The 245,887-nt window shown below is 54.6% G+C and overlaps 23 protein-coding genes across 28 annotated transcripts; 11 read left to right on the top strand and 12 right to left on the bottom strand.

The window, feature by feature from the left end:
* Positions 1-8,783: 8,783 nt before the first annotated feature.
* ZNF335 (zinc finger protein 335) lies at positions 8,784-18,622 on the top strand. 2 transcript variants are annotated; one of them, XM_059481010.1, is made up of 28 exons: positions 8,784-8,934; positions 9,398-9,629; positions 9,967-10,240; positions 10,631-10,708; positions 10,934-11,263; positions 11,407-11,538; positions 11,620-11,778; positions 11,883-12,144; positions 12,236-12,413; positions 12,494-12,606; positions 12,769-12,787; positions 12,981-13,097; positions 13,183-13,259; positions 13,338-13,498; positions 13,622-13,851; positions 13,926-14,034; positions 14,118-14,212; positions 14,337-14,620; positions 14,740-14,878; positions 14,950-15,339; positions 15,427-15,569; positions 15,896-16,029; positions 16,480-16,583; positions 16,708-16,785; positions 16,984-17,067; positions 17,233-17,298; positions 17,466-17,547; positions 17,893-18,622. In XM_059481010.1, exons 2-28 carry the CDS (start codon positions 9,429-9,431, stop codon positions 18,009-18,011), a joined length of 4,158 nt encoding a protein of 1,385 aa, XP_059336993.1. In that variant the 5' UTR covers positions 8,784-8,934; positions 9,398-9,428; the 3' UTR covers positions 18,012-18,622. The 2 variants fall into 2 exon arrangements, with proteins under 2 accessions (XP_059336993.1, XP_059336995.1); XM_059481012.1 differs by lacking the exon at positions 8,784-8,934 and adding an exon at positions 8,997-9,056 and having other exon boundaries at positions 13,962-14,034.
* Positions 18,623-22,668: 4,046 nt separating this feature from the next.
* LOC132078393 (E3 ubiquitin-protein ligase RNF182-like) lies at positions 22,669-23,394 on the bottom strand. Its single transcript, XM_059480490.1, has one exon. The coding sequence runs from the start codon at positions 23,392-23,394 to the stop codon at positions 22,669-22,671; it is 726 nt and encodes a 241-aa protein (XP_059336473.1).
* A 2,215-nt stretch (positions 23,395-25,609) lies between these two features.
* Positions 25,610-37,018, bottom strand: PCIF1 (phosphorylated CTD interacting factor 1). Of its 2 annotated transcripts, XM_059480983.1 has the most exons (17): positions 36,915-37,018; positions 36,564-36,672; positions 33,757-33,895; positions 33,452-33,576; positions 32,942-33,079; positions 32,644-32,774; positions 32,279-32,433; positions 31,912-32,059; positions 31,645-31,728; positions 30,804-30,903; positions 30,496-30,658; positions 29,207-29,379; positions 28,682-28,768; positions 28,009-28,193; positions 27,820-27,913; positions 27,437-27,612; positions 25,610-26,679 (listed from the first exon to the last, which is right to left on the bottom strand). In XM_059480983.1, the coding sequence occupies exons 3-17, from the start codon at positions 33,878-33,880 to the stop codon at positions 26,427-26,429; spliced, it is 2,136 nt and encodes a 711-aa protein (XP_059336966.1). In that variant the 5' UTR covers positions 33,881-33,895; positions 36,564-36,672; positions 36,915-37,018; the 3' UTR covers positions 25,610-26,426. The 2 variants fall into 2 exon arrangements, with proteins under 2 accessions (XP_059336966.1, XP_059336967.1); XM_059480984.1 differs by lacking the exons at positions 36,564-36,672; positions 36,915-37,018 and having other exon boundaries at positions 33,757-34,683.
* A 1,736-nt stretch (positions 37,019-38,754) lies between these two features.
* On the top strand, positions 38,755-43,012 carry PLTP (phospholipid transfer protein). The gene is made up of 16 exons (XM_059480732.1): positions 38,755-38,854; positions 39,542-39,657; positions 39,852-39,951; positions 40,025-40,153; positions 40,290-40,445; positions 40,588-40,651; positions 40,818-40,881; positions 40,997-41,088; positions 41,222-41,398; positions 41,539-41,598; positions 41,691-41,852; positions 42,024-42,091; positions 42,167-42,209; positions 42,362-42,425; positions 42,511-42,587; positions 42,682-43,012. The coding sequence occupies exons 2-16, from the start codon at positions 39,549-39,551 to the stop codon at positions 42,820-42,822; spliced, it is 1,506 nt and encodes a 501-aa protein (XP_059336715.1). The 5' UTR covers positions 38,755-38,854; positions 39,542-39,548; the 3' UTR covers positions 42,823-43,012.
* Positions 43,013-43,312: 300 nt separating this feature from the next.
* CTSA (cathepsin A) lies at positions 43,313-56,048 on the bottom strand. Its single transcript, XM_059480731.1, has 15 exons — positions 55,895-56,048; positions 47,041-47,201; positions 46,858-46,969; positions 46,689-46,739; positions 46,330-46,416; positions 46,081-46,236; positions 45,686-45,777; positions 45,308-45,392; positions 45,117-45,208; positions 44,881-44,959; positions 44,594-44,742; positions 44,447-44,522; positions 44,249-44,338; positions 44,026-44,127; positions 43,313-43,912 (listed from the first exon to the last, which is right to left on the bottom strand). Exons 1-15 carry the CDS (start codon positions 56,000-56,002, stop codon positions 43,829-43,831), a joined length of 1,524 nt encoding a protein of 507 aa, XP_059336714.1. The 5' UTR covers positions 56,003-56,048; the 3' UTR covers positions 43,313-43,828.
* On the top strand, positions 48,047-50,380 carry NEURL2 (neuralized E3 ubiquitin protein ligase 2). The gene is made up of 2 exons (XM_059480734.1): positions 48,047-48,722; positions 50,052-50,380. Exons 1-2 carry the CDS (start codon positions 48,047-48,049, stop codon positions 50,165-50,167), a joined length of 792 nt encoding a protein of 263 aa, XP_059336717.1. The 3' UTR covers positions 50,168-50,380.
* On the bottom strand, positions 53,580-54,946 carry ZSWIM1 (zinc finger SWIM-type containing 1). The gene is given in 4 exon segments (XM_059480666.1): positions 53,580-53,690; positions 53,692-54,014; positions 54,017-54,155; positions 54,437-54,946. Coding segments are annotated over 4 exon segments (1,083 nt in total).
* Positions 55,213-58,476, top strand: ACOT8 (acyl-CoA thioesterase 8). The gene is made up of 7 exons (XM_059480733.1): positions 55,213-55,579; positions 56,143-56,432; positions 56,515-56,651; positions 56,896-57,121; positions 57,371-57,528; positions 57,812-58,003; positions 58,105-58,476. Exons 2-7 carry the CDS (start codon positions 56,212-56,214, stop codon positions 58,221-58,223), a joined length of 1,053 nt encoding a protein of 350 aa, XP_059336716.1. The 5' UTR covers positions 55,213-55,579; positions 56,143-56,211; the 3' UTR covers positions 58,224-58,476.
* Positions 58,477-58,820: 344 nt separating this feature from the next.
* SNX21 (sorting nexin family member 21) lies at positions 58,821-60,791 on the bottom strand. The gene is made up of 3 exons (XM_059480841.1): positions 60,475-60,791; positions 60,186-60,340; positions 58,821-59,897 (listed from the first exon to the last, which is right to left on the bottom strand). Exons 1-3 carry the CDS (start codon positions 60,746-60,748, stop codon positions 59,226-59,228), a joined length of 1,101 nt encoding a protein of 366 aa, XP_059336824.1. The 5' UTR covers positions 60,749-60,791; the 3' UTR covers positions 58,821-59,225.
* A 1,731-nt stretch (positions 60,792-62,522) lies between these two features.
* Positions 62,523-64,473, top strand: TNNC2 (troponin C2, fast skeletal type). Its single transcript, XM_059480488.1, has 6 exons — positions 62,523-62,711; positions 63,443-63,494; positions 63,592-63,735; positions 63,822-63,936; positions 64,013-64,149; positions 64,228-64,473. Exons 1-6 carry the CDS (start codon positions 62,709-62,711, stop codon positions 64,257-64,259), a joined length of 483 nt encoding a protein of 160 aa, XP_059336471.1. The 5' UTR covers positions 62,523-62,708; the 3' UTR covers positions 64,260-64,473.
* Positions 64,474-64,832: 359 nt separating this feature from the next.
* LOC132078478 (regulator of G-protein signaling 9-binding protein-like) lies at positions 64,833-66,096 on the top strand. The gene is made up of 2 exons (XM_059480645.1): positions 64,833-65,283; positions 65,371-66,096. The coding sequence occupies exons 1-2, from the start codon at positions 65,091-65,093 to the stop codon at positions 65,802-65,804; spliced, it is 627 nt and encodes a 208-aa protein (XP_059336628.1). The 5' UTR covers positions 64,833-65,090; the 3' UTR covers positions 65,805-66,096.
* Positions 66,050-67,748, bottom strand: UBE2C (ubiquitin conjugating enzyme E2 C). The gene is made up of 6 exons (XM_059480646.1): positions 67,274-67,748; positions 67,169-67,196; positions 66,942-67,028; positions 66,576-66,780; positions 66,389-66,448; positions 66,050-66,254 (listed from the first exon to the last, which is right to left on the bottom strand). The coding sequence occupies exons 1-6, from the start codon at positions 67,372-67,374 to the stop codon at positions 66,196-66,198; spliced, it is 540 nt and encodes a 179-aa protein (XP_059336629.1). The 5' UTR covers positions 67,375-67,748; the 3' UTR covers positions 66,050-66,195.
* Positions 67,749-68,002: 254 nt separating this feature from the next.
* DNTTIP1 (deoxynucleotidyltransferase terminal interacting protein 1) lies at positions 68,003-72,408 on the bottom strand. The gene is made up of 13 exons (XM_059480644.1): positions 72,303-72,408; positions 72,155-72,225; positions 71,851-71,947; positions 71,618-71,716; positions 71,054-71,122; positions 70,708-70,764; positions 70,402-70,463; positions 69,911-69,956; positions 69,384-69,442; positions 69,148-69,208; positions 68,745-68,816; positions 68,495-68,550; positions 68,003-68,170 (listed from the first exon to the last, which is right to left on the bottom strand). Exons 1-13 carry the CDS (start codon positions 72,387-72,389, stop codon positions 68,032-68,034), a joined length of 975 nt encoding a protein of 324 aa, XP_059336627.1. The 5' UTR covers positions 72,390-72,408; the 3' UTR covers positions 68,003-68,031.
* Positions 72,409-75,811: 3,403 nt separating this feature from the next.
* On the top strand, positions 75,812-77,521 carry LOC132078803 (uncharacterized protein DDB_G0290685-like). Its single transcript, XM_059481131.1, has 3 exons — positions 75,812-75,913; positions 76,070-76,172; positions 76,656-77,521. The coding sequence occupies exons 1-3, from the start codon at positions 75,812-75,814 to the stop codon at positions 77,399-77,401; spliced, it is 951 nt and encodes a 316-aa protein (XP_059337114.1). The 3' UTR covers positions 77,402-77,521.
* A 6,738-nt stretch (positions 77,522-84,259) lies between these two features.
* SPINT4 (serine peptidase inhibitor, Kunitz type 4) lies at positions 84,260-85,651 on the top strand. The gene is made up of 3 exons (XM_059481084.1): positions 84,260-84,375; positions 84,566-84,739; positions 85,122-85,651. The coding sequence occupies exons 1-3, from the start codon at positions 84,270-84,272 to the stop codon at positions 85,295-85,297; spliced, it is 456 nt and encodes a 151-aa protein (XP_059337067.1). The 5' UTR covers positions 84,260-84,269; the 3' UTR covers positions 85,298-85,651.
* Positions 85,652-86,056: 405 nt separating this feature from the next.
* On the bottom strand, positions 86,057-91,084 carry LOC132078721 (balbiani ring protein 3-like). The gene is made up of 14 exons (XM_059481022.1): positions 90,947-91,084; positions 89,851-90,000; positions 89,496-89,639; positions 89,204-89,344; positions 88,739-88,873; positions 88,486-88,629; positions 88,234-88,377; positions 87,891-88,040; positions 87,555-87,695; positions 87,354-87,473; positions 87,112-87,249; positions 86,693-86,827; positions 86,473-86,607; positions 86,057-86,182 (listed from the first exon to the last, which is right to left on the bottom strand). Exons 1-14 carry the CDS (start codon positions 91,020-91,022, stop codon positions 86,172-86,174), a joined length of 1,764 nt encoding a protein of 587 aa, XP_059337005.1. The 5' UTR covers positions 91,023-91,084; the 3' UTR covers positions 86,057-86,171.
* A 1,166-nt stretch (positions 91,085-92,250) lies between these two features.
* Positions 92,251-94,335, bottom strand: LOC132078801 (WAP four-disulfide core domain protein 3-like). The gene is given in 7 exon segments (XM_059481130.1): positions 92,251-92,261; positions 92,384-92,437; positions 92,440-92,553; positions 92,706-92,882; positions 93,477-93,620; positions 93,764-93,904; positions 94,041-94,335. Coding segments are annotated over 7 exon segments (936 nt in total).
* Positions 94,336-95,494: 1,159 nt separating this feature from the next.
* On the bottom strand, positions 95,495-97,509 carry LOC132078732 (WAP four-disulfide core domain protein 2-like). The gene is made up of 4 exons (XM_059481038.1): positions 97,309-97,509; positions 96,917-97,051; positions 95,771-95,923; positions 95,495-95,677 (listed from the first exon to the last, which is right to left on the bottom strand). Exons 1-3 carry the CDS (start codon positions 97,394-97,396, stop codon positions 95,772-95,774), a joined length of 375 nt encoding a protein of 124 aa, XP_059337021.1. The 5' UTR covers positions 97,397-97,509; the 3' UTR covers positions 95,495-95,677; position 95,771.
* A 13,676-nt stretch (positions 97,510-111,185) lies between these two features.
* Positions 111,186-158,770, top strand: CTNNBL1 (catenin beta like 1). The gene is made up of 16 exons (XM_059480717.1): positions 111,186-111,309; positions 119,064-119,252; positions 121,412-121,518; positions 122,386-122,527; positions 126,159-126,254; positions 128,448-128,541; positions 129,251-129,342; positions 131,906-131,978; positions 132,251-132,309; positions 132,943-133,091; positions 137,618-137,799; positions 145,970-146,067; positions 147,081-147,161; positions 152,649-152,786; positions 153,379-153,451; positions 158,527-158,770. Exons 1-16 carry the CDS (start codon positions 111,280-111,282, stop codon positions 158,613-158,615), a joined length of 1,692 nt encoding a protein of 563 aa, XP_059336700.1. The 5' UTR covers positions 111,186-111,279; the 3' UTR covers positions 158,616-158,770.
* An 8,292-nt stretch (positions 158,771-167,062) lies between these two features.
* On the top strand, positions 167,063-179,661 carry VSTM2L (V-set and transmembrane domain containing 2 like). Of its 2 annotated transcripts, none has more exons than XM_059480896.1 (4): positions 167,063-167,266; positions 174,653-174,822; positions 175,890-175,940; positions 178,362-179,661. In XM_059480896.1, exons 1-4 carry the CDS (start codon positions 167,158-167,160, stop codon positions 178,671-178,673), a joined length of 642 nt encoding a protein of 213 aa, XP_059336879.1. In that variant the 5' UTR covers positions 167,063-167,157; the 3' UTR covers positions 178,674-179,661. The 2 variants fall into 2 exon arrangements, with proteins under 2 accessions (XP_059336879.1, XP_059336878.1); XM_059480895.1 differs by having other exon boundaries at positions 167,126-167,266; positions 174,650-174,822.
* Positions 179,662-181,804: 2,143 nt separating this feature from the next.
* TTI1 (TELO2 interacting protein 1) lies at positions 181,805-196,289 on the bottom strand. 2 transcript variants are annotated; one of them, XM_059481138.1, is made up of 7 exons: positions 194,009-196,289; positions 193,322-193,519; positions 192,390-192,532; positions 191,438-191,578; positions 189,865-190,069; positions 189,110-189,197; positions 181,805-183,239 (listed from the first exon to the last, which is right to left on the bottom strand). In XM_059481138.1, the coding sequence occupies exons 1-7, from the start codon at positions 196,287-196,289 to the stop codon at positions 183,008-183,010; spliced, it is 3,288 nt and encodes a 1,095-aa protein (XP_059337121.1). In that variant the 3' UTR covers positions 181,805-183,007. The 2 variants fall into 2 exon arrangements, 1 of the variants encoding a protein (XP_059337121.1); XR_009419300.1 differs by lacking the exons at positions 181,805-183,239; positions 189,110-189,197 and having other exon boundaries at positions 190,041-190,069; positions 192,289-192,532.
* A 282-nt stretch (positions 196,290-196,571) lies between these two features.
* Positions 196,572-221,460, top strand: RPRD1B (regulation of nuclear pre-mRNA domain containing 1B). 2 transcript variants are annotated; one of them, XM_059480487.1, is made up of 8 exons: positions 196,572-196,885; positions 198,310-198,439; positions 199,483-199,616; positions 205,617-205,729; positions 207,497-207,623; positions 208,735-208,910; positions 217,630-217,685; positions 218,997-219,162. In XM_059480487.1, the coding sequence occupies exons 1-7, from the start codon at positions 196,735-196,737 to the stop codon at positions 217,660-217,662; spliced, it is 864 nt and encodes a 287-aa protein (XP_059336470.1). In that variant the 5' UTR covers positions 196,572-196,734; the 3' UTR covers positions 217,663-217,685; positions 218,997-219,162. The 2 variants fall into 2 exon arrangements, with proteins under 2 accessions (XP_059336470.1, XP_059336469.1); XM_059480486.1 differs by lacking the exon at positions 217,630-217,685 and having other exon boundaries at positions 196,573-196,885; positions 218,997-221,460.
* Positions 221,461-225,866: 4,406 nt separating this feature from the next.
* On the bottom strand, positions 225,867-241,340 carry TGM2 (transglutaminase 2). The gene is made up of 14 exons (XM_059481129.1): positions 241,234-241,340; positions 238,931-239,211; positions 236,707-236,886; positions 233,682-233,924; positions 232,447-232,565; positions 231,533-231,661; positions 230,890-231,070; positions 229,804-229,939; positions 229,604-229,707; positions 229,242-229,481; positions 228,821-229,093; positions 227,258-227,418; positions 226,902-227,038; positions 225,867-226,613 (listed from the first exon to the last, which is right to left on the bottom strand). The coding sequence occupies exons 1-14, from the start codon at positions 241,338-241,340 to the stop codon at positions 226,457-226,459; spliced, it is 2,448 nt and encodes an 815-aa protein (XP_059337112.1). The 3' UTR covers positions 225,867-226,456.
* Between the last annotated feature and the right edge of the window lie 4,547 nt (positions 241,341-245,887).

Genomic DNA, 245,887 nt, shown 5'->3' with positions numbered 1-245,887 from the left:
TGCCCTCTCCTTGCTGCCCTGCTCTGTAGGGTGCTGCTGACTCAGGTTCCCACCCAGCACAGCACAGCACAGACCTTGCCATGGGATGGTGTTTTCCTGCTTCTCCCAAAGTGCCGACGCTTGTGGGAACGAGAGCAGTGAAGGGGAAAGCAAACAGGGATGAGGAGCGAGGAGAAAACAGATGGCAGGGAAGAAGGCGCAGCGTCAGCGGGGGGGAGGGAGCCCTGGTGCAGCCCAGCGAGGCTGCTGAGACACAGGTCCCAGAGCAGATCCCCTGCCCCAGCCCTCACAAACCCCCTGAGCCCCAGGAAGCTCAGCCCCATGAAGCTCAGCTGGGTTCATCAGGAGGATCCTCCTGTTCACCCCATTGCTGTTAGCGCCTGTACTCCCAGCTCCCAACAGTGCCAGACTGGGGCTCAGCAGCTGCTCCCTCCCAGTATCCCCCAGCTCTGGCTGAGCCAAACCAGCAGCTCCTGGCCCAGCCAAAGGATGAGCAGGTCATGCTGGCACCCAGCACAGCTGGGGACAGTGAGAGGTCAGGGCTCTGCTCCTTGTGTCCTTGGAGAGGAGCCCCCATGCCCAAGTGAGGGCTCATCCCTGGGGCAGCATCACCTGCCAGATGCCCTGTGCTGGTGGGATGCATCCACAGCTGGCTGGGCACAGGAAGCTCACCGGCAGCATGGGCTAAGCTGGGAAGGAAGCAATGGTGAGAAATCAGGGGGTTGCCTCACTCCCCCACCACAGCCCTGCAAGAGCAGCCCCCATTCCCTGGCACAGGAAATTGCTTCACAAGCAGCTGCCATCCTGCACCTGGTGTAACAAACACATCCAGCCAAGCATTCCCTCATGGTGGGACACAGCCCAGGGACCCTGCAGCCAGGTCACCCTACAGCCCCTTCCCACAGGGTCCAGCCTGCCCCCCTTGTCCCTGTGATGGCCCAGCAGGCAGGAGGCAGTGGCTCTCTGTGCTCCCTGCCTGTTTGGCAGCCAAGGTGAGGAGAGCCTCTGCCAAGGTGCCCTGAGAGCCCATTGGAGCTGGTGGCTCCTGAGGCATTTGGGGAGCAGGCACTGCTCCACATCCTCCACTCTCCAGCCTGCCAGGACCTCAGCGCACAGCACAAAGCTGTTGTGGGAGATGGGTGCTAAATAACCTGCAGGGCATCCCCAACAAGGAGACTTCTAACTCCAGCTCTGGGATATAGTCAGAAACTCAGATCCAGCTCTGGTCTCCCTGGCACTTTGGCATATCCCTTGGACTTCCCCATGCTATTCCCATCCTTTGTTTCCACCACATGCAGAAGCTGCAGCTCCAACAGCCTGGGCACTCTGCCAGGGCAGACCATGGCATCATGCTGCCTGTGGCACCCTGAGGGCAGAGCCACAGCCCAGCAGCACAGAGTAAGGCTAGCAGAAACGGGGCTGGGAGGGGAGTGGGACCTTGGAGCAAGTGATGGCAGGAGGAGATGAGGGCCAATGCCCCACACACTGTGCCCCAGTCCCAGCAAGCCCCGAGCTGGGCAGTGGGAGCTCCAGGGGGGTTGCCAGCCACAGCTCTGCCCCCGTCCTGGCCGCTCCCACTGACTCATGGCCCTGCTCACCAGCTTCCTCCTGGAACCATCCCGGGGGAATTTCTGGTGACTCTCTGGAGGCTTGTCAGGGAGCAGGGCCAGGGCAGCAGGGAATCCCCCATGTCTGGCAGTGCCAGCAGCCTCTGTGCCAGGCAGGGAATTCTGTGGGATGGGCTCGGCACTGCTGGCATGAGGCCCATGCCAGGCAGCCTCGATCAGCTCGTCTGTGGGATCTGGGTCAAGGCACAGGTTCCTCAGAGAGTGCATGTGAGGAGGGAGGCTTGGGGCAGCCACTGCAGCCGGTGGGAAAGAGAGGAGGGCAGTGGTGACGGGGCAGTGCCACAGCAGGAGAGGGCTGTGGATGGCAGAGACTGTGCAACAGCCCATGGCCTTTTTCACTCCCAGAGCCACTGAAAGCAGTGAGATGGAAAAACCCAGGCACATCCTGCATCCCAGACACTGCCCGAGCCACGAGGTTGCCGGTCACCACCGTGGCTGCCAAAAGGGGAAGGAACAGCCACCACAGCCCCTTCACACAGCCTTACTCATGGCCACCCTCATGCAGACCCTCTGTGGGAAACTGTTCCAGGACCTCAAAGGAGGCTGGTGCCTGTCTGGATCCCCTAGACCTCCCCCAGTTCAATTCCCCCATAGAGGCGAGCAGGATGGGCACCAGCCAGGGAGGGAGTGTGGCACCAGACAGCCAGAGGAGAGGTCCACAAACATGGGAAGCACCAGGGCAATAAAGCTGGTGGGGAGCTGAGGAGCCAGGGATGAGGGAACACCCAGTTGCCAGAGTCACTGCTTCACAGCCAGAAACCCCAGGCAGGGGACAGGGGGACACAGGAGCAAAGGACAGGAACAGCAGGTTCCCTCTCAGTATAAGCAGGAGCGTGGTGGCAAGGGGAAATGGGGTGAGAGAGAGTCAATATCTTGTGCGGGTGAGACAGCACCGGACTGCAGAGAGCAAGTGCTGGTCTCAGTGGGAACACGACCTGTGCAGAGGGAAGGGAGCACTGGGACCTGGCAGAAGCTGCAGTGCCATGGCCACCACAGCACAGCCAGACACCCTGAACAGCGGGCAAGGCATTACTGCATGCCTCTAGCTGAACATGTGCCATGGGCTCTGCACCACCCCATGCCCAGGGAGCAGAACTGACACACCAGCCCTGGTCCATGGTATGCAGTGACCAGGCACAGGGACACTTGGCGTGGGAGCAGGACAGGGCAGAGGGAGCAGCTCTGCGTCACAGCTTGGAGCTCCATCACTCCTGCACAAGGGCTCCAGACAGAAACAACATTCCTGCACACACTTCCCGTATCTGCTGTCCTGGCGCTGGGCCCCACGTGGGCTGGGACTGCAGTCTCCAGCTGGGCCCAGGACCCTTCCCGGCAACCACCCTGCCTGCCACAGACCCACAGCGCTCCAGCACCAGCAGTGCCTGGCCCTGCATCCCCTCCCTGCCTGCCCCAAGCTCTGTGGGGCACCTGCTCAGTCCCTTGCCTCACCTGGGGAACTCCCCACCTCTCAGCATCCCCTTCTTGCCAACCCTTCCCCCCTGCTTGCCTGCTGTCCCAGCCCCTTACCCCTCAGTCCCACTGCCACCCAGCCCCACTGTGCCCACACTGATGCTGCTGTCCCCACACCTTGTCTGGGTGGGGATGACGTGGCTGCTATCACCAGGCAGCTCACACTCCACCCTGCAGGCACTGAAACCAGCGCTGCCGTGTCACCACCCAGCCCAGCTGCAAAGCACACATGACGGATCCCCCGCCTGCCACACCGACTCCCGGTATCCAGGTGGGTGGCACAGTCACCTCCCTGAGCTGGGCTGGGACATCCCCTCCATGCCCACCCTGGGAACCCCCCGTATCCGTTGGGGTCCCACTGGAACACTGCAGTGGGAGTCCCACCCAGGAGTCCCACCCAGGACCTCCCTTCACCAGGTGCTGAGGCTGACAGCTGGCACAGCTCACACTGTCTGCTCCAAACATTGCAGGGCTTTTGTGCTTCAGGACTTCCTTGTTGTAAACTCCATCCCTTAACTCTCCTCCTGCCTCAGCTTCTGCCTCCTGCTTTGACCAACCTTTCTTCTCCCATACTTTCCAACCTGCTGGGAGCAAGAGCATGGGGTATTCAGGCAGGTGAGAGGGGCACAGGGTCCAGGTCGCCTGGGGAGCATTTGGGAAGGGGAATGGGCAGCCTCATGGCCATCATCCCCTCAGCATCCCCTCTTAGGTGACCTGCTGGATCAGCTCCATGGAAGCATCTCCTGAGCACCACAGGAGTGAGGCAGGAGGTGGGAGGGGAGCAGAGCAGGACAGAGCTGGGTGGCTGCCAGCTCCAGAGGGCACAGCTGCTGCCGTGAGCCATCAGCACCATGGCACAGGACGGGTGGGCAGCGCTTTGCTCCTGGCAGTGACATGGGCACGGCAGCTGCCTGCTAAAACAGGAAGAGCAGCAATTGTGACAATGACAAGGAACCTGACTGTGTGCAAGGGGACAATGTGCTGCCAGGAATCCATGGCTGTCAGCAATGGGAATAAGGAGCGGGGGTTTGTGGAAGGTGGAATATGGGCAAAACTGGTGGTATTTAATTGTAAACTGCGCAAAGCAGAAGGAAGGGCGGTAGATGCAACACGTTCGGATTTCAGTAAAACATTTGACAACTGTTCCAGAGCTTGCTGCCAAATTAACTCAGAGCAGCTCAGTTGTCAACACAGGCATATGGACAAAGCCCAGGCAGCCCAGGAATGGCACACAGCCTGGCTGTCCGCCGGGAGCTGCCCCCGGCCACACGACCTGAGACCTTTCAAAACCGGGCATCGTGTGAGCAGAGAAAGGCACACCCCGGGCTGAAGGAACACCAGGATGGACAGAGCTGCCATGCTGCCTGGGGAGGACAAAGGCTGCAGAGCACCCAGGCAAGAGGCAGCAGACCTGTGGGAGCTGCCATGCCCCCACGGGGTGGGGAGCAGCCCCACAGTCTGCCTGCTCTGCCTTGGGGTGTAGCAACCCCTCTTTCATTTGATGGGGACTGAGCAGAGCAGCCTTGCAGGACCAGCCTGGGCAGGCATGCAGGACTGGCAGGGTCAGCAGTGCCATGGCAGCACCAGGTACTGACCCCCTGCTCATCCAGGCACAGGCCCTGTACTGGGGACGAGTTCAGGGGACAGACAGAGCTCAGCACACTGCACACCCAAGGCCTTCGGGCCCCTGCTACATACACAGTTCTCTGCCCACCTTGTTTATTTTACTTATATTTCAGTAATTTGCTGATTACCATTTTTTAACTAACCAGCAATGATGAATCAGCAGCACGGGAGAGGGTGGAAACTGGTGGCCTTGGACTGTGGCTCCAAGGTCTCAGGGTCTGGAAAGGAAGCCACAGGATCCCTCCAGAAGGGGAAAAAAAAACACTCAGCAGTAGCAGCAGCAGTTCTGGCAGGCGTGAGGGAGCCAGCTGTTTGCATCCAGCAGCTACAAGCACATCCTGGAAAGGCTGCTGATAGCCCCAAAAACTTACAGGAATGGCAGCCATGGCACTGACCTGTGTGGGACAAGATACATCAGAGAAGGAATGCATGGCTCAGTGCCACTGTTGCTCTGTTTTGGGGTCAGGGCACAAGAGGCACCAGGACACACCAGGAGAGCCCCTCCATGCCCAAGGCACAGCCACCAACAGCTCCTCCAGAGCCAGTGAGCTGCCTCCTGCCAAGGGGGCTGTGTGAGGTTCTGAGTGGCCTCACCATCAACTTCCATGGGCTCCTCCACTGGGAGTGCCCTGCCTGAGCCCAAGGGTGGCATTATGGCTGAGGTCATGGGTTCAGCCACTGCTTTGGTGGCCACAGAACACAGGCATCATCCTGTGGCACTCCCACTCACACCAGTGCTCTGGGAAATGGGGATCCCAGCACAACAGCACAGGGGGAGGCTGCTCGCCACATGAGCACCACCCTGGCACAGGGCAGAGGGGCCGAGGCAGTGCCCAGCAGGAAGCTGTGCCAGCTCTCACGGCCACCCTGGCATGGAGTGATCCCCAGGAGTGCCCCAGGAGCCTTCTCCAGGAGCCAGCATTGCTGGGAAGGCACAGGGCCGTGAGGCAATCTGGTGTGAAGAAAAACCATTTCCTGCAGCAAGGGCTGCTTTGCTCAACGTTTTACAAAATGTGCTGATGCAACTGCCCTTCCCAGGTGGGATATAAATACAAGCCTTGATGTGGATTCGTGCCCTGCAGCTACACAAACATCGCAACAATGTTTTCTTTGAAAAGAAGAAAGAAAACAAGGAGGAACAAACATCGCGGATGACAAAATCACCGGCAGTGGAAGTCCGGGGTTCGGGTTGCAGCGGGGGGAAGCTGAGGCTCTGCCTTGGGCACCGTGCTCAGCACAACCATCTCCTATTTTGGGACAGTGACCGAGGCTGTGAGCTCATGGAAGAGCCATTGTGGGAGCTCAGCAAACTGTCCTGGGGAGGGGGCAGCCCGGCGTGGCCAGGGGCACCAGCAGGGACAGCCCCACTGAGGGTCACCCTGCCTCAATGGCAGCTTGTCTGATGGGAGCTCCTTCCCAGCGCTGCATCCAGGCTGAAGAGCTGGGAAACCTCCCCAGGAGTGGGACAGCCTGTCAGAGCAGCCCATCAAGCAGCCTGATAAAAGCAGCCTCATACTCCGCCCAAGCCTGAGCTTTGTCCTCCAGGCACAAGCGCTGCGTTGTCTCCTCAGCCCGATCCCAAAAGGCCTTTAACCTGCTGCTCCCCCCGCCAAGGTATTTGGACACACATCCAACACGTGTTGCAGCCATTTTTGGATTCTCTTTAAGCCGCTTGCTGAGATTTCTTTGTGTTTTCTTTGGCTCTGAAGTGATTTCAGGCTTGGAGGCACAACAGCAGAGAGTTATCAGCAAGGAGCTGTGCCTGCAGAACCCGGGACGGGAGCCGTGCTCTGCCTGCCCTGGAAATCCCCCACTCACCCCGCTTGGGGGCACGCAGCATTTTTAAAAATAGCAGGTTACCCATCCCAGCAGACCTCTGCTTGGGACAATTCACCGAGACAGAGGACATGGGGCACCTCTGCAGGGGGACAGGGAAGCCTGGCACAACTTTCCATCAGCCGAGCCAGCAGCAGGAGGGTTTGTGTGAGCCCCTGCGGCCCTGGAGCTCAGGCTGCTCTGCCCTGCGGCCATCACCAGTTGGGAAAATGCTTCATTTGTCTCACACAGCAGCTGACTGAAGGCAGAAAGAGGAAACCTGCTGGTCTGACACAAATCCATCCAGCTTCCTCTACCTGGCAGGCAGCTTTTGCAGGGGTTCCTCTGACACCGCTGCCCCTCCCCAACAAGAACGCGGAGCGTCTCCCAAGAGGGGGCACAAGGGCAATCCTAACCCGGCCAGAGCCGGTCCCAGGCAGTGCTGGGCTCCGCCGGTGTGAGCTACAGAACCACGGAGAGGGGACATCGGGCACAGGAGCGCCTCCCTCCCACCCTCCCCAACTCCACTTCCCCCGCTGAGCTACACAGGGCTGCTTTAAAAAGCAGTAGTGGGACAAAAAAAAAAGAAAAGCTCAAGCCCTCGGTGTTTCTGCGTTTGTGACATGACAGTGACGGCAGCAGCCGGGCGCATGTGGGGACTCAGCCCTGAGGCACTGGCAGAGCGCTGCGGCAGCAGAGCTCGCACAGCCAGCCCGGGGATGGCTCTCACCGCTGCTGTCTGCCCGTGATGGATGAGGGCATAAACCTTTCAAGGATGCATTTAATTAGCTTGAAAAAGAGCCGGAAGGTGCACACGCAGCAGCTGGCGGTGCGGCTCCTCTACTGCCTCTGCCGGACACACGGTGCCTCCGGGAACTGTCACCTGGGGCAGGACACAGGGGACGCGCAGAGCCCCGGGCTGTGGGGGCTGGATCCCGGCACCGCCTGCCTCGCCCCGAGCAGAGGCACAGAGGCACCACAGCCAAATGCTGCAGAGTACTGGTCCAGCCCAGCACCCATCGGCTCGGATTTCTGGCAGGCTCCGTCCTGCTCACAGACTGTGCCAGATGAGACACTGTCTGTCCTCCTGCCGCTGGCACCGTGTCAGCACCGGCTCGGGACCGGCCGTCCTGGCCAGTGACATGATGGCACTGCCCACCCCGACCTGCACTGCGGGTTGGCTTGGTCTGAGCGGCCCCGGAACCGGCTGGGATGCAGAGCCCTAACCCCCCTCGGGCCGGGTGTTTCTTCCACAGGGACCCAGAGCCGGGGTCAGCCCAAGCCGGCCCAGCCCCGACAGAGCACAGGCACAACAGAGCTGCCTTTCCTCCAGGAAAAAACCGGGATAGAGCCGTCCTTAATAGAGCACTGCGACATGAGAAAATATCAGTGGGAACAGGGAGCCACCTGAGGCTTTGCTAAAGCCATCACCACGGGGCACACGCCGAGCCCAGGCCATGCACAGCTGAGCTCAGCGGGAGGATCTGGAGGGAGGAGGGACAGCTGCACGGTCTAAGCGCATCCCTGCAGGGAATGCTGGGCGTCAGGGGGTGCCAGCAATGCCCCACTGCCGGCAGCGCTCCGGGAGCCGCCCCAGACTGTGCACCCCCAGCGCAGACAAATCGGGTGCCCGCCACCATCTGCTCTGGGGAAAACCATCCCGGAGGGCGGAACTCGGTGAGCCAGAGCCCATCGGAAGGTGGCTGCTGTTCAGATGCGGAGCTGCCGTCGAAAAAGGCAGGTCTGGCACCAAGAACAAACGGACAGTCGGTGCCGTTCCCCGCCAGAGACCGAGGGGGAAAGCGCCCAGCAGCCTGAGGCTGGGCCCGGGCTGACCGCGGCACGGCCTCGCAGGGAAGGGCGAGGCGGAGGTCCCGCGGCTCGGCCTGGATCACTCCGGGGATGGGCGGCCCCAGCCCACAAGGCACGCCGGTCTCAGCGCCCGCCGCGGGTTATGGAACGGGAGCTGGAGCGCCGGGGCTGCACGGCTCAGCCAAGGTAAGGACCTCGGCAGGGGGAACGCGCTCCCGGGTCGGGTCGGATGGGGTCGGGCCGGGCCGGGCGGGAAACGGAGGGAGAGGAGAGAACGCTGTGCCCGCACCGAGCGCCCGCTCCCGGCCCGGTCCCGCCGCCGCTTCCGCCTTCCCATCACGTGACCAGCGCAACCCGGCGCGACGCCGACGCTCAGGGCCCGGGCGCCGCTTCCTGACGCCATGACGCACGGTCCCACCACCGCCGACCCTTCCGCGGGGAAAGTAGTCCCCGGCGGGGCGCCGAGGCCTCTCTCCTCCCGCGGGAGGCGGGTGGCCCCGGGAGGCAGCAGAGGCGGCGGCCGGGGAACGGAGTGCATCGCCGCCGCGGCGTGCGCTGCAGGCGGGGCAGGGGCTGGCCGGCCGTAAGTAGTTCCGGCGTGGGGGGCCAGCGCCGCCATATCGCTGCGCGGCAAGAGGGCGGGGGGCATGGCGGCCGCCGTGGTGCCGGCTCCGGCGGGGGCGCGGCGGGGCCGCGGCGCACCTGGTGAGGGCGCGGGTCGGCGGGCGGGCGGCGGCGGCGGGACCCCCTCGCCCCGGCGTGGCGGCGCCTCCCCCGCCCCGGCGGCACCGGGGCCGCCCCGCCGTGTGCGCGCGCGCGGAGGCGGCGGGGGGGACCCCGCGGCAAGATGGCGGCCAAACGCCGGGTGGGGCCGCGGGGCATGCCGGGACCGGGAGCGCCAGGTGGCGCCGGGACCCCCGTGAGGGAGCTCGGAGCGCCGGGAATGGGCCCGCGGCGGCTCCGGGGCCCGCCCAGCCCGGACCCCCGCGGGGCACGGGGACGGCGGGAACCGAACGGCGGCCCTGACGGCGGCGGCCCTCCCGTAGGTCGAGTGTAGCGGGCCCCGGCAGGGCGGGCATGGAGGAGAATGCGGTGGAGAGCAGCAGCGACGCGAGCTCGCAGGCGGCGCGGGAGGAGCCCACCGAGAGCGGGCTGGGCGTCGGGAGCTCGGTGGCCGTGTCGGCGGACAGCAGCGATGCGGCCGCGGAGCACGGGCTCCTCTCCCGGGCCGCTGACTCCTGCGTGGGGCAGAGCTCCGACAGCAGCGGGGTCTCCTTGGTAGGTGCCGGTGGGAAGGATGGGGTGGCACGGAGGGCAGCCGCGGTTCTGGTTCCTGGGGGTTTCTGTAGACATTGCTGACAGACTGAGCTTTGACAGGCACTGTTATACCTCTGGTCCAGCACCTGCTTGTCAGTCCGAGGAGCAGAACTCCCCTTGGTAGCAAGAGCAACCCTGCAGCTCCATGTTTTTGTCAGTACCAAAGGATTTGCTCTGATGCCTTTCCTGGAAATCTTGCAGTGATACTCCGGGTCATTTGCATAAGCTGGCAGCCCCAAGGGCTTGGGCTGGCAAAGGTCTCTCACCTGAGCTCTTCTGGACTCTTTTTATCTGCCAGGAAGAGGTCTCAGAGAGCAGTTCCAGCACAGATGCCATTCCAAGGATTTACCTGCCAGACTCATCCTCTATTGCCCAATCCACCTTGGTCTCCAGTGTGTCCACTGTGAGCCAGTCCATCATGGTGTCAGAGTCCCCACAGGTCCTGGTGCACTCCAGTGTCATCACCGATGGAGCCATAGTTGTGTCAGACTCCACTGCATCCACTTCCTCCGACCTGGGTTCTGCCATTGACAAAATCATCGAGTCCACAATCGGGCCTGACATCATCCAGAGTGAGTGTGTGCTCCCGTGTGGAGATGGCTGGGTGGGCTGGGGAGGGAGCCACTACCCCAGACCTCAGGAGGTGGGGGAACTATGGACATGGAATTATTAAGGCTGGAAAAAAAAACCTCTAAGATCATTGAGTCCAGCTGGTCAGCAGAATTTTCTCTTCTTGCTTTGCTGTAGTGACTCAAGGGTTTGGTGAGGAGCTCATGTTGATGGACAGCTTTCCTTCTGTCCAACTGCTCCTTCAGCCCAGGGCAGGCTCCATCTCAGAGCCCAGAGCCAGACCCTCCTCCCACCTTCAGGCTTCTATCTGAGCTGGGAGAGCACCAGGGAGCCCCAGTGACTCTCCAGCCCCTGGATCTCACAGTCACCACTCTGCTCTCCTCTCCTGCCAGGCTGCATCGCTGTGACCAGCGCAGAGGATGGAAGGGCAGAGACCACGCAGTACCTCATTCTGCAAGGCCCTGATGATGGTGAGGGAGCTCCCTGGGCTGTCCATGGTGATCATCTGTGCCTCTGAGCCTTGTGCCACTGGAGCAGGGCCTGGAGTGGGTGTCCCAGCTGTATCAGCCACAGTGCTTGTACCACAGTCCTGCTGGGAGCCTGTTCCTGAGCTTGTGTTCAGCCCTATGCCCCCTGTGTGGGTGCAGCCTTGGATGCAGGTGAGGGTCTTGGCTGAGTGAGTTTTGATGTTTCAGGTGCCCCCATGGTGTCCCAGATGGCCACTTCTGCTCTAGCCAATAGCTTGTCAATAGAGGCTGTTGGTGATGGACCTACCTCCACGTGCCTTGACCAGCCCGGCCCTTCAGAGCCCTCCGGGCAGTTGGAAGTGCTGGAGCTGCCTGCCCAGCCAAATCGAGCCCAGGAGGCAGATGGTGGGGAGGAGCTGGACCAGCCAGACTTGGAGGCCCTGGAAGAGATGATGGAAGTGGTGGTGGTGCAGCAGTTCAAGTGCAAGATGTGTCAGTACAAGAGTGTCTCTAAGAAAACACTGATTAACCACATGAAAGAGCGTCACTTCCAGCCAGGTGTGTGCCAAGGGCTCAGGGAAATCCATCTCACTGCAGACAGGCTCTGCTCTCTCCTGGGAAGAAACAAGAGAGGAGCTGGAGCACAAGGGCCTGTTCTGGCACAGTCTGGTAAAGAAGTTTCACCCTGTTCTCTGTGGCAGTGGGTTCAGCTCTGGCTTTGAAGAAGGGACGACCACGAAAGGTGGGAGCTGTTCCAAGGACTGAGGATGAGGAGGCCGCAGAAGAAGAAGATGATGATATTATGGATGCTGGTGCTATTGATGATCCTGAAGGTAGGACTCACCTTCCCCACATCTTACATAGCTTAGTCTTTTCCCATCATCTTTTCTGATGTTTGGGGCACTTGCCTGCAGAGGACAGTGACTACAACCCAGCTGAGGACGAGCCCCGGGGGCGACTGCCCAAGTATAGCTGCACTGTCGCCACCTCCAGCGAGGAGCGGCCGCGTCGGCGCCCAGGGAGGCCCCGCAAGCTGCTTCGTCTGGAGAATATGTCCCAGGACATGCCTGAAGGTGAGGGAGCTGGGAGGCAGCAGCCCTGTTCAGGGGTGAAGCAGGGAGTGGTGCTCCTGGAGCTGCAGTGAGAATGTGATGGAGCTGTGCTGTGTTCTGTGCAGCAGGAGGGGAGGTGGAGCCCTTGGTGACGTCCCAGAGCACACCAAGCCGGGAGGTGCAGAACTCAGAAGCAGCCAGTTCCTCCAGCCTGGAGAATGGGACCAGTGAGAGCCTGGCAGAGCCTGGTATCAGCCAGTCTGACTCTGAGAACAAGGACCCTTCCTCCAACACCGGTGCCGAGGATGCAGACGTCATCCCCCGGCGGCGTGGGCGGCCCTCCCGCCGTTTCCTGGGCAAGAAATACCGCAAGTACATGGGGCGCAGGTGAGGGGTGTGCTGGGCCCTCTGGCCTGTGCCCAGGGCCGGTCCAGCCCGTTTGCCACTGCAGCTCTGAGCCCTGCTCCTGTTCGTGCAGGTACTACTACAAGTCCCCCAAGCCCCTGATGCGGCCCTACCTGTGTCGGATCTGCGGCTCGCGGTTCCTCACACACGATGACCTGCGCTTCCACGTCAACTCGCACGAGGCCAATGACCCGCAGCTCTTCAAGTGTCTTCAGTGCAGCTACCGCTCCCGGCGCTGGTCCTCCCTCAAGGTGAGCTTCATCTGCCCTGCCTCAAACCCACAGGCTGCCTGGCAGCCCCAGGTCTCATGGCCCTGGTCTGCCTCTTACAGGAGCACATGTTCAACCATGTGGGCAGCAAGCCCTACAAGTGCGAGGAGTGCAATTACACCAGCGTGTACAAGAAGGATGTCATTCGGCACTCTACAGTGCACAGCAGGGACAGGTGAGGGCAGCACAGTCCTGGGGACTGAACAGTACTGACACTGTTCTTCCTGTCCTGGGAGGGTGGCCATGGCTGCCCCATCCCCTGACCCTTTCCAAAATGGAGAGTTTTGGGTATAAGGAAGCTTGGGGTGTGGCTGACACAAGGGACTTACTTTTTCAGGAAGAAGAGAGCTGATCCGGTGAGTTTGAATACTCTGTTGACACTGTTATATGGGAAGAGGCACATCTGGGTCATCACAAAATCTCAGTGCCTCGTTGAGGGCATTGTTTCTGGATCTTCTGAGGAAAGGCAACCCAGGTCCTCCAGTGGGGAGAGGGTAAAGAAACTGGTGACCTCATCTGGATGATACCATCTTTATGCTCTCCATCCAGCCACCAAAGCTGAACTCCTTCCCATGCCCTGTCTGCAACCGTGTCTACCCCATGCAGAAGAGGCTTACACAGCACATGAAGACACACAGTACAGAGAAACCACACATGTGTGACAAGGTGAATGGGGAGAACAGCCTGGGGAGGGGCTGGCAGTGGGTGAGGAAGGGCAGGGAGTGAGTGCTGCCTCACTTTGTTTCACCAGTGCGGGAAGTCCTTTAAGAAGCGTTACACCTTCAAGATGCACCTGCTGACACACATCCAGGCCATTGCCAACCGCAGGTAGGAGCCCGGTGTGCCTGGGCAGAGCCTGTGTCCTGCTCCCCTTAGCAGGTGCCACAGGTAACTTTGTCCTGGCAGGTTCAAGTGTGAGTTCTGTGACTATGTCTGCGAGGACAAGAAGGTCCTGCTGAATCACCAGCTGTCACATATGAATGACAAGCCCTACAAGTGCAGTGTCTGCAAGTATTCCACTTTCCGGGAGGACTTCCTGGTCTCGCACATGGCAGTCAAGCACACAGGTGAGAGAACCTGTTTGACTGATGCCCTGCACCCCCAATCTCCCAGAGACAATCAGAGCCTGCCTGCTCTCCCTCCCATCCCCTGGGGCTTTCCTGCCTGACTCCCCCTCCCGGGCCCTGCAGGAGGGAAGCCATTTGCTTGTGAGTTCTGCCACTTCACCACCAAGCACAAGAAGAACCTGCGGCTGCACGTGCAGTGCCGCCATGCCGACTCCTTCGAGGAGTGGGCACAGAGGCACCCTGAGGAGCCGCCCTGCCGCCGCCGCCCCTTCTTCACCCTGCAGCAGATCGAGGAGCTGAAGCAGCAGCACAGCCAAGTGCAGGCACCAGCTGAGCCAGAGGCCAGCCCACCGGTGAGTGCCAGGCCTCGTCCCAGCAGCTCCTGGTGCTGGAGCCCACTGTGCTGTCAGCACTCTCTCTCACACAGGCACCTCTCGGCCCCATCACTTGCCACACGGTCCAGGCTGTTGCGGGTGCAGAGCCCTCTGTTCTCTCACAAGGTTCCCTGGAAGGGGCCACCATCATCTATGAACAAGGCAAGTGAGCACTCGGGAAGGGGGTGGGATGAGGAAGGAGGTAGGTGAGCTCCTGCCTAACCCTTCCTATCTGATCCCCCTAGATGTGGCTGGATCAGCAGAGCTGGCCACACAGACGGCCCTGGATCTCTTGCTGAACATGAGCACCCAGAGGGAGCTGGCCACCAGCTCGCTGCAGGTGGGCAGAGTCAAGGGGAGCCAGGCCTGCTGGGGGCTGGCACAAGAAGGCTTCCCATCCCTGTTCTGCTGCAGGGGTGTCTGGCAGAGCCTTGCCCCTTTGGCTGAGCTGCTGTTTTGTACAGGTGGCAGTGGTGAAGCCAGATGATCCAGGAGAAACACCAGGCCCCTGTGAGCTGCAGGCACAGGAGGAGGAGGAGGCAAAGGTGGACTCTAAGGAGCAGCAGCAAAAGTTGGTGATGCTGCACATGGCAGAGCCTGGGCAGACACTTGTGCAGGAGGCTTATGGGGAAGCAAGCCTGAGTGGCTCAGAGCTGCAGCAGATCACCATCCCCTTCAGTGGAGCAGCAGAGTACAGCATCATTGCACCCATCAGCGAGGAGATCCAGGCTCCTGCCACACTGTACAGGTCAGCTGTACAGGAGGAGTGGGGAGGGGGAGGCACTTCTGGCCTCCAGTTGGGAGGCTTTTAGTGGTGAGGAGGAGGAGGAGGAGGCAGACTATCCCTGACCTGGTGCTCTCCAGCAGTGAGGAGGAGAGTCCTGTGGAGACCTCCCACACAGTTGTGGTGAGCGGGGCTGTGATGACAGAGGAGGCACTGAAGGACCACAGCAATCACTACATCATGTCATCCAGTGTCCCAGGGAGCCAGTTCCAGGCCATGGAGGTAAGGATCTGAGCCTTCTCCCCATCCCATGCAGCAGTGGCAGCAGGTGTGACTGGTGTTTTCTCTCACAGCCCCTCAGTGGGGACGCTGCCTTCTCCTCACCTGCGGAGGGCCAGGAGGCAGAGCCCGCCGGCATCAAGTGGCCCGTGGTGCAGTGTGTCACCAGCCTGGCCCAGAACGACTCGTCTTTGTCCCCAGCCTCCGAGGGGCACGAAGTGTCATCCCCAAAGATCAAGTGGCCTGCAATCCAAGGCATGGCCAAGAAGCTCACATGCAAGGTTTCCACAGCCAAGAAGCTCTCATGCAAGATTTCCACGGCCAAAAAGTTTTCATGCAAGATTTGCACAGCCATGTTCACAGGGAGAGCGGAGATGGAGAGTCACAAGAGAGCCCACATTGGGCCCAGCACTTTCAAGTGTCCCGACTGTCCCTTCACTGCCACACTCTGGCCAGAGGTCCGGGTAAGTTTCCTGATGCAGAGCAGCCCTGGGAACAAGGGGTTTGGAGAAACAGGGGTTTCTGACCGAGCACTTGTCCTTCTGCCCCAGAGCCACATGGTTCAGCATGCCAACCTCCGGCCACACAAGTGCCCCCACTGCAGCTTTGCCTCCAAGAACAAGAAGGACCTGCGCAGGCACATGCTGACCCACACCAATGAGAAGCCCTTCGCCTGCCAGGTCTGTGGGCAGAGGTGAGTGCTGGAGCTGGGCTGATCCTGCTTTGAGGGATCCCATAGAGCTCTACAAGGCTCAAGAGGAGATAGAATCTTGGCAGAGCTGTCTGCCCCAAACCTTCCCCAGCATCAGCCCATTGGGAATGGTTCCTGCTGCAGATGGACCCAACTTTGTCTCCAAGGAACCTCTGCATAGGAGGGTTCAGTCCCTGAGCACTGATGGGAAGATGCTGGGAGAGGGGACAGCCATGTTGTAGCATGTGCTTATGGGCCCCATGTCCTGCTGAGAGCACAGGATCCTGTGCTGCCTGTGGCATGCTCTGCCTCACCCTGCCTCTCCATAGGTTCAACCGTAATGGACACCTCAAGTTCCACACACAGCGTTTGCACAGCTCAGAGGCCAAAAGGCCAGGGCCAGCTGCTGCCCAGCAGACCATCATCCTGAACAGCAACGAGGACACCCTGGCCACCCTACACAGTAAGACATGTCCCTGGGACTAGGGCTGACCTGTGGGTGTCCTACATCTGGAGCCCCATGCAGGATTCACCCAGCTTGTGGGTCAGGTGGGGCTGAAGGGCTAGGAGGACCCTCCTGCAGTTGGAATTGCTAATGGAGACAGAGACCAAGGGGCTGGGCCAAGCAACTGTGCAGAATGAGGGGGGCCTGTGTTCTCTCCAGACAGGTCCTGGTAGATCAGTATATGTGGGAGCAGCTCACACTGGAAGCAGAGTTGAGCTTCTGATATGGAGGGTGTGTTCTGCCCCTGGTTGTTTAACTCTGACCTTGTGTGAGCACAGCCCAAGGAGTGCCTCTGCCTTGTGCTTTTCACTGGGGCAGGTGTCAGGCATTGGCCACAGGGGAGCGAGGCCATTGGTAGCCCTGGCAGTGTCCCCAGCAGTGTCCCCACTGTCTCTCTCTGTGTTGCAGCAGCTCTGCAGGCTGGCCAGGCCGTGCTGGCTCCTGAGCGGCTGCAGCAGGCCCTGGGGCAGGAGCACATCCTTGTTGCACAGGAGCAGAGCGTCACCAGCCAGGTGAGTTGGCTCCCTTGGCCTCAGCTCATGTCCTGTGTGGCTGCTCCTCACAGTGGGGGTCTCCTGGGGGGCTGTGGTCAGATCCAGCCCCCCTGACCACACTGGGAATTTGCTGACACTGCAGGAGGAGGCAGCCTACATCCAGGAGATCACAACTGCTGATGGACAGACAGTACAGCACTTAGTGACTGCTGACAACCAGGTGAGGGGACATGGCCCAGGATGGGAGACTATCTAGTGGGAAGAGCTGGCAGCAGTGGGGGAGAGCAGGGTTCCACAGGGAGAGCTGAAGGGACTGGGGTGGTAGAAAGAGGCATAGGAGACAGACCAGATCCAGCTGTTGTGATGGGGGGTGGGGAGTGGTGATGTTTTTTCTGGGTCTGAATTCCCATGTTTGCAGGTTCAGTACATTATTGCCCAGGAAGGTGTCCCGCACTTGCTTCCCCAAGAGTATGTTGTTGTTCCAGAGGGACATCACATCCAGGTGAGCTTCAGACAGTGTGCTCCCATCACATGGTGGGTGGGGCTCATGGGGTGTCATGTGTGAGGCTGGGCCCCCTCCTGCTCCCTCTTGCTTACTCTGGGTCACAGCATTGTTGGGAGCCCGGACACCCACACACCCTACGACAGCCTCACTGTTTGTCCCCAGGTACAGGATGGTCAGATCACTCACATCCAGTATGAGCAGGGTGGCCAGTTCCTCCCGGAGTCACAGGTAAGGAACCAGGTGTGGTGGCAGGAGCTGGAGAGTCTGAGCCTGCAGTTGGACAGGGATATGTGAAATAGAGCGAGCTCATGGGCTGATTCCTGAGTGCAGCAGCCATGGCTGAAGCAGCTCCAGGAGGAACACTCCCCTCAGGCATTCCCTGTTTTCCCCTGTAGATCCAGTACATGCCTGTGTCACCGGAGCAGCAGCTCGTCACCCAGGCACAGCTGGAAGCAGCAGCACACTCGGCTGTCTCAGGTAGTTGCACAGCCCTGTGCCAGAAGGTCTGTCCTCCCAGGTTTGGGGGTGCCAGTCCTGTTGTTGGGGTTAGCAGCAAGTTGTGCAGCAGTCCTTGGTGGGAGGGCTGGGAAGATCAGGCTCAATCACTGTTTTGCTGCCAGCCATGGTGTCCAAGAGCAGATATTTGCAGGTCCCTTCCTGTCAGGGTTAAGCAGAGCTGGGCTCCCTGCTGGAGCCCCACATGGGCAGGGTGGCCTTTTGTCCCTTCCCAGGGACAGGTGAGGAACATGGACGGGAGCCCTGAGTAGGGAGCGGCTCCCCCTGCCCTCGGTGGGAGGCAGCACTGACCCCTGTCCCCTGCAGCAGTGGCGGATGCGGCCATGGCCCAGGCCCAGGGCGTGTTCACGGCCGAGGCAGCAGCGGAGCAGATGCAGCAGCTGCAGCCAGCCATCCACTACGATGTCATCACGCTGTCGGACTAGCAGCGCTCCATGCACCCTGCACTGGCAGCAGCCACCCCAGCCAGCAGTTGCCTTATTGTGCCGGGGCTGCAAGGGACACACCTGAGCCGTGGTGGCACAGACACAGCCAGGGACACGCTGCCACTCGGCCCTGTGCCGTGGGGGTCCTGCACCTCCCCCCAGAGACTGCTGAGCAGCCCTTGTGTGGACAGTCACTTTGCCTGTTGCACTGGATGGTCTGAAACCCCTTTTCCTGAACGGTCTGCATGGGCAGCCATGGATCAGCATCTGCCCAGCGCATGGGGGTCCTAGATAAGCCATAGGGCTGGGCTCAGCTGTGTGGTGCAGTGTCAGAGATGAGGTGTGTGCAGCCACAGCCACTGCTCCCCGCAGCCATGGGGCCAGTGGTCCTAGTGTGCCAGTAGCCAGCCCTCCTGTGGTATCTCCAGCCTGCGGGCAGGCAGCAGCAGGGCTCTGGACTGGAAGGAACCCAAGGAGAAGGAGGCAGAAGATGCTTTATTTTTCTTCTGAAGGGGAATGGACTCTTGTGTTAATCCGCTGGTGGTTGTTGGAGGGTTCAGCTGTGACATTCTCAAGCTTTGACTATGCTTATGAATAAAAAGGGATGGAGAGCCGTGTGTGTGCCTGCTTGGGGGGGTCCAGGGGACAGGGATGTGACAACCCCGCCTCAGTACGGCCCTGGAGCTGAGTCCCTCGGGGCCAGGAGCCCAGCACTGTGCTGGGCCGCTGCTGCTGGCAGACACCCCGGGCTATCAGCTGCCTCCTGCCCGAGTGACCTTGACTCCTGAGCAGCGAGCCAGGCAGCTGGGACAGCGGTGGGCTGGGGGCTGGAGTCATGAAATTAATCGAGTGGTAAACAGCCTAAATCCCGTGTAACTCTGTCCCGAGCCACACACCACCCTCCTGAGCGGCTTGTCTGGGCCTATTTACATGTGATTATAACAGCTAATCGCAGAGATTTAGTTCTCTTCTCCTGCATTAAACTGATTATCCACGGAGGGAAAAAAGACCGGGAACCACCCTGCCCCGGTGAGAGCCTCTGTGAAGCCTGAGCCCCTCGGGGTGGGCTGATCTTTGCTGGGCTCTCCCTGCCCTCATGCAGGGTCGGGTGGTGGCACCGGGGCCGCAAAACTGCCACAGCATGGCTGCCTCCACTGCTTCTTCCTTGGGACCATCCCTACCTGCCTCGGGTTGGACCCCCAGGGCAGTGAGCAGTGGGTGACCCCACACCTCCCCGAGGTGGCTGCGGCTGATGGGGCTGTCCCAGCTGTGGCTCTGTCCCGCTGCCCTCACACCAGCCTTGCTGTGCGCAGTTTGTGGCTGTGCCTGCAGGGCTGTGCCTCGCTCGGCTCCAGCTGTGTCCGCCTGCTGTGCCTGCTGTGCCGGAGGCCATGGCCCTCCCTCTCCAGCTGTGCTGAGCAGGGTCAGGGTGCTGCCGCAATCTGCAGGCGCTTTCCTAGATTACAGCCCCATTATCTAATCAAGCAGATCCACGGTGCTGATTAGGGCTGGACGAGTCCCTTGGGGACAAGGTTACGGGGCCACTGCAGGGCCATGGCCAGGGCTGGTCCCAGCCAGCAGCACCAGTGTCCTGGCTGGCTTGAGGCTTCCACACCTGTGGCTGCCCAGAGCACACCATCAGCCCACTGTGGGATGGATGGGACCTGAGCTCTGGCTGCTGTATGCTGGGAGCTCCAGCGCTGCTCAGGCTCTGGCTATGGGGTAGTGCAGGGGCATGGGACCTCTGGGTGCTGGCACCTCACCCTGGGACCTTGTGCTGTCACCAGGGCCTGCAGGGATGCAGGGATGTGGCCGGGCTCATTAGCACCGGTGACCTTCGCCTTCCTGTCCTGGCCAGCGCTAAGCGGGTTTGTTACATATTTAATATCCTGAGAGCGTTATTAGTCGGTATTTAATGACGGATACAACCTGTGGGATAATCCCAGCCTTAGTGGGGAGGCATGGTGGCAGGAGCAGGTGGCTCAGGGGGTCGTGGGCTTTCAGGGCCCCTCACACAGCTGCCCACCCACCACTGCCCTGCTGTGCCAACCACAGGAACCCCCCAGTGCCTTGCAAGGGTCCCCACTGTCCATGGGGAGGGCTGTGGGACCCTTCTCCTTTGTCACTGCTGCTGGGAATCCAGTGGCAGGCATGGCAGTGCTGGGGCTTGGGTGAGGACCTGGCCAAGCCAGAGGACAAGCAGGATGGGGCAGCATGAGTTGCTGTCCTCCCACCAGGCTATAATTCTTCCACCAGCCCCTGGCCCTCCAACCCACCCTTCCAGACCACAGGGGACTCTGCCACCCACAGCCCCAAGTCAGGGCTGGGGTCATGGGTGGGACACAGCTCAGCACTGCAGTAAAACACACTGGGCTGTGTGTTTGTGGCTCTGGGTGTCCTTGGGGCACTCAGTGGGCCCTATGTGCCAGCCCTGGGGTGCCACTGTACCCCATCCCTGGGAGCTGTGTGGGCTGTGCTGAGCTGGGGACCTGGGAGGGACCAGGGCTCTGGCTGGTGGCAGGCAGGCAAGGACGGTCCCTGCAAGTCCCTGCCCAACAGTAGCTGGAAAGGGGGGGTACCAGGTGCCCCAGATCCTGCTGCTCTCGTGGGTGCTAATACCCCCTAATCAGCTGTCAGTCACTGCAGACCCCAGCAGCTATAAAAGACCCGGGAGCAGCTCCCCGGCTCCTCTCCTGCAGTATGGCAGCACCTCGGGGCGAGAGGAGCCCAGCACAAGAGCTGGGGGGCTGCGGGGGGCCTTGGGGGACCCTGCGGGGGCCACCCCAAGCCCTACTGCCCTGCCCCTACCCCTACTCCTGCCCCTGTCCCGTTTTGGCTGGGTACAGCCTCCTGCCACCCCCTCTCAGCCTCATGACACCGCTGGTAAGTGCCGCGCTGCAGCTCCGGCGGAGGAATGGGATGCGGGGCTTTCCTGGGATCAGGATGGGACTGTGTGGGGTGGTTGGAATCGCGGCTGAGGCCCTGCTGTCCCGGGGACCCTGCCCCTCCCCGGCATTCCCCTGCCCCTCACACACACGCCATCCTGCACTTGGCACTTTGGGTGCACATGGGAGAGGAAAACGGGGGATACAGCAGGATCCGAGCAGATACAGCTCTGCCCTCTCCCACACACAAAGACCCGAGCCCTGACATCCCACAGCCCCTCTCCTCCGGCCCCCCTGTCCCACCCTGACACCCCTGTGCCCCTCCAGGTCTCAGCACCCTTTGAGGTGCCCCTGGGGCTGCCCACAGAGCCGGGGCGGGCAAAGGCGGCGGCGACGCGGGAGAGCACCGGGGCACTGAAGGCTTGGCTGGCACGACACCCCAGGAACCCCTACCCCAGCAAGGGGGAGAAGGTGATGCTGGCTGTGGTCAGCCGGATGAGCCTCACCCAGGTCTCCACCTGGTTCGCCAATGCCCGCCGGCGCCTCAAGAAGGAGAAAAAGGCGAGCTGGGCCACACAGAATGCCTCAGATGGCGAGGACAGCGAGGGAGAGGGGGTCCCATCGGGTGCTGTCCCCATTCCCAGTTCCAGCCCTGTGCAGGATGGGTGTGGGGGCAGCTCCGAGGTGATGACAGGCCCTGGGCAGGACAAGCAGCCCCAGAAACCCAAGATCTGGAGTGTGGCAGAGATGCTGGAATCTTCACCCAGCAACAGCGAGTGTCCCCTGGCAGTGCCAGTGGTGCTGGAGCAGATATAGGGCTGAGACAGTCATGACCTGTCCCCAAGGGCATGACAGGAGAGACAGCCATGGGATGCAGCAGTTGCCTCAACAAGGAGAGTGGGAGATGTGGGTGAGAGGGACAAAAAACAGTAATAAATGTGACTGTCCTGGGTGTCCTGGTGTTGCCTGTGTGCAGTGGGGATGCTGGTGGGGATGCTGGGGTGTCAGCAAAAATGGTAGGGTAACTTTCCTGCCAGTACTCCAGAGAGCAGCCCCTGTAGAGCAGGGCAGGTCCAAGGCAGAGATTAAAAATAGACTTCATTCTTCTTAATAAAAGTAATAAAATGGTTAGCAGTATTAAATTAATCCATACAAAACAAAACCCAAGGAGGTTAAATAGAGACTGGAGGCTGTGCAAAGAAAAAAAAACCCACAATGACTACAGAATAGCTGCAAAGACATCTTTACACACCAAACTCCTCCACTGCTCCCCTCTGGGACACAATGTCAGCGAACACGAGATTCACACATGAGAAAGAGACACAGATGCGATGGGAGCAGCCCCACGAGGAGCGTGGGTGCCACAGACAGAACTATTTACACCATGGACACGGAGCCGTGCTGGGACCAGCCAGGAGCCCCCGGGCTCTGCCCGTCCCTCTCCTGCTGGGGGCCCTCCAGCCGCGGTTTTTCTTCAGCTGGGATCAGTCCTGGCTCCTGCTCTTTGTCCGCTGTGCAGGAGGAGGACAAGACCTGAGGTCTGGCCCAAATGCTTGTAGGCTGCAATGAGCTCCTGCAGCCACTCCAGCCAGTCTGAGCACCCACATGGAAAGGACAGTGCTGTTCTGCGTGGGAAGGCACCAGGCACTGAGCTGCTCCCCATGGTCCAGGCGCAGCATGCTGTGGGTCAGAGGACATGTGTACCTCAAGGGACAATGCCCCAAGGAACCCAAATCCTGCCTGGCTCAGGCACAGGGGTTGGCTGCGCAGGGTCAGGAGTGGGGGAACCCAAAGACCTCCAGGCACAGGCACTGGCAGAGGCTGTAGACAATGCAGAGAAGGAGGGTGGAGGGCACAAGACTGACCAGGATGATGCCCAGGCTGTGGTGCTCGATGAGCAGGAGGTAGATGCCGAAGGGCAGGGAGCTGAAATAGAGGAGGCAGAGGACGCCCAGAATGAAGCGGGGCACGGCTTGCCACCCCCAGGAGTGCCACTTCTGCCCAGGGCCGTGGCAGGGCAGGGCACCCAGGCTCGTGGGGCGGTACAGCCGCACCACCTCCAGCCTGCCCAGGCTCTCTGGTGGGGTTACGTCCTCCGGCACCTCCAGGATGGTGACAACCAGGCAGTCGGGGCTGGATGTGGGCTCCAGCACGCTGGGGCAAAGGAGTACCTCAGGAGATAGGGGTGGCCCCCGTTTCTTGGCCCGTTCACGGCCTGTCAGCAGTGCCAGTGCCTCCCTATCATCCTGCAGCTGCTGCACGTCCCCGCCCGGCACCGGGCTGTGCTGGCGGCAGAAGGGGCAGCGGAGCTGGGGGGTCGAAGCGTCCCCCGCGGGAACAATCCTGCGCAGGCAGCGGGCACAGAGGCGATGGCCACAGCGGAGCAGCTTGGGCCTGCGGGCTCGGGCGTCGAAGCGGCTGTAGCAGATGTGGCACTCCAGCTCGGGGGACGAGGGTGCCACCGGCGGGGACACCAGCTTGCTCTCTGGCTGGGCCATGCTCCTGGGGGGCTGCGGGGGGCTGTCCGAGCTGCAGGGAGGGGGCACCGCTGTCAGCCAGGGCTGAGGGCAGGCCCCGGGCCCGCTGCCTCCCACGCGTGGGGTCCCAGCTCCGCCACATGCCATGGCCATTGTGCGGTCAGAGCCGGGGCTCGGTGGGACAGCGGGGCAGCGAGAGCAGAACGACAGCCCCGTCCCCGACCCCGACTGCAACCCCCGCCCGGTGCCACCAGCGCTGGGACTCGCCGTCATCCCGCCCGCCCCTGCCTTGCGGGGAAAAAATCGCTCCCAGGGGCCGGCGCCAGCGGAAGGGCAGCCCCCGGACACATCTCTGGCCCTCACGGTGCGTGTGGGTTCGCTGGGGGCCCGGGATGGCTCCGAACAGCGGCTGTGCCGGCGGCGGGGACCCCGCACCCCGCACCCGCTCCCCGGGCGAGCCGCTCTCGGTCCGTACTGCCCGCCCCCGCTCCCGGCCCGCACCGCATCCTCTCCCGTACCTGCGGCTCCCGGCGGGGACACAGCGGCGGCTCGGTCCCCGCCGCCGGCGGGCTCGGCGGCTCCGGTGGGCTCGGCGGCGGCGGGCTCGGGCCCGGCAGCCCCATGGGGGGAGGCGCGGGGCGCTGCCCGCCGCGCTGCGGGGGCGAGCACGGCGCAGGGGCCGCCGGCAGCGCCGCGGCGTTGGCCCGGTAACGGGGAGCGGGGAACGGAGGGGGAGCTCGGACGGGCCGTGCAGGGGCCCTGCGGAGCCCCCTCGTGCAGAACCGGGCCCCGCCGGCTGCTGAGGGGCAGGCGCAGGGGTCGGCGCAGGGGGCGGTGCGGGGTTTGGTGCGGGATCGGTGCGGCTCCCGGTACTCCGGGGGTCCCCGCTCACGGTCAGCCCTGGGATGCTCCTTCCCGGCGTGGGGCCTGCGGTAGCGGCGCTTGGGGTTCAGCATGCCCGGGGAATCGAGCCGGGGGCACTCGGGGGACACGGCACTCGACAGGTTCAGGCTGGGCACAGCCAAGCCCCCTGCAGGTCCTACACTGCAGGCTGTGCTTCCCAAGCCCAGTCAAATCCTCCCCCAGCTGCTGCCCTTACAGGGCGTTTCCAGGAGCCCTGGGGGGCAAAAGCACTCAGGGATCCCCTCCTTCCTTCCTGAGAGGAGTGGCAGCACTGCCCACCACGGGGACAATGGGAGTGAGGACCTTTTTGTCTAAATCGTCCAGGTTTAGTACAGCCTGACAGAGCTTTTATGCAGGGACTTCAGCTCCTGGTGTGCTTCATTCCCCCCAGTCCTGCCCGTACCACCCACTGCTCCCAACCCTTCCACAGCTGCCCCTCACACCACAGCCCCTCACAGATTGACCTAGTCCTGGTTATCAGCCCTTGAAATGGCCCCAGTGCCAACCTGATGTGCTCCATCGACCATCTCTTGCTCTGTCAGGATAAAGGAGACTCGAGAAGCAGCCCACACCACCAGGCTTCTGGCCACTGATGTCACCTACACATGCCTGCGAGACCACAGCCACTGGGTATTCAACCAGGTAACTTCCCTCACCTGAGGGAGCAGGCAAAGGGCTCAGTGTGCACTGACTGGCCAAGGGGTGGGTTGGGGACACTCCCAGCAGCAGCACATCTCTACTCACCTGTGCCTCAGGAACAGGTGGTCTTGAGTCAAAAACAATGATTAAAGGGGAAAAAAAGCCTTTACAAACTGCCACATTCACAGCTGACATTCCCAACCGCCCTGACTTGAAGGACATCAATGATCTTGCCACCATCAAAAGCATCTCTGGAGAGCTTTGAAGCCTCTGGGAGTGGGCAGCATCAGGCGCTGGGCAATTCCTGCCCACTTCAGGGTGGCACTGTCACTGCCGTGGCACTGACACTGGTCCAGCACCAGCAGTGTTGTGGCACCCACCAGGAGAGGCTGGCTGTGCACCTGCCCCAGTGAGTCCAAAGGCACTTGGAGTCTGAGTGCATTTCTCTGCACTTCTCCAATGGGAAGGAAGGCACCAAAACCTCACTGGAGCAGTGGGGTGGTCAGGCTGCTTCAGGGGCTCACACTGGTAATAAGTAAAAAACTCCTCCCTCACCAGGAGGCCTGGAAAAGGGCAATGCCAGACAGTTCTGAAAAACCAAACCCCAACATTTTGCTACCTTCCACCCAGGCAGAGACCAGACAGGGGTGAACACAGACCCCATACACCAAAGAAGGCAAGTCATGGACACAAGCAGAGCTGTATGCTGGTTTTAATGTTCCTAAGAACTAGGAAACAGAAATCAAAAATAGATTTTGCTCTTCTTGATAAAAGTAATAAAATGGTTAGCGGTGTTAAATTAATCCTTACAAAACAAAACCCAAGGAGGTTAAATAAAGCCCGGAGGCTCCGCATAAAAACCACAATGACTACAAAAACAGCTGCAAAGACATCTTTACACACCAAATAAACTCTTCTCCTCTGCTCCTCCCCTCTCCAGGACACAATGTCAGCGAACACAGGACTCACACATGAGAAAGAAACACAGATGCGATGGGAGCAGCCCCACGAGGAGCGTGGGTGCCACAGACAGAACTATTTACACTATGGACACGGAGCTGTGCTGGGGCCAGTCCGGCCGCAGGAGCCCCCGGGCTCTGCCCGTCCCTCTCCTGCCGGGGCCCCTCCGGCCGCGGCGCTCAGCGCCCAGCACTCGCGCTTGCCATCCGTCCCTCCATCTGTTCCACCGTCCTTCTGCCTGCCCACGCGCGCGTCCCAGCTCTGGCCGTCCCTTCCCTCGGCGCTCCGGCGTCGCGGAGCTGCCGGCTCCTCCTGCCGCGCCACGCTGGGCTCCCTCGCCCTGCTGAGGGCCGTGGCTGAGCCTCCTCTCCCACCGGCCGCCGGACGCTCCCGGCTCCTGGGGGCTGGCGTGCAGTTCGCAGAGGAGAGCGGGTGCCGTGGAGCTGCTGCGCAGGAGTCCCGGGCCGTGCTGCGCAGCCAGCAGTCTCTGCTGCCCCAGCCAGCCTCCCCCGGGGCCACCGGCACCTCTCCTGCTGCCTCGCACCTCTGCCTTAGTTGGGATTAGTCTCTCGGCTGCTGCTCTGCTCTCGGCCCAGCTCCCGCTCTTTGTCCGCTGTGGAGGAGGAGGAGGAGGATGAGGACGAGGAGGAGGAAGACGAGGAGCTGAGGGTTCGGCCCGAATGCTTGTAGGCTGCAACGAGCTCCTGCAGCCGCTCCGGCGTGGGCTCCCACTTGGCAAAGCCGGCGCTGTTCTGCAGGAAGAGGACGGCTGTGTTGTGCACAGCCTTGTAGTACATCTCCTCCCTGCAAGGGAAGAGCACAGGCATCAGCACCTCCCCTGGCCCCCGCCCAAAACCCTCAACACCTGCTCCTCCTCTTCGTGCCTTCACTAGGACAAGTATTTGTCCCATCCTTTCTCTTATTATTCTGACCAGAAGGGAGGCACAGTGCAGCCTTGGGCAGTTCTGAGTACAGTAGTGGCTCCTAAGCTTCCAGAGGGAAGAAACACTGATGGTGCAGAGTCCGACTGCTGCCTACCAGCACACGCATGTGCTGGAACCTTTCTGTCCCTGCAGAGGGGAATCAGCACAGTGAGGCATCAGTCCTAAGCAGGTAAGAAATTCAGTGCTCTGGCACCTGTTGCTTAAACAAGCTGCTGCTCACACTTGTTGCCTCAGCAGCAGAGACCAGCCTGCCCCACTGGAGACCAAACCCCCACTGACTGGCCCTTGCCTCTGCTCTCCCAGTGACATCCAGCTGCTGCAGCACAAGCAGCTACCAGGCCTGAGGGCTGGCAGAAGCACAGATCAGAGCCACAGGTGTGACCTGTTCTAGCTGGACTCGTGCCCGAGGCACACACCTCTCACAAGCTAAACTTAGCAGTCATTAAACAGACGTTGAATTCACCATGCTGTCTGCCCATCCTAAACACCCAAAGTGATGATGCGCTGCGCTTGTCCTTGTCTGCTCCCTGCTTCCCACTGATTTCAGCCTGGGAGAGGATATTTCTGTCACACAGCTTCAGAGCTGTGTTCCCAAAGGATCTGAGAACAAAGCCTACTTTTTGCAGACGTGCTGGGACCCGCTGCGGTACTCGTGATCGAAGGCCGGCAGGATGAGCTGGTGTCGCTTGAACTTGCTCTGCTCCATGCGCGTCAGGGCTGGCGTGGGGGGGTCCCGCCACTCAGGGATGAAGACAATGAAGGAGAGCGGCTCGCTGGAGCTCTCCAGCAGTTTCTAGTGCAACAAGAAAAGGAACAATCTCAGCACTGACTGAGCAATGACGTGTTTAATCAGTCCTACAGAAAGGAAATGCTTCTGATTTAAGAGCAGTGCCCAGCTGACACTGTCCTCTGTCCGTGCCCTCAGGGCGCAGGAGTGGTGGGGAGCAGAGGATGGACAGCACAGCTCCCTCCCAAACAACCTCACTGTGAGCAGACATACCTCAAAGTGAGAGACCATGGCATCCATCAGCTCCTCACAGAACGGAGGATTTGCCTCAAAAGAACCACTTATAGGGAAGAAATCCAGGCACGGGCTGGAGAAAGAAGCAAAGATCCCCATCAGCTCATCCTGAGTCATCTCACGGGCATGCACCCACACCCACGCAGAGCAAGGGAACGCAATACTCACCCCCTGGATCCAAAATACCCGTCTGTGTCCAAGAAGGCTGAACAGTACTGTTTAAAATAGCAATTCAGGGGCGAGGCAAAGCATTCAAAACTCACTCCAAAGAGCTTGTGGAGGGCTTCAAAGATGTGCACGGGAAGTGCCCCTTGCAGACCAGTCCCTTCATACAGCCCCACACCAAACATCATCTGAAGAGAGCAAACCCTGGTGAGCCGTGCCAGCACTCACTGTTCCTGCTGTTCCCTTCACTGACCATGGACCCAGGGCCACATGTCCATGCACCCACTCCTCTAGGTATGCAGGGCCCCCTCGTCCTTTCTCAAATTTGTGTAGGTCCCTGCATGTACCCAAGAATGCTCTTTAGAGATTTTATCCAACTCTGACCCCACAAAACCATCAGTTTTCTCTTGTACCAAGTGACCCTTCAGCTGCCCTCAGAGTCAAGAGCTACTGCAGGTTTCCTTCACAAAGATCTTTACCCACACTGAGGTCTCGTGTCAAGACCACAACTGCTCCCAAGTATACAGTCCTACCTCAGCATAGCATGAGGAGACTACAGACCCAGTTTAAACCCCATGTTGCTCCAGGCTCCCAAAGTTGTGACCCCTTCCCAGAGCAAAGACAAGTTCCCAGTGCTGCCAAGGCTATCTGATGTACAGCTGTGGTGAGATCGTACCTGATATCGACGGAGAAGGCACCAAACCCTGGGCAGGAACTTTTCAAAGCCTGAGTCGTCAATGCAGCTGTACCGATAAAGAAGCCACTGGAAGAGAAAGCCCAGCCATTGAAGACATCAGGAACAGCCAAGCTATGGTGATACATGCACATTGTGACAGGGAGAGGGAGGCTGAGGAGCAGGTGGGCTCTGCAGGGAGTTGTCAGCACATCTGCTGTCACTGCATGAGCCACCAGCTTGTCACTAACACAAAATGAATGAACTACCACAGCAGCACGTGTCTCTCAGCAAGGGCTGCCTTGGTTTGAGTACAATGTTCTGGCAACACAACATTTATTCAGAGCACACACCCAACACCTGGGAAATACTCCCAGCAGAGCCTGACCCCAGCTAAGGTGAGAGTAGCTGTCCTCATGGCCATGGCAGTGTGTGACAGCTCTGCAGGGTCAACTGGCCAGCCTCTGCCCAGCCCTGCCCAGGAGATGACTCTGCCCCAGGGGCAGCAGAGCAGTGCCCAGCCCTTACCAGCTTGCTGAAGTAGTTGCGGCTCACTTTGACCATCTCCCCCTTGTAGCGCACACAGGCCACGTTGTTCTCCATGTGCATCTCCACGCTGGGCAGTGGTGGGGAGGGGATGGCCAGTCTCACGGGGTAGCAGTACACCAGCCTGTCCTGGACCTCAGGAGCTTCCACCTCAGCTGTGGACAATTAATAGAAAGGCAGCCTGTGAGAAGCCAAGGGTATTCAGGACCAATCTTCAGTCCAACTCAAAAGACACAGCAATCCAAAAGGGCTGAAGAATAGGGTGGTCCTCCCAAAAAACCACCATGGTGGTCCCTCACAGATGTTGTAGGCAGCTACCTAGGTTCAAAGCTGATTCCTCAATGCAGACAGCACACAGCCACCCCAGAGTCCTGAGGCATGTTCCAAACAAACAAAACCCTCTTTTTGTAGCTACTGTTTCTTATTTCAGTTTGCCCCAAACTCATCCAGAGCACAATAGAAGTTCACAGGCGGCCAAATGCAGGAGGCAAAGGAATCTCCCTGCACCTTGTGGTTATCCATTGCCTCAGCTTCAGGAAGAGCTCATAAATCAGCTGGAAGTAATCTCTTGACTTAGTGGGATTGGAAGATAAGCATCAAAAACAATGCCAAGAGGCAGGCATTGGGACCTGAAGGGAGCCTGAGGAGAGCCAGGACCCAAAAGGGAAAAGGACTACAGACAGTGGCAATGAAAGGAGCAGACCCCATGGAGGAAGAAAAAGCTGACTAGAGAGAGATATACAGACGTGAACGAAAGAAAGAACAGAGGAAAGATCAAGGAACACAAACTCTGCCAAGAAAGGGTGCACAGTGACAAGCTGGGAGGCAGAGGGGTGCTCAAAACACGAGAAACGTGGCAAATGAGAATAAAGGGAGAACACTCAGCACTATTAAGGGGGTGTCAGCTGTCCCCAGGAATTCATGAAGCAGCAAAGCAAAAAAGCACGGTCCAGTGAAATGAACGAATGCCCTGCTCAGTGTGACCTGCTCCTAACAAGCTACTTCATCTTGGCAAATCACATATTTGTAGTATCTGATGTTACAGCTGGTCACAGCACCTGATGGAAGACAGCCTGTCACTGCACACACATTGTGACTGAAAGCTGAGGCCTATGTTGGACTGGCTGTTTCTTACTTTGAAACACAGACTTTTTAACATTTGGAGACAGAGCTGCCCTCCCAACAGGTAACACTCTCTGAATAGGGACAAGACCATGGGGCCTTTTACTGCAGTGCTGCAGCTCTACAGCTCCTCAAAGCTGGCTGCATACCAGAGATATTGTTCTCCTTGAGTATGGCAAGATGCTTCTCTCGGATGCGCTTGACGTATTCCAGGGATATGTAGTAAATTTTACTGCAAATGCCTTCCACAGAGTCCTTGGCTGCAGCAGACACGTGGGGCCCACACTGTTTGCGTAAGTGCTCCAGGCGGTCCTGTGGAAACAGAGAACCAGAGTCTCTCACATGGCCACCACTGGCTCTCCAGGGGTCTTCAGTGTCTCCAGAAGGACCTGTACCTGTCCCCACATGTCCCCTCCCCAGCTCCCTGTGCCCAGCCACACATCAGTGGTACACTGACCATGTAGTCCTCCTTGGAGGCGGAATGGTCCCGTCGCAGCCAGCTGAAGGTGTCCTCCACATTCCACTTCACCACCTTCCTGCTGTCTGGGGAAGCACTCCTACAAAAACAGAGGCAAAATTTAACTCACAGCTGCACAGCCAGGTATTCCACCCCCCACCAAAGTTTTCTATCACTGGGGAATGTGGATACTGTCACTTGTCCATCCCTGTCCCTCCCCTCCATTCTCTGGAAAGGCCTTCCAGACATTTGCATGATTGCAGACTGCTATAATCTCTCCAAAATTTGGTGTAGCTGGCTGCTGTCCTCTCTGCAACAGGAGAGGCCCAAAAAGCCTTTATTTGTCATGGCATTGGTCCATTTTGACACTTCCTCTAATTTTCAATTACTGCTAGGGGCTTGTGACTTCAAGAAAACTACCCTGTTTACAAGCTTTTCCTTTCCCCCACAAGCCTCTCCCCAACTCTCTTCCTCAGTTTTGCCTGCTGTGGCAGAACTGGTCAGAAAAACTCCACCTTGTATGCAAAATGCCACTCTAAGCTTGTTGCTCTGTAACAGCAGTGAGTGCTCAAGCACTCCTGATATTATCTCAGGGATGACAAAAGACATTCCACACCCAGTACTTCATTGTCTCCACACACACTCAGCTCCCCAGTATTACATTTTACAGTAACAGTAATTATCAAAAGATGGCTCCAGCACTACTGTTTTTCTTCTGTATGTTCCCAACCTTGCTCTTTCTCAATAACATTATGCCCAGTGCTGGATAAGGCAGGATGAGAAGTCCCTATAGTTCTTTTGTCTTTTCTGAACGTGACAGCACTGCGAGAAGAGCTCCCACCTGGATTCAATCAGTCGTTTCGCAGCCTCAGCATACTTGAAGAGCAGCCTCTTGGCTTCCTCTCGGAACTTAATTCTGGATAACCTGAGGTAAGTTAAATTCATATGCATGAGTCTCACAAAGGCATGGAAAACAGGTTCAGTTCCCCAGCTTTCCTTCACCAGCATCCAAACAAAGGGAGCACCACAGCGGAACCGCGGCAGGTAAATCACCAGACCAGACTGACCCAGAACCATCCCAACAAAGTGCTCTGTCTGTGAACAGTACCTGATGGGAATGTCATTCATGATCTCTCTGAACATGGAAGGAGACACTACTGGCTCGCAGTCACTCGGGAGAAGAGGATCTGTCCCTTTATCAACCACTTTTCTCTCCAACATCCAGCGGTTAAATGACTCCCTTGGGGGGTCAATCCCTGCAGATGCACAGAAGAAGGGTCTAATCAATACAATACAGAAATGCCCAGTAATTCTGATAAGGATCATCACACAAAGTTCTGCCTAATCACTTAACCAACAATGCCACAGAGTATAACCATCACAAAAAGAGAACACAGGGACTAGACAGGCATAAAACAAAAGTCAAATTACCACAACATTAGAACTGAGAAGGAAATCAAAGGAACCCAACTCACCTTCTCGCTGCTGGCAGAGCTCACGGTAATGCTGCCTCAGCTTGAGAATGAGCTGGGACCGGAGCAGCTCCACCTCAGGGTGTGGAGAAAGCACTTCTGATGGTGCCCTCTGCTTAATCACAGCATTTGTCTGAATATCCAGGTCCCAGTATACTCTGTGGCAGAAGAAAATGTCATCAGGATAACCAGATCACTGGCTAATTATCAAATATTACTTTTAAAGATACTTCCTTGGGCTGTTTCACCAGTCAGGAAACCAAACTATCAAAACTCCTGGCAGTGATTTATCCCTCAGGTTTCTTGCAACCTGTGTGTCTCAAACACTTTACTGAGAAAGGAACAGAAGACAAATGGACACAACTCACTCAGTTGGTCGTAGAAGAGCTGCCTGCTGTTTGTCTTCAGGTGAAACACACCATGCCTTCAAAACAGAGGTTCCTGGAATACTGGGAGAGCTGGGGACTGGCTGAGCAGCTGGGTTCCCTGGGACATCCGCCTGTGTGTGTGAAAGATGAATTACTCCACCAAAGAGACAGGTCAAGGAGAAGCAGCCCAGTGAATCAAACAGTCCCACACCAGAACACCACGTGGGAGACCCCCATGAGCTCACCAGCTCCCCTTGGTTTCAGGCTGCACATGTTTGTTTCAGAGCACCAAACCCACCTTGGGCTTCTTCACACTGTTGCTACTTGGTGGAACCTCTTCTGAGAACCTCCTCTTCCTCTGCTTGCTCTCCACAGAGGCATCTGCCACTCCACCTTCCAGTGGCATGGGAGCCGCGTTCAGTCCCAGAGGGTCTGACTATGAGAGTCCAAACAACAACAGCACACGTCAAGCTCACCAACTGCCACTGCAGCCTCCCATTGCACTGCTCCCAGCTCCCACGTGGATGGAAATAAGGACACCACTAGTCACACCTGCACAAAGCTGAAAGATTCTCTTCTAGATGTCTATATGCCTTTTAAAAATATTTTAATGAGAAAAACTCATCACAAATCCCCCACGCTGATGAGCGGTGCATGACTCCTGGAACAGCAACACCTGACAGAGAAACACTTCCCCAGAATCATGCCAGACAATGGACTGAGCAAGGAGTTTTGAAGGCACACAAGACACCTGTAATCTGAAGACCCCAGTCCTGGCACAGCACTCCCAAGATGAGTGAGCACTTACTATGACATCGTGCTGTCCCAGCACAGGCATTTCCCACAGAGACTGGTTGGTGAAGCGGTTGAAGTAGTACGGGCGGTTCTCCCGCTTGCTCCAGCACTTCTCCCAGCCAGCCTGCACCAGCTCATCTGAGAGGACAGTGAGAGTCAGGAGAGGAGCATCCTGCACAACAGACCTGCCCTGCAGTGCCCAGCACTGTCACAGCACTCTCTGAAACACACATCACTCCTGGCCTCCCTTGGCAGCCTTGTTTCACCCCTCTCCCAACTGCCAGGGCCCTGCAGAACTCCCGAAGGCAGAGTGGGTACCTGGCAGGTCCTGTACCAGGCGCATGGGTTTGGGGGAGCTGGGCTGGTTCTGGTTGGAGGTGCCAGGTGAGTGACTCATGAGAGACGCTTCCTCCGCAGGGCTTCTGTGATTCTCATTGGCCATTTCTCAGCAACCACACTGGAAAAAACAGAGTAATATCCAGTGTTACAGCAGGAAAGGTCCCAGATCTGCTTGGCATACTCAGGTGTAGCAATAAAAGTTCATTCTGATAATAAAACAGGGATTGAACCAGTACACACAAACTGCACCTCAGCCCTGAAAAACACCTTGTTATCCTGGATACAACGAGCTATGAGGAATGCTCAGTGTTAAATGGGGTTAGCCAGGGTGTTCTTTAGGCCAGCATTCAAAATATTCCCTTTTCAGCTAGACCTCTCCAAAGAGCAAAGCATCAGATTGTAAAAAATAACATAACCTCCTCTGTGATTATGTGCCACCTTCTGCCACACCAATACCACTGGCCAGGTCTGATATTATCCTCAGAGACAGTTTGAATCAACTCACACACACATAACTGCACATCATTTCAACATAAGGCTTTCATTAAAATAAAAATCTGCTATATAAAATAGCCCTGGAGGTTCACTAACAACTTCTGTGGTTCAGAAAACCACAGGCTGGGAGTCAGGAGCTCCCGATTATTACCCTCTGCATGTGCCAGGCTGACACGTCCTAGTGCTAGTCCTAGTCCCACAAGCAGGGCTTCAGCCAGCTGTTTTGGCCCTTGCTGCTTTTTCATCTGCATAACAACAGTTATGCAAAAGAAGGTCTGTTGGAACAATAAAGCTCCTCTTAATCATAATTTAATGTTGCCAGCTGGAGAGAAACAGCCAGGCTTTTCCTCTCTTAGTCACCACTCTTCCCTGGGGAAGTTTCTGAAACAGCGCCACAGATTGCTCTTCTCTGGCAGCCCAAAATGCATTGGCAATGAACTGGGGGGAAACAAGGCATTTTACATAATTCCCAGCTACCTCAGACACTTAACTCTATTCAGGCTTTGGAGACACCCCACAGCACACACCAGCAGTCAGGGCAGCAGCAGCACAGTGCTGTGTATAGTGTGCTCCTCACCTGAGCAGCACACTCCTGACAGCAGGAGCCACGTACAGGAGCTCTCCAATAAAAACTCTGATTTTTTTTTTGGGTTGTCACTGGGATTTGAAGTCTTCACTGCCCTTCCTGTGCATAAAGGCCAGTGGCTATTTCAGCAGAACAGAATGGCAGAAGCAAACAGTGGTCAAGAGCGAGTGGCCAGTAGCTCAGCTGCCCACAGCATTGGCTGAGATCAGCACTGAGGAACTCGACTCCTTCAGCACCTTGGAAGATGTTTCCATCCTTCCAGGCAGGGTACACAAAGGAAGGTGTGGGACACTGTGATACCTGGAGTTTGGGTCTCTGCCCCAGAGCAAGCAGGTAACGCCTCATGCCTGCAGCAGAGTGTAGGACACAACGGGGGAACTTTAATGGCCTCAGCAGTGAGCGTTGTGCAATCTCACACTCCCTCCTGAACTCCAACCCCACCGTGTCCTTACAGACACTACACAAACGTGCCAAGGTGAGCTGGGCCAGCGGCAGCAGCTCAGGCTCGTGTCAGCCCGTGGGTACAGGGACCCTGGAGATGGCAGAGCTGTGAGGCAGGAGCACAGGGAAGCTCTGAAGGAGGTTTAGTCCCTCCTCCTCAAACTAAAGCTACACTTGCACATGCAGCTGCTGCTGTGTCCTGCACGTTACACAGAGCACAGCCTGGAAAGAACTGGTGTGTACTGGGGGGACCAGAGCTCCCAAAGTCATGATTGTCAGGATTCACAGACAGCACTGGGCACGGAGCCCTGGCCAGCTTGGATGGCACATGCCAGCTCCAGCGACCTGCCAGTGTTTTTCACCACGCATCGCTCAAAAGAGCTGTCAAATAGGGTGGCTGGCTCTGCCTCCTCCCATTTATGGATAAACTGGAATGGTGGAAGTAGCCAAGAAGTTTTATCACTTGATCTGTGTTAACAAGTATTAAATCCAAGTACCCTTAAGGTCTGGGAAAAGGAAACAGCCAAACTAACAGGAATCCTGGCAGAAGCCACTCTACTTTTATGTAACTACACTGGGACTTAGACAGTGACAGGGATCCAGAGGAAGCATTTTATGGTGATTACGGTATGTTTTTATACACCATGGCAATGCATACAGTGCTTCACAAACACGGTACAACGCTGTCCCTGCCCAGAGAGCTTACAACCTAGAGCAGCAGCACAACCAGAGACCACAGCGAGGGGTAAGGAGACACAGAGTAAAGAAGTACAGCAAACAGGACCGGTATTTGTTTCCATTTCACCGAGGTAGAATTTTGTACAAGACAACAGCAAATGCAGACAAAGGAGATCAGCGACAGGCCCCCGGGACAACCCCGCGGCTCTCCCCCATCCCAGAACCACGGCTGCTCCAGGAGGCTGGGAGCCAGGCCATCGCCTCCTCCATCGGCACCCATCCCCTTTCCGAGCGCCGGCCGGCGGGCCCGGAGCTGAGCAGCGCAGCGCTCCCGGGGCACCACGGGCACTGGGCACCGGGGCACCGTGTGTGCGCGGGGAAGCGGCCGGGAACCTCCTGGGGCTGCCCTGCCGGCGGCGAAGACGGCACGGAGCTCCTCGGCGCGGCGGGCCGGGGCCGGCGAGCGGCCACGGGCACCCAGCGAGTGCGGAGAGGAGGCGGCGACGGCGACAACTCTGCAGTCTGGCCGGGAGCGGTCCGGGGGCGCGGCCTAAGCGGGGCGACGGCCGGCCGGGCGGGTACTTACGGTGGCGGGCTGCCTGGCGGGACGCGTGGCCGTCGCTCCGTACTCGCCGCTGGCGCGCCGGGGCCGCATCCTCATAGCGGGGCGTCCCGCGCCTGGCCCGCGGGGGCGGCTGCGGAGACAGGAGCCCGTTACGGCGCCGCGGGGAGGGGCCGCGTGACGCGCAGGCGCGGCGGGGGCGCGGCGGCGGGAGCGCGGCGGCGGGAGCGCGGCGGCAGTAGCGGCCGCGCTCTAGCGCTCTAAGATGGCGGCCGCGGGCCTGCGCCGCCTCCCCTCCGCCGCCCGCGCGCCGCCGCCGGCCCCCGCCGCCTCCTCCTGCACGGCGGGCCGCGGCCACGCGGTCGCGCCGCTTACCTGGGCGTGAGGCTAGGGGCTGCAGGCACCGGGCACCGCTGCGTCCGCCACCGCCGCCGCCCCACCTCCGCCTCGCCCGCCCCGCCGCCGCCATCTTGCGCCGGGGCCGCGGGTGTGGAGCGCATGCGCGAAGCAGAGCCCGCGCTTGGGGGAATTATATGGAGCATGCGCAAAGGCTGCGCGGTCACCCCGCCCACCCGGCGCCATCTTTGTGGCGGGCGCCGCCCCGCGGTGTGTGCGGAGCGGTCCCGGTCCTGCCCGAGCTGTCGTGGAGCCGCTCCGTGCGGGCCGGCCCCGCCTCCCGCCCGCCGCGGGCGGTTCCCGGCACTGACAGGGCGCGGCCGCAGCGGTCGCCACCAAAGGGCCTTTGAAGAGCGGCGGCGCCGGGGCGAGGTGGCGGCCGGGGCGCGGGGCTTCCGCCGCCCGCCGGGCACAGCGGTTGCTCCCGCTGCGCTTCAGCCCGGGCCGGCCCTGGCAGCCGCTGCCTGTCCCGGCGGTCCCTCGGGCGCAGCGCTGACACGTCCCTCCCCACACTATTGCCGTGGCCGTTCCCCGTCCCGCGGGTCCCGGTGACAGCCGGCGGGCGCTGGCAGTCGCTCCCTTGTCCTGCGGCTACTGCTCCACAGCATATGCTGGAGGATGGCACGGGACGTGGAAGGAGGACACGGCTGTTACTGGGGGCTCCTTGGGGGCCGCAGGACCCCTCGCAGCTGGCGGAGCTTCTGCCACATTCTCCTAGCAGAGCACCCGTCCTGCCTCGGCTGCAGCTCCCTGGGCCGCCGCTGGCCGGTGCTGGCCCACGGCCCTCGGTGAAGACGGGATGGGGAAACTGCGAGGCCTCTCCTGCCCTTTTCTCCTGGGATATCCCTGCTGCCCAGCTTTCCAAGGGGTTTCCCATCTCCCGGAGTCCTGCCCTCTGCTCCGGGAGCAGCGGGGTCAGTTTAATGAGTTAACGCTGGCGCTGCAGTTCTGGGGGGTAAGTGCTGTGTAAGCACTGAGGCTCCCGTTTTGGGCTTCCAGCAGCCTAGCTCCGCTGCCCAGAGCACCGATAACCCCCCGGGGCACAAAGGGCGGCTCAGACCGACCCCTGAGGGCAGAGGGGACTCTGAAGGCACAGTGAAACTCCAGCCTTGGAGCGAGGGAGCTCAAGTGGCCGAGGGGGTGGTGAGGGCAGGGGCAGACTCTCGGCATGGCTCGGCCAGGCAGAATTATCGGGAGGGAGCCCCGGGCTGAGGAGCTGCCCGTCTTTTCCATGGGCACCCATGGGGACACTCCGGCAGTGCCCATCTCGGTGCTGCGATCCCGGAGCCAGCCCAGCTGCCGCTAACACACGGAGCAAGGCCATCCAGAGGCACATCCTGCAGAGCCAGTGCTGCCTGCCTTGGGGTCCGGGCATTCCTGAGGCTCCGCAGCTTCTCTGCTCAGGTTCATGTTACAGACGGCCATGAACCAGCCCCCAGCAGCACCCCCGGCCCCGGGTCTGCACTGAAGCTGGGATAGCTGAGCACTAGCAGGAGATTCATAACACAGACTGGGAGTCCCCAATAGCCCAGGCCCTCCCGGACATTGCCGTTTGCACGGGGGGTGCCGGAGAGATCCGTGGCTGTGGCTGCGTGTGCAGGACGCGGGGAGCGGTGTTTTCGGGGGGAAGGAAAGCTTCGTGTCCAGCCTGGAGGTGGCCAGGCGAGCCGCTGTCTGTGCCGGTGCTGGCAGCCAGCCGGGCTCGGCGGGACACAGACCTGCATCCTCCCCGTCCGTCCGTCCGTCCCGCTGTCTCCTCCCAGTTGTGAGCCCACAAGGAGTGGCAGTTGGGGGCTATATAAAGGCAGGGAAACCTCAGCCAGCTCAAAAGAAAGTCTTGGAGCTGGTGGTGTTCTCCCTCCCTCCTGCCTTCGCGTGATTCAGCTTCCCCACGCCGGGAGCCGAGGACAAGCCTCGCTGTAAGTATCCGAACTGAGCTGGCATTGTGTGGGGGAGCCCCCAGCCGCTGGGCAGGACGGTGGCTCCGGGCCCCGGGGAAGGGGATCCCCCATCCTCTCCCTTCATGAATTGGAGGAAAACGCTGTGGGGGAGCCCCGTCCCATCCCACAGCCTCGCACGGAGCTCTGCCTGTTGCTGCGGGATGGACGGGCTCCAGCTCCGTCTCAAACCAGCCTAGGGGCAGGCGGCACATCTCGGGGGGGCTGTGAGGGTTGTGGGACGGCCTCACGGGCGAGGGCTCGCTCCTCTGCGAGCTGCTGGGGCTCCCCGCTGCAGCAGCACGCACGGAGCTGGCTCCTGTTCCTGCGGTTTGGGGAGCGGGGTGTGCTCAGGGCGGGGAAGGGCTGGAGTGGGTGTTCCCCGATGTGGGACCCTCGGGCTCCACAGCGCCAGTGCGGGGGCTTGTGCACAGCGCCCTGGGGTGGGAGGCGTGTATGGGCCAGAGGTTTCGGGCAAAGGCGACCTGGGCAGCACTGGGGGGTTTCAGGGAGAACAGTGGACCCGTGGGCTGCTCCTTGGAACTATCCCCTGCCCCGGGCAGTTTGGACAGCAGCTGCTTCCCTTCCAGTGTGTCCCCTGGGCCTGTCTGTGCTGACACCTGTGTATGTCCCCAGCCAGTCCGTGCTGACCCTGCTCTCTGCCTCCAGGTGCGAGATGGCTGCCGGCGGCTGCCTCCTTTTTCTCCTTCTGCCTTCGCTGGTCACAGCTTCACACAGCCCTCCTGGCTGTAAGATCCGGATTACTTCCAAGGGGCTGGACCTGGGTAAGGGGCCGGCCAGGATGTCTCAGTCTGGGAAAGAGGGACATTGGGCACCGTCCTGGGGTCTGTGCTTGTGTGGGGTTCTGCCTGCACTGCTCCACCATGGGGTGGCCTGGGAGCAGTGGGAGCTGTCAGGGGGGATGCTGCCAGCCCAGCATGTCCCTGCACGTCCCAGCCCAGCCTCGTTTTCCCTGCAGTGAAGCAGGAGGGGCTGCGCTTTGTGGAGCAGGAGCTGCAGAACATCACCGTGTCGGACCTGCATGGGAGTGAGGGGCAGTTCCAGTACAACATCAGCCAGTGAGTGCTGCCTGCTGCCCACGGCTTCCCACGTCCATCTGTCTGTCTAACCACTCCTGTCCCCTCCCTGCAGGGTCAAGGTGACAGACCTGCAGCTGGCCTTTTCAGACCTGAATTTCCAGCCCCAGCAGCACCTTGTCTTCAACATCAGCAATGCTTCCATTAGCCTACGCTTCCGCAGGCAGCTGCTCTACTGGTTCTTGTGAGCTGCGTCCCCTTCCTCCTGCTCTGGGTGCTAGCCCACCCCATAGCTGTGCTTGCTGGGTGCCACAGGTGCCTTGCTGTCCTGCAGCTGGCAGGAACTGTGTGCTCCTCTCATCTGCTTTCCTGCCTTCTAGCTATGACATTGGGTCCATCAATGCCTCTGCGGATGGTGTCCACATCTACACAGTGCTGCAGCTGGCCAAGGATGAGGCTGGGCGCCTCAAGATCTCCAATATGACCTGCAGCGCCTCCATAGCAAGAATGCACGCTGGCTTCTCTGGCACACTCAGGTACACCTGACCCCTCTGTGTCTGCCTGGCTCCCTGACCCCCTTCCCACACCTTCAGTGCTTCCTCAGCCCAGCTGTGTGCTGGAATGGGCACAGAGCCACAGGGAGAACAGGCAGTGCAGAACCACTCTTGTGTTTTCCAGGAAGGTCTATGAGTTCCTGAGCACCTTCATTGTCACGGGGATGCGCTTCCTCCTCAGCCAGCAGGTACAGCTGAGCACAGAGAGGGGCTGTGGGATGTTAGGGCTCGACCCTTTGTGTGTGGGAGAGGGCAGAGTTCTATCCTACCCGTCTGCTGGGCCTTGTCCTGCCTCTGCAGCTCCTCATCCAGTTCTGGGAGTAATTCCCCTCAGCCTGGCTCCTTGCCTTGCAGATCTGCCCATCCCTGGAGCATGCCAGCCTGGTGCTGCTGAACTCTTTGCTGGACACAGTGCCTGGTGTGTGTTGCCCTGGGAAAGGGCTGGATCCCATTCACTGTCAGGCAGACAGGGCTGGGCATCAAGCTGCCAGGCAGCTCCAGGCTAAGTCTCACCAGCACATCTTCCCTGGCAGTGAGAAACTACGTGGATGAGCATATTGGGATTGACTACTCCCTCCTACGGGATCCTTCCATCACCACTGACACCCTTGAGCTCGACTTCAAGGTGAACGCTGGGTCCTGCCTTGCTGGTCCTTCCCCATCCTTGTGGAAAAGCCTGTGCCAGCAGGCACGTTGGGCTCCATGGAGCAGGTAGGGCTGCCCCATGGCTGTGGGAACCTCTCCTGCTCTTGGTCCAGGGCATGTTCTTCCCCCGGGTGAGAGAGGACCAGGAGCTGGAGAACCACGCGGTGGAGCCGGTGATCAAGGAGACTGAGCGCATGGTTTATGTTGCCTTCTCCGAGTACTTCTTCGATTCAGCCATGCACTCGTACTTCCAGGCAGGAGTACTGACCATAGAGCTCCAGGGGGAGAAGGTAAGGAGCACCAGACACTCAGACTGTGTGCAGGCAGGAGAGAGGGGTGAGCTGTGTTACAGAGCAAAGGAGGTGCCAGCCAGGGAGCAGCTTTGCTGGGACCTGCAGAAGTGGCTTGCAGTGGTTTGTGCTCTCCACAGGTGCCCAAGGACCTGGAGGTTTTGCTGAGAGCCACATTCTTTGGGACTATCTTCATGCTGGTAAGGAGCCCTCAGACAGGATGGAAGGCATGGCAGAGCCCCAGGACAGAGCCTGCCTTGTGCCTAGCCTCCAACTCACCTGCCTTCCCCAGAGCCCTTCTGTGGATGCTCCGCTGCAGCTGGTGCTGCAGGTCTCTGCTCCCCCACGCTGCACCATCAAACCCTCAGGGACCTCAGTTTCTGTCTCTGCTTTCCTGAACATCTCACTGGTGCCCCCGGACCGCCCACCTGTCCAGCTCTCCAGCATGGCCATGGTGAGAGGGGGCTGGGGCTCCTTGTGCAGCCACCCCACTGTATACAGGAGCAGTGTCCCCCATCCTGTATTGTAAGGCACTGGTGTCACCAAGCAGAGGGACACTGGGCCTGTGGCATGAGCTGGCCTGGTTGTCCTCTGCTTGCCACGACTCAGCCCTCTCCCTCCCCAGGAAACCAAGCTGAGTGCCAAGGTGTTTCTGCAAGGGAAGGCGCTGCGTGTGCAGCTGGACCTACGACGGTATGGCTGGGGTGCCATGGGGGCGTGGGGAGGGTCCCCTCCACACCCTACTCACAGCTGCCTCCTTCTGTGCAGGTTTCGCATCTATTCCAAGCAGTCAGCGCTGGAGTCGCTTGCGGTGAGAGAATGGTGATGGCCTGGGAACCCTCCACCCAGCCACAGTTGGGGTGGGCTGGGGAAGAGGCTGTCCATTCAGGATCCCCCCTTACAGCCCTCCCTGCCCTGGCTGGCAGCTCTGCCACTACACTGACCCCAGCTCTTCTCCCGCAGCTGTTCTCACTGCAGGCCCCTCTGAAGACCCTGCTGCAGCTGACCATCATGCCCATCATTAACGGTAGGCATCACTGCTCCCACACAACTGGGAGTGTAGGCAGGGTCATAGCAGAGCTCAGCCTCATCCCAGCTCTCCCTCTCTGCAGAGAGGACAAAGAAGGGGGTGCAGATCCCACTGCCCGAAGGCATGGACTTCACCAGGGAGGTGGTCACCAATCACGCGGTACGTGGTGGGATGGGCACAGCCTGTGCCTCTGTGTCCCGCTGGGAAGGGCACTGTCACCTCCAGCCTTGCACTGACCTTCTTCCCTCTGCAGGGATTCCTCACAGTGGGAGCTGATCTCCACTTCTCCAAGGGGCTGCGGGAGGTGATTGAGAAATACCGCCCGGTGCCAACTGCCGCTGCCGACTCCAGCTCCCAGCCTGCAGAGCCCAGCCTGGATCCCAGCTCACTCTAGCTCTCCTCCCTGGACCAAGGGCAGATCCCGGGCTGGACCCGTAGACTGTAGGTAGGAAGCAGCTTCCCTGGTACCACCAGCACATTGTCAGGGCGTCCAGGCCCTGGTGGGGCGCAGCAAGGTGGAGAGGGTGCTCTGGGAATCCCTGCTGCAGCCCTGCTCATTACACTAATAAACCACCTGACTCCAACCACATGGCCTCATTGCTTGGAGGACATGTCCATGCTGGGGTACATGGTGGGGAGATGGAAAGGAGGCAGCTGCTGCCCAGCTTGGGTCCTTGGGAGCAAATGCAGCTCAGCGCAGTGCCAGAGGGCTCAGAGTGACTGTGCTGCTGCCACTTAGGTAGGTCACTCATTTCCAGGATGCAGGGACCCCTGCAGAAAGGGCACAGCTCACAGAGCCCAGGGCTCCCTGGCAAAGGGCATTGGCACTCACTGGTGCTCCTCAGAGAGTGGAGGAAAGCGAAGCAGGGGCTGGCACAAAGGCGTGAGGAGGAGCAGAACCGCCTTGGTCAGAGTTTATTGCGAGTTCCTGAAGCACTGCGGGCCCTGGCAGTGGGATTGTTGTGGTAGTGGTGGTAAGCCTCCTTCAGTGGGAGCAGAGGTGGTGGGAGCCAAGGTAGAGGTGTGAGTAGGACCCAGCTGCCCCCTGCTGCTGCTCCTCATAGCCTGCCCAGGCCATGTGCATGTGGGGCCAAGGGGAAGTGCTGGGGATTGCTCCCTGCCTGGGAGGGACGCAGCTGCCACCGCAGACAGGGAGGAGGCAAGACAGGAAGCCACAAGGGAGGAGGTGTGGCTGCAGCAGGTGCACAACGCCTGTCCCACAAGGACAGAGTACCCCAGCCCATGCCCCTCACCCTGTCCAGCCAGGGGAGAAGGCTGCAGGCATGACAGGTCCGTGGTGTAGCCGAGCAGCAGCGAGGCCGGGCTGCGCAAGGTGCCGGTGGTGAGGGCGGGTGGGGTGGTGGGAGCAGCTGGAGCACCGGGCGCTACTTCTGCAGCTCTTAGTAAGGCTGGTTCTTAATGAAGCGGCAGAACATGGTGAAGGCAGCAAGCGGCCGGTCTGTGGGCACCATGTGGCCAGCTCCCTGCAGGAAAGGGACAGTGGTTGGCAGTGTGGGTGGGGTGCTGCTGCCATCACCCGACCCTGACTGCAGCCACCCACAGCCCCATCCCTGGCCCCCAGAGCCCTCAGCCCTACCTTGACAGTGAGGAAAGCGATGTTGGTGAATTCCTTCACAAAGCCACCGATCTGGTTCTCACCGTTTTCTGTGTAGAGCCAGGGCCGGCGAGCCACCTGCACCTGGGAGTAGCAGCAGTGCCTTCAGCACCTGCGGCTGGCCCTGCCCACGCTCCTGCCACAGCCAGCTACAGCATATAGCCTGGAGCCAGTGACTGGCCTGGCCTGGGCCCTGCCCATTTACCTTCTGGCACAGGGAATCCACAAACCACTCATCCCCGAGAAAGTTGCAAGCCATGTCAACATCCCCATTGTACACCAGGATCCGGTATTTCTGTGTAGCAGAGAGAGAGTGAGCTGTTGGCAGGGCAGCAGCCCCAGCCAGGTAGGAGGCTGAGCTGGCAGAGAGACTTCCAGGGTCTGTGGGCTCCCTTGCACACACCGTGGCTCCCAGCAGCTTGAGGTACACCTCATTCATCTGCATGTACAGGCGCTTGTAGCTGCGGTTCACCTCGAAGCTGTGGAGGAAGCAATGGCAGCATGTCTGCTCCTTCTCAGAGTAGTCCCTCCCTGCCCACAGCTTGCTCACCTGCACACCTGCCACTCTGGGGCCTCAGGGGAGATGTGCAGAGCCTTCCGCACCTCAGGGGAGTTCAGATACATGCTGGGGGCTGTGGAGTTGGTGCAGGGCGGGTCCATCCGGACCTTCTTTCGGGCCACTGGCATCCGGAACAGGTTCTGGGAGAGTCAAGAGAGTCACTGTCACAGCAGCACCTGCCCCATAGAGCAGCTGCTTTCTGCCCCTCCTGCCCACAACAGCACAACTGGCTGAACAGAGGCTGCTCACAGTCCAGCAGCACAGGCACCTCGGCTCACCTGCCGCCAGGAGAACCTCAGTGGCATCCGGATGAAGGAATTGCCCAGGTCATGTGTGATGAGATAATCACCCTCATATCTGTAGCCAGAGAGAGTATGAGCACAGACTGAAAACCCTGGAGAACATGGGCTAAGGGCTCTCCTGCGGGGAGTCCTCAGCACCATCCATGTATCCCAGAGGGGCCCCCTGCCCAGCCCACCACGTCCCTCTGTGCCAGTGCAACCAAAGCTCTCACCTCATGCTCCCGGGGACACCTCCATCACATGGGGCATAGAGGTTGTAGATATTGAGGCCAGACTCCTCTACAATCTGAATCATCTCCCCCATCTGCAAGCAATCACAAAAAGGGTTTGGGACTCAGCAGGACCCTTGTGGACCCAGCCACGTTCTGCTGGGCACATGTATAGGGGCTCTGGCTCCCCTCACCTTGAGTGTGCAATTCAGGTTGGAGTTGTCATGGAAATTGCACTTCCCCTCGGAGCAGCAATAGGCCTGCAGGTCTTTCCACAGCCTGTGGGCAGAGACCAGGACCACTTGGACCAGGTGGCAACACTGACATGACAGCTGCCCTGCAGCTCTCTGCCCAGTGGCCACAAGGCACACAGCTTGGCCCTGTGCCCTCTTTACCCCACAAACAAACCCCCCCATGGGAGCTGCCCTGGGACACGGAGCCACAGCCCAGATGCTGGCCAGGCTAGGTGCTGCCCTTGTCTCAACACCACCACCCCAGACAGCCCCAGCCTCAGCTGTGCAGCCATCCTGCTTGCACAGGGATGGCACATCCAGCACTCCCTCTGCTCTTACTCGGTCCCCAGCAGCCCGTGGTAATAGGCAAAGTAAACCAGGGAGTTGTCATTGATCTCATAAGATGAGAGGCCGTTTCCCACAGCGATTCCCTGCGAGGCAAGAAGAAAACAACCCTGTTGTGTTCCAGCTCCCCGCGGGGCAGTCACAGCACAGCAGCCACAGGCAGGAAGCAGATGTGGAACTGTTTACTCTGCGGAGGGAACAGGGAGGGTTGGGGGTGCCTGAGGACACTCCCCCGGCAGCAGGGACAGACACGTCCACCAGCAGCTGCTGCCAGAACCCCAGGAAGAGATGAAAGGCTGCAGGGACAGGCGTGCCCTGCATCCTAACTGGTCCCACCCTGGCTGTGCCAAGCCCTCTGCTCCCCGACTGGGCAGAGCCAAGCTGCCCACCTTCAGATTGAGGCTGGGGTCCTGCATCACCCACTCTGCCAGTGTAGGAATGTAGACCCCTCCATAGCTCTCCCCCGTGAGGAAGAGATCGTTCTTGGAGTACTCGGGGAAGAGCCGGAAGAAATCCTTGAGTGCCAGGTAGTTGTTGTGAGCAACCTGCAGGGAGAAGGTGGCACGGTCAGGTGGTGAGGCTGCACCCCATAGCCAGGAGTGGGCAGGCAGGGGAGCAGGGATCTCCCAGTCACTTGCCTCCGTGTCATTTGTGGCGTACTTCTTGTCATCAGAGTATGAGAAGCCGACACCAGCAGGAGACTCCACATAGAGGATATTGGCAATCTGCAAGGACAGCAGAGGAGCCAGCAATGAGGGGAGACCCTCTGGCTCAGTGGGGCCAAGGACTGCTAGCCCCGCCCATGGCAGCACCCACAGGAGCGTGACCCGCCCCAGGCTGCACTGGGATGGCCACATTCCTGCGCTGCTCAACAGCACACTCCAGAGGAGGGTGTGTTGGGTGGGAGGGGAGCAGCGGTCATCGGCTCCATGGAGAGAGCAGGAACTGGCTCACGGCCACCCCGTCTCAAAGCCACAAAGAAAAGCAATGCCTGTACCTTGTTCCATGCGTACTCATTGTACTTCAGTGTGACCCCATCAGGCTGGATCTGAGGAAGAAGGTGGTGACTGATGGGCAAAGCAGGACAGGACACAGCTGGATGGCTCGTGCCACGCAGCCGGTCATCCCCTGAGTCCTTGAGCCACGGGATAGCAGTGACTACTAACCAGGAAGGGGCCATGCTCCTTGAGGAAGCCCTCCATGGAGCTGCAGCCAGGGCCGCCGTTCAGCCACAGCACCAGGGGGCTGTTCTGGGGATCACTCTGGGCCTCCACGAACCTGTGGACATGTAGCTGTGAGTGCCCGGTGCCAGCGGATGCCCCCCCGTCGCCAGGCGCAGTTCCACGTACCAGTAGTGCAGGTACTTGCCCGGCCCGGCGCAGAGGTAGCCCGAGAAGTGGCGGAAGGACGGCTGCTTGGACAGCCCGGGCAGGTAGGTCACCTCATGGTCCCGGGGGGCGGCCCAGCCCAAGCCCAGCAGCAGCAGCGACGACAGCAACACTGGCCCCATCTGCGGTGGGCGGAAGGGACGCTCAGGCTGCTGTCGGTCAGGAACGGCCGCGGCAGCGCCCCGCGAGCGCCCCGGCCCGCCTGCCCCGGCCCGGTCCCCCCAACTTGGGGCTGACCCCCGTCCCGGCCCAGCCGGCTCCCCTGGCGCCGGTCCCGGTCCCTCCACCCCGTCCTCCCGGTCCCGTCCCGGCGCCCCCCGGTCCCGCTGACCGCGGCCGCTCCCGGCGCGGCGCTCGCAGGCGGCGGTCACGGCGGGCACATGACACGCGCCCATATGACCTGCGGCCCTCACGTGAGCGGGGCGGGGCCCCACGGTGACCAATCAGCGCCCCGGGGGCGGCCGGCCCCGCCCCGCCCGCGCACGTGGGAGCGGCCCCAGACCGGGACCGGGACAGTGGGGAGGGGGCACCGATGGGGCCCCATACCCAAACGGGGTGCCGGGCACCACCGGCCACAGCTGGGTACCACCGGACACTGCTGGGTGCCACCCAGCGCCGCCGGGTAAAGCCGGGCATCTCCAGGCACTGCCAGTCATCACCATGACATGACCACTGGCCGCTGCTGGGTATCACTGGTACCACTGGGCACCACCGGGCACTGCTAGCTGCTGCTGGACAGCATGGGCATAGCCAGGCACCCCGGCCCAGGTGGCAGCGCTGGACAGTCCAGGGTGGAATGTCTGTGGCTCTTGTTTGGGCCCGGTTGTGCCCAGCAGCCACAGGGCCCCCCGAACCGCCCCCATGGCACCAGGACCCCCCCTTGAGCCCTCCGGTTATCCCTCCCAGCCGGGCTGTCAGCACCTCACGGCAGCTGTGACAGGGACAGTTAAAAATAGCTCGGGCAGCAATGGCTGCCCGGTGCCGGCTTGTTGCACGCTTCCACCACATCCACGGCACCAACATCCGCCTGGACGCCTCGCACACACAAGCCACGCGGGTGGAAAGCTTCGCCAACGGGCTCTGCTTCAGCCAGGAGCCTCTGGCACCCGGGCAGATCTTCCTGGTGGAGATTGAGGAGAAGGAGCTGGGCTGGTGCGGGCACTTGCGCGTGGGACTGACAGCTCATGACCCCCAGAGCCTGGAGGTAGTGCCTGAGTACTCGCTGCCGGACCTGGTCAGCCTGGGGGACACCTGGGTGTTTGCCATCACCCGCAACCACAACCGCGTGGTGCTGGAGGGGGAGCAGGCGCAGCCGCGGGGGCGGCCCTGGGAGCCCTTCTTGCTGATCGAGCGGGTGCGGATCCCGCGGGACACGCTGGTGGGGCGCAGCCGGCCCGGCCGCTACAGCCACATCCTGGATGAGCTGTTCAAGACGAACGTGCTGCCCGCCACCGCCCGGCGCAGCCGCATCGGGGTGCTGTACGCCCCGCAGCCCGACGGCACCGCCGACATGCACATCGTCATCAACGGCGAGGACATGGGCCCGAGCGCCCGCGGCCTGCCCGCCTCACGCCCGCTCTACGCCGTCATCGACGTCTTTGCCTCCACCAAGAGCGTCCGGGTGATCCCCGTGGATTATGGCTGTAGGTACCTGTGCCCCTCCCTGCTGCGTGGGCCAGGAGCGGGGGAGCTCTGGTGGGGTCATGCCATAGTCGCCAACAGAGGGAAGGTTGGCGTGTGCCACTGGGCAGAGGGACACAGGAGGTAAGAAGGCACAGGAAAGCCTCTGGTCCTTGTGGAGCACAGGTGAGATCCACAGTACCACTGCTGGGCAGTGTCTGATGAAAGCTCTACCGTGAGCACTGTGCTGGGGCTAAGGGAGAGACCCCCCTGGCCACCCTTCCCAAGCAGAGTGACAGGGTTGGGTGTTTGGGGCTGTCCCACAGCTGTGAGGCCTTGCTGTGCCCAGCCTTGCCTACAGCACGTGGCAGCCAGAGCCAGCTAAGATCCTGCCCTGGCATCAAAACATCCACCTACACCCACCAGGGCTCAGCAAAGGGCGCCCACGCGCCTGCTGCGTGCCCCAGACATGATGTTCCCTGGGCAGGCACCCTGTGATGCCATCGGAGCCTGGGCATTAGCCCGTGTCCCTTAGTTTGCTGGGAGGGACCACGCTAATAAGTGCTAATTAGCACCACGCTGGAAAAATGAGGAGATGGATCAGGTGAGACAGAGCCAGAAGAAGAGCTAGAGTCAGAGTACTGCCTGCCCCCAGCACTGGGAGCCACTGCTTCACATGCTGATGTCACGAGCAGCTTTGTCTGTCCCAAGGCTGGAACCTGGTATTCTCCCTGGTGTAACAGCTGAGGAAAGTAGTGGCTGCAGCAGACAGTACCCATGCTGCTGAGCCACCCATGGCTCTGGGAAGTCGTATCACAGGAGCAGGAACCAGGCAGATTCTGTGCAGGTGCCCAAGGGGACAGTTCTCATGGTAGTCTGCCCCAAAGGTATGGTGGGCACTGTCTCTGCAGGCAGTGCAGCCCCAGCCTGCACTCACTCAGCAGCTTGCTGCTGGGGCCAGTGCAGGCAGACCAAGGGAGTGGGATGGAAAAGAAGCACAGCATGGGTGTGTGAGACCCTGGGGAGTTGCTTGACAGCCACCAGAGAAAGAAATGCAAACCAGCTACAGTCAAACACAGCTTGGGCACATAACTGTCTCTCAGCCTTCCTCCTAATAACGGGAAGAGCTTTGCTGCCCGGGGCCCTTGAGCTTCCAGCCCTGCTGGAGCAGCCTGGCACCAGCCCCCGCACAGCCAGTTTGAGCCCAGGGCAGGAGGATGCCACAGAACAAACTCACCCACCACTGCCTTTTACCACAATGCCTCTGAGAAGCTCTGCCAGCTCCTCCACCCCCTGTGCTCAGCCTCACTGCTGACTTGCCCAGCTCAGGTACACTCTCTGTTCTCTTGCAGTTCCTTCCCTGCAGACGCTGTGCCGGTTGGTTATCCAGAAACACATTGTGCACCGCCTGGCCATCGATGGCCTGGACTTGCCCCCGCTACTCAAGAGCTCCTGCCAACATGAGTGAGGTATTGAGGGTGCTGCTGGGCTGCCCCCCCACATCAACAGCCCCCAGGGATGGCTGCCTGGCAGGCTCTTTGCCCCTCCCTTCAAGTGCTGCTGAAGGGCTGACACGAGAGCAGAGCAAAGTGGGGTTGGGATTTTCCCCACACTGATGGTGTGGCACGCCCAGAGCATGGGCAGGGGGATTGATGTGGGTCAGAAACTGCAATAAAGTGCTTCCAGACAAGACTCTGTCAAAGGAGGCTTGGGGGGCTGGGATCCCCTGTGCTTTTCCCCTTGTGGGAGCAGTTCCTCCACCAGTGAGGAAGGGAGCACAGGCCACAGTCCTGTGGGGTTCAGGACATGTCCCTGGAATTATAGTGGGACTGTCAAGGGTGGATCAGAGCGGGTGGAGCGTGGGAGGGCACAGCACAGCACAGCGCTCACGTGGAGGTAAATTACAGCCGGACACTCATCCTGGGCAGTTTCACTCTTGGGAAAGATGTTTACCCAGAGAATGATGAGTTATTTCCTGTGTGTTCAGCTTGGAGGGGGACGAGTCAGATGCTGGAGCACCCAGATAGCAGTGCTGGCAGCAGCCCTTGCTTGGGCACGTGTCTGTGGCCACAGAGCCAGTCACAGTGACCTGGTGTGGGGCACAGCAATCCTGACTTGGAGCTCCATGCCCTCAGCTCTGTGCCCTCCACCACACCCTTCAGCCCCTGGCAGGTGAGGATGGCATCCTGCAGTGCCTGTGGCAGGCTGGAGGGGAGGCAGGGTGGCAGCTGTGCAGAGGAACAGCCTGGAGGGGAGAAGTCTCCTAAAATCAGAGGGTTTCCAGAAAGATAGCAAAGGGGCTGGCAAAGCCTTCCAGGCCTCTTCCACAGCACAACGGAAGGGGAAACAAGCAGCTCTGAGCTGACAAAAAGATGTTTTAAAGAAACACGATGCTATATTTAGTCAGAGACTCGATAGTATCAGATCATGTTACAAAACTCGTGCTCAAAGGAAATCCCCAGCCCTCAACCACAGCCAAGTCCATCAACACCAAAGTGTTAATGAAGAAATTGCTAAATTCGATGTGAAAACATGGACAGTGACCAAACCACAGCAATGGAGCGAGGTCTGTGACATTCCCTGCTATGTCCCAACAACAGGCTGGGAGCTGCTGGGGCTGGATGGGGCTGAGGAGCTCACCCACTCCAGAGCAGTTCCCACAGAGGAGGGAGTTTGCACACAGGCTGTTTTCCCTCCCCCACCCTTGCACGAAGCCTTTGCTCCCCACCTCCGTGCAGTGTTATCTGCCCGGCAGTGACCCCTGCACACGAGGGCGGGTTCCTGTTTCTTGAGGAATTGAGAGCAGCTGCTGCAGCCAGACAAACAACACCCCTGCTCTGCAAGGGGCTGCAGCGCAGTGGGACTGCAGGGATTCAGGAGCTGCCACCTCCTGCCACCTGAGGCACCACAGGACGGCTGAGGAGCACTGCCCAAAGCCCTGCTGATTCCCCATGCTCTGTTCCCTGGGCAGGGAGGGGTGGCTGCAGCTGGCACAGGGACAGGCTCAGCTCCCAAACAACACCAGGGTGATTTATTGGCTCAGTTGCACAACACCTCACAGCTGGATGCTGCAAGGACCTGCGGGTGCTGGCCACGGATGAAATAGTTTTGTCACGTGTTATTGTACCTAGATCCCTACAAATCTATGGGCCCTTATGGGATTAATTTGAGAAACCACAAAGAACTGGCTGATGTCATCACAAAGGCTCTCGATGATTTTGGAGTGGTTTTGAGAATCTGGAGAGGTTCCCACATGACTGGAAGCTGGGGAACGATGTCCCAGTTTCAGAGGGCAGCAAGGATAACCCTGGAAACTACAGGCCTGTCAGTCTCACTTCAGTGCCCAGTAAAATCATGGAAAAGATCATTCTAGCAGGTACTGAAAAACACCTGTAGGAGAACATTGGTCACAGCCAGCATGGCTTCATGAGGGCAAAGTCCTGCTTGTTGAACATGATTTTCTTCTACAACAGGGTAACCCACCTAACTGACCAAGGAAAGCCAGTAGCTGTAATGTTTTTGGGCTTCAGCAAAGCTTTTGACACCGTCTGTCCCAGTATTCTTTTGGACAAAGTGTCCAGCTTGCAGCTGAATAATCCTGTTGCACAATGGGTGAGTAACTGGCTCACAGGCTGGGCACAAAGAGAGAATGGGGTGACATCAGGCTGGTGTCCAGCCACTAGAAGGGTTCCATAGGGCTTCACCCTTGGCCCAATTCTCTTCAACATCTTCATTAACGCCTTGGACTCAGGACTTGAAGGAATATGAAGTAATATATTAATGTTTAGTGCTAAGAACACTAAACTAGGAGGAGCTGTCAATTCCATTGAGGGCAGAGAGGCCCTGCTGAGAGACCTCAGCAAATTGGAGAGATGGGTCATCACCAAAAGTATGAAGTTTAACAAGAGCAAGTGACACACTGCACCTTGTACAGGGCAATCCTGGTGGTATATACCCATGGGGGAAAAGAAGCTGGAGACCAGCACTGTGGAAAGGGACCTGGTCCATGGCAAGCTGAATATGATCAGCAGTGCCCTGGCAGCCAGGAGGGTCAGTCCTGTCCTGGGTATCAGACACAGCATTGCCAGCAAGGGAGAGGATTGTCCTGCCCTGCTCTGCACTGGTGCAGCCTCACCTCAAGTCCTGGGGGCAGTTTTGGCACTGCAATATAAAAAAGACATTAAACTATTAGAGAACATTATTCAAAAGATGCCACGAGGATGGTGATGGGACTGGAGGTGAAGCTTTTGAGACACAGTTGAGGTAGCTTGGTCTGCTCAGCCTGGAGAAGAGGAAACTGAGGGAAGACCTCATTGTGGTCTTCTGCATTCTTGTGAGAGGAAGCAGAGGGGCAGGCACTGATCTCTTCACTGTCATGACCAGGGACAGAACTCAAGGAAACGGTATAAAGGTGAGGCAGATTATCAGAAAAAGGTTTTTCATCTAAAGGGTGGCTGAGCACTGGAACAGGCTCCCCAGGGCAGTAGTCTTGGCCTCAAGCCTGTCTGAGTTCAGGAAGTGTCTGGACAACGCTCTCAGGCACATGGTGGGATTTTTGTGGTGTCCTGCACAGGACTGGGAGTTGGACACAATCCCAATGGGTCCCTTCCAACTCAGCAGATTCGAGGATAGCAGCACCTCCCACACTGCACCACCCAGAGCTGGCTCCTGGCCACAGCTGTTAGCCAGGTCAGTGACTGTGACCCTTCCTGCAGGATCAGGAGCTCCCAGTCCAGTTCCTCTGCTGCCCCGTGCAAGAAGTGTCGCTCACGCAGCAGATCAAGGACCCAAACTGCCCCTTCCATGCCGAGGAAATGACAGGCTGAGGGGAATGAAGGTGCAAGACAGGACACAGTGGAAGTGACCAGCTCAGCTCCCACTCAGTGCTGGAACTTCACCTCAGTGGAGCTGATCCAGCTGTCAGCCAGCTCCCACAGAGTCCTGTGCTCCAAGTCCTTATTGCTGTGGCTGATCTCTGCTGTGAGGAAGGATAACCACGAGGGATTTATCCAAAGACTTGTTCCAGGAGCTCTTTAGGACCTCCAAGAGGCTATCAGCACTGTCTCACCCAGCCTGATGGGCATCACATCTCCTCTCCCATGGTCTACTGAGTATTTCCCTTTGCAAGAGCTTCTTGTTTGAATTCAGCACAGCCAAGATGTGCCAGCAGGGCAGCTGGAAGGCCAGGTTGAAGTGGCAAGTGTAGCTACTTGCCACTAGTGCATTCCCCACGGGGTGGGCATCCTCCTGGATCTGTACACTGAGCCTGTCCTACCTGGTGCAAATCAGCTGCCTGGACTTCCAAACGACTGCCTTAGGCACAGCCTGGCAGCAGCCTCTGTGCAAATGCTACTCAAATACTGTCTGATGCTGTCTTCAGTCCTTTGGGTAATCTAATCTTCACTGTCATCCTCTGAGGTTTCTGTGGCCTCCAGTTTTGCCACAGGAGACGGGATCTAACACAGACTGAGCTTGCCGGCTCACTCTGGAGAAGAGCATGAGGTTTCAGGGAGTTGGTGGACTCTGGAGAATGATCACACGATTCTCAACAGCCACAAGAGAGGCTGACATGGGCTGCTGCTTCTGCTGAGTTGCTGCCACAGTGGGGGAAGCCTGGCCAGAGCTCTGGGATGTGTTACCATGGCACACCAGAGAGGCAAGAGGCAAGTCTGAAATAGGCAGACTTTGGGGAACTGCCTGAGCAGCACAGTGATCAGGATGGGGACCAGAGCGTCACAGCATCAGGAGGGACCTTAGAAACACACTCTTCTTAATGCCAGGCCAAGGTGGTGATGCAGCTCTCCAGAGAGAGCCTAGCACTGAAAATTTGACTTAACCCTGGATGACAACCTCCAGCTCCATGAAGAAGCCTCTGCTCCCCCCCAGCTGCCCAGATCCCATCCTCGAGCGGCCGCTGAAGGTGGAGCTGAGGCAGCCAGTCCGGTGTGATGAGGGCTCTCAGGACGACGAGAAGCTCCTGCCGGTGGCTCTCAGTGCCTGCACCCACGGCTTTCCCGGCGGCGATCACGGCCGGCCACTCGGTGCTCCGGGCACAGCCGCTTGCGGAGGGGGAGCCCCGGGAGTTGCACCGGGCAGGCGCGGCTGGGGCTGTCCGTGCGGGCCCGCGGCGTGTCCCGGTCCCTGCCACGTTCCGGTGGCGGCGCGGTGCGGCCTCACCGGCGCTGGGCTCCGCCCGCCGCGGCGACACCGGAGCGCTCGGGCGCCGCCCGCCGCGGCCGCCGTGCATCGCACCGGGAACGCCGCTCGCTGTGACCGCCGTGCATCGCACCGGGAACACCGGGAAAGCCGCTCTCTGTGGCCGCTCCCTGGGCCGGCGTGCGGGCATAGGCTCCTGCCTGGCTGCCTCCCCGTCCTCCCTCCGCACCGCTGTGCAGGAGCTAAAGGCTCAGAGACTGCACTCTCCCTGTTGTCTCTCTTCAGCAACAAGCGCATTGCTTTCCACCCTCACTGCTTGCTCCCCACAAGGAAGGGATGGAGGACTTGTCCTCCCTTGTCCTCCTCTCAGTAACTGCTTGAAGAAGCACTTCATCACATTGCTGTGGAAGCTAATACCCACATGTTTGTGTCTTTATCCCTAAAGCACGCGGTTCTGCAGCTCTGGAGGAGCAGGCTAGAACGTGACAACAAAAGCTTCAAGGAACGAGGTTAAATTGTATTTTAAGAAGTCAAGTTATATTTTAAAAGGGCAAAGGGAGCAGTTGCATAACTAGTGAGTGACCTTGTAGCCTTTGTGCACACAAGCAGATCCACCAGCTAAGATGGAAAGGAAACAATGTCACTACATCTGCTTGGAGAAGTGAAGGCCGTGGAATGAAGCGCTCCCTGAGGGAAACCTGATATCACCTTCCACTGCAGTGAGGTAAGGACAGCTGGGGAATGCTGCAGATGCCGAGATGCTTGGGGCCTTGAGCTGGGAAAGGCAGGAGCTATACAGCGAACACAGCAGGTGTGTGGCACAGCTGGCAGCACCCCGGTACCGGGGCATCACACTACCGGGATCAGCCTGGTTATCAAAGCCAGGTACGGGACAGGGGCGGTGCCCGGGGCAGCGCTGGGCTGCGCCCAAGCGGCGGCGCCATGGGGCCTGGCGGTGCTACACAGGGGGACCGCGGGCGCACGGCCCAGCCACAGGGGCTCCTGCGAGCTCCAGCCGGACGCGGCGGGCGGGCCTTACCTGGCGTCCTGGCGGACAGCGGTGCCGTGCTGCCGGTTGTGGCTGCGCACCGGGCCGCAGCTCCGCAGCCCGTAGGGGCAGCCCTTGCAGGTGAGGCAGCGGGCGCATGGCGAGCGGTGGACGCGGCGTAACGCCCGGACGGGCTCCGCTCAGCCGCCCAAGCCCACCCCGCCATCCCCGTTAAACCAGCGGGGCACGGCCCGCACCCTGATCCTGACCAATCAGCGCCGGCTTCTCCCGATTGACAGGAGGCGAACCAACCGGCCCAGAGCATCCTGACAAGACAAGGGTGACTGGCAGCTCTACCGTCCAATCACATGGCGGCCCTCGCGCCCCGGATGGGCGGTGCTTCCTGGTCCGCCGTGCTGGTCGGGTCGCGGTGCCGGTCCCGGTTCACGGAGGTGATGGGGGCCCCAGGCGACGCCGGCGGGGCTGGAGCGGGGCCGGGATCCGGGCCGCCGCCGCCGCCCGGGGACCTGCGCAGTGTGCTGATCACCAGCGTGCTGAACCTGGAGCGGCTGGAGGTCGACCTTTTCAGGTGCGGGTGGACGCCGGGGCAGCGGGACCGGGCCGCCTCCTCCTCCGCCGCCCCCCTCACCGCGGCCGCCTTGTCTCCGCAGGGGCCAGCACCACTGGGTGCCCGCCACGCAGCACCTCTTCGGCGGGCAGATCGTGGGGCAGGCGCTGGTGGCGGCGGCCCACGCCGTGAGCCGCGACGAGCAGGTGCACTCGCTGCACTGCTACTTCGTGCGGACAGGTGCGCCCGGGGAACCGGGGAACCGGCGGCGGGGACGGGGTGCTGGGGTTCGGGAGGGGCCCGGCAGGGGTTGGGACGCTGGGGAAGTTCTCAGGAGTGAGGAGCGTCGTCATCCCGCTGCCAGCAAACAGGGACGGTGTGAGTGGCGCTGCCGGGCCCGGCCCCTGCAGGCGGGTTCCGCCGGTGCGCGGTGCGCCGTGGCCCGGCCGCAGAACGTCCCTTTCCCGTCCCTTTCCCGTGCCAGGGGACCCCAAGGTGCCGGTGCTGTACGAGGTGGAGCGGACCCGCACAGGGAAGAGTTTCTCTGTTCGCTCTGTAAAGGCCATCCAGCATGGAAAGCCCATCTTCACCTGCCAGGCCTCCTTCCAGCTGTCGCAGGGGAGCCCAGTGCAGCACCAGTTCACCATGCCGACCGTGCCGCCCCCCGAGGAGCTGCTGACACAGGAGGAGCTCATCCAGAAGTTTCTGCAGTGAGTGGGGTGGAAGGGACACACCGGGGATGCCCCTTGGTGCCTGGGGCATAGGGAGGTGTGGGAGAGTACTGTCTGAGGAATTCTCAAATGTGCCTGAGAGGGGAACAGAGGAGCAGGACACAACAGGAGCTGTGCCCCTCTTGTCTTTCTGTGTGCCCCTGGGTCCCTGGGCTGGAGCTGCTGCCAGTAGGATGTGTTCCAACCTGCCTGTCGGTGTTAACCTTGCTTCTCTGTGCTGGGCTGCAGGAATCCTAATGTGGCTGAAGGATACAGGAAGCGTCTCACCAAGATCCAAGCTCAAGATGTGCCAATTGACATTAAACCCGTGAACCCACCAGATATATTCAGCTCAGAGCCACAGGAGCCAAAGCAGCTCTTCTGGGTGCGAGCACGAGGCTACATAGGTGGGTCCTGCTGGGTCCAGGTGCCTCCCAAGCCAAGGGGGAGCACTGTTTCAACAGAGTTGCCTGGGAGGGCTGTGATTAGGGGGCTGCCTGTGCCCCAGCCTGGGCACTTCAAGGCTGTAATACAGGTGTGGCTGCAGAGGTGATGCTGGGGCATGGCATGGCAAAGGGAACAAGTCTGGAAGAATTCCAGCTGTGCTTGGCAGCTGGCTCCAGGGGAGTGGAGCACACCAGGCATGTCCCAGGGGCCCCCACGGAATAGGCAGTGCTGGTTGCTCTGCAGGAGAGACTGACATGAAGGTGCACTGCTGTGTGGCTGCCTACATCTCTGACTACGCCTTCCTGGGCACGGCCCTGCTCCCGCACCGGCAGTACCGCGTCAAGTTCATGGTGTCCCTCGACCATTCCATGTGGTTCCATGCGCCCTTCCGAGCTGACCACTGGATGCTGTACGAGTGTGAGAGCCCCTGGGCTGGTAAGTCCTTAGTGTGTCTTTGGGAGACCTTGATGGGCAAGGCCAGCCCTGCCTGTCCTGGGGCAGTGGGCTGCAGTCTGACAGTCTCTCTCTCTCTGCAGGTGGGTGCCGGGGCTTGGTGCAGGGACGGCTGTGGCGCAGGGATGGGGTCCTGGCTGTCACCTGCGCACAGGAAGGTGTCATCAGAGTGGAACAGACACCAACCCAGAGCAAGCTCTAGCTGAGGACACCCTACAGACTGGGGCTGAAGCATGCCCAGGGAGGGACCCTGAGATGAAGGCAGGACCTGGACAGGAACAGGAAGGAGACCAGGTGGGACCAAGCACTGCAGGAAGTCCTGGTGCCAGAGGTGTCTGCAACAGACTGTGACCAACAGAGCATCGTTGCAACCAGCTGCTAGCTGCACAGCATGTAAGCACATGCTGCCATCAGCTATCTTTCACCCACCTTAAAATAAAGCCGTTGGGTGAAGAGCTGGACTCTGTCCCTGGAGTTTGTCCCCTTGGACCTGTGACTGGGCTTGCACGAGGGCGGGCAATGCCAGGAGCACAGTGGATCAGCTCTGCCCCCATGCTAGGCGGGGTCACAGGAGAGGAAGGTGCTACTTTGGCTCACGTTGTTTCCTCTTCTCACTTCTGCACTGCTTTGGCTCCTCAGTAGCTGCTTCTGCTTGTCCTTGGGCTCCTCCCTAGGACTGGGCTTGGGCCCAGCTGGAAGAAGGGGATGAGGCAGCTCCCACCTCTATGTGGAGGCTTGAGGCCTCCCACTGATGATGCCCTGGGGTAGTAAGGCTAAAGAGACACAGCAGGCGCCTTGCTCTTCTTCCTGCCAAGACTTTATTTAATAAAGTCCTTTATATTGTGTAAGTTTTATGGGAAGTTCCCGGCAAGAGCCCTGGACCCTGCCAGAAGCTTTCCCGTTCCCTTGCAAGGTGCCAGTATGTCCCAGCTAAAGTCTCAGCCACTCCAGGATCCCCTGCAGAGGAGGAGCAGCTTTGGGCAGCACCAGTGTGGGTAGTGGACCCCCGTGAGTCCCCAGCCCTGCAAAACAGACTAACCACAGAGAAAGTGCATTCAGGAGGCAGCTCCAGGCATGGACTGTGCTGCCCGTGGTACTGCAGTGCTGCTTCCCTGCCCCATTGCCACCCGTGGCATTTCCCTCGCTGCTCCCAGCTGCCACAGGTGTGTGAGCTTCCCCTCCCACCCATGTGAGCACAGGTGGCTCATTCCAGAGGTTCCTTGATCAGGCATTCCTTCAGGGAAGGCTGCTGCTGCAGGGCCAGCCCCGCTTCCCGCAGGTCCTGCAGCCGGGCCTCCGAGCGCCGCTTGTCCTTGCCCACCTTCCAGGCCAGGTGGACGTGGGCCTGCAGGAAGGGTCCCAGGAGCGGGTGGCTGCCCTGGGCCTCCAGCAGCTGCAGCGCCTGCTCGCAGCAGCCGTGGGCCTCACTGAGCTGGTCCAGCTCCTGGTGGCACACGGCCAGCCCCGCCAGTGTCAGCAGGAAGCGGCCGGAGCTGCAGACCCCCAGGCGGTCCTGCAGGCGGTAGGCGTTGGCCCAGGTGGCCAGGGCCTCACGGTACATGCCCGTGCACGTCAGGCGCTGCGCGGCCTGCAGGTCCGGCAGGAAGAAGAACTCGAGGAACTCAGGAGAGCGGCGGATCTCATCGATGGAGTGCAGGTGGGACAGGAACTGTTCAAAGGCTCGGCTCCGCTTGGCAATGGTCTCAGCGGTGAAGTTGCGGCGCAGTCTCTTCCTGGGGAAGGCAATGCTGGCCATGTCGCAGCTGAAGCGGCAGCGCAGGCGGCGGTTCAGCTGCTCGAAGTCCGAGTAGCGCCGGGCAATGGTGGCAGGGGCCTTGTCAAACTGGCCAGAGCGGATCAGGTAGATGGTGTAGAGCTGTGGGGGAGGCAGGTGTCAGGCAGTGCTGTGGGCACGCTGCTCCCGGCACAAGCACAGCGGGGTGTGCGGCCTCAAAGGGGCTGGGGGAGTTTGCCCGAACAGAAGGGAGTGGCTTGGGCTGCTGCAGCCACAGCACCCATCAGCCATAGTTACCTGAGGCTCATCTGAGCCGCCGGCACCATCCAAGCAGCACGGGGAAAGAGGAAAAAAATAAGCATCCCTGCCCCGGGGAGAGCAAGACTCGCACCCAACCCGTGCCCGCCCAGCCGCGCCGGGCTCACTCACCACGTACTTGGAAGAGCGCTCGCTGACCACGCTGGCGCTGGTGACCTCGAAGAGCAGGCGCTGCGGTGCCAGGCTGCCCCGCGACCTCCGCCACAGCTCCTGCAGCTGCCGGGTCAGCAGGCTGCCGCCGGGACGCTCCGCCACAGAGATCCACTCTGTGCCGGGAGAGGGGTGTCAGTGCCCGCCGTGGGGACAGGGCTCTGACATCTGTCGGGCTGTCGGACGCCACCATCGCACGAGTGTCCCTGGAGTCACCCCAGTCCCCCCAGCTCGCCGCCCCAGCACCTGCCTCCGTCCTCCGTGCCCGCTGCCGCCCCCGGCGCCTGCGGCGGCTCCTCCAGCTCCTCGCTAGCTCCGTCCCCCTCCTCCTCCTCCTCCTCCTCGTCCTCGTGGCTGGTGAAGCTCAGGGTGCCGCTAAGGCGCGTCGACAGCCCCTCGGTGTCGTCCTCCAGCTCCGAGCTCTCCGGGCAGTCCTCGGCCTCGCCGCCGCCGCCCGCCGGCTCCTCGCGGCCGGCCTCGCCCGCCAGCGCGTGCCGCAGCCGGTGCAGGATGCGGGCGGCCATCGCTGCCGGGGGGTCCGGGCCGGCACCGCGACACGGCGGGGCCCGGGGCTGCCCACCGCGGCACGGCCCCCCGCGGGGACAGCCCGGCCCCGGGACGCGCTCCCGGTGCTGCCCCCGCCCCGGCCGTTCGCGCTGCCCCGGGCCGGGCCGAGCCGAGCCGGGTGGTGCCGAGCGATGGCCGCTCCGCCACGGCTCGTCCCGGGATCCTCCCTGCGCGGCTCCGCCTCCGCCGGGAACCCGGATCGGGGCGGCGGAGCCGGCACCGCCCGGCACGGCCGGGATGGGGATCGGCGCTTGCGGCACCGTCCGGCGCCATCGAGATCGGTTCTCCCGGCACTGCCCGGCACGGCCGAAATCGGGATCGGTCCCTGCAGCACCGCCCGGGACTCTCGGATCAGGCTCAGGGCTCATCCTGGCTCTGTCCGCAGCCCCTGCCTGGGAATCGACCCCGCCCTTCTCGGTCTCGGCCCCTCTGTCCCCTGTCCGGGATGTCGTGGTCGGGCCGAGCCCCGGATATCTGCCCTGGGGCCACAGGAGCCACACATATCGGTGCTCGGCGCTGTGGTGTCCCAGGGTCTTGATACCCCAATACCCTGGCACCGCCGTGCTCTGACAGCCAGACTCCCCAACACCCCTGTATCCTGCTAGCCCAGACTCGGGGATGTGCCCCGGGCCACCTTGGCACCTTGGCACACTGCCACCCCGGCCTCAGTCGGCCTCACCACGCGGCCCATGGCCAGCCAGCACCTCCGGCACTTGCCCAGCCTTTTTTAGTGTCTGTCTGCTCACTCCTCACTGCTTCCTTGGGAATGTCTATAAATATCGAGGAACCAGCCCAGCTGCTGCCATCGCTCTGTCCATTGCTTGCTCAGTGTGCCCTGTTCCAGCACCCTGCACCCTACTCAGCTCAGATGGGACCCCTGAGCTTCCCTGGGCAGGGTGGGATGCACTAGGGGCTGGACTTGTTCCCAGTTCCCACCCGGTGAATGGGAGTCCCAGCAAAAGCAGGAGCCAGAAAACCCCTGGGCACCCCTGGCACTGGGACCTTATGGGACAGAGATTTGTCACCCTGTCCCCACTGCAGCCCTGGGGCTCTGAGCACCACAGGGTATGGGCCACTAGGCCAGTGTGTCCCCAGAGCCACGGGCCCCAGCCGGTCCTGGCAGCAGTGGCTGGCACGGGCTGCGAGTGTGAGGACTGAGCCTTCGAGGAGGCACCGGGCATAATTCCCACTCCTCAGAAGCACGAAAAAATGGAGCCATTTCCGGAACAGGTGCCAACAGCACTGGGGACCCCAAACCATGGGGCTCATGCTCCAAATCTCTCCAGGGACTTCATGCCCCAGGCCCCACAGGGGACCCCTTCCTTTTCTGGGGTGGGGGGCTGCAGCACTGCTCTGCCTGGGCCCCCTGGAGCAGAAAATGGGGGTACGGGGGGGGACGCTGTGTTGGGGAAAACCAGCTTGGTATTGGGAGCTTGAGCCAGGAAGGGCTGCATTTTCAGGGGCCAGTGGGTGATAGTCCATGCCCCTTGAGCAGGGGGGACCCCGTCCCCCTTACCCAGGTGATGCTAATGGCTCCAGGGCTATTTTTAACCCCCTCATTGCTGAGTTGCCTTGGATGGGGGTGTTGGGGGTGGGCAGAGCTGAGCTCCTGCCACGGCTTTGATCTCCCTCCTGAAGGGCTTGAATTTCCATCCCAGCCTCATCCCCATGTTAATCCCAGCCCTTGACCAATAAAGCTTTGGCTAAATTAGGTAAAGGCGCCAGTTGCCAGTGAGAGGGGCTGAGTGCTGCCAGAGCGCTGATAGGCTGAGGGGGGCCAGGGGGCAGTAGCTGAAGGCACATCCCACAGAGGAGACACTACAAATTGGGGTGCCAGCGGCACCACGAAGCTTCTGGGAGTTCCTGCTGCAGGAGCTGGTGATTCTCTGGGGGTGGGAAGCTCCATCAATTCCCAAGATGGTGAGTGTTCCTGTGTGCTGTGTGCCGTGTGCCAGAAAGAGACCTGACTGGGCAGGGGGCACCAGGGGGCTCTGGGCTGTGCCTCTGCAGCAGAGGGCAGCAGGGATATGGTGCCCAGTGCTGGGCTGACCATGGCAGTGAGGACAGGGAGGCGTTGGGGTGGTGCAGGATCCCCACAGAACAGATCTGAGGGTGAGTGTGTACTGCTGAGGGGGTGCAGGTGCCTGGGGACACCATCTCAACCCTGTTGGGAGCTCAGGGCTGCACAGAGGCAGGGGCAGCAGGGGGTGGCTGAAAGCCGAGTGCTGGGTCATGCGACACGGCCTCGCTGCTGGCTCCATGGCCGGCCTGCGCCTCCAGGAGAAACTCGATCGGGGCTGACAGGTGCCACGGCTGTAGCCCCAACGATCCCTACAAGGGGAGCTGAGGAGTTCCCAAAAATAGCTCTGCATGCCCAGGATGCCAAGGCTGAGCACAGGGACCATGACCCCAGCACAATGGAGCCCCCCAGATAATGGGGGACTCAGGCAGGGGCTCCCTGTAGCCCTCCATATTCATGGATGGCCTGGAAGGCATCAGAACTGTAGGGATTGCGGGTGCCTGTGGCTTATGCCAGCGCAGGATTGTCCTGCAGCAGGGCAGAGGCTCTTCCCACAGCCAAGCACTGTTCGGCCATGCTGTATGAGTGGTCTCTGGTTAGATATGGGTGACCCCTCTCCCTTGCCTTGCAGACGGACCAGCAGGCAGAAGCCCGTGCCTTCCTCAGCGAGGAGATGATTGCGGGTGAGTGTGGGGACAGCAGGGACAGGGGCCAGACATGGCCATGGTGCAGGGCCTGGCTCTGCCCCACTGCTCAGAGACCTGACCCGTCTCTCCACAGAGTTCAAAGCCGCCTTCGACATGTTCGATGCTGATGGCGGTGGAGACATCAGCACCAAGGAGCTGGGGACAGTGATGAGAATGCTGGGCCAGAACCCCACCAAAGAGGAGTTGGATGCCATCATTGAGGAGGTGGACGAGGACGGTGAGCAGCCCTTGGTGGCTGGTGGCAGGGGTGGGAGCTGGACCCCGGGCAGGCAGCCTGACCCACGCTTGGCTTCCTCCCCACAGGCAGCGGCACCATCGACTTCGAGGAGTTCTTGGTCATGATGGTGCGCCAGATGAAAGAGGATGCCAAAGGCAAGTCTGAGGAGGAGCTGGCCAACTGCTTCCGCATCTTTGACCGGTGAGTGTGGGGGCGAAGTGGCCCATCCTGTCTGTGGGAGCAAGCAAGGTCCCATCCCTCCCTCTCCCTCCTGCAGGAATGCGGATGGGTTCATTGACATCGAGGAACTGGGTGAGATCCTGAGGGCCACTGGGGAGCCTGTCACTGATGAGGACATAGAGGACATGATGAAGGATTCAGACAAGAACAATGACGGTCGCATCGACTTTGATGGTGAGCAATGGCCCCAGCCAAGCACCCATGTTGTGCACCCAGGCAGGGCCATGGGCTGAGGCTGCTGTTCTCTTGCAGAGTTCCTGAAGATGATGGAGGGTGTGCAGTAAGGGACCAGACATTCCTCAGGCCAGCTGCTGCACGCAGCCCTGCTCCCCTGCTGTCCAGGGAGCAGCAGCTCCACAGCATCTGGCCCTCAGCACTGGCTGGGACCTCGCTCTGTGCCAGGGTCCTGGTCACATCTCACCACCGGCGGCTGAGCTTTTCCTCCGATCTGTCACCTGTGGCTTTGATTCCAGCCTCAATTAAAGAGGAAAGGCTTGAGCTGCTGGTGCAGGATTTCACTGGGGGTGCATGGGGAGGGGGGCTGTGGCAGTGTGTCCCTGCTCTGCTCCCCAGGGAGGGAACGTGGGCGGGCTCACACCACAGGGCAGTGCTACAGGGGCAGCCCGGAGTTGTGGTTCCCACGGCCTCTTGGGCAGGCGCCAGTGCTGAGCTCAGAGTTTCCGTGCAGAGCAGCTCGTTCACACGCCAGAGGCTGAGGGAGGATGGCCCTGAGGGTCCTGCGCCAGGGCTGTGGGACCTGTGAGAGCCCCACGCTGGGACCCACATCTCCCACCCAGAGGACCTGGCTATAAGGTGGTAGGGCAGGAGAGCCCCTTCCCTACAGGGGAAAGGTGACACTTGTATCTGTGTCTCTCTTTGAAGGGGCTGTGCCAGCCTGCTGGAAACCACAGCTCCCTGGGGACCGGCAGGGGTGGAGCACAGCAGGGGGATGAGGCGGAGTGCAGTCCCCAGCCAGGGTGGGTGGGACCACCGAACCAAAACACAGCTCAGAGCTCGTCACAGCACAGCGCTCTGGTGGTACAGAGCAGCCGAGCCCCCGGAGAGCCAGCGGCCACCGCGGCCATCCTGCCCCTGCCCCGTTGTCACGGGGTGTGATGGCACCAGGCAGAAGGGATGCGAGCCGCGGGCGGGGGGCAGTGGGAACGTGTGCCACAGCCCAGGCTGCCCTCTGCAAGGCCACGGCCGGACACCATCAGCTGGTGCTGCAGCTCGGGGGGAGCGGGGACGGCCCCCGGCTGCGAGAGGAGCGCCGCAGGAGGAGCGCAGAGGCCTGTGAGCTCAGCATGGGTAAGGAGGGCACTGCTGCACCGGGCAGCAGCCACGGGAGCCTCTGCACCCACGCTGCTTGGCCCCGGCTCACACGCCGTCCCACAGGGCTGCGGCGGACGCTGCTGGCGGGGCTGCGGCAGGGCCCGGCCAGCCCTCGGGAGCGGCAGGAGCTGGAGCGGCTCTGGGTGCTCTTCCTCTCCGCCCTGGAGCTCTTCCTGCAGGACCTGTACAGAGCCCAGCACCTCTGCCAGCTCTTCTCCGTGCAAGGGGGTGGTGTGGCCCCACTGCGCACTGGGCTGGGGGGCTGGGGGCTGCCCAGCCGGAGAGGAGGGGGTCCCACACAGCCCCCCACCACCCAGAGCTTGGAGGAGGAGATCGAGCAGGTGAGGGCCACGCTGGCAGAGATGGAGAGCGGAGCCAACATTCCACCGTGGACAGTGGAAGCCACAGAGACCACACAGCCGGCAGAGACAAGCGGCACCGCAGAGAGAGCAGCCTGGGGAGGCGCCTGTGCTGGGCACTGCTGTGGGGTGCTCTGACCTGGGGGGCAGGGGAGGTGGCACCCCTGTCACAGAGCAGGGGACAGAGGTACCCCTACAGATCTCAACCCCTGCCCTTACAGATGATGGTGGGAGCTGCTCCCACCCTGTAGACAAAATGGGATATATACTGATAAACTCCTGTTACCCTACAGGGGTCACTATCCTTTCCACCCTTCCTGCCCACACTTGCAGAGGGTCCTCTAGGCACTCAGAGTATGCTAGAGCTGCCACAGAATCCCCTGCAGAAGTTATAAACCTGCATTTATTCATTTATTTATACATTAACCGTGGCTCGGACTGCGACATTAATTTAAAAACAGCCTATGATACAGAAGGCGGGGATGGCCGGGAGGGAGGGAAGGGGTGGGCTGAGGGGCCGTGGTGATGGTCAGGTCTCCTGGCTCTTGGTCTGCTTGTTGTACGTCTCCCGCACATACTTCTTGTAGGCTGAGGAGAGAGGGGGAATATGACACCACCTGAGGCAGTGGCCAGGGCAGCTGTGGGGTCAGACAGGCACTGGGGCTGTGCTGCTGCTCATCCCACTGGGGAGGGGGCAGAAGGGTTCTGCTTCAGGCACTCACCGACTTGGTTCTTCCAGAGCTCGGCTGCATGTGTGTTCAGAGGGCTCTCGATGTTTGGCTCTGCAAACAGTGGCTGGGTCAGCTGGTAGGAGGTGACCTGGACACCCCTGAGCCCTGATCTGGGTTGGACAGTCCCACCACCACCCCTTCCCTCAGCTCTCCATAGCAGCTTGTCCACGAGACCCACCTGCCAGCAGGCTCTGTATGGAGAGCAGGATGGTGCGGACATCATACAGTGCTGACCACTTCTCCTTGAGGATGTCGAGGCAGATGTTGCCCTGGGTGTCGACGTTGGGGTGGAAGCAGGGGGTCAGGAACCGCACGGTGGGTGCTGTGTAGGGGTACCCGCTGGGGAACTCCAGCGACAGCTTGTACCGCAGCTCCTCGTAGGCCTGGGAGTGGGAGTCGAGGGGACAGCAGTCAGGGGGGCTGTAGCCCCAGAGGTGTGGGGAGGAAGAGGAACAGGGGCAGTGGAGGGCTGGGACCACCCTCAGCCGAAGGGAGGAGAGTGGGGCACGGTCAGGCCCCCCCAGACCGGGATCGCGCTTCTCACCGTCCCGGCGGCGCCGTCAATGGTCCCGATCCACTTGAAGAGGTTGTCGGACTCGGGGAAGGCGGAAATGCCTTTGTCACCGGACATCTGCGGGGGCAGCGCGTTAGGGCGGCCCCGGACATCCCCCACCCCACCCCGGGTCAGCTCCAGGTGCCTTTGGGGACCCCCAGCCCCCGGCTTGGCCTCAGGATCCCCAAATCCCGACTCAGTCCCGGGGCCCCACTCACCATCAACGCCATCAGTTCTTGCTGCAGCCTGCGGGGAAAGCGCACGTTACCGGCCGGCTCACCGGGGCAGCCCCCGCCCTCAGCCCCGGTCCCGGCCCCGCTCACCTCTTGCCCACCGCGCCGCGGGCCGCCGTGGCCCCGGTCTCAGCCGCTTTGTGGGCGGCCGCGCTGGACACGGCGGCGGGGTCGGCGTTCTGTGAGGCCATAGCGGCTCCCGGGGCACGGAGCAGCACACCGGCACCGGCCGCCGCTGCCGGCGGGTCACGGGCTGGACGCGGCTCCCGCTCCCTGGCGGCGCCGCACCGAGTTCCGCTGGCTCCTTCCCTCCCGCAGTCCCGCTCAGGGCAGGACTCGGGCCCTCTGCGGCTCTGCCGGTGCCGAGCGGCGGTCAGGGCTCCCCTGGCGGGGCTGCCCCGTACCGAACGGCGGTGCTTGGGGCTCTCCTGCGCGGCGGCGGCGGCCCGATCCCAACCCCCACTGCAGACGCTCTCCGATTCAGCAGCGGCTCGGTCCGGACCCCTTTGTCAGTGCAGGAGCGGCTCGATGGCAGCCCCGGTTCCGGACACTCCGGTACGCCCCGCCCGCTCCCGCGCCCCGTTTGAATATTTCCGCGTGCCGCCCCTCCACCAATCAGCGCGCAGCCCCGTTCGAGCCGGCCAATCACCGCCCGCCGAGGATGCAGCTCCCACGATAACGGCCAGCGGCTGTTGACTGACAGCCGGCCCGGTGACGCACCGCGCTGTGATTGGCCGCTGCCCCGCGGGGGCGGGACCGCGCGTCCCGCAGGCCCCTCGGCGGGCAGAGCCCGGTGCCCGGTGCCAGGAAACGGCGAGGTGGGAACGAAGCGGCTTTATTGGGGGGCATCAGGGTTCGGGGGGGTCCTCGGGGGGCGGCACCTCCCCCCCGCGGCGAAGCGTCTCCATGTGCTTCTGCATCTTCTCAGTCATCCAGGCTGGTGGGATGAAAGGCTTCAGCTCTTCCAGCCGCAGATCAACAGAGTCCCTGGGGAAGAAGGAGGGCGAGATGGAGGGACTGCAGCACCCACTGATGATCCCAAACCCACCACGTGCCCTGGCACACATCAGTACCAAGCCCAGACCCACCAAACCCACCATGGATCTCAGCACTGCACCCAAATCTACCATGGACCCCAACCAACACCAAGTCCACACCTTTGTCACCAACATGGCCTCTTGGGCACCAAACCCCAACCATAACCCAATCCCTCCAGCACAGGACACTGCTGCAAGGTAGCAGTGAGGGGGCTTATGGTGGGGCTCCCCTGGGATGCAGCCCCAGGCCCAGAGTTTCTGCTTTGCTCCTCACCTGTAATCCTCACTGGCGGCCAAATCCCGAATGTCCTCTTCAATGAGGAGGTAGGCCTGTGACACAAGGCAGGGGACACCTCAGGGTGGCTGCGAGGGGCAGCCAGGGCAGGGCGAGCCCCCAGCCACCGCTGTCCCCGTAGGAGCCAGCTGTGCCTCCTGGCCATGCCCCAGTGCTGTGGGCAGGGCACAGACCCTGGCAGCGCAGTGTCCCCACCCCTGTGGCGGGCCCTGCGCCTGGGTGCACTCACCATCTTGCCCCCAATGGCTCTCATGTGCTGCTGCTCTGTCAGCCAGTGCTTATCCTGCGGGTCAGCTGCGTACTGCAATAAAGCACCAAGGACCGAGCTAAGAATGAGTGACAGACCCTGCCCTGAAAGCTCCCCCTCCTGCAGGACACTGCCCCCCACTCTGTTGTGCTCCCCACTCTGCTCTGCCCCCCACTCCTCCTGCCCTGCTCCAGCCTCAGCCCTGGCTCTGCCCATCCCGCCGCCCTGGCAGGCACAGGACACCATTGGCTCGTGTTGTGCGCGGGCCAAACCTTGGGAACGCGCTCTAAGACAACAAACAAGGGCATGGGGGAGGAGGCAAACAAGGGAGCTGAAGCACACGCTCCTAATTCCCATGGGAAACCATCTGGCTGTGGCACCTGACCTTAAAGAGGTGGGGATGCTTGATGTAGAGTCGCCCTCTTGTTCCTCCCATCCCGAGAGCCCTGCAATAGGAACACGAGGGGTGTTAGGGGTGTGGGCAGGGCAGCTGTGGTGGCACAGGGACACCCCTCTCCTCCCCAAGGCCTTCCTACTGAGGCAGAGAAGCGAAGTGACGGGAGGAGTGTCACGGGCTCCTGCCTGGGGACGCCACCCTCCATCGACAGGGCCGTTCCTTACTTGTTTGCTCGAGATCCCAGCACAAAGGTTGTGGTTTCAGTCAGTCGGGATGGATCCCACTACAGAGCAATTGGAAAAGGGGCAACATTAGAAATGAAGCTGCTGCTGGCCACGCTCCACAAGCCTCGGCTCTCTGACAGGGAACCTTGGAGCTGCCTCCAGGCTGGGAGGGAGGGAGCTGCTGGCCAATGACCTCCAGCCTTCAGCAGGGGAGGGACATTACATTCCATCGGGGCTGATCTAAGCAGTTTCCCTCGTGGGAAACACTTGTGGGATTCTCCTGGCTACTCCCGGTCTCCTCAGGGCTGCCCCAGTGGCACCACACCGCAGGGATACAGGCTATGGTGCCTGGGGAGACCAGCAAGGGCCTCCGGGCACTTCGCTTCCTATTCTTGCTCCAGCCCTGCCCAGGGCCCCGTCAGGGCACAGCACAGCCCCGCTGTCCTGGGCTCCTGCAGCTGCAGGGCTCTGCCAGAGGGAGCAAAGGGGAGGAGAGAGGGAGCCCAGCAGTGTCGGACAGCTAATACCTTTGGTCCATCCCTTTTCACAGGCTCAGAGACTTTGAGCTTCCACCTGAGGGGAAGGAAAATACAGTGAGAATGAGTCCCAGGGGGATCAGCTCAGTCACCACCAGCAGCAGGGACTGAGCCCAAGCCCTTCCAGATCCACCGTTTTTCACACCCTCCATTCCCCCACAGTGCCCAGCTTCGGACCCTCAGTTTTGCTGCACATCCTCCTCTCCTGGTTGCCCAGATCCTGCCATCTCCTGTGTCTCACCACTCACTCTGGATGGTCCATCTGGACCTTTTCACCCCTTTGGGCCTGTTTAAAATCCCTCCTTTAAAGGTCTTTGCCTCCTGAGGGGAACACCTCAACCTAGCCCTGCTTTTGCACACACCCAGAACTCCCATCACCCCTGTGCAGGAGAGGAGTCTGTGGGGTTTCTGTGCACCCCACAGGCAGCCTCATGCCCCCTGCCCTCCCCAAACAGGGGCTCTGGCTCAGGGTTTGTACTCACGCTGCCATGCCTGAGACTCCACGGTCATTTGACAGGCTCTGTCCTGGAGGCCGCCCCTTCCTCTGCATGGAAAAAACCCTTGTGAGACCCAGCTGTGCTGCCTGTGAACCCTCTCAGCAACCCTCCCTCTCCCAGGGAAGCTGCTTCTTTTGTCACAGGCAAAAACACTGCCTGGGACCAGACTGAGCACCTCCAACACGTCAAAAAAGCTTCCTGTGCACCTCCCTGCACTCACACTGTGGGAATGGCCAGGAATGAGGGCCAGGCTTCCCAAAAATAAAATCTCTTGTGGGGAAACCATTGTACCTTTTTTGGAATGGGGCTCCCTCGGCGGCTCAGCTCCTCATCCATCTGTCGGGCACGCTGAGGAGGAAGGGCAGTGGGATGAGCAGGGCTCTTCTCCCATCCTGGCCAGGTGAACACTGACCCCAGCCCACCTCTGTGAGCAGCCTGAACTGCAGCAAGCAGCACCCACACCTGGGATTCTCCTTGCCCTGTATTCCCTTCAAGCCAAACATCCCCCACTCTGCCTCTGCACTACTGCACTGGTGGCCAAGAAGAGCCAGAGAACAAAGTGATCCCAACTCTTCTCCTGTCATTTAAACCTCTCTCACAGGTCATTCAAACCTCTGTGTACAGTCACAGCAATTACCTTTGGCACTGCCTGCTCATGGGGCAACCTGGGAACCGCCTTTTTGCCATCGGAGAACAACAGCTTGGCCTGCAGGAAGACAAAGAAGGTTCCATTGATTCTGGGATCAGAGACGGCCCCATAACCAATCCCCACCTCTACATATCTGCCTAAAAGCCCTGCAGCAGCTTTGCTTTTGGAGTGCTACCAAGGCCATGCTTCCACAGACAGCCAGATGCAAAAGCACAATCTGAGCATGATAAATTCTGGAGAACTGGCAGATAAGCAAGACGTGAAAGGAAAAGTCCTGCCCTACCCTGCCAGGACCCTCTGACAGGTACTGGGAGCCAGCTTGTGTGGCTCCAGCAGTGTGCCATGTTCCTACAGCAGCAGTGAAAAGAAGCAGCATGAGCTGCCCAGCCCTGACTGCTCCCTGCTTCCCAGTGAGAATGAATCCCAACACAGCAGTCATACAAGGGCTGTGGGTGTCCCCTCACAGTGACAGCAAAGCTGTTAAGAGGGACACATTCTAGCCAGGCTGCTTTGCTTGGCTGGGCACTCAAGAAACACCTCACCATCACTCACCTGCTCCAGGCAGCTCCTACAGGTCTCCTGGATGAGCTGCTCTGGGTCCACCTCCTCGCCAACGTTATCACGCACGTTGATGGCGGCTGTCTGGAAGAACTGAGCAGGAAAAGGCGGGAGAGGGTGACAGCCTGTGCAGTGCCAGCTCGGCTCCCAGCCGGGCACGATGGCCTCGGTGCCAGCCGAGCTGTCCCCAGCACCTTCAGGCTGCTGCCCACCTGTCCAGCGCTCACCTTCATGTACTTGTTGAAGATGCCCTGGATCTCCTCGTTGATGCTGGGCTGCAGCACAGCACGCAGCAGGTCCATGGACACGCTCGGGTCCGTGAAGCTGCGGGTGGAGGGCTCAGGAGGTGGCGCGGAACCCCCTGCCCGGCCCGGTCTGACCCGATCCTCCCTGCGCCCGGTGCCCATCCCGGTCCCGCAGCTCCACCCTTCCCCTGCATCCCCCCGTGCCCCGGTGCCCATCCCGGTCCCGCAGCTCCACCCTTCCCCTGCATCCCCCCGTGCCCCGGTGCCCATCCCGGCCCCGCCGTACCTGGTGGTCATCTGGGAGCGCCGCCCGCGCCGCTGCACCAGCCGGTGCTTGATCATGATGTTCCAGGGGTTCTGCGGGACACACCACAGCGGGTCAGCCGCGGTCCCGCCGCCCCCCAAACCGGCCCCCAGACCGGCCCCCTCCTCACCGTGCTGACCAGCTGCTCCTCGGCATCGCCCGGGCCCTCCTCGCCCGGCGGCCCCGGCTGCTGCTCGGCATCGCGGGCGGCGCCCATGGCCGCGCTGCCGGCTGCGGGGCCGGGCACCGGATGCGCGGGGATCCCGCGCCTGCATCATCGGGCCCCGACGGATGTGACGCGAACCGGGGCTACGGGGTCGGACCGGGGCCGGGCGGGAGAGGCAGGGCCGGGGGGACACCCGGTGTGGGCTCTCGGAGCCCGGGCTCACAGCGTGCCCGCCCGGGAGGTGCCGCCGGGGCGCTGGGCGCTGCCTCCGGGTGTCCCCGCCGCCCTCCCCGGGGCTGAGCGGTGCCAGAGGGTGACACGGCATCCGAATCCTGAAACTCACCCTGTCCCACCCAGAGCAGTGCTGGAGAGATAGGCAGCGCATCCCGAATCCTTAAACTCACCCTGTCCCACCCAGAGCAGAGTGGAGGGCGAGGCACGGCATCCCGAGTCCCTTAAACTCATCCTGTCCCAGGGCAGGAGCTGTCCCAGCGGGTGGAGCTGGACACACGCGGCCCCTGGCTCTGAGAGCAGCTGCAATGTGAACGCCAGTCTTTCATGATCTGTGTGTTTGCTCGTGTAATTCCTCTTTCTGGATTCTCATTGCTTCTCTGAGCAGACACCCCAAAGCATTTCCTCATCTTGTATAATGTGTGCAGGATAGTCAAAACAACTTTTTTGTCGTTTTCCAAATAATCTCACCCCATGTTGTGGTCAAAGAGAAGCTTTTCTGTTGAATCAGCTGGATAACACTTTGTATTGATAAACCATTTACTATTTTGCTGGTAACGTTCTTCCTCATTCCAAGATGATTCAGTGAGAGAAACCAAGCACAGGGGATTTGCCAGATTTTAGGGTGGGTCTCGCTGTGCAGAACAGGGGTGTTCCTCAAGCAGCCATCTCCAAGGGCTGTCCCTGTCCTCTCTGCAAGTGGGGCAGCCCTGAGCCCAGCTGAGGGGAAAGTGGCACCTCCTTCCCACCAGCTTTGCCAGATGCTCAGTCTTGTTTCATTTGTGTTTAAGGGATGAGTGCACGTGGCTCTTGGAGCCATGATCTAATTGACAGGGTGGTGATCAGTCAAAGGTTGGATTCGATGATCTCAGAGGTCTTTTCCAACCTAAACCCTTTTGTGGTTCTGTGACCAATGCCTGGGGGCTGTGTTGGCGCCTCCAGAGGATGTTGTGCTGGTGTTTCTCAGCACCTGCCACTGCAGCCTGTGGCTGTGTCCCCTCAGTGTGACTCTCCTGCTGTAGCTGCTGGCCCCACAGTGACCACCATGGGCTCACATGGAAGCCTGGAAGAAGACTTAAATCCTGGAACAAATTCTCAATGACAGAGTCGCTGTTTTTGCAGGGATATCTTTTCAAGAGTGTGTCAGAACAACATCTGTCAAGGATCACCTAAACCTAACTGATGTGGTGCCTTATTTGGGTCTCCTCCAGGCCCTGGTTTTTAATGGTAATTTTTCCATGGATTTCTGTGGTAGGTGCATGTCTGCAAGACATGAACACCAGATTCACAGCTGAGGTTACCCATGTTCCTGCTTGATTCTCAGGGAGACTTTGGACAAGTCCCCTGACCCTCAGTATCCTCAAGTGTTTATTTCATCATAGCAATTTGCTTGTCAGACATTCTCCCCCATTAGCTCCCTAAATGTTATCCAGGATTATGGTCTGCTAAAGCAGAAATGTGCCAGAATTAAGGTGTTGTTCCCAAAAGGAGGCACCACCAGGCAAGCACAGAGACAGCAGCAGTGCTGAGCTCTCCATCGCGGCACTCCTGAAGTCGGAAGGAGCCCTGCCATCCCTCAGGTTGTTCCAGATGGTTTTGCAGGTGCGTGGAAGGGAGCTGGAGCTGCTGACACGGGCTGGCCAGCAGTTCCTGCCCCGGGGTGCCCAGCTCAGGGGTGATTAGCAGCCACAGGAACCCGTGATAAGCACTGGGCCAGCGGGTTCCGCCGGGCGGCTGCAGGTGTGGAGCACCACATCTCCATGGGCATGGGTGGTTCGGGGAGGAATTGCATCCACCTTGAGTCACAGCAGGAGGAGAAGGATCAACCTGTACTTAAAGCATTTTTCTTGCCATGAGCCCTCTTCCCACACAGATTGGTGGAGGTTTGTGCAGAGCTGTGCTCCTTCCCTTGCACTGGCCCTGCATTGTCTTGATGTGATGTTGGTGGAAAGCTCTTTGAGCGTGACTTGGCTTTTGCAGCTCTCCTGTCAAGTGCCAGCTTAGAGTTTTAGTAACAATGTCAATCTCAAACCAATTAATTTCACTCACCCCACAGGTGCAAATTTAAACTTTGTCTATTATCCAGAAACTCCAACCCATTTGTGCTTGGTGCTGATGTGCCCTGGGCTGACCAGTCCTTAAGTTCTCCTACCCTATTCATTGCACATTGCTTTGTGTGTAATTCAGAAAGAAATCATTAAATAGAGAAGGAGAAAATTGGAAAATTAGATTCCAACACGTACTCCCGGGTGACTGGAGAATAACTTGCTTTAAACAGGTTAGCACTCACAGAATTGGATCTTTGTTAAGCTTAATCTGCTGTTTCAAACACATTAAATATGTCTTTACCCTGAGATCCCATGCAGAGGAAAGGGGAGGCAGTGTGGCAGCGCATCCAATTTTCATTTGCTCTGACTGTGGGTCTCTGGTGAAAGCCAGCAGTGTGGCTGGCAGTTTGCAGACAGGTTCCTGTGCTCTCCTCAGCTCGGGTGAGCTCTTGTGCTTGAAGTCCCCTTTTCCTCCAGAGAGGTCTATTTTAATGCAGCACTGTTTCATTGGAGCAGGTATTCATTGGACAGTACCTAATTTGGTGTTTGTGCATGCAGTAACTGTGCACTCCCATTGCAAATTCATGTGGTTATCGAATGCTTGTGTGTAAATTAACAGGGCTCTCATGCATGGACACTAAATCCTGCAATTCATGTTCAGGAGTTCCCAAAAGCTGCATGGAGGCCACGTTGATGGGGTCTGGTTGGTCTGGGGGAAAGACACACTCAGCACACACTGAGCTCTGACTTTGCCCACAGTGTGCTGAGCTGCGTGGGCTGTCCTGTGATAAAGGGGGTCCTGGGGAGAACCATGGGTCTGTGGGACAGCATTAACTTGCTCAGGAGACTTTGAGCTCATTTGTGTGCCTAAACCTGGCAACTAACAGTAGGAACTCTGAAAGAACTGGAGTAATCTGCTTGGGAATGGGATAGTTCAGAGACAGGTGCTCAAATGAAGCCTTGAATATTTGACCTACAAAAATCCGCAAAGAATCCCCACATGTGAAACAGGAGCCTTGAATGGAGGGCATTTTGCATGTGGAAGGAGAGAGCTCCTGGTGCTGCTGCCAGGTGCTCTTGCCCTGATCCTGTTCCATCCGGGATGGCAGGGCCAGGACAGGCTCCTGCCTGCAGCACAGCCCTGCACTGGGGCAGAGCCTGGTGCTGGGGTCACTGCTGTTGCTAAAGGTCACCATGGGGATTCCTGTTGAGAGCAGCAGTGAAGAATCTGCCTCTGTGCACTCTTGGTTCCCCTTCTGTCCGTCAGTCCTTGTGCTGTCCTTGGAGTGCGGCCAAGTCTGGATCCTGCTCCTGCCTTGGCTGAGGGTGGAGCTGCAGTGGCTCCTCGGTAAACAGAATTAGAGGGAGATGTGGGAGGTCCCTGAAGTCACCTGTGGGCTGCCTCCTCCCATTCCTGCACCCGGGCTGCCTGCGAGCCCCTTTAAATTGCAGGTTGGCAGAGCCCTGGGCACAGCCTTCATCAGCATGGCACCGAGCATCCTCCTGCTGGGGCTCCTCACCCTGTGGGCACAGCTGCAGGCAGCACCCATTGCAGGCAAGTACGGCTGGCTGGGAGGAATATTTAAGAATGTTTTTTCCTTATTTTCATAGAATCACAGGTGTTTTGCAGGTGCTGGCAGGTGCCAGGTTGCTGCCTTGGGAGGGCAAGGGAAGGCACGGGGGGAGTGGAGTGCGATTAGCCCGGGCTATGTGGCACTCACTGCTGTGGCACAGCGAACAGTGGCACAGTGCCACCTCTCCCTGATTCCCCAGGCATGGGTGGCTGCTGGCACCAGGGCAGAGGTGCCCAGGAGAGCACTAGCCCCACCATGACACTGCCATGAGCTGGGAGGCACCAGCATGGGGAGTTGCCTCACCATGAGGGCAGCAGGGGTGAGGCAGAGCCCTGGAAACCCACCAGGAAAAGCTGCAGAGGAGAAGACAGCACAGCATCGTGGCTAACTGGGCTGCTGGGTGGGAGCATGGATGGAAGGGCAGCATGCTGGGGCTGATGCTGCTGCTCTCTGTTCTCCTACAGAGTTCCATGGAGTGGCTCCAGCTGGGTGGCCACCACCAGGGCAGCTGGGAAGCACCCTGAGCCTTGAGCCTGGGAGAGAGCTCAGCATGGTGCCTGGCAATGGCAAAAACAGCTCCAATAGAGGTGAAATGGGTGACTCCAGTAGCCATGAAACTGGTGAGTCCAGTAGCAGTGAAACTGGTGATGATGGCAATAAAAATCAGCTTTGTGATTGCAATGATCATGATCATGCTGGCAACAACAGTGATGATAATGGTGATGATCATGATCATGGTGTCAACAGTGACAATTCCAATAGCAAAGAAGATGGTGATGATGGTGATAAAAATGACCTTTTTCATGGCAAGGACAGTGACAATGGTAATGGTGGCAATGACAGTGGTGATGGTGCTGATGGTGTCAACAGTGACAATTCCAAAAGCAATGAAGATGGTGATGATGGTGTTAAAAATGACCTTTCTGATGGCAAGGATGATGACAGTGATGATGACAGTGATGATGGCCATGGTGCTGGTGATGATGGCAATGATGATGGTGATGATCTCATCAATGATGAAAATTCCAATAGCAATGAAGAAGATGATGATGGCATCAGTGATGAAAATTCCAGTAGCAATGAAGATGGTGATGATGACATCTACAGTGACAGTTCCAATAGCAGTGAAGATGGTGACTCCAATTACAATGAATATGATCGCTCCAATAGCAATGAAAATGATTCTGATTATGGGGGCTGGAGATATTAGATTGTAAGGATGTAATTGCCCTGGGATCAGAGATTTTTGGGTTCCTCTTTTCTAGTGTTCAGCTCAGGCTACCAGATTTCATGCCTGATCTGTGCCAATAAATGTATCTAGTGAATATGAGAGCATAGTGTCAAAAATTTCTTTAACAGCTTGGCATCTCAATTGGGGCACTTGTTCACTTGCCCATTTCCTTCCAAGCACCAGATATCCAAATTTGCAGCAGTGGATGGTTTCACCCAGGAGCTCTGGAGTAAGGAAGTGTCAAATCTCTAAAGGAGGTTCAAGTCCTGCCTTATACAAGTTTGAGTTTTGTGGGTTTTGGGAAAGATGAGCTATGTACCTGGCTTAAAGAGGGGGATGCCCTTAGCTGAGGCACTACAGAACAGGGAGAAGACAGTTGGCACTACTAAATGATCCCTAAAACTCACAGTGATTTCATGCCAGGAGGAATGGCCATATATTACTTGACATGCTGGGACAAAACCTGCAGAAGTGTCCCCCACACAGGGGGTTTCAAAGAGACTGTTCTGATTTGCCTTCAGCACAGATTACAGGACTGGTACATAGGGCAGATTGATGTGTATGGGATAATTGAGCTCGGGAAAAGCAGCAGCTCAGGAGTGGGGTTGGTACATGATATCCTGAGGTAAATTCCAGCCCAGACCCTGCTCCTCTCTGTGTGCCCACTGAAAAGGATTTTCCACTGTCTGTTCCTGTTGCTTTGCTTTCTATGCTCACTGCTGCTTCACCTGCAACTGCCCCAATCCAATCTGGACAAATGATGTGAGTCCTGTTATCAATGGGCAGCCAACAATTGTTTTAATTTATATCCATTGACCCTGCATTACAGGAGATTTAATGCTGTGGGCTACTGACATGCCAAGGCTGAGGGAAGATGCAGAGCAATGTGCTCAATTATTTTCTTTCAAATTTGTGCTCCACATAATGAAAACTGGCAGGATTGGAAAGCTGTGGAAGAAAAGCTAAAGGTGGCCAGGGACTGCATAAAAGATGAAAAGAGCAAAGGAGTGTTTTGTAAGATATTGGACACTTGCACAGAAGCTGCCTGTTAGGACAGGAAAAACTATAGCAGAGAGAAATAAGATCTGAGAGAGAAATAGAAGGTTGCAAAGAAGCTGTATTATTGTCTTTGAAAATTGAGAAGCTGCATAAACAGGAAGAAAAGCTACAGGAAGAAAAGGAAAAAAATAAAAGTCAGAAGAAAAGACTGAGGTTATATTTATGTGGACTCCCCGTCCTCTCATATTGTATAGATTAGAACACTAACTTTTATCCCATGAAGAATGAGATTGGAAACATTTGGGGTAGCCCTGACCATAGTGAACCTGGAGAAGATTGTTCTTTGTTTCCTTCAAATCCCCCTGAATATGAAACCAGACTCATTAGAGAAACAGAAGAAACCAGTGCACCTTAGGATAGAGTGGGAAATTATACTCCAAACCAGCCCCATTTGATTTGATTTAGATGACTGATCTGCAAGAGCCCTATGGCTGTAAGCCAGGCCAGACTGAAATCTGGCAATTGAAATCCTATCAAGGCAGACACAATAATGGTCCAGACATTCTGATGCTATTGGACAAAAATTTATGCAATTTTTAACAGACATGGGAGCACGAGATTCAATTTTAAGAGAATGTTGTTGGGTGTTCAGCCTGGTCAGCAAAGAGTTAAAGTTGCTGGAGTAAGCAGAACAAGTGCCAAAAGCCAAACCACCCAGGGTAATTCACAGCCCCTGGGCAAGAGCACGTGTTGGCACAAGTGCATGTCAGCCACTTGCTGTGCTCTTAGAGATCATAGTGAAACATTTGGGTTTTGGTGTTCTGAAAGGCCAAACCTGGTGTCTGCTGTCCTGAAGGGTATCATCCAGCAGCTCAAATGCCAGCCCTACCCTGAATTCAGGAGGCTGCAGTTTGTGCTCTGTGCAGCTCCTGCACTCCCTGATTCGACAATCACTAATGTTCCACAATACCCAGCTCCTGCTGCAGCACAGAGTGGGATTTCTGCAGCCACACACCCCTGGATGGCAGCACTGGATATGAAATATGTATCCTTTGTAGCCCCCTTATTAGAGAAGAAAAAAATTGGCATTTCCTTGAGAAGGGACAATATACCTTTAACAAACTCCCACTGGAGTGTAAACATTTGCTGATTGTTTATAGTAATTCCCCTGGCAAGAAACCAAATTAAGGGAAAGAATCCCCAGAATGTGAGGGAAGACTGTGGCTAGGGAAAAACTAAAGGCTGTAGCAAAGCTGGAGACTGGAGAGGAGCTGGGGGCTGGTGGGAGAGATCTGTGCTGGGGGAGAAGCCAGAGAAGCCTGAGGAGGGAAAGAATCCTGGATCTGACAGGGAGCAGATGATGGCAATGATGGCTGTGGTGGTCATGACTGCTGAAAATTTTCTATTATTTGAAAGTAGCCGAGTGCTTGTTTGATATCAGGAGTTGGACCCGTAAGGTGCAAGTTGAACTTTATCTGAACCATAGTGGGTGTGTTGTGTAGGTAAAAGAGAGAGAGTAGTGAAACCCAGGGCTGACAATCTCAACATTAATTCTAGAATAGACGAAGCTGTAGCTTAAATGTTACTTAAAAATGAATAGCTGGAGTGGGCAGCTCATAGATCATGGTGTATGAACTGTAACCACCATATTGTAACATGGACCAGAGATCTGAGTGAAATCCCCACCAACACTGACCTCAGAGGGTGTGAAAATGAGCCCGTGGAGGCCACTGGGTAACAAACAGTGAAACAATGAAGAATGAGAAGACCCCAGAGCCCAACAAGACTCTTGATCTGGACTGTCACGTGAGGGATGGGGAGTTTACACTCTAAGGGTATAATTGCCCAGAGATTTCATTGTTTGGGGTCCTCCTTTTGAGGCTGCAGATCAAGCTACCAGATTTCATGATTGATCTGTGCCAATAAATATATCAGATAGAGTTCAGAGTCTGGTGTCAGAACTTTCTTTAACACTGATGATGATGATGATGATGGTTACAGTGATGGTGCTGGTGACAGTGATTACACGTGTTGACTGATGCCAGAAGGTTACAAGGAACATGTGAGGTGAGGAGAGCCCACAGAGTGCAGGGGCCTCTGCCTCACTCTACCAGGGCTGGTCCTGGGCACCAGTGGTGTTTCGGGCTGAACCTTTTCCTTCCTAATAAACCCCACACAGTGGCCACTGGCTGGGTGTGACAAGCTGTCCTTGGTCAGTGCCTGGCACGGCCAGGTCACTGTGGCTGCCCCAGCCCTGCCCAGGGACCCTCTGGTGCTGCTCCTGCCCAGGGTGGGCTCAGCAGGGCCCTCTAGACACCAAAATGCTTCTGTTCCCTGTGGGAGACCCCCAGAGACAGCCCCAGGCACTCTCCCACCCAGGACCCACAGAGCATCTCTGGAGCAGAGCAAACCTCCCCATGGGGTCTGTGGCTCCCTGAGGCTCCCCAAGCATCCTCCCAAAGCCTGAGCAGGGACCCCATCCCTCCCACAGGGACTGAAGGTCTCTCAGGAGCTGCTGGGGGCTCACCAGGAGACAGATGCAGCAGGAGCCAGACATTGTTCATCACAGACTGGGTTTACTGGGGGTGGGGGGCACAGAGACCCCTATGGCAAGCACAGAGCTGAGGGTGCTGAGGTGGGATTGGGAGGCTGGGTGATCATCCAGCAGCTGATGGAGCCCTCCGTGGCTGTCCAGCTGTCCAGCTGTTGTTTGGCTGTCTGGTGTGCACAGACTGGGTCCTTGGTCCAGGTCCAGATCCAGGTGGGGGCTAAGTGAATTCTGGGAAAGACAGAAATCCATGTCAGGCTCTCCCTCTGTAGCATGACTGAGCACATCTGACAGCCCCACAGTGGGACCCTGGGGGTGAGGGCTCCAGAGACCCCAGACAGCTCTCCCAGGGAGCTGTGGGGGGCTTGGTGATAATTTCTGCAGCATGCAAAGATATAGGGGAGACAGCACAGGTGGGATGCTGTACTCCCAGCCATGGTCACAGTGGTCTCTGTGCCCATGGCTGCACATCCTCCTGCAGCACTGTTCCACAGGGTCCCACATCCACCTGTGCCCCCCTGTGCCCACCCACACTCACCTGGGGAGAGCAGCCGGGCCCAGAGGCAGCAGAGCCCCAGGAGCAGGAGCAGGGACAGCAGCCTCATGGCGTGGATGGGCAGCGTGGGGGCTGCCTCCCTGGGCACAGGCAGGGCTTTAAATCCTCCTGGGGCACAAGGTTGGTGCCCATGACCTGGCCCATGCCCCAGCACCCGACACGCTCCATCCGAGCGTGAAGCCTCCCGTCCCCTCCCTCCCTCCGTCCCGCGGGCAGCTGGGCTGGACGAGCCTGGGGGAGGCAGGAAAGTGCTGCTGGCGGTGCTGGGCTCCGTGCAGCCCCAGGTGAGCCGTGCTGTGCCACAAGGCAAGAGCAGGCAGTGCCATCCCCGGCTGCAGGGGACAGGGAGGGGACAGGCAGCAGCCAAGGGCCGGGGGACCCTGCTCGGGGCCGGCCTGCTGAAACAGTGCAGGAGCTCCCCGGGCCGGCGCTGTGGAGCAGCCCGTGGTGCCCTGGCAGCTCTCCGGGCATTGTTCTGCCTCGGGAACAATCGCTGGTTCCCGAGGGACGTCCTGTGACCGGACACGGTCCACAGCCCCCCGCTGCCAGCGGCCCCTGAGCCCTGCATCTCCTGGCCAGGCGCTGCCCAGCTGGCCCAACACCTGGGGACAGGAGAGCTCCAGGGACACCGGGTCCTACTGCTGCTGGGGACGGGGATGGGCACTGCAGGGCTGCAGCAGCGGGTCTGGGGGCTCACATTCCCGTCACACGGGGCTCAGCTGCCCCTGCCCTTTCCATGGACACTGCGAGGTGTGGCAAGGACGGCGCCGGAGCTGCCGGGGCTTTCCCTGACAGAGCTTTTCCTTCCGGGAGTGCCCGGCCCTGGGAGAGGCAGGAGGGCTCACTCTGCACGTGTGTGAGTGTGTGTGCACACGTGGCAGCCAGGGGTGGACACGTGTGTGTGTGTGCAGCCCAGGCTCCCTGTGCTCCTGCTCAGCCCCTCGGCTCCGCTCCTGCCTGGCAGCAACATCATCCCCATGGCACAGGCTGCCTCTGTCCCTGTCCCTGTCGCTGTCCCTGTCGCTGACCCTGTCCCTGTCCCTGTCCCTGTCGCTGTCCCTGTCCCTGCTGGGCGCTGCATTCCAGGGAGATGCCGCATTCCTGGGTGTTCCCAGGGTACCCCGTCACTGCTTTCCCATGGAGGAGGCCTGGCTGGCGGCTCTGCACCCATCGCTTACCCTGTGTCAGGGCAGGACAAGGGGGTACGGCAGGTCCTCCTCTAGGAGTGGTTTTCTGTCGTGTGAAACCTCAACATCTACCTGAGGGCAGCCCCCCCTCATCTCTGGCACCGTCCCTGAATGCACCGTGGTGTGGATCCATCCCTCCAGCCTGGCCATGCTGTTACTGCCGGTGCAGGGACCGGCGGGGCTGCTCTGGAACACCCAATCCGTTCGTCCATGGTCACCCGGCTGCTGCGATTCCCCGGGGGAGCAGCAGGGAAATTCACCCCGGTGGATTTTGGCGCTGCCAAGTCCCTGTGCAGGAGGGTTCTTTCCCACTGCCCACTCTGACTCTGCACCCCCGGCACGTCCCTCCGGCTTTGCTCCCAGCCCTGCTCAGGACAGGCCACGTCACCGTGTCCCGACCGGGGACACCGCCACGACCTCATCCCGGGGCTTCTCAGGACGGGCCGGAAAAGCTGCGGCGGGGGGTGGGCGGGGGGCGGCACCGCCCTCCCAACCCCACCCGACTCCGGCTCTCCTGGCCCCTCCCCACGGAGCTTTCCTCGCCCTCCGCTTCCCCCTTGGGACAATAATTACGGCGGTAATTAGGATAACAATTATTCTTGCTGAATGGGAACATCTTAATGTCTTTCTGCCTCCTTTGGCAGGTTTCACCCCACGCCCACCCGCGGGTACCGGCGGTGCCTCCCAGCTCAGTGCCCGGGGCCGGCTGGGAGCCGTGTCCCAGCTCCGGGGGGCACCAAGGCACGACGGAGCCCCCGGACCCCCGCCCTGCTGCCAGGAGCAGGGACCTGCACAGGGCACAGGGCACAGGGCACAGGGCACGGCCCCGCTCTGCTGTGCCGCGGGAGGGGGCGGGTGAAGGGACAGCCCCAAACCGAGAGAGGGTGGTGAAGGAGGTGACAAAGGGACAAAGGATGGGGATGGATGGGAGCATCAGCGGGACCTGCCTTCCACAGCCACGGTGTGGTGGTACCCACAGGCTCAGCCCTGAGCGTGGCCCGTCCTGCCCGGGATGCTCTCTGTCAGACATGAGGAGCATGGGGGAAAGCCACGAGGGATTCACCTCTGGCACAGCCTTTCCCCAGGACCTGCATCACAGGGAGCACAGGGAGAGCAGTGCTGCAGCGTGCTGTGCCCCAGCCCTTCCCTGGCTGGTGGCTGCCCCAGAGATGGCAGCTTTCCATGCCCTGGCATGGCACTGTCATCATCCCTGGCAATGGAGAGGCCAGTGCCAACCTTCCCCAAGACAAGCTTGTCCCCAGGAAGCTGTGGCAGCTGCTGGTGCTGTCCCCAGCCCAGCCTGGCTGTGCTGCTGCCACCCAGCTGGGCTCCCTGAGGGCTGTGCCGGGACAGCTGTCCTGTCCTACCGGTCCCCCCAGCTCCAGGGCTGTGGCCAGGATGCCACCAGGGAGAGCAGGCCCTGCCCGGGTGTGGCTCGTTACCTGCATGGCAGGTATGAGTTTGGTTTAGGCACCAGCCCTGCTCCCTCCGCCCCTCCTGCACACCTTAAATCCCAGCCCACCACACCCGGGGCCAGACCCGGCCATCCAGGGCACCATGGAGCTGCCACCTGGCTGCCTTCTCCTCCTCGCTGCCCTGCTCCCCCTGGCCAGGCGGTCCAGCCCAGCCCCGCACACAACGGGACGAGAGGAGCTGGGCATGGGTGAGTGCGGCTGGGTCATGGCCTGGGAATGGGGGTATTTTGGGGTGCCACTGCTGCCCAGTGCTGCCCACTGCCCTATCCGCTGCCAGGTGCCTACAAGGGGGGGACTGTGGGAGCCTGGGGCACTGGGGGGCTGCTGTGGCCCCTGCTGGGTGCCTCTCAGCCGCCTCCTGGCCACTGTGTCCTGCAGCAAAGCCTGGCTACTGCTACCACATCGCAGAGGTGGAGGACCTGCTGGACAAGGACTGTGGCTCCTGCCACACGGGTGCCTCCTGCTCGCGCTGCACCAGCGATGCCGACTGCCACGGAGTCACCAAGTGCTGTCCCAGCAAGTGTGGCCACACATGCCAGGAGCCAGTGCTGGGTGAGGACTCAGTGGTGGTGGGGCTCTGGAGTGGCAGCGTGGCATTCCTGGGGTGGGTGACAGGAGGGGTGCTGGCTGACATGGGGTAGCAAACTGGGAAGGGAGGTCCCTGGGGTATTCCTGAGCTCTTGATGTCTCTGGGGTGTTCCTGAGTTCTTGATGTGTCTTGCAGACCCTGGGGGTCACCACACTGTGCTTTGGGGAATCTGCTGGTATGTGGGGCTGGGGGCAGGGGTGTGCAGAGCCGTGTGCTCTGGGCACGAAGGGTATGGCAGTGAAAGGGAACCAGAACTGTGCAGGGCTGTCTGAGGGTGTGAGAACACTGAGTGTGGTGATGTGTCCCTCCTGCCTTGGCTCAGCCTGTCCCCTTTGGATCCTGCAGACTTCTGCTACCTGCCCTCAGTGTGTGGGAACTGCAAGGCTCTGTTCCGCCGCTTCTTCTTCAACGCCTCCAGCCAGCAGTGTGAGGAGTTCATCTACGGCGGCTGCGGCGGCAACAGGAACAACTTTGAGACCAAGGGCGAGTGCTTCCAGGCCTGCTCCCATGTCAGTAACTAGCACTGTGCTGTGGGCCATGGGCCACAGCTGCTCCTGGCCCCTCTCCTGATGCCCCAGCTCTCAGTTCCAGGTGCCTGGCAGTGCTGGGAAGTGGTGGCTTCTGCACAGCCCCTGCCTGGGGGAAGCTACTGCTGGTGGCCACATCCCTGACCCTACAGGGAAACCTGGTGGCAATGAGGGCTGTGGGCCTGGGTGGCCATGCTGGGGGGCTGTGGCTTGCCTGGGAGGCTCACTGGCCTAGAGATAGGGACATGTGCCCATTCCAGCACGGATGCCCCCTCCTATGCCTGGTGCCTGAGCCGAGGAGCCTGTCCCTCCCCTTGGACTGTGACAATACACGGACAGGTCCCTGGATGAGCACGTCTGGGTCTGGTCCTTCCTGCCTCTGCTGGCAGGAGCAGACAGTGCCCATCCCTCTGGGCACTCCTCCCTCATGGGCACGGGGTGGTGAGTGCCTCCAGCAGCATGGCACGGCAGGGCTCACCCAGCCACCACCCTGCAGCTCCCATTGCCACGGACGGGCTCCCAGCCCAGCCCTGCCTTCCAGCTGCCAACATGACCTGACTGGGAGCTGAAGCCACTGAATGACAGAGGAGGAACAGCTCCTGCCTTGATGGACACCTGGGGTGGTGTCTGTCCCCACCCTGCCCTGACCCTGCACTGCTTCACTGGTCCTGTGGCACCAACTCTGGCTGAACCTCCTGGCCCTGGAGGACTCAGGTGATTTCAAGGCCACTCCAGGACCACATGGCGCAGCTGGGGAAAATCAAGCACACACTTTATTGTTGGAGGTGGTGGGGAAGGGGCAGGACAGCTGGGGCTCATGACTGTCCCATGTCCCCTAACTTCCTGCTGCAGAGGAGCTGCTCTCCCATCACACAGCATCTGAAAAAGGAGGATGTGCTTTTAGGGAGCAAAGAGACTGCAGGAGTGAGGGACCAGTGGCCACGATTGCAGCCATGCTGGCCAGCTCCATGAGAGCTCCATCCCACTCTGCATCACTTCAGATCCCCTCGCCCTGCAAATGCCTCTGCTGGGGCAGCAGTGGGAACGGGCCTCACAGTGATGCTGAGCTGGGAGCACACCAAGGGCTGTGCCCTTCATACAGGTGAGCTGGCACCCTGCATGACCTGCTGTTAGCCCTGGGGGTCTATGGTGGCCACAGGCCTCCTTACCACCAGGCACCCGCATGCAGACGTGGCTGCAGCCGTTGCTGCAGCACTTGTGGCCCCAGGGACATTCCTCATCCAGGCTGCACAGGTCCAGGCAGGTCCCACTGCCCCCAGGCATGGGGCACGCTCCAGCTCTGCCTGCAGGGCACAGCACCCTGCCATGGACCCCCTGGCTGAGACACCCCACGTGTGCTGGGGCAGCCCTGGGGCTGCTGTGCCTCACCTCCAGGAGCGTCCATGCAGACACGGCCGCAGGAGGTGCGGGTGCACCTCTGTCCCCAGGGACACTGAGAGTCGGCCTCACACTCGTCCGAGCAGCGCGCAGCACTGGGCTGGGGCACAGCCACAGTGTCCTGCTCTGTGGGCAGGGCAGCATGGTCACCTGGTGACTAAGCTGAGGCTGTGTGTGCTCATCACTCACACAGAAGGATGGGGAGGCATGGAAAGAAGGATGGAGCAGATCATATCTGTGGAGGGTGTGAGACCCTCACAGGCACAGCTGCCTTGGCAGAGCCAGCTCAGGGTTCCATTGTGATCATGGTGAGGGGTTCTCAATGGGGATGAAGGGCCAGGATGCCCTGGGGGGCTGCCAAGGGGACCTGGGCTCTGTCCCTGCTGGGCTGGGTGGTGTGAGGGGCTGACCTTGCAGAGAGGCTGGTGTGCAGACGTGGCCACAGCCGTTACTGCAGCACTTGTGGCCCCAGGGACACTGCTCGTCGAAGTCACACAGGTCCAGGCATGTGCCCCCCTGCCTGGGGATGGGGCACACTCCCACTCTGCCTGCAAGGTAATCACAGCTGGGGCACATCTGGCCGGGGCCACCTCACCACGGGGCACTCCAGGGCAGCCACACACGTCTCCTGGAGGGCCTGGCTGGTTCTCACCTCCAGGGATGTCCATGCAGACGTGGCCACAGCCGATGCTGGTGCACCGCTGCCCCCGGGGACACTGTGAATCAGCCTGGCACTCCTCCACACACCGGCCATCAGCTTTGTCCCCGCTGTCTGCAGGGCCACCACCGTGCTGTCACCTGGCTGCCCTCGGGGGTCTGTGCCCAGCTCCCCCGAACAGGCTGTGCCTTCTACCTGTGGGCACGGCCACGCACTCGCTGCCGCAGCCGGTGTCACAGCACTTCTCCCCTCGCCGGCAGACGCTGTCATCCAGGCACTGCCGCCCGCGCCGCAGCTCCCAGCACGGCCCTGCCCGCGGGCACTGCCCGGGGTGCTCTGCCCGAGGAGGGGGCGCGGGTGAGGGCAGAGGTCCCAGCCCCAGGGCGAGGGTCCCAGCCCCAGGGCGAGGGTCCCAGCCCCAGGGCAGGGGGTCCCAGCCCCAGGGCAGTGGGTCCCAGCCCCAGGGCGAGGGTCCCAGCCCCAGGGTCGGGGTCCCAGCCCCGCTGTCACATCTCTTCCCCCCGTGCTCACCTTGGGCAGGGCGGGTGCAGCGCATGGCGCAGCCCGAGAAGCAGCACTTCTCCTGCCGGGAGCAGTCCCTGTCGTGGCTGCAGGAGTCCGTCTCCGTGCACGGCTCCTGTGCGTGTTGTGGCCTCACCTTTGGGCACTCACCTGGTTTTTCTGAGAGGGGCAGGAAGAGACAGGAGGAGGAGGGACCACTCTGTATTGCAGGCACCTCCTTTTGTGCCTCGGGGTGTCCCGGCCCTGGGATCTGAGTGCCTGCCCTGCGGCAGCGCCGTCCCACATCCTGCACCCAGGAGCTTTGATCCCACCATTCCCGGTGGCATCACTGCGCTAGTGACCGTCTCCTCACCTGGTTCGGGGGCTGAGCACACGGAGCCGCATCTGCTGCTGCTGCAGCACTTCTGAGCCCCCGGGCACTGCCAGTCCTTGGTGCAGGCAGTGCCACACGGGGCCAGCGGAGCCTCGTCAGCCAGCGGGCAGATGCCTGGTTTCTCTGCGGGCAGGAGGCAGCGGGGCTGGGAGTGCAAGCAGCAACAGCGGGTGTTCCCCACCCGGTGTCACAGTCCCTGGAGCTGGGGGACACCCTGCCCGTATGTGGCACCTGGGGATGGGGGCAGGCAGATGGAGTCGCAGCCACGGAGGCAGCACTTCTCCTCTCGGGGGCACTCGCCATCGTGCCGGCACCAGGCTCTGCAGTCGTAACTGGGGAACAGCCCGGCACGGACCGGGCAGAATCCGTCCTTCCCTGCAGGCATGGAGCGGAGTGGCTGCAGTGTCACTGCTTGGAGACACAGCCGTGGGGACCAGGGCACGTGGGGCTGTGGAGCCTTTGGGGCGGCTCGCAGCCCCCTCACCTGGGCTGTTTGCCCCACAGTGCCTGGCGCACAGCTGGTGACAGCACACGTAGAACGGGGGACAGTCCTCGTCCTTGAGGCATCCCCACTGGTGCTGCAGTGGCCTTTGAGTCACTGGGGCAGGGCTGGTATCCTCTGCACCGTGGAGCAGGATGAGAGCACGATGGTGGCCTCACCAGAGGTTGGTTGCACTGTCCCCTTCCCTCCCCACTCCAGTGCCCACCCGGGGGCTGTGCAGCGTGTCCCCACCCCAGACCTGGCAGAGCCCACCCTGGCAGGCATGGGGTGAGGGGTCCCGTTTGTGCCACAGCTCTGTGCCACGGTGGCTGCAGACCCACAGCGTCATTCCCGGTCTGTGAACCGGGTCCCCGCCCTCGCTGCCCATCCTGTCCCATCCTGTCCCATGCTGTCCCGTGCTGTCCCGTGCTGTCCCGTGCTGTCCCGTGCTGTCCCGTCCCGCCTCACCGGCCGGCACTCCCGGCGGGCACTGCTGGCCGCAGCTGCTGTTGCAGCATTTCTGCGCGCCGGGGCAGTCGCTGTCACCTCGGCACCGCTCCCGGAACGATCCTGGCTGCACCGTGGGGCCCTCGCTGGGCTTGGGCTGGTCTGGCAGGGCAGAAGGAGTGTGACGATTCAGCATCCCCCACTGGCACCCTGCCTGTGCTGCCCCAGGGGCCAGGCCGTCAGGGAGACGGCCATGGCACACAGGGTCCCTGGGGTGAGCCGGGGCTCCCCGCCGTCCCCACCGGGTCCTTACCCTGCTCCGGCTCCAGGCAGGCAGAGCCGCAGCCCAGCGGGCAGCACTTCTGCGCTCCCAGGCAGTCCTTGTCCTCCAGGCAGGGGAAGGAGCAGGGGGCGATGAGCCCCTCGGGGGCCGCTGCCGGGCAGGCACCGGGCTTCTCTGCAGCACCGAGGGGCCGAGAGGTGAGGGGGCACTGCAGGGTCCTAGGGCAGCGCCAGGAAACCTGCCCCTGCCAGATCCCTGGGCCTCCCATCCACACATCCCAGCGGCGCTCAGGAGGCTCTAGCAGCGCACAGGGGCTGCTCCATAACGCACAGGGAGAAGGGTGCCAGCTGCCCCGGGACAGAGGTGTGCCAGCACGGTGCCGTACCTTCTGCCGGGGGGATGCAGCGGAGCCGGCACTCCCAGAGGCAGCACTTGAGCCCAGCGGGGCAGCTGGAGTGGTTGGCGCAGAGCGGGGGCTCCAGGCGCAAGCAGCGCATGAAGTCCCGAGGACACTGCCCCGGTTTCTGGGAGTCCCCTGCGGTGGGATGGCAATGTCAGGGCAGTGCCAGAGCCCCTCATCCTCCATCCCTGGGGAAGCAGGATGTGTCTCTCTCTGCAGGGAAAGGGACTGCAGCCCGGGGGCTGCTGGATCCCCACACCCAGACCTGCATGGCACAGCGCAGTGTGGCACAGTGTAGCATGGCATGTCATGCTGTGGGGTGGCACGGCCTGTGTGTGCCCTCACAAGTGCCACGAGGAGGGTCACTGGCCCTGTCAGGGTGAAGCTAGCACCAGCTGGAGGTCAGGATCTATTCCTGAGCATCCTGCTGCCGCAGGCATCCCCACTGCAAGCAGCACGCTCCTCACTGCTGTGTCTCCTCCTCTTCCTTCTCCTCCTCCTCCTCTTGGCACCCTGTGCTCCTCTTGGCCATGTTGGGAAACCTGGGGCAGCCCTGCCTCTGGTACAGGTGAGCTCCAGCTGGCACCTGTGCCCGGCTCCTGCTGCCAGCCGGGGCTGTGGCAGAGCAGCCTGTCCGGGTGTTTGGGCTGCAAACAGACGCTGTGGAGTTTCACTGCAAACAGCAGCTGCTGCTTCAAACAAAGGGGCACCAGCCATGCCCTGGTGTGGGCAGAGCCACGCCACAGCTGGCACCACCGCCCTGGGCACTGTCCCATGGCAGGGGGGTGGCAGCAGGGGTCTATGCCCAGGATGCAGCAGAGACCCTACTGGCACCTCTGGGAGCTGATGGTTGCTGTGCCCGTGGGGTGCAGAGGGTGCCCACGGGGCTGAGGGCATGCAGACCTGCACCCTGGGGTGGGGCAGGGTCCCTCAGGCAGCAGGGCTGCGGTGCAGGGGCTGCAGCCAGCTGGGACATGGTCCCATAGGGGGCACAGCAGGGACACAGGGGCCAGAATGCAAGGAGCTGCTCCCAGGGGCTGCCTGTGCCTGGCAGCTGCTGGGTTTGACTCCTGGTACTCACCATCCTTCTCTGCTGTTACACTCGGCTCTGCCCTGAGGATGAGGAGGCCCAAGAGGAGGCAAACTCCTGTGCTCATGGTGCTGCTGGGGATGTTGTGTATGTCTGGAGCTGAGCTGGGGTCTGTGTCAGGGTGCCTGGAGTGGCAGGGCAGCAGAAGCTGAGCTGCCTGCTGTGGCAGCTGGCTGTGCTGTGGGCAGGAGGGGCAGGAGGAGGGGCAGTTCCCAGAACCCACCGGCGCCCTGCCAGCCACCCCGCTTATCTCTGCCCAAGCCCTGCTTTGGGGTCATGGTGACCTGTGGGGCTGGGAAGGCCAGCTGGGGTCAGGCACTTCTGCCCCTCATGTTGCACCGCCCCATCCTTGCTGGAGCTGGCTGTCACTCCCTCTCTGGTTTCTTTCCAGCCCCACTCACCCCTCTGCTCCCTGGAGCGGGGGCTGTGGATAGACCCCATGGCTTGGTCCTGGCATGGCTGTGGGAGCAGCATGAGGGGTTCTAACAGCTCTGCTGCCATGGTGCTGCTGCTCAGCCAAGGGCAGCTTCCATGCAGGGACTGCTTGGCACCCAGCACCATGAGCAAGCAGGTCCTGCCGTGGCCCCTGGCACACGGATGATGCTCCCTGTCCCCGTCCTTGTCTGGGTGCTCCATCTGGCCTGACCCATGACTGCTTTTCCCACCAGGTTTTGACACTCTGGGATGCAAATAAGCCTCTCCTTGGCACAAGGAATCTGAGGGAACTGGTTTTCCAGTCCATGACTGCTGAGGGGACATTATGCAGCCCCCAGGCCCAGCAGGATGGTTATCATGGAATGATCATGCCTGGAAGTCACCTGCATGGACCTGGAACCCTCTCCCTGCCCTCAGGCAGTGCCTGTGTGCAGGGATGGCTGCCTGCACCTCCCTGCCTGCACCTCCCTGCCAGCATGCAGCCCAGGCTGCCAGCCCCTCTGGGAGCCAGAGCACAGAACAGGGATGGTGACCCAGAGCAGAGGTGCCTGTGGGATGGTTTATTGTGTCTCAGTGCTGTGGGGCCATTGTGGGTGCAGGGTTTTGCCTCATGCAGGGTTGCTAGGATTCCTGGCCATGGGTAGTGCAGGCAGCATTCAGCCCTTAATGTCCCAGCTGGGGGTGCCAGGGACCATGACCAGAAGCATTGGAGTCACTGCTGGTGCCATCCTGCCAGGGAAAAGGGTCCAGCACAGGGAGAGGTGTGGGGTGCACCTCTGCTCAGCCCATGGGTGCAATGGCAGTGGGGTGGAGGATGATCCTGAAATGGCAGCTCCTGGTGCAGCCCTTCCTGGCCATGGCTACGCTGTAGCTGGAAGAGGGAAATGAGGTGGTCAGTGAGGATGCCTCAGTGCTCCTTCTCTGAGGGATGGGGGCCCTGTGGTGCTCCCACCCTGGCTCCCTCTGTCCCCTCCAGGCTGGAGGGGACTGTACCCCACAGTGGGTGGATGCAGACCCAGCTGCAGCCCTGCAGGCAGCAGGGGGGACCGGGGGACAGTCCTTGTCCTGCAGGCACAGGAGGAGGCACTTGGCTGCCTGATCACCCTCTGCTGCAGGGGCACAGAGACCTGGCCATGCATGTGGAGAGAGAAAGGGGTGAGGGGCTCAGAGCACCCCTCCAGGGTGGGAGAGCTGCCCTGCCTGCAGGGGTGAGCTCCTCACTGAGCTCATGTCCCATTGAGAGCAGCTCAGTCCCCATTGCCCCCCGAGGGTCACGGTGACAGGTGGGGAAGGGGCACAGGGGTCTCATCCCCACAGGGTGCTGGTGGCTTACCCTTGGTGGGTGGTTTGCAGATGTGGCCACAGCCAGTGGTGCAGCACTTGCTGTCCCCAGTGCAGTCACTGTCAGTGTCACACAGCTCCAGGCAGGGCCCCAAGGAGCCCCGCAGCACCATGGGGCACACACCAGGCTTTGCTGTGGCACGGTGGCTCCCTGGTGACAGGGAAGAGTGCAGCTGTGCTGGATTCTGTCCCCAGTCCCGCTACTGGCACAGCCTCAGTCTCTATCCTGTCCCTGTCCTCCATCTTCCTTCCCCAAGCACCACGATGACCTCAGTCACCAGCCTCACGCCATACCAGTCTGACCCAGTGAGACCAGTCACAGCTCAGTAGGGGATGCCAGCTGGTAGCTGGAGCGGTGAAGGACAACCCTTGCTCTGGCTGCAGTCTGAGAGGGTGCAGGAGGGAGGCTCAGGAGGGGGTTCAGCCTTTCACACACCCAGAGCCATCTCCCACCCATCACAGAGGAGCTGGGCATGGGGATCCCTTCCCACAGCACCCAAGGGCCAGCTCTGAGGGCTGGGGCTGTGCCCAGGGCAGGCGTGTGGCACTGGGAGCTGCAGCCAGTGGCACACACTCCCTGGGGCCTGGATGGGTGCCACCAGCTGCACACCTGGCCAGGCACAGCCGCTGTGCCTTGTCCACAATAGGGCTGGACACACGCTGGGCTCTGCCAGGGGCAGCTGGGCAAACACCAGTGCAGTGGTGGGCTGGACGTGGGGATCAGAGAGGGCTGGCAGGGCTGTACCTGTGTCTGGAGGGGTGCAGGCCAGCCCACAGCCAGAGAAGCAGCACTTGTGGTCCCCAGGGCAGTCCCGGTCATCAGTGCAGCGGCTGGGGCAGGCAGCAGCTCTGCTCTGGGCACGCTTCCGTGGGCAGAGCCCAGGTTTGGCTGGAGGGAAGGCTCAGGGTTTGGCATGCAGCCAGCCTGCCCCCACTGCCCACGACCCCCCTACAGTGCAATGGGGGCTGCAGACCCTTGGGGCTGCCCCAGGGCATCCTCAGCCTGGCACGGGGATCTCCAGGACACCTCACCTGGTTCAGCCAGCACGCAGCGGGTGCAGCAGCCACGGGGGCAGCACTTCTCCCCTGACTGGCATGAGGTGTCGTTGTGACATCTTGTCCCACAGCTGGGCCCGATGGCACTGCCAGCACGGGGGCAGTATCCTGGGCTCTCTGCAGAGGGAAATGCTCTGTGCAGCCATGTCCCAGGGAGCAGGGCTTGCTCCAGGGGCACCAAGACAGGCACCAGCCCACATCCCACCCATTGCCCGACCCTCGTGCTGGCATCCCTTAGAGTGAGCATCAGTACCTGTGGTGGGCAGGAGGCAGGTCCAGACCTTCCCGATCTGGCAGCACTTCTCAGCACCAGGGCAGCCATGGTCGGAGAGACAGTACAGGCTGGGGGGCCAGGGGGCTCCGCTCGCCCCTGCCGGGCACTCACCCACTTTGGGGGGGGCAGGGGGGGCAGTGGGGGTCCAGTGTCCCTTCAGGGCCCCGTGTGGGGATGCAGGGAGGGCGAGGGCAGTGCCCTGGACCCTGGGGCTGTGCTGCTGGGCCAGGGTGAGTAGTGCCAGGAGCACCAGAAGGGTGGGGTGGCCCAGCATTGCTCTGGAGTCAATGTGCTTCTGGGCAATGGGCTGGGATTTAAACCCTGCTGGAGTGGGGGCTGGCCAAGCCAAGCTGCTCCTTCTCATGGCAGCACAGTTCCAGGACTGTGGGAGTGCTGGGCATGAACAATTCAGCTTGGGGGAGACTCCTGGGGCAGTGCTGGGCTCGTGGCCCATGGCTGACACATCTGCAGCTCCCTTTCCAGGTCACTGGTGACCTGTGAGCAGCTGTGCCAAGGGCTGAGCAGCACTCCCAGAGCCACACCATTGAGAGCATGGGTGGACACAGGAGCAGTGTCCTGTCCCAATCTTCAGTGTCCACTGGATCCCTCCTGGCCCACATGGAGCAGGCAGAGCTGCTGTGGTGCTGTGGTGCTGGCACAGCCTGCACCTGCCCCACAGAGAGGGGAAACAAGCACGAGACCCTGGGCAGTGCTGGGCAAGGTGTGGGGCTCACTCAGTTCCAGGGGATGGCTCTGCCAAGGGCAGGGGCTTTGGGGGTGCCAGCCCCTCCCAGGCAGGAGGGACATGCTCTGATCCCAGGGGCTGGGAGCAGGACCAGGCAGGTATGGAAGAAACAGGGCCCCTGGAGACCCATGGAGAGCAGGAAGTGTCAGGGGAAAGCAGGACAGGAACAGGCCCCCCCCAGATTTGAGCAGGTGGGGAGGGATGTGACAGGGGCAGGCATGGGACTGTGGCATGTGGCTTCTACTGCCAAAAGCTCCTTCAGGCTTCTGCTGTGGGCAAGGTGCCATGGCCACGCTGGGAGGGCAGAGATAAGGAGGAGTCTGGGTGATGCTCACGTACGAGCACACACTGCAGCCTGTTTGTCCCCTGGCCATTGCAGGAGCACCTCTGCTCTGATGGGACACGGACACAGCTGCACCTTGAAAGTGCTCTGAGCATGGTGGAGGACCCAAGGTGGAGGAGGCAGTGTGCAGGGACAGCTGGGGCCATGGACCCATGGGACAGCCCCGGGCAGGGCACAGGACCCTTGGAGGCATGACAGAGTCAGTCAATGCTGCTGCCTGTGTGAAGCCCTTCCAGGCATGCCTGGCATGGGATGGAGAGGCAGCCATGGCTTGTGATGGGGAGGTGGCCACAGCATGAACAAAGAAGTGGCCATGGTGTGAGATGGAGAGGCAACCACAGCGTGTAAGGGAGAAGCTGCTTTATTGGTGAGAGTGCAGGGGTCTTGCCCTGAGCAGAGAACCCCAGGGAGAAAATTGAGGCTGAAGGCTCCAAGTCGGGGGGATGGTGCAGGGCCACGGCCAGGGCATGAGGGATGGGCATCAGGCAGCAGCTTCCCTGTGGCTGGGCTGGCAGGAGGCGGCTGCACCTGCAAAGGAGCAGAGGCTGTGAGCAGGATGGGTGCATAGGCACCGTGCTGAGGTGCTGTGGGATCCCCGGGGCTGGAATGCACCCAACTGACCTCACTGGATGGGTGTCACACAGGAGACCTTGCCACAACCGTTCCTGCAACACTTCTGGATCCCAGCGCAGTTGGCATCAGTCTTGCACTGGTTGGAGCAGACGCCCAGCATGGGGATGCCCGGGTTGACGGGTGGGCAGGTGCCAGGCTTCTCTGAAAGGCAAAAGAACATGGCTGAGACCTGCTGGCCCTGGCATGGGGGGCAGGGCCTACCCTGCAGCTCCCAAAGCTGTCGGCATGGCCCTGGCCCCTATCTGCCATGGAGGAGGGACCACCACAGTACCCAGCATTTCCCCCATCCCATAGATCCACTTGTTGGTGCTCCTTGCCAGCTGGACCTGATGGGCACATGTCAGGGAGGTCACATAGCATAGTGGCCCCCAATGGTCCCTGTGCCCAGTGTTCCCTCTTAGGGATACAGGGCTGGCACAGGATGCACAGCTGCAACATGTAGCTGTGGCCTTGGCCCTGCTGTCCTCTACAACTGCCATGGATGACCCAGGCTGTTTGTTCATAGCAGCCTAGGCCTCAGCCAGGATCATGGGCCCCCCAAACAGCCTTTGCCCAGCAGTGTGGGGCCCCTGCCCCGCTGTCCCACTGCCTGCCACTGGCACTGAGCTCTGGCTCTGCACCATGCTGCCCTCCACTGTGGTGCAGCCAAGGCAGCACTGCAGGCAGCCATGGAGGCACTGGAGCCTCCAGGTCACATCCATCTGTCTGCACCTGTGGATTCCAGCTCCTGCACCCATCTCCTTGGGTCACTGTCCAGGACTGTTGTGGTGAGCAACAGAACAGTGCCCCCACATCCTGGGCTGGCAGCTGCCCACAAGGCTGAGCAGGCAACAAGGGCTGCAATGGGGAGTGACGGAGACCCCACCCTCCACCCAAGCCCCAGCATCATTTAGGGCTGTCCACTCAGCCCCTGCACCGCTGAGAGCAGGAAGGTGCGAGCATGGCCCAGCAGGAGCACGCCCCGAGCCTGCTGAGCTTCCATGCAGCCCCCAATCCTGCAGCTGAACACACATCGGGCACCCCGGCCTGTGGCCACCGCTGCGCCCTGGAGCACCCGTGCTGCTGGCTGGGACGGGCTGGGTGGCAGTGGCAGCGACTCTGGGCAGCACGGCCAGGAGCAGGAGGCAGTGTTACCGTCAGGCTTCTGGCAGGCCTTGCCGCAGGCTGCCGGGCAGCACTTGAGGGTGCTCTCGCAGTCGCCATCGGACTGGCACCCCACCGTGCAGTTCACCGCATCCGTCGCCGGGCTGGGGCACACGCCGGCTTTGGCTGCAAGGCAAAGGTGGGGCCGTGGGCAGGCGGGGGCGGCCGGCGCCGGGCAGGGCGAGGGCTGCGTCCCTTTCCGGGAGATGCTGCCCCGGCCCCAGGGCTGGGTCCAGGGATGCTGCCGAGCCCGACCGCGCCGGGCACGGGCCGGTGCTCGCCGCGGCCCCCACGCCGGCTGCCCTGGGGCTGGGAGGGAGGGATGCTGGCCGCTCGCCGGGCGTGCCGTGACGAGCCGTGCTGGGCCATGCGCTCATACTCACTGGTGTCATTCTGGGCGGATGCTGCCGGCAGCTCTGCCCACAGAGCCAGGAGCCCCGCCAAGATGAGGACGCTGCGGGCCGCGGGCATGGTGCAGGAACCGGCTGCGCTCTGGCCGCCCGGCCGGCCTTTAAGCTCCTCTCCAGGTGGGGCCGGCGGGCTCGGCCTTCCGGGTGGCTCCCAAGGGCCGGGCAGGGCCAGGCTCCCCCTTCGCGCTTGCACAACCCGAGTATCAGGTATCTGCTGCTGCTGGCTGCCGACCAGGGAGGGGGAGCCTCGAGGAGACTGGGCGGCCATGCTGAGAACTCGCCGGGCAGGAACAGCAGCCAAGCACCCCTGGCCACGGCCCCCGCAGGCCGGACCCCAGGCGGGCAGCGCCGCGCTGAGCCCGCCGGGCCGCTGGGTCGCCATGGCCCCTGCCCTCAGCGATCGGCCCTGAGGATGAAGTGGTACCGCTCGCCGGGAGCGAGGCATGACCCGTCCCTGCTCAGCTCACCCTGCACCGCCCCGGCCACGGGCATGAGCTTGAATGGAGCTCCTGGCCTGGGTCGCAGGTGCTCCGAGGCCGGGAGGAGCCAGCAGTGCACACAGGGTTGTGGCTCAGCTCTGCTGCTGCTCACCCAGCTCCTGCGCCTGTTCCAGCCACTGTTCTCCTCCAGCTCTTGCTCCTCAAGTGAAGGGTGCTCCAGGCTCCCTGTGCCTTAGGCAGGTGCCTGCCCTGGGGCTGCCCTGCATGTTCACACAGCCATGGGAGCTCCTGCTCAGCTGCAGCCCTGTCCCACAGACCCTGCCATCCTCACAGCCTCCCACAGCACTGGGGATGCAGATGGACCATCTGATCACCATTTGTGCAAGGGGCTGTCAGGGAATGTCACTGATATGCACTCCCAGTGCTCCAGGGCATGGTGGTACTGGGGCTGTACGGCCCCAGTCCCTTCAGCCTGTCCAGGATACCCTTCCCATGGCACTGCTGTTGGCTCAGGACGCTTAACTGCCCCAGGCAATGTCAAGCTGGGGATGGTTTGAATGGGCCCAGCTCGCCCACCTTGTATGCTGCCCTGCTCACATCAGTGTTTGCCACTGTGCCAGCACCCATCCTCCTGCAGGAGGATGAAACCTGCCCTGTTCCTGGTGATGTGCTCTTGCTGCTGGTGGAGGCAGCCCCAGCTCCAGGCATCTTGTAAATTTGCATGCGCCAAGGGCGCATGGGGCCGGGACATGATCCCTGCCTGAGTCACGAGTTGGCGTCTGCTCTGCCGGGGTCCGTCTCCAGGTAATTTAACCCCACAGTCAACAATGTGGCACGGCGGCGTGGCAGTAAATCAGTAACTGTTTGCCTTTGCCTGTGGTCCCCTCCCTGCCGGGTGTTTATGCAGGAACAGGAGCCGGCGCTCAGCCGCCTGCCCCGCTGCCGCACCTCATGTCACCGCTGACGGCAGTGGGAGTGACACACGGGCAGAGGCCCGGGGTGGCAGGGAGATCATCAAGGCAGCTGTTTTCCCTGTGCCCTCCCAGATGGGGACCTGCTGAGGAGCTGCAGGGACCTGGCCACGCTCAGGCTGGCTGGGATGCTCCCACAGCAGGCCCAGGGATGCCAGGAATGAAAGCAACCATCTTGCAGCCCAGTGGCCCCTGCAGCAGGGCCAGAGCACAGTGCTGTGTCAGCCGGGGGGGACGGGGGTGATAACAGCATGGAGGTCAGCACACTGACCACCAGGATGGAGAGGAGGGATGTGCACCATCCCTACCTGTGCTGCACAGGCACAGAGCCCACCTGGACCCAGCAGCAGCTTCTCTAGAGCAGCAGCACTGCTGCCAGTCCCACCCTGTGCACCCAGGGTCACTGCTGTCCCACTGTGACCTGGCTCTAGCCCTGTGCTGGTGCTGTCCTTGAGCATCATTGCCCTTGTCTGAACCTGTGACAACTCTGCCAGAGCCTGGGGTGCCCCAGCGTGGGGTGACCTTGGTGCTGGCAGTGAGCAGCCAGCACTGAGAGGCTCTGAGGGAGGATGCCAGCACAAGAGCAGCTGGATGACAGCAGATGGGAGCCAAGAAAAGGAAGGCTCATGGAAGGAGATGAGGAGAAAAGCACAGGGGAAACTGAGAGCTGGTGGGAGCAGCCTGGGCACCAGTGGTTTTGCCCATGCTTGTGCCCTAGCTCCAAGGTGCCCTGCTGGTTGCTGAGGGGACAATCCAGCTGAAGCTGCCCTCAGCCAGCTGGAGAGGGACTGAGCAAGCTGGCAGTGAGGCCAGCAGCTCCAGCCCACGCAGTTGACATCACCTTCTGGGTGACAGGAATGCTTTGGCTCCTGTCCCCAGTGCATGGCATCCAGGATATTGGTGTCCCCACCCTGGCCCTGCCAGGTGCTTCTTCAGCAAAGGCTGAGGATGGCTGTGGGGAACACAGGGGTCTGCCAGCTGTCCCCATGGCAAGCAGGATCCTGGCTGAGCACAGGGGGTCACCAGCCCCAAGCCAGGCCCCAAAGTGCTGCATCCCTCGGGAGCTGTGCTCACCAGCACTGAGCCAGGTCACGGTGGCTGCGCCCAAGCCTCGTGGGTGACCGTGGCTCCTCCATGGCAGCAGGGAAGTGCTGGAGTCACATCACCTGACTGCTGTGGTCAATGATTAAAAGGGGCACACTGAGGTGCCCCCGAGCAGTGAGCCAGCCTCCTGCTGCTGGCACAGAGCAGGGATAGCAAGTACAGGGATACAGAGGAACACCCCATCTCTGGAGATGCTGGGCCCCTCAGTGAGCAGCACAGGGTCCCCACACCATGGGCATGGACTGATGCATGGCCCCTCAGGTCCAGCTGTGCACCTGCTGAGGGCTCCTGCCACACTGCCACATCCTGTCACATCCTGCCACAGCCGAGCCCCCCCTGCCCATGCTGTCCCTGCAGCGCAGAGCTCAGTGGCTCTGCTGGCACAGCCACAGCTTCAGTGGTGCATGGATGCTCTGGAGCCTGGCATGTGCCTGGCTCTGTACTCTGGGATTGCTCCTACCTGCTCATTCCATGGGGACTGCTGCCCCAACCAGCCCCGCAGTGCTTCAGGAGCTAGCACAAGGCACCCACCCACCCCAAGACCCCCAGCACTCACCTTTCTCCTCACCATCTGTAGGGGCTGCATGCAGCTGGGCACACAGGGCCAGGATGCCCAGGAGCAGAACAATGGTGGTCTTCATGTTGGTGAATGCCAAAGGTATGGATGAAGAGCGCAGGTTGGCGGGGTTTATATCTGTGTGGAGCTGGGGAGGGGCCACGCACACAACCTTCGTGTGCCAAAACACTCACTGCTGCTGCGTGTCACAGTTGTGCCCGAGGCAATGACGGTCTGAGAAATGATTTACCTGGCCTTGTCCAGCCCTAGCAACCTGGCTGCAGCAGGGAAAGGACCCTCAGCATTCTCATGGGGGAAGGGAGATGAGGCCATGGGCTGGGGTCACCCTACAGCCATGAGGAGCCCCGAACTACCCAGCTGTGACAAGTGATAAAATGAATTTTTGGGACAGGAACCCAGAGGGGGCTGCTCAGGAAGATGTTCCCCTGGGGGCTGCTGTGCTGGCAGTGTGTTACTGGGGTGCCACAGGGCTGTAGGTCTGCTGGGCTGTGCCCATCCCATAAACCCAGCACCTGCCTGTCCCAGTCCTGGCCTGGTGCCTGCTTCATGCCACGTCCGCTGGTGGAGCCTCAGGGGACAACGGGCTAGGTCCCCGCGGGCAAGCATGGCCTCAGGGGGAGCAGAGCGTGGGAAGCCTCCATGAGACACAAGGCTGGGTGCACCCGTTGCTGAGCACCATTCCTCCGTGGGGACAGGCCGGTGGCTCCGTGCCGACATGTCACTGGCTGCAGACATGTCCCAGCAGATGGGTGCTGTGGCGGGGTCAGCACTGCCTCTCACGTCCCCATGCTCCCAGACTGATGGAGGTGACCCTGGGATGCCCAAGGTAAAGGTGTGGGGGGTCACAGGGAGCCCAACTGAGCATGTGAAGGGTGACCATGCCAAGGGTGAGGTGTGCTCCCTGCTCTTGGGACCCCGCTGTGCTGCCACTGCTGTGTCTGAGCCCTGCTGAGCACGACCTCTGCTTCCTGCATCCCGTTCCAGACAGGGGCATGGTCAGAACTGCAGCCCTGCTAGGGGGCTGTTCTGCGGCTCCTCTCATTGCTGAGCTGTGGCCATGCAGGCACAGCTCTCTGTGCCTCAATGAATGGCAAAGGGCACCTGAAGGTGATGCCAGCAAGTTGGGCAGAGGCAATCTGACTTGGGGGACAGGGCAGGGGTCTGGCAGGGCTGCAGCAAAGCACAGGGGACAGCCAGGGCTGCAGTGGGTGCAGAGGGACAGAACCAGGCTTTTTGTGGGGCTGGTGGAAGAGACTTGTCCTGGGGTCCCAGTGTGTGGGGAGACACCAGGGACACGCCCTGCCTGGGAAGTTGCGACAAGGCCAGCCTGCCAGGATGCAGGCATCTGTGCTGAAGCCAGTGTGACCTCTGTGACCTCACCCAGGCTTTTACAGCTCAACGATCATACTTTCCCCCTTGGAAATTCCTGTGTGCGTCATCCCTGTTCCGAGCAGCCAAATGCATTTGTTGCTGGCAGAACCCTGTGTCTAAATCAAAAGGAAACATGAGCAGGAACCAGGGGCTTTGAGAACAGCCTGGTCACATGCATGGGGTCCCTTTGCGTGACATGTGCCACAGTGCAGTGGTGGCGATGTGGGGATGTCACCTATCTCTCCCGAGCAGCCCCGGCCCTTTGGCTGGTGCTGGGGGGGTACTTGCACTCTTCCTGCCCGGCTGCTGTGTGCCCGATGGGTGTCATGGTGTGGAGGGGCATCAGCGATGGCCCGTGCCACTCGTGTGGCACATGGCAGTGTGAGCCTGGCGTGCTCTCCGCCACCGGGCTGTGGGGCACGGACCCCCTGGGCTGGGCAGCCCCCTCCCCACCCGCAGCTCCTCCCAGCCGGTGCCGGTGCCTCCGGCGGCTCCTCCCGTCCCGTCCCGCCGGGTGTGGCGGCTCGGTGCCGGTTCCGTCCTGGTCCCGGCGCCGATCCCTCCCGGCGGCCGGCAGAGGAGGCTGTTGCTCCGCCGGAGCCGACCGGGAGCGGACCGGGAGCGGACCGGGCTGTGCCGGGCTCCGGCAGCGCCCCCCGTCCCCGTCCCCATCCCCGGGGGTGACCCAGCATGAGAAGAATGTGGAGCTGATGGAGCGGGTCCGGAGAAGGCCACGGAGATGCTCCAAGGGCTGGAGCACCTCTGCTCTGGAGCCAGGCTGGGAGGGCTGGGAATGTTCAGCGTGGAGAAGAGAAGGCTCCGTTACGGAGCCCAAGAGTTATGGCACCTTCCGGTGCCTAAAAAGGCCCCAAGGGAGCTGGAGAGGGACTTTAGACAAGGGCATGGAGTGACAGAACAAGGTGGAATGACTTCCCACAGCCAGGGTTAGATTAGAGATTAGGAAGGAATTTTTCCCTGTGAGGGCAGTGAGGAACTGGAACAGGCTGTCCAGAGAAGCTGTGGCCATCTCATCCCTGGAAGTGTTCAAGGCCAAGTTGGATAGGGGTTGAAGCAACCTGGTCCAGTGGAAGGTGTCCCATGTGCTCTCGGACTGCTTGGTCCCGAGCTGGCACCATGGTTGCTGCTGGGTGCTGACATGAAAGTTCCTGTATGTGACACTGTTCCTAGAGCTGGGGGAGCTGAAGGACATCAGTCAGGCCCACAGCTGTCCCCCAGCTCAGGGTGAGCAGGGTGCCCAGCACAGGCAGGGTATTGCCTGCTACAGCCTTGCTCAGCCCTGCCTTGAGCTGTCCCTCACCATCTGGGGGTTAAACAGCGCTGGCTTCCTGAACACTCGCAGGGACTGCTGCTCAACAGCAGCTCTAATATCCCCCATCCATAATGCAGTGAAGCCAAGACAAGATGCAAGGCTCTAGGCTAGGCTGGTGCTGGCTGCTCACGGCTCTGTGCCACGCGTGGTGCCCGGCTGGTGGCACGGCCACGCGTGGCGCCCGGCTGGCGGCGCGGCAAGGCGGCCTCCCAAAATGGGGATTTTATTACAGCCATACATCACAGCAGTGCCTGATGCGGGCGGACGGCGGTGATTTTTCTTCATGGTTTACAGACAAATGAGGGGAAGGAAAATTGATGTGAACTTTGCTATAGCGAGAGGTCGGGCGCGGGCAGGGAGCTGGTTATGGATGAGCCAGGGACTGCTGGGGCTGCCTGTCCCTGGGGCCCCTCCTGGTCCCCTGCTCCAGGCTGGATGGATGGGAGCACTGGCAGGGACAGGGCTGGGAGCATCGTGTCCAGCATGGAGACCAGGCTTCTGCTCCAGGGATTGGAGAGCAGGGGCTGCCATCCCTGTGGAGGGATGCCTGGAGGGATGCTCTGTTGCTCAGGGGAACCATGTGAGCAGAGTTATTAATTCCAGCATAGTTTGGCCCTGCAGTGACAGGTGGGCTGCTGTCACTGGCTGCTGGTGAGACCTTGGCTGCTCTTACCACAATTAAAGTTGCCTCCAAACATCACAGTCCTGCCCAGTGTAAGATAACAGCTAATACCCTCCAATAGCAGTTATCAGTTTCTCCATATGGTCCATAAATATTAATACAATTCTAATTAGTTCCTTTAAGTACATTGCCTATATAAAATGTTTCCAGGACAATAAATCAGGAGCAGATTGTCCGCTCACCCTGCTCATGCCCATTGCACAGGGACTGGTAAACCCCATGGTTTATCATTAACCCCTCCCCTTAGATCCTGGGAGAAGAGGGGCCCAGGTGCAGTGTGTGAGCAGGGAACACCCTGTAACCCTCAGCAGCAGTAATTCTTTGATGTATTTCCCCAGGTGCACCTGGTTTGCATTCCCAGTGATTTGCTCAATACCAGGACTGCCCGTGTCTCATCCTGGCAGACAGTGGCTCTGGACTGAAGGCTGTGTGTTGGTGTGCTCCTCTGGAAGATCTGTCCCAGCTGCAGCAGTGCCACGTGTCCTCTGGCACAAAGCAGGGCTGCTGCTCTGTACAGACCCTGGCCTTCACTCCCACCTCTGATTCTTCCTTCTCCTGGGAGGTGACAGAGGTACAGAGGTGACCATCCTGCTCAGAGCTCTCCTGTGAGCTGGAGGAGATGGGATCCCCTCAAAGGTGCTGTGTGGGGGTGAGTGTGCACACAGGGTGACACTGCTCACAGGGGTGCAAGGGGCACAGAGCACTGGCTGGGACACAGGCATTATGTCTGAGGGGAGCATGGCATTCATCCTTCCAGTACTCTGGCTTTGGCAGGACCGGAAAAGAACAAATACCAAACTCATTTGCTTGAGGAGGAATTAATACTGTGTGAAGCCTGTAGTGGATGATTTAGGAAGTGAATTTAAAATCTCAACACAAATAGATTTTTTTATAAGGTCAGAGGAAAGATTAAACGCTACAGACAAGCACAGCACTTGCCATTTCCAGCATCACTTTCACCATAAATATTTTGGGCTGGCGCTGTCCCTGCGTTGTCCACGTGGGTCTGAGGCTGCTCACCACAGCAGTGCTGGGTGAGCAGGGATGGAGGCCAGGATCATTCACCATCCCCTTCCTTACCAGGCTGCTGCCAGCACATGGAAGCAGCCAGTGATGCTCCATGGTGAGAGGAAGTGGTGGTGGTGTGTGTGCCCATGCTGCTGGGGGTACTGGAGCAACCAGATCCAGCTTGGGCAGGATCTGTTTCCAGACCCCTCTGGTTTTCCTGCCAGTGGTTCAGGGGGAATCCAAACTGTGGTGCTCACCTGGCATGGTGTGTGCCCATTGCCAGTTCCTGGCTCCTCCTCTTGGTGCCTGGCAGCAACCAGGACTGATGGTAAGAGATTTGAAAGGCTCCAAATGTAGAGGTTATAGCACTGAGCCACCTCCATCCATCACTGGCCATTCATTACCAAGTAACACCCTGCACGCTGGGCTGATTTCACACCTTATCTGAACCCAGCAGCTGTGCCCTAAATCCTGAGTGCCGAGACTGTCTGGAGGAATTCGGCTGCCTGTGCTTAAAATTAGTGTTAGCATCTATCATTTCCCTACACCAAATGGCTTTTGTGTCGGCACTTGGCAGCGCTCATCCGTCACCGGGGCTGCAGGCTGCCCAGCACCATGCCCTCTCTGTCACTGTCACAGGACCCCTTGTTGGCAAAATGTCACCCAAAGAACAAGTGCAGCGGCTTGGCCTCTCCTTTCAGCTGGCCTGGTTGGCAGTGCCAGCAGTGAGGGAGTCCTTTGTCCCCTCAGCATGGCAGGCACCAACTCTCCCTGTCCCTCCAGCCCCGCCGCCGCCAGGCATCTGGCATGGGCACAGCCTGACACGTGTCCCCTGGCATGGTGGCTCGCTGCCACAGTGCCACGATGCCAGCACAGCCATGGGGCCGGGTGCCTGTGGCTGCAGTGCCCTCAGCCATTCCTGGTGAGGTGAGCTGCTCCTGGCAGGCTGGTGCTGCCGGAGCTGTCGGCGTGATGAAAAGCCTCCCGCAGCAATGCAGATAACATACAAGCACAGGTCAGGCGAGGCCCCTGTAGCCCATCCATCAGGCGCAGCAGCTACAGGCGCTCCTGGTGCCACCATCTGATGCACGTTATGCGGCACAAATGTGTTTCTTCCCCCAAGGTTAAACGGATGAGTGAGGTTCAGGCGCTGACAGCTCTGCCTGCCCCGTGCCAGCGATAAACGAGCTGCAAGAACCAGAGGGAAAAAAAAAGGTTTGTTTTCTGTCAAATGCTCCTTTTGATGGTGCTGGCACGGTGATGGTGGCAGTGCTGAGATGAGCATGAGGATGGGACCTGCTCGTGGTGTGGCTGCAGGGCAGGTAGCAATGGCACCATCACAGCTGTGTTGGGTGATGGGCAACAGCAAGGGCTTGGTGAGCTGCTGGAGTACTGAGTGATGCTGGCAGCAGGCACTTAGTGTGCCCCCAGCGTGCTGTCAAGCCATGCCGGGACTGGCAGGGATTGAATGGGATGGTGGCAAGCCTGATCCTTCCCAGGGAGCCTGCCTGCCATAGGTGCTGCCCCAGATAGAGTGCCAGGTGGGGATCCCCCACCCTTTGCAGTGTCCCTGCCAGGCTGCTGCTGCCCTGCTCAATGTCACACTCAGGGCCTGTCAACGTGAAAAAAGGTTTGCAGGTGATAAGCGATGGGGCTGCGGCCGCGCCGCGCCGCCCGCGCGTGATTTACTGCAGCGTCGCTAACGGAGCGCAGATTTTTCTTAATCTAAATTGAAAACTACTCAAGTAGAAAAATAATTTCATTGCTTCATCCTGAAGGAGCGGGGGAGAGGGAGGGGAAGAGCTGTGCCAGGGCAGGCAGGGCCACAGCTGCCTGCACCCCCTGGGCCACCATTCCCCATGGCCTTGGGTAGCTCCTGCACTGGGGACATGCAGCAGCTGCTCCAGCTCGGACAGAAAAACTGGGTTGTGTGGGGAGGGGGCAGCTGCTAGGACTTAGCTCTGGGGTGTCAGGGTGCACCCAGTCCCTGCTGGGATGCAACCCCCCAGTGCAGGTTGATGCTGGCACAGGTGGGGATGTGCAGCCTCACAGAGAGATTGGTAATTTGGAGCACGAGTGAATTCTGGGAGCATTTGCTGAGCTGGATAATAACGTGCCCACTGAGCTGCATCCCATGCATGCTGCCAAATTAAAGAAATTTTTTTCTCCTTTAATTTAAAAGTCACCATTGGGAAATCTCCACTGGCCGCAGAAGTGATTTCCCCTAGGCTGCCTTTCTGGAGAAATCTTTAATTTTGATTGTCACACTTTGTGGAGTTTATCTCAGGGAAGCAGAGCCATAAATAAGGTGCTACTTCAGCACGCAGCCTCCAACTGTACCAGGACCGCCACAGGTGAGGAGCAGGGACAGCCTGACCACAGGCACCCTCTCCCCTTGAACCTTCCTCTTCCCTCCCCCATCTACCCTCAGCTCAGTGCCTGCTTCTCACAGCCTGATTTCACAGGTCAGCAACCTTTAATTACCCGGGCCTGTCCCCACCCCTCCCACCAAATGATTCGCAGGTTCATGAAAATCTCATTAACCATGAGAGCACAGCTGGGTTCCTGTGCTGGCACTGGAGCCCTCCAGCTCTTGCTGTGCTGCGGGCTCAGCCAGTGCTGTGCCCTGGCATCCAGCAGCACAAGACCCCAGGACCAAGCATGCAGGAGCTGTGCCAGGCTTTCAGAGTGGGAAGGTGGCACTGGAGAGGGAGGGCACAGGCTGTGTTTTGCTCTGTGCTTACACCTTCACAGCCCCAGCTCAGCTGGGCACGGTGCTGTGGGGCTGGAATGGGTGTCACAGTCAGACTGGGGAGGTGGCAGCTCCCAGGGCTTCCCCGACACCTCCGGGGAACCAGCAGACAACCATGATAAGGGGCCTGTCCTCTCCCTCCTGGGGCCTGGGGAGGGCATCTCCCAGCAGCTTCTCAGCAATTAAGAGGCAGGAAGGGATTCAGGCAGCTCCCTTCGGCACAGAGCCGGCACAGCAGTGCCGGGTGAGCTCAGGAAAGGTTACACCATTTGCATTTTACCCTTCAGTAATTCCAACACTTACGGGTGCAATTAAGCAGCAGCCTGGTGTTATGAAGCTATCAGGGCGGAGAGACCTGAATCCCAACGATCCTGCGTGCGTGCCTGTCCCAGACTGCTCCATCTGTCTGCGGTGACACCGCCGCGGTGCCGGCGGCTCGCAGGGATGGGCTGGGATTCCATCTCGTGCCCATTGTCCCCTTGCTGGTGGCTCAGCCCCATCCAGGCACCCGGGTTTGATACTCTCAGAGGGTGAGCACACGGAGGGGAGTGAGTGTTGGGATGGTGGAGCAGGTCCAGGCCCGTCACCACAACAAAGATCTGATCTGATGGTGCCCTCCAAAGGACAGCCCCTGGCCTGCTTTGTTCAGTGTGTAACCCCCTGATGGGGCAGAGCTGGATGGACCACGATGTCTGTCCCAGTGCCAGGGGCACATCTCTGCAGTGGAACAGGGTCTCCTCAATATTTGCTGACCCCTACCCTCTGTGGGAGTACTGTGGCCATTCTCCTTCCCTGCTTCAGTGGGACAGCAGGCTGGGAGAGCTGCTGCCTTCCCCTTTAAGCATCATCCCAGCTTAATTCGATGGTTTTGAGTCCCGGCTCATGATTTCTGCAGCAATTTGGGCTGAGATTTCTCTCTTTCCCTCCATTATCCACTCTGATTAACTCAGCTGGCCCTGTCAGCTCCCATTCCTGCGCGGGGAGCCCTGTGAGAGCCTGTTAAAATGCATGAGCCTGTGGCAGCCGCTCCACTGCCCAGCCAGGCTGAACCGAGCAAGGGGCTGCAGGCAGCAGGGCTGTGGTGGGGAGCTGGGGACTGTGGGGGTCCAGGGATGGGGTGCAGGTGCTGTGGGGGTGCCAATGCCCCCTGTGTTAGCATGGGGGTGCCCAATGGCCAGAGCTGAGCCAGGGGGGGACCCTGTGGGGTGCAGGACCCAGTCACCCCCACATGCCAGGCTGTTGGGTGGCTGAATCATCCCCCATGCAAAGGCTTATTTCCCATTCCAGCTCTGACTTGTTCCCTTTTTCTCATTTTAATAAAGACGAAAGCATCCGGAAACGCGGCTGCACCCGCCAAAGAGCGAGATCTGACATAATTAAAAAGTGGCTTCAATCAGGCTGTTTTCCTAATGGTTTGTCATATCAGCCCGCACGGCCCTGCACCCCCGGTGCTCCCAACCCCCTGAGGCATCATTTACATTTCTTAATAACCCCTCATTAATATTCATGACGTGGGGAGGGTAATAACGGCTGAGTGCACACCACTAATTCAATTTCAGCGAGCCTCAGTGTGTTTAGTTAATCACTGGGGGACCTGGGTTACTCAGTACAATTATTTATTCGGAATTAGATCTCGAGGCATCTGGGTTGAAACCTGAACTCGGAATAAAATTAAAGCAGAATTCTCCTCCTCCTCCCACCTCCGCTCCCATCCATGGTTCTGAGCATCCCCTGCAGCCCTGCTTTGCTGGGATGAGGATCTAGTGTTTCCATGCTGAGACCATTGCATAAGCACCATCTGCAGCTGCTGCTCTGTCCTGGCTCCTCTGTGCCCATCCAGGGAAAAGTGTCAGGAAAGGCGTGGGGACGTGCTCAGCCTTGAGGATGGTACCCCATCCCCTGTGGAAGGTGGGTGCCTGGGAAGAGGAAGCCAGGAGTCTTTGTTCTCCTGACCAAGCCAAGTCTCAGGGTTTGCTCCAGCCTATCCAGAGCCTTCAGCCCCTTGCCCAGCTTTGCTGCATGTTCCACCTGGGAGAGGCTGGAGCCAGCCCCATGCAGCTGCTCATCTTCATCCTTCATTTATTTCCTTGAGAGCTTTTTTAATACTTTGATTTTGCTCCTGGTTTCGCTTTTTAATTCAATATTTTGTCCCTGTGCTCCAGCTCACCTTATTGGATAAAAATTCTGTTATTGCATCCTGCCCTGTAGGACTGGATGAGAATTTGGCTTCCCAGGCAGCAATGCAGAATGCAGTGCCTGGGTTCTTCAAATTTCTTCTTTTGTTTTTTGTTTTTGGGTTTGTTTTTTTTTTTTTTTTGAGTGTTGCCCCTGGCCTTTGAGTCCTGTCAGGGAGGTGAAGTGAACATTTTCTATCTTTTTCTTTAACAAGAAGCTCGAGGCAGAGGTGCCGGCCTCGCTCGCTGTGCTCAGGCTGGGGCTCTTCCTGTCACTGGTGGTTTTTGCCTTCCCCCAGTTCCTCCCAGAGCTGTTCCACTCTCTGGGAATGAGGTGGAGGGGAAGCCTCGGGGCAGGAGCAGCTCATCACATTCTGTGTGTGGTCAGTTCTTATCCCCACTTGTTGTCCTTATCCCTGGGTGCGGGTGACGCTTCCCAGTAGCTGAATCCTGTTCCTAGTATGTGCCAGTATCCCTCCAGTGTCTCCAAATGTGGCAGTTTCACAGCTGGGGAATTATCTGAATGCTCAACATCCCAAAGCCAGACGAGCTAATAATTATCTTCTATTTATCTCATCTTTAACATGCAGATTTGTTGAGTTAATTTTGCCATGACCGGTCTCCTATATTTTCTCGAAACAATGGGGGATGCGAGGGACTCCTTCAAAAACATTATATATTTTTTTAATTTTCTGAGATTTCTCAAACCAGACTCCTGCTGAGATAACTGCGTAATAGCTGCGATCATTATGAAAAATTATTTTAGCTCAAAACTGTTTTTTAAAGCACAGTTGAAATAAATTCAGTACGATTTTGGCCGAGTTGACTCTCTCCTAATTATTCTTATTTGTTAAATTGAGAAATGCCACAATCTGTCTGGGGTTCTGCATCTTGTGGAATTACAGAGCGATTTGTCACGACCTCAGCAAGCAGAGGGGCCGGCACGGCGCTGCTGCCGCGCTCAGGGCCCGGTTATTGGCGTGTGTTCAAGGTGACAGCGGTTAATGACGCCGGGTATAAATAGAAATGTGTTGTCAATAACCGCTGGCAGCGCATTTGCAAGATTATGGAAAATGTGGCCCGTAAAACGCTGATTCCCGCTGGCCCGGGGGCAGCGCTCGGGGGGCTCTGCCGGGTGTCGCTTTGCCCGGAGCACAGCGGGGACGGGCCCGCCGTGGCACCGGCTGCTCGGGGCGGGGCGGGCCCTCCTGTCACCGGGGGTACACCGGGGTCTCGTTCTCTCCCTGCCCTGTGCCATGTGGCACCGGGGGACAGGCGGGATGCCCCGAGCCCAGCCCCGGGACCCGTGAAGGGCGGGGGTGGCCCGGGTGCCCCGCTCCCGTTCGCGACATGCCCGCGCTGCTTTACGGCAGTGTGGCGCCTCCCGCCTCCCCCTTTCCGGCACGGCCCACCCCGCCTCGCTTTCCGGCAGCGTGGCGCCCCGCCACCCGGCCTGCGCTGCCTGCCTTACGGCAGGTGTCGCGCGGCCCCGGTGCTTTGCGACAGGTTCCCGGTGGCGGGGCCCGGTGGGTGCGATGGACGTGGGGGAGCTGCTCAGCTACCAGGTGAGCTCGGGGAGTTGGGCCGCGCTGGGGGTGTCGCGGCCCCCTGCCGGAGGTGACCCTGTCCGTGGCTCCGCTGTGGCGGCAGCGATGCTGCTCCAGCTCCGGTGCGGCCGCGGGCCTGGGGCGGCCGCCGTGCGGGGCCTCACCGGCCGCACTCGCACGAGGGCTGGTTAAAGTGCCGCTAAGTTTTGGGGGTCTCTCCCCTCTTCGGAGCGGTAGTACCCGGTAGGAGCCGATTATCGAGGGCTCCGCGGCTTTGCCGGTGTTGGTTCGGGCGCAGATGAACAGATTGTGCCCGCCTGAGCTGGAGCGGAGCCTGAGCTCCTTCCGTGGCTGTTCTAGCGTGTCTGTTTTACCCTGTTTTATGACAAAACCCATTTAATTTCATTTTAATCAAAATACGTTTTAAAACGTATTTTAAAACTTTTCCTTATAAAAGTTTTCCTTTACTCGGAGCGTTTTCTTCCCTTGCCCTGCGGTCACTGATGGCTCGTTGTGTGCAGCTATCGAGTGGTTTATTGTCCCGGAGCAGATTTCAGGTGTTCCTGTGAAACAGGGAATGAGGGCATGAACTGCATGAACATTTTGACACCTTGGCTGGGATAATGCCGGGCTTTGTTTCACTTCTCAGCCCGGCTGCAGCCGTGGGGATTCCCTGGGTGAGGAAAACACCCCGAGGCATTTTCAGCCTGTAGGTGTGACCAGGTCTGCTCCGAGCTGAGAGTACGGAATTCCTGGTGCTCTTCTGGTGTGCAGGGAATTCCTGGTGCCCTCCTGGTGTGCAGGGAATTCCTGGTGCTCTTCTGGTGTGCAGGGAATTCCTGGTGCTCTTCTGGCGTGCAGGGAATTCCTGGTGCTCTTCTGGCGTGTAAGGAATTCCTGGTGCCCTCCTGGTGTGCAGGGAATTCCTGGTGCTCTTCTGGTGTGCAGGGAATTCCTGGTGCCCTTCTGGTGTTCAGGGAATTCCTGGTGCTTTTCTGGTGTGCAGGGAATTCCTGGTGCCCTTCTGGTGTTCAGGGAATTCCTGGTGCTCTTCTGGTGTGCAGGGAATTCCTGGTGCTCTTCTGGTGTGCAGGGAATTCCTGGTGCCCTTCTGGTGTTCAGGGAATTCCTGGTGCTTTTCTGGTGTGCAGGGAATTCCTGGTGCCCTCCTGGTGTGCAGGGAATTCCTGGTGCCCTCCTGGTGTGCCTCCTTCCGTGGGGCACGGAGGTGAAGGGAATGTTGCTGTTCACTCCGTGTTTGTGCTTTGGGAATGTGGTGTTGGGAGATGCTCAGGGGAAAAGGGGAAGTTGCTGTTGGTTTGAGAAGTTTCTCAGCCGTTTTCCCGATGGTATTGAAGTTTCTGGGGCAGTCTGTTTTTGAGAGCTCTGCTGGATTCTTCCTTGATAATCTCCAGGATGTTTCCCTCTGTGGATTGCTCTGTCTCAAGCATCCTTCCACATCCTGCTGCATCCAACAGCACAGCCCTGCTGCTCTGAGATCCACTCCACCTCTGTATTTATCTTTTTCAAATGTGATTTTTCAACATCAAATTGGAATTCTCATTTCTTACATTCCTGTGATTCTTTGGCCTTGTCCATCCCATCTGGGGCTTAGCTATATCATCCATTACATGTCTGGGATGCAGTTTAGGGCACAGAGAGGTAAACCTGAATAAACTTTGTCATTTTTTAACCAAGTTCCAGCTTGGGGTTTTGTTAGGTGGTTTTTCTCTTGCTCTCAGAATGTGAACTCCCCAGGATTCCCTCCACTCTGGAGGGAAGTGTCCATCCACTTTGCTTTGCTCTCTTGGATTTTGTGCAGTTTTCCCTTGGATGAGCTTTCAGCACGGGCAGGGGGTGATTGCTTGTGACAGTGGGGGCTCTATTCTGTCAAGGTAAAGAAGTGCTGCTTAGCTGCAGGGTATCTAAATTTTAATTCCATTTCTTGCTGCTAAAATTGTTCTTAGCTGTGGGGAAAAGCATTCTGCAGCTTTCAGCCAACTGCTGAAATAGTTCCTGAAGGATTTGCCCTGGCTCTGTGCTCTCCTGGGCTCTCAGCTGAATGCAGGTGGTTCTTGTGTCACTGGCTGGGGTGATGCTTTAGGGAGCATTGCAAGTTAATGGTGCTGAGTTCAGACCTCCAGAACTGGATACAATGGTGGGTACAGGTGAAAGAAGTGGAGGAGCAGCAGGCAGGCAAATAGCTCTGGTTCTGAGAAAATGAGATTCCCTTCTGTGAGGGCATTTCCTGCTGAGAGGTGCAGGAAAATAGTTGCAAGCAGCAGATTTCACTGCCTCCCATCCTGTGGGGCAGGCTCTGCCTTTGGGGAGGGTGTCTTGAAGAAGATGGCCAGGGGAGGGTGGCTTGGCAGCTCCTCCAGCAGCTCCTGGCCCACTCCAGCCCTGGATTTGGGATCTTCCCTGCTCTGGGCTGGGCTGTGGGCTGGCTCAAGGTCTCCTTGGCTGTCCTCCGTGCAGGGATGGTACTGGCTGTCAGGGAGATGGTGTGATGCCTCAGCTCTCTGATTTTAATCTCTTGCTTCAAATGAGTTGGTCTTCTTAACCTCCCTCAGCACAACCCAAAATAATTGCTTTCCTCTTAGACTGTTTTGAATTTTCTCCTCTAAATGTGTAATCTGTGCCCTTGCTTTGCCAAGATGTTCTCCCTCAGAGCCAAACTTGGCGTGGAAGACTGCAGGCACCGTGCCACCAATTCAGCACCAAGTGTCTGCCAGAACGGGAAAAGAAACCTCTTGCAACAAAAAATACAATTAAACAGCACCTGGCCGTTTATCCGAAGCTCAGGAATCCATAAACTTTACGTGTTGCTGCAAAACAGTTGCAGATGGTCTAAAGTGATGATTAAATATTGCTGCTGTTTGCCCAGATCCTCCGTGTTTGGTCTCTGATTACAGAGGGTAATTAAGAGGACAAAGCCAACTCCGGGCCTATTCAGAGTCTTCTTTCAGTTGTCCTGGGAGGGAATAAGGGAGGTTATTTGAATTCTCATTAACGGCAGATTTCATCAGTGTGAGTGATCATTGCAGAGCCCTGCTTGTGTCAGTAAGATCAAGCAGCAGAGGAAGCAGAAACTGTGGGGTGAGATCTGCCTTCAGCATCCTGGGTGATCTCCCCGGGGTCTGTCAGGGTTCAGTGCAGTGTGTACAGGGATGGATCTCTGTGTATCATCATTTCTGCTGCTGGTATGCATGATTTGCTGTCAATTTGCATTGTAATGGATGCATCTGATGGTAGGGGCAGCTCAGCTGAGCTGGTTGTTGGCTACTCACAGCATTATTACCCCAATACCTCCTTTGCTGCCAGCAGTTAAAACAAGGAGCTGACATTGGCTCATCTGTCTGCCTCATCCCTTGGCTCTGCTCCTGGGAGTACAGCCCCATGCTGCCAGAGCTGTGCTCTCACAGGGTGGCACATGAATCTCTAGTTTACTTCCCAGTGTATTGTCTTTGACCACCAAACCAGAGGGTGTCAAGAAAGATCCCTGTCCTGCACCTCCCTGATACGTTCCTTGGATGGTTCAGAACCTTGCAAGGGAGTCTGGAGGGCACAGGGGTGCATTCCCTCTGAAATTAATAATCTGTATCCCTGTGGGTACCTGTCATTGCATTTGCACCTGTCATTGCATTGTCATTGCGTTTGCCTCAGATTGTGCGATTTTGGAGCTCTTGGGTCTCTGAGATTTCTGATTTTCCTGGGGTACCAGATTTTAGCACTCAGATCCTGCACCATTTAGAAGTGCTGTGTGTCATGCCTCAGGAAGAAAAAGCATGGGAAAGTGAGATTGATCGTAGCCTGGTTTATCACAAACATTGGAAACAGAATTAGAAGTCATTGAAGATTTCTCTGGAGATTAGGATCCCAAACTGACAGCTGCTGTGCTGCTTTCTGAGTGGCTCTTTGGAGCAGCCTGGGATGTGGGCACAGAAGCTGCATCATTTATAAAGATTTATTTCAGATTTCATTAACAAAAAATTCCTGAGCCTCACAGTAATGAGGTTACTTACAAAACAGATACCTTAGTAATATGAAACTCCTGAGTATTTCCTGAGTAATATGAAACTACTGAGACCTCTCTAAACCTTCCTTATGTTTGGCAAAGGCTGAAGCAATCAGGATTCTGAGAAATGTGTGTTCTGATTTTGTGGTGTACTTAACCCTGATATTAATGTGCAATCACTGCTTGGAGGGAGCCCAGGGGCGCTGGCAGATTATTGTGCTTTGATTTAGGACATTGTTTCCCTGTTCCTCGTGTGACATGTGGCTGATGCTGCTCCTGCTGCCCACACTGAGGTCAGGCTTGGCCTTACCAGACCAGGACCTGTGTCAGGTGTGTCTGGGGAAAGTCTGTACCAAAGGCTGGGCCCCAGGGAGTGTCTGTCAGCCAACAGGCACAACCAGTACAGGAGGACTACAAGAGAAAGGGGAAGATAATCCTCCCGTTCCCAATTACCAGCTTCTGTTTACTTTATCATATTTTATAAACAATAGCTTTTTTTAAACCCTTTTGTATTCATTGGTTTTTGTGTGGTGCTATCAGTGTTAGATTTAAATGAAAATGCCTGCTGAATAAATTACTGTGAATGCCCTGCATTCATCAGGAACAGAATTAAGCTTAGCTAACATAACAATTGAAAAATGCTTTTCTTGTGCATTTTCAAATGAATTCTAACTTCTTGCCAGATTCACCTTAGCACTGCTAAGTAAAAAAACCCCACATTTTGTTTATCAAATGATTAACTTTCTCTTTTCTACCAGAAAGGCAGAACTTGTGCAGATGTCTGTGAAGCTGTGGAATTGGTTAAATAAATGTGTTTGGACACAATCTGTGTGTGTGCTGAGCAAAATGCACCAGGCTCGGTGCAGCAACCTATGAGCTTAATTCTTGCTAGTTGGTAAGAGTCCTTTGCAAAACACAAATGCAAACCCAAGATGAAAATCAATGAGCAGAAAGTAATGCCTGCCTTAAATCAGTTGTTCATGATTGTGCATCCCTTGTGGAATGAGCAGGACCCAGGTGTTCCACTCAGGCCTCGGTTTCTTGGCTTTAATAAGCGCTGGTTGGGAACAGCAATGTTCTTAGCGAGGTTTTTGCATAACATCAATAAGGAGAGGCAAAGCCTTAATGCCTGCTTAATAGCGTTTGCCCGAATTCAATTACTGCCTATTGCCAGGCTCTGGCAGCGTTAATGATCACACACGAGGCACTTCCCTGATTTATCATAATGATTCTGCTCCATGGTACAGAGCCTCCCCCAGCAATGCATAAATACAAAAAAGGGGAAAATAATTGAGATGGAAGCAAGGGTGTAAATTCTGATCTTGAGGATTGTGTACTCTGAGGAAATGCGGATGGTTTTGTGATGGAGTTCTAGTTTAGGTTTTGTTTTGGGATACAATCCCTTCCTATGTTACTTTATATCTGATAGACCCCCAGCTCCCTCAGCCTCTCATTACACCTCAGGCTTTGGTCCTTTTTAATGTTTAGAAATAAGAGTGAGGATTGAGATTCCAATTCCAAATTAGGAATATCCATGACAAATCTTGTTGAGATTTAGATGTAAATTTTGGGATTTATGCCACTAATAGCTGTATTTGTGACATTAATCTGTCAAAGATGGTTTAGGATGGTATTACCAAGGAGTGAATGGAAGGGCAGGGCCCCTTGTGACATCAAGGACATTGAGTAAGGAGTATGGATTTACTGAAGTTTTTTCCTTGGATGATGTCATTTAGAAGAGCACCTTTTCCTTATTCTTTTTATGGGTTTGCTGGTTGCTCAGGGAGTGTTTGAATTATTAGTTGTTGTCAATGACACATTTGTTTCCAAATGGATCTATGTGAAATTATATTTTAATGTACCTAGAAGATAAGTAATAGGAATCTGCTTAAAAAAAACCCAATCCACAAAACCCTCCAAGCAAATAAATTTTTCATTTCACAGAATCTCTGGGTATGCTTCCACGTCATGGCTATTGAATTATGAGCTGAGTAACTGCTTTAAAAGTGCATGGAGGCACTTTAGAAAGGTTTTAAGTCAGGAATGTACCATCTGTAATGGAAATGGCAGAGAAGATATAGAGAGAAAGCAGACAGATAACAGAGCTTGAACAGATTTGCCTGGGAGCGAGCAGATACAGCTCTGATTTGTGCTAATGTGTTGTCTGGGAAACTTGATTCTGTGTCTTCCCTAAAGTGGTGACAAGGTGGTAACCCTGAAAACAAGGTGATCCCAGCCAGGCTGCTGTCTGGCCCCTGCTTCTTAACTATAATTAACTCCTCATGTGCTTTTTGGGGCTGGCTGGGGGTTTCTAATTTTTTACATCTCCTGAAAGCAGCATTTTCTCTGGAGCAGATGATTTACCAGCTTGTCATTGCGCTGTGGCCCTGGTGCAGTGCATGGCAGAACTGGAACCACAGCTGGATTTCCTTAGGAGCCTGCAAGGTTTATTGTCCTCGGCAGCCCAAAAGTTCCCAACCTGCGAGGGAGCTGGAAATTCCCATCTTGATGCTCACACTAGTGCCAGACCTGGCAGGAGAATGACACTGTCACTTATTTCCTCTGTACCTTTCTTTGGATCAAACATGGGAAGGAATCTCAGTCTCACATGAAAGCAGGGCCTGTATTCATGGAAGCCTGGTGTGACTTTTGCCATTTTAGATAAAGGGTCCCACAGAGCAGAAGAGCAGGGGCTGCCTGCCAGGTGCTGTTTTATAAATTAAAATGGACATGTGTTAGACCTAATGAGGTTACAAAATCACCTACCAGGTGACTTGAGCAGTGTTGCAAAGTAAATGTGTTTTTGTTATTTTCTTATTCTTGATTCATACACTCCTTTTAAATAGTAAAGAATTAAGCTTTGTTTTGCTGTAGTTATAGAGCACAGAGTACTGTTCCAGCTTGGTTGTCCTTCAGAAATGTGAGAGACCAAATTTAATGTCCTTGTAGCTTTTGAGGGGAAAATTTTTTCTTCTGTTGCAAATACTTTTATCCCTTTCTGCCTGAATGAAAACATGGGATTAGGATTAATGTACTTCTTCTTGTCCTTGGCAAATTACCTTTAATTTTGACAATCAACTAGAAATAATGGGATAAAATAATAGGAATTGTTTTTTCAAGCAAACCATGATGTTTTGGGCACTGTTTAATCCAGTGCCAAGCAACTGCAGAGCTGCAGCAAGCAGCAGTCCTCTTTGTCCTCCCTACTCTGAGTTGGGTTTATTCTGCTTTTGCTTGTCAGCAAACTTCAGACAGAAGGATGGGGGTGAAATGGGAGGCACACAGGAATTCAATATAGGCTTGTGTACGTTGTGGGTAAAAAATTATCGTTCCCTGCTGTCTGCTGAGCATATCAGTCTGCTGGCTGTGAAATGTGGGGTTGTCTGAGCTGAGTCAGCAGCCTGGGGTTCCTTGATGGGCAGCTATTCCCCACTGAGCAGGGCTGCTCAGCCACTCCTTGTCTGTGCACTCCTTGTCCTTGCTGTCTATGAAGATATTTTCCCGTGAATTGTGTTCATAGATCAAAGAAGGTAGGATGTTGACACAGCTCTTGGCAGAGGCATTCATCTACTCATGTGATGTTCCACTTCACTAAATTAATTTCCTTTCCAGTTTTCAGAGTTATTAAGTGTCGTGTAAGCAAATCTTTTAAACTTGTAAGAATTTCCTCAGTATGGTTTGTAATATTGGTATTCTGGTTTGCAAGGGTCACAAAACACTTGTATTCATTCACCTTTTATTTGTGTGACTTCAGCCCAACAGAGGGACAAAAAGACCCCGTGATGAAGAGGAAGAGGAAATCAAAGCACGTCGGAAACAGGCCAGTGCCCGAGAGCATGGCCGTCACAGGGAAGAGGAGTCTGCTGCCCTGGAAGAAACTGATGATGAGAAGAAGAAACTCCTTCAGATAATTGAGAGGGATGGAGAAGAGGAAGATGAGGAAGTAAGTCCTCTGGGAAAGGAGAGGCAGTGGAAATAACCAAACACTAAACTCCTTCTCTGTGGTTCCCATTTCTTGCCATGTAGGTGGTGAGGCTTAACGTGATTTTTCTGTGCTCATACAGCTTCAGGTTGTGGGTTTGTTTTCCTGCCCTGCGGGGTGTTCATTAATTTCAAATTTCTCAAATATCTCAGCTGAGGATTTAAAGTGGGGACAAAAGGGAGAAGGCTTTCAAGTCTAATCTCTGTTTGTTCTGAGAATACCCACATCACCTTCTAAAGTATATTTTTAGGAAACAGTTTCTGTGTTCTGACCAATTTCCTGACTATTGTTCTCATCAGTACCCCCGACCATGCAGCTTCTCCCCCTCTTTGTAGCTGTGCAGCAGCAGCAAATAAACAAACATTCTTCTGTACAAGAAAGGTCTTGGGTCAGAGGAGGAGGGTGGCAGCTGTCAAGGGTAAATGATTTCAAGCCTTGGAGACAGAAATCCAATGCTGCATTGGCCTTTCTGCCAAGGGCCAGGGAAAAGATCACTTTATAAATGTGACACATGGATTGGTATAAATCTAGAAGATATTTGCTTCCTGCTGCCTGTGTCCTGTTTGATAAAAAAAAACAAGTGATATTCACCACTGCAGAATCCTGTAGCTTTGTAAAATATCAATGTCCTTTGTATACAGCATTGCCAGCATCCGTCTTTAAGAATCTCTCTCTTTTTTTTGATGTTGAGCTATTGCCATGGCAGTTGTTGCTGATAGTAGAGGAAGATAATGCAGGATTTCTGTAGCATTTCAGCTCCAGGGAGGATGGATCGAGAAAAGAGGAGTCCTCCTGACTGGCTGGAGTCTTGTGGATTCCTGCAGTGTGCCAGTCCCTCATCTCTGTCAAGTGGAGTCCTCCCAGCCAGACATTTTAAAGGCTGAAAGTCCAGGCTTTAGAATCCAAATATCTTGTTTATTACTTTGGACTGCAGTTGATATAAGTGCCATTAAAATGTGCTTTGTCCCAGTAAATTTGATGTGAAGAAGCTAATCTGTAGGACACTGCAATACTGAATGCAAATTCAATACAAGATATAAAGCAGATCCTAATGGAGATATCATAGTGATATGTGTTAGAGGAAGCAAAGAATCAAAGGGAACAGAAGGAAGCAGTGTCAGCATGTGTGGGTTGAAATCCCAGTGCAAGAAGAATGTGCTTTGGGCACTGTAGTATTGATTGGCTGAATGGGGCGGTGACATGAGTGGGATGGCAATGAGACAGGTTGGGCAAAGGAACGGAGGAAATCCAATCATAACTGAAGGCTGGGGCTGGTGTTGTTATTGTAATGGAGTTTGCTGAAGAAATGGAGGTTTTCTGTCTCATACCAGATTGCTGCTTAGAGTCGCTGACCAAAGAATCTGCAGCACCAGCAGCAGCTCTTGATTTAATCCTGAGGGGCACTTGGCTAAAGATGGGAGGGTGTCTGGTTTGGTTTTTGTTTTGAGAGCTTCTCTTAAATAGTGGTTGTAACATAGTCAGAGGAGAGGGAGGAGGTTACACAGGGAAATCTATATCATCAATTTTTTAATAAAAGAAGTGCATTAAAGTCATAAACTAAGGAAAATGTTTGTAGGTGTCAGGGAGGCAGCCGAGGTTGTATTGCTGCTGTACAGTAAATATACAACTCCCGCTGAGAAACACCTTAGGAGCATTTACAAAATAAAGAGAAAATACTAGAGTGGAATATTGATTTATTTTTTTCTTTAGGAAAAGGCTTTAAGATAACAGTGAAAGCTTATCCAAGTGAGGAAAATGCGGAAGAACATTACTTCAGGGCAGTTAAATGTAGACTTCAAAAAAACAATAGCACAACAAGGGACTTCTGCAGAGAAGCTCTCCTTGGGCACAGGCTGTGAGTGCAGGTTTGCTCTATGTCAGAAGCAAAAAAACCTCGATATGAGCTGGTGGTGCCAGGTTATACCAGGTGTGAAAGAGCAGCTCGAGGTGTGAGCTGGAGTGGGTGGTGATGGCCTGTGAGGTGTTTGGCCGCTCTCTGCAAGGAGATTCCAGAGCTGGCTGGAATTCCCAGGGCCTGGGCCTGGCTGCAGTCCCACCACATTGCTGATATTTCTTCAGCCATTCAAAGCTTATTTTTCTGCCTTTTCTCATTTCGTCAGGAGGAACCTTTGGATGAAAGCTCAGTGAAGAAGATGATTCTCACCTTTGAGAAGAGATCCTACAAAAACCAGGAGCTGCGGATCAAGTTTCCCGATAATCCAGAGAAGTAAGACTGGGCTTAACTTTTCTCCCTTTGATTTTAGGTGTAAGCCTAAATAAATTGCTGGAATATAGAGATGTTTTCAGTTACATAAGGCTTATGTAACTGCAGTTATTGCCCTGTAGTTCTTCTAACTATTATTTGAAACTGACTTTGTTAATTAAAAATGCCTTTATTGAGACTGTGGTGGGGCAAATATATGGCTGGCAGCACAAAAAGCATCATCAGCAATAATTAAAGGTTTCATTCTGTCATTTGATGTGAAGGTGTGTGCTTGCATACCAGCCAGAGGTCTGTGTCGGGAGGAAATTATTTCATGTTACCCAGTCCTGTGGTGAGGAGAACAGCTGAGATGGGCTCCAAGAACCAGTTGTGTGTTTGTGTCCTTGAAACCTCTTCCTCCCTTCAAGATGTTGTGTTATTCACTTTAAAGGGATTTCTTCCTACAGTTCAGTGCCATTATTTTTTGTCCAGTTTGCTGTCCTTTGCCTTACCCAGATTATATTTATGGACTTCAGACTCTTACAACCCACATACTAATATGTGCTAGCTAGGGAAAGTGCAGTGCTCTGCAGAATTTATTTTAAAAGCAAGTTTTCTCATGTGTGGCTGCAGCATCTTGATTTTCCTTTCTTCTTGAAATTCTAGAACTGATTTAGAAAATTGGAACAAGTCTGCTTGTTTACTCTATGTAAATTACACAGTAGAAATGTTCATGCTGCTGCACGATTAAACTTCAAGGGGCAGGTGTAGGACAGGGAGGATAGAAATGCTGGTGCCATGTGCACCTGGGGTGACAAGTCCTATGTGGTGTCTCCTGGAAGTTAGTGGTCTCTTCTTGCCTTTTTGTTACCTTTTTTTGTCTTGCCTCAGGTTTATGGAGTCAGAGCTGGATTTAAATGACATCATTCAGGAAATGCACGTGATCGCGACGATGCCCGGCCTGTATCACCTGCTGGTGGAGCTGAATGCTGTGCAGTCTCTGCTTGGGCTGCTGGGACATGACAACACAGATATCCTTCAGTTGTTAAAGCAGCTCTCATGGGAGAGGCTTTCTGCAGACTTTTCTGTAATCTCTCATATCCTCTTTCCTAGGCTCCTGTAGATGTTTTTCTCCTCTTCCTACCACACTGAATTTATGTGTTGATTTTTCATTTTTTTCCCAGTGAAAGCCCTCTTTGTTCAAGTAATATTGATTCTGAATTTTTTTCAGTGCTGTTATTCTCCTTTCTTGTTTTATGACCCTTTCATCTAGTTTTGACTGGCAGTGTTAAGAGTGTGAGCAGATGAGCAGCACAGGAGAAGTGAAGGCCTGGGCTTAGCAGCAATAATCTCAGACTGCAAACTTTGGAATAGCCTCAGTGAAAATTAAACTGTTTTACCCTTTCTTGCTGAGAGCTGAGCTGTCAGGCTGTCAGCTGTTTGTCATGGACTAGCTCACCACATGCTTCACCTTAGTTTGTAAATGTGCCCTCTTCATGTGCCCATACCTTTGGTTTGGTGTGCACAGAGCTCAAGGCTGTGGGTGGCCCCTCTGGTTAAGTACATTTCCAGAGACAATTCCATTTCCATGCTCAGTGAAGTCCAATGTCACTGACCCTGATCCCTCTGTGCACCTGGCTCTTGTACCTCTGAAGCTCTGAGGGCATCTGAGAGAGAGCTTCCTATTTATGTAGTGTTGATCAAAACCAGTGCCATTTTTTGAGTACCCTGATGCCTTGATGCTTAGCTGTCATCTGGGAGCTGGCACTATGCCCAGCTCACCACTGTGCAGTCTGTAAAAGCAGACCTCAGACTGCTTTGCTTGTAAAATATTCTACAGCAGATTAAGCTGAAAAATTGTTACATGACTTGGGAGACTGCATGTCTGTGTCCTGAAAATATCTGTGGGTGGAGGGAGTAGTGAAGCCCTGTGGAAAGGGCACTGCGTGTCGACTTGAGTCTCAGGCAGTCCTTTTTCCATTTTTATTGATCCATGGCCTTAGGAAGGTAATTTATTCTTTGCTTCTTTATGTGTAAAGCAGGAGATAACACTTACCAGCTTTCCTGAGGTGTTTTGGAATATACAATGTGAAAAGGCCTGTTAGTGCTGCATGTTGTGGTCTGATGCACAGATCTTGGTTTTCTTTTTTAGCACTTTTCTTTATAGCACCATCTATTGAGAATTCATAATTCATTCTTTCTAAGTGGGTGCAGTGATCAGAAGCTAAAACCAAAACATAAATATTTTATTGCATGCCAGTTTATATTAGCGAGCACTGTGTTTGGGTATTTTGACTTGCATCAGGTGGAACCTTGATGTGGTGAATGTGGGTCCCTGCAAAACAGTAAACCCCACAGCTTCCCTTATCCAAGATCTGCAAGGAAATGGCTCTCAAATAACTGTTAACAATTTATGTTGTACAGGGGGAAGCTCCTCCCATGCAAATCCAATTTCGTGGTTACTGTAGTTTAATTATTTATTTTATACCAGACACCACAGACTTGTTTGTACTATGTGCTTTTATACTGAATTTCTCATTCATAGGGAAAAAAGGAACAGTGGGAATATTGACTGGGATAGCAGAGCTGTTTTCCAGATAAAGTGCACCAGAGTACAGCTTGCTTTATCCTGTCTGCCATGGAAAGCTTTGTGCTGGGATCACTGCTGCTGTCAAAGACTTGTCAGGGTTTCCAGTGTGAACTCTTTTTATTTGCTTTGCAACTTGCCTGTCAATGAATTTATGGGTAGGAATTTGGCCTGAGAGCTGCAATTTTGGGAAAAGTATATTTTGTGTTATAAAACTGCTGAAGTGTTTTGAGCTCCATTGGAAGCAGAGACTGCTGCTGCTCACATACAGGGTAGAAGCACTATTGAAGTGAAACATCTAGACATAAAACTGCATTGATACAGCTCAGGTTTTCTAATGATGTTTTGTTAAAACAAATGGGAAAATATTTTTTAAAATGAGTTCTTCAAGGAGAGAACTAAACAAATGGTCTTTGAAGAGATTTAATTGTGGTGTCTTGAGGGACTAATGGAAGGAGACAAAAGAAATGTCCAGGGGGAGCAAATAATCTGCTGAATGATTCATACAGTTTTACACAAAACATGTGAATGAAAGATGATCACCAACAAGATTTTATTAATGAAAGACATGAAAGCTTCAAGCGAGGCTTTGCTTTACTATCTCCTAAATTTTATAGGACAGCTGATACTCTCACTGCAAGCCCCAACAGAAGCTTCCCAGACAGGAATGCCCTGCATTATGAACTCTGCTGAATTCTTTGTTGTGCACTCTCAAAAGAACTTGGTTCAGTTATCTTTGTAGCACCCAGGAGACCACAGAAATCTTCAACTGATTCCTCCCTGAGCTTTCTCTCCCATGAGCTGATGAAACCCCATTCCCTCAATTTGTCCTCATCCATCTTGTATTAACCCCCAGACCACCTCAGTGGTCCTCTGCTCTCCCAAGCACAGTATGTCAAGGCCTCTCTTTTATTGGGAGAGCCAACAACTGAACAAAATATTCTGCAAGTTGCCCCATGAGTGCCAAGGAAAAGAAAATAATTCCTTCTGTTGACTTGCTGGTTTTGCTGTTGCTGGTGCACTGTAGTGTATGATTAGCCTTTGTCGCTGCAGTGACACTCTGCTCAGGTGACACTTGCCTGAAGTGACATGCTGGTGACTCTCCTGCAGCTTGTCCAGCAGAAAGTCCAGGCTCTCTCTTGCAGAGCTCACCTCTCCAGCCAGCCCTAGCACACGGCTGAACCTCACTAAGAAAAGACAGATGAAAATACTTTTCCTGTTGCTGCTTGTGTTTTTGAACAAATGCACAAATAGGAGACCTGGGAGCCTCTTTGTCAGCCTGGGCACTTGAGAGAGATCCATCACAGAGTGGTTATTTAGGACATTGAGAAAACCACAGCTCCTGCTCTGCCCTTGGGACGCAGGCAGGATTGATCAGTGTGTCTGAGAGAATAGGGAAGTGGGTCTAATGAGCTGGAATGCGTCTTGTCGTACAAGGGAGCTGTGCAGCAGGCAGGGGAGCTGTGTGTTATGCAGCCCAGAGTTAATGAGTGAAAATTGGGCTGGCAGAAGCTCTGCTGTTCCTGTGAGGCCTGTGGTTTGAGGAGTGTGCTGCCCTAATTGGGCTGGGCAGAGGGGGGTGATACTCCTGCTGCCGGCGCTGCCCTCGTTAGGGGTGTGTGTGTATCAGGTTAGCAGGGCTATCACTGAGAGCAGAATACCCAAATCACATTTTTGTAACTCATTTCTCTTTGCATGTGTTCAGTCTTGACAATGCAACATGGTGCCTTCTTAGACCGATTCCAGCATGTTTGAAAAAAATAAGTAACTATCATGAAGAAACAGTAAAATTGCCTGATACAGTAAACACAGAATCACATTTGTTTTTATCATTCCTAATTGTTCAGATTCCCTAATTTTAGCACTTCTGGGGAAGGTCTGCTGCAGTAGTCTGTGTGCTCTTGTGTCTGGTACCCTGTGCCCTGCTGCTGTGATTGCAATGCATTTTATCACCTCACTGGTAATGTATTGCTAGTTGCTTTGGGGTCATGTCATGAACACATTGGCCTAAGAGCCATCTGCTGTTGATGCTAAATGCATTTGCCTCCCTGTTGGTTTTCCTTAACACCCAGTACATGTTTCCATAGCTGTGGTTGATTTGCTGCAAGAGCTGACTGATATTGATACTCTCCATGAGAGTGAAGAAGGAGCTGAAGTTCTCATAGATGCTCTTGTGAGTAGGAAACCCCAAATTATTTCAGTGCCTCAACATCTGCCTCAGCCCAGCAATGAACACTGGCCCATCCTGCAGTTGGCAGCTGTGTCTGGGTGTCTTTGCTGCCAACATTGTGATGGAGATAGCCAGGAGAAGCCTGTTTGAACCTGACACCATGATGGCTGGTTTTGATTAAATGCTAGAGTTTGAGGAGTGGGTGGTTGCACCATTTGCACATTGTTGCACCACTTCTTTTTTGGAAGGAGCACTGTCATATTGCAAAATTTGTGTAGGCTAGGGGATTTTTTGGTGCAGGGAGGGAGAATGAAGTAATAATATTTGTGACTTGGACAGTGTCCCATTGAAAACAGGAGCTTTGTTTGCATTTCCCTTCTCTCCTGTGGAAAAGTGTGACCTGGGTTCACTGATGGAGAGCTGAAGTTTGTTACCCAAAGACAGTGATGCCTCTGTGATCTTTCAGTCTCACCTCTTGCACAGGAGGCTGGTTGTCTTCTACCCAGTAACTTGTTTCAAGCCTAAAAATCTGGGCTTGAACTGGAGTATCTGTTGGTGATGGTGGGATTTTTTTCTTAACAAGAAGTAAAAACTTGAAAGTTTTCATGTAGCAGAGCAAATGAACTTTAAGGGTGGAGGAGAGTACAGAGGTAAGGATCCCTTTTGGCACAGAGAGTTAACCAAGCCAGAAAATTACTTAGGTGGGTGGCAGCTGCATTGGTTGGTGTTAAGTGTTCCTTGCACACTTAGCCCTCTGAGTGCCTCTTGGCCTCTATGGGGTGGATTTCCCCTTTTCCTGGTGTTTGTGTTGGGTACCTCCTGCTCCCCAGCTGCAGAAGGGGAATACAAACCCCCCAGAGAGGTGATGCCCAGCCAAACATGAGTTTTACAGGTCTGTCCTACCTTGGAGCTGGTGAATTGCTGCCTTTGAGCATTGCTGTGGCTGTGTCTGTGTCTGTGTCTGGTTCTGTAACTATTGTGTTGAATTTGAAAGACAGGAAATTACAGTTTTTCTTTTGTTTGCTTTGTTTGGCTGCTCTGTTTTCTCCTACAATCCTTGTCCAGTCACTAGAATGTTTCCTTCCAGAGGTTAATGACAGTGCCCAGAGCCCAGTTCCTGCAGCTGGCCTCTGGGCTGTTGTTAATTACTCTGCCTTGGTGAGGAGATTGCTGGGTGAAGGAATTGGGAGAGAGGAGCTGCTAGAGAAGCTGTTTTCTATAAAATATGTGGAGAGGCAGTAAATCAAGTGAAGTTCTTTCTGTTTTCATTGTCACCAGCTCACTGATAATAGCCATGTTTAGAGGTTTCATTGTCCTGTTTGAAAGAAACAGGTCAGGTGTATCTTGGGAGAAATGTTTAGATATCTGCTTTTTAGATTACTTTTTTTTTTTTGTTTAAGAAAGTAGGTAAAAGGTTGGAGGCTATCTGAAGATTGTTTTCTGCAGCAGCCCATATATGTGTTTTGTCCACATACTTACGGGGTCCAAAGCTGGTTAAGACTGTTTGAATTGGTCATGTTATTTTGTTTCACTGTTCCAAGCTCATCTCCACAATGGAAAGTTTGCCAGAGTTAAGCTGTGACTCTTTCCAATTCCAGTTTTAAAGACTTATTTTGGGTGGGAGCTCTGTGATTCAGGGACTCCCCCCTACCTCTCTAGTTTTCCTTAACTCACTGAAGTCAACTTTTTGCATTCATCTTGAGAGGATTTAACTGCAGGACTTCAACTGGTGACAGTTCAACTCTTGGGTTTGGACCTGTGTGTGAGCATTGTTCTGTCAGATTTTTGTACCTGTTAGGTGGAAGGTCCAGCAGCAATGTAGGCAGGCAGCAGTGACCAGCTGTGACCAGCTGCTTGCAGAGCTGATGGTTCTCCCATCCACAGTGGTTTGTGAACCTCATGCTTCAGAATTCTGAGGGATTATTAATGAGTCAGGCTGGTTCAGGAAATAAGACTGTGACAAGGTGCATGTTTCCCTCCTGATGGTTTTCTGTTTAATCTGAAAACAAAAGTTGTTTCATTAATTAGGGAAAACATAGTGACAGATTTACATGATGATTCCTTTGCTTCCTCTGAGATATTACAGCAGGGTTGTTCATGTCTTCTGGTCATGTCTGGCAGGATCTTTCCTTTTTTGTCTTCTTCTCTTCATTCTTGTTTCTTATCTCTGTCTTTTCCATGACCCTGGGGATTTAGGTGGAGGGCCAGGTCGTGGCCTTGTTGGTCCAGAATTTAGAGCGCCTGGATGAAAGTGTGAAGGAGGAGGCTGATGGTGTCCACAACACCCTGGGTAAGTGGCTGCTTCTTTCTGTGGTTTGTACCAAGGGGTGTGAGTTATCCCTTCCTTTCCCCCCTCCTCTTTTTCTCTTGGACTGCCAGCACTGCAGTAGAGGATCTGGCACAGCTTTTATTCAAGCACAGCTTGGAATCACTCGTCCCTGGAGCCAGAGTTTGTCCTTTGTCCCATGGCTGCATGAAAGGTGCCTCTTCCCAAACCAGCTGTGTTGGGAGGTGCAGATTCATGGATCACTGCACTGCACCAGAGTCAATCACAGAACTATTTGGGTTGGTAAAGCTCTCTAAGATCACTGAGTCCAGCTCTTAAACCAGCACAGCCAAGGCCACCACTAAACCATGTCCCAAAGTGCCACATCTACACAGCTTTTAAAAACCTCCAGCAAAGTGCTCCACTGTCCATGTATTTACTATGAACATATCTGTGAGCTATACTTTGTTTCTGTTTTAGTAATATATTTAACTTTCAGGTAGTAAAACATTTGCAATTCATGGAAGGACATAACTGCCCCTCTGCTGCCTGGTCTGCACAGCACAGAACCATTGCAGGGTGGTGCCCCTGCAGGCAGTGACACCATCACCCACTCCTTGCAGTCCTTTGGGATTGTAATCTCCCAGGGCTGTAATAATGAGAGAGACTGGAAACAAGAGATTTGTAATTTTTGGTGGGGAGAACCATCTGTTTTCTGTGTCTTTCTTGCCAGGAATTGTGGAGAACATGGCAGAGTTCAGGCCGGAGATGTGCACGGAGGCTGCACAGCAGGGCCTCATGCAGTGGCTGCTCAAGAGGCTGAAGGTGAGCTGGTTTCTCACTTCTACAGACCAGTTAGCACAAAAACTAGTCTAAGAAAAGCCAGTTGTGCTTGCATGTGTTGTAAAAGCCCAGTTAAAGATAAAAAGGGAATAGTTCAGGGTCTATGTCCTCAGCAGTTTTAGTTTAAAGAGGCACACTTGAGTTTTGTCTTAATAAATGTCTTGCAGTAGAAATTGTCTCTTTTATCTTTTCATATGATTCATATATGTTGAATTTCCATGTGTGAGTTCTGTAGGACTATGAAAGCTGACCAGTGAGAGGGGGACACTAATATTAACCATTTTCTGGCCTTTGCTTCCCACATTTCTAGCAATTTCTGAGTTTTAAGTGATGTCTGTGTTTAAATGCTGCTGGGGGCGGCTGTTGCTTTGAACTCAGCTAATTGCCTTTTAAATGAAAAGCTGCTTTTCATACTCTGCATCCTTTGACAGCGAGTTACACACTTTAACTCTGTCTTGTGTGAAAAAATGCCTAAACATTCACTGGAAAATGCTGTAGAAAAAGAATGGATAGTTCAGCCCTCTCACAGAAATAGTAAAGGAAATATAGCAAAGAAATTCTGGCTGTTCTCTAACCTGTCAGTAAGGCATTAGCACTTCCATGCTTAAATGTCTACATGATTAGAAAGACTCTGAGTTGCAGAAATTCTCCATCAGCTGTGTAAGTGCAGGTACCCCTCTGTGCACTTCACATCCTTGTTAGCAGAAGTAATCTGTAATTTCTCTCTACAGGTAGTAACATAATTATGTTCTTTGCTTAAAAATAAAAAGTGAAGTTAATTTTAGTCTTGGCAGGTAGGTACTGCTGCCTGCCTTAGAATTGCTGTGGCAGCTGAAAGACTGAAAAACTTGGGAAAGCAAAATAATCCCAGCTAGGATTCCCCTGCTTGGTGCCACAGAACATGAATGCTCAATGGTATTCCAAGCTTGTGTAGGGTGTGTCTGATCTGTTCCCTGGCTGTGTTATCCCTGGATTTGGGATGGAGGATCTTGCCTGTACAGGGTTGTGGGTAGCTAACAAACCCCTCTCCAGGTGCTTTGGCTCTTGGCAGTGCTTGGTCTTGAGTCTCTCTCCCTGACAGATGTGTTTGGGATTAACCCAGGATCTCAGCAGCTGGGTAGAGCTGCTGTGGAATGTCTCTGGGATAAGTTTTAAGATCAGGGTTCTGTCTGAGCAGTGATGAGGACATCTGGCACATAGTACAGAGCATGACTTTATTTTCTGACAACATTTCAGGTCTTATAATTGTATTGTGACTGTCAGAGCTGCATCAGAAAGCTCAGGTGGAGAGCTCATAGCTCACTTCTGCAAACACAAGCAGGATTTGATGATGTGTGCAGTCTTAGGAGATCAGAATGTTGTTTCCCAGCATTTGCAGGGCAGCAGTTGGTCACCCATGGCTGAAGGTGGCAGGGCTGGACAGCACTGAGCACCTTCCCCTCTCCCTCATGGTCTGCCTGGAGTTTGTCAATGCCATCCTCTGCAGGGTGGTTGAGGATCATTCTGCAGAGTGGTTTGGGATAATTCGTAATGAAAAGCTTTATTTAAAGTCCATACTTGGTGGTGTTTGGGATCTTCCTGCTTTACATGTTTCCATGTGTTGCCTGGTGCTTGCACACCATGCTTTGTTCCTTGGCAGAAGGGTGGGATGATTGGCCCAGCAGCCCTGCATAGGCAGGACTGTCCACTGTGCTGCAGGGAGTTGTGTGTTTGTGGAAAAACTGGGTGACAAATGCTGTGTTTTAAGCCTAGGACTTCTGTTTTTTCTCTTCTTGAAAAGTGGAGTATAAATTGCTGGTAACTGATGATTTTTCAACTTGTTTTATTTTATGAATCTCTCAGTAAAACTGGTTGCATTATTATCTAATTGGTTAATGTTCAGTCTGTTTCTGTAGATGAAGCAGCTTTGGCAGCATACAAAAACATTGGATTCAGTTCAGAATCCACTCTAGGGATTTTTTGAGGGGTTCAAATTCAGCATTTTCATTTCATTATGACTTTTTTAGCATATTTGAGGATGGAGGGAGTATCTGAAATGGAAGTTATGTGATTGTGCAGGCAAAACCCATCTCATGTTCTTCTGACTGACACTCTGATCCTCACAGGAAACTCTGGCAGTTATTATATGATGTTATTGGGATGTATGTTCTGAAATTCTGGTTTTGCTGACAGGCACTGACTTCCAGAACAAATATAAGTGCCATGCTCCCACTTAACATTGGGGGAAATATATCACAGGAAAGAGATTCTGTGTGGCAAACTGCTGGAGACTGTTCTTAGGTGTTTTGAGCCAAACCTACTGATGTAGGACGATGTGAAGAATCACAGTGGACCTTCTACATGTGTGCATGAACCAACAAGCACCTCCCATCACCCTGAATCAGAATTGTTACTGTTCTGTCACTAAGGAAAACTGCAGAATTACTGCAGTTGTGTTTTATTTTATGTGCTGCTCATACATTTGGTGATTTGATTAATGTGTTCTTCAAATCAATGAGAAGCTGAGGGCCTTGCCCTGATGGGTCTCTTGTTCCTTCCCCCACAGGCTAAGATGCCCTTTGATGCCAACAAGCTGTACTGCAGTGAGGTGCTGGCGATTCTGCTCCAGAATAATGATGGTGAGCCATGCCTGCCATATCTCTGTCAGTGAGGGCAGAATCCAGCCTTCTCTCAGATCACAGCAGCCCTTTTCTGCCTCCAGCTCTCCTTTGCTGCCTTAACTCTCCCCCATGTGCTCCCTCATCTCCACCCTCTATTTCTCTGCAGCTTTTGTGCTCTGTCAAGCTGTATTGATTTTGTTTGCTGATGTATCAGTGTTAGATGGCTGTAAAATCTGACAGTTAGCTTCATTTTTCTCTCTCTTTTCCCCCTTCCCCCCACCTCCATCTAGACAACAGAGAATTGCTTGGGGAGCTGGATGGGATCGATGTGCTGCTTCAGCAGTTATCTGTGAGTAATTCCCACATGCCTTCTCTTCCATCAGGAGACTGCTGGGCTGGGTGGGAGGAGTGGAAAATATCCGGGGTGCTGTCCTAGCAGTGCTTCATATTTGGTGAGGCATGGTCCCCAAATAGCTTCCATGTGGTGTGTCATCCATGGTCAGTGAGATGAATCCCTTTTGTAAAGATGAAGTCAAATTATTACAGTACAGTTTCATGGAGAGTTGGAGGTAGGCAGGAATTGGTCAATTTTCAGCATGCTCCACTCCAAGCACAGGGCTGCCCATGTTTGAGCTGGCTGAAGGTGGTGTGTTGCTTGCTCACCTCTGTTTCTTCAGGCAGTGCTGCCTGCAGCACCCTCAGGTATGAATTGTGTAGGAATCTCTGGTAATCAGCTTACTCACATGCTTGAGTATGAATTTGCCCTTCCCCTTGCACGCCCTGTGTGTTATCCTTTAAATCCTGCACATTTGTGGGTGCACAGTCAGGGCAGCAAAAGGCAGCAGCTGCAGAGGATGCAGCAGTGACCTGTCACTGGCTGACCCCTGTCAGGTGCTGGAGCTTTTGGTGCAAACTCTTCATGTGTGTTCTGCAACAGCACAGCCCAACATCTGGTGGTAATTTTGCTTTCTTTGTCCTTCAGGTGTTTAAACGACACAATCCAAGCACAGCAGAGGAACAGGAAATGATGGAGAACCTGTTTGATTCCCTCTGCTCCTGCCTCATGCTCAGCTCCAACCGTGATCGCTTCCTGAAGGGTGAGGGTCTGCAGCTGATGAACCTGATGCTCAGGTACCTCATTAGCCTTGTGATTTCCTTCCTGCTTTTGATGTGCCAATGCATATTCCAGCTAGATATTTGTGTTTTTATTTTAAAACTTCTCTGTTAGGATATTTGTCTGTCCTCTCTTTCTGTTTTTTTTCCAGCAGGTAAGTAAATTGGATTTTCTCAGATATGGAATCTCCACTCTTTGTCTTTATTTCCTAAGAACTGAGGTTGCCACAGTGGCTGCTGGAGAGTGGCAGATCTTTCATCTGGGTGTCTGCCACAGAGAATGCTGTAGGTCAAGTAAACCCTCTGAGGATTTGAACAACCTCTATGAGGGCAGGAGAGGACCTTTAGATGTCTCTAGGGAAAACATTTTTCCTTTTGTTCCCCATCTTAAGCTCTACTGTGTTGTGAAGCCTCTGAGCTGCTGAATTTTTGTGGATGCTGATACAAAAATTACTTTTGTGAATGGGGCATAGGTTTGCATTTCTTGTGCTGTGCTTTGTCACACCCTGAACCTCTGGGGCTTCTCTGCTCTCTCTCTCTCTCCACTTTTCCTTGCTGGGCTGGCACTGAGCTGTGTCTGCTGGGCTGTCTGGCTCCCCAGAGCTGCAGGAGGGCACAGCAGGCTCTGTCTGGCTGTCCCCAGAGTGCCAGGCTGTGTGCTGGTGGGTTAGCAAACACCAGCCAGGAATGCTGAGCTCCTGCAGCTCAGGGCTGGGGAATGTGTGGCAGCAGGGAACTGAATAAATAACCCAACATGGATTATTCAAATAGGAACACTGGGTTTTCTTGAGGCTAATTAAGGAAAAGCTCCAAAACTAAGAACGAGAGGGAGGCCTCCCTCTGCCTGGAATCCTGAGCTGCTGAACCAGCCTTGCAGAACTAATTAGTTGGAGTTCTTGTGCCATGTGGGTGGGATTCAGTATTTGGATTTTTAAGAGCTTTTTACCCATTTTTTTGACTCTACTGTTTACCACTCTCTGCACAGGACTCCAGCTGGAAAATTATGACAAGTGGAAAATTCTCCTTGGCTGCATTTTGCCCCCCATAGTAGTTGCAAAGGGGTTGGGAGGGACAAAGTCTGATAGACAGTTTCCAAGGCCTCAATCTGTGGATTCTACAGTTTGAGTGGGATAGGTAAAGTGACAGTGGAAAAAAACTAACAATTCACAGAATTTGTTCTAGAAGCTTCTGTCCCTACTGTCCACAGGCATGTACTATACTGACAGCTGATTATTTTATATTTTTAAAATTCTTCTAATCTAGTTGTAGTGCTTAGAAGGTCTCACAGGTGCTCAGTTTTTCTTGGACAGAGCAACTTAGGTGACCGCAATCTGTTGTAAATAGGGAGTGAATGTGGATAGTTGTGATCTGAAGCTGAAGTACATCTGTATCTCCTTGATACCTCCATGATAAACAGCAGAGAGCAGACATGCATTTCAGTTGTGATTGACCACCTTGCCCACAAACAAGGCAGAGTATTTTTCTCTCCTGTTGGTGTCCTCTGAAGGCCGGGGGCAGAGATCTGTTATTTTTTGGTTTTACTTTGGAGGTGGTTAATCACTGTACCACAGCCTGTGCAGATGAAAGGAGAAATGGGCAAAGTTGAAAGTGTATTGACATGATGCGAGATAGATAAGCTGTGTGAGAATAAAGATATCAGGCTTGAATCTCCATTACTGTCGTGGGGAACACAGCATTCTGTGTCTGGTGCTGCCCGATCCATCCAGCCAAGTCGTTCCATTATTGATGGTTGTGCACACACACCTGCAGAGAGCTGCAGCAGCTTTCAATGAGCATTTAATGTGCTCATGATATTCCTACAGATAGTCATGAGAACAGGATGGACTCTGTTATACTGAGCCTTAAAATGTGTAGCCAACAGCAAAAGGCAATGTTGTATCATGTGAACTTCTCCTGGTTTATGGGGGGGTCAGTGGTAATGCCTGAAAATGAGACCAGTGTGGCTGATGTGCCTTATGTGCATGTCCTGGACTTGTGCTGTGGTCTGGGACTTCAGCTGGCCCTGAAGGAACTGGGGCTTCACCAAGCAGGTAATGGGAGGTGAGCAGAGGGTCTGGAAGAAGATCCGGTCGAGAGGGATGAAGCTGGTGACAGCAGGAGAGAAAGAGGAAATTTGGAAGTAGAATGAGAGCAGGGCTATATATAATTATTTAATTTACATCTCTACACCATTTATTTAATGTCACATTTTTATCAAAAACAAGATGGTTTACCAAGGTAGCAGCCACCAGCAGAAAGTTTAGAAATGTCCCTTAGAATTAAACTACATTTTCTTTTTAGTTCAGAAAGTACTTCTTAGTGCTCATTCCCTCAGTCCTGCCTTAGTAACCTGACTGCAGTTTAGCCCAAATAGAGGAAAGCAGGCTTGTCCTGTCAGCTCCTGGTGCTCTGACAGGCAGTTATTGCTTTGGCTGTACAGCTGTGTGGGGTTTGAGGAGATGCAGCCGTGTCACTCCCAGGGGATGTGTCAGGGATATTCTCTGTTGCTCAGGGAAAATGATGTGTGGCTTTCCCAGCTATGAACTGAGGAGCATGTGTATGCACAGAGACAAATAGAGCCCAGGGAGCTCATGGGGACCTGCAGCACTTGGGCCACAAACTGTTCTGTCCTGCAGCTATGCTGGGACTGTTCTTGACCCTCAATGAAAGCTTTTATCTCCTGTACAGAAAACAAGGTGAAACCAGACAACTCCACATGGCTCCCCAAAGCTTTTCTGTAGCTATTTCAGGCTAGATTTTTTTATGATTATTAAAATATTTTTATGTTTTCTTGTCCTGCTGTTCCTAATGACCCCTGGAAACATAAGCTGTCTCTTTACTAAATCTTCTGGTTAATTAAATGGAACCATTTTATGCACACTTTCCCAGGAAATCTAGTGTTCTGCTTGTACTGGGATTTTGGAAAGTTAAAGGCTAATATGTAAAGTACAAATAATGTCAGAACCTCTTTTTAAAAAAAAATAGATGTATCAAAAGAATTGTCTCAGATGTAAAGGTGTTAAAAGGAGGAAAACAATGATCAGTGAATAAAGTTGTAATTCAGAGTTTCCATGAACACTGAGGCCCCTCTGTATTTGGTAATTCTCATGTTTGCTTGTCTGTGAATTAGTGTTCAGCTAAAAGTTCCTTCAATGAGCACAGATGAGACTAAGATAAACTGCTTGCCCTCTGGCAGAATAAATATTTCAAATAAAATCAACTCCAGACAGTCCAGGCAAGAAGCTATTGATCTCTAAAAGCTTGAACTTAAACCCAATGAATATTCCAGAGCTCAGCCCTGCACAGCTTTCCTAAATGCTGATCAATATGCAATTACTTCCCCTGGAAACATTTCTGGTGTCATCTGGCCTAAGGAGTACTTTATTTTTAGCTCTCTGTAGTGGGGATGAGGGGGTGCCAAACCACCCTCCTGCACAGCCCTTGGTTGCTGGGGGGAACTCAGGTTCCAGTTCTGCCCCCCAGCCATGGGGTCAAAGTACCTGGGGCTGCTCTGGGCAGGGTCACTTTCTTTCATTCTGGGGTGTTCATATATAGGTATTTTAGTTTGCCTGTTGTTAGGGGCTCATGAAGTTGTGTCTCTGCAGGGAAGTTGTTTTCCACAGCTCTCTGGAGGCTTTGAGGAGCCCCTGCTGATGGACATGGGGTCCTGGTGGCTCAGTCTGCAGCTGGGCAGGATCAGAGGGGATTTGCATGTGCTTGGGGTGAAAGGTTTGAGGCTTGTGACTGTCCTGTCCTGGAGGGAATGTCCTGCTAGGCTGGCCTCTGGGGACACTGGTGGCTTATGTTCTCCAAGCTCCTGTTAGCTCCCACTGATACTCACTTGGTCTGGGCTGTGTTATTGAGCAGTTTTTCAGTTCAGTTTCAGTTTTCCCCTGGATGGATTATAAATTCCTCTGGTTTGGTTTGTGAGGTACAGGGCAGCTGGAGATCATTTTCAGGGCATCCCTGTGTTACTGGGGTGAGTTACCACCATCAACATTCTGAACTGGCACTAAAGCAGAGCAGCCCAGAGTCTGTCAGCCTCCTTCCATTGTGTGGCTCCTGGTGATGGGATTTCATTAAAACTGACCCAGATGTGCTCACCAAACTTACTCCTTTCTAAATTAAACTGTTTTTTGATTGCAATCCTGATCTTTTTGGAGATAGTATTTGCCTTTTGTACCCAACCCAGCCTCCCCTTCTGTTTTGTGCCAGTGTTTGTAAAGGAGTGAGAAAAATATCTTCTTCAGTAGCCAAGAAATAAGAAAATAAAACCATGACAATAAAATCCATAAAATGAAATAAAAACAGAAAATAAAAAGAAATAAAAGACATTAAAAAAGAAATAACCAAGACAATATTCTCAGCCACAGTTTTGAAGAGAGTTACTGTTCATACAATGTTTTGCCTTCTAGAAGAGAAATCTTGCTTAGAGCCTGTGCTCAGACTCTTCATCTTGTCATGTTCCTTTCCTTGTCTCTGTAAAGCAGGGTGCTCCAAAGCTCCTCATGTCCCTGTACAATTTCCTTTGCCTCTTTCCACAGAGAGAAGAAGATTTCCCGCAGCAGTGCCCTGAAGGTGCTGGACCACGCCATGATCGGACCAGAGGGCACAGACAACTGTCACAAGTTTGTGGACATCCTTGGGCTGAGAACCATCTTCCCTCTCTTCATGAAATCACCCAAAAAGATAAAGAAGGTTGGAACAACTGAAAAAGAACACGAAGGTAGGTGTGCTTCCAGGTCCTTCTTATTGCAATGGAGAATGGACAGCCAGTGTCTGAAAAGAACCTGCAGGGAGGAGGGAAGGGCTCAGCACCCATCTTCTTTCAGCTCTGGGTGTCCAGCCTGCTGCTCCTGCGACAGCTGGCTGTTGAGGGCACACTTGTCCTGCTTGTTTTGGTATCAGCAGCTCCTGGCAATTCCATTTCATGTGCTGTTAATAAGTTATTTTACTCCTGTAGAGTCTGTTGTTTGAAGCTCTTACTCTGATGCAAAACTCTTTTGAAAAGAGTAATGAGGCAACTACAAATGTCACCTCAAAAGCAGTGTTTTCATGGCTCTGAGCACTGAAGTGTGACTGGATGAACATCAGGCATTGCAGAAATAAACTGCATTGCTTTTGAAGTTACTTTTTTTTCCCTTTTTATATTTTTAACTCTCTACCCTGGAAAACTGCTTTAACAGAGTTCTACTGTGGAGGAAAGCTACTATTACTGTGGGACCTTACACTGAGCTGAGTGGTCAGTCCCTCCTGCTCCTGGTTACACTGCCTTTCCCATTTTGTTGGGAAACAAAATAGACTATGGAAGAAACTTTAAATACTGTCAGTGATGCTTAAGGTTTTTTTGCCAGTTCATTGCTCAGCTCAGTTCTAGAGGGTGAATATTGTCAAAAGCTGAAGAGGTGTGAGTGGCTCTCACACAGACTTAGGATCCCTCCTGAGCTCTTACAGCAAGCCAAGGGAAAGTGGAAGGAAATAGCAAAAACATGGGAGCTTGAAACCCAAATCCCCTGCTTTGGGACTGTCCTGGTAGCCCAGGTGGGACTCAGGGGTTCCTCCAAGGCCAGGAGGGAGGTGCTGTCCCTGCAGAGCTCTCTGGGTGCTGGCTGGGACTGAGCAGCTCCTTTCACTGGCAGAGCTGCTGAGCTGGGCACAGCTGCTTGTCCTCCCTCCTGAGGGCAAGGAATGAGCAGTGGCATGGGCTGGGCATGTGTGGCAGTGGCCTCCTTTCCTGGCACAGATGGAGAGCTGTCACTAACCCCAGAGCAATTCACACACCTGCTGACAGTTCTGGTCGCTTTATCTGCCTTGTGTTGCTTGTCTTGGATAGATAATGGTGAGGGGGAAATTGTGGCCTGGGGTTTATTCAATGGACTTGCAGAGCTAGGTTTGGTTTCTGTAGGTTATGTAATAAAATTGCAGGTTTATGTAATAAAATACACAGTTATGCTTCAGTGGATTTAGGGGAAGTTTAAAAATTTTCATTTGCAGTGTGAAAATGAGGTTTGTTTAATTCTTCTTACTGAGAGAAAGCTTCAGCTGGAATGGGAGGTTCTGTGTAGAGGTCTGAGTCTGTGGTTCATGCCATTGACTTAATTTTTCAGTTTTGGAAAGTGAGCTAATCTCTGTCTCATCTGCTTCTTCTGGAGACTGCAGTTGATACCTGTGGGCAGTCCTGGCTGCTGTGAGGATTAGTCTGGAAAGCCCTGACAGGGTCAGTTCCTGACTATTTCTGTGATAGCATGAAAAGGCAATCTGGCCTCAGGAGAGTGAAGTGATCCATGCAAACAGGTTTTGTATCACATCTCCGTCTCATTATCATGCTGAAGAAAGGGAGAACATTAAGATGAGTCCAGAAATCAGTTCTATTAAAATAAACTCTCCCTAAAAGGCTGTGGTAGTAAGTCCAATTTTCTTTGTTTTGCATCACTGGGCAGGTGAGTTAGTGAATTTCTAACGACAGGAGGTAATAGAGATGTTCAGCAGGGTTCCCTGGGGGCTGTCAGCCTGTCCTGACACAGTGTAAGCAGCACAGTGTGTGCTTTACTCTGCTCACTGTTGCCCCAACCATCCAGTAGTTGCTCCTGGGGGGAACCTGGCACAGGCTCCTGGGTCCCTCTGGCCTTAAGGGAAATGGTGCAGGTGTGGCATGATGGAACTGGTGTCCTCTGTGCTGTTCTGGTCCTAGGAACATGCTGCTTTTTGCTTATCTCCTTTGTTTATTGATCAAAAAGAACTCTCATGTTCAGTGTGCATCATTTCTCATAAAAACTTTATCCTGTGTTCAATCAGTTTAAAAAAAAATTAATTAGAACAATGTTGTTTTAGGAGAGCTTTCATGTGTATGCCAAATGGAGGAAGAGATTCCTTTAAAGGATTCTTTGGACTGGCTTGGCAGCAGTGGCATCAGTGTTTATTTGCAGCAGCTGTGAGGAGCTGGGCTGTGCTTGCCCTCTCTGCATTGCTGCTGGGATGGTGTCAGGCTGGGCATCCCAGACTATGCTGTAAAACACAAAATCCTCAGTGGGCTCTGAAACCTGGGCCCTAATTACAGCTGCCTAAAGGCCAGCCCTGGGTGAGGCTCCAAACAGCTCTGCTGAAGGGTTTGTCCTGCCTGTCCCTCTGTCCCTTTGTGTGCAGTGGCTGAAGTGCCACCAGGCTGGGGCTCCTGACACCCAATGTGGCTCCAGGTGCTTCACCTCTCCCAGTACATCCAATGCTCAATCTCCAGAGCACCAAATCTTCTGTATGTATTTGATGCTTGTAGGAAAATATCCCCTTGTCTTTATTTTATAGCAGTGTTGCTATTTACATAAGAGATAGTCTATAAAACCATGTTTGTTTTATTGTCTCTAAGGCAGTGTTCTGAATGTGACAAAATAATAAATACCTCAGTGAAAAAAAAAATCTCAATGTGACTTGCTGAGCTTTTATTTATTGAAGAAATTTATAATCCAAATTAAATTTGATAAAAGTGACTTCTCTGTAATGTATTTTTTCCTTTCTAAATGCTAGCATAAAGGTGTCAGTGCTGGTTAGCTACATTTTAAACACTGTCAGTGTTTAAAAATTATTTTACTCTAGGGAGCCTGTGAACAATTTAAATCCAAACTGCACATATTTATGCTTTATGTACACTATGTAATTAGGAAAAAAGAAAGGGAAAATTTCTTAACCATCTTTATGGATGATCTGAGCCTGAAGATTGGGCCTGTGGTGTCTAACTGAGTGCCCATTATCTACACTTGAATTTTGCCTGTGTTTGTACAGATCATTATATTAGGATATTAGATTTGGGAGAAAAAACTCATTGGAAGCAATTTCCCTTTTTCTGAGGCAGTGAAGCAACTCAGAGCAGAAATATTTTGCAGCTGAAGACAGAAATGGCTTAGAGTTCTCCTGTGTCTGTGGATTTGTAGTACCCATGTGAATGCCCAGCTGGGTTGGACAGCCACAAAGAGAACCAGCCTGGCTGTGTAGGAGGTGTTGTGGTTGTGTATTGTGAGCTGGTTGAACAGCAGTGTCCCTTTAATGTCTGTGATTGCAGGGAGTGCACAGAAATCTGCCTCTGGGTGGTTCTTGGCATAAATAGAGGGTAAGATTTTAAGTAACTTCAGTGTTACTTCAGTGGCTTTTGAAAAGTGGGGGTTGCTATATAAGCATCTACATTGCAAAAACCTTCCTGCTGCAGAGCTGAGAGTTGGGGTGTCCCCCTGTCCGTGAGGGCGCAGCAGCTCTCAGCACGGTCAAGTCACAGCATTAGATGCTGGTTTAAAATTCTTGAACAGTCTCAGTGAGCTAAAAATGGAGAAAACACAAATTCCTCCTGAATTAGAGAGTCTGTAGTGAAGCAATCATAGCTGGCTCGACAGGCTGTATATCCTCCTGCTCTTTTTTAGGATGGTTATTTGCAGCTGAGTTTTGCTCACTTGGAGAGTGTAATGAACTATAAAAGGATGTTTGTCCAATTCATCTTCATTTAAAAGCCTTCTCTTGTCTTAGATGTCGGTTTTACTTAGGAATGCTTAATTTGATAACCTGAGAATTAGTTCAGCCAGTTTCCAAAGGAGAATTCCTATTGCTGGGGTGTTTTGCTTGTTTGCCCTCTGTCAATAACAAAGCCTCTTTTAGAGATCCTCAGCTACACCCTCCCTTTTAAAACAACAACAAAACCCATTTCTTAGTAAATATACTCTTAGTCCTTTGTGACATGCACTAAAGGCAGCAGAGCCCTTGGAATTAATGTCTGCCTCAGAGCCAGGTTCCCTGGGCGTGGGGAAGTGAAAAGGCAGCAGCAGAAACATGGCCTGATAAGGAGTTTTTGGTATTAACTGAGCACCCTCTGCCAGCCAGCAAAAAATGTTTTTCTTTTGGTGGTCTTGAGGAGTGAGCACCCAGGGAAGGCATCAGTCTGTTTAAGCTGAGCTTTATTATGCCAATTTGTTATTTCACCATCACCCTCTGACAGGAACCTGTGATTTGAGTGAGCCATGATGCTGAGAACAGAGTTAAATTTATCTCAATTAAAGTGAGCGTGCTCTGTTGCAAGAACATCAGAAAAATAAACTTTCTCAGTCAATAGAAAGAATTTTGTTTTACGTTCAGCTTGATGACTGGATCCAGCTCACCAGGGCTATTGCATGTGGAGCTTTTCCAACCCTCCCAGGCCCCCCTTCACCCATCCATAAAATTGGTGTTTCTTGCTTGTTCTCAGTATTTTAAGATAAGATTTTTCTTGGCAAAATGCAGTGATACTTGAGTGGGTCATTCTTCTGAAAGGTAGATTATTAATGCACGTGGCAACAAGTCAGGTTATCAGATGCTACACCACTGGAATGGCATGTCCCAGTGCCACCTGTAATGCTGGCATGGACCAGTGGCTTCATCCAGGTTTCCCTGAAGCAGCCCTGAAGCCACAGAGTTGTGTGCCTAGGAGGGGTAGGAGTATCTCAAAGAGCTGGCTGGCTTTTTTCTGGTATTTTCCTGCTTCTAATTAGAAACTACATTTTATTTTAAGTGTTCTTCACAAGACAGAAGGCTCTTAAATATGTTCTGCGGTTCATGAGATCACCCTGCTTGGTCTCCAATGGGCTGCTGTCTCTGGCATCCAGAACTGCCCACTGACCCCTTCCTGCAGGATGATGCTTGCCTCCTCTTCCTCACTGTTGAGCTTCCTCCCCTGCCAAGCAGATGTCCATTATAATGAGATGTAAAAAGAAAAAAAAAAAAAAAAAAGCAGGGGGTGGGGATAATAAAGGCAGAGGAGTGTAGTGTTACAGCTTGATTTGACAGGACCTCCTGCTGTTGCAGCTGCCAGTGCCAGCCATGGAATAGATTAATCTGTATTCCAACACGCCGAGCTGAAGTCAAGATCGATCTAATTAGGGTGTTTTAAACACTGCTTGCATGCTGAAGCCTCTGTGCCTGTCTGGAGAGGGAAAGGCTCCCAAGAGCTTGAGGTGATGCTGGACCAAGCAGGACCCTGGTGCTGCTGCAGGAAGCACATGGAATGTGACCTCCTATAGCCAGGGCTGTGTCTGGGGTGGTGCCCTGCAGGGTTGGGGTCGTGGGGAGTGGCAGGGCTTGCAGGTGAGCCAGCCATGGGGCAGCAGCAGTGCTGCTGGCTGGTGAGAGAAGCCTTCCATCTTCCCACATCCATGAATTTAGGGGATTTTTGGGATGTTTGCATGAACAAAGTTGTTCTTGATGCATAGTAGCTGCCAGGTGGTACCTATTTTTTCTGTGGAGGCACCTTTGTGGTGCTTCAGCACAGCTTGGTTTGGTGTTTGCTTCTCAAAGGAATCACATTTATTCATTCTTTGAAACAGGGCTCTTCTGCAACCTCTGCCTCTGGCCTTGTCTGTGCCCTCCCTGGAAGTGATGCCTTTTGTGCAGGGGATGTGGGCTTTGGCTGAGTGTTACATTCCTGTGGAGAAGCTCCCAGAATATTCTGAGGCAGGGAGGCTGCCTGTGGCTTCACCCTGGGGCAATGCATAGCTCATGGCCTCTGTCTGCGCTGAGATCAAAGCCAGGCAGCTGCAGGTTCTGGGAACTCAAAACAGCATCAACAACTCACTATTTCCCAAAGGAGATCCAACCCTGAGTAAATATTGTGATTACAGCTTTTAAAATGTTGCCCATGTGAGATGGAGATTGGGTCAGTCCATGGTAAAATGGTGAGACCCCATCTGTGGGAGCCTGCACCCCAAGGTTCGTGTTTCTCCCTTCCCATGGCTGTGCAAACACTTTAATCCACTGAATTATAGACTCAGCCTCTCATTCCATCAAGCTTTGCCCTCATTTTGGCCAGTGTCCTTGCCTGTGGATGTTGGTATTTATTGGGACAGGCCTTGCATTATCAGACATAACCTTGATTTTGGGGTGTGACATAAAACACATTTGTGTGTTATTTTTCAGGAAGCTGATAAAAAAACAGTTTAGATAGTTCAGAAATATTTCTGTAAAATATTTCTTTGAACATTTTGACTAGGCAACAGTATTTCCTGGATTTTGTGCAGTGATATGTTGAAAGAACAACCTTGTTCTCAAAACCTCTGTGTCAGCTCCTTTAGACTTGTCAGTAGTTTTAAAGATTTTATTGATAAAATGGATAAATATCTGCATACAACCACCAAAGCAAAAATGATGGCTAAAATACATTTCCTAGTAAAGGAATATTGGAAAAAAGCAATGAAGATAGATCATTGGTGAGAATACTGCTACTAAAATGCTGCATCAACACTTCCAAAAAAAGAAGGTTGGGGGGAAAAAATAGTGTGACATACAGAACGCTGACTTCTTCCTAAACCAGCAGAGCATATGTTGGCATATATGGGGAAAAAAAGAAAAAAAAAATTCATTTTGTTGAATTTCTTTCTCCTTAAGAAAATGAAAACTTGCCAGAACTTGAAGGATTTTACAGTGCTTTTAATGTCAACAGTTAATTTGGTGTAGCTTTTAGTGGAGTAGCAGTTTGTGTGCAGTGGGAGCGTGCTCTGCCACCCCCGAGCCATCGCTGAGCCCCGTGGGGCTGTCGGAATGACGGAGCAGCCGCGCGGTGCGGCCGCCCGATAAACCTGTTATCTGCTGCTCCTCCTGCCAGCCACGCTCCCAATCTCCTTGCAACATGAAAAATTGACACCACCTCAGGCAGAAATCTGTTTCGAAAAGGAAGCTCCATTTATAAGCAGCTAATGAAAAGGGGGGTGTTGGTGTACCTGTGCAGCCTCTCGTGGTGCTGCCCTTGTGCAGGATGCAGATAATCCGTGCAGCAGGGAGCACAGGCAGGCAGCCTGCCTGCCTTCACCTTCCAGGGCCCAGGCAGCTGGGAACAGGTGCTCCCAGCAAACACTGGTTCTTTGTACTGGACTGGTCAGTCAGGGCTGCTCGTGGCTCTGGGCTGGGCAGCGCTGAGGAAATGCATGGTGTGACAGCAATGAGATGGTGATCCCTCTCCTCTGCACGCTGTTTTTCCCCCTCTGAAAATGTCAAATCTTGAGGCCTCATTGCTCCCTAGCACCATGGCTGAGGAACTGTTTATGGCCATTAATTTTCATCAGTCTTAATCAGCAAGATTACAGTGAGGACATCTTGGAAAAGCTGGAGTGGCTAAACCAGCAGGTCTGTGCTTAATGCAGTCATGCTGGTGGGAAGTTGTACTGACTGGTTTGGAAAGGGAAAGAGATTCAAGCCCTTCTCCTTTGCTTTGCACTTCTGTGCTTGGGCTTGAGGAGAGTGGCTCAGTCTCCTCTCAGAGTGGTGAGACATTGACACAAGTGTCTCCTGTGGGCTTGCAGCCTTGAATTTTACTTGTCTCCTTGGTTTGTGCTGAAAAATATGACCCCCAAGTGCAATTGAGAAGACTGTAAACATGTTTATTTGGTCGTTTCTGGTTTGTTGTGGCCCATTTATATTCATTGATGGGACTTTCTTTAAATGAAAGTGGTTGGTTTGAGAATTTTTCCACTAGCTCATACCTCTTCAGTCTCTGCAGGAGTGCACTTACTCCCTTTCTCCAGCTCTCTTGTTTCAGTAGCTGTCCCTGCTTTGGTGACTTGAGGGTCATTTGGATGCTGGTTTTGGCCAGGGCTCCTTTAGGCACAAAAGAGGAGAAAACCAGAGTGAAACTTGTGCACTATGTGAGGTGCTTTAGGTCCCTGAGGCAGAGGAGGAGGAGACCTCACTGTGGCTGGAATGAGGAGCTGTCTCTGCTCCCTGCAAACATGGCTTGTGGCTCTCTCTGCTGCTCTCTCTCCTCTCACCATGATGGGAAGGAACCAGGGTTCTGCTTATCAACATGCTGGAGTGTTAATAGTGAATTTAATGCCTTGTTACAGAGGGAAATAAGCTCCTCTTCCTGATCTCAGGCTGCAATTTTCATTTTGTATTTCTAGAACATGTCTGTTCCATCCTGGCTTCCCTTCTGCGAAACCTGAGAGGGCAGCAGAGGACACGGTTACTGAATAAATTCACAGAGAATGACAGTGAGAAGGTGAGTGCTGAATGTGTCTCAGTCTCTGGGCTGCCAGGCTGGGAGGGTTCTTGCCCAGGGTGCAAGAAAAACCATCCTCCTACCTGCCTGGTGCTGTCACAGACCTTTGTTCTCTCATTCACATTGTATCTACAAACTGCAAAACTGGACATTCAGTGCATGGCCTCCACATCCCCTGTGCTCTTGTTTTCTGGTGCCCTTGCATATGGGAGTGACAATTCTGTCCTGGGTTGTGTCTCTGCTGAAACCTGGCCCTAGAAGATAATCTGCAGTTTTACATTGTGCTGGCTCTGAGATCAGGACAGTGTGGAAAGGTGCCAGTGTGTCTGGTGAAGCTCTTTTGCAGAGTTTAGCAGTTGCTATGGTACACATTTAACGCTCTCCACTCTTCTGCTACAATGTTTCATTTTAGTGGTGTTTGCTCAGGGAAATTCTTCCCAAAATATTTACATGGTGGTGGATAGATCAAAGCTTTGCAGAAAAGAAATAGCTTTTGCAAACGAGGGATCCCAAGAGATTTGTAAATTCTGCCACTGGGAAAATACTGGTTCCTTAGTATTCCTCATTAGTGTGTTTTAAAGGTGTTTTTCATAACCTGTTCTACCAATTGTAGATAATTACTAGACAGGATTTCAGCTGCCCTAACACAATTCAGAGGAGAGTGGGAGAGCTGGAACATCCAGCTCAGATAGACAAGTCCACTGGGGAAACCAGGAGCCTGGAGGACCACAGCACAGAGAATGAGCTGGGGACACGTGCCTGTTTGCTGCCATTTATCTGGCACTGATGGGACTGTGTTCCCATATAGGATGACATCCAAAGCCTGCAGCCCCAGCGTGCTCATCCAACCAGCACTTGTACCCTCCTTCTGTAACATGTTCCTTCCCAGGAGGGACAGAGCTGCCTGTTGCGTTGTGAAGGCTGAAGCTGAGAGGAAAAAATTGCAGGAAGGATTAAAGATGATTGCATTGCTCTTTTTTTCCTGCTTATGTCTCTCTCTTCTGCCCTTGCAGGTTGATAGGCTGATGGAACTGTATTTTAAGTACCTGGATGCAATGCAGGCAGCTGATAAGAAGATTGATGGGGAGAAACACGTATGTATTGCTTAAGTTTTGCCAGGCCATGTCTGTAACACCTCTGCACAGCCATGTCATCTGTACAGGACTTCTGGCTCAGCCAGTCACTGTTCTCAGGTGTGCCCTCATACCTGTGCTGTTCCTCTTAATCCTATTACCTCGCTTTCCAAGTTCCAGGTAGTCTCAGGTAAAGTGGGCCAAGGATTTCTCTATAAGTGCTTCTGGCTGTCTCTTAGAGTGAATTTTATTAGAAGTACCTAAGTCTGTCTGTGCTTCAATTTGCCTTCGCTTTTACCTGGCTGCAGTCCTGCTTGGTTTGGCAGATGGAGAGCAGGTGAAATGCAGAGAGACAATTACATGATAATGTGTGAGGCCTCCTACCCTGGTCTGCAGAGTTGTGATCAGCAATGAGGAAGTGTCTGTGTTGATGAGTTGGCTGAGGAGCAGCCAAGGGCTGTGAGCTCTCTGCACACCAGCAGTGAACATTTGAGTGACACGAGCCTTGGTACCGCACAGCACTTTCTTGGAACTGAGGCTGGAACAGACCTTTTGAAAGGGAACGAGCGGCTGGAGTCAGGAAGCAGCTTGCAGAGCTGTTAGCCAGCTTGGCCAGCTTCCCACAAGATTATCTGTATCAGTGCTGGGGAGGGTGTGAGATTGATTAGCACCGACGGAGAGCGATGGCTGCAGCTGCCGTCGCGCGCGCCGCGCTCTGCGTGCCACGGGCAGCCGCCCCCCGCCAGGCCCCGACAAACAGCTGCCTGCCCGCTGCCGAGGCTGCTTCTCCAGGCACTGCCAAACATTCCGAGGGCATCAGGGCACTGCTGCTGCTCAAAGAGGCACGGGAGTGAGTGATGAATGGAGCTGCTTTTGCTGCCAGCACTCAGGCTCCATATGGGCAGTGGCACTACTGAGCGGTGGCCTGGAGGAAAACAGCGTTTACCCTTTCCTGTTTTCCTTCCATGCTCTGTCCTTCCTCCTCAGGACAGGGTGAGAAATTATTTATTCTTTATGCTTTGGCGTTGGTGTGGGGGCTTTAGAACTCAAAAACCAGATTGGATTTTTTCAGTTGAAGCTTTGTAGTTGGAGCTGCTTGTACAGAGCCCTAAAATACCACGTGCAGAGCAAGGGTATGTGCCCTTTATCCAGGAACACCCTGGAGCAGCCTGCAAACGTTAACATCTGTAGCAAACAGCCAGCACAAAGCAGGAGTGGAGGGAATTTGAGTGTGAAGATGCTTTTGTGGAAGCTTTTCAATTAATAATATTAACCCATTCGTGTCTACTAAATGCATAAGAGAAGTAAAACTAAGGAATGTCAGATTCTCCTCCTGTATCCAAAATAAATGGACCTCAATTCTTTACCTTGTGTTAGAGCTAATAATAGGATTTGGCAGAAGCATCTCATGGGTGCAACATATTGACCACAACATGTATAAAATATGATATTCGAGTTCATTCCTAGCTTGGAACACTTTTGGAGAATTATCATTTGCTTTATTTTGTAGCATCATCAGATGGTCAGTGGGACATGGTCTCCTGAGATCTGAAGTTGCTCAAGTGTTTTCTCCTTACAGAAATAGGCAAAAGCCATCATTCTGTCTGTCACATCATGGCATTGTCTGGCTGTGACAGGATTTATGGGGCACTTTAGTGTTCCTTGTTGTGGCACATGAATCACTGAGGTGGATTGTATGAACACTTTAGAAATGGTATTTTGTCACTGGGGGGGCTTTTAACCTTTCCCTTGCAGTAGAGGACATGGTACCCCAAAAATCTGGTATAAAGATCCTCACCTTTTTCCCTGCTCCATGGAAAAATGAAACTTGGTGAGATTTTACAGGTTCAGCCTACACTAGCAATACTGAGATCTAAGTCTGATGGACAGAGTATCCTGGTGTAAGTCTTGCATTACAAGGAGCAAAAAGCTGCTTACACAGGGAATGACTGAGTGCTTTATCTTTAGTAGTGCAGCTGGCATAAGAAGTTTCTGCTCTTGTAGTTCTCCTCCTTTTTATTTCTTTTAGCTTGGCTTATTTTAGTGATTTGGTTTATAGCCCTGCTTTTCAGTCTATGGCAGTGATGGTAGGGGAATAGCTGAGGGTGGGAGGGAGGGGAGGAATTTCTGTTTTGAGGAGGAACAGTTGTAATAATCTGCACCCTGATTTAGATTGTGACACCCTGATTTAGATTGTGAAACAGGATGAGGTCCTGTTACCCCTTTGTTTGCTTCAGTGGAATCTATTCAGAAAGGTTCAGAGGTGATAACCTGGTGATTATCATAATTGCCATGGGAAACCCAGGAGCAAAGTCCATGAGAGCATTGTCTCCAACACCTGATGCCCATCTTAGCACTTTTCTCAGAGTTTTTAGTTAATGAAAATATCTTGTTCTCCTCTCAATTTCTTTAATTATTTCTGTAGGAAATGGTGCAACATCCTGTGGCCTTCACCTCTCTCTAAAACGAGGTATAATTATGGGTGGCAGCAATAGCCTTGATGATCTCTAAAGATGGTAGGAAATGACAAGAGATAGTTTAATATTTTTATAGTTCCACGGAAAATTATGCTCATCAGGTTTATTCAATAAAATATTCTCACCAGACACTTTGTGCTATAATGACTTACAAATTATATGCTAATTGTGGTACAGCTCAGCCACTCCATCCTTGAGAGAAAGAAGTGGAACTCCTAGGATGAGTGAGGTATCCACAGGTGGGGATAACAAGTGGGGTTTTGTTTCAGCCTATCCTTTCAGTTTGGTGTAGAAAGACTGAATTGTTTGGAGCTGTGCTGAGGGCAGGACATGATGGCTGTGAGCGTGGCTCTGAGCCTGTGGTCTGAAGGCCCTTCCTGAGCATGTTTTGCATCCTTCAGCTCTCCCCAGTATTACAGACTGAAAGTAGCAAGGGGAGAGACTCCATCCTTAGAGTGAGAGACACATTGTGGTGGTTGTTCTGGTGCACAGCTATTTGGAACATGCTCATTTCTGCCCACCTGGATTGGCCTTCCTGTTCCACGTGGTGAGGGTGTAAAACCAAGATCCTGGGTGTTCTTTGTTGTTGATCAGTATCATTTTGCTCTGCCCAGCTGTGCAGTGTGTGCTGGAAGGTGAGTGATAGATGAGGAGGGAGAAGGATGCAGAAATCTCCTCCAGTGCCTGTGTGGAGCAGTGTGATTTTTGGTACAGCACTGGCACATCCATCGCATCTTTAGGCTTGGAGTCTCTACCTGACACCTCGAGGCCTGTCAGTCCTGCCTCATTAGTGTGAGAGAAGCTCATTTTAGCTTCACAGAAGCCCATCTTATTGCTGTCTTCTCCCATCAGCAAGGGGCATCTCAGCACATATTGCTGGCAGATTAGAAATGGCACCTGAGCGCTCATTTGGAGGTTAGCAACTGACAGCTTTGAAAGAGAGTCCAAGTGGGAAAGGGGCTGCTTGCTACTGTACTGCAGGCTGACTAGCACTGAAAGGGTGGCTGTGGTTTAAAAAAAAAAGGACTGTGAAAAGGCACCTTAAAACTGTACTTGTCTTCTAATTCATATCTGCTTAATTTACTGGCACAAAATAATCTCTGCTGAGAGGGGCTGTTGGAGCCACCACCGCTGTGTAATCGAGACCGCGGCTGCCTGGATCCAGCTCCTGTGATCGCCGTGCTCGGATCAGAATACAGAGCAGACCTGGCTTTTGTTTCTTGCTCTGGAGATTCAGAGTCCTGGCCTGTGGATGTTTTTCTGCTCAGGAATTTAGCACTGTTGAGCAGAGCAGCCATTGAGCCTGTGTGCAGTGTGGAGCGTGAGCAGTGGTACAGGAGTGAGTGTGTTATCTTTCTTGAGTGTTTTTTTTAGATAATTCAGTCAGCGTTCAGCTCTCTCACTAGCCAAACTCATCATTGTTCAGCTTTAGAGACCAGATTTGAGCCATTTGGCATGGATTTATGGTGAGGGAAGTCACTCTCTGCACAAAATTAGATTTTTCTATTTACTGGCAAGAGCTCACATGCAGGCTTTGCCCAATCATGCCTGTGCCTATGATTTTGAGAACCTGGAGTAAATGACAGTCATGCATGTGTTGGAGTCATCAAGATCTGATGCTAAAGTGTCACATCTGAGTGTAGCCAAAGCAGTTGATGTCACAACACAATTAAGAAGGCACTGCCTTCTAAACTTGTTCTTTTACTGGCAGACTGGATTTCTAGGAGGAAAGGAGAAGTATTCCACTACCAAAGCTTTCCTCTCTCTTTCAAGAGGAAGTAAGAATCAGCTAAGTCACTCCATCAGATTTCTATCCAGGGAGCATCCATTGCCCTCCTCCAGGGAGAATTGCACAGGTCTCATTTTCCTTCTTATGCCTAAACCTCTCAACTCACCACGAGGTGTGAGGGCTTGGCTTGACAGAACAGCAAAATTTGGCATCCTCAGTCAGCTTCGGTGCTGGTGCCTGGGTTCCTGGAGCACATGCACCCGAGGAGGCACGTCCTGAAGAGCGTTGCAGGTGATGGCTCTAATGAGGAAATATTGCTCTGGTGGTGTGTGCCCACCTGCCAACTGCTGTAGAATAAATCACAGAGCTGCTTCCTTTGTTTAAGAGCAAATCCTGAAGACAAACCCCAAAATGCAAAAGGTGACAAGTGACACAGTTGTTTGGGCCTGTGAGGATGGAGCACAGGCACATCCTGGGGCCAGCTCAGAGGAGGCTGCTCTGAGCTCGCTGCTGGGTGGCTCTTGGCAATGTTTTGAAGAAGATGAGCTCTCTGGGCATGAGGAATGGAATGGAATGGAATGGAATGGAATGGAATGGAATGGAATGGAATGGAATGGAATGGAATGGAATGGAATGGAGGGATGGAATGGCCTCTTTCATTCTTCCTCTGGGCAGGTCTCTCTGGTGAAACTCATATATACAGAAGAAGGATTGATGGTGGGTCATCATTCCCATGGGAGTCTTTGGCTAAAAAACCCTGTCCTGGGTCTGCCCTGGCTGCACCCCTTAGAAACAGCTGGAAGAGCCTGGCTGGGTACAGAAAAGCAGGATTTCCAGATGTGTTTTCTCATGTATCAGTCAATCATGAAGCTAGAAGGCTGATAGCTCTTAGAGTGTGCTGGAGTCATGTTCTGCACTGCTGAACAGCACCCTCAGATGGCCAGTAAAAGAGCAGGTTTTGTTCCATTCTGACAAAGAACTTGTAAATCACGGATACATGGGTCTGTTCCATAGTCACACACTCTCACCCCTCAATGTAGAAATGTGATTTGTATGTTTAAATTAAAATTTTGACTTGCAGATCGACACACTTCATGACCAGCAAAGGCAAAACTTCTTCAAAATGGAATGAAATGTTTTGTGAATTTAAATGAATTATTAAAAATACTTCTTCTGTGAGAAATATATGGCTGATGTTTGGGGGAACAAAACAATTCTTAAGAAACCACAAATTCGACCAATATTTTGCCACTCCTGTGCTCTGAGAGAATTCTCACACCTTTCCTTTGTGTGGCTTTACAGGACATGGTGCGTCGAGGAGAGATCATAGACGATGACATGGAAGATGAATTCTATCTCCGTCGTCTGGACGCCGGGCTCTTTGTGCTGCAGCTCATCTGTTACATCATGGCAGAGATCTGTAATGCCAATGTTCCCCAGGTAAAGCTGCATACAAGGCTGGCAGATCATCTGTGTTTGCATTCATGGGGCAGACAAGGCTCTAAATCTTTGCAAATACTGTGTTGAGTAATTGTTTCTCTAATTTCCTTTTCGGGAGGAAACCTCCTGTTTATTGCACTTGTGTCCATACAGCTCCATCAAGTTGCAGCAGATAGGGCATTAGTGGGGACAGAAGTTGATTGCTGTCACTAAATTCATATAATCAGTGTGAGCAAGGTCAGGGTTTGAAGTGGAAAGGCCATGTTGATGCCATTGCTGAGAGAGCAGGGGGAAGGGACATGCTCTCAGGAGGTCTCACAAAAGCACAGCTACAGCTTTTCTTGATGTGTGCAAAATGCTGCATCTCTGCTTCCTCTGTGAATACATTGGGGTTTGTGAATGCATTCTGTGGCTTCTTATTTCTGTGCCATGTGCCTTCCTTGTTGTTCCTGAGCAGATGCTGAGGGCTGCCAAGACTGAGTTCGTTTTTGTGGTGCTCAGGTCTCTGTTTATCCCTCAAAGTGGGAAAAAGTGGGGCTGTGCATGGACTCATGTTGAAAATCTCTTTCTTCTCTGTCCTATTCTCCATCAGATTCGTCAGAGAGTCCACCAGATCCTGAACATGAGAGGCAGCTCCATTAAAATTGTTCGACACATCCTGAAGGGTGAGTAGAGATATTTTTGTGCAAGTCTCTCATCGCTACCAGGGACAGCTTGGTCATGGCTTTGCAGGCTGAGCCTTCACATGTAATTCTCCCTGGCTTCCTGAGCATCTCCAGGCAGCAGCTGAGCAGTGTTCTGAGATCCTGGCAGGGCAGGAATCACCCTGATTAGTGGCATGCTTTGCTTTGCCTCCCAGTTAGGACACTTGCTGTAGCTGCTGTCAGAGAGCAGCACATCACTGCACGCTTCCATCAGCTCCAGCCTGGCTGGAATTCACTGCTGACATTAACATGAGAGTAAATATTTAAGGGAAGTGCACATGCCTGCTAGAGGGAAGAATAGTGGAGTCTCATCTTTCATTAACATGGCCTTGCACTTTACCATCTGCACCATATTAGTACCCGTGGTGTATTTGTCTTGTTCTTAGTGTCAAATTAATAGGGATTATAGCATTAAAGTATCCTCCATAGCTTTAAAATGTAGCTGTTGTGATTTGCAATCCCAGTTTTAAAGTACTGCTTGTTATTTTTAATGCTCATGGTGAATTAGAGCAATGCCTATTTGAGCTGTAGCCCTCCTTTGCAGCCTGCTGTCCTTCAGCAGCAGCAGCCAGTGGAACTGGGGGAGAGAAGGGCAGGACTCAGCCTCTTCCCATGGCCCCTCAGAGCTGAGAGGCTTAGTGAGAACAGCAGGGGACCAGAGCTGCCTGGAGAAGATGCTTCCTTATGGAATGTATCTGCTCCAAAGGGGCTGTGTTGTTTTCAGTGTGAGGAAAGGAGTCTATTTTTCTTCTGGAGGGAAGGGAAGCTTGACAGCATTTCTGGGATAGTGGGCTGTATTTCACTGTTTCTGCTTTCTTGGGGAGCAACAATGTTCTCCTGGGCTTTTCTTGCCCCCACTTCAACAATGGCAGGTACACTCAGCTTATTTCCTGCAAAACCTGTCGGTTTTCTCCCTTCTCATATGCAGGAAAAAAGGAATCAGAGGGCTGGCTGCTATGACAAAATCAAGAGTGATTTTCTGACAGTGTGAAATTACCTGCAGCTATAGGCAATCTCTTTGGCCCCTGTCTTTAACAATGAAGTGCAAGTTAATGCCTGCTGCTGAGCAGGGGGGCTGCATAGGATGTCTTTTCTGATTTTAATTCTGATACTTGAAAATTCCTGCCTCTAAACTGCCCCTTTCCAACGTGGACTATGGCCACATCCCTGTTCAGATTCCCACACTTGCCCTGGGCCTTGTGTCCCTGGGGGAGTTGTCTGCACACCCTGCTGGATTTGCACATCTCACGGTCACGGCTCTGGGGTGTTGACTTACATACCAAGCTGAATTGGAGGGCAGCTGCATTAAAATTTCATCTGATTCTTTCTTTCCCAGACAGTGACTTGCATTGTGAAACTTTCTCTGTGCTTGCATCGGGTGTTGCAAGCTCAGGGTCGTGCAGGTTGGAGCTCTCAGCAGCAGCACATTCCCTGCCTGAAGGGGCATGTTGGCTTCTTAATAATGCAGGGATGGGTACAGAGTTTGGGCTCTGACTGCAGCTCTCCCCAACTCTTAAACTTGCTAGTTTTAGAGACTTTTAATGACAATAATCATAACCTCAGTGATAAATTTATTAGTAGATAAATTTCTTGTGAAGTCCTGCAGTGGGACCTGAGAAGCAGCACTGGGCTCAGCTGCAGTCTGGGCTCTGAAATTTGAGCATTTCAGTAGTTACACACCTGTGTCCACATGCACAGTCAGCACAGATTCACCAGCCTGTAACAGCAGCAGCACCAGGGACATGCACCTGCTTCTCTGAAGGAGTCACTTCCCTGGACACAGCTTCCCAGGGGAGCCAAGGGGTTGGAACAGAGATTTGGATGTGGAGCCTGCAGTTTGCTGCTGGGATGCTGGGGTAGCAAGGGGCTTCCAAAACTTCCCTGGAGTCAACTGCACAAGACTTTATTGCAAGTGCCTGAGAGATCAGGAGCTTGAGCCTTGGCTGGAAAATGTTTCCAGGCTACTTCCCAACTTGCTCTCAGGACAGATGAGGGCTGGTTTATTTTTACTTTTCGTTCAGTGTTTTGCTCTTGTTCAGTTTTTATTTCTATTTTTGCATACTAATTAGATGCTCAGTTTTTAGTTTGATTTTTATGGCCTACATATTCTCCATGTTTCTCTGGCAACCTGACAGCTGATGGATCCCTTGGGGTGGCTCAGAATTACTTACGATGCAAGCAAGGAAGCGAGACTGTTTTCTTATGGTGGAGCTTTCAAGGGGGAGGAGTGGGCAGGGAATAACAGGAGGCTCATTAATGCATTTCTGCAGGCTGACCAGTCCTCCCACACTTCCTTTTTCTGGAAGATCAAGCATTTCTTGCGACAGGACAGTTAGTTTATGCTTTGGAAGAAAACAACTTGAGTGGTGTGTACCTTGGCTAGGGAGATGTTTTGGGGATGGAGGCTGGATTGGGGATGGCAGCAGTGTCTGTATCTTGGGGTGGTGCCTGATCTCCATCTGTCATTGGGAATGGAGTGAGGCACAGGCTTCTCTGAAGTGATACTTGGCTCTGGAATGGCAAATCTCCCTGTTCCTCACTGATCCAGAGGGACTTGCCATTGATCCTGGCTACCTCAGGAGCTCTGTCAGAGCTGCTCCTGCTGAGCCCCCCCTCACACCTGGTGTCAGGTGAGCAGGCACACTGGGAGCTGGGCATGTGGAATGTCTGCTGCACATTCCAGCCCAAACCTGTTAGCACAGGTGAACACAAAGGAAGGGTCAGTGTGCTCTGAGGATGGAGCTCAGTCTGGCTCACGGTGCCTCCATCTGTGCAGGCTCCAGAGCTTCCAATATCCATTACAAGCCTCAGTATTTCCCAATTGATTTTTACTGTTCTGTAACCATTGTATTTTGTCTAATGAAGCAGAAACCAATCTTGGGCCCTTTCCCTTTGTGTAGCTACAGCAGTGTGTAAGCTCTGGTTAACTGTTGGCAGGAGCAGCTTACATTTGATTTTTTTTTAGCAGTCTCAGTGAAGTGGTGGAATTTTAAATAAAAAAGTAAATACATAAAATCTCGGTTGGAGATTTACTTTTTTAAGCCTGGTTCTGGGGGTTTTATCTGGTGTCTTCAAGCTGCTAATGCTTCAAATGAGCATTAGCAGCTGTCATAACCCAGTAAACATTCTGCCTTAGATTAACAGGGGTTTTAGTCTTACAAAGCCTAGATGTTTAGAAGGAGAAATGCTGAGCTTTTGGACAAGATAAGAAGAATTTGTGTCTTGTTTTTGTTTGGGTGATCTCCCAGTACAAAGGAAGGGCAGTGTCATTAGTGCCACTCAGTGGCTCCCTGCTCCAGCCCTAGTCCAAGCAGTCTGGCCATCCTTACAGCTGGGAGCAGAGCTGCTGGCTGTGCCAGGCTTGGAAACCATGGCTGTCCCTCACCTGGGCTTGGAGAGGCCACTGCAGGTGGGAAGTGTTGCCTTGGGCTGCAATAAACTCCATCACACATCCACTGCAGCTGTTCCAGAGGCACTTACCCTGATGGGGCTGCTGGGGACAGAGCTGGCTCCTCCAGCTGCCCCAGTACTCAGGCTCTGGTACTGCCTGAGGGGAGAGGGGAGCCTGAGCTAAGAAGGGGACCCCATCCCTGTGCACTGGGATCATCTCCTGCCTGAGTTTGGATTCCCAGCCCAGCCCAGAGCCCGCACAGCACGGCAGGGCTGAGCTGCCTCCCAGCAATCAGTCCATGCACAGGGAGCTACAGGGAATCCCTCCTTGCCAGGAGCTTTCTGCTGCTTTTAAGAGCTGTGCAGAGCAGCTCATACACTGAGAGAAGCTGCCCTGATCTGGTCCCTTCGCTGGGACAGTGGGCAGTTCAGGTTCACCTGCAGCAAACCTCAGCATTACCACCTGCTCATGTTGCAGGTACCAGAGCGGTTTATAAATATTAAAAATATTTTCCCAGAGGCTTGGTAAAGAACTCTACTGCTTTTACATGGAGAGAGAGAGTGTGTACACACAGGAGGGAAGACTCCCACATCAGCTAACTTCTGCCTGTCCCCACTGCTTTCAGTGCTCCTGTAACAAAGGCTTTGATGGAGCTCAGAGCGTGTAGCTGTGCTAAATGTATAAATATTAAAGCAAACTTTCTGCAGCAACTTACCATTCAGTGCTGAATACAAGCTGTTCTGTTTGTTTGGAAGAAGCGAAAGAATGCAAGCAGGCAGAGGCAGGGAAGTGCTGTCTTAACCATCAGCCTGCTCCTGATTCCTCAGATTTGTTCAGCTCCTTGCTTCTGCAGCTCAGAACCTGCTTTTCATATTTTCTTTTTAAACCGTCTTTGAAAATGCAGGTTGTGGTTGCAGGAAGGAGGGAGCTGGTAGGGGATGAGAGCTGCCAGCTCCAAATGAATATCAGGGAGGAGAGCTACAGAGGGAATGTTTAGTTCTGTGCTGTTTGGCCGTGTACATGGATGGGCATGACTGTGGTCAGGGTCTGGTGTCCTCTGCCTGATGACAAGTAGTTTAGTTTGTAGTTAAATCTCAACTGGTGGCTTTTCTTCTGTGTGGTTAAAAGCACTGGGTAGATGGAGGAATTGGGGTCTCCTGGGCAAAAATCCTCATTCAGGATACTTGGACAGTCAACAGGTTAAACCCAGGGTTGGGAATGATTGACAGTTGTCACAGACCCCGCCTGACCTTCCCTGATGTCACTCAGTGTCCAAAGGAACCTGGGAAGCTGGTGATTTGCAGTGATTTATGGTACTGTTGGCATTTCTTTGGCATAATGCCATGACTCCCATGCCAGGGAATGGGTGCTCCTGGGTGCTGCTGTGTGTTTGGGCCAGAGCAGGGAGTTCTCTGTGTCTGTCTGCCACAGAAGCTTTAATGAGTGTCAGCAGGTGTTTGTTACGCAAAGCTTTAACCCTGGGGATGGGCAGGAAAACTATCAATGCTCCTTGCATTAATTCCCATGTGGCTGTTTGCAGTAGTGTGGGTGCAGATTCCTCTGTGGTGTGTGCAGGAGTTGTGGCCCTTTGTTTGTTGCTGTGGCACTCAAAGCCTGTGTCCCTGTGCTCTCTCTCTCCCTGCAGAGTACGCGGAGAACATCGGCGATGGGAAGAACCAGGAGTTCAGGGAGAGTGAGCAGAAACGGATCCTGGATCTGCTGGAGAATTTCTGAGACACCTCTGTGTCTGCCCACAAGGACCTGGCGCCATCCTCCCTCCTCCTGCCCCTCCTCCAGCCTCTCTTGCACGATCAAAGTGATGTTTCTATGAAACTGCTTCTAAATGGGATTTGGGAGATATTAAAGATAGTTTGCTTTTTTTTTTTTTAGTTGCTGGTTTGTTATTTGAGCAGTGTTCTGTGAGTGGGGCTGCAGCTGCATACCCAGCACAAAGCCAGCATGAGGTTCTCATCTTTTTTATCTTTTCCCTCCTAAATCAAGCTGCCAAAGATCAGTGTGAAACAATACAAATGTATGTGTGGCAGGGAGGGCAGAGAGGAAGCCTGCCTGGCTCGAGAGACTGTTGGCAGGTTATTCCAGCCTGATCCATTAATGAAAATGTACAACCCTTTCTCTGATGAGAACCAGGGAGGCTGAGGTGGTGGTGTGTGTCCAGTTCATCCCTTCTTCAGTGGCACTGAGATCCAGGAATTGGCCACATCAGCCATTCCTGTTACATCTTCCCAAAGGTGAGTGGGAATTGAAAGTAGGTTCTGGCACAGGCTGGTCACTGTTCCCTCCTGAAGAGGGAAAAGAGGGAATGTGTCCATTGGGGTTTTACCCAGAAACTAAGAGTGAGGGGAGGTAAGCAGTGCCATCCCCAAATTCCATTGCCTTGCTTTCACAGTCAGTTTTTGGTCTTGGCTGTGCTTGTTCAGTAGAAAACCAGTGTTGTGGTTCCTGGACAGGGAGCTTGGCCCTTGGAGCAGCAGCAAGTCCCTGAGAGCAGAGGGATGGCCCTGCCTGCCCCAGGGAAAGGGGCCACAGCTCATTCTCATCAGCCACAGTGTGGTTTTGGGTGTCATTGTGCCAGACTCAGTGCTTCCCTGAGCTGGGACTCCCAGCTGGGATGGGAAGTAGCAGAGGATATTTTCCTGCATCCTCTTTTCTGCTGCTGAAGTTAATGACTGTCATCACAAGCCATCGTGGCTCCCGCAAGCTGGGCCGTGCCTAATTTAGAGAGATTTGCATGCTGGCAGCATTCATTTTTTATCTCCAAGAAAAATGCATTGTCAGGCAAGCTTAAAGGCTTCCTTCAATCCTGACTGCACAGGCACTGCTGGCCTGGTGCTATTGAACACTGGTGTTCAGGGCATCAGCATGGAAGTCGTGGCTTCAGCAGCCACAAAAAGCTGCAAAAATATATTTCTTTTGTGCAGAACTTGTCAAATTTCTCATTTCTTTCTTCTGTTTTCAATCTGCTTCCTTAGAGGTGTTTTTTCCTTTAGTTTTCAGATGTGTTTAGGTTTTTACTTGATTTTGGGAATCATTCCCTTTCCTCACCAATGGAGTTGTGGTCAGAGCTGGTCTCTGGTTTCCCCTGGAAGATAACTGGCTGTGTCATCACACTGTGCTTGTGTTGGAGGAGCTGAGGAGAAAGGGAGGGATCTCAGACAGAGAGTTTGAGGCAGGGCAGAAAGAGGACTTAGTGAATGTGGAACAGCTTCAGGTGAGAAGTGGGGGAGAAAAGGGCAGGGAAGGTCTTGAGAAAACTTCAGTGAATTGCCTAAGGGCAAGGTGAGTTTAAATCTGAGTGCCCATTTTAAACCTGGTTTTGCTGTTTGCTGCATGTGTGTGTGAACATGTGATCCATGTGATCATTTCCATGCACAGCTGGTGAGCTGCTGTGGGTGTGCAGTGCATGATCCCTGCTCTGAGTTGGCTCCTCTCAGATGGGGAAAACCTCCTGCAGCATCTGCTGGGAGTGAAATGTTGGTCACTGCCACGGGGGGTTGTGCCAGTGAACTCACATTGGAAGCTCTTGCAGCAAGGGACAGGGGCTGGAGGAACCAAAAGTGTGGTGCTGTGGTGTGTGGGTTCCCTGGGGAGCAGGAAAGGGTCCTGGCACTGCTCCAGCTGCCAGCAGTCAGTGCTGTCCTGGATCAGGAGAAGGAATGGGCACAGCCTATGGTGGGGCCTGGGCTCAGCAGCATCCTGTGAGGTGAGATGGTGTTCCCTCTGCAGGGCTGGGGACAGGGTGCCACCCCTGCACTGTCCCTCACAGTTCTCAGGGCTGTGGTGCTGCCCCTGGGGAGCAGGAGTGCCTTGCCATGAGTATTGTGTTCCCCAGCTGAAAGAAGAATTTGTGGGATTAGGGAATGGCAGTGTGTTCATCCCACCCAGCCCAGCCACTGTCCCTGTGATGGATGAAGGTGCTCCAGATGTTGCAGAGGAATTTGTGCAGAGATGGTTCCTGCAAATCAGGCTTTTACAAGGTGGATGACGAATTATTCTCTTCTAATTTCCAAGCTCTTTCAGAGGGAGGAACCCCACTGCTCCAAAGGAGCCCACTTGATTTTGATCCTGGTAATCACAGCAGGCCCTGCCATGCACCCACGCTCTGGCCCCACACCCCACTGCTGGGAAACACTGGATCCTCTGCCTTGGTCCTTGGGAGAGGCTGGGGGCCCACCTGGGCACACTGTTATTAATTAAGGTAATTATTCAGCTTAATGTGCTGCTCCTAGCCAGCTCATTTGTGCTGTCATATTGAGCAGCACAGAAAAGCCTTGGAGGTGTGAGGATGAGCACCCCAAGTCTTGGCAGTTGTGGAGAATGACGTTATTGTAATTGAGGGAGGATTAAAAGGTGGAGCTAATAACAGATTTCCTTGAGGAAGCAGCCATAGGCTGTAGACAGGGGGATTTGTGCCCTGCTTTAACCCTGCTGGTTCTGTGGCCCTGGAACAGCAGCATCACTGTTGGCTTTTGAGCTAAATGTGGGTTTTAGGAGAGGGTGCAGGACTGGCACAGCCCACAGGCAGCACCTGTGGGACTCTGGGCTGCTGGGAGTGATGGCAGGGACTGGTGACAGGAGCCTGGTGGCCTTGGCTCCTCTGTGAGCCCTCACTGTGCTGAGCCACACTCCCCTGCCCCCTCTGCTCTCAGAGTACCAGGCCAGCCTTGGCACAGGGCAGCAAAACATGCAGGGACAGAGACCCCTCCCCACTGTACCCCTCCCTGGGCTGTGCTTTCTCATCTCTGATTGTAAACAGATTTGACTGAAGAGGTAAATGAGAAGGTAATTAGAGGGAACATGATGGATGGGGCACTCTGGTGATGGGAAGGAGGAATCTTGCCCTCCAGGAGAAAGGAGCTGGCAGAGTGTTGTTCAGCAGAGCACCCACGGTGCCTCACGCCTCCCTCTGCAGCAGGATCCTGGGGTGCAGTGGGGGGAGCTCTGACCCCTGGGGATGCCCCAGGCTGAAACCAGCTGTGGGCAGTGGCTGCTGCAGGCAGGGATGAGCCTGTCACCCCGACATCTGGACTGTGATGCCCTTTTGCCAGGGAACTGTTCAGGGCTCTGCAGCTGAGCACCAGAGCAGGATTTAAAAGTAGGAAAGCAGCAAACGATGAGGGAGATGCTGTCCTCGGTCTGTGGATTCCTCTGCTCCATGGAGGTGCTTGCCCCGGTGGGGTTTGGTTGGGCTGAGGCCGGGCTGGGCTTGGCTGGGGCTGGGGAAATCCTGGTGCAAGTCCTGGGGAAGGGGGAGGGAGAGGGATGGTGACACCATCCCTGCAGTGGGAGCCCCAGTGCTGGCTGTGTCAGGGCGGGTGGGAGCACTGGATTCCTCCTGCTGCGAGTGGCAGGAGCTGATGGCATTTCCCCCTGGCCACAGGAGAGAGGCACCAACCATCCTCACTGTGTGTCCAAATCCATCTTCAGCTGCGCTCCCGGCTGAGCCTCCCTAAACGGGGAGAAATGAGTGTAAATCATGTCTGAGGAACATCTCCTGATATCCCAGTGGAGGGACTGAGGCTGTGCTAAATACAGTGAGAGGCTGGCAGCACTGGGAGCAAACCATCAGCTGCGAAATAAGTCACTTACACTATTGATTTTGTAAAATATTTTTTTTCTTTTAAGGCCTTGCTCTCAGGGAAAGCTTTTCTCTTGGGGCAGGAAATTGTTTGGAGGCGGAAGGGGTGGTTGCTTTGTGGTATTTTTTGTTTGGTTTTTTTTTACATTTAATTTTTTTAGTGCTTAATTGTTTGGAAAGAGGGAACTGTTCCACAGTGATGGACACCTGTGATATTGCTCCTCTCCATCAGGAACCTGGTGGTGGGTTCTGCAGAGGAAGGAGTTAATGGCCTGGAAACGGGCTTGAGTTCTCTGAAGAAATAATTCTTTTCAAGTCATTTTCTTCTGAATTTTATGCTTTGGAGACTTCCCTGTGCAGGGGCTGCTCTGGGCAGAGGCCTTTGAGTCCCAAAGCCCCCATATGCTGGGGGTGGGGGGTTCCTGCTGCCTTTCCCACATTGTGCTGGGACTCTCAGGGCTCCCCAGCATGGGGAGCCAGAGACACAGGGCTGTGACCATCCCAAAACAGGCAGGGGGACAAAAACACCGCGTGTCCCTGCCCAGAAATGCTCCCACTGCTCTCCCAGCCAGGTCATGCCACTAGGCAGGGCTGTGCCCCAAAACCCCTCTCCTGCTGGGTCTGTTATTTTTGATGCTGTTGCGGCTGTCGTGGTTTGGGTGGGTGGGTTGTGTTTGCTCACCTGAGCTCCCACTCACTGCCTCCCTGGCTGCTCCCTCCCTGCTCCAGGGGATCCAACAGGCTCTGCTTCCATGGCTGGCTGTGCCCAGGATGATTTGTGCGGGAGCAGGCTCTAATGCTGCCTGGCGGGAGCGTTGTTTTCCTGCAGCGCACGCAGACCTTTGCAAATAATCTAATAATGCAGGAATGTCAAACTTCAGCTGTGGAAGGAAATCCTTTTATACAGGAATTGTCAAGTCCCTAAACAAGTATCAGAAATGAGCTCGGTATCAATGTGGAGGGTGTTTATTCTGCCCGTCAGAGAGATGAACAACCCAATTCACTCTCCCAGGCAGATGCAAATTCCAGTGTTGGCTCCTGGACCTCAGGAGAGCTCAGAGCTGAGCCTTGGGGTGCCCTGCATGAACCCTTAAAGAGGTGAATTTCAAAATAATGCATGAGGCAGACCCCAGTGCTGCAGCAGCTCTGGGGTTTGGGGTTTGAGGTTTTTTCTTCCATTTGCTGGGCAGCTTTTGCTGTCAAAAGGGAACATGAGGTGTTGGCATTGGAATGAGCACAAGCAGTACTCAGGAGCCAGCAGGAAGGACCAATGCTCTTGCTTTCATTTTGGGTGTCCTTGGGCAACTCCAGGTTAGAGCTGTGTCCCCAGGGATGTTCTTTGTGCCTCTCAGGGTCTGTGTGTCCCCCTGAGCCTGATGGCCTGTGAGGTGCTGCTCATCTGGCTGTCCCCCTTCCCCTTCCAACCCCATCCAGCTCTTCTGAACTCCACTACACCCTCCAGCTTTGCAGGCTGCCTTTTCCTGATGGACAGGTGTCCCAGGGAATTCACATGCAAACCTCACAGGCACACGAGCTGTGCCCACGGTGGATGTGGTGCCTCTGGGATCTCTGGAAGTGCCCGCTGCTTTCCTCCATCTGGCGAGTGCCCCCCCGAGCAGCACTGAGCAGTGGGCAGAACCCGGCGCTGGCAGAGATAAGGAGTGTTTCATCCTCGAGAGCGAGTCCCTGGGCCCGTTCTGCTGAAAGAGAAGCCCTGTGAGGGCGGTGCCGGCCGTTCGGAGCAATAACGAGAGAGCAGATAAGGGACCCGCTCCGCAGCGGTGCTGCTGGCTCTGCTCCCGCCTCCGTGTGCGAGTGAGCTCCCCCCGCATCCCTGTCACACCACGGGGGCTGCACCCGCAGCAGCAGCACCTGCCCGAGGCCTCAATGGATTACAACTGAGGAGGAGAACCGAACCCTCACAGCGAGCTTCAGACTCAGGCACTGGCACTTTGCTCTCTGCTGGGTCCTGCAGAACCCCAGTCCCTGTTTTTCATCCACTGTGATGGCAGAAAATCTGCTGGAAATGGGACTTAATTTAGGCTCTGCCTCTGGAGGTGTTCCTGGCTCCAGGAGGAATTTATGCTCTTTGCTTCCTCCTGACATGATTTAAATATCTCAGGTGGTGCACGGGCAGGTTTCAGCCCTCGAGGTGCAGCTGCATGGCCTCGGCCTCCAGTGGGGATGTGCTGCCCTCGTGTTGGGGTGCAGGAGCTGGGCTGGAGCCAGGAGCCCCTGTCCATGCCTGGAACGTGCAATCACCACTGGGTGACATCTGCAGCTCTGTTCTGGCTGCACCTGTGGGTGGGAGCTTCCCAAATTGGGGTGCCAAGTCTGGGGGAGCACAGTTCATAGCTGCCACCTCAGTGTGGGCCTGGTTTTAGTCCCTTGCTGGCCAGTGGCAGAGGGTGGACCCTGGGCCAGACAGCAGCCACGAGACTGGGCCAGTCACCCAAAATGTGGAGCACACGAGTGCTTGGCTTTGCTGCTTCTCCTGTTGCAATTGACCCTGTGCACGAACTCCATCTTTCAGTACATGAACTCTCAGTGTAAAAACCCCCTAATTCAGGGCTTCACAAACCCCATCCTTTGGCACATGAACCTCCCTGTTTCAGTGCATGGGGTTTGCCTCCACTCATGCCTCTGGGAGATGTGATGCTTTTGCTTTGCCAGGATCCAGCCCAGAGCTGCTCCCTGGCTGAGCTGTGTTTGCTCAGCAGCTCCAGGCAGCTTCACCTCAGGACACCTGAAGTCCTTTGCCACTGGTGCTGTTGCCATCCCAGAGTGAGACCCTCTGATCCCAACCAGTCATGGAAACTTGTAAATGCAGCTGGGCATGGCTGTGGTGCCCATTTGTCTGTCACTGCTGCTCCCTCCTTCCCTCAGCTTATAACTCCAGAGGGAGTAATGAACTTGGGCAGAGATCAATGCTCTGCTCTGAACCAGGCTTTATTCTGACATGCAGCAAATGCTGCAGTAGGTACAACTTTTTTTTTTTTTTTTTTTTTTTTTTTTTTTTTTTTTTTTTAATTATTGATTAGTAAAGCAGGTATGAGGCAGCACAGCTACTGGCCAGGGACCTGCCTTGCTGGAGGGGAATGGGAAGAATCCCCCCACTCTTTCTGGAGCCCTGTCAAGGGAAGGCTGAGGAAATACAGTCAGTATTTTCAAATCCAATTTAAAGCATCTCTTTGCAGCCAACATCTGTCATCTCATGGCAGAAAACACCTGAAATAATCTGATTTTTTTCTGTTTATCTAGAGAGCACATAATATCCTTTTGATTGCTCTGTTGCATGCAGATACTCTCGCGTGAGTGACGCCTGCTCTGTGCCTCCCCTGGTGCTGAGGCCAGGCTTTAGGACGCTGAGATGGCACCACGGGGCCCCTTGGTGAATTTTAGGCTTTTCAGAAGAGGTGTAGGAATGGCACAGGTGCTGGTGCTGTGGTTGTGACCCGCTGTGAGGCACAGCTCTGGAAGTGTTGGTGGGTTTGGCCTCAGGATTTATGCACCCAAAGGGACGTGGGGATCTGAGCGGTTCCATGAAATCCTGCTCGTGTCAGGAGCGGGGTGGCTGCTCCCGCTCTCTCTGGTGCCGCTGTCCCCACTCCAGCCGGGCTCTGAGGGTGCACGTGAGCTTGCAACCCACCCCAGGGCAGGTTTTTCCTTTTGAGACAAGTCTTGCACAGTCGGGGACAGCGATCAGGATACACGGGGGACGCGTGTCCTTGTTCCTCCTGTAACGTTTCGAAAACCCCTCCAAGTGCCCCCAGCTGGGCCCTGGCACTGAAGTGAGGCCGGAGCACCGGGCACCGCACCCGCCGGGCTCTGCCCCTCCGGCCCTGCCTCGGCAGACGCTGGGGCCGTGCTGAGATGAGCTGGATCGCACTGGGCTGGGCGGTACCGGGCCGTGCCAGACCGAGCCGTGCCGTGCCGGGCTGGTCGGGCGGAGCCGCGCCGGGCGCTGTCCCGGGTGCTGAAGCCTCTCGGGCCGGGACCGGCGGCGCCCGGGGCCTCTCCCCGCGGGGAGCGGGGCCGCCGGGGATGCCAGGGAGAAACCGTTCCCCGCGAGGGACCCGTGCGTGCGCGGGGCTCTGGCCGTGCGGGCAGCCCCGGCAGTGCGGGGCGGGAAGTCCTGGCGGGACGGGGGGCGTCGGGGGTGCCGAAGGGTCCCGAGTGGGGGCGGAGGGGTCCGGGCGGGGCGGTGCGAGGAATCCCGGCGGTGCAGGGAAGAACTGGGGGGTGTCGGTGGGGCGGTATCGGGGTTCCTGGCGGTGCGGGGCAGCACGGGGGGTGTCCCGGCGGGTCCGGGGGTTCCTGGGGTGCGAGGCAGCAGGGGAGGGTCCCGGTGGGGCGATATCGGGGTCCCGGCGGTGCGGGGCAGCACGGGGGGTTCCCGGCGGATCCGGGGGTCCCGGGTGGGCGCGGCGGGTCCGGCCCCGCCCCGCGCAGTTTGGGGATGAACCGTGGGAAAAAAACTTGGGGGGTGCGCGCGGGCCGGGATCCCTCCGCCGGGCGGGGGAGGCTCCGGGCGAGCCGCGGCACCGCCTCGGCGCGCGGCGCCCTCCGCGCGAGGGAAGAGCTCCGCAGCGCGGCGGCGCCGGGACCGCGGCGCAGCCCCGGGGACAGGGCTCGGCCCGGCGGCGCCGCCGCCCCCGGGACGGACGCGCCCGCGGCAAGATGGGCGCCCTGGCCCTGGCCCTGGGGATTTTCCACTACCTGGGGCTCTACCTGCAGCTCGGCGCCGCCTCCCGGCACCCCCCGTGGGACGCCCCGGCGGCGGGCAGCGGTGAGGCGGCGGCGGCGGCCGGGGCTCGGGAAGGGGGCGGCTGAGCGGCGGGAGCTGCCTGGGCTCGGTGCCCCGCGGGGCTGGCGGCGGGTCGGGGCGGCTCCTGCCGGAGCAGCGGGACGGGTGCGGGGGATCGGGATCCCGGTCGGGCTCCGCCGCCGAGGGCAGCTCCGTGCCGCGGTCCGTCGCGCCGGCGGCTCGAGGAGCGGGGCGCAGCCGGGGCGAGCTGGGGTTGGGCTCCGCCGCTCCCGTCTCCGGAGCCCGGGGAGCGGCCTCTGCCTTCGCCGCTGGGCTGCCGGATCGGGGGCTCTGCACGGTGCGTCCCGGTGCCTGCAGCCACCCGCACCCCGCGTCCCTGAACCTCCCGGTGCGCCTCCCGGTGCCCGCCGCCGTCCGCACCCCGTCTCCGTGTGTCTCACGGTGTCGCCGCCACCACCCGCACCCCGCGTCCGTGAAGATCTCCGTGCGCCTCCCGGTGCCGCCACCCGCCCCGCCGTGCGGTGCCCCACGCCCCGGCAGAGGGGCTCCCCGCCGCCTCCCGCTCCTCCGGTGCACCGTGGCTCGGCGGGTCCGTGCTGCCGAGCCCGCTGGGATCCACCGGGTTGGGAAGGGGAACCTCTTCCTGCATCCTGCACCCTCCGGTGAGGAGCCTGGCGTAGGGGCAGCTCCCTCGTGGGTATGAGAAGGTGACAGGGGACCGAGCTCCCTCCGAGGAGGCTGCTGAGACCCTCCTCGCTCTCTGTGCAGTGACACGGGTGCGTTCAATCTTAGCCACGGGGACACGCTGGGTGCCCGAGTCCCAGCTCTTCCCCCGCCCGGCTCCGGGGCCTCCCGTGTGCGGAGGGACCGAATCTCTGCCCCCAGGAGCCTCGGGGCACACGGCGCCTCGGGCCATGCCAGGGGGCAGGTGTGAGGGGTCCCGCAGTTCGTGCTGTCCCGCACCTGCCTGCCCAGGGAAGGGTGATCAGCCTCTGCATTGGGGGCTCACAGCAGGAGAGTTTTCAGACCTGCCAGGCTGGCGTGCCAGATGGAAAGGTGGGTGAAGAGCCTCCATTAGCCACCGCTGCTCCCCACAGAAATTCAGCAATAGGCAAATAAATAGTGAAATGGTCGCTGCGAGGGAGCAGGAAGCCAAGGAGATGAAATATTCTGGGAGGGCGAGTGCACTTTGGAGCCACATTACAGCTTGCTACTCGAGCAGTTCTGCAGCAACTCACTTAATCACAACAGAAACCTTTATTAACGATACTGAAAAGCAGTGAATAAGTGGGTCATGTATAATAAGCCATTTGTGTTCAGTAGGTGAATACCAATTTGATAAAAGCTGTGTGTGCTGAAAACCTGTATAAATCGCTGTTTAGCAGATCGGAGACTGATCATTTCATTACTGGCTGGTGCAGCTTTCCCTCCACGCCACGAGAGTCCAGCAGGTTGGAGATGTGGAGCAGGAGATGTGGGCAGTGGGATGGGTTCAGCTCTGGCTGCCGGGCACGGGCAGGTCCTGCCGGGCTCTGCCCACAGCAGGCAGCGCCCAGAGCTCGCCGCCATCTCTGCCCGGGGCTGGAGGCCTGGAGGAGCCTCCACGGCTCTGCCACGGCCCCGGAGGGTGTTCGATCTTCCTTTTAACTTGTCCATGCCGGATGCAGCGAGGGAATTGCCCGGGAGCAGCCATGAGCAACCCTGGAGCGCGGGCGGCTCCCCCATCCTGCCACCCCACAGTGGGCAGCGGCGTTCTGCTCGCAGGGCAGCCACGGCTCTGGGGAGGGAAAAGTCACAATCAAAGAAAGTCCTTTACCTGCCACCACAGCAAAGGCTCTGCCTTTGACCAGGATGGAGCCAGGATGGGCTCCAACTGCCCCGGGAGAGCATCTGAACCGCAGGATTCTTCCCACCATCCCTTCCCTACCCACAGTGCTGCCTCTCCTCCTTCTCTCTTCTTCTCTCCTCTCCTCAGGCTGGCGCCTTCAATTATTCATGCCCCCCATTGCAGCCTGTGCACACTGGGTTGCTGCCATCGGCTTTCTGTGCTGGCTGGGAAGCTCCAGCCGCTTTCCCAGCCTGCTGGCTCTGGAGCGGGGCAGGGGAGCCGTGCTGTGAGGAGCAGCAGCCCGGCTCCTTCCCGGCATGGTGTGCAGGCGACACCGCCTCGCCTCAGCAGAGCCGCGGCTGGAGGCTGGAGGGAGCGGTGCCCCGGCTCCCCAGGGCGCTGCCCTGCTCACCCCAGTGATTCCCGCACACCCCAGTGATTATTCTATCAATTACTTTCATAAACACTTTGCATTCCGCCGGATTTTTGCACACTTCCTGGTGGGAATTCTCCACGCGATGTGTTTTTCCTGCTGCTGTTCGTGCAGTCATTCAACGCAATTACATCTGACACCTCTCCTCATCAAACGTCTGGGCTTTCTCTTCCCTTGAAGCGGCTGACAGACGACGGGCCAGACACTGGGAATTATTACGTTAGGACAGTGACAGCTAATTTTAATCATAACGTTCCCTGCGAGCGAGGCAGGAATGAACTGAGAGCCGGCACGGCTGCACAAGGTCTGGGGGCTGTGGGCAGCCCGGCAGGGCTGGAGTGAGCACCTGGAGTGGGCCAGGGAGCTGGAGGCTCTGCACTGCTGCCTCTTTCATCAGGGGCTGCTCCAGGGGCCAGATGGATGCCCAGGAGGGCACCTGCAGGGCCCTCTCCTCTTCACAGCTCCTCTGGGATTTTGGTTCATGGTGTGAGTGGGATTTGTGCACCTCGGGACAGGCAACCCTTCCTGGGCCTGTCCTCGACAGCTCAGGCTCTCTCTGAGCTCTGCTGTTCCATGGCTGTTTCCCCTCCTGCAGGGCCCTTTCCTGCCTGGCTGTGCCCTCCCTACGGCTCTGGGTGCCCGGCTGAGCACCGGGGATGTTGGCTGGGCTTGGTTGTGACGGGTGCAATCGTGACTTGTGCCGTGTGTTCCGTGTGAAGCTGGGCTGGGATGAGCTCAGCAGTGATGGGGTGGGCAGAGCTGGGCAGGAGGGTGCTGTGTCCATGAGCACCGGGCACTGCCAGCTCTGGGCACCAGCCCCTGTGTGTGCTGTGGGCAGCTCTCAGCAGCTGCTGGTGCCGGTGGCTCGTGTTTGGGTGCTGGGTGTGAGACCAGGGGGGCTGATCATGTCTGCCCCATCCCATTCCTATTGATTCCAGCTGAGAATCCTCCCCTGGCTGCTGGGAGCCATCCCCTGGCTGAGAGCAGCACCAGAGTGAGGGGTGGCTGCAGGCTGGCTGCACACACTGCCGGAGCCCCATGGGGAGCTGTCAAAAAAAAGGCCCTTTTAGGGCTTTGCTACTTAAATATCAAATAGCAGCTCTTCCTTGGGCCCCTTGGGAGGGAATTTTCTGAGAACTGTGAGTCCCCAGGAACCAGATGAGAGCAGCAAGTCTCCTTGCATGGACAAAGCTCTGTGTATCTGGGGCCAGACTGAAGACACTCCCCACTGACCTCACTCTTGCTGAGGGGGATAAACATTAGGGGAGTGGGAAGACTGGGGGCAGGAGCTGGGGCAGCCCAGCACTGTTGGAAATATCTGCAGTTTTCAAGGTTAATTCCAGCTCTCTGGTCAGGTGAGCGCTGCCCTAATCACATCCACTGAGTTAGGTGCATTTTTTTGTTTTGTTTTTAATTCACATGCTGCAAATTTGAGCTCCTTCTGCTGCTCATATGACAGCAAAGAGGGGCAGAGCAATGGCGCTGCCACCCCCAGCGTGTGGTGGGAGCCTCCTTGCCCCAGCCGCGGCCGCGATGCTCCAGCCCGAGCGTCCCGAGGGAAGGGAGGCGGCTGGAGGAGAGCAGCGCTCGCTGCCAAAGCCTCTGCCCGCTCACGCCGGGGCCGGGGCCGCCTGCCCTGTGCCAGCGGTGGCGCGGCCGTCACGCCGTGTTTGCGCCGCGCTCCAGCCGCGATGAGCTCGCCGCGCCCCGGGGTCAGCAGCCCTGGCAGGAGGAGAGGATCCACAGCTGCTCCTGGCCGCGGAGGGCAGCGAGGCTGCAGCCCGGCCTGTGCAGCGGCCTCTGCCAGCCCTGTCCCCGTGCCTCAGCCGGTGTCCCCGCGGTGGGGACAGTGTGGGTCACCAGGCGCTGGGACAGTACCCAGCTCTCTTCTGCATCCATCCGGAGGGTGCCTCCCGATCCCCCGGGGTGGCTCTTGCTCAGGCAGGCTGCGCCAAGGGCTGGGCGTCCTGTGGCCGCCAGGAGGGTCCGTCTGTCTCTGGGTGTCCCCGTCCGTGTGCCGGGATGTGTCTCGGGGGCCTTTGTGGCGCTCCTTGTGCCGGGGCTGGCGCTGTCCAGCAGCCGCAGGAGCCGCGGGAAGGGGAGGGTGCTGGAGGGGTCATGGATGTCTGTCACGGAGAGGGGACGGTGCCGGACGGGCTGTGGGTGCCTGGGGACAGTGCCATGGTGGTGGATCCTGTTGGACACATTTGCTTTTCCTGCAGTGGTGCAGCACAAACCCAGCAGGTCAGAGCCGGCCCCACAGCAGGACACAGAGCAGGGGCTGGATGGACACTCCAGTGGGCAGGAGCAGGAACAGAATGACATTTCAGCTCCCCCAGCCCCTGTCCCTGCCCAGCGTGGGACGGAGCCGGCCCCAGCCCCAGCCCCACCTGGCACTGGTCACCCACCAGCCCGGCTGCAGCTCAGTGAGCTGGGGCAGAGAAAAAGCTTCTGACTGCCGGCTTAGGGAAAAAATCCCTCCCGGAGCAGGAACCCGCGCTGACCGGGTGATTACAGGCGTTTGAAGTGTCCAATGCATATTTCATTGTCCTTTGTACATCTTTACACAACAATTAGCCTGAGTTGGTGCCGTGATGCTGCTCTGGTGTTGTCCTTGGTGCCTTGTGGGGGCTGTGGAAGCTGGCACAGCTGAGAAATGGCAGGCAGAGTCCTGCAGGGGCTTTCTGTGCTGTGTGGGGCCTACAGACGAGGCAGGGAGATAGAGCAGGGGTCTGAGGTAATTTCCAGGTCCTCAGGGCAATGCTCTTGCCCCAGCACAGCCCCATCCCCGCTGCTGGAGCCCCCTCCCCGTACAGAGCGTGACCAAGGTGAGGGATGGTGTCCACAGAGGTCTGCCTCTGGTTTATGAGAGCACCAAGCTGTCCCAGCAGGCATTTTCAATTCTGTTTATCTGTGTTTCCCCATTGAGTTCATTTTATTTCCTCTGATTTTTATTTCCTGGAAGATTTATTGATCCTGGTGTTCTCAGTTTATGACAGGTAGCAGCCCATAAAGCACAGGGAGCAGTGGCCCCCTCCCTCCCTCCTGCTGTGGGGATGTGGCTCCAGTGTCAGTGGGGGGAGAATGATGGGGCTGGGGTGGGCAGGGACTGGGACACTGTGGGGACAGGGCTGTGGCCAGAGCTGGTGACTTGTCCCTGTTCTCAGGGGCAGTGTCCAGGCCACCTGGCTGACCCAGTGCAGGGTCCATGCCCAGTCTGGGGGCATCCTGGGGGGACTGTGATCCCACTGGTGTCCCTGTGAGGGGCAGGGCTGGGGGACAGTGAGTCACCTCTGTCCAGGTGGGGCCAGCATCCACGGCATCCATCAGGGAGGGCACACTGTGCTGCTGGAGGGCACAGCTGAAAGATGTGTCCCCAGCAAAGGTGATGACCCTCGGTATCCATCTGCAGGATCTATGCTCCTCTGGATGTGCTTGGAGGTGGCTGAGCTCTGGGGTTAATTAGTACATACGCTTCCCAATTAAAGTCACAAAGATAGGAGGTACTTGATTCAATCCAGCCCTTCCTCAGCTTATTTGCCAAATTCCCGTCTGTGGGAGCAGATTTTAATTGTGTTCACAGCAATCTGGACCTGGCTGGAGCCCTCACCCCTGCACTGCTGGAGCTGTGGTGGCTGGGGCTGGTGCAGGCTCTGCTGGGACCCGCTGGCTTTGGCCATTGCTCCTGCCTGCAGGAATTCTGTGGGGCAAGAGCTGATCCTGGCTGCAGCCAGGGAATGGGTGGGTGAGTGCTGGGAAATGACACAAAAGCCTCAGCACCACTTGGAGCACAGAGGAACATTTTGACCCCCCTGCTCCTCCTATAGCCTTCAGTCACCAGAGCTGTTCCCTTGGAGTTCCCTCCACTCCCCAGCACAGAATCCACATTCTGTTGTGCCAGGTTCTGGATGAGCAGGATGTGGGAACAGCACTGGAACCCCACCAGGACACCCTGCCTTGGCAAACCCCAGCGCTGGGTATTTTCCTCTGTTCCCTGCTGAGATGGATTAAAGGAAAGCGATAAGTGGATGGGATTTCCATGTGTCCAGAGGGACAGGGAGATATTAGAGGTATTAACTTTTTGTCTGGGCTGGTAATAATTGGTTTTCAGAGGGATCAGGGCTGCAGAGAGTGTTGCTCCCAACAGGCTGTGTGTCCCAGAGGGTTCCCCTGGCTCTGGTGGGACCTGCACTGTGGCTGTGAGCCGAGGTGGTGAGTGAGGACAGGAGACTCAGGGCAGCCTGGGCAGTGCCCGGGGTGTGCAGGGGGCTGGCAGGGCTGTCCCCTTGCTGTGTCACTTAGGTGTCACTGCGCCGGTGGTGGCAGCAGCGCCTGCCGTGCCCTGCGCGCCGGGGCCGCCTGTACCAGGGAACAACCGAGTCTCTCCAGAGGAGATGAAAAGAATTCTAATTACATCTCTGAACAATATTTGTTTTGAGAGAGGAAAGCAAACCATATGGCATGTGGGAGCCTGTTTGGGGCCGCATTAAGTGAGGATTTGTTTTGCAGTTATGTCCTGATCTGAGTGAGATGCGATCATGCTCTGTTTATTTCCTTCGCCTCAGAGGTGTGGCAGGTCCTGCACTCCTTCTGGGGCAGGGCTCTGAGGGATGCAGGGGGGCACAGGCTCCTGCTCCTTCCCTTTCCCCCCATTGCTCTTTGCAAAGTGCCTGGGTTGGGGGGCAGGCACATCTGCTGGGGGTGGTCAGGGGACATGGGTGGGAAAGAAGCTGGGGATGGCTGGGACCTGCCTGCTCTGCTGTAGGGGCTGGCTCTGTTTGGCCAGGGAAGGATCCTGGTGACTCTGCCCGTGTGGCTGGAGGCATTGTCCTTCCCCAGGACAGTGCTCTGTCCCCCAGGGAAGGATCCAGGCACTCCTGGTGGCTCTGCCCGTGTGTCTGGAGGCATTGTCCTTCCCCAGGACAGTGCTGAGTCCCCCAGGGAAGGATCCAGGGAAGGATCCAGGCACTCCTGGTGACTCTGCCCGTGTGGCTGGAGGCATTGTCCTTCCCCAGGACAGTGCTGTGTCCCCCAGAGAAGGATCCAGGCACTCCTGGTGGCTCTGCCCGTGTGGCTGGAGGCATTGTCCCTCCCAGGACAGTGCTGTGTCCCCCAGGCCCCACAGCCCCGGCTCTGTCTCCAGCAGCTCTCTTCACCGAGACCCCGCACGACATGACGGCGCAGGCCGGGGAGGATGTGGAGATGGCGTGCTCCTTCCGCGGCAGCGGCTCCCCCTCCTACTCCCTGGAGATCCAGTGGTGGTACGTCCGCAACCACAAGGACTGGACGGACAAACAGACGTGGGCTTCCAGTCAGGTAATGCCCCTCGTCCTCCTCCTGCACGGCAGCACGGAAAGGCAGAGCCCCTGAGGCAGAGCCCTTGCCTGCATTTCCCGTGGGGAAGGGCTTTGTTTGCAGCCCCTGTTGGGTTTTGGTGGGACCCCAACCCACAGCAGCACCCCCGGTGCTGAGCAGACCTGCAGGGCAGCGTTTCACCCTCTGCTCTGACAGAGAGCAGCCTTGTGGTGCAATTAATGGCTGCATGGGCTGCTCAATGTCCAACTGCACTGAGGATGCTCCAGGGACAGCGGGGCTGGGCTGTCCTGCCCGTCCTTCCCAGCCAAGGGAGTGCCTGGCCCATTGCCAGGACCCGTCCCAGGCTGAGGCTTCGTTTCTGTGCTTGTGTTTGTGCCTTTGCCTATCTCATCACCAGCCCATCCCTCCTGGCCCTGCACCCTCCATCCCTCCCTTGTCCCCTGTTTCCCCGTGTAGTGGTCCAGCAAACAGCCTCTCTTTATTTCTCTCTCTGTTCACACAGAGATAAGGGCCAAAGAATGGGAAACAGCTTTGGGGATTTTAATGAGCCTTTATTGTAGTGTCTTTGGCAGGGCTGCTGCTGGTGCTGCCATGAATTGAGAAGGCTCAGGGCAGTGCTGCCAGGATGGGGGGAGCTGCCAGGGGTCGAGGGTGGGCAGGGTCAGGGGTGTTGGGGGCACTGGGAATGCACAGCCAGGGGCTGCAGGGGCTGGCAGTGATGGGGACAGAGCTCCACAGCAGTGATGCCACAGTGATCAGGGCTCCATCCCCACTCCTGGATCGTGGGGAGCACCTGGAGCTGAGGTGCAGTGGGAGCTGTGGGTGAGCACCCCGTGCTCTGTGGCTGCTGTGCTGCTGCTGGTCCCTCCCATCCCGGGTACCCAGTGTGGCTTCATCTGCCCTGGGTGCCTGGGTTTGCTGGGACTGGGCAGTCTCTCCTCTCTTCCCCCTTCTCCCTCTTCCTTCCTCTTTGGGGCAGCCATCCTGGGAGTGGGAAGGGGTCTGGTGGGCTGAGCTGACCATTTCTCTTCCCTCTTTGGTCCCCCCCTCCCCTGCTTTTTCCACAGCTGCAATCATCACCACCAGAGGAGCCCGGGAAAGAGGCGACAAAAATCAGCGTGAGTTTGGGGGATGGTTCTTGCTGAGGGCTCAGCAGGACTTCCTGCTGGTTCCAGTGGGAAATCCAGGGTGGGAGACCTGGGGGTGACCTGGGTGAGGGGTGGCTGCCCTGCTCTCCCTGGCACCAAAAGGCACAGCCTGCACCCTGAGCCTCGTCCAGCATCTGAGTGACACATTACTGCCAGGGATAAAATAATCCAATTGACTCAGAGGATTAGCATCCCAAAGCCATTTAGGCTCATGTGAGCACAATGAGAAGCCACTAACCAGTTAAATAAAACACTCCTGGCCTTCTGCTGCCAGGTGAGTGGCCCCCGGCTGTCCCTGTGTTTGGGGGTGCCACAGACACAGAGCAGTGCTGGAAACCTTCCCACTGTCACCCGGCAGCCTCTCCTGGCACTCCCATTTTCCTTCACTGAGTGAGCAAGGGGGGATAGGGTTGGTCAGGCACCCGTGGCTTCTCAGATGGGTGCCCCCCACACCCAGGATCAGTCTCTCATCCCTGGGGAACCCTTCCCAAGGCAGAGCATGACCTTGCAGCACCCATCTGCAGGATCAGTGCATGGTTCTCTTGGTGGTAACAAACCCCCTCCAGGAATCGTGTCCCCTCTGATTAATTGACACCCACAATCCATATCCAAAATTAAGCAGGTTCCTGCAGGATCTATTCCTTACCAGGGTGCTGTGGCTCCCTGCCCCACAAGCATCAAAGTCCCAGGACTGCTGCTGGAGCTCTGCCAGACCCTGTCTGCTGAGCTTGGGGGGCTGCTGCTCCCTGCGTCCCACCCTGGCCCTGCTCCAGGGTGCACGGAGCCACCCTGGGGCCAGCATTCCCTCTCAGCTCAACCCGTGCATGTTTCAGCATAATTAGGCAGTTAATTGCACGCTGGGATGGAATTGATGGGTGTGCGAGTGTAACCAGGATTTATTTTGAATCATTCGAGGTCTCTGCTGCCTCCTCCAGATCCAGCCAGCAGGGAGAGGCTGGAGCTTCAAACCTCTTTTGTTTGTTGTTATTTCGAATGTCCTTGATCATTAAGTGTTTATGGAATGGAGGAGGTAAATGAGCATGGGTGGTTCTGCTGGAATGTGAGGAGCAGCCACAACAGCAGGGACTGGGAACAAACAGCAGGGCCAAACAGGGAGGGGGGATGCAAATCCCAAGGAGGAGCCACCGTGCCAGGCACCCTTGGCTGTGTGTTATCCACCAACACACCTGGTGCTGGAGATGCTCGGCAGGGATGAAGAGCAGTGAAACTTGATGGGTTTGGGTTTATTTTTTCTGCCTTTGAATCCAATAGCACAGCACAGGGCTGAGCTGGGGCTGGGCACAGCAAATCTGCCCATCCTGGCCGTGCCAGGGGCTCTGCCCCATTCCCATGGGCAGTGAGGGCCATCCCTGCCCTGCCTGTGCTGGCAGAGCCACAGCAGTTATGTGCCATCATAAAATCTCCCCTCTTGAGGCTCAGTGACCTGCTGGGCAGCGGCTCCATGGCCACTGGTGGCACCAGCAAATTGGGGTTTTATTTTATTAGTTCTAAATTTCCCAGCCATTAATTTCAGTGACTCCTGGCTCTCCCAACGAGGTTTTTTTTTTGAAGTTCCTTTCCCATGACAGTCTCATCATCTGGGCACACTTGCACCAGGGCCTGGCACCTCCTGGCCCTGCACAAGGCCACTGGGCAGCCCTGAGATGCTGTTGGGGTGGCTCTGGCTGTGACCTGTGGCAGCAGCTCCCTCTCAGCAGCCCATGGTGCAGGGCAGCTGAGTGCAGCAGCCTGTGTGTGCTCATGGGTGTTTGTATGTGCACATGTGGCCAGGTGTCTTCATGCCCCCCCTCAGTGTCCCCTCACTGGATGCCCCCACAGTGAGGGGACACTGAGGGGTCCTGGTCCCCATGCTGCCTCCTGTGCTGTTTGGGGTGGGTTTTGCCCCTCTCCAGCCCCGTTTCCAAACACCATAAAATCCTCAGCTAACAAATGCAGCGGCAAGTAGAAAAACGGCCTTTGCCATCCAGTGTGATTATAGGGAACAGAGCCAGGGGCCTCGGGGTGGGTTATAAATCTGATTTATTGACCCAGCCCAGAGCAGCCACGGCTCTGGCTAGTGAGTAAGTCTTAAATTTCATTGGGTGATAAATACTGAGAGCGAATCAATTTGGTAGAAAAGCTAATTAGCCAGCGTGGTTCCGCATCGATCTCCGAGCCCTGCGTGGCCGGGCGCGAGCCAGGGTTTCCATCATCCCGCGGGCCCAGGCTGGGCTGGTCCCCACACCAACCTCACCAGCCTCTACCATGGCCTGGCCAGCTGGGGCATGGCGTGCTGTGGTGGCACACGGTCGGAGCTGGCACTGACCCCAATGTCTGGTGTGGCAATGGTGAGTCCTGGGGGTCCCTGACCGCCCGTCTGCCCCAAGGCAGGTGGTGAAGGTGGTCGGCAGCAACATCTCCCACAAGCTGCGGCTGTCGCGGGTGAAGCTGGAGGACGAGGGGACCTACGAGTGCCGGGTGATCGACTCCAGCGACGGCAAGGCACGGCACCACAAGGTGAAGGCGTACCTGCGGGTGGAGGCGGCGGGGGGCCCGGGGCACCCCCAGGACACCGAGCTGCGGGAGGCGCCGCTGGCAGAGCTCGCAGCGCCGGGCTCAGCGCACGCACACCACCACCAGCACCAGCACAAAGCCGGGAGGGAGCTCAAGAAGCGCTCGGCAGACGCCTCCTGCGTGCTGTAGGTGGGCGCTGCGGGGGGACGCCGGAGCCCCCCTGCGCCCCGGACTCAGCGGGGCCATCGAGGGTCCCGCAGCCCCTGCCAGAGACTGGCCCCAGCCCCCGGCTTGTCCAGCGCCCCTCGCCCCCTCCCCGTCCCCGGGGCCCGGCGGTGCCAGGGCTCGGCCCGGCGCGGGGCCGGACCCGCCGGTGCCACGGCTGCATCCCGGGGCTGTGCCCGGGGCCAGGGCGTGTGCCCACGCGTGGTGTCCCCATCCCCGGCCTCGTGCGGGCGGTGCCGCGGGCTGTGCTGTGCCCCAGCTCTGCGCCCCACGGGACCCTCCCTGCCCTCCCCCGTGCTTCGCAGACCCAGCCGCCTGTTCCTGTAGGTTGCCCCGTTTAGTTGCTCGGTTCCAGCCCCACAGTGCGTGTCTAAGTTCCGGCCTCCATCTTACAGCCCGTGTGTATCCCCCCGCCCTGCCCTGCCCTGCCCTGCCTGCCCCGCAGCCCCCAGCACGTCAAGGCCTGAGCTCAGCAGAGGAAGGACGGCACGGCACATTGCTGGCACCTCGGGCATCGCTCAGCCAGGCAGCTGCCCGTGCTCCGTGTGTGCCCGGGAAGGCAGACACCTCCTGTGCCATGGGCGCTGGCCCCTCGCACCCATCACTCCTCTCCCCTCGCATCTCACTCAGGATGGGGCGCTGACCCTCCAGCCCCGTCCAGCCCATCCCGCCGCCCGTGCTGCCGTGGCTCCCGGCCCCCTCCCGGTGAAGCATCCCTCCCCTCCAGGCCACAGCAGCACGCTGCCCCGGCAGGGTCTGGCCCAGGGGCTCTTGTGCCGCAGTGCCAACAGCAGAGCCCGTCCCTGCTGTCCCCAGAGTGACCGCGGCCGCTGGGGCCGGAGCTGCGGGGAGAGAGAGGGGGGCCCGAGCCTCCCCCCGGGTGCTGCTCCCCTGCTGCCCCCCAGCCTGCCACCATCAGACCTGCTGCAGCTAATAAAGCTCTTTAAAGGAAGCCTCTGCTGTCTGTGCTCTCTGTCTGTGGCACGGGAAGGGGACGGGGCTTTGGCACGGCCTCGGGTAAAGAGGGGCAGAGCTGGGGCAGCTGGGGATGGGGACGAGGATGAGGATGGGCACACACATCATCCCCTGCAGCTGAGGGCTCAGAGCTTTAAAAAGCTGCAGCTGGGAGCTGCTGCCCTGAGAGGTGCAGGGTACAGCGAGGTGCCAGGTGAGCTGGGGATGCTCCATGCTGTGGCCATGGCGTGCTGGGTGCTGTAGGGTGGCTGGGTGAGCTGCCAGGTGAAATCCCGGCCACACAGCCCAGATTTCCAGCCTGGTGGGAGGTGGGGTCTCCAAAGCAGGCTGCTGGCTCTGCCTCTGCAGTGGGAGAGCAACTCCCAGCACTGACAATGCCCAGCCTGGCCCAGCTGCCTGGAGTGCTGCAGCTCCTCTGAAGCTTGGTAATTCCTGGCCCTCCATCATGCTCACCCCTCGCTGTACTGATGAGAAGGAGAAAGAGCTGGTGGCTCTTTCTGCCAGCAGAGGTGTCAGCCTGTGCTGGGGGCAGGAGCAGGCAGGTGTGGCTGGTGTCTCTGGTCACCTCTGCCACCTGGACAACTGTGGTCCTGGGGAGCAAAGGGCACAGAAGAAAAACATTCAGAAGCTGCAGGGCAGCAGCTGTAAATAATTGCAGCAAGTTTTTTCCAGCAGTGGTGGCTGTGCCCTAGCAATCCCTGGTGGAGCTGTGGGGCTGGGGCTATGCTCAAATTCTCTGTCAGGGAATGGGATTGCTGGGGTAAGAAGAGAGACTGGGATGCATTGGTCACCAGTGCAGCAAAACACAGGACACAGCAGAGAAAAAGGAAGACCCAGGGACAGGCTAGGTTGGGTAGGAGGCTGCAAATCACCTCAAACAGGGAATAAACAAATTGCTGTGCAGCACAGTGATTTGTAAAACCTGGAGGTGAGCTTTAACAATAACAGGTTTTATTAGAAGAGATTAATTTTGCCGAGTTTATAGGAAATCTTGGGAGCAGGAGTTGAGGAGCAGACCCTGCTGGATCCGTGTTTGTGGCTCAGCACTGCCAGGGGCTGTGTGGGACTGTGCCCCCAGCACAGTGTGGCAGTCCCCCAGGGTCCTGGCTGGGTTTGTGCATGGAGGAGGAGGCTGGACACTCCTTTCTTTGCTCTCTGATCCCAGAGGGGGTGGCTGGAGTGGGGGGAGCTGGGGGACCCCAACCCAGAGTGTTTGGGGCTGCTTGGTGGAGGGGAAAGCCCGGGGCTTGTGAAGGAGCTGAGGGGAAAGTCTCGGGAAAAATGCAAGCCACTGCTGGGGAGGACCCAGCCTCATGGAAATGCCATTTCCACGCAGTCCCTCTCCCAGCCAACATCCTGCCTCAGACAAAAGCAATTTACTCAGCCTCCAATAAAGCAAGGGTGATAATGAAGCTGAGAGGAGCTGACTGACAGGCAGGACAGCCCCTCCTGCCACCAGCACCCACCTGCTGCCTGGGGCTGAGGGGAAAGTCTCGGGACAGCACTGTGAATCACAGGCTCTGGGTGGGGGTGTCAGTGCAGCCAGCTGGGCCAGAGCCCTGCCTGGGTGATGTGCTTGGTTCCTGGGCACTGGTGGGACAATGCTGCCCTTGAATCCCATGCCTGTCCTGCAGGATGGCAAGCCTTGGCATGGGCAGGATGTGTCCTTGGAGTCCCCACCACAGCACAGCTGAGCAGAGCGAGACTGGATGCAGCATCTGCACCTAATGGATGAGTTTTGTCAAGTGCTACAACAACCCAGGAAGCTGCACCAGCCCCAAGGGCTCTGGGAAAGCAAAGACAGTATTTCAGCTCCCTGCCTGCCCTGTCAGAGCAGCTCTGAAGGCTCCTTTGTATGGAACCCAACCAGCGTTAAGCACTGAACAGATATTAAAAAAGAGTAAAGCTGACCTGCAGCCCTGTCCTGCTGGATAAAAAGCCACTGACTTGTGTTTTCCCTGGAGAAGCAAACAGGAGGAAAGCCTGAATAAAACCAGGGACACAAGGGGGGGTAAGTTCAGCTGAGGGATGTGGCAGCAGAAGCAGTGCCCTCGGGCCCACCAACAGAGACTTGTTTTGGATGTTCACCCAGGATCCCAACAGTGATGCACAAAGCCTGCTCCATGTCACAATCTATTTATTGCTTTGGTTTTTGTATTTCTGAGCTTACTTACAAATTTAGTCAAGATCTGCCCTTTTGCTTCACTTGCATAGATGTTCCCCCAGTGTCAGGAGGCAGCCTGCTGCCAGGAGCTGCTCAGGAGCTCAGGGATCCGGGAGCAGCTGAGCAAAGCAGAGCCTGTGGACAATGCAGCAAGAGCCTGGGGATGTGGGAGCTGGAGATCAGGGGAGAGGCCCCTCAACAGGGGAAGGGAGCTGACCCCACAGAGGAGTCATCCTCTGCTCCCTGTACCCCACTGTCCCCACTCTGACAAACCATGGCACTGCTGGGGTGCACAGTGCTCACAGCCCCCGTCACCACTGGCACTGCCTGACCATGGACAGACACAGAGGCTGTACTGGGGCACAGGCAGGTGCTTCATCCAGTTCTCCTTGGGGTAAGGGTTAGAAATGGCCTGAGCACGGTGATCTGGGCATGGGAGAAGTTGTAAATCCCTCCCAGGTGTAAATCAGGGCTGGCTGATTCTCTGCAGAACCTCACAGAGAGGGAGATAGAGAACAGAGCACGTTTGGCCACCTCCATCTGGTCTCAGCAAACTGCAGCTGTGAGGAGCAGCCCTGATGCCTCTGAGAGGACACACTGCTCTTGATAGTAACATAGGTGAAGAATTTATTGGAAATGCACTTTAACTTCTGAGATTAACTGCTTTTAAAGAGAACAGGTTTACAGTGCACCCCAAACAAGATTCTCTTCCTGGGAAGGGTAAAGGCCAGAAAAAGCTTTAGCTTTGTCAGTCACTGTCCAGCTGAGAATGGGGAGGGATCATCACAGCTGTGAAGAGATCAGAGAGGTGTGGGGGGTGCTAAAGGGCACCCCCACCAAGGATCAAGGGTTAGGAAGTAATTTCTGGAAGATGATTCACTCTTCATACTGAAGAATTTGGAACAGATGTGCCATCTTCTCTGCATATGGTGCTGGCCAGGCACAAGTCAGGAGGAGTTGGGGTCATGTACCCACCTCATCCTCAAACACCCCTTCAAAAAATAAACGCTCTACCACAGGGACAATGTCTCAGCCAGTGCCCCAGGCTGGGCAGCCCTTCTTCTGCCCCTGAACCATTTGGATCCTCAGTGATGGTGTCTTCCCAGGTGAGCTCCATCCTGGTGGTTCCTGTTTCCATCCCAGCTGCTGTGCAGGTCTGTCAGGAAGGAGCTGCCTGCTGTGTGCTGGAGCTGGGAGCTGTGCCCTCCTGCTGCTGCAGCCTCTGGAGCAGGAGCAGCACGTTGTCTGTGAGCTCGTTCCGTGGCCGCCCCATCCCGCCGAGCCTCAGGGGCTGCAGGCTGGCGTGGGGGGGCTCGCAGGGGGGGCAGCACTCCTCACTCAGGAGCAGCCACGTGCTGTCAGGGTCCACCTGCATCAAGTGCAGGAAAACACTGTGGAAAACAGAGGAAAGAAGAGTAAGGACAAAGCTTTGTGGTTGGCACGCAATGGGGTTATTAAGAGCTAAGGAAAGCTTTGATGCTGTTGGCAAGCTCTGGCAGCTGCACAAATTCTGCTTTTTACAGAGGGCAGTGCAGTGGCCCCTGTGCCCAAGAAAGCAGCTCTGTGTCTCACAGCTACTGGCACGTGGGAGAAAAATATTTATGATGCCACACAGTCACTTATGGATATCAAACAAGCAGCTGGTGCAGGACTGACCCAGGCTCGGTGCTGGCACTGTGTGAGCTGCTGCTGGCACAAGCACAAACCTGCCTGTCCCATGTGCTGGAAAGGTGACTGTGGGTGACTGCAGGTCTGTGCTGTGCATGTCTGGCATCTTCTGGACAACAGCTCCTGCAGAGATCTTGGGAGAAGCTGTGTTACTCACCACCCTCTCTGGTTTTTGGGGAGTGAGGGAGTTAACCCATCTGGGCTTCTCTGCCTTTCCAGAGGTGGCAAACCCAAAAGTATTGGGGAGAGCTGCTCAGGCTGGGCCCCAGGGGAAGCTCAATGCTGTATTTGAGGGCTTTTTACTCAAGTGAGATCTCTCACAGTCCCAAGCCCTTATTAGCTGCTTCAAAATTTTTGTCACCTTTCACAGAGCGGGATTTTAAACCAAAACCAAACACAATCTTCATTAACAACACAATGAAGGAAAAGAGGAATCACAACTTCCTCTGCAGATTTACTGCTGTGTTGATGGTTTTCATTTTGCATTTCCATACCTCAGTAAGATGGGATTTGCCTTTCCAGCCTGCCCTTCACACAGGGCTCCAGCTGTGAGCTGCTGGGACACAGCTGCTGCTGAAGAGCAGGAAGCTCAAGGAGTGAAAGAGCAAATGCTGATTTGTGTGACCTACACCTACCCACCCCCTCCTGCCAGCTCTCCCTGCAGCAACCTTTGGGCTTAGCTAGGTCTGTGTCAGGGTTTAATGCACACAAGGTGTACAAGGCTTAACTGGTTTAAACTCTCTGGCTGTGCCATGAACAAAATTAGACTGGAATTTCCAAGATTCCTCCTGAATGGTGCTGAGTGCTCTGTGAGCACCAAAGGCACTCAGCAGTCATCACACCTATGGTACAGTTTTCCAAGATCCCAGTAAAGCCCAGCCATGCATCCTCAGGTCTCTAAAATCATGGAGCTGTGAGGAGAAAGCTGCCAGTTCAGGTAATGGGAAGAGAAATCAAGTAAGTCTGTCTCTGCTCCCCCAAGAAGAACAGGACTGAACTCTCTCATTACAAGCAAAGATCACTTGCTAAAAAAGCCACACAAAATCCAGATCTGACTGCTGTCCAAATTTCTCTTGGAAGAGCTTTCATCCCTAAAGTGAGGTTGCTTCCAATGTAAAGCAGGGAGAAATCCCTTTGAGAAGCTCTCTGAAAAGGGAGTGCAGTGCCATGGGTAAAGTGAAAGAGCACAGAAATGAGATGAAGGTAGGAGAGAGCTCCCTCTCCTTTTCACAATAACCCTGTGGATGTTACTCATGCACAGCCAAAGCTGCTGCCTTTGCCTCTCTGCCATGAACACCTCACCTGTCCCTCAGTGCAGGTCTCTGAACAGCAAGAGGGGAGATGTCACCACTGAAGCTGTTGGCAGTGTCCCCTCCCAAAGGGGCTGGCAGTGCCTATCTGCCTGCTCCAGAGGAACCAGTGGGAATGTGCTCCACAGTGATAGCTGGGCTTGGCAGCAGCTGCCTCAGCAACACCACCTTTTCCTGTGGATTGGCCAATGCAGGTGAGCTCACAGGGCTCCTCACTCCTCTGGCTTTGCTCCTGCACCTCTGCTGACAAGTGAGGGGCTGGCAGGGGAATAAGTGATTTTTGTAACTGCAGCTTCATGCAATACTCAACAGGCAAAAATAGATGCTGGGAAAAAAAGGGTATGGAGCTCTCCCTGGTGCCATCCTGGCTCCAGCTCTGCAGACACTGCCCTGCCCGTGCCCTCAGCCTGGCTGTGACAGCAGGAGCCCTCAGCTCTGTGTGCCAGCAAACAGCAGCTCCCAGTGCTTCCACCCAGTTTCCAATGGGCAGCTGCAGAGATAATCCTTGCTCCTTATGGCTGGGATGGGAGCAGGCAAGGGCAATGAGCTGCTGTGAAGTGAGCATGGGAAGAGGGGATATTGTGCAGCAGGCTGCTGATCCCCAGCACACACACAGCTGTAGCTGTCACACTCACAGCACAGACACTCTGCTCTCCAACCTCTTCCCAATCAGCTGCTCCAGGGAGAGCGACCCTCAGAGATTATCCAGACCCTGGAGCACTCACTGCCTCTGGTGCCCATAATGGTTTGGGGCTGTGATTATCCCTGATAGCCTGGAGTGCTCTGCAGCCTAAAGAACAACTTGACTTTTACATTTTCAAACTAACTCTGGGGTAGTTTCCAAGCAACCTGTTTCCATAGCAAAGAATCCTGGGGTTAATCAAAGTTTGTTTTCTGTTGTTGCCTTTTCCTTTTTTTTTTTTTTTTTTCTTAAATATCACTTTATTGAATTTTGCCTTGAGCAGGTGGCTGTTCTGGCATGCTTCAATCCAGCCTGGGAGTGATAGCTGACAATGAATACCCAACAAACCCCATAAGCAAACCAGAAGAGGTAAGCTGCATGATCAACTTTGGTATGAAAAAAGCTCCCCAAATAGCTCATATTTGTCCCAAGTGTGCTAAACTTATTCTACTAGCACAGAGCAATTTGGCTACTCTGTTGCCTTGTCTTTGCCCAAACTCCAAGCAGAGCCATGGCACAGTGAGCAGGCTGGCAGAAGGACAAGGATTGCTGGCTTTCCATCCCTGCTGGATGTTTAACTGGATACAGCCCACCACAGGCTTTGGTAAGAACTGAGGAAATTATTTCAGCATCTTAGGGGAAAAAAAAAATCATTCCTATCCAGACTGCTGACTGAAAGGTCATGGGCTGCAAACATTTAGTAGGAATTAAGTGTAAATTTCAAAACAGTGACTTGAAACTGAAAGAACAGAAAACTACTTGTCAGTTTTGACAAGGACCAGTGACAATTTCCTAATCTCTTTTCCTTCAAGGTTTTATTCCCTGAAGTGAAAAGCTTGTCAGGGATGATGCAACTTCATAAATTGATGAGAAGCTCAGATTTACATAGAGTGACTTTCAGTTTCCACAATCTCCCATGGCCTTGTTCCCAGAGCTGGGCCCCCCCCCTCCTTGCTCAAGTCTTTCTGGGCACCTCCCCATCCTTGCACAGGCTCATCTTCAATGATGGCAAAGACTTTTCTAGTGCTCCTTGGCATTCCCAAACTCTTCTTCAGCAGGTTTGGTCCCTTTGGTCCCAATTTTGCATTTGGTTTTGGTTTGTTGTTTGATTTTTTAAAAAGCTTTGGATAATACTCTCCTGGAATACTCTCAGCAGTCATCTTCTAGTAAAACCCATTGTTATTGTCCCATTTTCTCTTCCTCAGATGTGCTGGAGTTCTTTTTTTTCCAGCATCTATTTTTGCCTGTTGAGTATTGCATGAAGCTGCAGTTACAAAAATCACTTACTCCCACTGCTTCATCTAATAAAGCTACAGGGTCCCATAAATGGGATTAAGCAGACTCCTTGGGGCATGATAACATCCCTGGATGATAGCCAAACTCCCTTTTTCCTTTTTATTTTTTTTTTTTTGTGTGGCTCAAGCACCTTGGCCAAAACTTCCTGCTCAGCCCTCTGCATGCCTACAGAATCCTCACATAGTCAGTGCATGATTTTTGGAGCTACAGCTGACTTTGCAAGTGCTGACCTTGCTCTTGACAGGTCACAACCCATCAGTTGAATAAGAACCCTAAGAGCTGAGCAAAGGCCAGTTAGCATAAATCACCATGGCAAGCTGATTCCAAACATCCTTTTACCTCCTATGATTTCTGCAGTGATAAAGCTGAGTTATGTGACGTACGCTGGAGCTCAGGCTGGGGCTCAGATTAGTTCTGGTCTATCTGTTTTTAGAAGCATTTAAAATGCAGAATTTCTCATGTATCAGGCTGATAACACTGCCCTTGCTTAGATGGAAAGGCCCTTATGTGTGACAGCCTGTGTCAGCTTGCAGGATTACTTTCAGGCACATGGAGAGCAACAAGAGCCAGAACTTAGAGCAATGTGGTGGTTCAGCAGCAGGAGAACAGAAATGGGAGGGTGGCTGAGAAGTGATTCTTATCCTGATACTGGAGCTGATTGTTATGGTCCAAGCTAATTTTGACTTTTCCAGGCTGAAACCTCCTATCAGGGAAATGCACTTAAAAGTGAGTGTGATACAATGAACTCTGGTACATTCAGGCTTCAAGATCAGGGATCAAAAAATTAAACCCAAAAGAAACCTGCAAATGCTGCCATGTCTGTAGTGTCAGGCCAGGCATGATGCATGCCTCAGTGCATACATGTGTTTGGTCAGTGGAGTTAAACAGGAGACAGCAAGGGCTTCCAGGAGCAGCTTGGCTCACATATGTGATGTATGGTGCATTAAAAGCATGGGGGGAGGAGCAAAATATATGGCATTTCCCCCTTAAAATCTAATAAAAGTAACAAACAGGGGAAAAATGTTACTTGCCCTGAACTTTGCTGTCCTTTTGCTCTAACAAGTGAGCTCACTTCAGCATACAGCTTCCAACAGGGCTCATTTCATATTCCCCCTACCCCTGCTGTTGGGGGGAAATTGCACAGCTTCTCAAGCTGCTTGGTTAATGATTTAAAAGCTTCAGATTCCAAATATCTAGATAAAGCCTGGTGTTCTGCTTTTCATCCAGCATTGCTTGCACAGACTGAGGCTTTATTGCATTAAGGGGATGCACTTCCACAGCATAGAGCCCCTCCGCAGAACACATGCTGCTGGAGCCTGCTGTGCTGCTGTGAAAGCCTCCGAGGTAAAAATAAACCTGCTCCCATCCGTGCAGAGAGACAAACAAAGGAATGCTCCAGCTCGGGAGAGCTGAGCCTCTGAACTGCTGCCCAGCCACACAAAGCCCTTCACACCCCGCACCCCCGGGAGCCTGGGCTTTGTCAAGAGGAACGGATGGGCTGCACTTCCCTTTGCTTCCCCTTCCAGCAGCCTGCCCTGGAAATCCGACACCGCAGAGCCTGCTGCTTTCCCCTCCCCGCGGGGGAGGGCAGGGCTGGCCACACAGCAAGGGGGGCTGGCTGGTTTTCACCCCATCCTTCGGCGGAGGGGCTTCCTGATTTATGTCCCATGTTCTGTACCTGGACTCGTTTTGTCTCCTGAAATCCCCAGCTTTGGTTCCAGGTGACAACATGTGACAACAGTGATTTCTTATCCTGACAGCAGAACATGCTGAGCTGGATTTTGTACACCAAGCAGCAAAGTATGTCTGTCAACACTTCCTAGAGCTGGAGTGTGTTCACCTACACTGTCTTTGCTCTTTTAGACTCTCCCAGCCTCCTCAAGAGCAACACTGGTGCCAAGACTGACAGCTTCCCAAACAAACCCTGGTCCACCTGGCAGAGCCTGGGCTGGAGCCTAGGGAAAATGGAAGGATAACAGAAGGAAATCCCCCAGCCTGCAAAAGGTATTAAGTGATAAAACACAAGGGAATGCCTGTCACATCCTCTTCCATAGTTGTCTTACCTCTGCACTTTGATGCCACCAGTGGGCCAAAAGCATCAGGTATTTGGTGAGGAAAAAGCAAAAAGCACATCTTCCCCTCTATCCCCAAATACACTGCAAAGTCAAATGTGACAAGCCCTGCTGTACAGGACTTGAACGTGCTGGAAGGTGGAACAGGAACGGTGCAAAAGGACTGGAATCACCATGCTCCCTCTGCCCCCACTGTTTGTACACCCAACACACCTGCATTTAAGAGACATTACCTCTGGGCAGCTTCTTGCAGTTTCACAGGTTGCTTGGCACTGAGGTAAATCAGGCAGGCCTCTGCCACTTTATTCAGGTCACTCTCGCCTGCAGAAATGGAACAGGAAAGAGGGGTAGGAGGTGACCTCCTCAGCAGCTGCTGCCTAATGGAATCAGCTCCAAATTGGCAGCAGAGGCTTCAGAGCCTTTGAGCTGTCTGACCCAGAGCTCTTCTGACCTTGCCTTTTAAGCATTTTGCTGCAAAGCCAGGAAAGCAATCAAGGGCACTGAGAGGAAAAGAGCAACTAGCCAGCAAACCTTCTCCCTCATCAAAGCCAGTTCCAGAAATTTCACTTGGGGAGAATTTCAGAGTTTCATTCAACAGAAGATTGTGATGTGCTGGATTTAAAGGATCCCCCAGAGATAAGCCCACAATAGAACCACACAAGCTAGCCAGAAGTCTTATCTGGGTTCCAGTTTGTCCAGTAAGAACAAAGTGTGGCCCAACAGCAATGCAGGGACTCTGTTCTGCACCCTCTTCTCATCCACAAGTGGGATGAGCAGTCACATTTTGCATGTGGTGGGAACCTTCTCTCCCATTTGTCTCCTGGGGAGAAAAGTGCCCAGCACCTCTTTACAGAGCTCCCAAAGAGAACAGATTCAGGCTAGAGAAGATCAGGAAATCAATTCTGGGCAGCAGGAGGAGAAGTAGCAAATTGAGAGGAGACAAAGTCTAGCAGAGATCCATACAACCTGTGCTTGCTCTGGTACTCACCCATGTCCAGCTTCTCACAGAGAGAGCCCAGGCCCTGCAGCACAGCCAGCTGCAGCTTGAAGGCCAATGTGTGGCTGTACACAGGCCCAGCCCTGGCACTCACTGGGGCCTGGCTGAGGAGGGAGCTGGTCAGCTTGGGCAGGACATCTTTGGAGAACCTCTGCCTCAGGAAGTCCCCACATGTTTGACCCAGGGTACACAGCACCTAAGAGAGACATCAGTTACACACTGGCCTGGGAGGAGCTCAGCGATCCACACCAGCCTGGGGGATTCAGACATTCACTCTCCTGGAGAATTGTTTTTGCAGGGGAAGAGCACTGTGACCACACCTGCCCCAGTTTCCCCATAATGAGCAGAAGGTGAATGTCTGAGAGGCTGAGTGAGCTCCTCAGTGTCACCTGGCTGACCTCCTGGGCTGCCCTTCCCTCATTAGCACAGTAAAGGTAAGAGCAGCTCTGCATTCTTACTCACAATTAGTGGAGGGGTCTTTGATGGAAAATGCCATTAAATATGATTATATCCTTAAATCTCTTTTGTGGTGCAGACAACCCATCCTTCCAAACACGTCAGCAAGCAGAAAGGCCAAGTGGCCACAGAAAAGGGCACCCACCACTACTGGTGTCTGCACAGGATCAAACTCAAAGTGGGCAGAGAATGGCCTTAAATGCATTAAAAACAAAGGGGGATCCACATGGCCAGAACACTGATCTCTCTTCTGGAACTTCACTGAGCTCATGCTCTCAGTGTGTAGGACTGAGATGCTGGTTGTGTTGTGTTTGCTTTACACTTATATGACACTTCTTGTCCTGAAATTAAGGCAGGAAGACACTTTGGGGGGAATTCATACCAGCAAAAGCCAAGCTGGGAGCAACTGTAATGATGACTTGAACTTTTCAAGAGTTAATTAGTTTTTGTACAGCAATCTCTACCTCCTTTTAGGGCAGGCACATGACAGGTATGGCAATTCTGGGACTGTAGTGCATGGCTTCTATTTCAGGAATCAAAACTCTCTTTATTCACACTGAAGGATTCTAAAATGAATCTCACTCTGCCCAGCAGATGAATTCCTCTGCAATGCTGGGGCTGGCAACCTCTGGAAACATGCTTTACTGGCCAGCCTGTGAGTCAGGAGGAGAAAGGAGCCAGCTGACAAGGTCAGGAGCTCTTTAATAATGTCATTATAGGGCCAAGTGTTTATTCAACCTCTCCCCTACCTTGCTAATCCCTCAATCATGAAATGTTCCCCTGTCTTCAATCTGAGACTTCCAAAGAGGATGCTGGGACTGTGTCTCCAGCAAGGCCAAGCTATACTGTATGGGTGCCCCTAATGTCTGCTGAGGCTGCAGAGCTGTTTTTCTCACCCCTGCAATAACCACCAACATTTCTGCTTCCCCTAGAACAGCATCAAGGCCTTCCCTGTGGACAAGCTGCAGTGAGAGTGGCACAAACCCACCCACAGCAGAGCACGGTGACCCCATGCTCCAAACCACACTTAAACCTCACTGCAAGAGCTTGGTGCTCTCTCCTGAGCCCAAGCCCCAGCTGGAAATGCTGCTGGCAGTCACTGCCATACCTTGAAGGCTCTGAGCACTGCCAGAGGGTCATCGTTAACCAGCCGGGTGACGAGAGCTGGCCAGACACGGTGAGCCATGGGAAGCAGATGGTTTCCATGAGAATGCAGCATGGTTACACAGAGCTCCAGCACGTCCAGGACCTGGGCAGGAGGGGAGGGAACAGACTCTGAGTGCTGCAGTGCCAGACATTCAGGTGGATCCCAGCATCACAGCAGCAAGCTGGGAGGAGGGGTTGAGCAGCAAAGGGTGCGGTTTTACCGCAGCAGGAACGGGGACAAGGGAACAGTGCTAGGAACCAGGCCTGCATGGAAAGGGACAAGCACTGCAGTGACACAGCCTGTGCTGGGCACAGAGCTGGGCTGGGAGCAGGGCAGGATTCCTGCCCTGATCCCACCTGGTCCCCACTGCGGCTGTGGCAGCAGGATCACCTGGCAGAGCTGGGGCTGCTGGGATGAGAATCTAGGCTATGCCTCATTTTTCTGTCTCACTTTGCACTTTAAAAGGAGGCCACCTTCAAAGGGTTTTCATAATTAGAAAAAAGCCAGGCTTTTAGCCCTGCTTATCATCACCCCAGCTACTTCAAAAACATTCATCAGACTGTGCACTGCAGCCTGAGGAAGGGGGATGGGAGGCACAGATGGGAGAAAGATGCTTCTGTTTCCTCCTCCAAAGGACAAAGCACAAGACAACTGTCATGAGCATCAAGGTAAAGTGTCCAATACAAAGCCACCCTTAAGATTCTGTTCCTCCTGGCTGCCATTCCTAATCCAGAGCACTCCCGAAAAACGATCTCCCTTTCTCTTGCCAGGTTTGGAGGATCTGTCCTGCTGGAGCATATGGCAGCACAAACCTGGGGATGGCAGGGAGCCCAACGTGCATGGCACACACGCTGACGAGCTACCAGCCCCTTCATGGGCACCATCTGTCCCCTGAGAGCCGGCCATTACCGACCTTCAGCCGCACCCGGAGGCTCCCGTCAGACAGCAAGTGGATGCACCTCTCCATCACATCCTTGGCCAGCTGAGCGTGGCTTGGCATTGGAGCCTCTCCTTCCATGTCAGAGTTGGGCTCTGGCTTAGCAAGGGGAACCTCATCTGGAAGACAAAACCATTACTGAAGCCATGAAAATGACTTGGGAGCTCTGGGAGATCACAGTCACAGATCACAGATCACCCACCCACAACAATTCTGCAAATTCCTGAGTAAGGCCTTTGGCATTTTTTAATGTGCTTAGATATAGTTAAGCCTGAGTTGTGTGAGGTAGTGTCAGGTTCAGTTACGAGTGTGGGGCCAGGGAACATTCGCTTTCTTCACGGGACAATGCAGCTGGTCTGACATTTGCAGTCTCTTCTCACCATGGACTTATTTCCCATTGATTTTTATTAAAAATGAAAAGCCTGGGTATTTAAAGATGAAGTATTTAAAGGTCAGGATTGCAGCACAGTCCAGTGAAGACTAAAAAGTTTCCTATATGAATGTCTGCAGTGCCTGCCACAGCCAAGTGAAAAGGGAGCAGTGGCATCATTAGCCAGGAGAAAACACTACAGAGATTCCCAAGGGAACATGAGGAAACCACATAGGATCCTGGAAAGAGGAAACTTCAAGTGCTGAACCAAAATGAACTGTTACAAGGTAAGAAAAAACACAGTGTGCTTGTATCTCAGAGGTTAGAGAAGCCTTGATCTGTAAACATTTGGCTCCCTCAATCAAAGAGAACAAAGTGAGAACACCCAACAGCACTTTACATGAAGCAAGGACAGCCCAAAGAAGACCTGAGACTGTCAGCCTGGTCCCAAGGCCCCCATGTGACAAAAGGACACCTCAGAGGTCACAGTCTCTCTGCAAGCTGACCATACTCCTCTCCAGCCACGCACAGCACTGACCTGCCTCCTCCTCCTCCTCCAGGTCAGGAAGATCCCCCTCTGCAATCTTCTTCTGGCTGATATAGTCAAGGAAGAATCGTTCCACTTCTTGACTTGTCAATGTCACCTCCTGCTGTCCCTGGGACCGAGCCCTGCTCTGCCCCTTGTCAATCTGCCTTTGCTGGTGCTCCTCAGTGCTGGGCATTCCAAACCACTGCACTGCAAAAAAGGAACTGACATGTCACTGGGCAACCATGATCCCCTCCTGCAAGTCAGCAAGGTGCCATGGATTCCATGAGAGATGAGATGGTTCTCACACCTCATGGGGTTGCACCTGACTCAGGCACCTGCTGTCACATCCCAGTCACCTCCTTGATAGTATGGGAAAGTTAAAAAAGAATACACGGTAAAAGTAAAAAGAAATATATGCCATGTGCCCCTACAGAATGTTCATGGGAGCAGTGAGCCCATCCTTTCTCAGCCACTAAAGGCCGTGTTCCTGTGAAAGGCTGCAGGTCAGGCAAACTGGAGAGGGAAAGCTACTGGTGATCTTTGCTTGAGTGCTGCCCCAGCAAGCAAAGCACAGTGGCCATCACACTGCAAACACCTTGGCTACCTGGAACCTCCCATGGCAAGTGGAAAGGCCCAAGACAAGTACCCTTAGTGACAGCAAGGCTGAATTACACAAAGTAAACATCATTTTGGTACCTAGAGCAGTCATGACTGAGTGGAGGACCCTGAGGAAGGTGGAAGCCTGGCTATTGTAAGTCTGATCTAGTGCAGACAGGACATCTTGGATAACATCTTCTATCAGTGGCAGCAAGCTGGCATCTGAATGCCTCAGCATCGTGTCCAGGACCTGGGATGCACGTGGCTGACAGGCCAGCTGGCGCAGGTTCAGGGAAATCCCGTTCACCAGGTAGTCAGAGTTCTCATTGATCAAACACCGCACTGAGCTGTACCCACAGGCCTCACATATGTCTGCCAGCGTCCCCAGTGCTGTCTCACTGATGAGCAGAGTCCTGTCACCAGCCTTCTCCAGCACAGGGTAGAGAGCTGACAGCAGCAGCAGCCGGAACTCCTTCCCGAGGACAGCAGCAAAGCAGCCAACGCCCTCCAGCTGGATGCAGATCTGCCAGATGTTGCTGTTCATGGTGCGGGCTGTGACTGGGGGCTCTGGGGACAGATGGAGAGCGCTGCTGGATGTCCCCCCTGCACGGACAGCGAGTCCCAGGTGCTGCACTGACTGCTCAGGGCTGCCTTCCTCTGTGTCAATGCTAGTCACCAAATACCAGTTTGCCTGGTCCATGTACTCATCCAGAATGGATGTTATGGACCTTTTGAGATCATCCATGCTCAGCGGAACTTCCCTCTCCTGCAGGAAATCCACTCCCACCCCAGCAGCTCCCGTGAGCAGCTCGTTGAGGATCATGGCTGCCTGCTTTCGGTACAGGCCAGATTCGCTGTACAGCCCCATGAAGCGATCCACAAGCAGGTAGAGGTTCCCATAGTAGCCAAGAACACGACACACTTGCTGAAGGAGCTGGAAAACCTTCTCCTCCGTGAAGAAGCGGAAATATTTCTTCTGGCACCTGCCCTTCTGCACACCCTGCTGCAAGGGGCCTGGTGGCCCAGAGCGCCGGGCCTCCACTATCTTCACATCTGTGACATCCAGCTCCAGAACCTGCACCAGAGCCTTGGACAGGCGCTGCAGGTGGGACACGGAGTTGAGGACAATGTTAATCTTTGGGCCCAGCAGCTTCAGGTAGCCCAGCAATAAGCTCAGCGTGGAAACCTTGCCTATGTCATCCTGAGAGTTCATCAGGCGGGGAAGGGCTGTGGCAAGGGAATGGAGGTTCTCAGAGAGGACATCAGCAAGAGCCCTGCTCTGTGCCACAATCCTCTGCTCTGCAATCCCTTGCAGAACTTTGTTACATCTGCTCTGGACTTCACTGTTTTCATCATTAACCAGCCCAACCAAGGCCTTTAAGAGGTGACTGAATGAGTCCACCAGTGACTGACTGCAGTTCCTCAGTAAGTGGTGCACCAGCTCCACCAGCTCCAGTCTCACCTTCCAGTGGGGGTGAACTGAAGAAGATTCAACCACCTTATGCAAGAGAAGAGAGAGTTTTTCAGCAGTACTTTTAGTCCAGTCAGGTCCTCTGTGGATCATTAGCTCTGATATTCTGCTGTGTTCCACTAGCAGCTTTTCCTTACTCTTTGGGATTCTGGCTAGCTGTTTGTCAGCCATGACCAAGCCAACAATCAGATAAAAGAGTCTGATGGCAGAAACGGTGGTTTTGTGACCTTGTTTGATGTCTCCAGCAATAACTCGAGACAGAGTAATAGAAATCCCGGGCAGAAAAGAAGCAAACAAATCCCCACATTGCTGTGCCTCGTCTTCATCCAGATGTCGGTGCTCCTGGCAGTCACACTGCAGAACCAGGACCTGCAAGCACTCCAAAGCAGAGATCTTGATTTGCTTTGCTTTTTCTTGCTCTGCAAGGGTCAGAAGCAAAGACACAGCAAATCCTAGGAGCGGAAGGGTGGAAGGTTGGTACAGAGACAAGATAATATCCCCATAAGCCGAATGCATCAGGGTGTGGAGTGCCTGGATCACAGCCAGCTTCAGCTCCTCGGACAGCGGGGCGGCTTTGCCCGAGCTGGGAGGGGGAGCGAGGCAGGTACAGAGCTCAGAGAAGAGCTCCTGCAGCAGCTCCTGCTTCTTCACGCACGTCGCGGCAAGCACGGAGGAGATGCACTGCACCAGGCTCTGCACCAGCCGCTCCTGCTTGGGCCCCGGCAGGCGCAGGGCGAAGCGCAGCGGGAACAGCACGTACTCCTGCAGCTCCTGCAGGGCCGCGCCGCTCACCCCGGCCAGGTGCGCCTGCAGCAGCCGCACGTTCTCCACCGTCTGCGCCCGTGTCAGCTGCACGCAGACGGGGCGCAGCGCCCCGAACGCCGCCTGCGGGGTGTCGAACACGGCCATGCCGGGGACCGGGGGCCGCGGGCCCTGCCCGGTACCGGGGCAGCCCTAAGGGTGTCGGAAGTGACGCCGCGGTACCAGCGCCACAAAGCTCCCGCGAAGTGGGGCGGGCGCTGTCAGAAAAGTCTCGGGTGCCCACAAGGCGCATGCGCTAGATACGTGACACCGAACTAACGGGGCTGTCAGCGCCACAAAGCTCCCGCGGGGTTGGGCAGTCGCTGTGAGAAAAATCGCGAGTGCTCGTAGTGCGCAGGCGCCGAGGATGGTTGCGCATGCGCCGAGCCCTCCCGCCGTGCGGCCCGGCTCCCTCCGGCGCTCCGTACGATGCCGCCCCTCGCCCCGCGGCGGGGTCAGGGCGCGGGCGGCCATCTTGTGGCGGCGGCCCCGGCGGGTTGTTGTCGGTGAGGCCGCGCCGCGCCCCCCCCGCGGGCGGAGCAGCCCCGGCCCCATGTCCTCCTTCTCGGAGTCGGCGCTGGAGAAGAAGCTGTCGGAGCTAAGCAATTCCCAGCAGAGCGTGCAGACGCTCTCGCTGTGGCTCATCCACCACCGCAAGCACGCGGGGCCCATCGTCGCCGTGTGGCACCGGGAGCTCCGCAAAGGTGCGCGGGGAGTTTGTGCGGCGGGGGCCGCTCTGGCCGCCCCTGCCCGAGGTAACGGAGCTGCCGCTGAGCGCGGCCGGTTCCTCCTGGCGGAGCTCGGCGGGCCGGCCTCGGGAGAAGTTGGTGTCCGGGAGTTGTGGGAGCCTGGGCGCTGTTTGGCTGCCGTGTTGTTGTTTACTAAACTTTGGGGGGAACGCCACGTATGAGGGGAGCATCCGCTGATACCGGCGGCGGCTTTGGGATGGCAGAGGCACAGCCAAGCGTGGGTTGAGAGGGAGGGGATGCTCAGCTCTGGGCGGGTGTAAAACAAGAGATGTACGAATTACGTTCCCCTGACTATGCTCAGGCAGACTTGGAAGTGCTGTGGCTGTTTGGCTCCGTTTTTGAATTTTGGGTTTGGATTCATACAGCTCACCCGTTACAGAGTTAGTGAGAGGAGATAAGCAAAGAAAAAGTAGTTGTAGGAGTCCGTAAAACTCTTTGGTGCTATCAGCCAGAAACATTTTGTGCGTGTTTTCCTTGCAGATTAACAAAAGGGGATTTCCCAGATGGCTTCATCCTGAAGCCAAGGGAGATTGCAGTGCCTAGCGGAAGGTGTGCCAGGCGGTGGCAGGGGTAGGAACGAGGTGATCTTTAAGGTCCCTTCAAACCCAGACTATTTTAGGATTGGATGCCCTGTCCCCAGGTGCAGCCAGTGTCACCATCACTGTGAGCCCCTTGGAGCGGCTGGGCTATCTTCTATGTGATTGCTGCTTTTTGCCATTTGTAGTTTATTCATGAGTTTTTGAAGAGCTGCCTTTGCGCTGTTGTGGAAATGAGCACCTTTGTTTTCTGCCTCTGTGTTGTTTTTGTTGGGCGTGAAATTCGCTATTTCTGGCCATATTGATGAAGAAACTGGCGATGTCAAACTAGGGCCATTTAAGGTGTATTGAAGAAATTTGATATTAGGAGCATTGTTTGGAAAATTTTTGAGTCTCCACAATAGCTTTCTCCTGCAGTTTCACTCATTCTGAGTTACTCAGTTTTATTATTTTTCCTGAAGTTAATTAATAAAAAATAAACTAATTGGTTTATTAATTTGCTGATGGGTTAAAGCAGCTTTTTCAAATTGTGTTTAAAATTTATTGTTTTTTCAGAGTTGAGGTGTCACTGTGCACAAAAAGCATTAAACTCGTGTTTGTTTTATGAATTAATTGGAAAAGAGCAGAAGTGAGGACATTGAGAATTACTTTACTTGAAATCCCCTGGTTTCCTTTGGTAAAATGGAAATGTTTTGAACTTTGCTTTTAGACTGCAAAGCTAAACAACCATCAACAGCTTTCAAAGCCTTGTTAATGATTCCAGGTGAAGGAAACGAGAAATAAATAAAAACTCTCCTTTTGTTTTTTTCCTTTTCTATTTTCTTTTATTTTCCCCTTTCTCAGCAAAATCAAGTAGGAAACTTACTTTCCTGTATTTAGCAAACGATGTCATCCAGAACAGTAAGAGGAAAGGCCCTGAATTTACTAGGGAATTTGAATCTGTTCTCGTGGATGCATTTTCTCACGTTGCCAGGTATGTTGCTGTATTTCTTCAGCTTTCCTCTCTAGAGATTTGCATTCTTGTTATTCAAAGCTTAATTCAATTGGATTTTGTTGTTTTTTTAAGTCTAGGCCGTGCTTGTACCTTCTCTGTAGTAGAGATTGGATCCTGACTGCTTTGTGGTTGGGGACTGTTTAGTGTAAATGGGTAACTGTGTGTGTGAACCAGTCCTTCACAGCTTTACATGTTTGTGAAGCTCCTATGGACTTTATTTCAATTGTTACCTAAAGATCTGGCAGGTCTGTTTATGAGCAGTGGAATTGAGCAGTTGGGTGTGTTTGTTAAAGCCACATAATGAATGGCTCTGCCCCATTGTCAAAAGACTTTGAAAGAGCTGATGTTTTGGGTCACTGGGTTCTCACCAGCCCTGGGTTGAGCAGTTCCTTTGTGTGTTACCTGACCAGTAATATCCTTGCCGCAGGAAGGAAGAATTTTATAGTTAAAAGGGAAGAAGTGATGCAGTCACCCTCTTACCAAAAATGCAGTGTTGTTTATTTAAGATTGTGTCTAAATGGCATAATGAGTCCTGTTACCTCAGCTAAACAACATTAATGCTCTGGGTATTTGTCTGTTCTGGAGGGCTGTCTGACTGTCAGAGCACGCCCTGAGTGCATTTAAGTGCCTAATGATCCAATCAACCTGCTTTTAATTGGGATGTTATTGGCTGAAACAGCTGTTTAAAGTTAGTACTCAGAGTTGTAAACTTGTCAGCTTCAGGGTTTTTTATAAACTCTTATTGCAAATTCTGAATGATGGCAAGTTTCTTCTTTCACAACTTTCCTGCCCTTACTTTGAGGTGAGAATGGTGGGAGATTTCCAGGCAATCTTTAGGTCAAATGAAGAGGAAAATTGGCCACAAGTGTGTTTTGCACAGTTTGTCTCAGACGACATGAGCAAGATTCTCTCCAAATGTTCACATATTGCAATGGGTGCAGCTGCCAGTTTGGAAGATGCTCTCTGAACACATGAGGAGTGTTGATCAGCTGAAGTGTAATGATTTCCCAATCTCTGAGCAGAGAAGCAGACGAGGGCTGCAAGAAGCCCTTGGAACGATTGCTGAACATCTGGCAGGAGAGGAGTGTGTATGGCAGTGAGTTCATCCAGCAGCTCAAACTGTCTATGGAAGACTCCAACAGCCCTCAAACAAAAGGTAAATGCATATTACTTGTCATGTGTGTTTTGTTTTTAATTTGGTGCATGTTTCACTGCAGTTATTGTGAGGAATTGAGCTATTGCCAGAGCTGGTTGTGGAGATTCTTCAGGACTGTGTTGAGAAGGGTGATTTTTGTAAAACCCTCAGTTCTGGTTTGCAGATGTGCTGTCGTGGGGCTGGCAGTGAGCTTAACTGGGTGTGATGTCTGGTGCTGCTTGTGCAGATTCAGTGCTCCAGGGCTGCCTTTTGGGGTGAAAGCAACTCAGTCATGCAGGGAGCTCTGTATCCACCTCAAGTGTCCCACTGTGCATCTCTGAGACTGCTCAGCTGGGTTATTAGAGTGTCTTATTCAGTACTGTCAGTGCTTTCATTCTCATATTAATTGTTTTGTTTTCCATAGTTACTGATTTTATTATGATGCAGAAAGGAGTTTTGAATAATTGAAGTCTGGAATATATGCCCCAGAAGCTTGTCTGGTCTCTTATTTTCTTACACCAGCTGATGTAATTTGGAGAAAACTCTTAACTTTGCATAATTTAATATCATTAGAACATTACAGGTATAACCTTATTACTGCATGAGACCTGTGAGAAACTGAGCATAAGCTTGTGTTTGGTGTGCTTTGGTTTACTGCTTGGGCAGATCTTGCCTCTTCTGTAGCACTTGCAGGTGTTTCACTGGTAGTGCTCCAGTGGAAAGAGGGGAGCAGTGGGATGCCTCAGCTGTGGAATGTGAGGGTCATTAAAAATCAAGAGTGTTCTGGTTAAAGGAATGTTTGTCAACCTTACAGCTGAAGGAAGTGGATGCTCCATTCCTGGAAGTGTTCAAGTCCAGGTTGGATGGGGCCCTGAGCAAGCTGATCTTGTGGCAGGTGTTGCTGCCCATGGCAGGGGAGTTGGAATGAGGTGGCCTTTAAGGTCCTTTAAGGTCCCTTCTGTTAAGCCATTCTATGATTCTGTGAAGTGTCAGTGTCTTCAAATGAGCTGGAATGACATTGCTGCTCTGGTCATATTTTTTTCTGTTGCCCACAGAGTTCTGATGATGTGAGAGAGTTGGCTTGGTCATTAGTAAAAGGTCCTTTTGCCATTCTTAGGTGTTGGAAACAAGGTCTGATTTAGTTGGTATTTAATGTAGAATTTATAAGATATGAGCATAAGTGAGATCTGTATGTGAAGACATCTCTGGCTGTAGCTTTGTGCTTTTTCACAAGTGCTTTGGGCAGAACTGCTGATGGATGCTCTAGCAGCTCACACCAGTGCCCTTCCACCTGCCCCTGATTGAGGTGTACCCTTTGGAAGAAGACTTTTGCTGTTTTTCCCAAAATGTTGTGAGCCAGCTGCCCTGACCAAAGGGGTTATCCCATCTCTGTGGAGACAGAGTCTGTGCTCTGGGGGTGAAGGTGAACAGTCTCTGCATGAACTGGCTTGTGTTGGGGTTCCTCTTGTCTGGCTGCAGTGAATGAGGCCCCTGTGTGTTATCAAAGGCCAGAATTTACACTCCTGACAACCCTGACCTGATCAACTGAGGACTTGAAACTTTAATTTAGTGTAGCTGGGTAGGTGTTTCGCAAGTGTTTAACTTTGAATCTAAAGGCATTGATAATTGGTACCATGTGTTCCTGGTCATTTGGCAACCAGCTATCCTTCAGTCTCCTTTCCTTTTGGCTGATGGTATCAACCACTTCTGCTACTGTTGTCTTTTCAACTTAAAAACATTTGTATAAAATTAAACTTGCTAAGAGTAACAGATCTTTGTCTGTGGAAGCAGAGTGGAGGAATACAAACCCTTGAAGAGCTGCTGTGTGCACAGCTTCGCTTGGCAAGAAGCTTAGTTTTTGCCTGGGTAATTAGAGGTGTTAATGTAGTATCTTTTATTTGAAGGAAGGTTCAGGCCTTTGCATGAGTGTGAATGTTACTGCCTTGTCAATTCATGGTCAAAAAGAAGTTTGAAAGATTCAGCAGGGTTATCCTGTGGGTTTTTCCCTTGCTTTGACTGGCATGTGTGCAAATGAGCTTCTTGATGGTAAGAGCTAGTTTCACCTGGGGGCTTTATGGATTTCTGACATAAATTGGTGTTTGAGTTTCTGGTGAGTTGCAGAAGGCTTTTTTGTGGTTACTGTATTCCATCTTCAAACAGGTGAACATAAGCAAGATGGCAATTAAGGTGTCCTGGTTTACAGATAGAACAATTATTGTAAATGTGGAAAACCATAGTCCAGTGCTCCTCCAAAGCCATTCTGGCTGGCTGGGTTTGTGGATGCCCAAAGTAGATACAGCTGAGAAATAGGCAATGTTAGTGTCTGTAGATTGGTGCAAGCTGTGCTGTTAAAATGTTGGAGCTCCTTAAGGGCACCTGGTGATGTTGATAAGACCTGGTGCTGTGATAACAACTATTCTTTTCTTCAGCCTGAGGTATGGCAACAAGTCAGTGCAGGTCGTTCTCTGTTATTTTTCATACTGCGGTGTCCTAAATTCCTGATTTGGTGGGTGCTTCTCTCTGAGGATAACTCTGCTTGTCTTGAGAGCACCACTTAGAGTTGTGTGACTTGCCAAAGTGCAGTGGAGTCCTGTGTCAATGAGGGAATACATCTTCAATGCTCATCAGTCAGTGTTTCAGTGCTACAGTTTGTTTCTTGTTTTGTCACTAGCAAGGCCTTGGGTAATGCACAGCAATTCAGTTGTCTGGGCATGCTGAGCTCCTGCTGTGGAGCAGAGCTGATTTCCCTTCAGAGAAACAGAGGGATAAGACAACCAGCCCTTTCTAAGCACTGTATCCCCTGGTTTGACTGCTCAGTGGTGCAGCTGACTACCAGATTTTAGTCTTTCTGGTTCCTTCAGGAGATATGCATATGCATGGAAATGTGCTTTTGAATATTGATACATTGTTTTATCTCTAAATGTATTCATTAAGCTTGCATTTGCTTTCTCATTAATCTCATTTTTATTAGAATGTTTCTTTTCACAAGCAATAGGGAAGAGAAAAAACCCCCATTTCTCTCAAAGACTGGAAAAAGTAGGTCTTAAAGGTTTGATGTGAAACCCTTCAGGCAATACAACCGATATAGCTGATGTGTTTTCTTTTTGTTGTCTTTGTAACAAGCAATTGAAGAAGGTCCTTGAATGTGCTGTGATGTAGGAGTGTGTCACTCTTAACACACAGCTGAGATGCTCCCCGACTGCTTTCATTGTGTTTATGTTGCAAATTCTGGCACAGAAAGTCAGACTTGTATTAAAATATGGAGAAGAACAGAGAGGAGGGCAGGCAGGGAGGCTTCTGAGGGTAGCTGAAATGAAGGCACCTGGACACAGGGCTGGGTATGGATTTGGAGCAGCTCAGCTCCAGTTGTGCTTACCCTAGGAGAGACTGCCAACAAATAAATGTTGTAATGAGAGCTTCAGCAACCACAAGTAATCTACCCCCAAAGAGAGAAGGGTTTGGAATGGTTGGAGGGGGGTGCTGGCTCATTAGAAGCTTGTTTACCTCTGAACAGGCATCAAGAACTGAGAACACAAAAAGTGAGCACCTGAGCTGGGAAGATCCCTCAGGTGTCCAGCTGACAGGAAAAGCTCATAATTGTCAGCAAGGCCTGGGACACTGTAACCTTCCTCAAGCCAGCTGAGATGGTTCCTAGCATAGAAGCTGGTGCAGAAATGCCTTTGCAGGTGTCAGTGGACTCTGCAATAGCAAGGTAGCAACAACCTGGAGTGTCACTGCACGGCTGCGAGGAGAGCAGTTGTTTGATTTTTTGGAGAAATGGAGAGTGCTTTGCCCTTTGGAGGCTTTTTGGGAGTAGTTCAATGTCTGTGAAGGGCACAGCAGACCAGGAGAGCTGGCTTCATTGGGGTTTCTCTGGCTTCTTTGTGTCCATGTCAAGGTGGACTCTTGATTTTCAGGGAAGAACCTCTTGAATTCTACAAGAGGTATCCTTGTAGAATACCTCTGTATTCTACAAGGATATCTTGATTGTTTTAGTTATTTATTACATTCTGATCAGTTCTGCAAGTTCTCAGTGCTTGTTTTCCCCTTCTCTGGCTGGATTTGACATGCTTTTCTGCTGGTGTAGACTGTGATGGTTAAATTACCCCTGGCTGGCAGGTTTTGTAAGTTACCCAGGCAGGGTGTATCTGTGCTGTGCTTCTGTTCTTTCAGGGATCCTTTTGCTCCATATGCTCCTGGGTTTGCAAATAAGCAGAGGGTTTTTTTTTTCTGTTTTGATGAAATTGAGAAAGAGTTTCTAGAATTCTCCAGTGACTTTTGCTTAGGTTTGCAGGTGCTCAGCATCACCAATTTCAGAGTGCTTGCAGTCAGACTCACGTGGCCTTGTTCAGATGGAATATTCAATGAATTCTGAATCCTCTGTGTCAGAGTGGTGAGCAAGTGTAGTGCTGTGTCTTGTGGTAGACCAGTTGGCAACACAGCAGGAATAACTCTTCAGCAATTTGAATCCCGGCTCTCCATTTAATTTCACTTGTGTGATCGCTGTGGTCATGCATTCTTCTGTTGTTGGTTAATTATTTTATGATAAGTACACACAAGTGATAAATACTGATGACCTCTTGTGTTGAGCTGGGTAATTTTAAATGCTCTCTTTGCCCACTTTCTCATCTGCTCATCTCCTGTTCAACCCAACTCGTGTTTCTCACAGACCTCAGTGGGCAGCAGCTGTTTTCCTTGTTGGTCTGGTGCATCACAGGCTTGTCAGTCAGATTGTCAAGCACTCATACATCAGTTGGATACATGCAATAATTGGCTGGCCTTTTTCTAGCCTAGGTAGCTTTGTTCTATCAAACATTAACAATTCCTTTGGTTTAGGGTAACTTTTGAGTGCTGCTTTGCCTTCCATTGAGTGAGTCTGTCCTCTGACAGGTGTGTTTGTGCCTGCCTTGGGAAGTTGTTCAGCTCTTTCCCCAACAAGAAGGATGTAACAGCTCCTCTGATTTCTCTCCATTAGAATGAATTTTTGTCATATGTCCCACTTGACAAGACAGGCAAAACTCTGCATTTAAGGACAGACCTTTCTGTTTGGTTCTCCATTAGAATGGGACAGTCTGGTTTTGTTTTAAATTGAGTGATCTTGATTTTTTCTGTGAATCAAAGTATATACAGATTATCTTGGCAAGACTGCATTCCATTGAATAGATGTTTTTAAGACTGTTCAAAGATTTCTTACAAATTACCCCATATCTTATTATCTTTGGTGGTAAGTCTAAAAAATGACCTGCCTTCTTTTGAAGGTTCTGTGGCTGGATCAAAGGCATCATTAAGACTTCTGACTCATTTAAATAAACTGTCTCTTCCCTTTCAAGATAATGTTTGCCATGCTGAGGTTCATTTAACTAATACTGTCTTGCTTTATGACATCCCTGTTTCTGATGTGTTGCAGGTTACCTGCTTGGAGATTAGTTCATGCTTTGGTGTTGCTGCTGTCACATCTTGGAGTTGTAGTTAAACAGAACTGTCCTGAAGCCCTTATTTTGATGAAAGAGTGGAAGGTTGAATAATGAGCAATTACTGTGTTGATTGTGGGACCACAGGGAGCATATAATTAATGCAGAAAGATATAACTTGAAATTCTTCTGTCCTTGTATACCTTCAGTACCTTGTGTACACCTCAATGCTTCATTTTTACTGGTAGAAGTCCTCACCTGTACACTCATTGTTAGCCAGAGCATCTGAGGGTTGAGATCTGTAATTTATTGACTAATAGCACATTTATTTGTGTTTCCTACTTTCATTGGGAGAGGCACAAACACATGAAGTGCACACTGCTCGTGTATCCTCAGGCTGGCATCTACAGAGATACATGGCTGGAAGAAATCAATCTTTTATTACTGTTTTGCATTTGAGTGTTTGGAATATGATTCCAACATTAAAGTCCAGCTGTGGTCATCCCCTAGAGGGCTTAATCATCAGAGCATCCATCTGGTGTAATTCTTTGAAGTTCAGATAGTTAAGGTGGGCAGATCTGGCATCCAAATGAGTTGTTTCTGTCTTCAGTTGCAGAGGAGAAGAAATCTTTAAAGCGAACTTTCCAGCAAATACAAGAGGAGGAAGATGATGATTACCCTGGGAGCTACTCACCCCCAGACCCCAGTGCTGGGCCGCTGCTGGTATGTGGAATGGGTTGAGCCTGGGAGGAGCTCTGGAAGCCGTAGGGCCACCTCCCCTGGGTCACAGCCACCTCCCCTGGGTCACCGCCACAAGGTGGAGCTGACAACAAGTGAAACGGGTTTAGTGGTGAGATGCACTTTGGGGTTGAGAAGTCCATGCAAAGGCAACAGATTCTTTTTCCCTACTGCAATTATGTGTCACTTCTGAGCGATTCCCGGTAGTCTAACCCAAGGTCTGAGTAGTGCTGCCAGGAAAGAATCTCAAAGGACTGCTAGAAGAACAGCCCATATTTTAAATTCTTCTCAAAATCAATGTGTAGCTTCTAAAACCTAAAGCTGTGAGCAGTTAATACAGCTTTCTTTAGTAGGTCATATCTTTGTGTAAGTTATTATACAGCATAACATTTATTATATTTGTATGGAGCTGGTAGGAAAACCAGCACTGAAGACTTTGGAGGCTCCATGTTACTGGTGTGGAAATATTTGGAATGAAATAGAAAATCATTGCGGCCATTTCAGGCTACAGAGTGAACATATGTTAACCCAGAGCCTATTTGAAGGGGATAAAAAATTACACCATCCATCTGGTAAACTGTAAACATTGAAAAATAAAAATAAATAACAGTTGTCCAGGAAATAAGTGAAAATTTTGTTGTTGTTTTTACCTCCAGATGCCTTGCAGTTTATGGTTTCTCTTGATTATAAACATTGTCATTGTTGGAAATCATTTGCAGTTTGCAAGGAAGTAGTAAATATTAGGTAATGGACCTCTTTGTTTTTCAGATTAGGAAAATATTTATTTTAAATTTGTTAGTGTTTTCATTAGCTTTCAAGCTATTGAACTGTAGTTTAAAAATCAGTGCTTGTGTTTATAGTCCTAGTGTTCTGTTTCAAAAACCTGCCGTACTTCAGAATTTTTTAAACAAAAAAGCAACACTTTGTTCTTCCTGTTCAGGGAGTTTCTCTGGTGATTTTTTTTTGAGCAAGGAAGAAATACAATGTGTCAGGGATGGTCCTCCTAGAGCTCTCCTCATCCATGTCCTTTTAAAGTTTGGCTGCATTTTGAATGAATTAATTCAAACTGACACGTTTTTCCTCAGTGCACTAAAGCCAGCTGAGAGATGAGCTGAGGGCACAATGAGGAGCCCAGCTGAGTTGCAGAAAGCTCTGTGCTTGCAGGGAGCTGGGTGAGGACAGCCATGGCTTTGCAAAATCAGGAGATATTGGAGTTTATAGTCAGTAGCAAGTTACAGAATTCTAAACCTTGTCATGAGGGAAATTTAGTATAGTTTTGTTTGGGCTGATGGAAATTTGGTGTTGGGTGTTTTTGCTCTGTCAGAATGCGGCTTTAGAACAGAACAGAAAGGTGCCTGTACACTCCAGGGAGGCAGAGATCTGCCAGGGATGTTTGGGTGGAAGATTCAGTCCCAGCTTGAGAGAGCACACAGGACTGGTGGTTCTCTCAGACTGGTGTGGTCATGTCCTTCTCAGCTATGTCTTAAATGATCACTTTTCTTAATTGGACTGAGAAGTTTCCCACTGCAGAGCCTTGAAAAGGATGGCCCTGCTGTAATTATGCAGGAGGAGCTAAACACTAGGATAGTGTAAACTCAATGAATACTCCTTGTGTTAGGTTTAAAAATTACTTGAAGAAAATATTGCTCAAATGGTGCCTTTCAGAAGTGGGTGAGCTCCTCTGCAGTGACCACATCCCTGGGAAGTGGATGTGGTTAAGGTTACCAGCTTTTACTGTTGGTTCACTTGTAGACTGAGGATTTGATCAAAGCCCTACAAGACCTGGAGAATGCAGCATCAGGAGATGCAACAGTGCGGCAAAAAATTGCTTCCCTGCCTCAGGAAGTTCAAGATGTTTCATTACTGGAGAAAATTACAGGTATGAGACTGTAAGATGAATGAACATGGGTCCAAAGAATAACTTAGAAATCAAAGTGTGGTTTTTTGTTTTTTGTTTTTTTTTTTTGTTTTTTTTTTTTGGTTTTTTGGTTTTTTTTTTTTTAATAATCACAATGTATGGTGGAGTGAATTCCTGCTTTTGTGTCCTTGCTTTGTAGTTCTGGGGTAATTAACAGATAGCAATCCTGTGACTAACACTGAAGATTAAACTTACATAGCTGCTTCCTTTTTTTTGGCTTGGACTGAGGCTTTTGTACTTTGAGAGAATCATCAGCATTTTGCAAGAATATAAAGGAAATCGAGCAAGTGTTCTCAAGTGGATGTGTTTGCTCTTAAACACCTCAGCTGTTAAGATATCTTGGAGTTTTATCAGAGTGTGCTGAGTATACACATAGTCCTTGATTGATATATTTTCAAGTTCTACCAGACTGCTGAGTACACACATAGTCCTTGATTGCTATGGAAAAGGCAAATTGCTACCCCCGTTAATCTGTCAGTCTTTGTTTAAATTAACTTGTGCAATTGCATTTGAAAAGTAATTTTAATAGAAGCATTTAGAGGTTGAACTGATTTGACTCTTGTTCCTGGAGGTAGTTTTAATTTAGAACTCATTATGAATTATCACTTATTTGACCGTTCATGATATATTCTTAGTGTCCAACTGGACTGTATGCAATTCTTAGATTTGTGTCAATGCATTTGAAATTGCTCCTATATAAGAGGAATTAACTAGTGCACAAAGTGTTTAAATGTAGAAACCACTGGATTTGTTTACCTGAAGGTACTTTCAACATTTTAATTAACCTGTTCATAGAGGCTTGCTATTCACAGATTTATCTCCCTGCTTTCACTGACATCTCTGCAAGAATTAAATGCAGTCAGTTATGTCAGTGTCTAAAATACAGCCCACAAAGGGTGTATGTCCTAGTTCCTGTTTTCCTGTGATAACAACCCTTATTTTCCTGTCAAGCCAGAAGTATATTTACGAACAAGATGTTATTGTGCCTGTGGCTTGTGAATCTCAGCCCTTCTGTCAACAACTGGAAATTTTAAACTTTGTCCTCTAAATCACCCAACGCTTTTGCACGCAGACAAAGAGGCTGCGGAGCGGCTCTCGAAGACGGTGGACGAGGCGTGCCTGCTGCTGGCCGAGTACAACGGGCGGCTGGCGGCCGAGCTGGAGGACCGGCGCCAGCTGGCACGCATGCTCATCGAGTACACCCAGAACCAGAAGGATGTGCTCACGGAGAAGGAGAAGAAACTGGAGGTGAGTGCCTGTTACTGAGGCTGGCAGAGCAATTGGTTCACCAAACGCTCGCCCCGGACTCCAAATCAATGGGTTTCTCCCGAGGGAGATGATTCTGGGTGTTACCTTTACGTGATTCTGGGTGTTACCTTTACATTTAGTTCCAGGTCCTGCCTTTACATTTGATTCTAGGTTATCTAGGTTCTAGTTGTCTTTACACTTGGAGTAAAACAGGTAAGAAAGCAGTGTCATATCTTCAGAGTGCAAATCTGTCCTGATGTTCAGTCTAGATGTTTCAATGCAGCTGGAAAGCCCAGAGCTCTATACTTTTTAAAGAAAAATAGACTTGCCTAACACATAGCTTATTTTGTTATGACAAAATTTTAAAAAATTAATCTTTTTCAAAGAATTAACCTCCGTTTGCCATAATTAGCTGAGGTTTTTTTTAAACTGCTTGGGTTTTTTGTTATTTTCCTGGTGATTAGGTATCCTTCATCTGCTTCTTGAATCCTGCTTGTTTAGGGGAAGCAGTTTAAGCCAGATCTTCTGCTCTGCATCCTTTAACAGCCACTTACCCACAGCTTCTGTGGTGCAGTGTAAATGGGGCTGGTAGTGAAAGACAACGACTTGTGTTTCCTGTACAGCTCCTTTGAACAGGGAGGGCAGGGCCCTAAAACAGCCTGGGGCTGAGCTGAGCCCCCTTGCTCAGGCTGTGCAGCCAGCTGTTTACAACTGTTTATCCAAAATGTGCCTTCTCCATGGAAGTTCTTTCAGCAGCACGTTGTGGGACTAGCGAGGAGTTTAATTAATGGCTGTGGTTGTATGTCACTCTGCCATCTGCTAAACTGCCCCTTGGCGGCACATTAAGGGCTTCTCTGCACCGCCGTGCTGGTGATGAGCAGCTGCTGCGGGGTGGGATGGGAGGGGATGTGGAGGACAAAATCTCCTGGAAGGAGACTGAGCTGCAGCAATTGCAGTCTCTGTTTACTCTCATGGCAAACCTCCTCCTCTGACAGCTCGGCAACATTGTTCCCAGATAAAATTCATTTTGAGTGTTTTCTTTGCCTGTGTTTATATTGGAGTTTCTCAATGCCTTGTGACTGAATTTCTTCAAGCATAGCATCAGTCTTATGACTGAGTCAGAAAAAACACTTTTAGATGTGGATACAGATGATGCCATGAAACCAAATGTTGTTTGGCAACTGATTTATTTTCTGTGGAAGTCTTGGGTCAGATTTTGAGGGTTTTTCTTGCTTAAAGGACACCTATGTGTATCTTAAAAAAAACCCTAAATGATACATACTGCTATAGGTAGCAAAATGCTGCACAATAATATTTTAAAAGGCTCAGAACAATTGATAATTTTGAGTCAGTTTGAGACTTTGAAACTGAGAAATCCGTAATGACAACATGAAATTAAAATTTCTAATGCATTAGCTGAAATGTTGTGACAATCGTGGAGGTTTTTTGTTTGGAAAATATCCTTTTGCTAAAGAATGTTACTTGAAAATTGTAACTCTGGCAGAGGCAGAAATGTAACCCTGAAAATTAAGTGTTTTGCTGGTTGAGTTGCTTTGTTAATGATTGTAATCCTGCTGATGGCAATGGAACGGGCTGCTTGCACACTGTTAGGTGTAAACGCAATTCTTCACTACATTAGAAAATAAAGAATGATCCTATTTAAATATTAGGATCTTATTAAGTATCTGTTTAGGTTGGCATCTTTGTCATTCTGCCAGACAAGACAGCCTCAGTGCTGTAGCAGTCTAAACAGAGTTGCAGGAAATGCCACTCCAGCAGTGAACATGAGGCACGATTGATATTCGTGTCAGCTCTCAAACCTCAGTGAGGGATGTTGCCTGATTACAGCATTCCATTGTTCTGCCCTTGTAGAGGGTTAATAAACAGTGGAAGATGCTGGTTGCAGATAAGGCAGGCCAGATCTGCTTATCAGTTTTATTTGAGTCTTTGATGTTCTCAGAGTATTGATAAGCCTGTATTTTTCTTTGTAGTGCTAATAAGCATTTTACTAGAAGGATCTGAAACTTGTAACAATTAAAAATGTATTTAAAAACCAAAACATTTACTCAGGCAAGGTCTGAAATGAGAAAATAACTTAAAACAATCTAATTTTACATATTTACTCATTGTAGGCTTTGCTCTCTTGAAGTGTCTTTTCCAGGATCTTTGATACTTTGAATTTTTCCACTTGTGCTGAGGAAGTTTCCTCTAAATTTCCTGACTTAGATGAGAGGGTGTGTTTGGATGGAAGATGGATTGTTTACTTCACCATCCTCATCCAGCCAAGGCTGTTGGTTGGGGAGAGAGGCCTCTGACAGAAATAAAAGTCAGGCTATATTTTAAGAGATGGAAATACCTAATTTGGAAATTACTCTGGATGCTTTTTGTATTTTTTTTACTCGTAAAGTCTTTCACTGGGATAGCAATGAACGTAGCTAATCTGTGTCTTTTTGAAAAGCAGCTTTTATGGTCTAAAGAGCTGCAGTTGTTTACTAATCCTGTTAATGCTGTCCCTCATGAAACAGCAAATTATCAAAACATACAGAAACTCAGTATGTTTGTGTCTTGTGGGCTAATACTCAGAATACTGTGCATGTCAAACCCCTGTGACACAGCTCTTGTCATCAGTTGCAGTAAGGCTGTTTAACTGGGGGACACTGCTGAGGAACATGCTGAGGCTTTGGAAAGGAATTACACATCAGCATGGACACAGCTGGCATGAGTAAGGATTGAAACAGTGAGGGGCAAAGCAGCACTGGTGATTTGGAGGGAGGAAGCTGCAACAGAGCCTGAAGATCATAACATATGGACAAACTCTGCTTTTAGGGTAGCAATGGAAAAAATCAGAGTATAATAATTAGGATTCCTTTATCCTGGGAGTGGTATTGTGGTATTTTGGCTGGAATCTGAGAGCACTTAAGAAGGTAGATTTTCTTTAATTCTGTCAGTCACTAAAATCAGGTGGCCCCAAACTGATACTGAAGAGCCTATAACAAGGCATATCTCTTCAAAGGTAAGTGTTCCTCATTTAACTTCCTGAAAGGTGTGGGGGATACTGTCACTCAACAGCTGAACACTGAATTTATTTTAAAATGGTGCTTCATCTTGCTCAGCAATTGTGGGCTCGATACTGCAGCTGCAGTTTGATCTTCCATGCCAGAGATAGATCAGAGGTGGCCTGGACATTGACAATAGCAGATGACAGGAAATAAAATCCACTTTCAGACAGGTATAGAAGCAGAAGCTGTTGTTTCTATAAGAATGAGATGTGTCCTTGTATCTCACAGTAGTATTCAACTTGCAATGGAAGTTTCATGATTTGTGTTATTTTTGGCCATTGCTGCACCATTACAATTACTGAGCACAATCAGCTGGGGAGGTTTTTTGTCCTCGAGCACCTGAGCCTGCAGAACTTCAAGGAGAATTGTCTTTTGAAGTCAGAGCACTCTTCTGGAATGCATGGCAGGCAAGGAGAAAAAATCCAGGGAATTAGTTTGTGTAAAATGGAAAGGCAGTGGGGAGAGAACATCCCCTATTGGTGTACCAGGCAGGTGTAAAGTGAAGTCAGGTAAACAGAGGAGACTGGAAGAACCAGGGAAATGGCAAATTGTGTAGAAGCTTCATGGGAACCTGAAATAACTACTGACAATAGGAAACCTAGGGTGAGTGGAGGGAGGGTTTTTTTGATCTGATGGGGAGAAGAGGCAGAAAAAATAGAAGATTGTGCAGTCGGAATTTTTGGTTTGATGTGCAGTCAGTGAGGGCAATTCTTCCATACACCTTCTGTATCTGTGTTGGTGGAAGGTGACATGAGGAGCAGTGTAACACAGGCAGTGTGGATGGAGCAGGGTACGTACTCAAATAAGTGTGTGCTTACATGTCTGCAGCTATAAATCTAAAGAACATACTGTATTTAAGATCCAGCTTAGGGGAAATATTCTGATTCTTGACTGCAGCTGAAAAATTGTCACTTAGAGTCCTGCTGAGAGCTCTGGGGGTTTTTAGATGTTTGTGAGTTTTAATATTCATGGCTTCAAGGCACCTTTAATAAGGTGTTAATGCCGTGCCCACACAAATTTGCAAACCCCCTTTGATAATGCATCTCTGAGGGATGAAGTGCATTCTCACTTGAGGTTTTCTGGACTGCCCAGCACTATACATTTTCTTGAAATACAATTTAGTTCAGTGGGTTAATAGGCAATTTATTGCTGTGCTGCTTCCACTGCCTGGGTCTCTGTAGTGTGTCACTGTTGGCACGGCTTTGTGGCTGCTGCTTCCCTCAGACAGGAATTCTTGGGTTCTGTGGTATATTCATTTCAGTGGTTTAGACAGTGAAATAGGAGATTAAATTTTAGGGCTCCTGCCAGGAAACAAAATTGTCAGTATTTGACACGTGTGAAGTAGCAGGAGCAGTTGTGGGAATCAGCAGCAGAGTGGGGTCAGCTCTGCCACCCTGGCAGGGAGATCCTGAGCTTGGAGCCCCCAGGCAGTGCCAGACCTGTGTCTGTAGGACCAAACTGGTGACTAATGGGGCAAGAAATGCTGGGCTGTGCACCAGTCCTGCCAGCTGTGAGCCACTGGTGCCTCTGGGTGTGGGGCAAGAGCTCAGGCTGCTCTGTGGGAATGTGAGCTCACAACTGCAGGGAATTTGCATTTGTTGGGCCATGTATAGCTCGAGGCAACAGCTGTGTTTCTTTGCACAATGGAAAGATACAGTTCCTTCATTTTGTAGGTGCTTGTAGATATTTATAATTACAGTAGCGCTGCAAATAGAATAATACTAAACAATAAAAGCGAATAAAAATAATACAATATTCACATACAATGTTTTTATGCATTTTACTGAAGTGAATGAGTATTGACCACTCTCTTACTTAACTAGAAAAGCATTAAGATGCTTGGAGAGGTGAATGTAGCTGTTGGCTTGTGCCCTGGATGTTGATTTTTATGGTGAATATCAAATGTTTATTTCTGGGAGAGGATTTGGCAAATGAAATGATGATTTGTGCCCATCATACACTGGCAGCAGCCTGGGCTTTTTCTGAGAGCTTTTGAACATTGCAGAGGTTGAGGCATTCCCAGCAGCTGGAGAAATGCTGCTCCTCTGCTACTGCCTCTTCTGTTGTCCTAAACAAAGGGGAGAGCAAGGAAACAAGTTTTGGTTTGAGAGCACGTAATTCTGCCAGGAGCAGAAGCACCATCTCTGCTGAAGTGTGATGAATGATGCCACAGAAGAAAGAAGCCTTGTCAAATTTAAAAGAGCAAGACTGAACAAATTTAAGGTTGAAAATGAACTGAAGACTCTGCAAGGAAATACATCATTCAAGCTCTGATTCCTGGACTGCATCTTTCAGATAAAACCTCAGATTTTCTGGTTTAGTGCTGCTGCAGAATGAGGAAACCTGGTTCCACCCTGGCATTTGGTTTCACTTTGCTTTTGAGGAGGGTTCTGCTCCAATGAGCTTGTGGAATGGCAGAAGTTTCCCTTTCTGTTCTTTTTCTAGTGAATATGTTTTAAAAGTACTTTGCATAGGTTAAGTGGCAAGGAGCAGAAGGTAAGGAATACCTAAACAGCCTGCTGCAGTACTGTGGTGTATTAAATATTTTTAAAGAGAGGTTTTACTTGGACATATAATCACTGGCTGTCAGACTTCTCACTTCACTACATACTCTGCAAATTCCTGCTGAGCCTCTGATGCATTTTCCCCCTGGCTTATTTGTGGTCTTCTGCTTTCCTACAGCTGGCTCAAGCTGCATCATATCAAAACTGCGCCTGACCGGCTGCTCTTCCTATTCACTTTCCAAATTCTCATTAATGCTTAGCTAGATGTTTTTGCAGCAGATGCAATTGCTGTGATGACTTACAGCATGTTCCTGCTCGACCCTGCGCAGGAGAGGACGTGTCCAGTACACACTCTGAGCCAAAATAAGCTGAAATCTCTGCTGTGGAACGTGACAAGGTGAACCAGGCCACGCAGCAGTGCTCAGGATGAATTTCCTGTCATGTTGATTACAGCCAGTTCTATAATGTTCAAGCACGGCTGCTTTGGAATGAAACACTGTGTCAGCTTCATTCAGCAGTGGCTAATTCTGATTTTGCATTTGTTTCAAGGACTGAGTATCTAATTCTCTTGGCCACTGAGGATGTAGAACGCCATGCACTGAAAGGAAACATTGATTAGCAAAAGCATCCGTGTGGCACAGAGCCAGTTTTTTCTTCTATCATCCTGAAACTCCTGCTTACAGCAGAAGTCTCATTATTTTGTCTAAAAAAAGCAAATAGCATCCAAATACTATTAATCTTAATATAAACCTACTGAGCAGTGAGACAATCAGCTCAACACAGAGTACAAACAAAGGCCTTGGAAAGCAGCAGCTTCTTAACTGGACATTGTGTTGTTCAGTTTCATGGAATGGAAGGACTTTGTGGAAAAATCTGCAAGGTGCAGTTTCCATGCATGTCACGGGCTACATGAGAAACATGATTTCCCATAAAACCTGCTTCCAGAGTCCTGTGTTGCAGAATATGGCCAGAACTTGTGGAAAAAGCAAAGCCCTCAAGCTGGAAGGGGGTTCAGTGTGTCTGCTGCTGTGTATTCTTGAGGGGAGCAGCCAGCATTCCCTGTCCCAGCTCTGGCTCGGGGTCTCTCCTTGACAGCTCTGCCAGGAATCAGCACAGCAGCTCAGGCTGAGAGGGATGGAGAGGGTTAAGCATGGAACAGTTTCCTGCCATGCTCTGTGATGTGTATCCAATCTGTCCAGTAAGTATTCATCTATTCTAGGAAATCTTGGTTTCTGGATTACTCCCTTAGTTTCCATTCCTGAATTTATTGATCTTTTTCTGAGCCAGTTTTGGTTTGGGGGCTGTTGCTGCCTCTTGCTTGTGAGAATTTTTTCTGTCTTATTTTTTCAGTTTGGTTTTTAGCAGGTAGGATGTAGGCCTTTGGTGTTGATTAGATAACGCTTGCATTTACTTATTAGTAAGGTGGAATTACTTAGAATTGAAAGGAATATGGTTCTCAAGGTGACTTGATGTTTCTTTTTTGTCATCATGTGCATACAAAAGTCTCTCTTCAAACTGGGAGGATGTTTCTGATAACTCAGTGTTCCATGTAGCCCTCAATGTTGAGCATCCCAGAAAATAAGGACATGCTACGAGCAATATTTTCCTAAACACTTGAAGCTGTTAACTGTGAATTTGGAAGCTGGTTGGTGCTGTTAATATGCAGAAGAATTGCTCCTAAGTCTGTGTGTTTGCCAGCAGCAGTGTGGTTTGGACACATCTTGGTGGTTCTTAATTTGTCAATGTGTTTTATAAGAACTGGGCTGTCAGGCAAGGAAGGCATTGGCAAGATTCTCCCTCCCCTAAGTAGCTGTCTTGGGAGAGGAATGTTATTTGCATCTAATATAACTCTAATGGTCACACAAATCATCTTCAGCTCAAAAGCCATCACATTCCAGTCCTGACTGTCCATGAGAAGTGATGGATCCTGGTCAATTTTGCCCTGAAAATGGCAGGACATTAGTCTTTCTGTGGAGGTTGTACCTGGTTTTACGTAATTGTTTTTTCTGGATCTATAATTGGATCCATAAATCCATAATTGTTTTGTGTGGATCTTGGCAATTCAAGCCATATTTGAGGTATTTTCTTGGCTTATGCCTGGAATTCGCAACTTCTTTTCATCTTCCCTGCCCGTTTATCAGACCTGGAGGACTTGCCAGCTGCCTTGCCCTTCTTTTTTTTTTTTGTTCCTATCTTTAGTGGGAATTACTACAGAAGAAAGAAACACCTGCTGATACTCACTCTTGACAGTTTGGCATTCTTGAGGAGGAAGTGCTGCTCATTCTTTCCTGGCTTGATATCCATCACTGCTTGACAATGGTGTGAATTATGGATTTTAAAGTATTTTTAAGTTGGTCTTCTGTGGATCTCCAAGTCGAGCCTCTTCCACCCTCTCTGTTCCAGCATTTGGAGCTCAGTAGATGTTCCTGCAGTCTCTGCTGTGTGTGCAGGAGCTGGGGTGCTGCTGTGTCCATCTCCAGCACTGGGGGTGTGCCAGCCCTGAGCTGAGCACTCAGGGCACTCTCTCCCTATCCCCAGGTTGGCTCCCACGTGCTTTTGGAGAAGAATCCCAAGTGTTGGAATGCTGTGCCTCCATGGCATCCCTCGTTATCTCCTGCTGCTCTCTGTTAATGCCAAGGAATCTGGGGGGTTTGTTTTTGTTCTCTGTCTTCACCTCATGAGTTTCTCGACTCGTTTCTCTCTTTAAGAATTCCCGAAAGAGTGTGATTAGGACTGTGGGTAAATTCTTTTTTCCTGATTCTCTGTCTTTCATTAAAGCAAGACAAATCCTCACAAAATTAATGTGTGCACCTTGAGGTGTTTTTTTTTGTTGCTGTTCTCTAGGCATGAGAACAGCACCCTGCAGTTCATGGAGCTGGGAGGGCTTTGTTTGGACTTGATTATTTCACTGTGTATCCTGTGTATGTTAACAGAAGTGTTTGGTTATATTAACTCACTGAGCCTCATAAGGGATTTAAGTTTGAAATAGGCTGTTAAAAGACATTCCTGTTTGGTGCTGGCAGGAAATTTATGGGATGCACTTAAACAGCCATTGCAGGGGTATCGGGAGTTGTTGCGATTGACGGCTGCTCTCACTGTTCTAATTCAAAATAATGAAACACAGAGAGTGTAAACTCCTTGCTTGTAACTCCACAGGAACTGCTGTGCTTTGATGTTTGGAGAAGGTGAAGAGAATTTCCATCACTGAGAAGGTTAGAAAGTCTGGATTAAAGTTGTAAACTCTTCAGAAAGATGTTTTGATTAAACATGTGCCTAGTTTCATTTGATCATCAGAGATATAAACTTCTGTTCTCTTTGCCAAGTAATTAAGAAATGAAAAGTAAATTGATATTCTAGGTGGCTGTGTGGCAGTCTGTTCTGTGTAATTTTTTTCCCTTAAGCTCATTGTTTCCTGCATTCTGGAGGTGCCATGAAAAGTAGGCCACATGTAGTTGAGTAAAAACTGGCACATTCAAAAAAAAATTATGTGCTATTTGAGTTTTAGTCCTTCAATTGTTGTCTTCTCTGACTGTTTCATGAATGTATAGAATCACAAAACTTTGAAATTGCATAAGCAGTCTTTAATTAAAATCTTCTGTATTGGATAATTTGGATGTGTGTTGGGCTGCTCATAAGTGGCCTCTCACCAGAATTGGCCAAGGTACAGTTCTTTCTTCTGTTTTCAGGGTCCAAACTCCTCTCTCTCCTCATTAGGTACACAAGTCACTGGTGTCTCTGAAACCTGGAGGAATTTCTGCACATGGATAGGGATTCCTTACTGCACTTTCACTACTCAATCCAGACCTCATTTGTGGAAAAACCACTTTCAAGTTTCCTCTTTGGAGATTTTTAGCTTGCTCATTTTTCCCTCTGTAATAAAATCCTGAACATGTTAATGTCTGTATCTGGTGTGGATGTGCCTTTCCCTGGTTTACATTCCGTGGTCCTGCACGTGTTTCCATGGTGTCCCTGCCATGCCAGGGTTGTCATGTGAGCTCATAAAGGAGGCCCTGTTTGACAACCAAAACTTGGGTTTGATTTAATAGCTTGAAAGGGGGAAATTGGATTAATTAAGTGTTGAGAATTGATCACATTTGAAAGCAATGAGCATTTTGGCAGCATAGTAAATACCTGTGGTGTGCCTCAGCCTGTGGCTTCTGGCAGTGGAGGGGTGTCAGGAACATTCTGGCAGCAGCTGGGCGTCAGTATTTGGGGAAGAACACAAGGATAAAGCAACTCTGCACTGACACTTCTCTCAAATGCTCTATCAGGCCCTAGTGAGTGCTGGTTTGGGGACATTTTACATGTACAATTAGTAAGGCAGGGCAGGGTTATTAGTGTAGGGATGCCAGAGCCTGTGGGCAGGCTGTGAATTTGGGGCAGATGGCAGGGTCTGCACTGCTCAGAGCACCAGGGCCTGGCCACCTTCTGTGAGTCCTCACCTGGAAGAGACTCCTGGCTTAACTAACAGTACTGTTAATTAACCTGTGCTTAATCTCTGTTCTCTTGTGTCTTTCCCTCAGGAATACAAACAGAAGCTCGCTCGGGTAACCCAAGTGCGCAAGGAGCTGAAATCTCACATCCAGAGCCTTCCAGACCTGTCACTGCTGCCCAATGTCACAGGAGGTCTGGCACCTCTGCCATCTGCTGGGGACCTGTTTTCAACAGACTAGAGCAAACCATGTGCCCCAGTTTTCATTATTACCAGCAGAAGAAAGAAGACTGGTGTTGGCTGGAAGTCTGGTCTTCCAAGATCTGCAGTAGGAAGGAACTCGCAGACCCTGCTTTGAACCTCTTGGCTGCTCATACTCACCCTCTCTGTGTGCTCTGGCTCACAGGAGGGGAGGAAGAGGAGTGAGTTTTGTGAGCTCTAAAGGGAGTGGGGGTGGTCTGTTTAGGCAAACTTCTCTCATCTTTTCCTGTACTCTTTAGTTGCTGTTTGCCCTTAGCACTTGTTACCCCCACAAAGATCACAAATCATGTACACACATACCTGGGAAGCTTCCAGAGGAAGGTTGACTATGCAGCATCTTCCCTCTGTACAATTATTGTATTATTTCTGAATAAGTCCCATCTGTTTTAGTTGGGTTTCTGAGCCCCATCTCTGGGAGCAGTGGAATGGCTCATGGGCCTCGTAGGGATGTGTGTGCATGCCAGTCCTGTGCCACGTCAGGGGAAGCATCTGCTCAGCAATGGTACAGGGAAAGATTTGTTCCTAAACCTGCAGTTCCTCATAATGCTGTGGCCTGATGTGAAGGTAGTTCTCATTTGGCATGGATGTAAATTGAAGTCACAGGCAATAAAAATAAGCAGCTTTTCTTTGTGAAATTAGAAGTAGACTCATAATTTACACTGTGCTGAGCAAAGCAGAACTGGATGTTACCTAAGTGGGAGTGGAAGTAAATTTTGTTCTAGCTACCTTAGATTTATACCACATTTTTCCTCTTCATTATATGAAATCAGATGGTAATGGAAGCTTTGATTTAATGACCTGAGAGGCTGTAGTGGTGTGTGGCAGCTGCTGGTGTCCCTGTGACAGGCACTGTTAGGTTTGCTCTCAGGATGGTTGCATTGAAAATCCAATGATATAAACTCTCCGTAGCTTTAGTGAAGTTGTCTGATGCACAGATGTGAAATGTGGTATAAATATTTATTTATATAGAAAATAGACCCATATATATGCATATATCCTGTATGCACATGTACCCTGTCCATGCATGTAGATATTAGAAGGATGTACTTAATTTTGTGTCACAGATTGTGAGTTGATTTTTATAATCAGGAAAAGTGTAAAAAACAAAAAAGGTAAATTTTAAAAACTCTTAATTCCATTATGTTGCTGGCTAGTGTTTTAGCTGCCAGGGGTGTAGTTACATTTCAGTTTGTGTGTTAGGTGTGACAGGCTGGACTCTGATCACTGAACCATTCCAATCTGGATACAATTCTTTTAAATTTAGCACCTCTCACTACAAAACAGGTTCCGTTTCTGGAGACACTTGATCTGGTAACACAGGTTTTGTAAGACAGAGGATGAAGTGAGCTGAGATGTTCTCTCTGTGCCTCCCTGTGGTTTTGAGCTGGTGTCAAAGCCAGGAGAAGAAAATGCAGAAATGCACAGCTCGTTCTGCTCCGCATTAATTTATTTGTCAGGCTGCTCAGTAGCCCGGTCAGTTACAGCAAACACCACCACAGCATCTTTTGATCATTCAGTTGTTCAGAAGCTCACGTCCTTTTCCTACTGACACTTCTTTTGTCCTTTTTTAATGCTCCTTGCACCCTCACTGCCCAACCTACAGATGTTTTTTTCTCTTTAGTTTACAGGAATTTTTCCAGTGGCAGAACTCTGTGTTCCCTGAGTCTCTTTGACTGTGCAGGCTTTTATGGTCCATACTTTAGATTAAACACTGTACATTCTCTCTGCTTTTGCCAAAAATGAAAAACAAACAAAAAAACCCCCAACACCAAACTTCAAGAACCCAAACCAAAAGACTTTTCCATCCTGATTCAGCTCACAGAGTTACCCCGAGGCTGTCAAACCAAGTTATTTTGAGCATTGATTGAATGTGTATCCATTATAGGACAAAAACTGTCAAAAACTGATGTAGACAAATGTGTTGGCATCTCACGTTTGTGTTTTGGGCAGATCTGTGAGAGAGTTGTCTGTCTGTTTTTTTTATTTTTTAATTGTAATGTTTTGATTTTTTTTCTGAATATATGCGTGTGTTTTATTTTGCTTAATTTAAATGAAGTCTTGTAGTTTTTAATTTTATTTGTTTTACTTTTTGGGCAAAGGGCATCTGGTGAACTGGGTGACATTTTCTGAAGGTTAAACAGATTTACCCACAGTGTGTCTTTTTTAACAAAAGCTTAAATCTGTATATTAAATGACTTAGGAATTAATTTAGACATATAGGCTGCCATTTGACAGCAGTATATTCTGAAATGTCTCATAGATATCTATTTTTGAATAAAGAGGGTGTCATTGAACAGTAGTGTCCTTACTTCTTTCCTCAATGCTCTGACACCCTGTGGGTTTTGTTTGGGTTTTTTACCTTTCTAAAGCCCAGGGAGTGTTTTGGGGAGATCCTTGAGTCAGTTTTCCGTGCAGAGTGGAAATGGGGGATTTCTCTAGGACATGTCAGTTGTTACTCTGGGAAAAATACAAATAAAAAGCAAACCTGGAATGGGAGGAAGGTGTCTCCCTGCATGAGCACCAGGAGCTGCTGTTCCAGAGGGTCAGTGTGATTGAAGCCTCTCAGCTTTGGGGTCTTCACGTTGCCTTGGGAGTTAATTCTGGAGATTTTGGGGAGGTTTAGGGGTTCTTCAATTAACCAGTCTGCAACAACCTCTGTGGGCAAACAGTGATTGTTTCATATGCCCTGGAGAGGATCTGCAAAGCGGATTATGTTTTATACTGATTTACAAATCTTCCCTTAAAGGCACTATATTTAGCACTGCTTTCACCAAGCCTTGCAGGGGCTGGGCGGTGCTGTGGGAGCAGGAGGGAGCTGGTGTGGTCCTCCTAGTGAAAACCACCTTTGTGTGGTGTTGCAGGAACTAAGGTGGGGTTTTCAAAGAAAGAAATGTGACAAGGTACTGGCTGTCCTTCCTTGCCTTTGCAAATCAGGTTTTTGTTGTTTTTTTTTAAGAGCTGGAACAAAAATACTTGACTGTTAGGCAGCTGCCCTTGCAGCTCAGTACCTCAGTGTGCTGGTGTGCATTCCCTACTCTGTAACCAAGGAATGGGGGCTCACACACCTGTACAAGGTGAGGAACTCACTCCTGACTAACAGACAGGTTAACTGTGATACCCCAGGTTGTGATGGTGATGTCCAAGGCAGAGCCTTGGAGTGGTGGAGGCATCCTGTGGGGGGAGGGTGGGGAGTTGTGCTGCCAGAGTTTTGACCCAGGGCAGGCTGCTGTGGGCTTTGGATTTTTGGACCAAGTTTTGATATGTTCCAAACTTTATGTATATTTATCTCTAGGATTAGTTAGAAAAAGTATAAGCTGTCCCTAACGCTCTGAAAAAAAATGACCTGGTAAAACACTTGGATGAAATTTCACAGCAGACTTGGCTCCAGTCTGTTGGAGTGAGCTGGGACAGACATTTCCCAGTGATGTCACTGGCTTTAGGGATGTGTGACAGGCATCTTTTGCCTCTTAACTGCTGGAAGGCAACAGTAGGTAGAAAACATGTTCTTTATTTTTATTTTCAGTAATGGCTTCATGTAATGACATTTAGGAAGAAGTTCAGTAAAGGCCAGGGGTCTCACAGGCATTCATGTGTGATGGAGCAGGTGGAATTGTGGTCATGCTGGTCATGTGCAGGTTTTGAGGCAAAACCCAGGAAACTGCAGGACCAGCCAGGGTGGAAGGGGGTGTTTAAGGAAAATGAACACTTTGGGTACAGAAATGTCCCCTGGGTGCAGAGCAGCCTGAGGGATGGGTGTTCTAGAGCCCATCAAGGTTGGATTCTGGACAGGGGTTGCAAATCCATGTCCCAGTGTTTTCCCTTGGCACAAGGATGTGATGGTTTGCAGCTTGGCTGGGGCATAGTGGCCAAGCATTGCACTGCTGCTGACTGAGCAAATCTGTGTGACAACTGATAGTAGTAAATCATTCACAGATTTAGGGTCTTGTCACTTCTTTCTGGGAAGACACAACTCTCATTTCATCTTTCTGGGAAAAGACAAGAGACAAGTCTTGCTTTGTCTTTCTGGGAAAAGACAAGGCTTGTCTTGTTCTGGGAAGGGACAAGGAGCTGACAGTCAGCACATCCCTCAGCTTCCAGTGCCCAGCTGACCAGTCCTTACTGGTGTGTGTGTCAGCACAGCCCACCATGAGGGGCAGGACAGGGGAAGCTGCATCAGGGATCTGGCAGGCACAGAGAGGCCCTTGGAGTTGGCCATGCTGGAAGAGGCATCTCTCCATTGTGTCTCCTGTACCTTCTGTGGCTGTGGAAGAGGGGATGGTTTCCTGTGAGGGACCTCTGCATTGGGGGTTTATTGTCTCTTCTGCTGTTTGATGGTGCCTCAGTTGTCTCGTTGCACCAAGGAGAGTAAAAATGTGTTTCATGTTTGTGGAGGAGGAGGGAGACCTTTGGAGAGGCAGTACCATTTGGAAATCCCACAGATTTGTTCTTGTGAAAGCTCTGATTTATGGGAGTTTGTTCTAGTTTCGATCCATCAATGAAGGTAAGTTAAAGGTCATCAAGTCTAAAATGAGTTTACAATCAATTCTTGGCAAGTCAGCATCTCCAGCGAGCCGAGATGCATCCAGAACCTCTCTTCTCCAAGAATACTCCTGCCTGGCTTTGGCACTTGGACCAACACTGAATTACAAACCCTCCCACACAATGGATACTGGAAATAGTTAATTTATAATTTATTGCTTGCATGGTCAGAGTGCCAGAGAGTCTGATGGATGCAGCCCAGAACTCTGCTGGTGATCCAGGAGGGACATAGGGAGATGGATGCAGTGTGGTGCCACATTGGTGATCTGGATTAGGCACAGGGAGATGGAGGCAGTGTGGTACCATGCTGGTGATCTGGATTAGGCACAGGGAGATGGAGGCAGTGTGGTACCATGCTGGTGATCTGGATTAGGCACAGGGAGATGGAGGCAGTGTGGTACCATGCTGGTGATCTGGATTGGGTGCAGGGAAATCGACCTCAGCTCTGTGGATGATGGGAGAAAACCCAGCCCTGAGAGCCAACCCCTGCTGCTAAACCATAACTGCAGCGTTTGGAGTCTGTTCCCTTCTCGGAGCAGCCTTGCTCTGCCAAGGCTCAGATGGATGGGAGTGACCTTCAGCAAGAGCTGTTCTAATGTTTATTTTATCAGGACCCAGCTCTGAAGCAGCAGAGCTGCTGGTTATTTTTAACCCAGGCGCTGAGCAGCTGGAGGCCCGGCTCAGCAGGGCCCAGTAACAAATGCTCTAAAGAGGGGCCGTGCATCATTGCTGGGCTGAGGAATGTTCCTGACAGGGAAGGCAGCGCTGGTTCCTGCTGTTAACTCCTTCAGGATTCCTTGGGGCTCCGTGTGCTCTTGGCCCTGGTGTCTGGGGGATTGGTGCTGCAGAGCTGGGGCTGGCATGTCCCCTGCCCCCTGTCCTGAATGCAGGTGAGAATCCCCATCCCTCTCCCTCCTGGAGCTCTTGCCCTGTCCCCATGCCACAGGATGGGCACTCTCTGTCCCCTGGGAGAGCTGTTTGAGCAAATCCCTCCCTGTGCCCAACCTCTGTCCCCACTCTACCCCAAAGGAGTCCCAGCCTCCTGCTGCCTTTTTGTGTTGTGTTTGAGCAAAGCAGGACAAGGAGGTGTGGTGATTAAAGTTCCACAGGTAAGAGAAGATGGGATTGTGTTCTCCTGGGGGAGTTTCTTGAAAGGCTTTTTTATTGGCCAAACAATCTGCTGCTGCACGTGGGGTCTGAGCTCTGCTGTGCCACTCAAATTCTGTGCTGGGAGCAGGAGCTGGGGCTGGAGCTGAGATGGGTCCTTGGCCTCCCATGGAAGCACAGCCAGGGTTTGGGGAGTTCTGGCCATGAACCCCACTTCCCTTGGCTTGGGGAAGCAGCAGCTGTGTGTGGAGCACTGCACGTGGAGATTTTATCTCATCCTAAAGATAAACAGAAAGGAAAGCTGGACAACGGGCAGTCCTTGATGGGAAACACTCCCAGCTGTCCATCCAGCCTGGGTCACAGCTGGGATGGGAGAGCCCACAGTGTCAGGGTGACTGGGACCAGTCAGTGTGAGTGAGATTCTCCTGTCCCACAGACTGTCCCCTCTGCTGGGGCTGTGGTGACTGTGGGACCCTCAGTCAGACACCACCAGCTCTACAGTGGTTTCTGTGGTGTTTGTTTATGGAGCAGGGAGGCTCCCACCCTGTTTGTGGGGAGCACGTGGGTGGCCCATTCTGGCATGGGAAGTGTTTATCTTCAGCAGGGCCTTGACCCCAGTTCCAGGTGTGAGACAAATCCCCACTCTCCTCCTAAATCCCTGTTCAGCATCCAGCTGCCCTTCACCTGCCCCAGCCTGGGTGGACAGCCCTGCCCAGAGCCCTGCTCAGTGTGCAAGATCTGTTGGTTTGAATACTTGTAGTGTTCTCTCTCCAGTTCTCTGAGCACAGTATGGAACCGTTGCTGAGAGAGGAGAAATTACCTGGGAAGGTGTCTTGGGGGCTGAGTGTGCACCCTGAGAACACCAGACCAGGCTGATTTGGGGCAGAGGAGGTGGCCAATGAGGCCATTGTGGCTGCAGTGCCAGCCATGGCATTGACCCCCCACCTGAGTGCTGGGCTGGGGGAACTCACGCCTCCCACCCACATGGATGGTGGGCAGGGAGTTGCTGGGCCCTGCTGTGGGGAGAGGAAGGGCAAGAAGAGCCAGGTCTGGCTTTAAAAGTGAAAAATAAAGTTTTTATTCAGTGTTTGCATAGTTGATTTATATCAAAGTAATGTCCCATCCTTCCCTGCAGTGTCTGCAGTGGCAGGATGGTTATCAAAGCCAATGCCCGGCTGTACCCAAGCAGGTTATTTGCAGTAAGTATTTATAGATTTGTTTTATATGTATATGGTGCATAAACAGCTTTGTGCTCACAGTATAAAATCTCTCTCTATGGAGCTGCAGTCAGAGAATGATCATGGCAGGGGCTGGAGGGGTCGTTCTGCTGCTGCCTCTATGGAAATGGCTCTGGGGCTGCCAGCACTGCACAGAGGAGGGGCTGGCACAGGGGTCCTGGTGTGCCCAGTGCTGGGCACAGACAGCACAGACTGAGAGAACAGCAGTGAAGTGAGCGACTGCCAGGGCAGCCCCCAGCCCTCCCCAGCCCTTTTCCTGCCTGTGCTCCCGGGAGGAGCGTGGGTGGCACCGGTGCCACGAGTCGGGGTCAGGCTGGGCTCTGGCAGTCGCCTCCTGGGACATATTGGGCTGAAGCAGGGGGGCCAGCGAGGCAGGGCTCCTGCAGCTGGGGGCCAGGGCAGCAGCTCACAGGGGCTGGGGTGCGATGATGACGTTGCGGTAGCCCTTGACCCCCGTCAGCTGGTCGCTCTCAAAGTCCACCATCAGCTTCTGCAGCCCCGACAGCCGCGGCATCAGATCCATCCGGAATTTGGCCTCTGCCTGCGGCTCCACCGGCTCCTCACTGTGGGAGAGCAGGGAGTCACTGTGGCCTGTCACCCTCAGAGCCCCTTGTCACCCTCCCAGGGCCCGCAGGACAGTGCTGGGGCTTTGGCAAGCAATGACCTCTGTAGGGAGGCCGAACCCCTTCCCCAGCAAGGTGTAGGGTCGGGATACTCTGAGTCCACAGGGGCCAGCAGAGCCCTGGCTCCTGCTGTGCCCCATGGCTGCCCTCCATGGGGCTCCACACACAGAAATCCACCCCCACACCACTCCCAACATCCCAGCCAGGTGAAGGGGGAAAAGCTCTTACAGCTCCTTGACCAGCTGCCCCTCGGTGAGGCCGGTGCCCTCCACCACGAACACGCAGCCGTTCAGAGGCACGGAGAGAGGGTTCACCAGGCTGATCTCGGCCACCAGCTTCCGATTCTGCATTGGCTCTCCTAGAATCTGCAAGTAGGAGAGGTTGGACCCCAAGCCCTGCTGATCCTGAGGCCATGGTGCTCCCCTGGCCCCAGAGCTGAGGCAGGACCTTAGGGATGCAGGTCCCAGGGAATGCAGCCCTGCTCAGTGAAGCAGGACCTGCTGTCCAAGCCCTGGGGTAGCCCCCAGAGATCACAGCAATTCATTCCCCTCAAACCAGCCTGGGATGGGACATTGGACCCTTACCCTGATCTTGATCGGTGGATTCTCAACATAAATGTCCCTGACAGCCACGAGGATGTCGCCAGTCTGGTGATCGTTCAGGAGAGCCACCACCTTGATGAGGTTGTCCTGGGTCAGTTTGTCCTTGTACTCCTCGTACAGGATGCGCAGGGGCACCCTCTTCTCTGGAAGGGCAGCAGAGAGGGGTCAGCACCCACGGCATCTCCAGCCCAGAACCCACAGTCCTGCACTGGCACCCAGCTGCTGCTGGCATGGTTTGGGTGACGCCTGCACCAGGGGTCCAGAGTGCCAGCCCTTGGCAGCCAGCGTGGCACTGGGAGGCAGCCTGGTCCCTGGCAGCTGCCCTCACTCAGCCCTCAGCCTTGTTCATCTGAAAGTCCTTCAGGGATGGGGCTGTCCAGGGGAAGGACAGGGAAGGAGGCTGAAAGCAGCCAGCTGCAGAACTGCCTGGAACAAGGAGCCCAGAGTGGCTGTGACCATGAGAAATGGAGCCTGACATTCATGAGGCAGGATCTGAAGGGCCATAGCATCAGCTGAGACTGTGGGGAGAGGGACAAGCCTGGCTTCCCATACTGCCACAAAGTGCTGGGGTGCCCTAAAGAATGCAGCCTGGGAAGTCCTGGGGTCTGTATTCTGAGGCAGGAGCTGAGGGTAGAAGTTTCAGGAGCTCATAATTAATGTTTCAGAAAAAATGGTGTTGGGTTAACTTTTGCACAGGAATGTTAAGTGCCCCGAGGGCCACAGCACATCTCCCCACTCCCCCATCCAGCCCTGCAAAAGGCTCCAAGTACCAGCTGGTGCTTCTGCCAGCATGAGCAGAGGCACATCCCTCTCCCCTCCGTGGTGGCAAGGGCCAGCACATTCCTCATTCCTGCAAAGCAGCTCAACACCTGGCAGAGCGCCAAGCACTGCGATTGCAAGAGGGCTGGTGAGGAGCAGGGCTCGGCGCAGGGTAAACATTTCCCTGTTCCAGGACAGCAGATGTGTGGCCTTTCCAAGCCCTGAAGGGTCTCTGCAAACTCACGTAAGCCCAAACTCGTGTTCAAGGACCAGATGGTGATGTTCACGTGTGTGACAAGGGTGAGGGAGGGTCGGGGGCCGTGCCAGCACAGCTCTGCAGCAAACGCCCACCCACGGAGACACCGAGAGCTCCAGCACTGCTGGCCAGGAAACCCAGTGCTGCTCCCTTCCTCCAGCCTGGGACCACGCACTCGGGGCTGAGCTGGGCCAGTTCCACTCTCTCTGGTGTGGGAAGATCCCACCAGAGAGCCCAGCCTAGCCCAAACTCTGAGGGAGAGCAGGAGGGATGCAGAGAAGTGCACAGGGTGTGCCCAGCTTGCTCCCTTGGCAAAACAGCCACAGCAGCAGTGGCTTGCCCAGCTCCAAATGCTTTTCCAGCCTCTGCCTGAGCAATTTCCTCATTCTCTCATAAAGATTAAAAATCCACAGTGGTAGTCAACTAAGGAGGATGCTCCAAAGTGGCATTGCCTACCGAGCAGCTGGACACAGGCTGAGCTGACCCCAGCCCTGGTGAAGCATCTCCTTCACCATCAGTGGGTCCCTTACCTGCCCTGGGCTCAATGTCGATGTCCACTGGGTCGGTGAGGCCGCACTGGGGCCCCAGGGTGCCATTGTGGCTGGAGGCACGGGCACACAGTGTCACCCTGCAGACACGCTCCTCGTCCGTGTTGTTGTTGACCACAGCAAAGACATCGAAGTCGCTGCCCTTGTTGGCACCCTCTGACACCTTGATCCTGAGGTGCAGCCCCTCATCCTCCTCCCCAATGGATTTCTTCTGATGCTCTGCCTTCTCAAACACCGCCCGTTCCTCCTCAGACCCTGAAGTGCACAAAGTTCCTGTGATTCCCTGGAGTGCGGGGAGGGCCTGGCCTGGGCTGTTCTGCCCTGAGCTCTGCAGCCCTCCTGCTCCTGTTGCTTCCCAGCAGCAACAGCCCTCCCTGGAGGCTCCCCCTGAAATCCCCCATACCCTCTGGGTATTTGTAGTTGTGGGTGATGTCCTCCCGGCTGTCCCTGCCGACGCTCTTGGTGCTGATGAACTTCCCCACATCTGAGGAGCGGATGCTCTGCTTCTGCATCCCATCCCCCTGCACCACCCAGTACACCACGTCGGCATTCACCTCGGCGAAGATGAAGGGGATGTCGTACTTGAGCAGCATGTCACCCTCTTTGATGGCTTTGACGGGGGCTGGCCCGCAGCAGTAAACTCCTGCACGGAGCAGAGCCACTGTCACCACTCCAGGGCTCAGCCACAAGGGGTGGCTGTGGTGGGGTGACCCAGCAGTGCCGGGGTGTGAGGAGGATGGAGTTTCTGTGTGGAGCACGTTGTACCTTCACTCTTCTCCTGAGGGGTCGGGTCCAGCACTTGCCACCCGTCATAGTCACCTCCCAGGTCGGGACGGGTCATCCACGACTCCACCCAGCAGTGGAAGTTCCTGAGAGGAAAACCAGAATGCTGGGAGTCTCAGCCTCCCCCAGCACCTGCCAGGCTCTGGAGAAGGGGCAGGCTGAGGTCCTGCTGTGCTGCTCACCAGATCTTGTCCCAGGATTGCCTTTCCTGCTCCCCCCGCTCGTTGACGTAGCGGTCGATGGTCAGGTTGGCGTTGGTGTCATGGGCTGAGTTGTAGTTGGTCACCACCCGACTGGGGATGCCCAGGCACCTCATGACTGTGGGGAGCAGGGCAGGGTGAGACAGGGCCAGGTTTGCTCCACTCCCATCCCACAGAGCCCCAGGTTTGCACAGCTCCTATCCCCTGGAGCCCCAGGTTTGAACAACTCCTGCTCTTCCCGTTGCCTGTGAAAGGGCTGCCTGGGGACTGCTCCCCAGGAGAAGCCAGTTCCCACAGCCACAGTGCACAGGCAAGCAGGCTGGGTGGCACCTGCTCTGACAGCCTGACAGGTTTGATATTGCAGCAAAAAAGGCACAAAAAGCATTTGTGAGAGCTTTGGAGGTAGAGTGTGGGCAGCCGTGCTGAACCCCGGATTTCATCTCCCAGCTGCCTTTCACTGCACAGGGAGCTCCCCAGGGAGCAGGGAGGCAGTTACAGTGCTTCAAAGGAAGGCTATAAACCTCTGCAAGTCGCTGAAAATCCACTTTAGTTTTTTGCTATTTCTCTCCTCTAAAAAGGGTCTTGTCTGTCTGTGACACATCAGTGCACTCACAGGCAGCGTTTTTCTTGGGGCAAAGTTGCACGAGCATATGTGAGTGTTTCCCAGCGGCAGCAAGTCTGGAATTTTTCTCTTGTTTTTCCCCAGTCTGATTGCCCTGGTGGCCATGACATTATTTTGATCTTAGTGGATTCGTGACTTTATTGCAAACTTGGCCTTAAAGCCACTTCCCTCACCCTGGCCTGCCTCAGTCCCTCCCTTGCTGCCTGGCCTGGGAGGCAGTGCTGATTGAAAAACCAGAGACCTTTTGTATAGTATTTTTCCTCTATTTCCTGACAAATTAGAGTAATAGAGAGCTAATTGCAAAGGAATCATTGCAGGCTGATTGCAGCTCTTCCCTCAGGATGCAGCACCAGGAGTGGATGGGGGGCAGGGGCCGGGGTGGGAGATGAGAGGAGATGAGTGACCCTGTCCTGTGGAGAAGGGACACCAGAGGAATCTGCTCTCACCAGTGCAAGCCACAGCAGCAAAGACCCAGCACTGGCCATACTTGACTGGCTGGCACCCAAAATTCTTCCACCTCTTGAGAATGTCCACGCTCCCAATCCAGGCCATGGGGCTCATCCCATCCTCGTAGCGATTGTCCCACCGCCCAAAGAGCACCCCCCGGTCCTCGTCATTGCAGTTCACCTGTGGCAGGAGAAAAGGGGGAGGATGGAGGGGCAGGACCAGCCTGGGGAGGGAGGGAGGGAGGGAGGGGAAAAGCCTTTGCCCCGTTCACATGCACTGGCACCCACATTAGTATCCTGTATCCATGCAAGAGCTCACTGGGATGCGGGTGGACATGGTGCTAATTAGGGATGAATTTTAGAAACACATCCTCCTGCCTGGGAATTTGGGAGTGATTACCCCTGAAATGATCTGTGCCCCATCCCTGCTTTTTGTTTCTTCTAAAAAAGCTCTTACACATATAGGAACAGTAACAGGGAACGGATGTAAAAGTGAGAGGAAACAGCCCAGAGCAGGAAAATGGTGTGAAACTGGGGGATGGCAAATGCTGTCTGCCAGAGCTGTAGCTGAGGGTGTTTGCAGCCCAGGGAATGAGGGGTGCTGGGGACAGGGTGCTGGGGATAGGGTGTACCCCAGACTCACCATGGCGCTCACCACCCTGCCAATGTACACGGGATCATTGCGGCGGGAGCAGTCCCGGTTCTGGTCCCTCAGGTGTTTGGGGTTTATGTCCAGCATCTTGAGGCAGATGGCCAAGACTTCATCCTCAAACTGGTGAGGAGCAGGGAGAAAAGGATGTGTGAGGTCCCCACAGGGGCTCTGCCACCTCTGTCCTCCCTCTCTGGCTCACTGTGGTGCCCCTGCCAGCAGAACTGCTGGGTACAGGGGTCCCATCCCATCAGGGTCCCCTCCCCGGCCAGCATCCCCTGAGTGATGTCCCCACTGTCCCCACTCAGCCTGTGAAGCCTGTGGGTGATCTCCTGCCTACGTACTGGGGCTGGATCTGGTTTCCTGTGACTGCACAGGGGTCAGGGCAGGGACGTGACCTCCTGGAAAATCTATTTCCCATCACGGCTGAGTCACAGCCCTTCCTTGAATTGAGGTGTGGATCCTGCGAAGGCCACGGGCACCCCCACTGCTGCGGGCCCCCAGCCCTTTGCCCAGGGAGGGTGGCTGAACAAGCCCTGCGCCCTGGGGGTGCAGCTCAGGGTGTGAACACTGCCTTATCAGTACCCCTGGCACAATGCCCAGGAATTCATTATCAGGCACCAGCTCCCAGCACAGCAGGGCCACCAGATTAGGGACACATGGCCATGGGGCCCCCAGGAGCCAGGGGGAAACACTCCCCTTGCCTTGCCATGCTTTGAAGTCAGCACATTTCCTGTTGGAAACGAAACTCCAGGTTCTTTGACCCATGGCTGGAGTCCAAGGTGCTGACAGCATTTGGGGTGCAGGTTGGTGAGGGGCACACACGTGGCACCAGTCCCTGTGTCCTGCAGCACCAGAGCTGCATGGCCAGAGGTCCCAAGGGTCCCAGGGGGGCCTTGCCTGCTCACCTGGCCGAAGTTCCAGGGGATGGAGTAGATGTAATCACAGGTGCCCTGGAAGATGAGCCCATCCTGGGACAGGACGTACTCGTGGCGCTCGTTCTCGTCGCGCATGAACACCGTGTCCTCTGTGGGGACAGCGAGAGATGGGGACAGGGCTCTGCCCTGCACCACCAGCTGCCTGACCCCCTCCCTGTGGATGGAGCCAGTGGGAAATGAGGCACCAGGGGCTGGAACTGCTCATGCCTTAAACAGCTGCTGGGGAATTTCAGCCCAGGTTGATTTAAAGCGATGGGAAAATTGCAGCGGGTTTGTGGTTTGCTTTCCATTCTTTCTCATGTCTCTGTCTTTCCTCCCTTTTATTTAATGGAGATGGATCTCTTCTCAGCAGGGGAGACCTCCCTAGGGGTGCAGTGAGCAGGGGGAGTGGGTGTGCTGGGTCAGCACAGCCAAAGCCATTTCTCTCACAGCAGCTACTGCTGTGGAAATTAACATTTACTGGAACTGTTTGCAGAAGGAAACCCCACATATCCACCCCCAGTGCTCAGCACAGCCCTGGCTGAGCAGAGCTTCCTATGGCCCCTTATCTCTGCAGATCCAGCGTGGGACACTTGAGATCCAGGAAATCAGCCAGTCCAGGGGCAGGGGAAGGACATGGAGAGAGGAAAATCCCAGGGCTGTTGAACCTTACAGCCCTGAATCGAACCTCTCCTCTGGGTTTGGCTGCCCAAATTTCACCAGGACACTGATATCCATGTCACTGAGTCCACAGCTGGGTGCCTGGGTGAGGATGGGTGAGAATGGACCTGGTGGGGGTAATTAGGGACAACTGGGGGCAATTAGGGACAACTGGAGGCAATTAGGGACATTTAGAGACTTTTCCCTTGTCCCCTGTCTGGCCAGGAGCTGGTGCCAGGGACTGCCCAGGGTTTCACACCAGCAGCACAGTGGTGAGCTCCCACCATGGTGGGGGCAGCCTAGACAGGCCATTGGGTGCTCGGGGTGGTGGCAAAGGGGCTCTGGGTACTGTAAGGTGGGGATGGTGCTCCTGGCCCTGACCCACTGCAGGAATTGTGTGGAGATGGAAGCAAAGTGAGGCTTTCTGCTTAAACCTTCCTTCAGACCAGGGCTTGGGACACTTGGGATCTGCACTGGGATGAGACCTGTGCAGGGGGATGCCTGGAGAGCATCTTGTGCTTGCCTGAGCCCTGGAATCCCTGGACTCAGAGAGGTGGAAGCCTCACCTGGGTGCCAGGGGTTGAAGAGCAGGATGAAGTCCCCGATCTGGTAGCTGGAGCCCTGGTAGTCGGTGCAGGTCTCCAGGGTCAGGCTGTAGCGGCCGATGCGCGCGTCGGGTGGGGAGCAGAGGGACACAGAGAGGGACTCCCCGTCCTGCTGCTGCACCACGGCACTCCAGCACGACTCCTCGGGGCAGTCACTCATGGCAAAGTGGGACCGGGTTCCTGATGTCTCACTGGGGCACGGCCCTGTAGAAGGAGTAGGTCAGTCAGTCAGTCCTCCCAGTGCTCCAGAGCCCCTGGGAGCCCCGTGTCAACACAGTATTTTCTGAAAAACCCCTTCACTAGGATTTTTCTCCTGAGAAGCCTCAGAAAAGAAATGTAAACAATAACTATCTGACTGCTTAGAATGTAGTCTGGAGGTTGCTTACCTACAGGTGCATCTTTGATTGATTCCATGTGAATTGGTTTTAGTTAATGACCAATCCCAGTCCAGCTGTGTTGGGACTCTGGTCAATCATGGGTTTTTATTATTCATTCTTTTCCAGCCTTTTGTCTATATCCTTTTTCTTTCTTTAGTATAGTTTTAGTATATAATTTCTTTTGATATTATGTTATATGAGATATAATATAATATAATATAATATAATATAATATAATATAATATAATATAATATAATATAATATAAGCCTTCTGAGAGCCTAAAGTCAGATTCTCATCTCTCACCTCATCCTGGAGACCTCACAACACAACAGCCCCGAGCCAAGGAGGCTGCACCAAGGGCACCTGCTCCAAGCCCCCCTGCCCTGCGGCAGCTGCCTGGATCTTGGCTGTCCTAATCTGGAACATTCACCATGCAGTTTATCAGGTACTGAGGGCACAGAGTAGCCCAGCTGCGGGGAGCTCAGGTTTGTCTCACTGTTTGGGAAGGGACAGACTCGCCCTGCGGGGGCCAGCAGAGCACGGGGATGCTTGCCCTGGTGCCAGGTCTCTGTTCTCAGATGCACCCTCTCCTATCTCTCCTCCCAGCAGCGCTGCTGACTCCCTGCAGCCACGCACGGGGGTGGCAGAGCCGGGCCATGAGCCCCGGACCCGTCCCCGGCTGCCCCGGTCGGTGTGAGCAGCCCCAGGCGTTGCTGCAAACATCCCGGCGTTAGGGATGACCTCAGTGGCCAAAGCGCCGAGCCTGGGACAGTGTGATCCCTCCGAGCTGCAGCCACGGCCAAGCCACCTGCACCGAGCCAGCTCCAGAGCCGCGCTCCGAGCGGTGCCGCCCAGCCCGGCCCTGCACGGCCCAGCCCTGCTCAGCCCGGCCCCGCACAGCCCGGCCCTGCACGGCCCGGCCCTGCACGGCCCAGCCCTGCTCAGCCCGGCCCCGCACAGCCCGGCCCTGCACGGCCCCGCACAGCCCGGCCCTGCCCTGCACGGCCCCGCACAGCCCGGCCCTGCACGGCCCGGCCCTGCCCTGCACGGCCCCGCACAGCCCGGCCCTGCACGGCCCAGCCCTGCCCTGCACGGCCCGGCCCGGCACAGCCCGGCCCCGCACAGCCCGGCCGGCAGCCGAGGCAGCGGTGCCACTGCTGTCCCCTCTCCCCGCCGGAGCACAGCCCCGCCGGGCCCCTGCCAGCCCTCGCCCACAGGCCGGTCGCCAAAAATACCCGTGAACTCATGCTAGTGACACAGTTTCTCCTCCCAGGGAGGCTGGGCTGAGCTCACGGCGTCCTCTGGGCAAGAGCCAGCGCTGCCGAGAGCTGGGCAGACACAGGAGCCTGCCGCCTCCTCCTCCTCCTCCTTCTGCTGCCTCCACAGCCCACAACATCCCCCTGGACTCCTGCACCTGAACGGGGCTCTGCCTGCACGGCTACTGCAGAAATACAGCTCTAATTTCACTCTACTCTTCCTTCCCTCTTTCCTGTGAGAGGCAGGATGTGACCTCGGTGGCTTTGCTGTCCCAAACGGAGGGACAGCTCTGGCAGTCTCTGCCTTGACAGGTCCGGCCCCAGTTTGGAATGTGCTGGAGCCGCTGGGGTGGCACTGCCACGTCCCTCTGCGAGCAGCACAGCACCTTTGCCCTCTTTCTGCAGCGCTGGGGCTGGGATCCAGCCCAGAGGAGCCTCTGCCAGCCTGTGCCTGGCCTGGGAGGCTCCTCTGGGCTGTGCCTGTGGCCTCTCCCCCTGCAAAACCAACCCGGGTCTGCCTGGCTGTAGCAGGGCCATGGGGCTGCTGGGGCACCGAGGTGTAGGGTGAAGCTGGGACGTGCTGGGTTTTGTTTTGTCACCAGAGCTTTTGGGATGGAAATAGGAGAGTTTTACTCTGTGAGGAAACTTGGGTGCAGTTTTACTTTGAATTCTGGCCGGGTTGACTCAGCATGGTGCTTTAGCCCCAAAATAGCTCCTGCTTGAGGAATAGTTTCCTCTCCCTTTGCTCTGAGCTGGCGGGGCTGAGCCCCTGCCCTGGCTGTGAGAGCCCAGCCCAATCCAGCCCCGGCCCGGCCCAGGGTCTGTGCTGGGGGGCTCCCTGGGGGCATTTCCTTTCTCCAGTGTTTGTGTTTCCTGAGCACACCCTGCTCTGGGATGTCTGAGAGCACAGCAGGGCTGGGTGTAAATCCCATCAGAAATGCTGTGATACCTCTGGATGAAAAGATTCACTGTGCTGATGTTTCTGAGAGGGGCAGGAGGGTTGGGCAGGATCCTGGCCTCAGCCAAGGCACTTGCTGGTGAGCTGGCAGCCCTGTCATGCTCTTAGTCTGGCTCAGCCCTGAGAGGAGGAGGACAGGAAGGAGGTGATGATGCTGGTGGTTTTTTGCTTTATTTATCACTTCTCTTCCTCTCTCACTAAGGAGATGAGTTTCTACCTTTCTTGTTGTGATATAAAAGCTGTGCCCAGCAGCAGGTGAGGAACAGGGACTGTGTGACATGGGGCAGGTGCCGTGGCACAGCCCCCGTGGGAGCACAGCTGAGCTTGGGGGCAGGAGCAGAGGTGGTGACACCCCCCAGCCCTCCCTGGCGACGCAGGTGTGGCGGCACTCACCGGTCTCGACGTTGAAGGAGAGTTTGTCCACGCCCTCGTCGTAGGCGCGTCCCGAGAAGCGCAGGGTGATGCTGAAGGGCTGTCCCCGCCGCAGCAGCAGCTGCCTGCAGCCCATGTCCGCCGTGCGGTGCTCCCGCCCGTTGCGGTCGCAGTGCAGGTCCCACGTCTCCAGCACCAGCTCTGCGGAGGCAGCGGCAGGTACAGGTACAGCTCTGAGCTGGGACACGTCTCACAGCCCCCAGGCTTGGCAAGGAGGGTGGCTGTGCCCATCCCGAGCTCCGGGTTGGGACCTTGGCGAGGTCCCTGAGCCTCCCCCACCCGCAGTGCCCTGAGCATCTCTCCGGGAGGGCGCTGTGACCGTGCCTCAGCCAGGCCTCCAGCAGCTTTACTGTGCTGACAAATTGGTGAGAGCAAGTGCAGATTTGGTGACAGAGGGTGTCTGATGCCCCAGCCATATTCAGGCTGCTCTGCTGGCAGCCCAGGCAGGGCTGTGTGCCAGCCACGAGCAGCCACGTCCCTGCCACCCTGGGCACTGTGCTGAAGTGATGAGATATCCATCATCCCCTGAGGCCACTGACCCCTGACTGCTCTGCAGTGATGTATTCATCACCAGAATAAGCAAAAGCACTCTGTGCAGAGAGCACACAGCAAGTGAGGGACTGGGCAGATCATGGGCACCCAGTGGGCAAGCTGAGGCTCACTGCCCCGTGCCATGGCTCCCCTCAGCCATGCCCTTCCCAGTACCAGCTCTGGTAGTCACCAAGCCCTCCCCGGACAGTGCCTAATGGAAACAGCAGCCCATAGGCTCACTATCACCAGAGCTAAATGCAAACACTGCTCCTGGCCCTCTGGGCAGGGGACTCTGCAGTATGGCCCAGGGGAGGGCAGTGGGCTTGTCACTGTCCCCAGCACACTGTGAGAGCTGCTTGAACAGTCCCTAACTAAGGGCAAGGTCCCCACAGCCAGGCCATGGGAGCTGTGAAGTGGGGACAGAGCACAGACAAGCCCCTTCCCTCCCTGCCTCACCCTCTGTGAGCAGCACAGCCCCGTGCTGTGGAACACGGACTGTACAAGTGGAATCTCATGGCTGACATGGAGCTTCATTGACATGGTTAAGCTTGCTGACAATAAAATAAACAATAAGTGTGTTCAGAGAACAGAATCAGGGCTCCTCCTTGTCCCAGTCGCCCTGGGGTTTTCATCCTCAGCAGATTTAGCAAAAAGCAGATTTCTCCAAGCACAGGTGCCTCCAATCAAACCAAAGGGTGCCAAGAGATCGGTGGGAAGGGGGCTGTGGTGCTGCAAGTGGTAGCAGCACCCTGGGCACTCAGGAGCAGGAGCTGCCCAGTGTGTTCAGGACAAGAGGACACAGTGTAAAGCTGTGTCAAGGGAAATTTAGACTGGACATTAGGAAAAAACTTTTCACAGAGTGATTGTGCTTTAGAATGTGCTGCCCAGGGAGGTGGTGGAGCCTCTGTCCCTGAGGTATTTAAAAAAAGACTGGATGTGGCACTTAGTGCCAGGGTCTGGTTGATAAGGTGGTGTTAGGTCATAGGTTGGACTTGAGGCTCTTAAAGGTCTTTTCCAACATAGTTAATTCTGTGATTCTGTAGCTGCTCAGCTATGTGTCTGAGTGAGTGTCTGACCCGAGGGACCCGTGTTGGTGTTGCTACAGCAGAGCTGGGAGCCAGGGCAGCCTGAGGCACTGTGGCACGGCAGAGCAGTGATGCCGTCTCACCCAGAGGGCTGTGTGCCCGCGGGAATCACACAGATCCATTTCCTGGCACTTTGGGGGCAGCTGTGTGGGAGCTGGGGATGTCTCTACCCTGAAGAGCCAAGCGTGCTGGATTCCCGAAACCCAGAATCTCTTTTCCTGCCTGAGTCTCCTGAAATCCCCTCACCCTGTCAGGCACACGCTCCCGGCCCAGCTGTCCCCCTGCTCTACCGGGAAAGCTTTAAATAGCTCCAAACTTCATTCTAGCGACGCCGGGGCTGGAGGGGAGTCGGGAGGGAGGGAAGGGCACAGACCGGACCCCGCACGGACCCTGCTGGGCTTTGTGTCCGATCCCCACCGCCTGAACCCTGTGGGCTTCAGTCTGTCCGATCCCCACCGCCTTGCCTTGGTTGGTCCGGGACCGGCTGCAGCCCCAGCGAGCCCGGAGCCTCTCGGGACTTCCCGGGACGGGACCGAGCCCGGCACCTGCGGGGTGCGCGCCTCTCCTACCTTCGGCCATGGTGCCGGGCAGTGCTGTCGGTGCCTGTCCCGGTGCCTGTCCCGGTGCTGTCCCGGTGCTGTCCCGGTGCCGTCCCGGTGCCGCGGGCAGTGCTGCCGGTGCCGGTGTCTGTCCCGGTCGCGGTCCGGGGGAGCTGCCCCTCACCAGCCGCTGTCCGGCCCCACCGCCCGCCCCATTTATCCCGCCCGCCCCCCGCGCACCCCCCGCCTCTCCCCGCGGCCGGGCCGCCGCAGGGAAGAAAGGAAAAACAAAGTTTCCAGGAAACGGGCGGCTTTAGGTCCCACCTATTGAAAGCAACCACCCAAAAGAAAAAAAAAAAAAAAAAAAAAAAAAAAAAAAAAAAAAAAAAAAAAAAAAGCAGCAGCAGCAGGTCCTGGGGCCCCCCGGGTTGGCACCGGCAGAGTCTCCCGGGACCCCGCAGCCCTCGGGTTGGAAATGGCCCCGCTGCCGATCAAGAGGAGGGAGAACAAGGGGGCGGAGAGGGGCTGCGCGGCTGTCAGCGAAGGGCCAGGACTCGGGACTGTTTTCTCCTTATAAAGTTCTTTCCCTCCTCTGGCAGCGTCCCCATCCTGGCCGGTCCTGGTGGGGTGCGTTTGACGGGAATTGCATCCCCTTCCCGTAGCTGCATCCCTGAGAGATGGGGTCTGGAGGGAAAATGTGGTGAAAACTTTGCTGCTGGACAGCAGATGTGTTGGAATCAGCACTGGTTGCTCTGGGACGTGGAAGTGTGCACGCAGCAGTGACCACCACATTCCCTGGAAGTCCCTGCCCCATGAACTGACCATCCCTCTCCTGCCTGGGGGTCCCTGCCTCAGGGTCTTGCCAGTGGTGCCACCTGGGCATGTCCTAGCCCTCCCTGTGTGTCACCCAACACACCAGAGACCTCCTGTCAGGGACAGGGGGCTGAGACCCCACACCTCCATGGGCTCTTGGGGTCTGGGGGCTCTGCCCTCCCCACACTTGGGGTGGTCCTGGTCAGGGAGCCCCAGCTGTGGGCAGTGCTCTGCTCATGCATGTCAGGGCACTGCACTGGAGGGTCTGCAGTGAGCTGGGCTCCTCCAGCTCTACCAAGGGATTTTTGGCACTGACAGAGTTGGTAAGGTCCAAGCATGCCAAGGGCAGAGTCCAGGAGGAGCCCCATGTGTGGGGGCTCCTGGTGTGTCCTGCTCTGGGGCACATGGCTGGGTTTACAGCAGCACTGCCCCCAGTGCAGCCATGGCTGGGGGAGCCCCATCCTCCATCACCTTCTTTAAGGGAGGTGGGGAGGGATATTGGAGCAGAAGCAGCAAATCCTTGGTGAGAGAAAGCTTGGGACAGCTGGTTTTAATAGAAACAATTCATGTACTACTCCACTGTGGATCTGCATGGGCTGGGGGTGTGCAGGTCATGGTGGGAGCCTTTGCCAAGTGCACAGCCTGTGCCAGCAGGGCCCTCCCCACCCCAGAAAGGTCCATACAGGAACGGTGCTGCCCTGTCAGTGTGCCACTGGCTGGGTCTTGCTCTCCTTGCTCAGATTTCAGAAGAGACTGAAGGTGAAGCCCTCTCCCTCTTCCCAGACCCCTTGGTCCTCGTGGGTAGCACTGGGCTGAGCTCCCATGGATGCAGGGAGGGGTCAGTGGGAGTGAGGGTCCCATGAGCTGCCCCTCTCTCTGAGCATCAGAGCCACAGCAATTGCTGTCCACTGTGACGCCTGGGGAGGGCTGGTGGCCATGGGACCTCACAGCTGGTGTCACCTGCCCCGAGCTGGCCTTGTTCCCAAGGCTGCTTCCTGGGCACAGGAATCTCTGCCCCTGGTGCTGGTGAGTGCCAGTGTGTCAGGGCTGCTGCTGCTGGGTTCGGCTGTGCCTGCACAAGCCCGCTCCTCCTCCTGCACCAGGGTGAACTCTGGCTGCACTCTGCAGCGGAGGTGCACACTTGAGTTAATGTGCGACAAACAGCCAGCAGAGCACCGCCGGCAGGGCAGGGATTGCAAGCAGCCATGTCTCACTCGGCTTGGAAGCACGAGCAGTTTGTGCCGTGAGGGGTGTAGGGTGTGTGGGATGTGTGGGACTGGCAAGCTGGGGTGTCTGGTGCTGGGCAAGGATGGGATTATCTTCTGTCTGGTTTCCTGACAAGCACAGAGTGGGAACCCCTCACAGTACCTGTCCCTGCTCTGGCACCTCGGGCAGAAGTGGTAGGAGACAAAAGCCTGGCTGTCCCCTGGAACTGTGTCCCAGGGCTGCCCCTCTGGCTCTGTCCAGTCAGGACTGTCCCTCAGGGGATATCCAGGCAGCTCTGGGCTCGGTCCTAGCACCTCGCCAAGAGGAAACCTCCCTTGTTTGCAGCTTTAGTGCCCACTTCACTCACCACCTTGTACTGCGGAGGCATCTGTCTGCCCAGGCACTGGAAAATGCCGCCCATGGTAGTCCAGCCGCACTGCTGGACTGTTATTTTTACTCTTCTTACTAAGACAGGGTTGCATTAAGAGGGTGTTTGCACTGCTGAAGCCCGGAATAACCCCTCATTTGCAACCCCTCAGTGCAGGATTGCGACTCTCCTTGCCCCCGCCCCTCTCCTGGAGCTGCTTCAAAGCGCGCCGGTCCCTGCAGTGCCGGTGCCTGCCGTGTGTCCCGCACACACAGAGCCGCTGTTTGCTCTGCTGGGTGTGTGCCGGGGCGGCTGCAGCCCCTCCAGTGCCCGCACATCCTGACTCAGTCCCTTGTGCAGGCAGATAAACAACCCCTGAAAAGGGGCAGTGTCTGCTCTGAGTCGCCCTGTTAAGTCGTCAACCGACTTCAGGAGCTCTGCCCATCTCCTCGCTGCCTCCCGCCCCGGGTATTCCCCAAACTCAGCCCCAGCCCAGCCGCTGCTCCTGCAGCCCCCTGGGACACCTGTGAGGGGTGCCCGGCATCGTCCCGGGGTGAGGGTCTGTGAGGGACTCTGCAGGGATGCGCCTTCAGGACAAAAAGAGATTTATGTCCACAATGACAGGGCCAGCGGGGAGCTCTGGGGGCTGTGTGGGCATCCTGGCATGCAGGATGCAGCGACCACCTCTCTCACACCCCTGATCTGTGAGCATGGGAAAGGACCTCCCAAAGCTGGGGTGAAAGTACTTCCAAAAGCTGGGGTGAAAGTACTTCCCAAAGCCGGGAAGAAAGTACTTCCAAAAGCTGGGGTGAAAGGACTTCCCAAAGCTGGGGTGAAAGGACTTCTCAAAGCTGGGGTGAAAGTCCTGCAGCTGCTCCGTTCGCGATGGGCAGAGCCAAGGGGCTCGGCAGCAGCTGCAGCCGAGGGTCCATACGGGCATGCAGGCTGGGGCGAGGGAGGACGGGGTTGGTGGTGGCATCACGCTTCCTTCGGGGCTCTGGCTGCCACAGGCAGCTCTGGCGCTGGGCCAGGGCTGAGCAGGACGGGCTCGGGGCAGCGCGGGGCTCCCAAGGAGGTGGGGTTAGAGCCGGCATAAAGGGGGGCTTGTTCCCAGCTGTGCCAGCCCAAGCACTGCAGCCTTTCTTTTGGGAGGAGAAGTGGCTTTTTAAGGAAAAGCAGATTGTTTTTGCACCTGCCCCGCTGGCAGGCGCGGCGCGCTCCGGTGCGGCAGCCGCAGGGCAGATGCGGCCGTGGAGCGGCGGCGCTCCCGGGGCACCGGGAGGGATGTGCGGGGCTGCCGGACCAGCCCGGGGCTCTGGCTCCGGCTCACGGCGCGGGCTGAGCCAGAGGCTGTTCCCGAAAAATGCGGAGATTGAAGCAGCATGGCCTGGAGGGACCGGCCAGCAGCTGATAACCAGCTTCTCTGGGGAGTCCTGGTGTAAGGCACCCCCTCGCGCTCCTGGGGGGCTCAGGAGGAATTAATTATGTAACTGTCTTTGTTTATAGGCGGAGTCTGTATTTTTATTTGAAAGAAATGAGAGAAACCCTCCCCCCCCCCCCCCCCCCGAAAGTCTCCGGGTTTATTTGGTCTGCAAGCACGGTGGGGCAGGAAAGGTGGGGGCTTCCCTGACGAGGTCCCAAGCAAGCCCCTGGGAGGTGTGTCCTGTGTTGGACAGCAGCAATGCAGGCAGGGGAGGTGGATTCTCCATCTATGCCAAACCTTTCCTGGCTGGTGGCCCCAGGATGGCCACAAGGCCAGTCCCACTGTGGCAGGGTCCCCCAGCACTCCAGAGTGGGCTGCAGTGCTGCAGGATGGGCTCACCTCCACCGCCAGGACAGTCATGAGCCAAACACAGTGTTTTGCAAAGTGATCTGGCCGTACCTGGTGCAAACTGAATTCCAGCCTCTGGCTGTCATTTCCCAGCAGTTTGTTGGAACCCCCCCAGCCCTCCCTCCCCAGGGCCTCTGTTCCCCCAGGGCACCGCTCCCCGGTAATCCCTCACCACTTTCATAGCTTGCAGGCTCCAACGGGTCTGCAGGGGGAAACAAAAAGGGTCTGTGCTCCCCAGATGGTGCATGGAGTGTTTGTGCTCCTGGGTGAGTTCACACATCCGGATTTAATGCCTGAAGCTGGGTGGTTCCCCCAGGGCTAAGCCATGAGCCATGTGTGTCCCCCATGCAGGTCACCTGCGTGCTGTCATCATCTGCCCAGGGTGGGTGTCTGCAGGGCCTGAGCAAGCACTGGCAAAGGCATTTTCCATCCATCCCTCGGGATGCAGCGCAGCTGGGATTTTGGAATGCCTTTCCCTGGCCAGCTCAGATCAGATTGAGTTACGTCCAGCCCTTGGAGCTCTACCCTTTGGCGTTACCCCTCACCCTTCCTGTTTTCCTCTGGTATCACTGGTTTCTCTGGTTTTCCACTTCTTATGGCTATCCTGCAGCTCCCCAGAGCACCAGCAACCCCAGCTCACTGACAGGCAAGACCTCTTTTTGCTCTGCCACAGCGGGCACTTGGAGACAATGAAGCTTCTCTGGGATACCTGTGCTTGCAGCCATGTCCCAAAGCCAGGACTGAGCTGGTGTCCTTGTCCCACAGCTCAGCTGCCTCTGTGATTATCCAGAGCTGCCTCTGTGTTTACCTGCTGAAACCAGACCCACTGCCCTGGCTGTCACCCAGGAGGACAAATCCAGGCAAGACAGTTCCCACTGTGGCACAGACCAAGCCCCCAACTTGTGCCTCTGAACTCCCGTGGCTGTTTGTGGCTGAACTGCAGTTCAGGGGCTGCCAGGACAGGAATGGGTCTGTGGTGGCTCTGCTGCCACCAGAACTGCTGGGGGGCCCACGTGGGTGGCTCTGAATTTTCCTTCATGCTGTTGTCACTGTATCTCTGCCTTGTCACCCATTTCCCACACTTCCTCCTTGCCTGGGACAGGGCACAAGTGTGGCAATGGCTGGGAGTGCGGGAACCCCAGTGCCTCTTGCTCTTCTTCTTCTCTTTTTCCTCTTTGCTCTGTCTTGTTGCAATTGAACCCATTGACCCTGCAGCCCCTGCAGTTTGTAGGGCAGAGCTTGATGGGAATCTGGTGGTGAGGAGGAGGAGAAGGAGGAAGAAGAAGAGTGCTGTGGTGGTTTGTGGTCAGAGCTCCCTGCTCGGTGCCAACCCACGCAGTGTCTGCTCTGAGGGGGAATGGCTGACCCAGGAACTGCCATGGGCAAGAGAAGGTCATTCCCTGGGGCTGGGATCTGTGCCTGATCCATGGGCCCTCCACCTCTCTGAGCTGGCTTTGTCATCTGCTGCACCCAACATTTTCGACCTTTTTTCCTTTGGAGAAAAGCATTTCCTGGGATTTTGTGGGAGTTTCCCTCCAAGGTTGGAGGGTGCTCTGCACCCTGGCACTGCCAGACCCTGACCAGCCCACACTGCTGGATCCCTGCCAGCCCCTGACAAATGATTTTGCCATTTCACGAGGGAAAGGAGACATTGATTAACTCCTGTACTTGCCTTTCTGGAAAGGTTATGGCTTAATTGGTCAAACTGGGGAGTCATAAATCATGTGCTGAAGGATCAGCAGAGATAAAATTTTTGCCAGAATGTTGCAAAACACATTTTGGTAGGAGGGAAGGAGGGATCTGGGTATGCCCATCCAGCTGTGGGGGCTGACAGCTCTTGAGTGCACAGAACCTTTCCAGGGAAACGATTCACCCTCCAGTCACAGGCCGGAAATTCCCCTTTTTGTTATCAGTTAAACTCAGAATTTGCAAAATAGCCCTTTTTTTATTATTTTACTTATGGAAAAAGAAAGCAACAGGAAAGTAATTGTTTGCTTTATTCAGAAGAATCATAATTCCATCTGGTTTGAAAAATGACTATCCTTTTCACTGGAAAGTGCTATTTCTCCAACCTAAAAGCTGTAATGGGGGGGGATACAGCAGATCAGCTCTCAATAGGGTGGAAAATTGAGCAAGGGAACTGCCAGTCTTGGCTTGGAATGATGCTGGAGGGGAAAAGGTTTTTTTGGCTCTGGAAGTGAGCTGGGTCCCATCCAGGTGGGCACAGCTTGCATTGGCCACATGGGCACACCCAGCTGTAGGGCACGGGGATGGGGAGCAGGGACATACCAGGGAGAGGTAGAAATGTCCTGGCTCAGGGACCTTGGTGCCATTCAGGATTTGCATTATTGGAGAATGGAACGAACTCTAGGCTCCACAGGACAGGTGCAGACCTGTCCAGGTTCTCTAGGATGACTTTCCAACCAGAAGGAATGGGATGGAGTCAGTGACCAGGATTTCAGTGGAGCAGGGACAGAATTGTCAGGGAAATCCGTGTTGAGCTGGGGAAGATGGAGTCTAAAAGAATCGTAGGGGCAAGTAAAGAGCAGACAATTGTGTAGGGCCAGGAGTGGTGCCAGGCAGAGGTGCTGAGACAGGGCAGGGCCGGGCTCGGTCCTGTCAGTAATGACCCAGGACAGGAGGAGCGTGGCGCCCGTGGGGGACAGCTGGGGCCGTGGGGAGCTCAGCGGGGCTTGGCTCCGGGATCTGGCAAAAACAAGGCTGAGGGGGGTATGAGTGATGCTCGGCCAGACTGGGATGGGCCAGTGCC

The sequence above is a fragment of the Ammospiza nelsoni genome, chromosome 12 (genome assembly GCF_027579445.1).
Source record: "Ammospiza nelsoni isolate bAmmNel1 chromosome 12, bAmmNel1.pri, whole genome shotgun sequence".
Taxonomy (NCBI): Eukaryota; Metazoa; Chordata; class Aves; order Passeriformes; family Passerellidae; genus Ammospiza; species Ammospiza nelsoni.
The sequence above is the reverse complement of the archived record's forward strand: the minus strand, read 5'-3'. Positions and strand labels throughout refer to the sequence as shown.

Bases quoted from the DNA above. Each gene is read 5' to 3' on its own strand.
- ZNF335 (XM_059481010.1), top strand. From the start codon at position 9,429: ATGGAGGAGAATGCGGTGGAGAGCAGCAGCGACGCGAGCTCGCAGGCG. The intron at 14,621-14,739 runs GTCAGCTGTACA...GCTCTCCAGCAG, and splicing joins GCTCCTGCCACACTGTACAG to TGAGGAGGAGAGTCCTGTGG. The intron at 17,299-17,465 runs GTAAGGAACCAG...TTTCCCCTGTAG, and splicing joins AGTTCCTCCCGGAGTCACAG to ATCCAGTACATGCCTGTGTC.
- LOC132078393 (XM_059480490.1), bottom strand. From the start codon at position 23,394: ATGGCCCAGCCAGAGAGCAAGCTGGTGTCCCCGCCGGTGGCACCCTCG.
- PCIF1 (XM_059480983.1), bottom strand. From the start codon at position 33,880: ATGGCCAATGAGAATCACAGAAGCCCTGCGGAGGAAGCGTCTCTCATG. The intron at 28,194-28,681 runs GTACGATCTCAC...TGCTCTCTTCAG, and splicing joins GCCTTCTCCGTCGATATCAG to ATGATGTTTGGTGTGGGGCT. The intron at 27,613-27,819 runs GTATGTCTGCTC...TTGTTGCACTAG, and splicing joins CCATGGTCTCTCACTTTGAG to AAACTGCTGGAGAGCTCCAG.
- PLTP (XM_059480732.1), top strand. From the start codon at position 39,549: ATGGCTGCCGGCGGCTGCCTCCTTTTTCTCCTTCTGCCTTCGCTGGTC. The intron at 40,154-40,289 runs GTGAGCTGCGTC...CCTGCCTTCTAG, and splicing joins CAGCTGCTCTACTGGTTCTT to CTATGACATTGGGTCCATCA. The intron at 40,882-40,996 runs GTGTGTGTTGCC...CTTCCCTGGCAG, and splicing joins TTTGCTGGACACAGTGCCTG to TGAGAAACTACGTGGATGAG.
- NEURL2 (XM_059480734.1), top strand. From the start codon at position 48,047: ATGGCTGCCCGGTGCCGGCTTGTTGCACGCTTCCACCACATCCACGGC. The intron at 48,723-50,051 runs GTAGGTACCTGT...GTTCTCTTGCAG, and splicing joins GATCCCCGTGGATTATGGCT to TTCCTTCCCTGCAGACGCTG.
- CTSA (XM_059480731.1), bottom strand. From the start codon at position 56,002: ATGCGCCCGCTGCCTCACCTGCAAGGGCTGCCCCTACGGGCTGCGGAG. The intron at 46,237-46,329 runs GCAAGTGACTGG...TTCTCCCTGCAG, and splicing joins ACGCCACAAATGACACGGAG to GTTGCTCACAACAACTACCT. The intron at 45,393-45,685 runs GTAAGAGCAGAG...CTCTGCCCACAG, and splicing joins CACGGGCTGCTGGGGACCGA to GCTGTGGAAAGACCTGCAGG.
- ACOT8 (XM_059480733.1), top strand. From the start codon at position 56,212: ATGGCGGCCCTCGCGCCCCGGATGGGCGGTGCTTCCTGGTCCGCCGTG. The intron at 56,433-56,514 runs GTGCGGGTGGAC...TTGTCTCCGCAG, and splicing joins CTGGAGGTCGACCTTTTCAG to GGGCCAGCACCACTGGGTGC. The intron at 58,004-58,104 runs GTAAGTCCTTAG...CTCTCTCTGCAG, and splicing joins GTGTGAGAGCCCCTGGGCTG to GTGGGTGCCGGGGCTTGGTG.
- SNX21 (XM_059480841.1), bottom strand. From the start codon at position 60,748: ATGGCCGCCCGCATCCTGCACCGGCTGCGGCACGCGCTGGCGGGCGAG. The intron at 60,341-60,474 runs GCAGGTGCTGGG...CTCCCGGCACAG, and splicing joins AGCGGGCACGGAGGACGGAG to AGTGGATCTCTGTGGCGGAG. The intron at 59,898-60,185 runs GTGAGTGAGCCC...CCTCCCCCACAG, and splicing joins AGCGCTCTTCCAAGTACGTG to CTCTACACCATCTACCTGAT.
- TNNC2 (XM_059480488.1), top strand. The intron at 63,736-63,821 runs GTGAGCAGCCCT...TCCTCCCCACAG, and splicing joins TGAGGAGGTGGACGAGGACG to GCAGCGGCACCATCGACTTC. The intron at 64,150-64,227 runs GTGAGCAATGGC...GTTCTCTTGCAG, and splicing joins CGGTCGCATCGACTTTGATG to AGTTCCTGAAGATGATGGAG.
- LOC132078478 (XM_059480645.1), top strand. From the start codon at position 65,091: ATGGCACCAGGCAGAAGGGATGCGAGCCGCGGGCGGGGGGCAGTGGGA. The intron at 65,284-65,370 runs GTAAGGAGGGCA...GCCGTCCCACAG, and splicing joins GGCCTGTGAGCTCAGCATGG to GGCTGCGGCGGACGCTGCTG.
- UBE2C (XM_059480646.1), bottom strand. From the start codon at position 67,374: ATGGCCTCACAGAACGCCGACCCCGCCGCCGTGTCCAGCGCGGCCGCC. The intron at 66,781-66,941 runs GTGAGAAGCGCG...TCCCACTCCCAG, and splicing joins TTGACGGCGCCGCCGGGACG to GCCTACGAGGAGCTGCGGTA. The intron at 66,255-66,388 runs GTGAGTGCCTGA...CTCTCTCCTCAG, and splicing joins GCTCTGGAAGAACCAAGTCG to CCTACAAGAAGTATGTGCGG.
- DNTTIP1 (XM_059480644.1), bottom strand. From the start codon at position 72,389: ATGGGCGCCGCCCGCGATGCCGAGCAGCAGCCGGGGCCGCCGGGCGAG. The intron at 71,948-72,154 runs GTACGGCGGGGC...CTCCACCCGCAG, and splicing joins CGCTCCCAGATGACCACCAG to CTTCACGGACCCGAGCGTGT. The intron at 69,209-69,383 runs GTAAGGAACGGC...TTCCTATTGCAG, and splicing joins CTGGGATCTCGAGCAAACAA to GGCTCTCGGGATGGGAGGAA.
- LOC132078803 (XM_059481131.1), top strand. From the start codon at position 75,812: ATGGGGATTCCTGTTGAGAGCAGCAGTGAAGAATCTGCCTCTGTGCAC. The intron at 75,914-76,069 runs GTCTGGATCCTG...TTTAAATTGCAG, and splicing joins TGTCCTTGGAGTGCGGCCAA to GTTGGCAGAGCCCTGGGCAC. The intron at 76,173-76,655 runs GCAAGTACGGCT...GTTCTCCTACAG, and splicing joins GCAGGCAGCACCCATTGCAG to AGTTCCATGGAGTGGCTCCA.
- SPINT4 (XM_059481084.1), top strand. From the start codon at position 84,270: ATGGAGCTGCCACCTGGCTGCCTTCTCCTCCTCGCTGCCCTGCTCCCC. The intron at 84,376-84,565 runs GTGAGTGCGGCT...TGTGTCCTGCAG, and splicing joins ACGAGAGGAGCTGGGCATGG to CAAAGCCTGGCTACTGCTAC. The intron at 84,740-85,121 runs GTGAGGACTCAG...TGGATCCTGCAG, and splicing joins ATGCCAGGAGCCAGTGCTGG to ACTTCTGCTACCTGCCCTCA.
- LOC132078721 (XM_059481022.1), bottom strand. From the start codon at position 91,022: ATGAGCACAGGAGTTTGCCTCCTCTTGGGCCTCCTCATCCTCAGGGCA. The intron at 89,640-89,850 runs GTACGGCACCGT...TCGGTGCTGCAG, and splicing joins CTGCATCCCCCCGGCAGAAG to AGAAGCCCGGTGCCTGCCCG. The intron at 86,608-86,692 runs GTGAGGCACAGC...TGTGCCCTGCAG, and splicing joins CTGCATGGACGCTCCTGGAG to GCAGAGCTGGAGCGTGCCCC.
- LOC132078732 (XM_059481038.1), bottom strand. From the start codon at position 97,396: ATGCCCGCGGCCCGCAGCGTCCTCATCTTGGCGGGGCTCCTGGCTCTG. The intron at 97,052-97,308 runs GTGAGTATGAGC...TTTGCCTTGCAG, and splicing joins ATCCGCCCAGAATGACACCA to CCAAAGCCGGCGTGTGCCCC. The intron at 95,924-96,916 runs GTAACACTGCCT...TTTGCCTTTCAG, and splicing joins GGCCTGCCAGAAGCCTGACG to AGAAGCCTGGCACCTGCCCA.
- CTNNBL1 (XM_059480717.1), top strand. From the start codon at position 111,280: ATGGACGTGGGGGAGCTGCTCAGCTACCAG. The intron at 146,068-147,080 runs GTGAGTGCTGAA...CTGCCCTTGCAG, and splicing joins CAGAGAATGACAGTGAGAAG to GTTGATAGGCTGATGGAACT. The intron at 147,162-152,648 runs GTATGTATTGCT...GTGGCTTTACAG, and splicing joins AGATTGATGGGGAGAAACAC to GACATGGTGCGTCGAGGAGA.
- VSTM2L (XM_059480895.1), top strand. From the start codon at position 167,158: ATGGGCGCCCTGGCCCTGGCCCTGGGGATTTTCCACTACCTGGGGCTC. The intron at 167,267-174,649 runs GTGAGGCGGCGG...CTCTGTCTCCAG, and splicing joins CGCCCCGGCGGCGGGCAGCG to CAGCTCTCTTCACCGAGACC. The intron at 175,941-178,361 runs GTGAGTTTGGGG...GCCCCAAGGCAG, and splicing joins AAGAGGCGACAAAAATCAGC to GTGGTGAAGGTGGTCGGCAG.
- TTI1 (XM_059481138.1), bottom strand. From the start codon at position 196,289: ATGGCCGTGTTCGACACCCCGCAGGCGGCGTTCGGGGCGCTGCGCCCC. The intron at 191,579-192,389 runs GTCGGTAATGGC...CCTCCTGCCCAG, and splicing joins GCCTCCGGGTGCGGCTGAAG to GTCCTGGACGTGCTGGAGCT. The intron at 189,198-189,864 runs GTGAGTACCAGA...CCATTTCTGCAG, and splicing joins CTGTGAGAAGCTGGACATGG to GCGAGAGTGACCTGAATAAA.
- RPRD1B (XM_059480486.1), top strand. From the start codon at position 196,735: ATGTCCTCCTTCTCGGAGTCGGCGCTGGAGAAGAAGCTGTCGGAGCTA. The intron at 207,624-208,734 runs GTATGAGACTGT...TTTTGCACGCAG, and splicing joins ATTACTGGAGAAAATTACAG to ACAAAGAGGCTGCGGAGCGG. The intron at 208,911-218,996 runs GTGAGTGCCTGT...TCTTTCCCTCAG, and splicing joins AGAAGGAGAAGAAACTGGAG to GAATACAAACAGAAGCTCGC.
- TGM2 (XM_059481129.1), bottom strand. From the start codon at position 241,340: ATGGGCGGCATTTTCCAGTGCCTGGGCAGACAGATGCCTCCGCAGTAC. The intron at 239,212-241,233 runs GTGCTAGGACCG...TGGGACCTAAAG, and splicing joins GGAGGTTTCCTCTTGGCGAG to CCGCCCGTTTCCTGGAAACT. The intron at 231,662-232,446 runs GTGAGCAGGCAA...GCTCCTCACCAG, and splicing joins TCCCCTGGAACTTCGGCCAG to TTTGAGGATGAAGTCTTGGC.